The following is a 282053-nucleotide window of genomic DNA, read 5'->3' on the forward strand; positions in this document are numbered from 1 at the left end:
CCAGTGCAGTTCTTGTAACAGGTGTGTTACATGCTCCCTGTAACTAGAAAAGTATCCATTCAAATTTGTCTGCTTAACAATAAGATGGGACGGAGGTGGTAAACCTGAAGAAAATTTTATGGAAGTTAATGTCAGATTTTATTTTATTTTGTACTGAATATATCTGAGAATAAAAAGCTGTGATGAGTCATTCTTTCAGTGTTTGAAGCTGTGAGGGTTGAACTTCTGGCTCCTTTCTTCGTTCAAATAAATCAGCCGATTTATGTAACTTTGAAACAGGTGTAACATTTATTGGTGTATCGGACAAATAACCAGTATCTGCAAACTGAGCCCAACGTTTATCTCCTTCCAACAAAGGGTCAGCAAGGGGCGTCCCATCTTCATTCGTAAACGGGTTTCCTTCGGTCGAGTTCGAAAGTCCCGGCCAGTCCAAAGATAGGTTCGGGTTTAGCATCAATTGTGCCTCACCCTCCAACAGGGGGATGGTGTCGTCATCCCGGTGGTCCATCCACATGGGGTTCCGGATGGGTGTGAATGTCTGCTGGCAGGGTCCTCCTGGCATCCTCTCATCCTCATTTCTCTCACCCTCCATTTGAGCCTTTCTCTTCTCTCTCTTTCCACTTTCTCCTCTCTCAATCTCCCTCTCCACTCCTGGGCTTCAGCTTCTCCCCAATACGAGGGTCGTGGTGGTATTTCCCTCCTCCTTCAATGGTCTGCCTCCTCTTAGTCTCTCCCACACACTGGTCCAGGGGTCCTCCATCCACACCCACTCCCAGCCTGGTGGCAACTGATCCTCCCTCTTCCTTATATTTGCTACTCCTGCCTCTGTCTCCACCCTTGGCTTCCGCTCTATTCCCGCCGTTTCTTCTTGGTTTTTCTAACTGCCAACTTTCGTATTCCCCTCTCTATTTTTCCTGGGTCTGTCTCCGGCTGCTCCATTTTCTTATGGGGAGAGAGGGGCATGGTTTGAGCATTGGACTCCACGGTGAGGGATGGCACTCCGCGAGAGGCGTACTGCCCTCACCTCCAGTCTCACAGAAGCATAAAGGAAAATGAGTGCATTTATATTGGAAAGCTATTCCTCATTTTATTTGTTTTATTGTTTGACCTGAGAGAAATTTCACCACTCTGTATTTTACCATTCTGACATTAGAGCAAGATGAGCATGGCAATAAAAGCAGATAACAATCCAACGTGCACTTATGTGCTCTCAAGCCCAAGTGAAATCAATGAGAATCATAAGATTCTAGAGTTTCATGATGGGTTGCAGCCAAGTTAATTTATATATATATACTCAATTCTACATTGGGATTATTAGGCACAAACAAAATGGATGAATTTTTAGCGCTTTTTCTCTGCAACTAGGTTGCAACTAAAACAGGTCATGAATCGGTGGGGGCTTTGCTGAGTCTAGACCTATGTTAGTTCTATTGATTCAATGGGCCCCCTCTATTTGCAGCTTACTACTAGATTTCAGCCAGTACTTTTCTAATCATGTATACTGTTTGCTTATCTCTTTGGAATCATACACACAAATGGTAGAGTTGTAGTGGCATTATGGAATGCTCATAAATATTTAAGCTCAAACTGAAGCTATCGGCATTTACAATATCGACACCTATACCACTGAGTCACCCAGCAGTACTGATGCCCCAGTGCTTTCTTGTATATCTTGCTTGTTTACTTGAAATTATAACCGAACCTTCTGCTTTCCAGTTTTTTAGTAATACAGTGGTGCCTCGACTTACAAACGTCCCAACTTACGACCATTTCGAGTTGCAACCAGCTCCAGCTACAAAATTTTGCTTCGACTTGCGGCCGGAGCTTCGAGTTGCGACAGGAAAAAGGTGGGGGGAAAGGCAGGGAATTCAAATTTTCTAACCATAAGAGGCTGCTTCTTCATAGCTCTTTCACCCCAACAGTTAGAATGAGTGGTCGGAGGAGGCTTCAAACTGCCTCGTGCTGCTTTCTGCTCCTGAGTAAGTACATTTACTTTGTTTTGCAGCATGGGTTTGGGTTATTTTGTGGGGGTTATGTTTATGTGCTGTGGTGGTTTTTGTGTTTTGGTGTGTTTTTTCCCCAGCCCCATCACGTTTGGGCTGGCTGTGTGTGTGTGTGGGTGTGTTTGTCTTTTTTCCCCAGCCCCATGGCATTCCACTGGGGCTGGCTGTGTGTGGGGGGGTTGGGTTTTCCCCCCAGCCCCATAGCGTTCCGCTGGAGCTGGCATTGTTGTTGTTGTTGTTTTGGTGTGTTTATTTTTCGGACCCAGCGTGTTCCTATGGGCTTGCAGTGTTTTGTTTTGTTTTATTTTTTGGTTTGTTTGTTTTTTTCAGCCGGAACGGATTAATGGGGTTTCAATGTATTCCTATGGGAAATGGTGCTTCGACTTACAATCATTTCGAGTTACGCCCATCTTCTGGAAAGGATTATGGTCGTAAGTCAAGGCACCACTGTAATTTGAATTTGGAGGCTGAGGTCTTCACAGAAACAGTTAGTTTTGCCTTACAGGTTTTGTAGCATTCACTTGTGCTTCAACTAAGAGCTGACTTTAATGTTGCCCTTTTTAAAAGAAATATTTTTGGTGAGCCATAACTTGATTTACTTTAGTGACACTTCATAAACCATATGTCATACTACTGACCAGCAATATATATGGATATAATATTGTATGACCACTATCTGTAAAATAATAAGCAGAATTAATAAATCATAAGATTCAGTAAACAGTTTAAATAACAATGTTTCCAGTTGTTAGAAAAGCCTTTACCTTTCTTCTTTATACTTTATTCTGTGTCTCTCCCCTTAGTTTAACACAAGTACTAACAAGGCCACATGTTTGCTCACAACCTTTTCACAAAGCAGACAACACTCATTCTCAGTTCCTCTTGTCCATGATAATTAACTCACAGCTATATTTAACTGACTCTGAAAGAAATCCTAATTTTTTTCTTACACACGCCCCTATATACAAACCAGAATTTCTCCTGCCCAGAATTGCACTGACCCGTCAGCTCACAGTTCAATTCATAAACATTCTTCTCAGTTTCTCAGGTATCCTGACTGTCACTATTGTCACACATTTGCCATAAAATTGTCAATCATTCCCGGTTAATTACTATCAAACAAATACAAAACTGTACATAAAGCCTATACAGTGCAAAATCACCCCAGTTGGTGTAATGGTTAGAGGGTTGGACTAAAGACTGGCGCAATACAGGGCCACATCATTGCTGGCCTATGAAACACACCAACTAGTAAATCTATTTCAATCTCATTTACCTCACTGGTTTGTTGTAAGGACAAAATTAGTAGGAGAGTCATACTTGGAGCTTACTGGAGTAAGTGTAATTCAAACAAACAAACAAACAAACACTGGGATAGAAATGTAATTAGAATAAATAAAACACTGTATTCTATTCAAAAGTAAAAATAAAGTAACCATATTTACCATCCCCATGGCGTCTTGTACAGAGCACTTAAGTATCAGTATGTAGAGAGAGAACCTGGTCCGAATCTTCATTAAGTAGCAAGCAGTTATGTGCTGAGAGGCAGATAAAATATTTGATATTTTTTAGTTCCTTCATTTCTGCCCTTCCTAAGTCTCCGGCTTCTTCTGATTTCTTGGCTGCAGTCTCCATTTGGATTGATGGCTGAACCAGGGTAACGATTTTTAACAAAATTGTAACATGTGTTCTCGAAGGCTTTCACCGCGGGGATCTGATGGTTGCTGTGGGTTTTTCGGGCTCTTTGGCCGTGTTCTGAAACTGTAACAATTTTTATTTCTTCATACGATTAAAATCAGATATGTCTGGTAATTCTAGCAATTATTTAAGGTTAGCTCTTTCCTTTTATACTCACAGCAGAAACAGATATTGCAAATAATCCATCATTCGAAGAAGGGATTCCTTAATTTCTGAAAGCACCTTCGAAGCCTAGCAGGAGATTTTCTCACCTCATATAATTTGCAATTTAGCTTGTTAAAGTCATGTCTTTGGTCCGCAAGGCTTAAGCATGGAATCTCTTTGATGTCTGATAACACATACACACACACACATTTCATTTGTATGCTGTTTTTCTCCCTTGGCTAGGCAGCCCACAAGTTCTTAAAAGACAATATAACTAAACTCACAATGAATTATAATCCTAAGAAACATGTAGCAGTATTAAAACAATTTGTTAAATCAATTCAAGAGCCCTTAAAATACATTAAAAACACACATAAAAATAGTGAACAGCAGCACACAGGATCAAAAATTGTTTGTTTGTTTGTTTATTAGATTGTAGTATCTACAAAAGATCGTCCTTACTTATTGGCAGAAGGACAAGGAAGGGGGAAGGCCTAGCCTCCAGAAGGAGGGTGTTCCACAACCTGGGAGCCAGACACACAGAAAGCTCTCTGGTGGGACTGAGAGAAGAGACTCCCCTGAAGATCTTAAGAGCTGAGAAGTCTCATACAGGGAGATACAATCTTTTAGATGGCTTAGTGGCAGCGAACCTTTTTGGGCCCGAGTGCCCAAACAGGAAAAAACCAACCAAACAAAAAAATAGTGGGCGGCAGTAGCAGGGGGAATCCCGGCACGGAGGTGCCTGGAGACCTCACTCGGCCTCTGCTACCAGCGTCAGATGCTCCAGATCCTGGCCCTCTGCCTGTTGAAGGGCCAGTACCACGGCTGCAGCCACCTCCTCAGGTTTGGGGGGGAATAGCGCTCCAGTGACTTATGGCTCATGTGCCCACATAGAGGGCTCTGCGTGCCAGCTGTGGCATACGTGCCATAGGTTCGCCATTGCTGGCTTAGGCCCAAACCATATAGGGTTTTATAATCAGCATTGATTAAAAAAATTGAGCCCAGAAATGGACCGGCAGCCAGTGAAGTTGTTGTAACAGGGGAGTTCTACTCTATGCTGCTTGTAATTGGTCTTGCTCAGCAGCTTGGCTGCTCCATTTTGAACCAGTTGACGTTTCTAAACTATTTTCAAAAGCAGCCCCACATAGAGCATGCTGTAGTGATCCAAGCAAGATGTAACTACGGCATGGATCCCCATAACCAAATCAGGCATCTCCAGAAATAGGTGCAGTTGGCACATCAGCTATAGCGCAGCTTAAGCTGTGCAAATCCACTTATGGCCGCTGCCAAGACCTCTGCATCTAGGTTTAAGGATGAATCCAGCAGTACACCCAAGCTGCAAAACTGAGTTATCCGGGGGTAGTGTAACCCTATCCAGCATGAGTTGAATCCTTGTTCCCCAATCTGCTTTTTTAACGACCAGGAGCATCTCTGTCTTGTCTGGATTAAGATTCAATTTGTTTGCTCTCATCCAGTTCACTACTGACAACAGACACTAGTATGGAACAGGAACAGGTTCCTTGGAGTTAGGTGGAAATGAATAGAATTGGGAGTCATTCACATGCTGGTGACACTGAACTCCAAAACTCTGGGCATGCACACACATACATCTTTTGCTGCAACTGAGGCATTTTGTGAAGAACAAAATCCTATTTCAGTTGAACACTAAACCAAAAATGAATGTGGATATATTAATTTAAATATTATCATGACTTTGCAACACCTAGCCATTCCTACTCTGAAAAGGGGGAAAAAATGGACATCTGTTTGGAAAGAAGAGAAAGGATTATTGTTGCTTGATGCAGAAATAGAGAAGTATGTGTAGGACTGACAGTTCTAAATCAGGAACAAAGAACTCAAGATAGCATCTAATGTGAGGGAATTATGGTTTATGGAGTTAACATCACATCTGTAACGTCTCAAAAGCAAGTAGAAGGTTGTAGCAACCCTCCAGCTCCTCTGTCTGTTTTCCTTAACTCCCAGATTTGTCTTTGGGTGCTACTTACAGTTTTCCCCTTTTATATGCTGCCACCAGAGGGGAATCTCCTCTATGTACCAAACAGGAATAATAACTCTCTGTTGTAAAGTGTAACAATATTTATTCATAAGATAATAGTTCAATCGTATATGTAAATCAAGGATGGTCTTATTTTATTCATTCATTAATAGTGCTTTTGACTTGAGATGTTAGCTTGTTTAGATTTACTTTAATCACAGTGTTACTATATTCAGTTTCTTTTATTTTTTCACTATTAATTCATTCAATTCTTAACCAAACCAACTTCCCAAGATCTTGTCCTATTACTAACTCTTTCAATCCCTCCACATATTTATGACTATCTTCTCTCTAACACATCAACGGCCCTAACTGCCTAAAACTGTCATTAACTGTCTTTTTGTCTGCTTTTATTCTCTTGGTTCCGCCCCTCCTGTCATGTCATAGGCTCCCACACCAACGCACTGACCTGACTGACAGGAGTGACCTGAGAGCTGTCCGTCACATATCTCTCCCCCCCCCCCCTTGGAAAGGTTTGTGCCATGGGGTAACACTTATAGCAGGTTACCCTTATGCACAACAATTGCAATTACTACTATTTTCAAAAAGACAATTTCCATTTAACCATTTGTGATTGGGTTCTTTCAAGAGCGGGGGTGGGCCCAGGGTTTCTGCGGGAAGAATAGACGGAGAAGAAGCGGCGGGTACAAATAACGGTTGTTTATTACATTTAACATGAGAAATTCCCAAACCAAACGGATCCAACATCTCCACCTCCGGCAACTGCTTATAACTCTTTACTTTAACAGTTTCAACATTTTTGTTTTCTCTTAAATTCTCCTCACTCCATGGATATAGGGTGCCGCTTGGCTCTGCGCTGGTATGCTCAGCACCGTGCATACTGTCCCGCAGCACGGATGTTTCACATGTGTTCCCTCCAATCTGGGGAGATAGGGGCTGAAACAAAAGGGGGTCTCCTTTCATCCCCGAAACTGGTGTAAGAGAGGCCGCTCCCCAATTCCATCCCACCTTCGGCTCACCCTTCTCTTTCTTGAGAGAATCCGGTGGGGTTGGAAGCAGTCCACCTCCTGTCATCAAGTTAGGAAAATATTTCAACAACTTCGTGACTCTATCTCTAACTTCCTCTGTCTCTTCTGGCTGCACACTCCTGTCTTCTAATTTCGTCTGTCTGTTCCCCTCCTCCTCCTCCTCTTTTATCTCATCCCACCTCATTAAATCTGGCTCCTCCCTCATTTGTCTCAACTGCCTTAGTGTTCCCTGTCCATCTATCATCAAGTTTGATTAGCTCTCCAACAGCACATCCCTCGCTTGTTTCTTCGCGGAGGACGGCATACTTCTGCTCTCTCGCTCACACCATTAGAGAGAGAGATATACTTATTCTTATAACACATTTCATATCATACTATTATTCTACCTTTATATTTAAATCACATTTAGCATCATATAACATTTTCCTTTTTCATCACATCTTTCATACCAACTTTACTTAGTTTATTTCTGTGAACTTACATTTTTAATCATTTTCCATTTTAATACTCTTATATATCATTTAATTTGAACCGTTTTCACACGGTTACAATACATTTTATAACATTTAATTTGAACACTTTTCATACCATTACAATTTTATTTTAATACAGTCCTTTTTCTTCTTCAATCTTCTGATCTTCTCAATAAGATGTCAAGCATCACATTTTGAGTCTCTTTAACATTCTTACTGTTACAGTCCAAGTCTTGTAGACTTGGGGCCTATCTCATCAACCCCTCTTGGCTCGCTCCGATAGTCCACAACCTCAGCCATGGTGAAGGGTTATTGCAGATAATAAAATGTCCTTCCCATCTGCACGGATTGAGTTTCTGTTAAATCCACTTACTTTCACGATACTCACGCTTCACCTTGGAATGGAATCTCTCACCAGCCTTCAGTTTCTCTTTCAGGGATGTTCTCCAATTGGCTCAGCACGGCTCCCGGTTCTCTGGACACCTCTGCGATGATGGTGACGTCCTTCTGGAACTCTGGATCTCTCCGGACACGACTGGTCACCAACGCAATCTTCCATCTATCTCTCAACTTTATTGTTTTAACTGCTCTACAGTGTTGAATTACTGGAGCAGCTATCTCGATGTTACTGGATAAAACCTGTTGGTAATATCCAACTAATTCTAGCCAAACTCTTACTTTTTCTTCTGTTTGCACTACTAGCAGAGTAAGGCTAATTTCTAAAATATTTTGATTTTGATAGGGTACACCTCTGCCTTCTCAGTATAGCCATTCATATTTTCTTTTGGGCTTTTCTCTTTTTTCATACAGGGTTATATTTTCTTTTTTCTACCAAAGTTTGATTAGATAAAATCGAACTATTTTTCTACTTTCCCTTCTATCTTTCTGACTTTTGTAATTTACTTCATTCATTTTGGCTCTAATTCTAAAATGACTTGCCCAATTTAATTTTACTTTATTTTCTTTCATTGTCCTTAGCATCAGTACCTCCTCTCTAAGATAGAACGATCCTTCTTTAGCATTTTAAACATTGCTTAACTTTTGCTTTTGAACAAAACTACTTTCATTGGGTTTTCTTATAAGCATACAACCCTCTTCAGACCCGTTATTAAGTTGACTTTCCAGGAAACTTTTTCCCCCTTTACTTTCTTCTGTTGTTGTAGTGGGTACTTCCTGACTTTCTTGTGAGCGTGTATATTTGAAACTACCCTTAATACGCTTTGTCCAGTTCCAGCCCCCTCCGTCAACTACAGACTTCTCTAAGTGTACATGAGTCAGTGGACTGAAACTCTTATTAGATTTTTCAATATAATCTTTGCAAATATCATTTTTCTTCTTTTCCTCACTATTGGAATTTTCACTAGAGTTTTTCACTAAGTCTTTCTTAGCTATTCCTGCTACTTCAGGTCTCATTTTTAACTCAGGATCTCCCTGTCTTTGGTAGATGTCACAGCTTTGACCATATGATTTTATTTGTTTCTCCATCTTTGGCCAGTGATAACTTTGTGCTATCCCCTGCTCTATGCACCTGACTCCAAAATGACCTTCAAAGGAGTGTACATATCCCTTTCCTATTATTTTCTCTTTATACTCAAAAGGGATAACCAGTTGTTTGAGGGTACTTTTCCCTCCCCTTTTAGGGTTTATCAGAACCTATCTATATAATAAGTCTCTGTCCACTATGAATTTTTCAGGAGATTCAGGGGTTACTGGTTCTTGTCTGACTAGATTAAAACATTGCTGCAAAGTAGAATCCTGTTCTTGTTCTTGTTTAAAACTTTTTTCCTGAGAATTTGTTACAGCTACTACTTCTGCAAGTTCAGTTGATTGTCTCCCACTTAAGTCTTCATCAGGAACCTCATTATTCTCATCAGGATTTTCTATCTTTTCTCTCTGTGAGCGTGTATTGATCAAAACACTTTTGACATGTTAAGTCTAGCCCGATCAAACAAGGGGCAGGGATTTGATTTGTAATTCCTATTTTCCATAAACCTTGCCACGGGTAGATTAATTAATTAGCCACTTTAGCACAGGTAGATTAATTAATTCTGTTCCAATCCCTTTTACTGTAATTTTCTCATTTTGAATGATATCTCCCTGAGGGATACTATCGGTATGACACCAAGTTATTTGAGAACAAGAGTCTCTCAATGCCAGATATCTGATGTTATTAATATGTTTTCTCCAGAGCACTGCATTAGCTCCGTGTTGCTTTTTATATAGTAGCAGTGAACAATCTCTGCTAGAAATGGCAGTTTTTCCTGACACTCCGTTTGGTCAGTTACTGCACCATTTTTAACTGCCTCAGAGTTCTCTTTCTGTTGTTGGATATAATAAACTTTCTTTGGCCCACTTTTTTTAATTTCTGTTGACCTAACTTCTTTTTCTTAGATTTTAAACATTGTGAAATAAGATGCCATTTTGCTCCACATCCAAAGCATACTTTCACATTTCTTTGATCAAAATATGGAGGTTTGTCTCCTTTTCCTTCACAGCTTTTATACTTCTGAGGGTTATGTTCTGAGGGTTGGTCCCTAAGAAGGCTTCCATTTGCTTGATTGATTTTTTTTAAATCTCTGGGCTCTTCTGTCTTCCCAATTTCTATTACCAAATTTTACTTCAGAAAATTTTGGCTCTTTAATTTCAGAAATAAAATCTGCTGTCTCGCTTGCTTGTTGTACTTTTTTGGGCTGTTTGTCCCTGACTAGATATCTTAATTCTCCAGGCAAAACCAAATAAAATTGTACTAGCCCTATAATATTTTTCATATCTTCTAGAGATTCAACATTAGCTTGTTCTAGCCATTTTTCCAGTTACCTGACCATATTGGCTCCTAACTGGGAATATGATTCTTCAGGTTTCTTTGTCAATGCCCTAAACTTTCTTTTGAGGTGCTCAGCGTTTATTCCAAACAAGTTTTCTAAAAAACATATACTGTAATGCAAAGATTATATGTATCTTGGTTCCGCCCCTCCTGTCATGTCATAGGCTCCCACACCAGAGCTCTGATCTGACTGACAGGAGTGACCTGAGAGCTGTCCGTCACAAGGGTTAACATCAAGTCTTGAAAAGCTGTGAAATATAAACTGGGCTTACTTGTTTTGAGAACGTGAAACGCTTCGCACCCATGTCTCCAGATAAGGGAGGACTCAGACCATCCTGATCTTGAATATTCCTTGCACCTAAAGTTAAATGGTCAAGTTGGATGGTACAGCTAGAGCCAATCATATGAAGTTAAATAACTGGTTGGTCTGTGGGCCAGCAGTTGATGGGATGATGGGAATTAAATGAGGGTTTGAAAGAACAAAAACACACTCCATCTTGAATCATCATCATGCCTTAGCATGTTCACACAATGCTGTGATGCTACCTGAATTCTGTACATTTTTGTGAGTAGGGCTCAGAGAGTTAGTTCTTTATTGTTTTCTTTGGGAACAACTTTATTATGCCTTGAGCTCTGTAAGTTCTGCTTATCTTACCTGATTATGGTGTTTAGAATCACTGTTGAAATTATTTGAATCTTTTGCTATGCTGTGCTACTTTTTACTTTTGAATACAATAATAAAATTTTACCCAAGCTGTGGTTTGTTCAGAGAGCTGCAAAGGGGCTGACAGTACTAACCCAGTGTCTGAGGATGCTCAGAGATTTTGAAGCATTTGGGGTTACGTTAAGTTCTGTGCAGGCTTGGTTTGCAACCATAAGCAGCAGCCTGCTTCTGTGTTTTTTCCCTGAGCACCCAGGAGTAAGGGACTCAGAGCATACTAGGGAAAGGCATGGGCCTCAGGAGGCATTTCCCAACCATCACGCAGTAACCTCCTGGACATAACCCATCCAGATCAAGAAGGTAGAATAACTGAATGGTGAGAGGAACCCCACTGAGCAACCCGGGGGTAAATAAAACTCTTCACAGTGTGCAATATTTTGTTTGCTGCAAAACAAATGCTCCCTAGTGAAATGAAACCACGTTGTTGTGGTACCTCAAGGAAATAAAAGATATCTGCATAAAGAAAAGACACTTCCCAGGAGGCTGATAGGAATTTGAGCTTGGGGAGTGGGTTTTAATGCAACTGCTGGGGGCATTGGTCGGAGCCTCTTAGCTGTTGCCGGCACTGTGCTTAGGCCATAGGCACATAACCTGTCCTGTGTCCCCTAAATCAGTGTGTGGCAGCAGTCAGAGAACTCTGGACTAGGACTTGGAAGACTTGGGTTCAAATCCACACTAAGCCATGAAATTTGTTGGCTGATCTTCCACAGGATGACCTTGGGCCAGTGACACCCCATCAACTTGACCTACCTTGTGGAATTGTTGTGAGGACTAATTTTTGGCTTTTCCTCCTCCTTCCTGACATTCCACCATAGGTGGAAAATGGTAAGTAAGATCTAATGGTGTCTAAAGACCATGAGCAAAATTATAGGCTTACTAATGAGAAAAGAAACTCATTTGCGCTGCAACTTGTATGACTTAGCCCCTGTTTCACCTCATATTCATTAGATATAGATATATGTTTCTCTTCTACGATTTCTGCATGTAGCATGAATATGAAGATTGGCCACAAGGAAAGCCAGGAGCTTGGATTTCTAAGAAGGCTTGCAATGAATTCTGAATCCTCTCAATTAAGAAGGTATCAGGTTAGTGGACGAAACCAGACGTCCCTGGACAAACAATTCCCCTCCTCTCACTAGGGAAGGGAAAACATGTTTCAGCCGATGTTTACTTAAGAGCAGTTGATCCCTGAGTCAGGCGGTGGTTGGAAACTCTCTTGCTCCATTAACAGCATTTCTGGTGCCTTGAAACCTCAGCCACAAAGAGCTGGCAATCAGTACACTTTCCCACACGTGAATGCCTAGCGGTTTACTCCAAAATGTGACTCAGAAGAAACTCTTTTTTAGTGCAGTGATATATGCAAAGATTATATGTTGACATTAAGGAATTGTGCAAAGCCAAGCCCATAACTCTCACGATTTTTCTTCATGTGCATGCTATTGAAAAAATATGTTTCTTTAGTACATTAATCGTTTTGCTCAGTAACATTCAAGCATTTTCCAGCACTGCATTCAATGTCCATGTTTCCCTTGATACAGTAAAAGTAGTCTATATATTTTATGTCCTTTGCCAACACTGATTTTTATTTACTGTATTTATTATTTCAGTCTGACTGCTGGGCTTGTCACTTTCCTAGTTTTTCTTGATTTGTTTCTAGCTTTGGCTGGAGGAGGGAGCCTCCTTCTCCCCGCTCCTTGTGAAAATGGGATATAAACTTGTAAATGAAGCCAATGAGCCGTCCTCATGCATACTTTTGGGATGACCTTTCTAAAATTCCAGCAAATGCAAATTAATAGCTTTGCCACCAGCAGATAATGCATTTCATGTCACATAGTATTCACTGTGAGCGGAGGATGTGTTCTCCCCCCAAAACTAAGAAGTGATAATAGAAGTATAGGACAGTAACAACAATCCAAACAAGTTAGAACAATATATTGCAGCAGTCATCAAAATCAAGCTTATTAGATTGGCTTTTTGTAGGCCATGTTTCTCGAAAGTGCTCCAAATAATTATTATCCCCACAGTTAGACAAAGAATACAGGTCCCAGCAGAAGCACACTGAAAGACTCCATGCTTGAATATTGGCACAAAGAAAAAAGACTGGCCATTGAACTCTTGGTTTGGACAGACGCAGGATATGAAACGAGCTAGGTGGCTGAAGACATGCCCACATTGTTACAACACAGTTATTATGTAATGGCACCATTATTATGTAATACCATAATATGATAGCATAATAATACCCAGTGTGGTGTAGTGGATAGAGTGCCGAACTGGGGCTCTGGAAGCAAGGGTTCAAATCCGCACTTGGCTATGGAAACTCACTGGGGTAGTGAAACCAGTAAAGCCAAACTTTAAATATCCCACTTTCCAAGGGTCACAACTTGAGGGCTCACAACAACATGTCATGCACTCCCAATTATCTCAAACACGTTAGTGGTTGGTTTAATGTATAGTACATTCCCAGAGTCAATGTTACATATGACATGGAGTGAAGACCATAAAGTCGATTCCGATTTTGAAAAAGGTCTAAATAAAGGCATGTCCCCCAAAAGGGACAGCCAAATGAACTCTTCCCCTATATAACCACCTGCTTATTTCAGACAAAACATTTTTAATTTGGTGGGATATGTGGTGCTAAGGCTGCTGAGGAGCCATACTGGGGGTCCTGGGAAGTTGCCTTCCCCTCCCCTAAATCTATTCAAAGATACTTGTATCTAGAGCTGCCCCAGCTTGGGGGGGGGCAGAGCTTTGGCCTTGCCCTTGGGGGACAGGGAGCCACGGAGTGGCATACACCCACGTGGTCTCTGACTGCCTTTCTATCAGGCACTTATTGCAATTTAACTATTAATTGCCAACATTCATAGAAAATGAATTCAGACATATTGCTGCTAATTATCACAGAATCATAAAATAATGGAATTGGGAGGGGTCTATCCAAATCCAAGTATATCTAAAAGATGGCTGCCCAATTTTTTCTTGAATGACTCCATCATTGGCGCACTCACCACCCGAGATAGTTGGTTCCACTGTTGTACTGCTCTAACAGCTAGGACATTTTTCCTGATATTCAACCGGAAATAGGGCTTCCTTTAACTTGAGCCAATTATGTATTATGTGTCCTGCACTCTGGGACGATTGAGAACAGATCCTGCCCCTTCTCGGTATAATCATCAAAATCACAGAATGCAATTATTCATACATTTTTTAACAACCCCATTAAATCTTTATTGTTTAAATTTGTTTGTGCGGTATACACAAAGACATCAGTATTTTGACTTATTCTGAATATAAACCTTTGTATGAGGCATATCTTCTTGTTATATATGAATATTAAATATAACAAGCCTCCATTCAGGAATTTTTATATAGTCATCACTCCTTTTAATTATTTTTGACAATATTGCTTTCAGCAATGACTACTGTACCAACACATTCTTTCATCTGAAGCTAGAGCAAGCTGTTCAGATATATTTATCTGTGTAATTAGAATAAAAACAGAACCTGATTTGCTAACAAAAACAAGCCTTTATTTTTTTTCCTGAACCAGTACAGATTCTGAATCATTATATGAAAGTGTCTAAGACAGAGGAAATCCACAAAACAGAAAAAAAATCAGGTTATTGGTAGCTGTTCCTTGCACTAGAATCAGTGATCTCTGTCCCTCCTGAACCTCCTCCCACACTCTTAACATCTCCTCCACAGGCTTGCAGAAATTTGGTTTTCCAGAACCTTGAGCAGGTTTGGGGCATCACAGAGGGATACAGCAGAAGCAGAAGGGAAGTCACAGTTAAGCAGGAGTTGGACACCAAAGTAACTGTTGGATTTTAGTCAACATGTCAGTCCAAATCATAGGTTTACACACTTACTGGCTCCACCAAAACCAAAAATGAAAAATACTAGTCATGTAAAATGAAAGCAACATATAGAAGAAATTCTAAACTTTGTTTTGCCAAGGCTTCTGTACTCTGTCCCTTTCAAGAGGGCTGAGCCTGAGAGTCTTCAAAGCAAGGATTAGACTGGACTACTATCTCTTTAGGGAAGAAACCAATGGAGTAGGCTGTAAAAATCACCAGGCTATTTGACAAAGAAAAGGTGAGAGAACCCAACTGCTACAACGCTGCAGAGTGTCTGCACCACACTGGAGTACCCAGAAGTCTCTGTAATTCGGAGTTAAAGATGAGGCAAAACATTTTCTGCAAAAGAGTAGGGGTTTAAATCCATGCTCGTCTCATTCTTGCAGGCAAGCAAGGAACTGCAACATTATTATAACGACAAGGTCTTTTCTCAGGCAAAACCCTAATAATAATAAAATAAAATAAAATAAAATAAAATAAAATAAAAATAACAACAACAACAATAAAAAACTTAAATTAAAAAAATTAAAAAAGAAAAAACCCAGTAGCATCTTAAAGACCATTTTTTTAAATTTAAAATTTTATATTATTATTGTTTTTCCTTTGGGTTTTGTCTGAAAAGCTTGCACAGACTAACATGGCTACCTCTTCTACAAGTATTTTGTGGAATCTTGCACAAAGTAAGCAAAATTGGGCAAAATAACCTGTGTTAACTTTCATTAGTAGGAGGAGATTGGATGTGTCTCTTAACAATCAACCACTGTTGTTTTCTTGCTTTGTGTGTGCTTTGCTTCTCAAAGGGAAAGTTAACGGAAATCTTAAAGAAAAATGGCACTCAATGGCTGAAATCCTGTTGCTTAACATAGTAAATTGTAACTAGAATGGGCCAAATGAATCAATGAAACTCACAGAGGACTTGACTTACCAAATCCCTACTGATTCAAAGGGCCTACCTGTGCCATGTTAAGCAACAGGATTTCAACCCTTGTGTTACTCTTGTCTAAAAACAAGAAAGCTCACAGGACCTAAAAATCCCCAGTCAGGGTGTCTCATTAAATTGAATTGAATATGATTTATACTGTCATGTTGAGGTGACTTAAATAAGTGAGAATGAAGAGTTCATCCAGTTTTCCATACACCATTGGTTTCAGAGTGTTGCCACATTGTTCTGATTTACAGAAAACACCATTATGGTAAAGCCATTCAGATCCAAAGGAGACCCATTGATTTAAAAATAGCCTGTAATTACTTAATTTGTTTAATATAGCTGTTGTAGTTTTGCCTAATATAATTCTTGTCTAATATTGATACTCAGTCTGCTTTTGAAGAGAGTTCTAATTGTTGTTATAGGGCAGAAGTCAAAGAGCCCACTTTCTTAGGGCCTGTCCAGGCAGTGGAATTTGGAGCTGTCCAGTTTGGGCATTAAAGGGTTCTTATCTTCTATGCAATCTGTCTTATCTCACACTTGAATGATCATTTCATTTAGACTGAAGATCATTCCGCCAATGTATCTTGTTTATCTAGAATATTGCTGCATCAATAAGGAAATATTTTTTTAAAATAAACAGTAGGGGAAAAATTGTTAGTCTTTTATTTTGTGTTTTGGTTTATGGAAGAGTGAGCAATTTTAAGACTGAAATTTCCCAGAAGAAGGGAATGGTAAGCCACTTCTGAGTACTCTCTACCTTGAAAATCTTAGAAAGGGTTACTATAAGTCAAAATAGACTTGACAGCACACAATTATTCTTCTTTCAAGGGTAAGTCAATTTGGAAATGAAATGGTTTTCATGTTCCTGAACACAATAAATTCATACATAGGCAGTATTTTAATACCTGCAGGGGTAGTTCCCATATAATGGGATTTCACACAGGTATGTATCTAGGAAAATTCAGGATCAAAACAATCACTTAGATTTCTACAAAAGAGCTTGGCAATGAACAAAATATTTTGTTCATATATCTTTCATAATGGAGTAAAGTTTGCTTAGCCAAGCCTTCACTGTGTGGACTCTGGCATTTAGCCACTCATGGCAATTTGTGTTAGAATAAGGATGAAGATTTGCAGCTCAAGACTTGTTAAGACTGTGGTTCAAGTCTCAGAAAGAACGTATGAACATATTAGAGTATTCAAGATTTACAATTTACCAACACCATCAGATATAGAACACTGTTCAATAAAATGCGGTATGACATATCAGTAAATGCTAATATATTTTAGTAATATAATTTGAGAAATAAAATTTGGAAGAATATGTGTATTTTGCAAGTATGACGTTTATTAGGTATTAAAATATTAATGTACAGATACTTCACAGGATATATTTATGATTAAACATTTATCTCAAAATTACAATGTGACCATTCATAAGGAATATTTCAGTATGTCATTTTACAGAACTGTTCAGATCAAAACCTTAAAAAACAGAAGTTTATGTTAATACTTTTAAATAGAATGTCTCTAAAAGTTTAAAATAATGTTCTATAAACATTTGTATACTGAACTATTTCAAATATGGATGAAGCCGTTTGGGCTTAGCTTTTCTTGACAATCCAACTCTTAAAGGACCATGACATGTTTTAAGAGGCTGTATTTTGGTAATCCCATCACATAAACAGTTCCCTGTACAAAAAGAAACAGTAGTTTAGAAATTTTCTCTGTGTGTCTGCATTTTTCTTACCATGGTTTCTGTCAAACTAGTCCAAAGATTCTGTGAAAGTCAAAATAAACCATAAGTAGTTAGGATAGTCTCCAAGTTTCCTGATTAACACAAAACTGAAACATTCTTATTTACTATAAACTGAACAGAAAAACTATGAAAAGGAAAATACTTATCCATATTGAATTATTAGAAACAGAAGAATTTACCTCTTTCCATTTGTAAGCTGTACATTTTTCCATTCATAGATGTATGATACACAAATGCTGAGTTCCAAGGACGTGGTTGTTTATTCTGAGGATAACAACCTTCTTCAACATAAAAAACAAGTCACCGTGAGCATAGTATTTAATATTAAAGCACTGATTAGCATTTTCTTCTAAATGTGAGCACAGTAGGCATAAAACACAGTAAATGCACTTTGTACATTCTATAATGTAGGTTGCCAGATTTCTTCTTTTACCAGTTACCAGTCATGATAACAGCAGTTGGCACCCTTTTGGTATTTCTAGTTTCCCAGGGAAAGGGCAGGGAGCACCCACCACTGAGATCTAGAGTGTTTCCCATCCCTTTATTTCTCCACTTGAGTGCTCTGAGTGTAGCTGTGATTGTGATTTACCACAATACTTCTAAGGCAGTATTGGCCAAGAACATAACAAACAATTAAAACAGCAGTCCCTGCCCCTGTGATACTACTGCTCCAAGCTGCTACTATAGGTAAGCCTGCCACCGTCCACTAACAACGAAGGGGAAATACCATGGTACAGTATTCTTCATGAATAGGGCTCCTTTATACTTGGAGTTGGCCCTACCAGTGACTTTCCAAGTACTATTTGTAACAGGCATTAACAGGAATAGAAAGGATCTGCACATTCTTTCCCTATGTACCTTCCCTGATGTCATGCTGGTGCAACAGAAGGTGAAGTCTACTTTATAACATATTACTAAGAGAAGGCAGGGTTTTGTTTGTTTTTGGTCTTCTTAAAGTCTAACAAAATTTATTTGGCACAAGCTTTAGTGAACTGTAGTCCATTTCACCAGGCACATGATTCACCAAAGGCATCAGGATGTATACCATGTTTTTCTTGCAGCAGAATGACACCCCTCTCCCCAATATATTTATAAATCATTTAGTTACCTTCAGGGGGAGAATAAAACAATTCTTCATCTGACATACTTGAAGTGCATTCCTCGTAAACTATTTCTTGCTGTTTGGGCTCTTTTACCACTAGGTCCTTAAACGAACACTGTTCATACTCATTCTGCTTCACCATATTAGTATTTACAGTAGTACCAACAGCGGAAACACACACTTTTGTTCTATTTTTGTAAATAACTTGGGAGTCTTCATTTACCATGTTCTCAGCATGATTTAGAATAAAGGGATCTTTCTCATAAATCTCTCTTTCTCTGTAAACTAGAGTATTTCCATTTTCCTTACTAATTTCATTAAACATACGAAGCTCTTCCAGCACTAAATCAAACTGGCTTTTCAGTTCAAATGCATACTTTTTTTTAACTGCTAAAGAAAAATGCTCCTTTGCTGCATCTTCAAAGTGGTTTTGTTTCATTGTGCTTGAAATCACTATTAATTTGTTTGTGGAACCAACAGATGTTGCAGATTGATCTTTGAAAGACGGTGCTCTTAAATTCTGGCGTTGTTTTCTTTTGCCTCCATAATTCCTCTCAAGAACATTTTCTACCTTATCTGCATCTTCAGCATTTTGAATCACAGATGTTACAACATTGTGCCTGCTACTAAGTAAACTATCTTTCAGAAATAAAAAGTTCTCATTTTGTACTGTAGGATGCTTCAACCTGCTAGAATTATATAAAGACTGATATTGCAAATCATGGTGAATTTGTTGAAATGCAAATCCATTTTGTTTTCTTCCTTTGTGCAAGGCAATCCTACTACGCCATGCCTTGTTACTTTGATCTTTATGACCATCATAAGGGATTATCAACTTTTGAGAATACTGTTCAGTATCTGAGAAACATGCAAGCAAGTTTTGTGAATTAAGGCTTGTATACGACATACTGTTAAGTTCATATTTCTGCCATTGGCTATTAGCATTTGTATCTTTGGAATATAGAGACTTGTCTTTGCTTTCTTGTTCTAACAAAAAACTGCATTTTGTAAATAACTTGGTGGAAGTATAACTACAAGTCAGTGTACAAGAGTCCCTGCTAATGATTCTTTTATCAACAGCTACATATCCCTTGCTACATTCTCCATCACTTTCATCACTAAACTTTACCTTGCCTATAAATAGAATTTGATTCACTTCTTCTGAATCAGCATTGAGGCAGATTTTTTTGAATGTGTCAAAAGGAGAAAAATTGAGTTTTTCATTCACATAACTATAGGAATTTTCTTGGCCATCTTCCCAATTGCCACACCTCACTGTTGGTCTACTACATGTTGCTGTGTATTTTGAGACATATTCACCCTTGCTTATAAAATTAATATTTCTGAATCTTCCATTTGCTGGCTTTTTGACCAGTCTTAAAACATTATTTTCTTTGAAGGTTTTTCTATTTTTCTCTTGTATATATGTTTTCATAGTAACAACCATTTGCATATTTGGGTATTTAACACTTAACTTTTCAGATGTGACTGGAACTGAGTTCAAAGTATTCAGTATTCTAAAATTTGTTGTCAGACTAGGCTTAAGATAATACAAGCTCTCCTTCCTTAAAGCAGAAAAATCAGATCTGTTATTTGGTAAAATTTCATTATAAGAAGGTACAAGATGTCTCCTTGATTGTTCTTTTTCATTGGTGGTTACTGAAAAGATAAAATCTGCTGTACTATCCTTGGAAAAAAAGAGAAATTCATTGGTAACATTTTCATCAGATATAACCCTTCGTCTGGTAGTAAGTAAAGAAGAATGGTTGAATATTAAGCTGTCAGTCTTTTCAGTTGCAGTAATAAAATTATACACTACCTTATCTTGTAAAAATGACTCAAAAGCAACACATCTTACTAATTTGGGAACTACAACTTGACTATTTCTTGAATAAGGTATATACATATGGTTAAATACTTTATTTCTTCTGAATTTATTATTTGTAGGAGATAGTGTCTCTTTTTTAAATGACAAAATATTACTCTTTTCGTCCAGAAAAAAATTATGTTCATACAACAGAGATCTAAAGTCTAACTTTCTTTGTTTCATAAAATTGCAAACTGGTGGACATAGGTGTAAGAATTGGTTAATACTGTTTTTACCAACTGAAACTGGTTTTATAAGAGTATCCTGTTCCCCTGAGTTTAACATTTCATATGCTTCATAAGAACACGTGCCGTTTTCACTGCTTTGAAACTCTGGCCTATCTGTAAACAAAGAGTCTATTCTTGCAATAAGACCTCCTGCCAAGTTATCATTTAAAAATGTATTCACAGTTGGAAACTCATTCTCTTTTGAAATATTGCCACTATCTACAGATTTTTCTTTTTCTTTGGCAGGTACGACCCAAGATTCTGGTTCTATGAACAGTGAGTTATTATTTTCATTAAATTCAGAGACAGCATTTTTTATGCTGTTATAATCTTTATTTTCAAGAGTCCATTTTTTAACAAATGATATATTTCCTAGCAATCTGGACTGCAAATTGGCATTCATGCAGGGTTGAAAAGGTACAAATTGTCTTACACTGGGTGATAAGTGTGTATTGCTTTTCTCTCGTAACTCTAAAACGTTTTGACTAAAATCTCGCGATATTTCATGAAAATTGAGAGGGAATTTCTTATCTGCAAAGCATGGTCTTTCCAGTAACTGCCACTGCAAAAGACTTCTATCCGTTTTACGTTTCTTTGGCCATGGTTCTCCCATTTCTCTTGATGCGGATAAAAATTCTTGTAAACTTGCCATGTTAATTTCTAAACAAGCCTTTGGTGGACCCTATTAAACAAATTCAAACAAAAATAAAAATTATGTTTTCTTTAGTATCTTATGCATATTTTTATATCAATAAAACAGAATAGGAATGTATTTTACCTAACATCATTCACATTTCTATCATTCATTTTCCATATTTAAAAAAAAGGAATGACAGCATGTTCATACTTAATCTGCATTTATCACTGTAGCAACTAAAATTCTGGAAACAAAAATGTACAGAGCTTTTAAAAGAAATGTGCCAAACTTAATAATTTGAAACAAGAGCCCAATACTTCAAAAGAAATTTCTCCATAATGTTCTTTGGGCTATAGCTCTAAGTGATGTTCGGAATTTTAAGAAGGCAATGCTAAGCCCAACAATAGAGGTTTTTCAACAAAGCATGCAACATTATTTAAATATTCACATTTAAGAATAGATTTTCCCCTCAAAAAGATATTTTCCATCTACTGTATGTTTGTGGCAATGGCTCAGAGTAATTTCCACAACAAACATACTCTTAGTCTTAGCAACTTGAGAAGATCAAATTTTCTTCCCCTCAGCAGTAAATCAAACAGGCAGTATAGAGGCATATGTCTTGCTTATGCCACAAAATGGGAACCAAGGTGGAATGCAATCATACTATTAGTTACAGGAATAATTTGAGACAGAGAATAGGCCAGAGCTGCAGAGTAATGTTACAACACCTGGAGCACTGCAACAATACTGGGTTGGTGTGGGCTGATAACACATTGAACACACACATGGCACTGTGAGCCAGGCACAGCCATAGCCTACCAATGTTTCAGTCAAATTAATTGTTTGGTAAAGATGATAAAGGGATTTGGGTGATCTGACTTCTGTAAATTAACATGTTCCACAGCACTTGAATTCATGTCTGACACGGTCTGCTTCAGAATCCACATTCCTACCAGTCAGCAAAGTAGTCTGAAGGTTACAAAGTCATTCAAAACAGCACAGCACCTGCAATATACACTGAAAATACACCTGAAATTGTTTCTGGGAGGGACAAAACATGATTTACTCCTATCCCTCCCAGGGACAATGTATGCGTGGGCAGGTGAAGCTGGCTGTGGACAGACTTTAGACTGATCTATTCATTTCTATCTTGGAGCCAGATAACGCTACATTCTGTGCAATGTATTTTTATTCATGCAATATTCACAAAAAGAGGTCAGGAATAATAACATTACACCTTCCTCATTTTAACTTTTAATTAACTGATTTTTATGGCAATTAAATAATGTCAGGAAATTGTATTCACTGAACTGTGCCTAAACTGTATAATGCAATAAAATAATCTTGTACTACAGCAGGATTTTCTGATTATGTACTGTCACATATGCATCTAAAGTCCAGGCAAGCATCCTGAAGTCATAGGCTGGATTTCAATCACTGGACTTTATCCAACTTAAGTGAGTTCTCCGTTTAAGCTGTATTGATTTAATAATTAATTTTTCAAATCAATTTCAATGTCACCTCAGTACTGTTAATTTACAGTATGAGACTACTGGTTTTAAATCAGATGTACAGTCCACTATATTCAACAATACTTACTTTCTGGTATGTGTCTTTTAGAAGTGCCTATAGATTAAATATACAGTTTTGGCTGGAATCCTGTGGGCATAACTGTGTATGTGTAAATGGCAGTGACATCATCAGCCCACAATATTAATCTTTAACTTAATTTAGTGTAAAACCCTAACCCTAACCCTATCTCCATGTCCAGGCAGCAGCCATCTGGTGAAAATTTTCGAATATAGTATTTAAATACTTGCTCCCCGCCCCCCCATCCTGAACCTCCCAAAGGATTCCTCAAGGGATCTCTAGGCCTCAGAACCGGGAGAGGTGGGAATGACAAAAAGCTTTACATTAAGTTAGATACTACAAACTGATGACATCATTGCCATTTATACCTGTGAAGTTATACCAACAGGGCTTCAGCTTTTATAATTCATTGCTAATACTGTAGTTAATACTATAAAGGTATTTTTGGACTAACCCTGGCTTCTGCATCTTCTAACTGCATTGCAAACTATTTAGTTTGAAATAAAATATGGCATTATTTTATCATAACACTTTATTTTAGAATGTTGGGCTTGTTACCCTAATTGATAAGATGTATTTCCTAAGGCAAATGTTTAGCATTGAAGTGATACTAGTTCAAAGCAGACTGCTCTATCATGGATCCCTGATTACTCCAGATACTACTTATTTCTACATGGCTCTATCAAAGAATTTTTTGGTCTGAGGATGAGTCTGTGACATCCAACAGTCATGTATTTTTTATCATCTGTGAACTGATTTCATATTCCACTGCTGAGCGACTAATGTCTTTTAAAAATATTTATAATAACAGACTGAAAGCAATCTGGGAAATGTAATTTATGTTTGCAGGTTCTGAAAAACTTATCTTAATTTTTCTGAAGACTTTTTAAAAAATGCCAGAATGCTATTTTTTGAAAGAAAACCAGCCATAACAAGATGTTGCAGACAAATAAACAAACTAAATGTGACTAAACAACTCTGTAAGGATAATTATGTCATCTTCTTTCCATAATATGATTTGCTCAAGGTTACCCAGAAAGTCTCCTGATCAATTAATTATAAGATCTATTCTGTAAAAATACATATAATTATCCAGTCCATCACACTGGCTATCTGACATTTCAGGGATACAGCAGCAGACTATCTCACATTTGTCTGTGGCCTGCCAGAAGTCATATTTTCCACTTTTAATAGGAAGCTAGGAATTTTATCTGGCTTTGGAACTTCTAGTCCTAAGGTCATCAATTTATTCCATCAACTACTGTTTCTGCTATCAGCAAAACCCAGCATCTGTGGATAGCTGCCAAGTCTCCAATGATCTAGATGCCTGCCTGCTCTCCCTCACCCCATTTAAAAAATGCCAGTCCAGTGGTATAAGCAGCGCCGTGCAACTACATGTAGCTGCCATATTTATTTTTCATACTGACGCAGCACAGCATTACTCTGAGCACTGTGTAAATTTAAATGGTAGTTTGACTCAGCCCTATGGTGCAGCTTGGAGGGTTTGCACCAGGAGGGCTTTCCCGGCGAAGGATGGCCACCACGAGATTTCGCTTTGTTGCAGGTCTCCACAAACTTTGGGCGCTTTCAGATAGAGAATTTCTAGCATGACTCGTGAAAGGGCATTGTGCAGCTATTCCATATTCTCCTTTACATACGTTTTTATTCCATGATGGAAGCAATAGTGTGAAAACACATCCAATGGAATATGATGGAATCTGGACACCCCTTGTACTTGAATAAGTGAGGCAGGCTAATATCTCTGGAGGGACTTTAGGGCATTGCCTACCTCAGGCTAACATCCCTTCAGGTCTTTAGGGCATTGACTACCTCAGGCTAACATTTCTTCAGGTCTTTAGGGCATTGCTTACCTCAGCAATGCCCTAAAGGCCTGAAAACTGTCTTCCCGAGAAGAGGATGGAAAGGTTCTCTTATACTGCATTTGCTTTGGACCCTCCCCCCCCCCACACAACATCCCCTCTTGTTCCACTTCGTTACCCATATTCCAAAGGATGCTTGAACAGGAGAGCCAGGCTTTAGAGAAAACAGATGAAAACGGATGAAGCCTGCAGTGCATGATTGTTTAAAAACTCGTTGGACATTCAGTCCCCTATTAGAGTCCATTAAAAAGCCAGAGGGGTAGAAGGTAACCCTTGAGGCCAGAGAAACAGCATGACTGAAGTTATTGCGCATGGTGGGTGGCGGTGTTTTAAAGCAAAGTGCGCCATTCTTCTTCACCATCCTCGTCTAGAAAATGCCTTTGTTGGCTTTTCATGCTTGCCACGCTCCCACCCCATGCTTCATAAGGGGGCTGGGGCACGGCTCCCGGGGTGGGTGCGGAGGGGGGAAGAGAAAACGGGAAGGCAGCTATCCCTTCCCTTCCCTTCCCACTTCTTAGACGAGTCTTCTGGGGTAGGAATTGGCCGATAGCTGATATTTCCAGGTCGCAAAAGAGCGCGGGGTGCTGCCTCCCTCCTTCCCCGGGGTGCCTGTGCCAGCTCTGCCTTCTCCTGAGGAGAAAGAGAGACAGTCTATATGTGTAGTGGCGGTGGGAGGGCGCGCTCATGGCGCTGAGGTAAAACAATCATGAGAACTAAATCACGAAGGAGGAACCCCATGGGCACTCTTCGAGGGAATCTGTTATAACGATGCCAGCAATATGTCGCCGTGTATCCCCCAACGGGGGCAGCGACACACAAACGTGACAACACAAGCACAGAGGATGTACCGGAGTCGCTTTGATATATTTGTGTACCTACGGCTCTCCCTCGGTTTTAAAATAACCTACCCACACATACATACTGGGCAAAGGCGAGTCCTCTGCGGAACTACGGGTGTTAAAGCCCTGTACAGTATGTTTATATTTGCCCTCGCCAGAGGCAAATGCACCGTCTCCCCCACAGCAAGCTCTGGGAAACGAGGCCCTGCTGCAATTTTTGTCTGCCTTTTTCCTGCCACAGACTTGAAGCTCAGGCTGGCAGAGGCGTCTACAGTTTCTTACTTCCGCCCCCCCCCTTTTTCTTCCAAGACTCCTGTGGAGAAGAGATCCTCGCAAACACAAAGGGCGGACCACGCTGTCGACGAGATCCTGCACCGTGCAGGATGGGGCCCGCAGCTTTCTCCCGGCTTGCAGCAAAACGGGGGGGGGGGCAGCCTCGAAGGGGAGGGTTGCATGAACTTGAACTCAGAGCTTAATTTGCGCGGGACTGCTTTTGTCTGATTTTGCAATACAAAACGTGTGCATGAGGAGCAGAAGGCTTCTGCAAAACAGTCAGTGCTGGGTTCCCACGCAACTGAAATAGACTTCAGGATACTTTGTGGGCGATTATTTTCCTGGAAATCTGGTGATTCAAAATTTCCAGATATATAATCCAATATATTCTCTCACAGAATCGTGTTCTGGCGTTTTTTCAGGGCATATATATCTCTTTCTCTGGAAATCTGAAATCACCAACATATATATGTTGGCGATTTCAGATTTCCAGAGAAAGATATATATGCCCTGAAAAAACGCCAGAACACGATTCTGTGAGAGAATACTGTATATGGGATTTCAGAGGCGTCTTCTAGGTTAATGTTTCAGGCCAGAAAAAAAAATACATTAAATAAATATATTTCTGTGTGCAGACTGGTTTGCAGAAGCCTTCTGCTCCTCATGCACACAGAAATACATTTTTTTTCCTGGCCTGAAACAACCCAGAAGACGTCTCCGAAATCCCATTCTCTCACAGGCGCTTGGCGTTTTTCACACAAAATAAGGCTAACATTATGGCTTCACAGCCTCCCGTTTCAGGCAGCTGCCCAAGAGAAGCTGAATTATAACACATTTTTCGAGTGTTAATGCCCATCCTTGCCCATGGTGGAAGAAAGTCCCGCAAACATCGGGATGCCTGGTCTCCCAACAACGGAGTTTGACTGAAAATTGGACCTCCGTTCGCTCCCTAAACGATATAAACTTCCACTCTGAGCACACTTTTGGCGGGAAACAGCCCGAGGCCTTGGGCGCGAAGCCGCCTCAGGGGCTCCTTCCTGCGTTCCCCGCACGGGGAAGAGTCTCGGGGTCGGAACGCGCGCAGGGAAAGGGCTACCCCGAGCCGCCAGCCCCGGGCACAGGCTGACTTGGAAGTCCTATTGAACAAAATGGGGTTTACTTAGGGGCAAACAACTGTAGGAGGGTCCCGTGAGCGGTCCGTGCACCTCCACGGGCGATCTCGGAGAAGCAAGGACAACCAGCAAAAATCATAGGGAAGCGCGGGCGGCGGACAGGCAGACAGGGCTTCCCTGTCTCACTTTTCTGCAGCCATTGCTATCCCTCGGTGCTTTTACCAGAGGTTACGTTCAATAAGATTTGTTCCCACGAAAGAGGGCCTGGGATTGCCAGGGCACTTTCTCCACATAAAATACTTCGCACGGGGGAACAGGCGTAAATAATGGCAGAGCACTCCTGGATGTAGCCTGTCAGGAGAGAGAAAGAGAGCTTGTTGAGGCGAAGTCGGAATGGCTGGGTAGGCAGAAAGATGATGGGCCCTTGGTGACCCTTTACTACTGAGAAGCCATGCTCATGATTTGGGGGGGGGGGGAGAGGATTTTGAGGCATTATGAAACATGCCAGGACAGACTATTTGGGCAAACTATTTCAAACTGTAAAACTTAAACATGGCTAGCTCTGTATTTGTTGGTGGGTGTGAGTAGGAGGGAGAGGTGGGGGGACAGTAGCAGATTTGAACCTCTTGGTTTATCCTATTTGAAACTGCAAGAATGTGGGATAAACAAGCTTGTCTAAACTGAATTTGGGATTCTTTCACTTCCCACTTTACTCACATAATCCCTAAACCAGTTAGGCCAGGTTGGTTTATCTGTTTAAAAACAAAGCATCTCTCAATAAATGGCATTATACACCCAAGAAGATGTTTGCCCAGTTAAAGCTAGTGCACTAACTGCACTTGTTCCTTGAAATAGCTGATCTGGCTATGGTGGTACATGGTTTAGCTTAATTCTACATGGATTGATGAAGTGTACAGTACTCTACACAGGACACCCATTAAAGAATATGGAGGAAAACTTCCTCTGGTTGAAAACACTGCACTCAGGTTAGCTGGGATGAGTAAGGGGAGCATACAACTTCCCTGTTACATCGGCATCACTGATCATGGATCTGTTTCCACGCAAATTCAGAATGCTGGAATGGCCTATGAAGCCCTATAACAGCTTATGTCCAGGATATTAGAAGGGCTTTATTTCCAATACAATCCTCCCCAAATTTGAACATATTCGGGAGAGCCCCTTTTCTTCATCCCACCACTCTCAATGCATTTTTATGACAAGTTAAGAGAGCCTTTTCCTTGGCTTTTCCCAACCTGTGCAAATCCTTTTCACAAGATATTGTACTGGCCATCTTCCTGCTCTCCTGCTGCTAGGCAAAGACCTTTTTCTTCAGTCAACTTTTTGGCCACTAATTAAGCTGAATATTTTACAAATGATGCTGCACTTTTCCTCTTTTTAAAAATCGAGTTAAGAGAGCCTTTTCACAAGATATTGTGAAATATCTTGTGAATATTTCCTTTCTCCCCTCACTATTTTTAGTTTTATGTTTTGTTTTGATATCATTAAATGTTTAATGTCATTTAAAAATAATTTATGTGTCTGCCCTCCCCCACAGCATTTTCTAACCACCTTAGGTCCCTGAAATTGGAGAGAAGAAGGATATATATGAAATGAGTAAATAAATAAATAATGCTAAACAGTCTGCACTCTTAAATAACTCCCAGTGCTGTCTGTGTGGTTTTCTTATTTGGGGGAGGAATCCCCATTAAAATGCATGTTGAAATAATTTAAGGCTACATTTTTAATTTATAACATATGAATAATGAAAGATGGAAGACTCTCATATGATACAATTCAACTTTTTCCCCTTAGCAAATCTATTGTACAAAACAGCCCTTAAGGTCTCTGCTCAGAGAACATTTGGTATGATGCCATCCTGAAAGAACCTGAAAGATGTGCTAATACAGGTTGCAGAGTCTTGTATAAATGCCTACATAGAAACCCCACAGACCTCAATGGTTGTAGCATTACACCTTTAAAACGTTTGGTAGAGGATGTGCTAGGTATGTTTTGGGTTCAGTCCTGAGCATCTGTTTAAAAGATGCAGATGACCTTGCAATAATACTAGAAAATCCTCTAGAAAGTCTGGAAGAATTAATGAGAGTCATAGAAGAATTTGGAGCGGTAGCAAGTCTTAAAATAAATTATCAAAAAAACAAAAAACAAAATTCATGACTAAAAACATAAAGAAAGAAGAGGTGGAAAGATTAGTAAGGAAAACTAACTTTGAGAAGCTACAGAAATCAAAATATTTAGGAGTGATCATCACCAAAAACCCAAGTAATTTAATGAAAGAAAATTATCTCACAATACAGAAGTAATCCAGAAATATTTGGAAGAATGGAACAAGCTGGAACTTTCTTTGATGGGAAGAATTTCCACAATATTGCCAAAACTATTACTGTATTTCTATATCAAAACTTACCAATTCTAATAAATTATAAATATTTTAAGGACTTGGACAGTTTGGCATCGAAATTTGTATGGAAAACCAAGAAACCAAGAATAAAACTTAGATTATTGCAAGACTTAAAAGAAAGAGGGGGTTCAGGACTACCGAATTGGCCATTATATTCTATGGCTTGGATGAATGGATAACTCTTGAAAATCAAAGACTTGAAATTGAAGGGTCATGATCTAAAAATGGGTTGGCATGCATATGTGTGGTATGGGAAATATAAAGAACAATCATATTTTGCAGAACATATTCTGAGGGAGGTGCTATGCTTAGTGTGGCAAAAATTCCAAATTTAAGAAAATTCCAATATGGGTAGCTCCTATAGAGGCATTTATGTTGAAAATGTTGAACCAGAAGGGAGTGTTACATATAAAGAATTACTAGCCAAAGAACAAAAGATAAAAGATAAACAAGAGCTAGAGCAGTGGTTCTTAACGTGGGCGATAATGCCCCCCAGGGGGCGATTTCATTTTTCAGGGGGGCGGTAGAACGAAAAGGGGCGGCGTGGGGTCAAAAGAACAGAAGGGGGCGGTAGGGGGGCGCTGGAGCAAGCCAAACCTGTGAAGATGGCTGCAGCCTTTTTACAGTGTGCATGAATATATATTTTTCTCCAATCTTAATTTAGTTTCAGAGTTTTTGTCTTGAAATTTTTAGTTCCTGCATTTGTTTTTATGCCCTTTTTATATTTCTTTTTGCGTCTTAAAATTCACTTGCAACTAAATTATTAAATGTTACTTTTTGGGGGGGCATTTCATTTTCTTGGAATTTAATTTTGTTTTCAGGGGTCACTGGATTTAAGTGTCTTACTTAAATGAATGAATGAATGAATGAATGAATGAATGAATGAATGAATGAATGAATGAATGAATGAATGAATGAATGAATAAAAGATATCACCGCAGGGAGGGGGGCGATGATAACTTCCTCAATGGCTCAAGGGGGCGTTTCTTTCAAAAAGGTTAAGAACCACTGAGCTAGAGGAACTAGGACTGGCTACAGACTGGTGGTCAATGTTGAAATAAGAATCGAGATACAAAAAAGATAAAATAGTGGGGGTTTTGAGGGGAAAGTTCAGGTGGATGAGAGGATGAGGGAGATGATAGTAAAATGGGCAAGTAGTTTTGGATATAATATTGATATTGATTAATGGACAAGGATGTGGAGTGTCATAAAATGATTAAGCCAGTGAATCTTAGGGAAAATATCCTCAAAATGTTTTACAGATGGCATTATACCCCTGTCAAATTATGAAAAATATCAGAGGGTAATAGCAATGTTTGTTGGAAATGTAAAAATAATCCAGGGACCTATTATCATATGTGGTGGACATGTGAAAAAGTCAAAAGATTCTGGATACAGGTGTGGGAAATGGCAAAAGAAATTATTCAACAAAAATTAAATTTTAAACCTGAAATATTATTGAATATAATGCCGGAAATTATTGATAAGAGAATAAAATATTGTCGAATGTATATATTTACAGCAGCTAGGTTATTCTGGGCCCAAAAATGGAAGAATGACGAGATCCCAACGATAGAGGAGCTTCTAAAGAAGCTGTTGGATACAGTAGAATTAGATTCGCTCTCAGAAGCATTACAGGATCAACCAAGAGACTATGTAAAGCAAAGTTGGAAGCTGATGTATGATTGGGCCCAGAAAAAGACAGGAGCTTAGGATGAAACCTATTTTATGAACTCAGTGCTCACCGGAATCCTCTTGGAGATAACCGAGGTCCAGACGACGATGGAATCTATGTCGGGGGGGGGGGAGATGTTTAGTTTGGCAGTTTTCCATTTTTGTTTTGTACTGTGTATTTTTGATTATATGTTTGGAGTCTTTGAATAATTATATATAAAAGAAACCCCACAGACCTCAATGGTTGCAGCATTACACCTCAAAAACATATGGTAGAGGATGTCCTAGGTATGTTTTGGCTTCAGTCCTGAGCATCTGTTTAAAAATGCTTTGGGTTCTACCACATTTCCTTTAATGTAATGCCACTAGTTTTTTCTGCCTCTGAATTCAGAAATATAATTTGTCTTGTATGTAGCCCACAATATTAAAGTATTTTATCTATCTGTCTGGTTGTTTGGCATGGGGGATAACCATGTGATTTTGGAAGACATTGGCCAAAATCCTGTTACTTATAAATTAAAACAATAGGGATTTGGAGAGAAAACTTCACCGAAAGGTCCATTGATTCATGTAGATCTACTCTAACCAACTTAATCTGCCAAACTAACTTGTAAGTAAAGTAGGCTCACATGAATCAATGGGATTTACAGAAAAGTAGACTCACTAAACCCCCATTGAATCAATGGGCATACTCTAGTTAAATTTACTATGGTAAGCAACAGAATTTAATCATTGTTTATCTCTTGGACATGTTAGCTTCAGTGATATGGTATCCTGAACCTGATCACATATGTGTTGTATATGTGTGGTATAACATTAAAATGAATCAAGAAGTGTTGCACCTCAGTCTTGGAACTTTTGCACCAGTTCAGAACAATTTCTTACTGTGTTTCCCCCAAAATAAGAAAGGGTCTTATATTATTTTTTGCTCCAAAAATGCATTAGGGCTTATTTTCAGGAGATGTTTTATTTTGTTCATCTACAACAATCTACGTTTATTCAAATACAGTCATGTCATATTCTTATGGTTGCTGCACCTCACTTCACTGGGGCTTATTTTGCGGGTAGGGCTTATATTACGAGCATCCTGAAAAATCATACTAGGGCTTATTTTCAGGTTAGGGCTTATTTTCAGGGAAACAGGGTAGTAGCCCTGTCTTTTTTATCCCCTCGTGTGCAAGATAACTGACAATAACAGCAAGAAACCAGAGACATGCTCAAAAGATTAAGATTTCATTTTCCTGGAACATCTGCATTTTATGTAAGTTGAAACAGTTCCACTTATTTCAGTGGAGAATATGAGTACTGCATAACATGTCTTAAAAACAAACCTTGACATCTGAGCATAGACATCTCAAAGGCTATGATAAATTTCAAAATCCGCCAGTAGGCATGAATATACAGTGACACAATGTTGCTCAGCTACATTAAACAACTTGCAAAATCTTTTCCAACAATATTCTTTTTTCAATAAGCAGTCATAGAATTCCAACAGAAGTATGAGATATGTCATGTTTTATTTGAAAAAGGTAAGGTAGCAAGTTGTCATACTAGTCTGTTGAGTAACAGCTTAACCAGAAACAGTAATGTAGTAATTCTAAGACTAACTAGTTTTCATTTTTCATAAGCTTTCATTTCTTTAAGCACACTTCTTCAGATGAGTTGAGTGGTCTTGTCTCAGCTTAATACTTTACACAGAGACTGTATTGCTCCATCTGAAAAAGTGTCCTTGGACACATAAAAGCTTATAAAAAATGAAAACCAGTTAGTCTTATAGATCCTACATTACTGTTTCTGATATATTTTATATAGATAATTCTTGCATTTTTATACATGATTCATCCACAATAGTGAAGTAACAGTTTAACTTACCTTTTCTTATGTCAAGAACTATTGACGTCATTTGAAGGCCAGCATTATCCACCAGTGGCTTATGTTTCTGCAGTAAACTGCATTCAGTTGAATTAGTCTTTTTCTGTAAATCTTTCACACAATTTCTGCTTGTATGTGTTTTTGGCACACTGACATTTAGAATTAATTGCAAACTGAATGCATTTTAACCAAATAATAAATTCTCTGGAAGAAAATGCAGCTGGTATAAGAATTATTCATTGTATGTGAACACTTCATATCATTATGCTAATACCCGTGCAGGCTATTGTTTTCCAGACAAAACTAGGGATTGATGCAGTGATGGTTTTGACTATAAAGTTATAAATGGCTTGGAGTCTGCATACTTAAACACTTCTTCCATCATATCCATCCCAACATGATGTCTAGGGTCAACTATTCCACTGGAATTTGCAACAGCCTCCAACCTGGTGCCCTTCAATTGAGCTAGCTTGCAACTTTCAGACAGCATATCCAGAGAAAATCTTGTTGAGAGATGCTCTTTTAAAATACACATTTATGGAGACAGATATTCTGTGTGACTGATCCATGTGTGACTGATCCATGCCTGCAAATGCAAGCAGAGTATGCTGTCTATTAAAAATCCTTCAGTTGCCTTCAGTTTGTGTTAAACATAGTAGTGGTGGAGAATGTCTGATTGGAAGGGTAGTGATTAGCATTTGGCTCACATGTTAACTCAATTAGAATTTGTTGTTCTGTTTTTGCATTGATTTTTTTAAGCCTTGTAAAATGTTCTTCCCACAGTCCTTGGAAAAGAGGACAAGAATAGAGACTTTGGAAGAAAACAGCAAAATGTTTAAGAATAATTAATATGATACAATATTTGTATTGTTTGTCTGAAACAGAAATATCACTGCCATTTGTGTTGTACCAAAAAGGGATGTGGTGGTGCTGCGGGTTAAACTGCAGAAGCTTCTGTGCTGCAAGGTTGGAAGACCAGCCATTGTAAGATCGAATCCACATGACAGAGTGAGCTCCCGTCGCTTGTCCCAGCTCCTGCCAACCTAGCAGTTTGAAAGCCTGCAAATGCAAGTAGATAAATAGGTACCACCACGGTGGGAAGGTAACAGAGTTCCATGTCTAGTTGTGCTGGCCACGTGATCACGGAAACTGTCTACGGACAAACGCTGGCTCTACGGCTTGGAAACAGGGATGAGCACCGTGCCCTAGAGTCGGACACAACTGGACTAAAAGTCAAGGAGAACCTTGTGTTGTACCTGCAGTCTTGTTTGGAGAAACGAACTAATAGTTAGGCATAGAAGCTAAATGAACATGTCTATGTTTCTGGACTGCTTTTTCTAGATATAGAAAGTGCATACTATATATTTTTCTCCATGGATATTTATTACAGCAATGACCACCATAGATCAATGTTAGACTACATTTTCAGTCTTACTATTTTCATGCCTAAATCCAATTCAACTTTAAGCTACTATTTTATATTTAGATTCAGTTGGTTAACTGAGATTCCATTAAAAATGAATTAGACCCCTCAAGCCTGGAGTTTGGCCATACCTATTGTAAGCTACCAAGGAGAATGCAAGCAAAGTGGAGAATATTACTGTGACAAACCCAGACCTACTAGGATATGTCACACAGTTACACTAAGCTGCCACCAACCATTCCCTTTAAGAAGTCACACAGACCAGGGATGGATTTTTAAACAATAAAAAGAATAAGGTTTATTTTAAATACACACAGGGAAAATAAAACAATCAGATGGATAAAATAAAGTAACGTGGCTTACTCTCACTCATACAAGCATACAGTTTGGTTCACACAGAACCCTTAACTTAAAGCACAGACCCTGAACCTATCAGTTCTGGCTAACCAACAGACACCTGAACCTATCAGGTTGGTACTCTGACACACAGAAGTACCCTGTCTGACACACAGACTCCCTGTCTGACACACTGACTCCCACAACAGCTTCTTCTTCCCAGCTGCTGCTTCGTCACAACCCAGTGTCTCTCAGCATCTCCTTCTCACCACACAGGCATCACATATTTATACAGTACAGCCCCTCCTCCTGATGTCCCGCCTTCCACTCCCCATAGGATGGAACTTTCCCTCCAAACCCATGACAGACAGGTAACATCAGTGCTGTTATGTAACACCTCCCCTCTTTATAAGTTGTTTTGTAGGGGGAAAGCTAAGGTGCTTTTCACCAAAAAACAACCTGAATAAAATACACAAAAACAGTTATACATACCATATTATACTTACTCATACTTACACTCTAAGTTAACCATAGCAATTATGCATTTAAACATTTAACATATACATTACATCAATTTACCTTTATTCATACAAACCAATTCAAAAAAAACAGGTACATTTAACCTTTTGTCATCATTATATACACATATAGTCCATGTTCTTTCGCCGTCTTCATTCTTCAGGTCTTCTTGATAAGGCGTCAGCAACACAGTTCACTGACCCTCTGACCACCTTCACTTCAAAGTCATAGTCCTGTAGGTTTAAAGCCCACCTCATAAGTTTGCTATTGTGGGTTTTCATTGTCTTTAACCATTGCAATGGTGAATGGTCGGTACACAGAATAAAATGTCTTCCCCAGATGTAAGGCTTGGCCTTCTGGATCGCGTAGACTATGGCCAAACACTCCTTCTCCACGGTTGCCAAATGTCTCTCACCTTTTTGAAGTTTCCTACTCAGGTAGGACACTGGATGCTGGTCACCATTCTCATCCTCCTGGCACAGAACTGCTCCTACCCCGCTGTTAGACGCATCTGTGTAGATGATGAACTCCCGGTCGAAGTCTGGAGCACGCAGGACAGGATAGTTGATTAACGCCTCCTTCAACCTCTGGAACGCCGCCTCACAGTCGCTGGTCCACGGGATGCGGTCATCAGCCGTCTTCCTCGTCAGATCGGTCAGCGGAGCCGCAATCTCGCTAAACCTCGGGATGAACTTTCTGTAGTAGCCCACCAACCCAAGAAATGATTTGACTTTTTTCTTGGTGTTGGGTCTAGGCCAATCACGAACAGCTTCTATTTTGGCCTCCAGGGGTTTTATCATTCCTCCCCCTACCATGTGACCCAAGTATTTTATTTCTGGGCTACCCAGCTGACACTTGCTGGCCTTTACTGTTAGCCCTGCTGCACTTAACCTCTGCAGCACTAACTCCAGGTGTATCAGGTGATCTTCCCAGGTATTACTGAAGATCCCTATGTCGTCAATGTAGGCCACTGTAAAGTCACTGAGCCCTGCCAAGGTCTGGTCCATCAGCCTTTGGAATGTGGCTGGTGCATTTCTGAGACCAAAGCTCAGGACTCGAAACTCATAGAGACCAAAAGGGCTGCAAAAGGCAGTCTTTTCTTGATCCCTGGGATCAATTCTTAATTGCCAATATCCCTTTACCAGGTCCAATGATGAGATGAACCGACAACCCCCTATGGTTTCAATCAGGTTGTCTAGCCTGGGCATTGGGTAGGCATCAGGAGTGGTTACACGGTTTAATTTCCTGTAATCAACACAAAACCTAATGCTCCCATCAGGCTTGTCCACAAGGACTATCGGAGAGGACCAAGGACTAGAAGAGGGGACGATTATGTTCTCCCTAAGCATCTCGTCCAGCTCCTTCCGCACCTTGTCCCTATAGGGTCCCGTTACTCGGTATGGGGATACTGCCTGCGGGGGTGCATCCCCTGTGTGGATCCGATGCATCACTCCCTTCACTATCCCCGGCTTGTTGGAAAACACCTGTTGATATTTACTAAGCAGCATTTTTAGTTCTTGCTGCTGGTCTTGGGTGAGTGCAGGACTGATCTTTACCTCCTCTGGGTTGTATTTTACTTCCCCTCTACCCTCCCAGAAGGGTAATTCCGCTTCCTCACTCTCAGCTGCTTTTATCGCGAATAAAACCCTCTGTTCCCCTCTGTAGTAGGGTTTTAGGGCATTCACATGAACCACCCTCCTTGCTTGGTTCTCCTCCTGCTCTATTAGGTAGTTCAGGTCTGACATCTTGGAAATGACCCTATATGGTCCTGCCCATTTGAGCTGCAGTTTATTCTCTCTGCAGGGCCTAAGCCACAGCACTTCCTCCCCTGGGTCAAAGTGCCTCTCTCTAGCTTTGTGGTCATACCATGTTTTCTGTCTGACCTTCTGAGCTTGCAGGTTTTCTGCTGCCAGCTCTAGATTTCTCCTTAGGTCATTCATCAAGGTGTCTATGTATGTTACAACGTCTTGTGGGTCATCCTGGGTGATCTGCTCCCAATTTTGTTTGATCAAATCAAGGGGCCCTTTCACCCCTACGTGTGCAGCAAACATGTCAGAGTGACCCCTTTGTAAGATCATGGGGCGATACTTTTCAGGTACCACCAGCTGACTTCTGATCCCATCTCCCCCTTTTGAGATATTCCTCAGGGTCTCTCTATATAAAATCCCCTTTTTCTCCAGAAATCTCACTGGGGTTTCAGGTGTTAGCTGGGCGTCAGTCACCTGTTCAAAACACTTTTGGAGAGTGGCGTCTGCCTTTTGTTCCTGTCCAAATCTGCTGTCTGTGGTTAAGGTTTCCACCACAGCTTCTGAACTCCCCTCTGTTTCCGTCTCTGGCTCATTATTACCCCCCTGAACTGTCCCTGTGGTGGCTTGTGAGCGTGTAATCACTAGCACCCGTTTCACATGTTCAGCCAGGTCATTTCCCACGAGCACGGCTGCTGGCAGAGTCGATAAAATCGCTAGCCGCCAATCTCCCCTCCAGCCTTGAAAGTTGACAGGTACCTCTGCTACTGGCAGAGAGATTACCTGCCCCTCAATCCCTGCTACCTTCATGCTCTCATTTGGGATTATAAACTCCCTAGGAATAATATCTGGATGGCACAGGGTTACCTGGGAACAAGTGTCCCGCAGCCCCCTATACTGACGGTCAAGTATTCCTACGTCCACCCCTGCTGTCTCAAACAACTGAGAATCTGTTTTCACCAGCCAGCAGCGCTTTACCTCTATAAGAGGACCATTTTCCTCAGCCTGATCAGCAGCGGTAGCTGTTCCAGACTGAGTAGCCATGGCAACAGGCTCCCTCAGTGAGAATGAGCCTTGCTCTTTCTGGACACAGAACACAGCTTTTGGCTTGGTCCCACTAGCATTCTGAGGCACCATTCCTTTTAGCTGCTTTAATTTCTCACACTCTGAGATTAGATGACCCTTTCCCTGACAGAAATAGCATTTTCTGGTGTATTTTGATTCTCTCTCATCTTGTTTTGGTTTTCCCTCCAAAATCTGAGGTCTTAGTTTCATGTCTGAGGGCTTCCCTTCACCATGGGCCCCTCCCCCTTGCTGGCTTTTCCCTTTTATTCTCAAATCCAGCTCCTTTTGCTTGGCCTCAAACTCAGCCCTGATCTGTAAAATTTCTTCCTCAGCCCTAGCTTTTATCTCTTTTACTTTTTCTTCCGTCTTATCTCTGATTTCTTTTAATTTAATGTCTTTTTGCTGATTATATTTTTCAAGATCTTGCTCACTTTGTCTGGCCTGAGCCTCATACTTTTCTTTCTTTGACATTTCTTCCACTGATAAATTGTTAATAAACTTATTTAGGAACTTCAATTCTAATTGTACCATTCTAATTTGGAGTTTCAGTTCCATCTGTTTGATCCTCATGTCCATTCCCCTTGTCTTGGCATCTGCCTCTGCCTGACTGATTTCAGCTCTTTCTTTTCTTCTGATTTCCATTTCCCTCACCCTCAGTTCATTCTGTTGGGCTAGGATCAATTTTCTGAGTTCTGGGTTCTGCTCTCCGGTGCTGTCACCTTGCACTGAGCCACATTCATCCTCAGAACCTTGGTCAATCTGGGGGTCTTTCACTTCACTCATGTCTGCTATCTGGCTTCGAGTCAAGGGCATAATCCCCCCTCAGAACAGGCTGCTTTAAAAAGTCAAGCCTCAGAATAAAACGACCACTTTTTTCCTTTTTGCCTCAGAACCAGCTCTCCCTAGAGATTGCTGCTGTTCTTCAGCACTAAATTTGCAACAGTATCGAGTCAGAGCCTACCCCCCTCTGCTGGGCCTCTCAGCTGGCAAGCTAGCTCGCTGTTGCTACGCAGTTTTTCCTCAGCTTTTTCCCGCCAAAACTAGGCTGCCTCAGAGCACCTTAATCTAAGTCTCCCCAGTTGGCACGTTCTTCCACTAGTGCACCCCCCCGTGAGGTACACCTAGAAGATTACCTACGCGCCTCAGACTGTCCCTGACTAGACCCCCCTTGCTCTGGGCACACTTGCCAAGGCTTTGCTGGACCGCTGGACAACTGGACCAGTCGTATCCCACACGCTGGACACCAATCAATGTGACAAATCCAGACCTACTAGGATATGTCACACAGTTACACTAAGCTGCCACCAACCATTCCCTTTAAGAAGTCACACAGACCAGGGATGGATTTTTAAACAATAAAAAGAATAAGGTTTATTTTAAATACACACAGGGAAAATAAAACAATCAGATGGATAAAATAAAGTAACGTGGCTTACTCTCACTCATACAAGCATACAGTTTGGTTCACACAGAACCCTTAACTTAAAGCACAGACCCTGAACCTATCAGTTCTGGCTAACCAACAGACACCTGAACCTATCAGGTTGGTACTCTGACACACAGAAGTACCCTGTCTGACACACAGACTCCCTGTCTGACACACTGACTCCCACAACAGCTTCTTCTTCCCAGCTGCTGCTTCGTCACAACCCAGTGTCTCTCAGCATCTCCTTCTCACCACACAGGCATCACATATTTATACAGTACAGCCCCTCCTCCTGATGTCCCGCCTTCCACTCCCCATAGGATGGAACTTTCCCTCCAAACCCATGACAGACAGGTAACATCAGTGCTGTTATGTAACAATTACTTTATCTGACCCCGGTCATTCCTGGATACCTTCAGGGACCAAAATGGAACAAGTTCTCCCTTGTCTCTCCTAAGTCCAAAGGTTATCCTAGGAGACTCCCAGTTAATGATTGTGTCATAATCTGTCTGGCCTTGAGGCCCAAAGCAATTGAGGAAGTAAACTTTGTATGTTATCTGCTACCAAGTCATATGTGACCTGTAGAAACCCTTAAAAGGTTGTCAAGGTATATGAGATATTTAAGGGATGGTTTCACTGTTGCATATCCACGCAGTGAGGTTCCATAGCAGAGCAAATTTTGAACTTGGATTTCTGGATCCTAGTCCAACACTCTATTTACATTATGCCACTCTGGCTCTCCAGAAAGTAAATGTTAGCCTGTATCTTCTCTGCAGGAGCAAAGGACCAGCTCCTCCTTTGGAGCCTAGTATGGCTGCATTCTGTGGAGAAAAAGAATTACAGAAGATAAACTTTGTCCTTATACTTCCCTTTTTTCCTCCTCAAGTATAGTTTTTCAGATCTAATTTTATAAATTAAAACAATTAGAGGATTCCAAAATTCATTGCCACAGACTGGCAATTTATAACTAACCTGACTCCAGTTTCCTTATTTTTTTTTCCACTGAAAGGAAAGGACCTGTTTTCTCCATATTAAAAAATTTGGTTCACAAATTGTTTCTTTCTGTTTCTCCTGGCAATTTTAACAGGGATAAAAATTGCTTGCACAGCCTGACCAGTTCTGTTAGGATTACAACTTAGTTCTTCTTCGTGGTCTCTGTGAATGGACACAATTGGGTTGTTCTGCACCTGCGCAGGACGTCTCGGAAGTTTCTAGAGCTTAAAGACATGTGATTACTAGGACGTTCCCCCATGGAGCACATGCTTCGCCCTTCAAAGGTCCCCTCAGTTCCTTTTTGCTGCCACTTTGTTTGGACCTGTTTTGGAATGCTAGAGCAATTATTGAGATCTTTTACTGCCTATTTACTGATTCTTCTGATCATTTCTTTCATTTTCTATTTTAATCATATCTCTGTTGGATGTTCCCCAGTAAGTTACCCCTTTTCAGTTATCTCAGTCCTTTTTTCTTGTTACCCACATTTTTTCTCTCTTTCCCCCCAACCCCCATCGCCACTTTTCCCTCATTTTCCCCCCAACCTTTTATGCCCCCCCCGAGCCTTTCAAGCGGTGCATGCTTTGCACAAATAAGATACCGCTTACCAATGGTCATGACTGTTGCCTTTTTTGCTTAGGGGAACAGCACCAAAAACACTCCTGCCCCGAGTGTAAAAACCTTACAAGACCCGCTCTAAAACTACACCTACAAAGACTTCGCTCATACCTTTGGGAAAGGTCTCTCAATCCAGCCCCCGTGTCCAACTCCGTGTCCAGAGTGTCGAGAAACCACTCACCCGATATCGAGCCTGACGATTCCATCACCTCTTCAAAAAGATCCTTGAAGTCTGCTTTGAAATCAAGCTTGACGTCCATGTTGAAAGCTCCAATTCGTCCTGGTGGCACATCTAGGAAAAAGAAGGATAAAACCAAACCTAAGAAAACTAAGAAACCTACGAAATCGACTCAAATAGAGCCACCTCAACTGGGGCCTCTGTCATTGATCCTTGAGTAGTCATCTAGAGACGCCCCGGCTCGATTTTGGATAGAGATGACTCAACTTTAACACCGGCTCAGGTTACAGCTTCCATCACCAGCCTTTCGCCGAGTACTGGCCTATCTCCGGCTGATGTTCATTCGAGCCCAGCCCAGCCCATTCAAGCCCTAGATCATCAGGGCGGGCAATACCTATTCAGGTCACTGGTTTGGAATCATCTCACCAGTCTCCCTGCAAGCGCCGGGCGAAGAGATGACACCTTTCTCCAGTCCAGTATGCCCCTCCACGAAGGGAAATTTACTATTATCATGAACCACCTCAATACCCAACTCGAGATGACTATGGGCATCAGTACCACTACTATGACCCCTACTATCATGAAGACCGGACTGAGCATGTCTATTATGACGAACCTAGAAGGGTGAGATATGCCTCTCCACCCCAATACTCGCCTTCCATATCACCTTCACCACCATGACACTGTTCATCCACGATGTTCATCCATTCACCATACATCGATCCCTACGAAATCAACTCTCAAATGCACTCTCCTAGCACCGGATTCTTTACTTCAACCCAAACAAGCTAAGCACTCTTCCAGACACTCTCGACATCATACATCTCTCCAGGTCACCACTACCTACAAGAGACCCCCCCCTCCTCCTGACATCGAACAGTGCCCGGTATCAAGTGTACCTCTGCATCGGTAACCAAACCACCATATCGATCACCATCCTCACAGTCCTCTCTTTCTACTCAACATCTGCTATATCCCAAGAATCACCCGCTAATTTACTGACTCCATCTTCTGATATCGGCAAAAACCATACACCATCCCCATCAGAGGATTTCACATCTTATTCTCAGCTAGTTATGTGAATGGCAAAATCTTTACAACTGGATATCAAAGAACCACCACCTCAAAAGAAAGACGTGTCTCCGATGACCTCAGTCAGGATAAGACCACCCCTTAGCTTGAGTTTCATCCCGGCTATGCTCAATTTAGTAAAACAACCATGGGACAAACCTCCCTCCTCACTTCAAATTTCTAGACACCTTGAAAATTACTACAAAACTCATGGCCCCGACACAGCTTTTCCAGTGGTGGGATTCAAATAAATTAACAACAGGCTCTATGTCCTAATGACCATTTTAACTATACCAAAAGATATACCGAAAAGTAGTTTAATAATTCATGCATTAAATATTGCAATAAGAACAGTAAAAGAAGTACAGACAACTAGATTATGTTTAAAGGAAGATTTTTGATATTAAACACCTGACAAACAGTTATTGAAGATATTTCCATATTGCTGTTTGATAAGTCACTGGAAAATCCTCCATCCTCAGTTATATAAGGGGTATATCAAGGCATATTTTAAAATGTAATAAAAGTGTTTTAAATATAAAATAATAAGCCACATGAACCACCTAGATACATAGATATAACAGGGCTAACAGTTTTTAACACACATTTTATCTTGTATACTGTACTGTTTTTTGTCAACTAATAAGTGCCCTGAACCTAGCAGACATTGAAGGATAGGAGTTATCTCCAAAATTGATCATCTGTGCTAACAATTAGGACAAATCCAATTACTCCTGCTACCCATTTTATGGATTAGGAGATTAAGATTATAACCTATAATTTATTAATTAATGATAATTTTAACCTACCTTTCAATCCGACAGAAGATTCCCAAGCAGGTTCCACATGTATCAACATACAAATGACAAATAACAATATATTTCTAAAGAGACCAAAATTGACATATAATTTTCAATTTCAAGTTGTTGGTTTTTTCTCCAAACAAGACAAAGGACATGTGATTCCTTCCTCTAAAAATATACAGTAGTCAAGTTCTGCATTTCCTTTTGACAATTTCTTGTTCCAGACTATATCAAGTTGAAGAAATCCTTTAATCTTTAACATCATTTAAACCCAATATGGCACTGATCTCAAAGAAGAAGTCAACCAATGGCCAAGTTAGAAAGGATAAGCTAGCTATTTCATTTAACACTGTACATCAACTAATCACTGCAGAATTCAACATGAAATCAGTCGCTGTATCTGAACAAAACATTTATCACAGCTAAAGATTTCTATTCAGGCCGTTACAGATATAACCAGATGCAAGTCTATCTGGTAGTAAGTCCCACTGGGGACTTAAATATACTTAGGAGTACAGTCTTGGTAAGTACGTATTTCAAGTCCACATCAAGTGGTAAGCTCTTGCCATATACTTATAAAGCACAAGCTTCCGGCTTATACAGCCGCTCTTCCCCTCAAGCCAGGTGGCTGGTGTTGAAGATGGGGTGGGGCAGCCCACAGCAGCAGCCCGGTCCTGCAGGGGCAAGGGAGTCCAGGCCAGAAATTCCCCCAGGACACTGTCTCTCACCCAGTGCCTGAGGGACAGCATATAGGAGACTCCCCCGAAGACAGTAGCGCTGGTCCAGCCAGGCCCTGGCACAAGCTTCCGGCTTATACAGCCTCTCTTCCCCCCAAGTCAGGTGGCTGGTGTTGAAGATGGGGTGGGGCAGCCCACAGCAGCAGCAGCAGGGGCCAAGTCCTGCAGGGGCAAGGGAGTCCAGGCCAGAAATTCCCCAAGGACACTGCCTCTCACCCGGTGCCTGAGGGACGGCAGATAGGAGACTCCCCCGAACGCAGTAGCACTGGTCCAGCCGGGCATTGGCACAGGCTTCCAGCTTATACAGCCTCTCTTCCCCCCAAGTGAGGTGGCTGGTGTTGAAGATGGGGTGGGGCAGCCTTCAGCCGTAGCAGGGGCCCAGTCCTGCAGGGGCAAGGGAGTCCAGGCCAGAAATTCCCCCAGGACACTGTCTCTCACCCAGTGCCTGAGGGACAGCATATAGGAGACTCCCCCGAAGACAGTAGCGCTGGTCCAGCCAGGCCCCTGGCACAAGCTTCCGGCTTATAAAGCCTCTCTTCCTCCCAAGCCAGGTGGCTGGTGTTGAAGATGGGGTGGGACAGCCTGAAGCAGCAGCAGCAGGGGCCCAGTCCTGCAGGGGCAAGGGAGTCCAGGCCAGAAATTCCCCAAGGACACTGTCTCTCACCCGGTGCCTGACGGACGGCAGATAGGAGACTTCTCTGAAGGCAGTAGCGCTGGTCCAGCCGGGCCCTGGCACAAGCTTCCAGCTTATACAGTTCAGAGTTCGGAGACTCCCCGAAGGCAGGAGCCACTCTGCTTCTGAAGCCACCCTCCGCCATCTCTCAAATGCTTGGGTCACACGCCCCGGCGACATCCCCACAGAACGCCAGCCATTCCATTCACACTGACATTCACATACACACACACACACCAGCCACCCCCCCCCGACACACACCTTCATTCCACCAGCCATTCACACACAGGCCCGGGCTTCCATCCACCGATATCCACCAAGCTTCCACCAGCTTTTTTCAGGAGGCTAACATCCACCAACCTCTGCTTGCCTCCGCCTTGTGGCCTTGGCCAGCTTCCACAGGGAGATTCCACCAGCTTCTGCCTGCCAATATCCACCAACTTCCCCCCGGTCCATTGCCAACATCTGCCAGCCTCAAGCTGTTAACTCACAAGCCCACTTACTAAGTTCCTCTGCTTTCTCAAGAGAACTTGCCTTGGGCAGAAGGGCTGGGTCCCCTGTAGCCCCTGCTGCTCTCTCGGCCGGACTGCCCTCTGGCCACTGGCCTCCTGGTCTCCTGCCCTGCCCAGCAAGCCCCTTTTTATCTGCCAGCAGAGAGGTAGGACTCTGTGAGGTCACAAAGACCCAGGAGTAAAGGGGTTGGGTTCCCAAGGCAGCAGCAGCAGCACCCTCGGGATTGGCTGAGTCCTGAAGATGATGTCAGCAGTCCCTCTGATCATGTGATTCACCCACAAAAGCTTGCATTTTGCATGATTTTTTAAATATTTGTTTTTTTATTAGTGGCCTATAAATGTATCCCCTGTCACCAATCCCTCTGATTGTTGAATCTCCCCATGTTGGCCTTCTGACAGGATTCTAGGCTGGTGCTCCAAAAAGTTATCTTCCAGTATTTGCACCAAAACAAACTTTTCTATGCCCAGAGCTAGGGGAAAAAATGAAAGTAATAAATGAATAAGGATTGGCACAGTCACACAATGCAGCCTTTGACCCTTTGGGGGGGTTTTGGTGGTGGGTTTTTTGCCTCTTTTTGGCCATTTTTTTCTTGGCTTTGCCATGAAAAAGATATTATAAGGAGCCTGTTAAGAAAAAAAAACCAAAGTGTTTGAAACACTTCCCTGCACTATCAAAGATGCAGCTGTGTTTCAGAGACACTCCCAGCCTTTCGAACTGCCTCCCACTGGAAAGCAGATTTGCCCCATATTTGCTGTCATTCCACAAGCTGGCAAAGACGTTCCTGTAGCAGGCCACTCTCAAGCCTTTACCAAACTAGGCCTATAAGAGTGCTCACTACCTTTCACCAAAACTTGCTGCCACCATCTATCCTTAAAATCAAAAGGACAAGTGTTTCTTTCAAAACAAATAAAGTGTTTATTGATTACACAAAATAAAAGTAGTAAATCACAGGTGTAAAATCAATTAGTCAATCACTGTTAATAAGACACTAGCTCACACAGACTTTTCCCTCACTGACAGGCCCTTTCTCACTTTCTATCAATCTCTTTAATCACTCATCTCTCAAAACTAATCTCCCAAATTGCTCTCTCAAAAACTCTCACACACCTTATATAACCCAGCTGCTCCCACTTCTGCACCACCCTCCGTCCTCTCATTGGCTGAGGTTCCCCTGCCCAGCTGTGACGGACAGGTGAGAGCAGAGCTGAATGCCACAGTTCCTCTTCAGGCAAGCTTTCCCTTATGGAGTGGCTGCCTGGGTTGGGATCTTGAATTGACTGTTGTGCCTTAATGCTTTGAACATGTTTTGGTATTGCTTTTGTTTATTGTTTTTAGTGGGGTATTTGTTTCTGTCAATTTCTTTTTCCAGCACCTTTTGAAGCATCGCTGTCAGGGACTGAACCTGCAACTTCCCATATGCCAGACTTGCTGCCAGCCTCTGAACTAAGTTGCTCCCACCACATTCTCCATTGCATCATTAACCTTAGGTGGCCTTTGATTATGGATGCCTGGCACTTATTATATGTAGGTCCTTGCATACTGGTGTTTGCATAAAGTTTGAGTAACATGCCCTGGCTAATTGAAAGGTGCCAAGGAGTGTCTGGATCACATGCCTGGTCATGTGCCTGATTTGTGCAACCAGGATGTACCCCAGCACTTCATCAATCAGCTGCAGGTAGCCGTGGCAAGTTCCTCATCTTTTATGTAAGTGCCAATAGGATTTCAATTAAAATGAAAATTGTTTCTTTTCTGTCTCCCTTTCAGCATTGAGCACATTGCTGCAAAAAGTACTGCAGACAGTTGGGTAGACATCCATTTCTCTCAGGCTGGACATACAGTAGGACCCCTGCATCCGCTGGATCAGTATCCACAGTTTCACTTATCCATAGTCTGAAATTTTGAAAAAGATTAAAAGAAAAAGAGAAAAACTAGAAATAGGTATTTTCACAATGTATTTCCCCAAACTGGCCACTACAGGGAGCCTGAGACCATACTAGGTATTGTTATTGTTGAAGAATACATAGCATGGTCTTTGGCTCCCTTGCTTGGCCAGTTCTAGTGACATAGGTGAAAATACATATTCTTCAACTTTGCTCTTTTACCATGATAGTTATTACAGTGGTGCCCCGCATAGCGACGTTAATCCGTTCCAGGATTAATGTCGCTATCCAGATTCTTCGCTATGCGGGGGGGGGAACCCATAGGAACGCATTAAACTCTGTTTAATGTGTTCCTATTGTAGGAAAAAAACCCATCCAGCCGCCATTTTCGCCACCTCGGTAAGCGAGGGCAAGGCGCGAAAACGCTGCGGGTGGCCATTTCCCCCCAGCTGGGCGGCGCTGGCTTCGGAGCGGCCGCCGGGGAAGCCTCCACCGCGGTCGCGCCGAAGCCTTTTCCCCCCAGCTAGGCAGCGCTGGCTTTGGAGCGGCCACCGGGGAAGCCTCCACCGTGATCGTGCTGAAGCCTTTTCCCCCCAGCTGGGCGGCGCTGGCTTCGGAGCAGCCGCCAGGGAAGCCTCCACCGCGATCGCTCTGAAGCGCCTGCCGGTCAGCTGGGGGAAAATGGGGTCTATGGGGAAACATCGCAAAGCAATTTTCCCCATAGGAAACATCGCAATGCGATCACTTTTGCAATTGCAAAATCCACATTGCTATGCGGATTCGTCGTTAAACGGGGCGCTTGTTATATGAGGCACCACCGTATTCTAGTGTTCACTATTATCTACAGTTTTCAGCATCTGTGGGGGCTTTGTAACCAATCCCCCGAGTTCTGACTGTGCTTTCTTTTTCAGAAAGTGTGTTTTCTAGTTCCAAGATCACTCCACGTGTCAACATTTGTAAATAAATAGTGTGTTATGCATGCCCGTACAAATTACTTCCTTACCAAAATTCTGAAATGAAGTCACAGCCAGCTGAACTCACACACCTGCTGACACAAGAAGGGGAATACACTATAAAATGATGCAGAAGATGAATAAAGTGGATTGAGGGAAGCTCTTTTCCCTCTCACGCAATACCAGAACCAAGGGACATCCATTCCAATTGCATGTTGGGAGAGTGAAAACAGACGAAAGAAAGTATTTCTTGACCCAGTGTGGTTTTCATCTGTAGAACTCCTTGCCACCGGATGTAGTGCTGGCATCGCCTTTAAAAGGAGATTGGACAGATTCCTGGAGGAAAAGTCCATCGCAGGTTACAGGCCATGATGGGGATGTATAATCTCCAGGCTTAAAAGGGAGGTACTTCCAAATATCAACTGCAAGGGACGGTATCAGGAGACAGGTATCTAGTTGTCTCGTGTGCTGACAGAGGCATCTGGTGGGGCCACTGTGAGATACAGGGAGCTGGACTAGATGGGTCCTTGGCCTGATCCAGCAGGGCTATTTTTATACACTCTTATGTTCTTAAAGAGCTGAAATTCCCAGAGCTTCCCAATATAATATTAATAATATAAGCGTATTCAGTTTTAACACCTCTGGAATAAAACATTAATAATGCTGTAGTTCCTGTCATTGCAAAATATGGTACATGTGATTGTGGAATTCATAGAATCAAAGTATAAAATAACTGAGTTGGAAGGAGCGTACAAGGCATGGGGTCCAACCCCCTGCTCAATGCTGTAATCCAAGTCAAAGCAGATCTGACACAAGGTTGATCAATTTTCTCTTGAATGCCTCCAACATGGGTGCACTCACCATCTGCCAAGATAACTGGTTCCACTGTCCTACTGCTCTAACAGTTAAGCAGATAGCCCAACTGTCTTTGTTCCTGGGGCCCTATATTTTAGGTCAATTCCCATTGACCCATTTGCTGGAAGAACTTGCTTTGTAGCTAGACATTTGCAAACCTAAACATGTCCCCTCAGAGTCCAACTGAGCCGAATGGAACATACTGCTGGGTAAGCAGGCACAGAAATGCCTCCCCCTGCCGCCCCCAGAGTGTGCTTCTGGATCAGTCCTTTAGTACCACTGCAAACAACAGTCATGGAAAGATGTATTCTCAGTATAACAGTTATGAATGGTACATTAGAAAGAGGTCTTGTGAATGATAACACCACATGCAAATCTTAGCCCAGGTCAGGCTTTTGCCCATCAAAGCAAGAATACAGGAAGCTTCTCTGCGTGTCTCGTAAGTCGGCAGAAAATTCAGTCCCTTCGGCCCCAATGAAAACGAAAGAACAGAACGCTGGCTCTCTCTCAAACTGAGAGAAATCAAGGCTTGCATTCATAGACACCTGACCCACTAGGCCAGCAATGGTGGCACACAGAACCCTCTCTGTGGGCACACGAGCGTAAGTCGCCTTAGAGAAATACTATCCGTCCTCCGATCCCGGATTTCGGCACTCCCCTCTGCTGGGGCAGTGGTCCAGCGGAGAGGTGCAATGGCGAACATTACCGGTCTAGCCCAATGGGAGATTGAAGGACTTTAAGTAGTTATTTGCTAATACTGGGCACTGGGGCTCAAAAAGATTCACCATCACTGGTCTGTAACCCATCAACCTTTGTGAGACACTACCGTTTTTATATCCAGGCAAAGAATGATGCTGCTTTTGGCAGAGCGACCTTGACATCCTTTCACAGAGGACCACTAGAAGAACCATGGTTACAGGCAGGTAACCTCTCTTTTCCTGACTTTAACGTCTTAGGAAAAAAAGAGAAACCAAATAACAAGGGCAAGGAGAAGCTGGAAAGCTACCCCAAAAGCGTAAGGTTATTGGCTACAGACACAAATGCAGGTTCCCTGAGGCAGAGATATGATCACTGAGCTTTTCCAGCTGGTTCAACTTCTCGTGCAGTAATCCGCCTGCTACTTATGCTACTGAAAAGCTGTGAAAGAAAGCTCAGGATGAACCATCTGTCCCAGGCTGGGTTTTTTAAATTTAATTCCTGTTTTCCTAGTTGTCACCAAAATGGTCAGGGCTATTGCTTTTGGAACATCAGTAGATAGATGACTGTTTTTCAAAGCTTTTGTGACCAACCTCTACTCAATCACAAATTTCTTACATGAATTGCATCCACACTGTAGGGATGTCATGCAGGCCGGATGCGGTCCAGAGCTTGCAAAAGTAACTTTTGGATTACACCTCTCAGAATGGTCATGCTGGCTGGGCAATTTGGAGAACTGAGGTTAACACAAGCAACCACTTTCTCCAGGCTCTGTTTCTGTCAGATTTATGGATAGGGCACTTATGAACGCTTGAGCCTGATTGCCTCGCTGTAGTACAAAGTGCAACTGCAGGAATTCTGAGCCTAAAGAAAAGATGCCTCGTGAGCAGGGACCCATTGCTAGCCTCGTTTATTTTGCCTAAATGCCCAAGTGAAGCTATAAAGGTGGGGATGTAGGGACACACGTAGGGCTCATTTTTGCCTACTCAGAAGTCAGTCAGACCTTTGTGCATCGAGTGTGTGAAGGTCTGAAGAGGACTGTATGGGCCTGTTCAGCTCAAGGAGCTTATAAAGCCCCCACAATTGGGAGTGCTGGCTTATCCACATTCGCCTTAATGTTCCTACAGTCTGTTCTTCAGACATTTGCATTCAGTGCAGGTGAGGAAGGAGATGTTAGGGGAGCACTTGGATGCACAGCCATATATGCCCAGCACAGTCAGGATTCTGTTTAGGGGAACACCTGAATATAGGATGTTCTGCCTCAAAGTCCTAGAACTCCTCAAGCTTTCTTCCCCAACTAGAGAAGGGCCTGGGTCCTCCTCTGGATCAGATGTTATGTACACTCTGAAGCACATTACATTTTCTCCATAACTGGTTGTCATACAGGATAGTATGTGATATGCTTCATTAAGCCAGAGATAAATGATAACATAATCAGGGCATAGGAGTTGAAGTTAAGGGTAAAAACGTAAAGATCGGAACAGTAGGCTCCAATACTTCTAATAATATTCATGAACCATGTCTTTCTTAGTCAAGAAGGTTATCAAAGAAAATTTTGGGTGTTCCTATAAGAAATATAACACAGTATTATCAGAAGACAAGATTCCCTACACTAAGCAAGAGACTAAGTGGAAAAAATTCTGTTGCTTCATGTAATAAATTGCAATGTGCTAAAATAAGTCACAGAGTAGGTGCATTTGACTCAATGGAATTTATGGAAGGATTGACTCACGAAATCTCCATTGATTCAACAGGCCATTGATTCAGTTGGCCATAGTCCAATTTACTATGCTAAACAATAGGATCTTGGCCACCGAATTATGTAAAAGGTAACTAATAGAGTTGCTTCTTTTGTTTCAAAAATTCTTCTCTAGATGGAATTAAAACCTGGATGTAAGCATCATTTTGATGCTTCCTCACCTTAATAGCCAGCTATAGCGAATGACATGAAAATGTAGGATTTAACATTTTCTTTTCTTCTGGACACATTAAACCCCTGCCAATTAAATTGCAAACAAGTTTTGTTTATTCTTGTATAATATATGACTGAGAAAGAGTGTCTTACAAAGAACCAGGGAATGTACTCCACTGTTGATATTGCAGGTTAGAGGTGACTGAGAATGGTTTGCAGTGGGGTAGTCGGGTGTTATAACTATATTGCTAGGAGAGAGATAAGGGTAATCCTTATAGTTATATCTGTATTGCTCACAGGAGAGAGGTCTGTGAGAGCTGTGAAGTGCAGTCTGGTGTTATTATTTAATTCCTTCCTTCATGGGAAATATTATTGAGAGAAGGCATTTAGAGCAGTGGCACTGGCAGAGAAGCTGATCGGGTTTTTTTCCTTGGATGGAAGTAAAAAATCACTTTTCCACTCACAGGAGCCTGTCCGCATAATCTTTCTCCTTACGAAAGAGAAGTTATTTTCATTACAACAAAAATTATTAGAAAAAGCAAGAAGAGCTGTCAGAATTCAAAAAATTCTGAAGCAATACAGTGGTGCCTCGCTAGATGATAATCCATTCCACTGAAATCGCTGTTTAGTGAAATCATCGTCTAGCGAAAAGCATTTCCCTATTGGAATGCATTGAAACCTGTTTAATGCATTCCAATGGGGAAGAATCGTCATTGTCTAGCGAAGATCGGCCATAGGAAAGCCGCTTTGCGAACCACCGATCAGCTGTTTAAATAGCTGTCTTGCGAAGCGTAAGTCCTGAAAACACCCATTTTGCAAGTGCGGAGGGAGCTGTCAAAATCGTCATCTAGCGAAAATCGGTTTGCGAAGCAGGGACCAGACATTGTCCAGCAAAATTCCCACATAGGAATCACTGTTTTGCGAATAGCTATCGTGATTGCAAAAAGTCAATGTCTAGCAAAAAAACCTGTCATGCGGGGTAACTGAGGCACCACTGTAATCCAGTTCAGAAGTCACCAAAGTGCAATGAGCAGTAGATGGGTTATTGCCTCCCACTCATGGATGTAGCTGACACATCAGCTGAAGCTGATAAAAAACATTATTGTCTGTACCCATTTCCTAGCATCCCAGGAAAAGTACTAGGTTCTGAAGTGCCCTTAGACTACAACCTTGATTCTTAGGGCATGGTGGAATCTAGTAATTTCTCCTGTTCACGAAATCCATCAAATCCCTTTCGTAGCATCAGCTTTATTTTAGCTGGATGGAGGCTAGGTTTTTTTTTTTCACCATCGTGTCTCTCATTGATCCCCGGCCGTTGGTTTCAGACCATTTTGCAGAGAGACTATAAAGGTGGTTTTATTTTATTTCCAGGTCCCTAGGAACAAGCCGCTGCATACATAAACAAATGATATAAAGCGGCTTGGCAGATAGCACTGTATTTCTGAAGACAAAAAGCAGTGGGGGAAAATTCCCTCTATGCATGCAACATCTTCCTGCCCACACCTGCCCCCCCTTGCCTTCCCAATTATATGTTCCCGAAGAAGAAACAAATATTTAAGGCTAAGAGAGATGCAGAGGTCTTTGAAGAGCAACTGGAGACTAAATAAAACAGAAGCTTGATTTGATTGTAGCAGCACAGATGGCAGAACATTGTGGTCATGTTCTGTACCAGGTGATGGAAGAACCAGTTGTCAAAGATGTCAGATTCAATCAAGAATATTTCTTGTTCGAACTGACAAGTGTCAAATATACGGGGTACATGGGGACAGAAAATAATTTCACTCTGACAGAGGCACAAAAAGAATCATAGACAAGACTTACTGCTTCTGGTTCACTGGCAAAATAGTGCCCTTCAGATCTTTAGCCATGATCCATTTTGAACACACTAGCAACAGTTCCCAAACTCGGATTCCCAGATGTTTTTAGACTGAAATACACAAGAGTGCCTGACCATTCACTATGCTGGCTGTGGCTTCTGGGAAGTGAAGTCCAACAATACCTGGGAACCCACTTCTCAAAGGGGATTGCTTCTTCTTCTGTGGAAATGATGAAAGAAATGTAGGTTATGGGGTGGGGGAGTGTCATGGTGCATTATTCAACACACACACACCGGACTTCCTTACTGTGCTTGTAATCACATCTTTAGGAATTGCTATTCATTAAGGTTGCTATTCATTAAGGAAGAAAATTGCCACCTTATGAGGTCTTTGTGATATATGCTTTTATTGCTTTGTTACCCCAATGCCTCTCACTTCCATGTGAATGTTTGCAGCGGCCCCGAGAATGTTGTTGCACATATAAATGCTTTTGCTTATTAGATGCATGGATTTTGGAATTTAAAATTGACATGAGCAGATTAGGTGGCACAGAACGTTCATAAATATAGGACATGCTGGGCATGTCCCAATTGTGGGTTGGTTGAAAATCACTCTAGCTGCTGTGATGGAAATACACTTGTTTTTTTCTGGGAAGAAAATGTCATACCTCTCCCAGGGATAAAGACATGCAGCAGAGAAAATAGAACATTTGAGAGCACAGTGGGTAGTGGAAGCTAGGAGGTAAAACAGAAAGGGAGGGGCAGGGAGACTGTGAATATAAAGAAGAGAGTTGAGGTATGGTTGAAAAGAAAAAAAGTACCTTGGAAAAAACTGCTTATTTAAAACACAACTCCCAGAATCCTTGAATCAATATGGCTCTGAAAATGATGTTTAAGACCAACAGGCAGATTGCCTATCAGACAGATCAACATTGAGATCACCACCTCCAATGTGGTGGCATTTAAATTCCCCCGATCCCAAAGGCTTCCTTGGGGCAAAACGGAGTCCAAAGGAACCTTGGAACCTAAAACTGGGGGGGGGGGGTAGGAGGCAGAGGACAGGAATTTTGTAATTAGCGTAAATTAAATGTTCCTGATGTCTGATTCAAGTTGCACCAGGTGCAAAGTTTACACAACAGGATTTTGCTCTATGATTCCTTGAATATGTATCTCAAAGTCATATAACGGAGTTTTGGTGATATACATATTTATTTCAATGTTGTTAACATAGTTTAATCTCTTCAAGGGCACGCAATATATCAGCAACACAATCTGTAACAGTTTAGGCAAGAAAGAGTCCCGTGGCACCAGAAAGACTAACACATTTATTATTCCATGCATCATGGACTGTGGCCTATTCCATCAGACTTTAATACACAGCAGCCTTATTTCCATCAGAAAATTAACTAAAACCTCCAGTTCATCATAGTTTTATGGATTTTTGTCCCTATTACTATTGTGATGCAGGTTTTCCTGTTTCGTGGAGTGAAAAAGTCAAGAGTTTTGTACGTTTCTGATTCTAGGAGTAATCATTTTAGTGAGCTATCCAGAAAATGTCAGGCATTGGTGAGGGCAAGTATTGAGGTTGCCTTGCTGGGAGAGAAAAATTAAAAATAACCTACAGGGTCAATGAAGCATATTGACAAATAAAACAGCCAAATCCTAACTAAATACTTGTAGTTTTCTAATTTCTGCAGCTGATATAAATACAGGGATGTTGAGTACCATGGTGCCTTGCATTACGACATTAATTCATTCCAGCGAAATCGCTGTAGAACGAAAACGTAATGCGAAAATAAAAAGCCCATTGAAACGCATTGAAACCCCTTCAATGCGTTCCAATGAGCTGGAAACTCACCGTCCAGCTAAGATCCTCCATAGGGCAGCCATTTTCGGTGCCTGTAAAGCGAGGAATCCGTCCCAGAAAACAGCGGGGAGCCATTTTATTTACCCGGTGGCCATTTTGAAACCGCTGTCCGATCAGTTGTCCAAAAATCATCATTTTGCGAAGAATCGGTTTCCGAAGCAGGGAACCAATCATCGCAAAGAGAAACAAGCCCATTCAGATTATTAAAAGCGATCGCAAAAATGTCGTTGTAATGCGGTTTCATCGTAATGCAGGGCAATCGTAAAGCGGGGCACGACTGTATTTCCCTGAATATTTATGTATGTGTAGGTGCATGTACACATTGTTTTTAAAATTATTATTATCTTAATTACAAAAGGCTTGTTAATCACTGTGACTGCATGAGCAAAAATGGAGCATTTATAAATATGACAGTGAAGATAGACTGTCACTGGGGCAGATAGCCATAAAACGTGTATATTTAAGATGACAAAAGTTGTAAAACAAGGTAATATTTGTATAAAGGTAATTTCTGCATGCAAAGGGCAATTAGGAGAGTGCTGATTTGGCAGCTTGTTGCTCTGTACTTTACAAAATTACTTGCAAAACTGAACATTCCTAAAAGTGCTTTCTAATATATTTAGCTGAGTCTGTCTAATGTAGATAAATTACATCTTATTATCATAATGTTGGCTGTTAGCAAGCCTGTAACTTGCTTGGGTGAACTCATTGGAGCACAAACACCTTTGCCTCAGAAATAAACGGATTTTACATTAGAATAACACAGACCAGCTTCCAGATACTTTGATCTGCTAGTTGTAATTTACAAATAATGCACTGGAAAGTTGGAGTTCGGATTTTAAAAAATATATTTATGGAAAATATAATTTAACCCAATATATTTGATATACCATAATTTTCTTGAGATGCTACAGGTGTAAAGCACTTGTTTAGTTATGAAAAACATATATTTTATAATGAAATATAGTTGCAAAATAAGTATGATAGGAAATAGGATTACAGCAGGAACCCCACACTTATCTACAGTCTGGAAATATTTAAAATATTAAAAGAACAAATTTTTGCATGTATTACCATACCAGAGCCTGAAAAACCCACAACAACTATTAACATACTGATCAAGAATACATAGTATGGTCTCTGATGCCCTCTAGTGGCCAGTTCTGGTAATGTATGTGAAAACTTTTTTCTGGAATTTTTTTTTCTTTTACCATGCTATGTAGAGTGTTCGCTATTATCCACAGTTTTCAGCATCCATGGGGGGCTTGCAACCAATCCTCCGTGGATATGGGATCCTACTGTAGTCCACTGCGGCCTTAATAATACGAACAGCAAATTATCAAAGCACAATGGGGGCTATCAGATATGGAAAATGGGTGAATAGATCACATCTCAGCAATGGCTTGTGAACACGAGCACACTATCTTTACCAACTGGCAAAGAAAACAATCCCTACATCCATGATGGGACATTCCACTGGAGCTGTTGCTGCATCTGCAGCCTTTTTCCAAAGAATCCAGTCAAGAGACATTAGCAAATACATTTGCAAAGCATCAACATGTTCCCAACTCTCAACATTTCACAAACACTGCAAGTTGGACATCAGAGCCAAACTTGCGGATGTGTCTGTGCTGATGTGCCAGTAAGTGAGCCTGTCAATCACACATGTGATTCACAGGGATCACCATGAAAAAGAATAGGTTGCTTGCCCGTAATGGTGATTCTTCAATTAGTCACTGTGAATTCACACAACCTTCCCATCCTCCCTACAGTCTGCCATGCAATTAGCAATGGCTGACATAACCATTAGGCACATGGTATGCACTCTTTGATGCAGAGCTTTTATGGCTCTGGAATACTATGAGGAGTTTTGTGCAGGTGCAGAAGTCACTTGCATGTCTGAATTCACAGATTAATTCACTTGAAGAATCACAGTTAGAGCCTGTTCTTTCCCTTCGCCTGGCAAGAGGGGGCAGAGCAAGCTAAGAGGGAGACAAAGGGATGAGTGAGGAGGACAGAAGGGAACTTCTCCCGCTTCCTTCCTGCTTTCTGCCCTCCCATTTTGCAGCTCAGTGGGGATCATACAATCGTGAGAAAGACCATTGTTTCCTTCCAGCCGTGGACTTTCACATTGCCTGCGGTGCTACTCTAGTCCTCAATCCACTCTGCTCTGGGGGAACCGATTGTTCCTTCTGGAAGGACTAATGAACAGCCCGACGCACGAAGGGAACACTCTATGGCAGTGTTTGAGATTCGGGCTGATAGATGGATTTATCAGAAAGCTGATAATGACTTTTGTTTTGTTTTTAATCAGTTATCTGACTTTTAGACTAGACTCCAGTAGCTCATGGGTTACTCGGTTTACTCAGTATGTGTGGGGAAGAGAATTAATAAATTAAAAGGAGAAAGAACATTTTTGTAGGGGGTAGTCAATTAAAAGAGACACCCCATCCACTCTTTCTTCCCTCTCCTTCCAGAGACTAGTCCTACAAATAAGCATTTAATAAATTTAATGATTAGATTGGATTAGACTTGATTTGATTTCAGCTCTTGGTTTTGGCAAAGTCTAGGCAATCAGGATCTCTTTGAGAAACAGACGCATCTGAGAAAAATATTGTACAAAATTTTTGTTTTCAGTAATCTCATATACAACTTTAGGAATTAAGGAAACGGGCTTGGAAATCTTGATCCTGAGAATAGGATCAAAGTACATGAACTATCATGGTTGATACATGAACTGAGCAGTCAGAGGATTTTGAAAACAAAGTTCTCTTTAAATATATCGTCTTATCCTTATGGCAATGAAGGCTACAAAGGTCCCTACTGTCAGACAGGAAGGGCATGATGGGTGGGGTTGGCGTCATTTGAAGGGTGCCCATTATCTCTCCTTTCTGACATCATTTGTTTGTTTTACCTCTCATCAGAGGGTGAAAGATAAGAGACTCTTGGGTGAGGACACAGAAAAAGGAGGCAGGAGGGGCAGGAAGAAATCAGGAGATCGGCAAGAAAGAGCAGGGCTGATGCTAGCTTTCAAGAGCTAAGGGACTTGTTGTCCTGAAACAACATTTGCCTGACTCTCAGCTGTGCCAAATGAGGCCCTGCCTCACTCCCTCATCATTCAGTGTACTAAATCTGTGATATACAGAGCCACTGATTATAGTGGGGGGGGGGGGTCTGATTAGATTAATTAAAAAAGAGAAAATGCTGTAATCAAATTATATATGAATTAAGCTGTTGTAATCACAAGACACCCCTTCACGGATTGCTGCCTTGTCGTGGCGAAGGGGCTTGAGTAACTCAGGGGCCTGGAGTGCTCTGGTTCATGGGGTCACGAAGAGTCAGACATGACTAAACGACTAAACGAAACGAAATCCTGACCCACCCACCCTCTGTATGTTCCATATAGTTATCACTGCATCTTACCTTGGACCCTCCTACCCACTAGCTTGCTGCCTTGAGGTGTTTGATGGAATAAGGTGCCCTGTCCTCAGGGCTGAAGTGAAATTCAGCTGCTTGGCCGCCTATGTGTCACTCTGTGCAGAAGGAGAGGCACTGTGTAGTCCTTTACCTCAGGCAGCAAAATATCTTATGCCAGCCTTGATTTTTGCCGTAAGCACAGTTGACAGAGACCGGGAAAGAAAGAGTATGTAGATTCAGCAGCAGGACGTTTACAGATTTGTGAAACACCAGGACACCTATTTTACAAATCCCTGAAATGAATTCTCAGCTGGATTAAAAAACAACCACCTATGCAATGCCACATTTCTCGATTCTTCTGAATATATTTGCTGCTTGAAAATGAGACTGCTGGCATAAATCATAGGCCATAGCTGTGATGATGGCTGTGTAATGTGAGGGGCTGCAGAAGGCAGGCAAGCCTAAGGGGTTTTCTGTGTCTTCCTGCACCTCAAGTCGGATCTGGGAGGTTGTTTATTTGAGGAAAAGGCTTTTCTCTCAGAGAGCACCTGATAACCAACACGTGGCAGGAGGTATGGCTGGAACTGACATTCTCAATAACCTCAGTGTAAAAAGGTCAAATGGAAGTGTAGATCCAATTTGTCAGGATAATTAACATTAAATGTTTGTGTGCTTGGTCTAAGCAGCTGGGCAATTAAGGAAAGGTAGTCTCTACAACCGAAGCTTCTATGGGGGTATTGATCTGGATCTGCAACAAGCCCAGTGACAGATGGATCACAGCAGCTGTCATTAGGCAGTTTAAGCCCCGCAATTTATTAGGACTGCCTTTTTCTGGGTTCAGTAATGCTTGGATGGATTTGTCAGTACGATGTGGGATCCAACTTTTAGGATAGCTTTAGTGTACCCAAGAAAGGGAAGTGGGGGTGGTGGGGACTACGTGATACCATGGAGGGGTTCTGTGAAGTTTCTCCTGACGAAAATTGAACAGAGAAAGTACCACGTACACAGGACAGATTTTGTCAACAGCCTGAAGAATGTGCCCAAGATAAATATGTGGGTGTAAAAAGAAAGTACTGCACTGTTAGCCACAATTAAGCAGTTTATTTTAACATTCCATCATCGTCGTCGTCGTCATCGTCGTTGTAGTTGTTGTAGTTGTAGTTGTTGTAGTAGTTTATTATTATTATTATTATTATTATTATTATTATTATTATTATTATTATTATTATTATTATTATTATTATTATTATTATTATTATTGATGATGGTGATGATGATGATGATGATGATGATGATGATGATAATAATAATAATAATAATAATAATAATAATAATAATAATAATAATAATAATAATAATAATAATAATAATAATAATAATAATAATTCTATTTATACCCATTAATTTCAGGAGTAGATATTTCAGTGAGCTTGGGATCTAGAGTTGAAATTGGTGGTCTCCATTTTGATGGGATCATACGTACGGCTATTCTACCGTGCAGCAGCTTGCACAGATTCTAATGTTCAGTGCTATCGACCTTTTATCAATGAAGTATTCTTGGAGTCAGCCATGATCTCTCCAGTCTGTAGAGGGATCCTATACCAGATCGTATACCAGAGTAACATTTTGTCAGCTGCCTGTGTTGTGTCAAAAAAAATTTTCAAGATTCAGCAGGTAGCAGGTCTGAGTATGGAATCTACAAAGCAGTTCACAGATTGCATGATGAAATATATTTTATATTAAAATAAACTGTACTCCTAATAAGCTGTAGTAGCTTTAATCTTTAAAAACAAAAGGTTTGGTGTAGAGATAGGATACCTATGTAGATTTGCATGTCTGCTCTGAAGGAAGCTCCAGTGAATTCAAAGGGGCATATTTTCAGATGATGTGTGGATAGACTCACAAGATTAGCGTTCTGTTTGTTTGTCTTTTAAAATTAATATCCAGGGTGAATGCTTTGAGTTCTGTTTTCAAAAAACGTAGTGTATCGAAAATATAGTATTGTAAAAATACATTATTATTGGCCCCACGTCAGCAACAGCCTGAAGTTTAATGGCAGAGAAATGTCTCTCACCTGCTTATCGTTTTTCTGCAGCCCTTGTATAATGTGCTCTTTCCGTCTATGTGATGGCAGGCTTAGAACATTTCTGCATCACTGGACGATGCAAGCTCAGCCGTAAAGCTATTTCAAGCCGCATTCATCGAAACCTTATTACTTCACTCGAACAAATGCACTTTGGGGATCTTAACACCATTTGATTCTCGGGGCCAGAGTACATATTCCATTCAGTGCCAGCTGCCTGGATGCCCCAGTTTTATCATCCGGGATGTCTTTTTAGGTCACTGCTGGCCAATAGCATGCTCTGCATCTCCAAGGCCCACTTCATGAACTTGGCTGGCCTAGTCATTTCCTGTGTTAGGATAACTCAGTGGTTTAGGTCTTTGGCTGTGGAGACAGAAGTTGGGAGTTTGATTCTCCACGGTGCCTCCTCGACAGGGCTGGACTCAGTAACTCATAGGGTCCCTTCCAGCTCTACAGTTGTATTATTATTATTATTCAAAAAGACCAGTCAGTCAGTCAACATTATAAAAACAATGACTGGCATTTTGTAACAGATAAAAGTTTTAAGCAAAATCCTAAGTATTGATGCAGTATGTATGCTGTTACTAATATTGCCATTTTTGTAGCTCATATGGTGTTATTTCTGAGATCTGCAACTGCTTATAATACTGTGTGAAATTTCTTGATATTGTTCCCACAGCCCCGATGACTACGGGGACTACTGACGTGTGTTTCATCCGCAAGCGAGATGTTTTGATTGCCAGGTCTCTGTATTTTGTTAGCTTTTTCAGTTCTTTACTTTAAACTTCCAGGCATCTCCTGGAATTGCAATGTCAATTATCCAGACATTTCTTTGTTCTATTACTATTATGTCTGGTGTGTTATGTTCAAGGTGTCTATCAGTTTGGATCTGAAAATCCCACAAGATCTTGACATCATCTTTTTCTGACACCTCTGCCTGACATTCCCATGGGTTTTTGGAGGCTGGCAAATTAAGTTTTTTGTGTAATGACCAGTGCACTCATTTTGCCACTCAATCATGTCTAATTTTGTAAACTCTTTGTGCACTTTTTGGACATTTGCAGATGAGGTGTTACACAGTTTCATCTTTTTCTTGGCAGAGTTAACATTTGCTATTGGCACCAGTTACTTGGATCTTAGCTTTGTTGGTTTGGAGTGCTTGTTCTTGTGCAGCAAAAATCAAGCCTTCAGTTTATTTCTTAATGGTCCTCAGTTTTAGCTATGCCCATGTTGAATTATTATCATGTTTTCGATCAATATTTCTCAGGTGTTTTCCATGTAGTGGTTTATTTTTCCAACTCTTTAATTTATCTTCAAACTGTTTTTTCTTATATTGATCCTTTGTTTCTCTCATTTTCAAAATACAGTGGTGCCTCGACTTTTGATCATAATCCATTCCAGAAGATGGGCATAACTCGAAATGGTTGTAAGTCGAAGTACCATTTCCCATAGGAATGCATAGGAACACGATTAATCTGTTATAGAAGGAAAAAAAATACAAAAAAATTAAAACAAATTAAAACACTGCAAGCCCCATAGGAACACGCTGGGGCAAAAAAAAAACCCACCAAAACACAAAAAAAACTACTCCAAGCCCCATAGGAATGCGTCAGGGCTGATTTTTTTTAAAAAACAAAAACAAAAAACAATGCAAGCCCTGTCGGAATGTGCCGGGAAAAAAATTACCTAAATCAAAAAAACACAACCACCCCCATAGGAACATGATGGGGCTGAGGAAAAAAACACAAAAGCAAGCCCCGCACGCACACACACACACACAGCTAGCCACATCAGAACACAATGGGACTGGGGGGAAAAAACACAAAAACTCTACCCCCACACACACAGCCAGCCCCATTGGAACATGATGGGGCTAGGAAAAAAAAAACCCACACAGCCAGCCCCATCGTAACGCAATGGTGCTGGGGAAAACAACACAAAAACACCCCCCCCACACACACACACACACAGCGAGCCCCATCAGAACACGATGGGGCTGGGAAAAAACACACACACCAAAATACAAAAAAATCACAGCACAGAAACATAAACCCCCTAACCCAAACCCACCTTGCAAAACAAAGTAAATGTACTTACTCAGGAGCAGAAAGCAGCTCCAGGTAGTCCGAAGCCTCCAATGCACTCACTCTAACCGTTAGGGTGAAATAGCTACAACAGTTAGTTGTACCAACGGTTAGTACATTTGAATTCCCTACCTTTTTTCCTGCCTTTTTTCTGGTCGCAACTCGAAGCTCCGGCCGCAATTCGAAGCAAAATTTTGCAGCCGGAGCTGGTCACAACTCAAAATGGTTGTATGTCAGGACATTCATAAGTCGAGGCACCACTGTATTCTCCATTTTCACCTTCTTAAGTAATTTTTCTCTACTTGTACTAATATCATCATCATCAAAAGGGGAATCCCTCACATTTACATTGCATCCTTGTGAAGTGAGGATTAGAGTTAATTAGAACACAGTCCTTTGGACATCTAGTCAGAAGCAAGTTCTAGTGAAATAAGTTCAGTGGTACTTGCTCCCAGATAAGTGGATATAGATAGCATTGCAGCCTTAATTAATTATGAGCACTGAATAAAAATGAGATTGAATCGTAATATAACCTTATGCAGCAGTTTATGTAACAGGCTGAGTTTCACAGGCCTCCTTGTCATGGGCTGGACTTGATGATCCATAAGATCCCTTCCAATTCTAAGATGATGATGAGGGTGATGATGACAATGATTACTACTACTATGGTGTCTATTCAAAACTAAGTCCAGCTATAGCTGATTAGATTTATTCCCAAGTACGTGATTGTAGGATTGCAATGTGTCTTCTAATCATAGCCTTCCTCCCTCACTGCCAAATTTCTCCAAAAATATGTACAGTATATTTAAAGAAAAATATATTGACAGAAAAATAAATAAAATATTGGAGAAAGAACAGACTGTGTATGTAAACAGTAAGTACATAAACCTAAAAATAGAAGTAAGTTGGCAGGATAGCCCATTAATGTAGGGCAGCTGACTGCAGATCCCGGGGTTGGAAAGAAAAGAGCCAGCCTCTGTAGTCTTGGGCAAGCTGCACTGTCTCAGAATGCCTCCAGAAAAACTCTGGAAAGTGTCGCCATAAGTCAGAGTGGACTAGATGGCACATAATCAAACATTATAAAGCTATATAGGAGTAAGGTGTCAGAAAGCAGCCATGACTTGAAACGACTGTTAGGTAAAAGAAGAGAGTGCTAAAAGCAGGACTACAGATCATGACCACAGAAGAACTACCGACCGTTCATGTTAGCAATGAAGATACTGAAATAGTGAAAAATTTGGTATACCTTGGTTCAGTTATCATTCCACAGAGAGACGGCAGCCAAGAAATCAGAAAAAGACAGACACTAGAATGGGCAGAAATAAAGGAACTAGAAAAGATCATCAAGTATAAGGCTGTGTCACTATAGACTAAGACCAAGATCATCCATACTCTTGTATTTCCAGTCATCATGAACGGGTGTGAAAGCTGGACAGTGAAGAAAGCTGACCGGGGGGTGGGGGGGAGGAGAGATTCATTTGACACGTGGTGCTAGAGGAGAGCTTTGTGGATACCCTTGACTGCCAGAATGAAGAACAAGTGGGCCCTAGATCAAATCAAACCTGAACGATCTCCTGAAGGCGAAAATGTTAAAGCTGAGGCGGTGCTACTTTGTGCACATAAGGAAAAGTCAAGATTCTCTAGAAAAGGCGATAATGTTGGGAAAGGGGAAAGGCCGCAAGGGGAAGACCCAAACACAAGATGGATTGGCTCCCGCCTAAAGGAAAACACAGGCTTGAGTTTGCAGGAGTTGAGCAGGGCTGCTGAGATGGCTCATTCACAGGGTTTCCATAAGTCAGAGAAGACCACGGCAACAAGGATACGGATTTATTGCTGGGCAGATCTGCATCCATTTGTACTGATACAACTGCGGCTCTGTGTACTGTACTCTTTTTCCCAGGAGTAAGCCTTATTGAACACTGAAGGTGTTGTTTTGGTGTATGTGCAGAATGCAGAACTGTAAGCAAATCAGGCTAAACCTGGTGCCCCCCCTGCTATTTCATCAGCCTATTCATCACTTACATTAATGGCTGTCTTTAATATATAGATACTCCATACAAGCAAGAGAATCCACACAAAACTAAGAGCAGGAAACATGCCATTTGGTGCAATTTCATGTCCGTATGTTTCAATGGCTTACCTGGAAGCTACATAACATGTACTTATTTCTTCTCTCTTTATATATTTAAATGAACTCCACTTCCCATTAGCTACCGCTAGCCTGGCCAATGCTGATGTATGATGTGAGCAGAAGTTCGCCAACATTTGGAAGATCAAAACCATTCATGAATACCCATTTACACTTGCCCCTCTTTAACCACTACCATGTTTCCCCAAAAATAAGACAGGATCATATATTAATTTTTGCTCCAAAAAACGCATTAGGGCTTATTTTTAGGGGATGCATTATTTTTTTTCATGTACAATCTACGTTTATTCAAATACAGTCACGTCCTCTTCTTCTGGCTGCTGCACAAGGGTGGAGGGCGGGGTTTCACTTCACTGGGACTTATTTGGGGGGGGTAGGGCTTATATTACCAGCATCCTGAAAAATCATACTAGGGCTATTTTCAGGTTAGGTCTTAATTTTCAGGGAAACAGGGTAGTAAAAGAATGGCGCCTCTATTTGATTTCCTACCACCTTTCTCTCCCTTCTTCTTTCACTCCAGTCCTGTGCCGAAATGTGTTTTCTTGGTCTGTAGCTCTGGTTTCCCCCAGTTTGCTGATGCCACCTTTTCAAGGTTCCCCTTTTGTTTCTAGCTCTGTTGGCACTGGAATCTGCTATTAGGAGCGCTAAAATGTGTTTCCCTTTGTTTCCTCCTCAGTCACAAACCAATACATCTCGTCCTATAAGAAACATTAAAAGTAGGCATCTATTTTTTCCCCTCCAGGTTATTACGGTTTCGGGCTGCTATTTGTTCACTGGAAGATGCCTTAGTGACTCACCAAGACATCAAGAAGAAACAATATCTTCTTGCCACTCTATAAAGCTGTACTGTCAGCTTTACCATGAACCCAGCCCTTAAAAAACTGAAGTCAAACGGAACGAAAAATGCACAGGAAATTGTTTCCCTTTGAATGCCACCTACAGATTGAAAAAATCTGTAATAGAAAGTGTTCGTATTCAAAACACCATTCAACCCAAGTTCCCTCCATCTATTGTTCTAATGTTTCGTTTCTTCCAGTTGAATATATCACGGTATATATAGACCCGAAGAATGCTGCAAGAAAAACTTATTATATGTTCATGTAGTGGAATTAATTCCACCCTCTAAAACAAACCATCAACAGTTAGACCCATGTTTCCTAAAAATTGCAGGTTAGAGTAAAAACTAACAAATTGGATGGAACAAATCTGCACAGACAAGACTCCCTGTTATCGTTTCGGAGCCATAGTGCACGATACAGCCATTAAAAAAGGATAAGAATATATTGGGAAGGTCAAAAGATTGGGAAACAATGAGTCACAGTTTGTTGTTTTAGAAAATCAGACCTTGTTGTTTGTGCCTAGAATGAGCTGACTGGAGAAGGGGGAGAAAGTGTCCGCTATTAATTGGATGGCGGCAGCCACTTGTGCCTTATTTCTGTGAAAATATTAACTTCAAGGCCAGATGGAGGTCACTCTTTGGCACAGGACAAATGGGTTCAGATGAATCTCTCTGTGTGTGTTGGGGGGGGAGAAGTTACTCTCTACTTTGGGAACTTTGGAGGAAACTCAACACCTGATGGCAGATTTTCTAAAAGAGCAAACTTGCAGGAAGATTTTCCCCCTGCTATCAACACATTTGGCCCTTCCTTCGGGATCTTAGCCACACCAGAAAAGTCATGTTGATGTTGGCATCTCTGACCCAAGGTACAATCTTGACGGGGCGGGGGAATGGGTTAGGGTAAAGAGTAGGTTGGAAAAGAAGTATCAAAAATGAAAAACCCTTCTTAGATATGAAACATCTGATATTCATTCATTAATTTTTACCCTGCTTTTCTCCTTTAAAAATGACCATATATATATATATATATATATATATATATATTCACTGGTTCAAGAAAGACAAAACTTCCGAAAATTTTTACTTATGTAGAGCTAGAAAAGGACAGGTTACTTACCTGTAAACATAGTTCTTCAAGTGGATTCTCTATGAATACACACTGATGGGTTAAACAGCGCCTGCGCTGGTCCTCTCGGAATTTTCCAGAGCTATAGGGAAAAAGATACAAAGTTTAGGTTGCCCTATACTGCGCACGCTCCGCCCGCCAAAACCCCAGTTCCATGTGCCCGCACATAGAGAGAGTTGGAAGTCTTTCCACAGTGACGGACACGTGGGGAGGTCGGGCGGGTCGTGTGTATTCATAGAGAATCCACTTGAAGAACTATGTTTACAGGTAAGTAACCTGTCCTTCTTCAACGTGGTTCTCTATGAATCCACACTGATGGGTGACTAACAAGCTTACTCACAGGATGGTGGGCCGTCACTGGAGCATTGATGTAAGCACCGCTCTCCCGAACCTGGTCTCATTCTTGGCCCTTAGGTCCAGTCTGTAATGCTTGATGAAGGTAGACACATTGGACCAAGTAGCTGCTCTGCAGATGTCAGGGATGTCAACCCCCCACAGCAGGGCCGTGGATGTGGCAACAGCTCTGGTGGAATGAGCACAGAGACCTTCAGGGAGCGGCTTATGCTGCAACTCATAAGCCAGGGAAATGGTGGAAACCAGCCACCTGGAGAGTGTAGATGACGAGGCAGCAGACCCTTTACGCTGGCCATAGAAACATAAAAAGAGTCTTTGGACCTTCCTGAAATCCTTGGTCCTAGCAATATAAAAAGACAATGCACGTCGAAGATCCAAACAGTGGAGCATGCGCTCAATATCTGAAGAGGGATCAGGGAAAAGTGTTGGTAACAACAACGGCTGGTTAACATGGAAATCTGACACTACTTTGGGGAGAAAGGAAACATCTGGGTACATGACCACTTTGTCCTTAAAAAATTGAAGGTAAGGGGTATCAGCTCGGAGTGCAGCAAGTTCGCTGGCTCTACGAGCCGAAGTGATAGCAACAAGGAATAAAGTCTTGAGAGACAAAAACTTGAGGTCGCAAGTAGCCATGGGCTCGAAAGGGGGACGAACAAGGGAATGTAGTACAATCTGTAAGGACCATTGAGGTAAAGGTCGTCTCACAGGAGGTCCCATATTAGACAGGCCTTTGAAGAATGCCTTCACAGTCGGATGAGAGAACCATTTGGAAGACGCCGACCCTTGGGGTAGGAAAGTCACTATAGCCGATGTATATACCTTCAGAGTAGACTTGGTGAGACCTAAGTCAAATAGGTGTCGAAGGTATAACAGCAATGTAGAGAGCGAAACTGGAGATGGCTGTAGCCCTCGCTCTGCAGCAAACTTCAGGAAGCCTTGCCATTTGTGCTGGTAAAGACAAATAATTGATGGCTTCCTTGCTTTGTCAGGCACCTCCTTTATCGATGGGATATCCTCCACACTGTCAAGTGGAGGGACTCCACATCTGGATGGAAGATCGACCCCGAGTCCTGAGTGATTAGGTGTGGAGCTTCAGTTTGTCGACAGCTGTCTGAAGAAGCAGAGAGAACCAAGGTTGTCTGGGCCACCAAGGTGCAATCAAGATTGCTTCTGCTTTCTTTTGGAGAGCCCTGACAAGAGACCTCTGAACCATGGGGATGGGAGGAAACATGTACAGGAGGCCCTTGTGCCAGGGAATCATGAAAGCATCGCCTAACGATCCGCGACCCCTCCCTGCACGGGATGCATAGTTCAGATACTTCTTGTTGGTCACAATGGCGAACATATCGATGTTCGGAGTCCCCCACCTGTCGCATATCTTGTGGAATACTCCCAAGTCCAATTCCCATTTGTGGTTCTGGGAGGAACGACGACTCAGCTCGTCCGCCACTAGATTGTCTGTGGTGGAGATGTGAATGGCTACAGGATAGATGTGCTCCTGGTAGCACCATTCCCAAAGATGTATAGACAGGAGGAGAAGAGACTTCGACTTTGTACCCCCCTGCTTGTTCACGTAGAACATAGCTGTGGTATTGTCTGTGACGAGCTGAATTGCCCTGCCCCGCACAAGGGGAAGAAAAGACTTCAGAGCCTTTATGATGGCCAAGAGCTCTAGATGGTTTATATGAAGCTGTTTTTCCTGAGGGGACCACAGTGCGTGGATCTGATGACCTTCGCAGTGTGCCCCCCATCCTAGAGGACTGGCATCCGTAGTAACCTGTGTTGCTAGCTGAACAGGGCTGAAGGGACAACCCACCAACAGGTGGGGTAGAAAGGTCCACCATTGTAACTGCAGAGCCAGTTCTGGGGTGACTATCAGACGTCTGTTTTGGCTGTCGTGGAGTGGATTGAAGAGTGACAGCATCCAAACCTGCAGGGAGCGCATCTTGCGGCGGGCGTGAGACAGAGTGGCCGTTGTCGAAGCCATGAGACCCAACGGTTGTTGTGCAAGCTTTGCTTTTACTCTTGCGTGGGGCTTGAATTTCTTGATGGCTCCCAGTATTTTCTGAATGTGTTCCGGAGGCATGAACATCCGAGCTCGAACTGAGTCTATCCTCGCTCCGATGTAATCCACAACCCGAGAAGGACGTAGTTTGGACTTCTCGTAGTTTATAGTGAGACCCAAGGACTCCAGTGTTTGGAGGACGTACTGGGTGTCCCATAGAGCTTGGTGTTTCGATTTGGAGACAATCAACCAGTCGCCTATGTAAGGGTATATCTGGACTCCTTGGAGGCGAAGGTATGCAGCCACACGCGCCATGCACTTGGTAAAAGTCCTTGGTGCTGTGGAGAGGCCGAATGGTAGGGCCACAAATTGATAAGCAGTGTTGTTGAAGAGTAGACGCAAGTATTTCCTGTGGCTTCTGAGTATGGTAATGTGGAAATATGCATCTTTCAGATCCACGATCATGAACCAGTTGCCTTCCCTCAAGAGATGAATGAAGGACTCCAGTGTCACCATCCTGAACCGACGTGTCCTGAGAAACTTGTTGAGATTTCTCAAGTCCAGGATTGGTCTGAGACCACCGTCTTTCTTGGGTACCAAGAAATATCGGGAGTAGAAGCCGTTCAGGACGTCCCTGGATGACACTACTTGGATGGGTTCCTTCTGGAGGAGAGTAAGAATCTCTTCCTCTAGGACAGGGTCGAATGATGTAGGGTTGACCTGTCCTAGAGGAGGCAACTCTATAAACTCCAGGCGGTAGCCAGAGTTTATAATGCTCAGAACCCAGGTGTCTTGAGTTATGAATGTCCAGTTGTGAAGGTAAGGAGAGAGGCGGGTGGTGTGGCTGAGATTTGGTGTAATTGTCAGAAAGTCAAAGATACTGTTTCTGTTTCTTTCCAGGTGTCTTGTAAGACTGCTTCTTGTGAGGTGGTTGCGGTTTGAAGGCAGCAGCAGAAGAAGAGGAGGCCTGAGAAGGACGGTGAGAGGGTTGGCCACCATAAGGATGGTAAGTACTTGTGGAAGGTTCCTGGTAGGTGTGAGTGGCATATCTGGAACGCCACTGAAACTTAGGTGGTTTGGGTTGAGGTTTGTATGGAGTATGATTTAGCCGTCTTCTTACTTTTGTGTAGGTTTTCCAGATTTTCATCAGTCTTCTGACTGAAGAGGCCAGAGGCATCAAAAGGTAAGTTCTCCACCCTTGTTTTAATATCCTCAACAATATTAGCAGAGCGGAGCCAAGCATGGCGTCTCAAAGTAATAATGGATGCAAAGTTTTTAGAAGTAGCTTCAGCAACATGGCGAGCAGCAAGACGTTGATATTTGGAAACTGTCAGGGCCTCTGCATGGGTGTTCAAGCAGAGCTGCCTGATGTCTTCTGGGGCTGCTTCCAATGCTGGCAAAACTCTGGACCAGAGTTGCTTTTGATAAGCACCCATGGCCACTAAATTACCGCACGTAAAACGAATGTAGTCATGGAGTACAGCCGACATGCTAACATCTCCAATTTTCTCCCTTCTTTATTGGTTGGTGTAGGGTGGCCTTTAGTTGGAGTCTTAGTAGAGCTGGACTCAACTATTAGGGAGTTAGGTGCCGGCTGCATCACAAGAAAGGAAGTGTCCTTGCCGTGGATGCAGTAAAGGTTCTCAGTTCTTTTGGAGATGGTGGTAGGATTAGCAGGATGCTCCCAGAACTCCTGTATTAGGTCTAGGAGTTCAGGAATGTATGAGAGGCTGACAGGATGAGCTCTCTCCGCGTTGATGTCCCCAAAAATGAGATCTTCTTTTTGTGGAGACTGCTCAATTGCTAGTTTCAGGGCTTTTGCCATGCGAGAAACCATCTGGGAATAGGAGGAGAAATCCTCCGAGGGTGAAGAGGGTTTTAGATCAGCAGCCTCTGGTGGTAGTGGTTCCCCCGGAACAGGAGTGTCTAGGGAGACCTCAGAGTCCTCATCTTCCTAATGGTCAGAAGATCCCTCAAATTGTGGTTGATCAACCTCCGACTGAGTGAGGAGGACCGGGCGTTGAGGGACTTGAGGTACCGAAGTGGTCTTTTTCGGACGTGCTGGAACTGCATCCTCAGGCTGAACTGGTTGCAGTGGGGGTGCAGAGGGAACCGGGACAACGTTCGATGTCGAGGTCTTGCCAGATTCGGTGTTGAGGGGTCTCCTTGGAGGAGGACTCCTAGGAGGGGAACGAGAGCGGGTGGAGGATGAATAGGAGTATCTAGGTCTCTTCCTCCTATGTCTCCTATCCCTCGACGTCGAGGAAGACTCTGTTGAATAGTCCCTCTTTCGGCACCGATGGCGGGACTTCTTCCGTCCTCTACTGTAGTCGGAGTCGGAAAGGGAGGAATCCCTTTGACGTCGATGCCAATGTCTATGCTTGTGGCAATGCCGACATCCCTTGGCGGGTGGCTCGTCGTCATCACGGTCAGACAATGGGCGTTGAGAGGCAGAATCCTCGACTGACTTCACAGATCGGCCTCGATGGGGAGGAGGAGACCTGGAAGGAAGCAATCCTGATAAAACCGAAGGGGATCGAGTTGCCCGCCCAGTTAGAATTGGGCTCGACGGGGCATTAGCTGAGCCGGCAACGATTTGGTCGAGCTGGCTAGCTGTAGGTAACCGTCCCACATCCACCGGTGGATCTTGTCAGGGTGGAAGGGAGGCGCTTAAGTCGGAGACCGAATCTCGGTCTTGAGATGAGTCCTCCAAGAAAGGAGAAGGCAACGAGGTAGAGATAGGCAGAACAACCAGTGTGATTTCCTTAGCCTTAGCCTTAGGCTTTTGAGGAGCTGCCTTTTGCTTCGGTCCCGATGTTGAGGGGACTGAAATGTCCGATGAAGTCTTCTTTCCAGCGGCTTGCTTTTTTGGCTTGCCTTTGGATGGTTTCTTGGGGCCTTCCTTGGTCGGCTGGGAAGGAGGTGAAGACACCACAGTGACCTCCTAACGAAGTGTAGAAGTGGACTGAACCGACTCCATGTTGGATGGTTGAGAAGCAGACAAAGTCTGATTGCAGAGAAAGTATTTAAGACGCTGTTGGCAGGATTTCAGAGTCGCCTTGGTGAACTCTTTACAGTGTTTACAATGGGTGGTAGAGTGTGTCTCCCCCAAACAAAAAAGGCAAAGCGAATGCCTGTCCTGGAAAGGTAGCTTCCTCGAACAAGTGGAGCAACGGCTGAAGGGTCCCCTTTTAGCTGACATAAGCTAAAAGGTGTGGGAATTAGGCAGGAAATGCTGATTGAAAAAGTCCGGATGGCGCGTGGCACCTCAGCGGGCAGTAAATAGGCTGCAATTAGGATGAAAGGGAAATCGAAATTGCTTGCTGTAATTGCCAGAGGCAAAGCGAGGTCAGGCAGTCCGTGGTCAGGGCAACAGAGTACGGAGAGGCAGTAGCGAAAACAAGCCGGAATCAAGCCGAAATTTCAGTAAATAAGCGAGAAAAATAGAGCTCTGATTCAAGAGGTTCCAACTCCGCGGGCAGAAAAATGGAACTGGGGTTTTGGCGGGCGGAGCGTGCGCAGTATAGGGCAACCTAAACTTTGTACTGTATCTTGTTCTACTCTTATTGCTTTTACTTATGTAGAGCTAGAAAAGTTACATTTAAGAAGTACTTTGTGTGTATTTCCACAGTCTCCAAAATAGTTATATATATAGTTGTTGTTTTATATTTTAAAGTAACACTTTACTTGCCCCTTTCCAAACAAACTAAAATTGGAATGGACAGTGGTGGTGTACCCAAGAGGACAGGGCAGTGGTGGGATTCAAATAAATTAACAACAGGTTCTATGTCCTAATGACCATTTTAACTATACCAAAAGATATACCAAAAGGTGGTTTAATAATTCATGCATTAAATATTGCAATAAGAACAGTAAAAGAAGTACAGACAACTAGATTATGTTTAAAGGAAGATTTTCAATATTAAATGCTGTACCTGACAGCTATTGAAAATATTTCCATATTGCTGTTTGATAAGTCACTGGAAAATCCACCGTCCTCAGTTATATAATGGGTTTTCAAGGCATATTTTAAAATGTAATAAAAGTGTTTTAAAAATAAAATAATAATCCACGTGAACCACCTAGATACACAGATATAACAGGGTTAACAGTTTTTAACACACATTTTATCTTGTATACTGTACTGTTTTTTGTCAACTAATAAGTGCCCTGAACCTAGCAGACATTGAAGGACAGGCGTTATCTCCAAAATTGATCATCTGTGCTAACAATTAGGACAACTCTAATTACTCCAGCTACCCATTTTATGGATTAGGAGATTAAGATTATAACCTATAATTTATTAATTAATGATATTTTAACCCTACCTTTCAATCCGACAGAAGATTCCCAAGCAGGTTCCACATGTATCAACATACAAATGACAAATAACAATACATTTCTAAAGAGACCAAAACTGACATACAATTTTCAATTTCAAGTTGTTTTTTTTCTCCAAACAAGACAAAGGACATGTGATTCCTTCCTCTAAAAATATATAGTAGTCAAGTTCTGCATTTCCTTTTGACAGTTTCTTGTTCCAGACTATATCAAGTTGAAGAAATCCTTTAATCTTTAACATCATTTAAACCCAATATGGCACTGATCTCAAAGAGGAAGTCAACCAATGGCCAAGTTAGAAAGGATAAGCTAGCTATTTCATTTAACACTGCACATCAACTAATCACTGCAGAATTCAACATGAAATCAGTCACTGTATCTGAACAAAACATTTATCACAGCTAAAGATTTCTATTCAGGCCGTTACAGATATAATCAGATGCAATTCTCTCCACCTGAAACTTAGCATGAAGTATAATCAGGCAACTTTGGCATTTCTAAGTACAACTTTTTTTAAAAAAAGAGAGAGTGAGCCTATTTATAACAAGAAACGTAACTGCATAAGGATGTAGCATTTTATAAATGACAGAAAAACTTACCTGTAAAGCAAATTTCCATACCAATCTATAACTCATTCATGGACCTGGACCAGGACAATACACTTGTCTATCTGGTAGTAAGTCCCACTGGGGACTTAAATATACTTAGGAGTACAGCCTTGGTAAGTACGTATTTCAAGTCCAGATCAAGTGGTAAGCTCTTGCCATATACTTACAAATTTTTAGCCACGTTTGACATGGTTTGAAAAAAGACAGTTCCCAAGGCCCAATTAACAAAACGGAGCACCAGACATCTTTGACTCCCACAGCTGAATGAATTGAAGTAGATCATTCAGTACTGTCAAATGCCTTACCATCTGGTTACAAGGGGATTTTCTAAATGTGAGATTCCTTTAAAGACTCAGTTTGGCTAACATTCTAAGCCAACATCTTCACATCCATTAACCAGATTAACCCATCTTTCCAACAGAAAACTTGTGATTTTGATTTTACTATTGAAGCCTATTTACTCCAAAGAGAAGCACATTGGGGACTGTTTCCCTTTAGCTGGTTGTATTCCATATGTTCTCCATTCATAAGAAGTTTTTACTAGTGTCCTGACAAGCAACTAAGAGCATAATCTTATGCAGGTTTACTCAAAAGGAAGTTCAATAGCTTTGAACTGGGCTTACTCTAAATCTGTTTAAAATTATTTCCCAAATTTCATACTCTCATTTCTTATATCACAATGGTTCTAAGATTCTAGGTTGAAACGAAGAATACCATTTTAAAGTGAGCATGCACCCCCATAGTGTTTTAACCATGGCATGAGAGAACTTTGCTTTCATGTGGGAGCACATGAATGCTTCCCAAATAAGTGATGCTGCGTGGCCCTTGAGTAAAACATACCAACCAGGAAGTTGCATCCAAGAGAAACCCCAGACATTCAAAATATGAAACTGACACCAGAAGACCGGAAATTCAAAGCAAAAGTAGTCATCTCCTTCCCAAGAAAAGCTAACCATGACTCCCACCTTTACCATTGAGAAAGTTGGCTAATCTCTAAAACAGAGTAAGTGAGGACGGTGACGTCTCAACACGGTGACTTTGAAAACCCCCCCCCTCAACGAAACTTGCCATTTCTGCTAAAGAACATGAAAAGCCGGGTCGGTTCTGAATGTTTAATGTTTTGCATCTATGCGGGCTGCCCTACTGCAACGAGAAGGTGTCAGTGTACTTCCGAAAGGCAACCTAGGGGGAAAGGAAATCCTCCTTTCTTTCTTTTTCCGCCCTCCCTACAGGGGACACAGGCTTTTGCACACATTTTTGCATGCTACCGGCACAGCCCACTTTGTGTGCCAGAGAGTCTGGGCAAGTCGTGCCTGTCAGTACTGCTGCCCCACCACCGTCCGACACCCACCCTTCCCTTCTCTCCTCATGACGAGGCTGGAGAGGGTAAGGGGTGGCTGTGGAGTTGCCGGGGGGGGGAGAAAAAAAGAGAGAGAAAAACGCAAGCCAATGGTAACACTTTGCTGTCTCCTCCTTTCAGTCATATTTCCATCCTCCTCCAACGAAACTGGAGGGAGGGTAAGGGAAGAGAGAGAGAGGCTCGCAATTTGGAAACACACACACAGGGAGGGCCCTGCCAAGAAAGCAGAGAGGCAAAATATGAAGAAGAAGAAGAAAAAGAAGGAAGGGAGCACAAGGTGTTGAGCATTTACACAGAGAAAGGAGGTTGGGGTAGAGAGTAAGGAAGGCGGAGACGAGGAAGACGAGGGGGGAAGCACTGGGGCTGTCACCTCGTAGAGTTCCTCGGAAGCCATGCTGAGGCGCCCGCCTGACCGCCTGCCTCCCAAGATGGAGCTGGGTGCTGGCTTGGAGCTACTTTTGTCTCCGTTGGCTGTCCGGGATGGCCTCTCCTTTTCCTCCCACTCCTCCTCCCTCATCATTTCCTGCCAAAAAGGAGGAACTGTTTCCAACTTATAACGAACCTAATCACAATCACGGATGTACATTTCCCCCTGATCCAGTCCATGCCTGACCTGACCTGTGCCCTGCTTAAGACACCCCAACCCAAACTCAGTCTATATGGTAAAGGTAAAGGTTCCCCTTGACAATTTTTGTCCAGTCATGTTCGACTCTAGGGGGCGGTGTTCATCACCGTTTCCATGCCATAGAGCCAGCGTTTTTTTGTCCGAAGACAATCTTCCGTGGTCACATGGCCAGTGCGACTTAGACACGGAACGCTGTTACCTTCCCACCGAGGTGGTCCCTATTGATCTACTCGCATTTGCATGCTTTCGAACTGCTAGGTTGGCGGGAGCTGGGACAAGCGACGGGCGCTCACTCCGTCGCGTGGATTCAATCTTAGGACTGCTGGTCTTCTGAACCTGCAGCACAGGCTTCTGCGGTTTAACCTGCAGCGCCACCACGTCCCTCTCTATGGTATTTGTCTATATGGTATTTGTGCATTTCTATTATCTTGTCTGAGGGGGTGGAGGGAACATTCCTGAAAATAAAAATTTTATTTATTTATTTATTTATTTATTTATTCATTCATTCATTCATTCCATTTATACCCAGGACATAATGAATAGTGCAAGAGTCCCAGGCCTCAGAGTTTCAGGGAGTCCTGAACTGTAAGCAGGAATAATGGTCTTCTGGCTAGGGCAGTGGCAATTTGTAGAACTGGACCCTTTGTGTTATTTCTTCCTTCTTTTTACGCCCTGAACTATGAGAAAGTTCAATCTTGCCAGTGAGCACAGTGGCTTCTTAAGGGAAGGGAGTAAATGAGGGACTTTAAAAGGGCAATGGGTAGGGTCCTTGATCCCTTCCCAAAGGGGCAATGCAGGGAACCTGCTTTTTCTTTACACTACCCAGAGTTTTCCTTTATTCTCTCGCCTTTCTCAGCCTTCTTTTCTCCTGTACGCTATGATAGCAAGTAAGCTTATAAAAGCAAAAAATGCAGTTTCTTTTGAGAAATAAATAATTTCTATCCACCCTTTCCTCTTCCTCCTCTTCCTTAGCTCTGAAATTAGAGATGCTGTGGCCCTTTCCTGCTGTCGCTGTGGCTGCAAAAGTGCATGCAGGACATCAGAGAACTGGAAAAATGAGTCTCTTAAAGAGTGGGCTGTGATGATTTAAGCAATCACTTTGCAGCAGGAAGGACAAGGAAAGCTCACTTCTAAGATAAAAGGGCACAAGTCTTCTTCTCCACTGGTGCCAACTCAATACCTTTCTGAGTTTTTCTCCTTCTTTTCCTACTTGTAACCCCATCCCATCTTTTCTAGTTTAATGTTTGCAACCCTACAAATCATCAGATTTAACACAGTGGAAAGCATGCAGCTCCTCAGCCCTGCTGCTTTCCAGAGCAGACCAGCAAAGAGAGGGCTTCACTTGTATTCTCTTTTTTTCTGAATGACTTGTGTTCCAATTCTAAATCACCACTGGGTAGCCTTGGGCAAGTCTTCATTCCTCAACTCTGAAATGTCACAATTGATTTGATGGCTGCAGAGAAAAGGCATTTCCTGACATTCAAGTAAGGTACATATACAGTATAAACTTAGTAACCAAATAAACAGTTTTCCTTTCCCAAGCCCTTGATCTTTGTTCTCTGCCTATTTTGTCTCAATCACAAGACCACCACAAGTTTTTCTTAAAGGTGGGGCATTTGATATAGGAAGGTAAAATCCAAGTAGGCTTTTAGTCTGATAAAAATGAACAACCATACATTGCTGGGCTTCGACTTCCAGAGAACCTAGATTTTCATCCAGCAACATCAGTGGGTCCATTGGATCCAAGTTTAGGTACCAGTGAATTAGCATGTCAGTCTTGGTTCTGGAAGCTGATCAGCTGGATCGCTTAAGACCAGATGTAGCTCACACAGATGTTGCCCTGCATGTTTTAGGGCTCCTTTCCCCATTATCCAACATAACTAGTGGTGAAAGATTATGGGAACTATAGGTAAAAAAACATGTAGAAGGTCACAGTTGATCGCTCCAGGACTACTGCAAAATTAGTAATTTAAATAATATGACTCAAGTTACCCCTGTTACATACAGCACTGATGTTACCTGTCTGTCATGGGTTTGGAGGGAAAGTTCCATCCTATGGGGAGTGGAAGGCGGGACATCAGGAGGAGGGGCTGTACTGTATATATATGTGATGCGAGTGTGAAGAGGAGACGCTGGGATGTGACGAAGCAGCAGCTGGGAAGAAGAAGCTGGTGTGGGAGTCTGTGTGTCAGACAGGGTACTTCTGTGTGTCAGAGTACCAACCTGATAGGTTCAGGTGTCTGTTGGTTAGCCAGAACTGATAGGTTCAGGGTCTGTGCTTCAAGTTAAGTGTTCTGTGTGAACCAAACTGTGTGCATGTATGAATGAGACTAAGCCACGTTACTATATCCTATTCACTTGATCATTTTATTTTCCCTGTGTGTTGTTTTAAATAAACCTTGTTCTTTATTTGTTGAAAATCCATCCCTGGTCTGTGTGACTTCTTAAAGGGAATGGTTGGTGGCAGCTTAGTTAACGTGTGGCATATCCCAGTAGGTCTGGGTTTGTCACATTGATTGGTGTCCAGCGTGTGGGATACGACTGGTCCAGTTGTCCAGCGGTCCAGCAAAGCCTTGGCAAGTGTGCCCAGAGCAAGGGGGGTCTAGTCAGGGACAATCTGAGAGCGCGTAGGTAATCTTCTAGGTGTGCCTCACGGGGGGGGTGCACTAGTAGAAGAACGTGTAACCTCAGATTGGGGGCTAGATTAGGGAGCTCTGAGGCAGCCTGTTTTGGCGGGAAAAAGCTGAGGCAAAACTGTGAAATAGCAGTGAGCTAGCTTGTCTGCTGAGAGGCCCAGCAGAGGGGGGTAGACTCTAGCTCGCAACTGTTGCAAGTAGGGCTGAAGGACAGCAGCAATCTATAGAGAAAGCTGGTTCTGAGGCAAAAGAAAAAAAAAGTGGTCGTTTTATTTTGAGGCTTGACTTTTTAAAGCAGCCTGTTCTGGGGGGGGGATTATGCCCTTGACTCGAAGCCAAATGGCAGAAATGGGTGAAGTGAAAGACCCCCAGGTAGACCAAGGTTCTGAGGATGAATTTGGCTCAGTGCAAGGTGACAGCACAGGAGAGCAGAACCCAGAACTCAGAAAAATACTCCTAGCCCAACAGCATGAACTGAGGGTGAGGGAAATGGAGGAAAGATTAGAGAGAGAAAGAAGGCAATTTGAGATTGAGAGAATGGAAAGAGAAGCAAGATTGGAGAGAGAGAAAATGGCGTTTGAATTAAGAAAATTGGAACTGATGAATCAGAACAATAATAACAATAGGGATTCTGAGGGAGGCCAATTGTCTAAAGCTGACCTGAAGAAATTCCCTGTGTACCACAAGGGAGATTGTCCTGAGGTGTTCTTTTCCCTAGTGGAAAGAGCGTTTGTGGACTTCTCAGTGAGGGAAACTGAGAAGATGACCATCATGCGATCTTTAATCAGTGGTAGCCTGGCCGAAGTCTATTCAGAGATGCCAGAGGGACTGATGAAAGATTTTGCAGAGTTTAAAAAACTGGTGTTTGCAAGACATGGGATAAATGCGGAACAGCGGAGGCAAAGATTCAGGTCCCTCACAAAGAAACCAGAGCAGACTTTTACCCAAGTGGGGGCCCAATTGGTGAGGCTGCTAGAGAAATGGCTATCTCAGGAGGGGACAGAGACCTTTCAGCAGCTCAAAGACTTGATAGCGCTGGAACAGTTCTATTCAGTCCTGCATGGGGAACTGAAATTCCAGGTGAGGGAAAGGAAACCAAAATCTGTGGCAGAAGCAGCCGAGATCGCAGATTTTATTTACCAGATAAGAAAGCCCTTAGGTGAGGAGAAATCTGTAGGAAAACCCAAAGAAACCTACAGCAAGTACTCTCAGGGACCAGGGAAAAGCCAGCAAGGGGGAGGGGCCCATGGTGAAGGGAAGCCCTCAGAAATGAAACCAAGACCTCAGATTTTGGAGGGAAAACCAAAACAAGATGAGAGAGAATCAAAATACACCAGAAAATGTTATTTCTGTCAGGGAAAGGGCCATCTAATCTCAGAGTGTGAGAAATTAAAGCAGCTAAAAGGAATGGTGTCTCAGGATTCGAGTGGGACCAAGCCAAAAGCTGTGTTCTGTGTCCAGAAAGAGCAAGGCTCATTGTCACTGAGGGAGCCTGTTGCCATGGCTACTCAATCTGGAACAGCTACATCTGCTGATCAGGCTGAGGAAAATGGTCCTCTTGTAGAGGTCAGGCGCTGCCTACTGGTGAGAACAGATTCTCAGTTGTTTGAGACAGCAGGGGTGGACGTAGGAATACTTGACCGTCAGTATCGGGGGCTGCGGGACACTTGTTCTCAGGTGACCCTGTGCCACCCAGATATTATTCCTGGGGAATATGTAATCCCAAATGAGAGCATGAAGGTGGCAGGGATTGAGGGGCAGGTGATCTCACTGCCAGTCGCGGAGGTACCTGTCAACTTTCAAGGCTGGAGGGGAGTTTGGCGGCTAGCAATTTCATCGACTCTGCCAGCAGCCGTGCTCGTGGGAAATGACCTGGCTGAACATGTGAAACGGGTGCTAGTGATTACACGTTCACAAGCCACCACGGGGACAGTTCAGGGGGGTAATGATGAGCCAGAGACGGAAGCAGAGGGGAGTTCAGAAGCTGTGGTGGAAACCTTAACCACAGACAGCAGATTTGGACAAGAGCAAAAGGCAGACACCACTCTCCAAAAGTGTTTTGAACAGGTGACTGACGCCCATCTAACACCTGAAACCCCAGTGAGATTTCTGGAGAAAAAGGGGATTTTATATAGAGAGACCCTGAGGAATATCTCAAAAGGGGGAGATGGGATCAGAAGTCAGCTGGTGGTAACTGAAAAGTATCGCCCCATGATCTTACAAAGGGGGCACTCTGACATGTTTGCTGCACACTTAGGGGTGAACAAAACACAGCAGAGAATCACACAGAATTGCTACTGGCCTGACATAGGGAAGCAGATCAGGGAGTTCTGTAAACAATGTGATGTGTGTCAAAGGCAGGGGAATAGCCGCGACAGGACCAAAGCAAAGTTGTGCCCTTTGCCTGTGATTGACACTCCGTTCAAATGCATAGGGGTGGATATAGTGGGACCTTTGCCCAAGGCCACAAAGAGGGGGAACAGGTTCATTCTCACCATTGTGGACCATGCCACGAGGTACCCTGAAGCCATACCCTTGACTAACATTGAAACTAACACAGTGGCAGATGCCTTGGTGGGGTATATGTCCAGGATGGGATTTGCCTCAGAAATAATCACAGATTTGGGAGCATCATTCACATCAAAGCTCATGAAACGCTTATGGCAAATCTGTGGAATTAAGCTCAAGGAAACCACTGCCTATCATCCTGAAAGTAATGGGTTAACTGAGAAGTTCAATGGGACTCTAATGCGCATGATTAGGGCTTACTTGGCAGAGAATCCAAACAATTGGGACCAGAAGCTGCAATCCCTTTTGTTTGCTTATCGATCAGTGCCACAAGCCAGTACCGGGTTCAGTCCATTTGAACTTTTATTTGGGAGAAGGGTGAAAGGGCCCCTTGATTTGATCAAACAAAATTGGGAGCAGATCACCCAGGATGACCCACAAGACGTTGTGACATATATAGACTCTTTAAGGAAAGACCTAAAGAGAAACCTAGAGCTAGCAGCAGAGACCCTGCAAGCTCAAAAGGTCAGAAAGAAAGCTTGGGATGACCAGGAAGGCAGGGAGAGGCACTTTGACCCAGGGGAGGGAGTGCTTTGGCCTAGGCTCTGCAAAGAAAACAAACTGCAGCTGGGTAGCCCAGAAGTAAAGTGCTTGGGTCACATAGTAGGGGGAGGAGTGATAAAACCCCTAGAGGCCAAAATAGAAGCAATTCGTGATTGGCCTAGACCCAACACCAAGAAAAAAGTCAAATCATTTCTTGGGTTGGTGGGCTACTACAGAAAGTTCATCCCGAGGTTTAGCGAGATTGCGGCTCCGCTGACCGATCTGACGAGGAAGAAGGCTGATGACCGCATCCCGTGGACCAGCGACTGTGAGGAGGCGTTCCAGAGGTTGAAGGAGGCGCTCGTCCAGTATCCAGTGCTGCGTGCTCCAGACTTCGACCGGGAGTTCATCATCTACACCGATGCGTCTAACAGCGGGGTAGGAGCGGTTCTTTGCCAGGAGGATGAGAATGGTGACCAGCATCCAGTGTCCTACCTGAGTAGGAAACTTCAAAAAGGTGAGAGACATTTGGCAACCGTGGAGAAGGAGTGTTTGGCAATAGTCTACGCGATCCAGAAGGCCAAGCCTTACATCTGGGGAAGACATTTTGTTCTGTGCACTGACCATTCACCACTGCAATGGTTAAAGACAATGAAATCCCACAATAGTAAACTTATGAGGTGGGCTTTAAACCTACAGGACTATGACTTTGAAGTGAAGGTGGTCAGAGGGTCAGTGAACTGTGTTGCTGACGCCTTGTCAAGAAGACCTGAAGAATGAAGACGGCGAAAGAAACATGGACTATGTATATATATTGATGACAAAAAGTTAAATGTACCTGTTTTTTTTGGAACTTGGTTTGTATGAATAAAGGTAAATTGATGTAATGTATATGGTAAATGTTTAAATGCCTAATTGCTATGGTTAACTTAGAATGTAAGTATAAGTAAGTATGATATGGTATGTATAACTGTTTTGGTGTGTTTTATCCAGGTTGTTTTTTTGGTGAAAAGCACGTTAGCTTTCCCCCTACAAAACAACTTATAAAGAGGGGAGGTGTTACATACAGCACTGATGTTACCTGTCTGTCATGGGTTTGGAGGGAAAGTTCCATCCTATGGGGAGTGGAAGGCGGGACATCAGGAGGAGGGGCTGTACTGTATATATATGTGATGCGAGTGTGAAGAGGAGACGCTGGGATGTGACGAAGCAGCAGCTGGGAAGAAGAAGCTGGTGTGGGAGTCTGTGTGTCAGACAGGGTACTACTGTGTGTCAGTACCAACCTGATAGGTTCAGGTGTCTGTTGGTTAGCCAGAACTGATAGGTTCAGGGTCTGTGCTTCAAGTTAAGTGTTCTGTGTGAACCAAACTGTGTGCATGTATGAATGAGACTAAGCCACGTTACTATATCCTATTCACCTGATCATTTTATTTTCCCTGTGTGTTGTTTTAAATAAACCTTGTTCTTTATTTGTTGAAAATCCATCCCTGGTCTGTGTGACTTCTTAAAGGGAATGGTTGGTGGCAGCTTAGTTAACGTGTGGCATATCCCAGTAGGTCTGGGTTTGTCACAACCCCCTCTCATGTGAACATGAGAAAAGTTGAAAAACCCTCTGAATCTGGTCTTCAGGTACAGTTGTGAATGAAAAAGGGATGTATTCTTGTTGGACCATCGGCTGCTAGCACAACATTGTCTTTCAAGCAGTAGTCATGTTTTACTCCTCTTTAAACCAGTGTGATTTAAATGAGCTAAGACTCATGTGTCTCAAATGTGACAAGCATGATTAGCTCCATCATCTTATGCCCACAGGGCTTCCCACTGCATTGTTGTGAGGAAAAGCAAGTGAGACAAGAATAGAAAAAACTCTTCCTTAAATGCAAGGAGGAAATATTAGATGTGCTAATGACCTGATCTTCAACACATGTACTCAGAAAGAACTCATTGTACACAGTTGGAAATATGCTTAAAAAGAAGCCCTGAGTGTCTACTCAGGAATTCATTCTGTTGAGTTCAGTGAGATCTATCTCAAGGACATAATGTATATGATAGTAGATTTAGCTTTATACTATGTGTGGCATTAGAATATGACATAGGGGAAAGAATCATTCAAAGTAAAGCATGTGAGCAATATATTAGGAATACCCAGGAATAATATTGAGGAATATTTTAGAAATAACTAGGAATACGTTAGGTTTCTAGTTTCTATTTATTGTATGTTGTATCATATTTGACATAGAAGGAAAAAGAAATATGGACTGTCAGCATCTTGACATGCAGCATGTGGAGAAAAAGTGAACGGTTAAGCTTACTTCAACTGAAACATTCCATCTAAAAATAATGGACCCTAAGCAGACATTCTATATTGGGTTTGAGGGTAATGAAATGTACTTAGTATTGTCTGTCAGGTCCCCAGTGAATTTTACATTCTGGTCTTAACAGTCTCGTGAAATGCCTCTGGCGGTGGAAAAGATTTCACAAAAGACAGTCCAATGAATAGTTGTACTTCCATACTGACACAATATACACAAGTAGCATTGTGAAAGAGCTTGAGGTTCTAAGAAGAAAAATTGACAGGATAGGACACATAGCTGGATCAAAGGAAATTAGAAATCATTTGGATACCCCTGGAAGATGTCAACCATTGTTAAAGTCATATGAGACACAATGACCATGACCTTAAAATAAGCCTGGAAACGTTACACAACCCGAGAACTGAGCAGAAGGGTCTAGCTTGCCATTTTCCAGGCTACAAGAAAGCCCAGACCCAATTAATTCTTAACATTATTATACAATCTTGGTACTTCTAGGGTTTGTATAGTGGTAAAAGTATGCAAGGAGGCAAAGAAATTGGAGCTGTGGTCATATGATCAAAGTAAGCCCCATGTCTCCATCTGCTTCACATGGCTGAACTGTTTCTTCTGTCTAGATCGTTATGCTGTTCTGCACAATCAGTTTACAGTGGGGTCTCTACTTAAGAACGTCTCTACTTAAGAACAATCCAACTTAAGAACAGCTCCATTTGCTAAATTTTGCTTCTACTTGAGAACAGAAATCCAAGATAACAGGAAAAAAAAAACTTTCCTGCTCTTTTTTTAACCTTAGGTCATCTTAGGTTAAAAAAAATTCTCCCCCTAGTGGTAGAGTATGTATTAACCAGCTTTGCATTAGTTCCTATGGGAACTAATGCTTCAATGTACGAACACACCTCTACATAACAAAAAAACAGCCAGAACGGATTAATTGGTTTTCAGTCCATTCCTATGGGAAATTTTGCTTCAACTTAAGAACGTTTCAACTTAAGAACACCATTCCAAAATGGATTAAGTTCTTAAGTAGAGGTTCCACTGTAGTTTCTATGGACGGAAAAGAGCAGATACAGATTAAATGGTTTTCAATGCATTCCTATGGGAAATGCAGATTCAACATAAGAACTTTTCAACTTGAGAACCACCTTCCAATACGGATTAAGTTCTTAAGTAGAGACCCCACTGTACTGTGCAAAAATCCAAAACACTGATTGTATATCATGGGCCTCCTGTTGCAGTTTAGAAAACAATCTGATACTGCGCCTTTTGGTATCTTGAAAATTATTTATCCCTTAAAGAATAAAGAAATGGGAGGTTATGTATGACAAATGAAAGGTAAAACAATCCATGGATTTTCCCGGTTCAGATGAAACAAAAATCAGTTGTTAGTTCTACAGAACTGGGCCTGTGCAAACTCCTTCTGACTTACTTTTACAACAAAATGCAGCCAGTGAGTTACAATATGAGGAAGATAGGGTCTAGCTTCTACTCATTTACCACATAATTACTAATGTTGCCAAAAAAGGCATAGTTTGTTTCTCTTGAAAAAAGCCACTGTAAAACATGTTTCTGATTCTGACCTTTTTGGATGAACTGTTAAAACTAAACAGTTCATTGGTTTGGGGCGAAACAACAAACTGCACTTCACTGAAAATGTATGTGAATGCACCTGTCCAGTCATGTTAGAGGACAGTAGATCTGCACTCTAAATGACCAATTATGCTTTAATCTAATGTTCTGACCAGCCATTGTCATCATCTGCTGAAACTGGACTTTGTACTTAGCAGACAAACACCCCTCTTTTCTTTTTTAGTCGGTGGTTTCTGAATGGAGAGAAATATTTGCCTTGCCTCCATTGTGAGGCCAGACAAACAGTCTCCTGACTTAACCTTTCAAAGAAAAAAAAGGAAAGAAAAAGGAAGAGATTTCCTTAGCTAAAACAGGAATATCCTGAAATGCATTTGGCAAGGTACATTTTAAATTGGACATGCTCCCGAAGGCAAGCTTGTTAAATCACTTCTTCCATGTGAACTTTCCCAAGATCTGTCTTCGCTTCTGAGATGTTCCATTTTGTGGAAAGAAGGTATTTCTCACCGTGGCATTCAAATTGTGGAAATAAATCAAAATATAAACAAATAATCAAATAGTTGCATAGAGAGAATTCCTCATGATTAGTAAAAAGGCAGAAGAATAAACGGGTAGGGTGAGAGAGTGGAACCTCAGTTTTCAAGGCGTGAAGCTGTATTTTAAGTCTCTTTGGCTGGTATCCATTGAGCACTTTAATTGGATTTCTTTTAATTTCATTGAGATCTTGTGAGAAAGCTTGAATAGCAATCAATCAAGTGAACAAAGGTGTGCAATAGAGAAAAGCTGTAAATTGAATTTAGGGGCAAAAGACAAAATAGAAATACAAAGTGAGGAGAGATGCACTTTGTAGCAGATTTCTTTTATAGCTTGTGCCTCTGCTCTTCTCCTACCAGGTAGTGGTAAATAATTTCAGGTGTTGGATTTAAGAGAGAAAACTAAGGCAAGGCACATTTCTAGACAGTGATAAGTGGTTGGAGCAGGGCTGGCCCAAGATGATTGCTTAAAGCGTCAAAGGACAGCTCTTACCCACCCACTCACCACAAGCTGAACAGAGACAGAACATTCTTCTAAGCAATTCTCTCCCTCTCTTAACGCTAAAAAGAGAGTAACAAATAATTAAATAGGCCGTCTCTGTTTCAAATTGGCAAATAATGTTCTATTCAGGTAGACTTTTTCCACTCCAGGGGTTTTCCAGACGTGGCATTTGTTTTGCCCTCAAGACTGGGTTGCACATTGTTCTTACTGTAAATTTCCCTGCTGTCAAAATGTTGTTCCTCTTCTTCGCTTGTACAGTGGTGCCTCGCTTTACGATTGCCCCGTTTAACAATGAAACCGCATTACGATGAACTTTTTGCGATCACAAAACAATGTTTCCTATGGGTGAATTTCGCTTTGCGATGATTGGTTCCCTGCTTCGGGAACTGATTCTTCACAAAACGATGATTTTCCAAGAGCTGATCGGCTGTCTCAAAATGGCCACCAGGTAAACAAAATGGCCCCCTGCTGTTTTCTGGGATGGAGTCCTTGCTGCACAGGCAGCGAAAATTGCCGCCCTATGGAGGATCTTCGCTGGACGGTGAGTTTACAGCCCTTTGGAACGCATTAAATGGGTTTTAATGCATTTCAATGGGTTTTTCTTTTCGCGTTACGACATTTTTGTTCTACAGCGATTTCGCTGGAACAAATTAACGTTGTAATGCAAGGCACCACTGTAGAGTGTTTTGTTTTCACAAGTTCCCATACATTTTTATCCCTCCGAACCCCTAGATGTTTTGTTCTGTTTGCAATATGCATCGCAGCACTTCTCATGTGCAATGATTTATTTATTATTTATTTTTTTACAAAATTACCCCCACTTTTCTCCTTAAAAAGGACCTATGGCGGCTTATGTCCTTGAAAGGCAATATTTAAAGCCAAAAAACAATGAGTGCACAAGGGAAGCTTATACTGTATCCTTAAAAGTCAATATCAGTGCTACAACCCAAAAGTATACACATATTAAAAAGGAGCAAACAAATTCCAATACGTACAGTCCGGTGGGACTGTCCCAGCCTGAAGCTTTTTCACCTTTTTTTTTTTTTTTTTTGGAAAGCAAAGCTCTCGAACTGCTTGGGAGGGGAAGAGGGTGGAGGCGTCAAGGGGCAAAGGGAGGCAGACAGGTCAGGGAGCGGGAGCACAAGGAAGGCCTGCGCTTGGCCACGGAAACCAGGAGGCAACCCACATTGACCCAACGGCTTCTGAAAAAAAAAAAGGCTTCTGAAAAAAAGGCGGATCGTCTCACTGGTGTGTGCTGCCTTTTTTTAAACCGATGTTTTCAGATTTCCCCCCCCAAAAAAAAAATTTGGTCGCCTTCTATTATAATTGGCTTAGGTTTTACTTAGAGGTACATACAATCATGGCGAAAAATATTGGCACCCTTGCAATTCTGTCAGAAAATGCAACCCTTCAAAATTGTTGCACTTGGAAATGTTTTGGTACTCCCATGTTCATTTCTTTGGTTTGCGTTGGAAACACACACACACACACACACACACACACACACACACACACACACACACACACACACACACACACACACACACACACACACACACACACACACACACACACACACACACACACACACACACACACACACACACACACACACACACACAAAAAGAACCAGAGAAGAAAAGTCAAATCTAATGCAATCCCACACAGAAATTCCAAAATGCACTGGCCAAAATTATTGGCACCCTTAACTTAATATTTGGTAGCACCCTCTCTGGAAAAAAATAACTGACATCAATCGCTTGATGTAACCATGAATGAGTTTCTTACACCTCTCTACTGGAATTTTGGATCACTCTTCTTTTGCAAAATTCTCCAGGGCCTTCAGATTTGAAGGATGCCTTCTCCCAACTGCTGTTTTGAGACCTCTCCACAGGTGTTCAGTGGGATTCAGATCTGGACTCATTGCTGGCCATTTCAGAACTCGCCAGCGCTTTGTAACCATTTCTGAGTGCTTTTTGAAGTGTGTTTTGGGTCATTGTCCTGCTAGAAGACCCATGGAAATGCAGCTTTCTGACCCTGGCCACTACTGTATATTGCGCCCTAAATTCTTTGGTAATCATCAGTTTTCATGATACCGTCCACACAGTCAAGACATCCAGTGCCAGAAGCAGCAAAGCAATCCCAAAACATCTTTGAACCTCCACCATGTTTGACTGTAGGGACTGTGTTCTTTTCTCTGAATACCTCATTTTTTTTCTGTAAAGAGTGCCATGATGTCCTTAACCAAAATGCTCTACTTTTGTCTCATCAGCCCATAGTACATTCTCCCAGAAGGACTGTGGTTTTGTCACATAAGTTTTGGCATACCCCATATGCCTTTGTGTCAGCAGTGGTGTCCTCCTGGGTCTCCTACCATAGTGTCCCTTTTCATTCAGATGGCAACAGATATTGGAAGCTGACACTATTGTACCCTGTGTCTGCAGATCAGCTTGAATTTGTTTGGAAGTTAATCTGGGTTCTGTATCCACCATTCCAACAACCCTTCATTGTAATTTTTCAAGAATTTTGCTCTTCCGTCCACGTCCAGGGAGGTTAGCTACAGTGCCATGGGCTGTAAACCTCTTGATGATATTGCCCACACAGTGGACACAGAAACATTAAGATCTCTGGAGATGGACTTGTAGCCTTGAGATTGTTGATGTTTTTCCACAATTTTTCTCTCTCAAATCCACAGATAAACTCCTTACACTTCCTTCTTTTCTCCATGCTCAGCGCCAGGGGCGTAGGTGGAATATAAATAAATAAACAAATAGAGAGCAAGGAAACAAGTATCAGCGGTGGAGGGGAGCAAATAAATACTCTTCTCATCCTGGGAGGCTAACGGGGAGCACACCCGAACGAGGCATCGCTCCCCTCCGTCGCATGTCCTCTGCCCCGCCTTCCCTAGGCGTGGCCGCCATCCATTCCCCCCCCCCCCTTAGCGCGCCCGCCGCCGCTGCTGAGGCAAGCCAGCTTTAGACTTGGAGCCTTTTTTCTCCCTCTTGTGGGCAGCGGCGTCGAGGGAGCGCACTGCGCCTGCTCAGGTGGGCGCGCACGCCCAGGAGCGGTCGAGCCGCGGATACGAAGGGTGGCCGCCGCTGCCGCCGCTTTCCCTGCGATCGGCGGCCGAGAGCTGGCTGGCTGGCTGGCTGGCAAGGCGCGCGCCTGCGCCTGCGCACGCGGGGCTCCCCTCCTGCCCAGGGACGAGGCTGGCGTTTCTCTGGGCGTCCTCCTGATCTGCAGTGCAGAGCTTGAGCGGAGGAGCGCGTCGCAGTCGCCGCCGCCGCCGCCGCCGCCCGGCTTGCCGAAGGAAGGGACCCGAAATCAGGATTTGGACGGGATCGGGGCTGAGGGGGGTCGAGGAGCGCGGAAACCGACTCTCGAGCAGACCTCGGCGGTCCTTCGGAGCGAGGACCCTCTCGGCACGGTCGCCTTCGCAAGCCCATCACTTTCGGGGACCGCGCGCCGCACGCTGCCGCCAGTGAGTGTCCCCCCCCGCGCCCGCGTGGGTTGGAGGTGGGTGGGTGGGCAGGCGGGGGGCGCTCCCTCCACAAATAACCCCAGCCGCGGGGAAGCCCTGCCGGGGTCGTCGGGCTTCCCTGTCCGGATTTGCTCCGGATTGCGGGCGCCTGGCCGGGGTTGGGGGGGGGGGAGACGGACGAGCGAGCGCTCCGGAGTGGAGCCGGCAACAAGGGGGCGATTGGGGGGGGCGCGTGTGCGCGTCTGGGAGGGGGATGTGGACCCCGGAGAGGGAGGCAGGCGGAGATGCTGCTGCTGGGGAGATGATCGCCCTCGGCGGCTTCCCAAACTCTACCAATAGGCGAGCCTTTGGTTGCCCGGCTCTTTTTTCTTTTTTCCCCTTCTCTCTCTCTCTCTCTCTCCCCCCCCCCCGTTTCTTCTGTATAAATCCTCCCGAAGGTGGCCGGAGGGCTCTTGGAGGGTCGCCTCCTTGCGGGAAGGAGGCGAGGGGCCGTCGGGCGCCCTTTGAGGAACGCGGCTCTTCCTCCCTCGCCCCCCCCGCCCCACATGGCAGGCGCCTTTGGGGGCGAGGGGAGCAATGTGGGGACGCGGACCGGGAGGCGGGGGGGGGGGAAGATCCGTGAACCCGAACCCGCGCCCGAGATTTTGGAACCCCTCGGAAGAAAGTTGAACGGCACCGTGGTCTTTGTTGTTGTTGTTGCGGCGGCTGTTCCCTCTGGCCCCCGGGCTCCTCCTTTCTTCCTCCCTGCGCGCTCTCCCGCTCCAGCCCGAATGCCGCCGAGCGACCTTTGCCAAAACTTACCACGACCGCCTAGGCGACGGGACCGGCAGGGGCAGGGGGAGCCTTCGCTTTGCCCCCTCAGAGGAGCGCGGGGTGTGTGTGTGTGGGGGGGTCAGGTTTGCACCTTCCCCGGTCCCTTCTGAAGAGCCCTGCGAGGACAGGTGGCTGTCGTCTTTCTAGCGCAATAAGCGACCCGTGCAGGAGTCGCTCCCCGCAAGGTCGTCCCGCCGCCTGTGACGGAGGCTCTTTCTCTTGGAGGGCGCCCTGCTGAGCGAGGAGACCTCCGCGACGGGTTGGGGGGAGCGACGGGTTTGGCTCGGGAGCGATCGAGTCCTTTCTTTGGCCTGGGAGCGCGGGGTTGGTGCAGGTGAAGGAGATAACGTGTTTGTGCGCGTGTGCGTGTGCGCGAGCGTGTGTATGCGTGTGTACATACAGAGCTCTAGCGATATATCGATGGATGGACGGGCGAGTGCATGGCTCCGGGATGCCCCTGCGAGTCTTATCAGGCGAGCGCAAAATGCGCGGTGCTGCCTGGTGCGGAGGAGGCGCTCCCAGCCCCAGGCGGGAACTGCTCGGGGTGGGCTTCCTCCAGCGCGCACGACGGGACGGGGCCGGGCCGGGCAGGGAAGGCGGGCCGCCGGGGGAGGGGAGCGGGGCGAGTGAGCCGGCGGCGGAGGGGCTGCGCAGGATCCAAACCCTGGAGGCGCGAAGCGGCACCTGGGCGCCGATCGGAGCGCGAGGTGGTGGCGGCGGCGGCTCCGCCCACCAGGAGGCGCGCTAGTGGCTCCCCAAGGGGAGAGGGAGGGAAGCCCCGCCCACCTCCCAACACCCCCCCCACACACACACACTCCCCCTCCCGCCGCCGAGCCGCGTTCGCTGCAGCTTTACACCTGAGGGAGAGACTGCGGTCCTGCTCTCCCCTTGAGTTGCCGGCCGAAAAATTTTTTTGGGGGGGGGGAGAAACCACCATCCTTCTGAGGAAAGGGTGTCTGAAGGCGACGTCTGTCGCGACAGGGGCCGTTGTTGTTGCGGAATAAACAAGGAAAGGGGATAAACGGGGCGGGAGTATGTGCTACACCAGGCTCTTAAAAACAGCGCATGGTGGGCTCTGTAGTAGATCTTCAGCTGAAAGGAAAGGCATGGAACAGGACCTTCTGTCTGCCTGCTGAGGGGGTGGGAGGGCAATATGATGCAGGTGTTGGTTTTTCCACTGCTTGAGAGTTTGTTGGCCCTATGAGGGAATTAAGTCCTTTAACGAAGGGGCAGTTGGTTCTTCAGCCCAGAGGATCCCAGTCCGAGGTGGAATATACTGTATAGGAATGTACTGTATTTCAGTCCAAACTGGTAGGGTTAGAGTTTGGTGAGGGCAGGTGCCAGGGGAGTGGGGGTGTCATGCTGGGAGATCCATATACTGTTCATAATGTGATCACTTGCATCCGGCAAGATCTGGAAGATCTTGGTGAAATATCAAGCCAAGAGATGGAGTCCGGGCTTATTTAAACCAGAAGGCTGGGGTTTGAGTCGGTGGAGTCCTTCACTGTCAATCTCTGCACTTTTGGCTCCAGCATCCTTCCCCATCCACCTACTGAATCCAGAAACAACCAAACAGCAAGGCGTATACATACTGTATTTCTCCCGCTTGCATCCCTTTCCAGGGCATTTGCTCGCAGGCTAATTTTTCTCCTCATGTCTTGCGGTATCTTGCTTGCTTTTTAACCTCTAACCTTGAGTACCATCTGCGTGCACCCAGTTCATATCCTACACGTACTATGGCAATCTGTAAACCTTCCTCTATGTTCACGGATTTCTTTCTTGCTCTCTTTTCTTAATGCACGTGTGCTATTTTTCCTTACAGTTTCCTTACCTAGCCAAATCAGATTCCCTGCTTTCTCCTTTAGTGCTAAGTCAAGCCTCTTGGAATCATCCGTGGTTGCTAGACTCCTCATTCCCACCAACTCCCTTGATGCTTTCTTTTGCAGGAAAGAGCTGGCAAGCATAAACTGTCTCCTTCTTTGTTCTTTCTCCCCCTTCCTACACCCACCATGTTTTTCTCCCACGTTTATTGGAAAAGCAGTGCTTCTTCAGTTCTAGAAATCCCCTCTCATAATTGCACCTGGTACTTTCTGGATGCTTTGGACTACAATCCCCACAAACCCCAGCTGACATGATCAGCGGTCAGTGTTGTCCAAAATGCAGAGGGCATTGGATTGCTGTGGATGGCAAACTCCTTGGTCCCCTGTGACTGAGGTAATGATCTTCCAAACCCCAGCATGTCCCGCCGAAGAAGCAGATTGAGGAACAGAGGGAGAGTCAGCTCTGAGGGAGAGTCAGCTCTGCACCGCGGCCAGCGTTATGCAAGGGCACTCTGGTAGTTGGCAAGGAGGACCAAAGCAGAAGACGAAAGGGGTTGGGAAGAGGAGGAGGAGGAAGATGGGCTGACACTTTATGGAACTGGCAGGCATAATACTTTCTTTGTGGTGGAAAGCAATTGGCACGTAAAACTGTCCAAGCAAGAATCACTGCTCGTTGAAATCCATCTTTTTAATTACGTCACATCCAAGTCAGGCCACTGCAAGCCCACTTGAGCACCGGGCTGCTTTCTCTGCAGTTGACCTGGTTGACCTTGCCTTTAACTTCCTGCTTTGCCTTGGCCACCCATCCACCAGAGAGAGAGAGAGAGAGAGAGAGAGAGAGAGAGAGAATGACATACACCCCCTCCCGCTACCCTTATCCTGAAGCAATGGAAAGTAGTCATTTTCTGTGGTGTTTGTGGACGGGGGGGGGGGGGGGAGACCGAGTCAAATTCTGTATCTCTTCTCATGTATGTTCATATGTGTATATAGTCTAAAGTGTTTTCTGGGGTGGGGGGTTAGATATCATACTGACTTCTTTCACTTCAGTGATGAAAAGGTCTGTAGCCAGCCTGTACTGTTTAGAAATGCAGTCTTTTTGGCTTTGTCGAGAGAGGCACCTAGTAATTTCTTAGCATCCGTATCCAGTGAAGAAAAAGTGGTCTTCTCTTTTGTTAGGCAATGCCGAGAGTCCTCGCCTTTGGTCCACCAGCAGCAGGCAGTGAAAGCTCTGCTGTCTTAGCAGCCACTGCAGAGCCCACTGGGCTGTCTTTTGGCTGCAGGCAGCAGGAGCTGCAACTCAAGGACTCGCTCCCTCTGCAGTGGTGTGTGTGTGTGTGTGTGCTTGCGCGTGCGAGCTTGCATACCTATGTAATATAATGCTGTACCCTCAAAAGTCATTCCCCTTGATGATGGTCTAGAGACTACTGGACATAAGGGTAGGCACCTTTATCTGATTTCATCAGTCTTGTCATATTTTCATGTGAAGGGGTCGTCAAGAATTGGGCTTGTGTGCATGAAGATGCAGTAAACAATTTGCAAGTATTTTCACCCCCCCCCCCCCTTTTCTCTTCTCTGGATGGCAGGGAAGCTGGTCTGTTTTTAGTCCGGCGAGCTTTCTTGTCTGAATGGTTTTCATGAAACCAGTTAGTAAAAGCAAAATAAAATGATTAGTAAAGCATGTATGTCATTTCTAATAAGATGCTTGGATAAGTATTTTTTTTCCTTTAAAAAACATAAAGGAGCAACTTTAATTACAGAAGACGAAATGTTCTTCACTTGTCTGGGTTTGCTATAATTTACAAAAGATTCCCATGCTGTTCTTTTTGTACAGGAACGAGTAGTTAAAAACTGCAGTGGTATGTTAGCTTAGCATTGTGTTATGAAGCCATGAAGCTTTAATAACAGAAAGCAGTCTAAAAAGTGAGAAGCTGATCTTTGTCACAGTAAAATGAAATTGCAAGTGTTCCTAAATTATATTTCTTTGTAGCCATCAGTTTGTATCTGTGGCTATGTCTAAGTTACATAACAACCTTTGCCTTCTTAACATGAGCACAACTTCTTCAGCAGGGTTTGTTTCTAAACATGAAATTGAACTCCATGGTTTTGATTCAGCTGGTTGGCTGGGAAGACATGGAGTGTAGAAACATGTGTATCATTTACTGTGGCATAATAAGACTCTACTGGACTCCATCACTGTCAGTAAACAATCATAAACTATTTCAAGTGCCACTAAGAAAAGAGTGCTAATGGTTCATAATTTACAATGCAACTCTAAACATACTGTACCTACTTGACAACAAGCACCCTTTAATTCATTGGGACTTATTCCCAGGTAGGTGAGTATAAGACTTCAGTCTTATGTTTTTGTATAAGGTCTGCCTGCTGCTAATAAAAGTGGCAATGGAAAATTATTTATTGGTGCGGTTTTTTTTTCAACTCAGAGCTTATAAATATGCTACTGTGACATAGGCACATGATGTGCATGGACTGCTTTAAAATATATTGTGATGTATATATATATTAAAGAGTTACGTAGTCTTCCTTTGGAAGTGAGAACAATCTTTTTTATATAAAATATATCTTGGAGTGATAAAGAAAACTCAAAATATTTAGGTTCTTTGGTGATGTAGTTCCTAAAGAATTATGGAGTTTTCTAATATAAGGAATAAGTTCTGCATTGTAAATTTCTCAGGATATTTGGTATTTTATCTGCTGAAGTGTTGCATAACCTCATTTGCTGCTGATGTAAATGCCAGAGATGTCTGTTAACATAAACCTACAGAAAACATGCGGTGCTATATCCCCGGTGCCAATTTCATTGCTGGATAGGTTGGTCTTTATCACGTCATGTACATATAGACCCGTGCACTCATCATTTGAGATAGTACGTGGATAGAATACAAATGGAACCAACCTTATGCTATCCTAGTCTGTGGTTTACATCAGTGTGGCTTTATCCTTGCAGCTGGTTTTCCTGAATGGGCAGTGGATATTTTCCATTTTCCCAGTTTGTGTTTTTTTTTTAAAGAGGTTGAACACTTTGGGAGTAACTACAATGAATAGGGTTTATGTCCTATCACCTCTCAATCTCTTTCGTGGTTGATAAGAATGAAAGGCCGGGCCAATTCATGATACTTCAATGTAGTAATATATCTCCCTTTTTGTTATTTCATATAACCCAATGTGTGTTTTCCTGACCATGGTGGCTGAGCCTCTAAAGCTCCTGTCCTTGTTGTCTTCCTTCCTGCCAATACCCCACAAGCCCTCCTGTGTTTGAGCTATTATTTACTTTAGTAGTTCCTCCCTTTCTCCTCCCTTCCCATGAGGTTTATCTGCTTGTCTGCTACTAATTTGCTTCTGGTCTTCAAATATTCACCACACCGAATTGAACATCAATGCTAGTTTTCTTTTGCTAAGTGATTTCAGCTTTTTCTGTTCTCCAGTCCTGTGAACTTTTGCAAGAGCCTCTTCACTCACTGACTCTCTTTCCCTCGTCCCTTGTCTTCCCTGTTCTTTTTGTCAGATTTCAGTCACTTCCTTGTCCCTCTTTCTCAGCCAAGTAAATACCCTGCCATCTTCTGCTAGCTACTGTTCCATTTATTTCCTTGCCCCCTTCCCACTCTTGGCTTTCTCTCTAATGTATCAATGAAAAGCTTGAACACTCATTGAGCATTTGATTGTCTGAATGTTTGTGAATATTCTAGGACAGTGTTGCTGTACTGTTTTCAGTGGTCAACCCCATGCTGTGTAAATGACAGTGCACTCCGCACCGTACCTCAAAAATTAATGCATAGATTAGGTCTGTGATATAGGACTATATTGATCAAAATCTGTTGCTTGGTATAGTAATGAGCCTATTGAATTTACTTACTTACTTACTTACTTACTTACTTACTTACTTACTTACTTACTTACTTACTTACTTACTTACTTACTTACTTACTTACTTACTTACTTACTTACTTATACCCCAACTTTCTCCTTAAAAAGGACCCAGTCAATGAGGATTTGGTGAGCCAACTCCTTTGTAAGTTCCATTGATTCAAATGCCCCAACTCTTAACTGTGACTTACTATGTTAAACTAAGTTGCAACTGAAGTGGGGCCAATTTGAATCTGTGGAACTTATGGAACTCACTGAATGCCTATTGATTCAATAAGCCTACTCTAGTGCAAGTTACTACCCTTAGCAATAACCCATTGTGAATTAGTGTACTAAATGTTATGACTGCATTCATGGAAGAAGCTATATTACATTCAAGCTGTAGATCTATTTTATGAGCAGATTTAAAGAAGAGCAACATTTCTTACACTGTATCATAATCATGTGTGAAATGGTGGGGAGAGCTAGATATTTAACCAGAGCAAAATCTAGACATGACCTTTTTGTGTAAACTACTAGATTTTTCTCATGTGTGGAGTGGTGGAACCCTTCCTTCCTTCCTTCCTTCTTTCCTTCAATTTATCCATCTATTCTGGCCCCTCCCCACCAGCGGCAACCTCAAAGGTTAGAGAGTAATACACCTCTCTAGCCAAGAGGGCTGAGAGCCAGCTAAGCTGTGCTGGATCCACCCACCTCCAGCTTCAAGAAGTTGGAAATTACGTAGTCAGGACTACCCTCACCTAATTTGGCCTGAATATGTGTCAGCGTGTAGCGGCTGTCTTGGAAAAGGCTTGGCTCTGGCATGACACAACTCCGCCCTTGCCGCACCCTCCCCTCCCCTCCTTTTTTTCCTTTTTGTTGAGACATCAGTGCAGTTCAACTGGCAGAGCCTTCTAGCGAGGAACGTTCTGGCAGCACAAAAGGGTGTCTGTTGGCACAAGGGGAGGTGCGCTGGCAGAAGAGGCTCCTGCCTGTTCCAGTGCCCTTGCCACTCCTGTGTCTTTCGGTTAGGATTCCAGTATAAGTGATTCAAGCGTAAGAGTCCTCTGTAACTTCCACTTAGGAATAACTAAGTGGACAACAGTGCAGAAAATCATTATCTGAATTTTTCAATTCCCCATTCTTTTTCATGTTAATGGTTGCAATTGAAAATGTCATTCCTTATGATGTAGCCTCCTTCTTCATTCCACGTAAAATATAGATATAGATATATAAGAATGAGTTGGCTAAATGTATTGCATGCCAAGTCTTCTGAGCATGCACACCAGTATCATGCCATGAGAAGTGAAAGATTTGTATGTCTCTGTTTCTCCATGTGGACCTCTTTCCTACATGAGTTCACTGAAAACAGAGCTCCTAGGCTTATATTACTCACGTTAAGGTCTGTCTCCAGTGAAAAAAATTGCTGGATAAAATATCCATCAGTTCACCATTTTATCGGAATACTTGTTATAAACCAGAAAAAGCTGATATCTATTATAACTTGTTGATGATTATATATTTTTAGTTGTTTTATTATTTAGTACAGCCACAGACTCTAATTAAAACAACAATAAGAACAAAATAATCCTTAAAGTATACATATATTTAGGAAATATCTAAATTTCAGCAGGAGGAGAGACTGCCAAGGAGCTGGAGCAGGAACCTGTTGAAGAAGACAGTGGAAAACACAGTGGGACAAAGGAAGAAGGTTGAATATGAGGTCGAGAATGAGATCTAAAATATTGAGTCAAAAGCTTAATTTGTCTTGTGATCCTTTGTGATAAGGAGCTGGAGGGAGAGCAACATGGCCTTTAGAATTTCAAGGTCTGCCTAGTAAATCACTGTGGTATAACAGAACAGGCCCTTTGAGAACACTTAGTGTAGGGGGGTCACAGAATATCATTCCATACTTGTAGTCTCTTGAATTTAAGCAGGACCTTTGCAGAAAGAGGCCAGTCTTTGACAAGATGTTGCAACACCTACAAAACAACATGTACACAATAGCTCAATTAGCACATCTGAAATGAAATGCCAACGGCTTATTGCGCAAAGCCTAAAAGCATAAGACAGTTTGTTGCAGCATGCAAAGGGACTCGAGATGAACGGTGATCAAATGTCGTATTATTGACAACACTTGAAATTGTACGGTAACACTGCTACACTCAGTACATCAAGAGGTGCAAGCAAAAAATGGAGGAAAAGTTTTCGGCACATATTACAATCTCTAAATGTTAAACCAGAAGAGACAAGGCTAATCCTGTGGAGAGCAAAAACAACATGCCTTGCCGAACGGATGAACACTGAAGAGTCTCTCCCACCAGGATAAGCTTCTGGCTGGACCATCTGGGAGTCACTTAATAGACTTTGAAATGAAGTAGGGCAATCAATGAATAATCAAGTAAAATGAGATTACTTGGATACAGGACACATTTTCTGTGACTGTGGTGAAATTCAACCAATGCAGCACTGATGTGCATGCAATTTCTGCCCCACCAAATGTACAAAAGAAAATCTAGCAAATGGCTGAAAAAACACTATTGAAGTAGACTGCTTCTGGTCAAAAATAGTCTAATTATCTTAACTTATCTTAAAAATGGTCTAATTATCTTAACCCTCACCTCTGGAACAATTTCCCCCCAGAAATTTGTCTGGCTGCTTCTCTGGGTGTTTTTAAGAGCCAACTCAAGACCCGGCCTTCCCTCCTGTCAATATCTTATTGGCTATTTTTAATTTTATTAATTTATTATTATTATTATTATTATTATTGAGTGTTGTTAGCCACCCAGAGTAGGCTTTGGTCTCGATGGGTGGGATGTAAATTAAATAAATAAATAAACCTTTTAGTTTTTTTTAATTACCTATTATATTTCATATATGTCCATAATTTTAAATTATGCAGTGCTCTTGTATGAAAGAAGAAAAAATGTCAGAAAGTTTTGTACAACATCAGTCAGATGGGTTTTCCCCCATGCCAGAATACCAGATTCAAATGTTTTATATGAAATGCAGAATGGTATAAAAATAGTTAAGCAGTACCGAGCGTATGAAAGGACAGTAGTTAGCAGTTGAAATCCTGTTTGTAGCATAAGCCAAACTGTAACTTTTCATCCTTCACCCCCTATAATAAAAAGGGGCCCTGCTTCAGTTCTTCAAGGTTGGGGCATACATGCCTGTTGGAGTCACAGCAAGACTATTTGGGTTTTCAGGTTCGGGGGGGTGGGAAACAGGCTGAAAGTTACAGCTTGATTTACACCATGAACAAGGTTTCAACCAGAGATTTACTGGGAAACGTGCGAGTACTGGTGTTCATAGCAAGATCCTCCCCATGAAGTCCAAACTGCAGGTTGCTGGATCAGTCTGCGTCAACAAATGAGGAACAGGTCTTTTGTAAAGTGAATGGCTGTTCATTTTCCATTGTGTTTGAAGCCAAACCTCAAACTACCGTGATAGCTTTCTCTTCCAGGACTGTGACTAACTTCAAAAGGAACAGGGCAGTCTCTCTCTCTCTCTCTCTCTCTCTCTCTCTCTCTCTCTCTCTCTCTCTCTCTCTCTCTCTCTCTCTCTCTCTCTCTCTCTCACACACACACACACACACACACACACACACACACACACACACACACACACACACACACACACACACACACACACACACACACACACACACACACACACACACGGTGCTTCTGAGCACTGAAATGCAGCAGGTTGCTGCCTGCACCCGAGTCAAGATCACTTGTCAACATAAGGTGACATCGTAGGGGGTTTGTCCTGCGGTGGGTGGGCATCTGGCCACCTCAGAGATGTGCTGTTGCCCTGAGGCTTTGGACTTCTTTTCCCGAGTCTTGTCTCTGCAGGGATTCAGGCGGGGATGTGAGGTGGAATTGTGTTGGCAGGCCTTTGGATCCTAGCTGCTCTTCCATTGCTTAGGTAGGGACGTATTGTACGGCAGTGTATGGAGGATGAAATTGCTTGGTAGGCTTAGGTAGTGGTTCATTTTTAATACAGTGGTGCCTCTCTAGATGATTGCCTCGCAAAACAAGGAATTCGCTAGATGATGACTTTATTTGAGCAATGTTGTGCTTCGCAAAACTCGCTGGATGATGTTTGGGTCCTTGCCTCACAAGATGGTTTTTTTTTTTACCCTATTTTGCAAGATGGTTTTCCCCCATTGAAACACATTAATTTCATAAGACCTACTTTTTTATCCCAAAAAAGTGGGGGAGAAAGTATATGCTGCTGGCTTTCCAGGGTCTGCCTCCTGGAAAAATAGCAGCATACACTTCCTCCCCCACTTTTTTGGGATAAAAAAGTAGGTCTTATGTAATTAATGTGTTTCAATTGGGGGGGGGGAAGAACCATCTTGCAAAGCATCACCAGTGGGGATATGGCTCCAAATTTAAATGATAGAAGATGGTGAAAATAGCCAGGAACTAAAGGGTAAAGAGATTGTAAAAATAAAAAATAAAAAATAAAACAGAGATATCACAAATGTAATCTCTCATTAACACACATTATGCAGTTGAGTTCCCCACATTTGGGGAAATCACAGGGATCAGCAGCAGACCTGAAGTACAATGGATGAGTCTCTCCCTGGGAAAACCATTTTATGACATGGTATTTCCCCTGCAAGGTGTAAGTTGGAATGGCCCTTGCATCTCCTACCCCCTTCTGTCCCCTGCCCCCCCAAGTCATGGTGACCCCCTGGCTGCACCTCCCACTCAGTACAGGGCTGCACAGCCCCAGTCCTGCCAGAGGCCAAGAGAGCTCCTCAGTGTTTTGGGGTGCCCTGTGGGATCCCCATCAGGGGCTAGGTGTTCCTCCCACAATCTGTGCACTAGAGGTGCAAGGGTCATTCCAACTCATACCTTGCAGGGGTAATGCCATGTCATAAAAGTGGTTTTCCTAGGGGGAGGCTCATCCATTGCACTTTAGGTATGCTGCTGATCCCTGTAATTTCCCCAAATGGGGGGAACTCAACTGCATAATTTGTGTTAATGGGAGATTGCACTTGTGATTTCTCTGGTTTTTCTAAATTCCTTTTCATCTCTCTCCTCATCAGGACCTATTGCAAGGTAGCAAGTCTTGGTGATGTCTTCTATTGCATTTTCTTCTTTTTCTCCCTTATGGTAAAGGATCAGGGCAGAAGGAGTCACCATTATCAGGAGCCAGGGGGCTGCTTTGACTCCTTTCATCCTATTTGTTGCTGGAGAGAGAAAGAGGGGGATGGCCATCTGAGACCCATTGAATTTCCAAAGGCAGTGCAGGTGAGGGGATTGTTTTTCCCCAAGATGGTATGGGGAACTGTGTTTTGCAAGACAATGTCTTCTATGGACAGTTTTCGCAAGGCAGTGATTTTTTTCCCAAATGGAACACATTAAATAGATTTCAATGTATTCCAATGGGGAACTGGTTATGCATTTTTGCCTTTCAGATGAAGTATTCAATTGCTGTTGTTTGTTAGAAATGCTAGTGGTTGTCTGTCCTGAGGTTTGTGGTGTTTTTTGGGTGTCTTCAAACACAAGAGTGGCCTATACAGCGGGACTCCCTTATCCACGGGATCATTATCCACTGATTCACTTATCCGTGGTCTGAAAATAATGAAAATATTAAAAGAAAAATCCTAGAAATATATATTGAAAGATGACATTATCAGAACTGTTATACTGTAAATAAAAACAATAAATCATGATGACAGGGAGATTTCCCTGAACAATGGGAAATCAGGACAGTGTAGTTCCCGAAGCTGTGTTTGCAAGTGTCCCTGGAAATCCCAACCAGGGTTCTTTAGCAGGGCCAGTTGAGTGCATTTGACCCCTGCCGAGTGGAGCGGTGAAATCCTTATTCTAGTCAAAGGCGTAAAAAGCTCCATGCAAGGATTTGGGTTGCCCAGTGATGACAGGAGTGACGGCCCCACGTTTGCAATCAGATTCCGCCTAGAGTGGTCTTTTAGGCCAGATGGGCGGAGTATAAAATAAATAAATAAAATAAAATAAATTCATTGACCTTCCCATCCCAACATTGTTTCCTGTACCCCTTTTTAAGCATCAAGAAGGGATGAATAATTATTTTGAAGCAACAGATTACAAGGAGCACAACTGAGAGATATAGGCATATATAAAAAAAGACAATGCTAAGCTATAATGACACATTTCCAAAGTAATGTAATGAGTAGAAACTTTATTAGCATATCAGATAATGTCTAATTATTTTTGAACAATATTTTCAATGACATCCTTAGAGTCATTTTGACAGGAATTTCCCAGCGTTCACATCGCTTTTAATTCCAAGGCATTTTTTTTAAAGTGCAAGAGAGAGAAGTAGCACCAAAGTAACAAGCAGCAAGGAGTTACTTTTCAAGTGTTCTAATGAGGAGTGATGACTACAAATTATTTCTAAAACACTGTAACGAATTACAAATACTAATTAATTTTTTCACACTAACTTCCGAGTTCTGAACATATATTTGCCCTTTTATGAAAAAAAAAAACCTAGAGGATTACAGAATTATAGGTGTGATGTGGAGACTATGGGACAGGGTCCTCTGGGTAATCTGATACTTTGCCTGTAATTTTTAACTTTCAGGAGGAGAGGACTCTTGGTACCATGATGGGGAATCCAATAGGCTCCTAAACCAGCAACAAAGTAGAGGTGGGAGAATGGGCAGGCAGTTTTCTACCAGTTGTGTTAGTGAAAACCTGTTTCAGGCTTCTAAAATCTTGAATAAAGAATACCAGTTTACCGGATATGCTGACAAGCCATTCAAAGCTGTATTTTGAGCTATTATTAAAACAGTTTTAATAAATCAACTCAACATTAAGTCTTTGTGGTTTTGTATTGATTTAATGCGGCTTCACCCAAATCACCCATGGGATAGTCTTCGGCCCACTACTCAGTATGTTTGTCCGCAGTCCTCAGTGGCTTATAAAACATTATTTGGAGGGGGGGGAGACACCCATAGAACATACCCTTAGAATACATGTTTTCCTAAGGTTCCCAAATGATATTCTTCAGTAATTTGCTCCAGTACTTGATTACTCTTTCTGATTTTAAAAATGTACTTAACTTCTCTTTCAATGAGCCATCTGGTCCCTGAAGTATTGTTTTAATTAAACTTAACAAAATAGTTATTAAGTAGAATTTCTTCAAAGGATCTATATCTGTACTTCAAGGTTTTTTTTTCCATGACAGCATGTTAATGGAATTGAAGTTTTCTAATAATGTAGTACATTTTTCTCACCCTCCCCCCCTTTTTTTAAAAAAAGCTCAGCATTAAGTGGTACCCATTATACCTAAAAGGATATTGCCTCTGAGGAATGGGCCTGAGATAATATCTTTTCATTTAAAGAAGATTTTTATCCTGGACCAATTAATTTAAAATGAGAACATCTCATTCATAAAAGCTCATAATTAAGAACATGGGTTGCTTGCAATCTGTTGAGGTTTTGCTCCCAAGAAGATTTGAAAATGAAAGCTTCTGGCTGAAACCTTGGAAAGCTCTTTACCCTCACAGTCAATGATACTGGCTAAATACAAGATAATTAGTTACATCTGCATTTAGTCCCCTAATTGAGAGAAAGGTGGCCTACAAATGAAAACAAGCAAATAAACAAATAAACTTTATTTTAGATTACAGTTATCCAATAGATTTTGGAGGGTCTTTCCCCAATGTCATCTGCTCGACCCACCAGATCTTCTCAGGCCAGACTTTTCCATGTAGTCACTTGGAGAGAGACCCCAAAGTCATCTGCTTGAGGCAGGGCCTTCTTTGTGGTGGCACCAGTGTTATGGAATCAGCTCCCAGAGGATCTGCACTGAGTTCCCTCCCTGCTTTCTTCTAGGAGGCAATTGAAAACTGGTTTTTAGGAATGCCTTTCAAATCGATCCTAGCTGAATTTCTTGCCTTCTGCTCTGCTTTTTTTTTGGGGGGGGGGGAGAGTTGTTTCTGGCGCCATCTGGTCTAATGCTACCTGCTATTCCTGTTTTAATTTACTGGCAATTGTACTTTTATATTGGTTTTAGCTGCTTGTAAACTGCCCAGAATAGTATGCACACACTAATGGGGCGGTATAAAATTAAAGTAATAAATAATAATAAATAGATTTCACAATTTTTAAAAGTAAGTTGCCAACACCTCTTACAGCAAAACCCTTTTTCCACCAGTAACTGAAACAGGAGACCTGAATTGCTTTTGGCAGCTGTAATGTAAAGAACTGCACTTGTATTGTGGAAAGGTGGAATGCAGATTGATTAACCCAACTGTTGTTTTTGCTGCCTGTTTTATGTGCACAAATTAGCCCTGTCTAGAGTTCAAGCGGAAGCCCTGATGTTCGCATGAAACTCCTGCCAAAGCAGGTACTGTATGTTCACTCCAGCGGAAAGAGTAGCTCGTCAGGTCTTTCCCGGATGGACAGGGAGTAGGGGTAGAACAAATACGTATACCAGTTAGGACTGGCTGATAAATTTCTGCTTGTTCCTGCTCAAACAAGAAGACATCATAGGAATAACACGGCACCGTTAGTCGAAGCGGTTTCTTTGCTTGTGGGAGGAAAAGATGAATAAGTGATGAGCACCTCTTGGTTATAGATTCAGAATTAAATGTTAAGTATCCAGTTGGATCTCGCCGTCGATGTGCTTAAAAGACAGCCGCTCTGAGCATGACTAAGTCTGGAGCCAACGTTGCACTTGACATTCTCTATTCATGATCAAAATGTGTAGTAACAGCTTCTTGTGAGGGGCTTGCAGGATCAGTCACATCCGAGGAGGGAAAGCAAAGGGCCATCTCTGAATTGCCTCTGAAACTTACTGGTTTTCCTTCTCTTAAATGGGCATTGGTGTGCAAATCCGTAGGTTGAAAAAGAGTGGTTTTGGTGTTTCAGAAATCAGGTCCCACTTCAGACTTGTATACACAGGAGGTATATTTATTTTGGCCTAATCATTTCACCTTCTAGGGCTGTGGTTCCCAACCTTGGGTCTCCAAATATTCTTGGACTAAAATTCCCAGGAGTCTTCACCACTAGCTGTGCTGGCCGGGATTTCTGGGAGTTATAGCTCAAGAACATCTGAGGACCCAAGGTTGGGGACCACTGGTTTAGGGAATGGTTGCTTTGTGACACACCGTGCTTTAATGGTCACTGTTTTGTGAATGGGCATACCCCTCTCATGATAATCATTTTGTGAGTGTGCACAATGTCCACCAGCACCCCAAATGGTTGGGACTCATGGTTTAATCAGAAGAGCACTGAGCTTAACCTTTAGTTGATAGATCCATGATGTTAATTCAGTTAAGGGTACAGTGGTGCCTCGCTTAACGAGGATAATCCGTTCCAGTGAAATTGTTGTAGAGCGAAATCCTCGTTAAGCGAAATAAAAAATCCCATTGAAACGCATTGAAAACCCATTCAATGCGTTCCAATGGGCTTAATAACTCACTGTCCAGCGAAGATCTTCCATGGGGTGGCCATTTTCGGTGCCTGTAAAGTGAGGAATCCATCCAAAACCACAGCGGGGAGCCATTTTACATAGCAGGCGGCCATTTTGAAGCCACCGATCAGCTGTTTTAAAAACGTCATCTAGTGAAGAATCGGTTCCCGAAGCAGGGAACTGATTGTTGGGAAGTGAATTTTACCTATTAAAACATTGTTTTGCGATCACAAAAGTGATCGCAAAACAGTCATCGTATAGCAGTTTTGACATTTAACAAGGTAATTGTTAAGCGAGGCACCACTGTATATCCATTTATTCTAGTGTATTCATGTGTTAAAGAATTTTTTAAAGGCAATGACATTGTTCTTTGTTTCTAAGAATACATTAAAGCTTTGGGTTATAAAATCACAAGTTTTGTTGTTGTTTTACTTCAGCAATGGTAAACAATTTATGTATACTCTACCTAGAACATCCTGAGAAGGGTCACCATAAGTGAAGATTGATTAGTGAGCACACAACAACAGCAATGTTTCCCTGAAAATAAGACCTAACCTGAAAATAACCCCTAGTAGGATTTTTCAGGATTCCCGTAATATAAGCCCTACCCCCAAAATAAGCCCTAGTTAAGTGAAACTCTGCCCTCCACCCTTGTGCAGCAACCAGAAGATGACATGGCTGTAAAATAAAACGTCCCCTGAAAATAAGCCCTAATGTGTTTTTTGGAGCAAAAGTTAATATAAGACCCTGTCTGGGGAAACACGGTAATATTAGCATTATCATTGGCCTTGTCATAAAAACAGCAATATAGTGTAGCATTTTTGAAATATGTAAGTTTATTGAACTAGTAATTGAATTTGTTAACTGAACCGATTAAAGAGATTTTATTTGATTTGTTATCTTCGTAGCCTTTTAATCAGTTATTTATTTCATTGGTTGAAAAGTAAGTGATAAATCTGATAAAGTGCATCTCAGTGGGTTAGGTGTCTGGCTGTGGGGCCAGAGGTTGGGAGTTGGATTCTCCAGTATTTCTCCTGCAAGTAGAGCCAGTCGTAGGGCACCCCCCAAAAGAAAGGAATAGCAAACCACTTCTGAGCATTCTCTACCTGGAAAACCCTGAAAAGGGACACCATAAGTCAGAATGGACTTGATGGGACATCATGAAGATGATGATGATGATTGCAAAAAAAAAATTTTTTTTTACAGTTGTGAGAAATGGGAATGGAAATCACATTTGAAAGCATTGTTTGGCAATAATGTTAAATCAGGATCCCTTGCTTGGAAGGCATTTGATCCATATTGAGCTGCAACAATCTATGCTCATGTTTATTTAGCTGCAGCAGCTAAATTTAATGTGCAGAATCTAGCTATTGAATCAAAAGTTATTTCAAGCAAGTGCAAATATGCTGTCCGGTAGCATATTCCTATTAATGCATCACATTTTATTACATGAAGGAATGAAGCCCGGAACTCTGCTGTGTGTTAGTCTCTTGTGGCAAAATGTAATTTAAAAGAGAGAGAGAGAGAAACCAACCACTGCATTAGATGCAGGCATTTTAAACTACCACTATAAATACGTACGTTTACTGTGGAGTAATATCTGCTGAGCAAGCTGAATAGCTCAGTGAGTTACATAGAGCCAGAGGTTGGGAGTTCAGTTCCCCACTGTGTCTCTTGGGTAAAAAGCCAGCCTGTGCAGCCTTGGGCAAATTGCACAGTCCCAGAGCATCCCCAGAAGAAGACAGGGATGGTAAACCATTGTGTATTCTGTATCTAAAGAACTCTGGGAAAAAGTCACCACAAGTCAGAATTTACCTGCATGCAATTATTATTGTAATGTCTGTTGAACACGGTTTAATTTCTAGTAAATATACACAGGACTGCATTTTTAGTAAAAGTGAGGGGGGGGGAAAGAGCTGCATTTCAATAATAGGTAGTCTTTGAGACAAGTCTGACATATCTTCCATTAATTTTGTTTCTTCTTTGTGGTCTCTGTGAATGCACACAAATGGGTTTAATCTGTGCTTGCGCAGAGGTTTCTAGAATCTTCTAGAGCATAACATTTGTTTGCCAGGACTGCCCCCCTGATACACATGGTCCACCTGTCCTGGCAAGTGCCTCAGTTTCTTTTTGCGGCTGCTGAGGTTTCTTCTCTCAGATGAGCTGCGTTCACGCCCTGCATTTGAAAAGGAATTGATGGAATAGATCTTCTATTGTGAGAGACTCTTTATATCTTCTTCCTTCCACCTCCCTTTTGTTCCCCTTTTTAAATTTTCATTTAGTTTATGGCCTCCTCTGGATCGTTTAAAAATGGTGCACTTTGTGCCCCAATAAAATTCCATTCATCAATGGCCACAACTTCGCCTATTCTGCCTGGGCGAAGCTCACCAATCAGCTTCTTGTCCCTTTTGTAAAAAATTTACGAAACAGGCTCTTAAGTTCAGGCAGCAACACCTATGGTCTTATCTGTGGGAACGTTCCCTTCATCCCATACCGACTACGGAGCCTGCACCACCTTCTCAGGTTCAGTCGGCTTCCCCAGGAGCCTCTGTTGCTTCTTCAGCGAAATTGAAATCCAAGACTAAGAACACTACCAAGTCCACCGCAGGTGCTTCGACACCAAAGTTCACATCGATACAGAAGTCTTCTCTGGTACCAGACCAACAGCCCAAGCCAAAAAAGGCAAAGAAATTATCCTCGAAACATCAAAAGGACAAAGCGACCTCTTACATCCCACTTCAAGAGCAGCGCACCGTTTGTCTCGATTCTATATCCGTGGAGGATGACGATTATATGCCTTCGCCGTCAGGTCAGCCACCTTCGCCTCTCTTGGCTCAGTCCCCATCATGGGGTAATACCTCGGCTAAGGTTACAGTACTGCCCCGTTATGACCACTTGAGCCCTTCGGGTTGCTCTGTCTCCGAGTGTCAGTCGGATTCCAGTTCCATCGCTGATCCGCAACCTCCGCATAAGCGAACTGGAAAGGTACATCATACACTGGAGACTGGTCCTACTGATGTCAACGCTCCACTTCCACAGACGTCAGCGGGACTGCTTGCATCTCATGACTCGCTTTCACGATACCGTCATCCCTAGAGAGTTACTCCCTATGAGTCACCTGCATATTATGACGTGCTGCCACAATGATTCTGGCACCGTTGATACTGATACTGGTGCCCTGAAACAGAGGTATACATGGAACTTAAACGCCCTCCAGTACTCATACTACTATTCCGATTCTGACTCTGAATCTCCCCCTCCATATCATCCACGATACTATGATTAGTCCTCCTCAGCAGATGACCTCTCGATACCGATACCAAAGGTTCAGAAGTCCTCCCGGAAGAGGAAGCAGACCTCCTCGCATCCTTCCTCCAAGACATTGGTACTGAAATGAGCTAGAACATTGTCCAAGCACTTGGTACCGCATACCCATCAGCAGGTTCACCCACCATCATTTCAGGTCATCACCACTACCTATACTGGTCCTTCACCAGTACCCCATGACACCGCTCATACTCGTCGGTCTAATCGGATTAAACCAGGTAAACCTACTCAAGTTCCAGCTGTTAAACAAGTATCAACAAACAAACCAGTGCACCAGCCAATACAATTGATGACCCGTCTTCCCCAGGTCAATCTTTGCCATCACCATCACCGGACTCTGATCCTTCTGATTCCATGGCACTCCCAGAGTCTCCTCCTAATCTGCCTACACCTGACTCTGATGTTGCCGATGTAAACCCTCCTTCTCCATCAGAGGACTTCACGTCGTAGAGCCTCAGAACTTGCTGCTCTTTGAGTCGACCATCCTTTTCTTCAGTTTTACCCAGACAAGGTCACTCTTTATCCCGATGTTTCTTTTCTTCCAAAGGTTATCTCTGAGTTCCATCTTAAACAACCCATCGTTTTACCTACCTTTTTTATGTCACCAACCACTGACTTGGAGCATTCTCTCCACCTCCTAGATGTTTGGTGAGCATTGGCCATCTATGTTTCAAGGACTGCCTCTTTCCACAAATCCAAGAGACTTTTTGTTTCTCCACACATATCACACGGAGGATCCCTTGTTTCCTCCCAAACCATCTCTAGGTGGCCTGCGGTGACCATACACTTGGCATATCAGCTGGCTAAGAAATCTCTTCCAGTTGGAATTAAGGCTCCTTCTACGAGGGCAGTGGCTTCTTCCATAGGGTTCCTCAGAGGCGTTTCTGTCCCGGATATCTGCAGGGCTGCTACGTGGGCCACACCTTCTACCTTTGCCTCTCATTACCACTTGGACATCCAGGTTAAATCAGATGCTGCTTTTTGCCATGCAGTCTTGTCATCTGTTCTTCTCTGACGTCCCTCCTCTGGACAGGTAAGCTTGTTAATCACCCATTAGTGTGCATTCACAGAGACCACGAAGAAGGAAGAGAGGTTACTTACCTCTGGTTCTTCGAGTGGTCATCTGTGAATTCACACTTCCCGCCAGTCTTTCCCTCTGTCTGTCACATCTGTTTTACTTTATTCAGCGGCGGGCAGTTTGGGAACTGAGGCACTTACCAGAACAGGCAGACCACATGTATCAGGGAGGCAGTCCTGGCAAATGAATGTTAAGCTCTAGAAGATTCCGGAAACCTCTGCACAAGTCCAGATTAAACCCATTAGTGCAAATTCATAGATGACCACTCAAAGAACCAGAGTTACAGGTAAGTAACCTCTCTTTTTATGTCTTCCATCTCTGATAAAAGTATTCCGGCAATAAGCTTGTTGCCTGCTGAACACTGTCCATGTCTTACACACATTTTCATATCCCTATCTGTTTTATATCAATATAAAATAGTAATAATATATCACTCAAGTAGCTCTCAAAATGTGAAGCAATATCCCTCGATGAGTGCAAGACAGCAAATTAGCTGACCTCTTTTATGAGGGTCTGTGGCAGCTCCCCCCCTCACCACCAGAGGTTTCAAAGCCAAATGTTCCAGGTTAAAACTCAAAATGATAGATTCAGAGTGTAGCAGTAGCTGCAATGCTTCATCTAGTCGATTTCCACAGTATCATATTATATATGCAAGTCATCTTCTCCAGGGCCTTTAGATTAAGCTAAGCTCTTCTGCGGGGCTCAGTTGAACACTCATCTCTTCTAGCACTGAACAAATTTGCTCAGTAAAGCCAAAAGGCGGTCTGCTCCCATCGTATTCATGTATGTAGCATTTCTTCAACAAAGTCATCTATAAAATTTGATTAATACTTTAAGATGTTAAGTTTTTAGATGGGACGAGATACTTGCTGCTAGGCTAATGGTGGAGATAAAGCACAATGTGAATTAGATGCTCAAACTGCTAATTTTCTTAGGTGTGATATTAAAAGAACTGCTTGATTGAACAGAAACCCTGGGAATACACTCTCTAAATTGATTAATTGAATTGATTAATCTGAAACAACCATCATCCCCGTGGGCCAGATGGTAATGGCACAGATAACCTGTGAATGGCAAGCTTCTACACGAAGTCAGGAAAAGCCAGAGGAAATTCTTTGTGCAAGCATAGTTTTATTCATATTGTCTAAATAGAAACTAAAATATCCAGTAAGGCCTTCCAGAATCTTCCATGACAATGGGCCAAATGTGTGCCGCCAAAGAGAGAAGCTGAATCCTTAATAAAGCTTGGGTTGGAGGTGTTCCAGATTGTGGTATTACACAAAACTTGAAGGGGATGTTTAAAAATTATAAGAATTGTTCCATGTTTCGTTTTTACTGTCAACCATCGCATGTTCTGTTTTTTTAACAATCTGGGGTATTTTCTATTCCCATAAAAATACCAGTGGGCTCAGGGGTTAACATTAGGGTTAGAGCTTGATCTAAATTTGCACTCCTTGTAGTTCTCGAACCTACGGAGAAGTCCAGTGTCACTCCTGCCGTTCTCTTGTGACAGCCTGTTGACACCCACAGTCTATCAGAATGGGTTAAGTTTTTAAAAAGTCAAAAGGTTTTTTAAAAAATGCATGAGTTCTAGAAATGCAGTCTTGTTAAAAGAACATTTTAAGGGTAACATTAATTGGAATTTTGATTGACAAAAACCTTAGTTTTGACACGTCCCTGCAGATGTCAGGCACATGTCAGTCTGTACTCTGCCTCCTAAAGGGAACCTAGAACTCTCAAGAACCTATGGCATTTTCAAGGTTTTCTAAAAACAACATATGAACATCAGGAGCCTCAAGGTGAAGAACCATTGCTCTATAGCAGCGACGGTGAACCTATGGCACACGTGCCATAGCTGTCATGCAGAGCCCTCTCTGCGGGCACGCGAGCCATAAGTCACTGGATCGCTACCCCTGGCAGCCAAACCTGAGGAAGAGGCTGCAGCCGCAGTGCTAGCACCCTGACAGGCGGAAGGCCAGGATTTGGAGCAGCCGCCGCCCGCTGGTTTGTTTGTTTGTTCCAGTTTGGGCACTTGGGCTCAAAAAGGTTCGCCATCACTGCTCTTGCACTTGCAGTTACAAGTTTGAGCACTTGCAGTTACAAGTCTCCAGCATAACACTATAAGAAGCTTTGACCAAAAGTATAGTCTTGATCAAAGCCTTGTCCTTCCTCCAAATGTCTCTGTAGATCATTCTCAAGGTAACGCTCAATTCTGTAGTAGCAGCAAGAACAAATCCCATTAGCAATTTTCAGGACAAACACAAGCAGCTAACTGTACTGTGAATGTGGAAGTTTTTTTAAAAAAAAATATGAACTTTATTATGTGCCACAGTAAAAGTTGTCAGGCTGGAATCATATCCATGCTTCAGAAAGTCAACATATGCAAACACTTTGATTTCTGATAACTCAGACCCTCCATCAGCAGTTTGGGAAACTCCCTCTCTTTTTGGGGAGGTGACTCACTGCGAAGAGTGAGGTTCGTAGCTTGGGGATACACCTGGACCCAGCGCTTACCATGGAAACTCAGGTAGCGTCAGTGGTCTGTTCCGCATTTTTCCATCTTTGGCGGATTGCCGAGCTGCGTCCCTATCTTGATGTTGGGGCACTCACTACTCCGGTCCACGCACTTGTAATCTCGAGATTAGACCACTGCATTGCACTCTACGTGGAGCTACCTCTGAGATTGATGCAGAAGCTCCAAATGGTGCAGAATACGGTGGCCAGACTTCTTACTGGAATGAAGAAATACCAACACATCACTCCCACCCTGGCTGCCTTGCATTGGTTGCCCATACGCTTCCGCGTTGATTTCAAAGTTTTAATGATTACATATAAGGCCCTAAACGGTTTAGGACCTTGATACTTGGCAGAGCGCCTCCTCCCGCCTAGATCTACCTGTACCACCCGATATAGTCAGGAGGGGCGATCGAGGAGCCTAATGCCGAAGGAGGACTGGAAATTAAAAACAAGACACTGGGCCTTCTCGGCAGTGGCTCCTTCTCTCTGGAACAAACAGATTGGCTTGGCCCCCTCGCTGGGTATTTTCAGAAACCAACTTAAGACCTGGTTGTTCAGACAGGCCTTCCCTCCAGGCACTACTTAACTTCTCTTTTTATCCTATCTTGAACTATTGTTGTCTTGTATATTGTTGAAAAACTGTTAATATATATTTTGAATTGTTTTTTATCTTGTATGTTGTGAGTCACCCAGAGTAGACTATGTTTACATGGACGGCATATAAATGCAATAAATAAATAAATAAATAAATACTCTCATTGGAAGTATTTTTCCCTCCTACAGAGGCATTTAAGGGAGAGGCCCTGCAAATTACAGTGGTGCCCCGCATAGCGAGGTTAATCCGTTCCGGATTAACCGTCGCTATGGGGAAACATCGCTATACGGAAAGGAAAACGCCATAGCTTCCTATGGCTCTTAAATTCACTGTTCTGCGAAGTTTCTCCATAGCGCCACTATTTTCGTGCCCTCGGTAAGCGAGGGCAGGGCGCAAAAATGGTGCAGGCGGCCATTTTCTGCACCCAGCGGCCATTTTGGAACCGCCGATCAGCTGTTCCCAAAATGGCTGCCAGGTGCAGAAATGATCGCGATGCGATGTTTAGCCTATCTAAACATCGCAGTGTGATCGCATTAGCGACCGCAAAAAACGGGTCGCTATGCGGATTCGTCGTTAAACGGTGCGCTCGTTAAGCGAGGCACCACTGTATTCCTGCTTCATCTTGCATAGAGACTTCTGTCTTTGTTCCAAATACTCATACTAATTTATTTTCAAAAATTGCTTATTGGAGCCGAAGCTGCCTTCCCCACCCCCACTTTGTGGGGCAGTCCCATCAAACCGGTGGTGGAACAAGGCATTTGCCACTTGACCTGCATAGCCATGTGGGAGAGGAAAGAGAGAGGAAGAAGAAGGCTCCAGTTATGACTGGATACGTTCAGTCTGTTCTGAAGACTGTAGCCAGAAATGCTGGTAAATACCATAGACTTTTTGTCGTGTTGTCTAAGACTTTTGGGTATTACAATTCACTGCATTTATGGGGCTAGAGTTGCGTCTATTTAGAGGTGCTCAAAGGGAGATAGTGGCATCTTCCCCTTTCTAAAGGAAGAGCGTGGATTGTCATGTACTGTCGGCAGAAGACATTTAATTAATGCATTAATGATACTAAATTAACAAGCGAAACATAGTCAGCATTAAATGTTAATAGCAATGAACTAATTTCCCAGTTTCTGATATTTAACATACTTTAACTAATTTTGAAACCTAGTGTTCCAAGCTCTGCTGCCGGGATACTAATATGTGCCTGGATGAGGGCTGAAGTGAGTGTTAACGTTTATAAAGTAATATGGAAATGGTATCTGTGTCCTGTAAAATTAAATATCATAGGTTCTCATTATTCTAAAATTTGTTGGAGATGTGGGCAAGAGGTTTGTGCCTATTTTCAAATGTGGTGGGAGTGCAAAGTAGTGTTGAAATTTTGGGAAATAGTATTTAAAGAAATGGAACAAATGTGACATTTAACAATAGCTGTTTCCCTACTGTTTGTTTTTTGAAGAAGAACAGTATGATTAGGCTACGAAAGAGTTAATTGTGAGGCATGGTAATGTCTGAAATTAACTGAACAGTATAATGAACTTTGGGAAATAGTTATCAACTTGAGAAGGGCCCAAACCACCACAGCGGTGGTTCATGCTGGTTAATATTTTCCGGCCAATCGCGTGTTTGGTGCTTCCTCGCCCAGAGGTTTTGGGGGGCACGGAAGCCAGGGCACTGCCTCTGACTGGGTGTCTGTTGAAGGAGGGTGGGGCTGGGAAGCACTGAACACTTGTTTGGCCGGAAAATAAGCTAATTTGGCAAATCATGCCCATCTCCATTATCAACAATACATTGACAATGGGATATACATGTATATATAGTAATATTTAATAAAAAGGGATTATTAAAAGTGAATAAGCTTTTTGAAACATGGCAAGGGAAAGGTGAAATTTGTTTACCTAAACATGAGATAATGTTATTCTAGAAGGGCATCCTCATAACATATGAAATATATATCTATTTCTCCTGGTCCCAGTGTTGGGTGCACCAGTATTAGTTAAGATTTTTTTAAAAAATTGTGTAGATCTTTTTAAAGTTACGTGTATGTTTACTAGTCTATTTTTTGTTTCCTTTTATGCTGAATAAAATTAATTTCGAAGGAGAAAAACGAACAGCAGGTTCTGGGGAGAGGATTCAGATCAAAGCTGTGGCATGTTGGGGGTTAAGTGTTTTCCTGGGGCCATTTTGTGAGCTACTTTGCTAAATTGGCTCCCTGAAAGTTGTCAGGTGGGAGTGTTACTGTAAGAGTTTTAAGGCCCAAAGCCGTTTGGACCCCTTCAATGGCTGCTTTGAAGAAGAAGAGAGATGGCAAGAAATGTTATCTGAGATATCTCGTGCTTTGCTTAGTTTGCCCCTAAAAGCGTAGTGGAAAGATCTCTCTTTCTTTCCAAGAGTTTATATCCCACTTTATAGATACCAAAACACTTGGCTTGTACTAGAGAGTCCAGTCTTCCAGATAGTCTGTGTCATGAAGATGCTACAATTTTCAAACTCTTTTTCCTGAGCTACTTGCCATGTAGTTCCATTCAGGCTTTCCTTTGTTCTATTTATGTCATTATTTATTTAATCTTATTCACATGGCTTTTGAGATTGAACATAATAATAAATGGAGATGATGCACATAGCACATGCACACTAGACCTGGCCATATCACGAATGCCTTTTAAGTGCCATCCAGCGTATAAATATAGTGGGACTCTAATAGGGTTTTCAAGATATGTGAGGTATTTAAGAGCACTGCATGATTCACTCAAGAGATTCCCTCCCAATCCTGCGTCTCCATAAGCCACAATATATCCTAGCCCATCCCCTGGAACCTTAAGGGAAGGGCATATTTCATGGATTGTAGCAAGGAAGGAAGGGAAAGAAAGGTTGGATAAAAATTAAGAAACAGTTATACATTTTTATAAGAATCTTTTTTTCATTTTCTCCCTCCTCTTTACCCAGCGTCTGCAATAGGCCAACCTATCTATCTATCTATCTATCTATCTATCTATCTATCTATCTATCTATCTATCTATCTATCTATCTATCTATCTATCTATCTATCTATCTATCTATCTATCTATCTATCTATCTATCTATCTATTTCTGGCTTTAGAGTTCGATGGCTTTCATGATTTATATGGGAACAGCAAGTGTAGCAGAATGATACTGATTTCTTTTTTGTAATGCCCTGGATTCCTCCAGGGTGAAGTCAAACAAGAATAGCAATTTTCCCCAAGAACAGCTACATTGTAGGAAAGAATTTGGCATGGTGCTTCGTTAGCCATTTTTTACTTAATGAAATGCGCTTCTGGCTCTCACCAGGTAGTGCCTCATGGACAGGTTCCATCTGGATTTCACATTTATGTCAGGCACTCTTCTGAAAAGGAAGGAAGGAAGGAAAAGGGAAAGGAAGATGGTTTTATTGGAATGGTCACATTTACCTAAATGTTGTGGGTGGCAGTTCATGGAAAGCACTTTCCGTAGGAAATGGTATTTTGTTAGGTCAAATTATTTGTCTGTCTAGCTCTTATTGTTTGCTTTGACCAATATTTCTTCTAAGCCATGCAGGAGCAGGCAGCCAAGCAAGTGTTAACACCCATTTGCTTCTGGTTGCTGCTGAACCCCAGGTGCAAGGGTGGAGCTCCTGCACAGCACTCCAGAAAATTAGAGGGAATGTTGAATTTGACCAGCAGAGATACTTTCCATTGCCAAAACCAGGATGTTCTGTACGGGTAATAAAGTAGGGTTTGTCTAGATCGGAGTCTCCAAACTTTTCACTATGAGGGGCCACACTGGATATTTTAAACATTTTTGAGGGCTGAAGGAACAGGAACGTACGTGCAACCTCACACCCAGCCCCACCACATGCACGCGCACACACATGTGCACGCACACCCCACGTACACCCCCACGCGCACACCCCTGCACACATGGATGGCTGCACATATGTACGCACGCACACAGGCACCCCTGCATGTAGTGGCTGAAAGGAATCGGCCAGATAAAACACACCAGGGGTCTCCAAATTATGGCCCTTGCCAGATAAAACAGCAAGGGCCATAATTTGGAGACCCCTGGTCTAGATAAACATAGACATAGTATAGAGTTTAAACATAATACTAAACTGGTTCATAGAGACCAAAAGCAGAGGCTTCCAATCTCCTCCTTGGGACTTGCCCTTTTAGCCTTAGACCGTATTTTGGTGAGGCATCTGTATGTGAATGCACCAGCCATAATCCTTAGTGCATTGGTTAGAAGATGCTTACATGCTGTCCTTCAAGTCAGTCAAGAGCTTGGCTTGGAGAGGATCTGTGAGTGTTTCTGATGATAGTTTTGGCTGTGTGGGAAGCCTTCCTCGTATTTCTGAGAACCATTACTTTAGATATGAATATACAGAAGAATATGAATATATACACAAAGTCTCACATATGTACATTTTTTGGTAGTCTACGCTAAAGGGCTTCCAATATTTATCCTACATAATGGCTATCCCATTTCCCCTGTTCTTGCTTGTAGGCATATTCTACACTCGTATACTTGCACATTATGGGGTTCTCATGGAAGCTGTGGGTGCCCATTCTTTTCTAGGGATAATAGAAATTGTAGCCCAAGATGTCTGAGGGGTACCAAGCTGCTGCATTAGTACAGTTACTTACAACATAAAGGAGTCACAAAAGTCTCCAGAGCTCGTGATTCATGAAATGTACCACCAAAGTCCTGCTTGACAGCTTTCCGGGGTCAATAACCCAGGTGTTGTTGCATTCCTCAAGACTTCTCAAGTACTTTGCAAGCTTATTTGGGTACAAGGTGTGGGTAGAATCTACTGGGAGCCTCCTCCACTCGGAAATATTTCCCTCCCTCCATTCCCAGACATAATGGGCTTTCCCAACAATGTATCTTTCTTTGTAAACTGCTTGGCTGAAATACTGAGATTTCAACCTGTTTTCTCCCCTGATACCATCAGGGATGTAAGTTCAAATAAGTGAGCTTAATTAGGGTGTGGGTTGCGTTAACTGTACTACGAGAAAGGACTTTTAAAAAATCTCTTGACTCCTGCACAAGTCATTGCAGGATCAAGGAGGACTGTGACGTAAGAGAAGCCTCCAGTACTCGTCCCCAGCCTTCTTCGCTTTTGTAAATGTCAGTGCCCCGATAATTATGGGCATCGTGTTGTCTAGCCAAATATAGATAAACTGAAAGGAGCAACAACGACAACAACAAAAGCTTTAGAAATCAGACTGGGATGGAGGTACATCAGTACACATTAGTCCCTTTCAGTCTGCTTTCTTATTGGGTTTTTTTTTTCTTTTAGCTTCTCTGTATGCTATCTGTGAGGCATCTGTAGTCATTTATTTTAGAGGGGGGGCAGCTGAAACATGAAAAAAGACAATAAATAAGAACAGATTCACATCAAGTGTGTATTTTTAAGACTGGCTTTGTGTTGGCATCCTATGGGAAATAATCCCTAGCAGACTTTCTAAGTAGAAATGTGCATTCAGATTCAGAAATATTCAGAATTCACTGATATATGCAATATTTGAGTAGTTCCAATTATACCTGAATCCAAATTTGATAGTTCTGACTACATGTCATAATACTGTAATACCTAATTTCAGAGCCTTATTTACTCCTTAAGATTAGAAAGCAAAAGGCTAGGTTTCTGCTTGTCAAGAACAGTGGTCCTCAACCTTTTTAACCCCACGGACCAGTTGGGGAAGGTGGGACACCCCTCGCCCATGTGTGTGCATGTGCAAAGGAGCGGGAGGGTGCTTGTGTGGGGACTCGTGCACATGCGCAAAGGGCAGCGCTCGGGTGGGCGGGTGCATGCTTGTGGTGAGGGAGTGCTCATGTGGGCGCAGGCACAAAGGGGCTGTGCAGGGGGGAGTTCATGAGGGCGGGTCTGTCTCCACGTCCCGGTCCAGCTGAGGCCACGAACTGGCACCAGGCCGCAGACCGGGGGGTGGGGTGGAGACCTCTGTATTAGAGGAAGGAGTGAAAGTGAAACGTATTTTTTCAGGCAACCTGGAGTGATTTCTTGAGAAATGAAACTTAAAGACACTCTGGCACCAAGGGGCAGTGGGGGCAGACAACTCAGTATTCTCTGATTGGTATTTCCATAGATTCCCCAAGGATGGGGGATTGGGATGAGAGCAAAACCTGTAAAGGATGTCTGTCTGTCTGTCTGTACCAATGACATCTGGAAGCAGGCACAGACACCAGAAGGTATTTTTTTTCCACATTGGTTCTTTCCAATTGAAAGATGGGCGTAGCCCAGGGAAGATGACAGCCCTGGATCACCAATCATTCCACCTGGTGGAGAACACTGGCTTCCATACATTTGTAGCACAACTGAGATTAGCGATTGCCAACCTGAACAGTCTTTAGCTGATATATAGGAGAGTGTCAGCAGCAGCCAGAAGCCCAGTGTCCCACTGGTGATGCAAAAGCTCTTGGAGACATTTGAGGTAGCATTCTTTAGAATGGTTGCGTCTGCAATTAAACTCAATAAATAGGAATATTACTAGACAATCGCAATGTATGTATTGTGTGAAAACGTACACTAATCACAACAACATTTTGAGAGTATTTTAATGCTAAATCAGTTGACTCAGACCAGTTCTGTACTGAGCTGTGCTTTTGAGATGTAAACAGCTTGCCTTATTGATTTTTCCCACCAAACGTGATGATATACAGGGTGTTTGTAAGATGTGACATGACTTTCAATTGTGCATTAGTTCTAAATGATAAACAGTTCAGTTTACTGCTGCAAGCAAGGCCTGGGAGAGCTGCTTTTTGAACTAATAATAATCATGTGCTGTCAAGTCCATTCTGGCTTACAGTGACCCTTTCCAGGTTTTAAGAAAACTCACAAGTGGTTCACTATTCCCTTCTTCTGGGGGATGCCCTGGGACTGTGCAGCTTAACCAAGGCTACACAGGCTGGCTCCTCTGGGATGCACAGTGGGGAACTGAACTCTCAACCTCTGGCTCTGGAATCAGAAAACAAACTCATTGAGCTGTCCAGCCAACTTACAACATACTAAATTCCCCAGCCAGCATGGCTGCTGGCTGCTTATGCTGAGCAAACCCTGAATCCCCCAACTAGCATAGCCATAAGAATATTTTTGAAATCCCCTGATTGATTTTCTACGATTTTTGAACTAAAAGCTTTATATTGCAAGCTTTGTTGTTGTTTAGTTGTTTAGTCGTGTCTGACTCTTCGTGACCCCATGGACCAGAGCATGCCAGTCCCTCCTGTCTTCCACTGCCTCCTGGAGTTGGGTCAAATTCATGTTGGTTGCTTCGCAGACACTGTCCAGCCATCTCATCCTCTGCCGTCCCCTTCTCCTCCTGCCTTCACACTTTCCTAACATCAAGGTCTTTTCCAAGGAGTCATGACTTTTCCAAGGAGTCATGCAAGCTTAGGACTGGTTTTTAGAGTCAGTCTAGGTCAACATCCTATGCTCCTTACTGCGAGGGCTTCTTTGCCTGTAGGTCAGTTTAGATTTGCCCTTTACTTTTTAATTTCCATGCCTAGGAGAGAAGGCACAGCATATTGAAAGCTCTGTCTTGATTCTCACTGGCAGCTTCTTGCTGTGATCATGAACAGCTACCACCTGCTCACTCTCTTTAACATCTCCGGAATCTGGCTGTGTCTGGGCTGTTAAACACCATCAGATGGAGTGCCTCGAGCATAATATAAAAATAATTCTTGATCAAACAATGGGTAAATAGTTGGCATTGCAAATATTGGGAGCTTATCTCCTAACGTGATAACTGACAGTTTGCTAAGTATTTACATCCAATGCAAATAAAGTCATGTGTTAGTATGGTCATGCGTTGAGAATCATACATTTATTATTTACAGTCTGCTGCTACAGAGCTAGTCACTGTGTATTTCTAATTGGTCCTAGTGAAGTGACTATCCTCTCCATTTGGGTACTTTAAAAAGCATTCTAATGCACCAACACAGCTGCGAACAGGCAGTTCAATTTAAAGCCATATTCTTCTCGCTTTTCTCCTTGCGACACTGTGAATGTTACGTAATCGACCCTCTCGCAGGGTCAACTTTTGCTAGAGAAACAACAGGACTAGAAAGAGGTGACACCTTCTTTTCTTCCTAGAACTTTATCTTTCCATCATTGACGAATTGGTGTTTTGATTATCAAAAGAGACTGGCAGAACCACTTTTGATGATGCTGGTGAAAGCCTTTTGTATATTTTTTCTTACTAAGCCATGTCTTAAATATATTCACAGTGGTACTGGGCTGGCCATAACTAGCTGAAAGACTGAAGGAATATTATAAACGAATGAAATGTAAGGTATTATTTTCACATAGAACGGTTTTACATTGTAATTATGTTTTATGGCCTTGCCTATTTTGTGTCATTTCTCTGTGTGCTCGTTGCCAAATGTTAAAAAGAGAGAAAGTGGAGGGGAGCCACCGTTTGCCAAGATCTAAAAGGCTTTAGAGTATTCCTGTGTCCAAAATATGTATTTTATTTCAATATGCCTGTTTCACTGTTTTCCAAGGGGCTTGTCAACCTTTATCAAAAGAACAAAGATTTGGCCCAGGATGGTTGGCTTAGTTATGAACACTTAGTCTTCCATTCCAGCTAATCCCAGTCTTTTTCTCCTCCCTTCATAACTGTTTCATGTAATACAATCAGCTCTTTTTCTCTTTTTCTTTTCTACGGAATTGAAGGAAGCTTCAGGGAGAAGTTGCAAGGGCCATGCGAGTGTTCATTCATTGTTCAAGTCCAACCAAAGGAAAAAAGACAAAATAAATCTTTCACAAAAGGCCCTTGTGTACCATTTCCATTATGATACGAACATTTTTCTAAGTGAAAAGAGGAAGCAGTGCCTGAGAGTAGAGGTGGGAGCGAGCATGCAATGTCTACAAGTACAGAATGCTTGAATTTTATTCATTTGCAGTGTTTGCTTTGGCTTCCTAGTCTGTACACAGATAGACAACAGTGGCCAGCCTATTGTTCAGTTCAACCTCTTACATAGTGGGCTGTTGTGCAACCAAACTGACAAGGGTTCCTCTTTCCATAAGTGTAGATTGGGCTTCCTCATTGGGAATCACTGTTTCTGCAGTGGCTTGCCCAAGAAACATGGTCCTGCATGAGGTTTTCTTCTCAGGAGAGTCACAGTAGGACCCTGGCCAGTGCACCTAGGCTGGTCACTTAGACATCCCAAAAGAGAAGACATACATTAATGAAAAGGAGGGTGCAAATTGGCATAAATCTTGCATATGCTAATTTGTACATTGTTGTTGTTGTTGTTGTTTAGTCGTTTAGTTGTGTCTGACTCTTCTTGACCCCATAGACCAGAGCACGCCAGGCCCTCCTATCTTCCACTGCCTCCCAGAGTTGTGTCAAATTCATGTTGGTAGCTTCAATGACACTGTCCAACCATCTCGTCCTCTGTCGTCCCCTTCTCCTCTTGCCCTCACACTTTCCTAACATCAGGGTCTTTTCCAGGGAGTCCTCTCTTCTCATGAGATGAATTTGTACATACATGTGCCAAATTAGAAATGATTTTTACAATTTGAACAAGAGAGCATAACTAGCCAACCTGCATGCCTGCAGAAGCTGCTGTGGAGAAGATCATTGTGGATAGACAACTTAAGGATCCCTAATCTTCCTCCCAAAATATTTTTGTAATCTTTAAATTAATTTGTGCTGGACAGATCTTCAAATGGACAAGAACCCTTTAAAAAGAGGAGGATTATGCTCTGGCAGTCTTCTGCTCAGATAAACAATAGCAGTTCACATGGACAACCAGAGTGTAACTCAAGATGCAGATATCAAAATACATTACAGTGGTGCCTCGCTTAGCTATCGCTCCATTGAGCGATGAAATCGCTTTGCGATGGACTTTTGGCAATCGCTGGAGCGATCAGTTAGCAATGGCCCCTATGGCTAAAATTCGCTTTGCGATGATCGCTGGGAAGCGATCATGGCAAAGTAAACTTTTTTAAACAGCTGATCGGCGGTTCCAAAATGGCCACCACTGTTTTGCCTCGCTTTAGAGGCACCCAAAATGGCCGCCGCTATGGAGGAATTTTGCTTTAAGGTAAGTTTTTAGCTCATAGGAACGTATTGAACGCGTTTTAATACGTTCCTATGGGCTTTTTAATATTGCTTAGCGATTAAATCACTTAGCGATTTGTTTTCCGGAATGGATTAACATTGCTAAGTGAGGCATCACTGTACAACTGTTTGGCTTTCATCATCATCATCATCTTAGAACTACTGGGGAAAAGCAAGTAAAGAAAGACGTGATGGATGTCTATAAATTTATAGGTGGCAGTGGGAATGTTCACAAGAAGTTCTTCTCTCATAATATTGGAACCTAGAGTCATCAACAAAAGCGGGAAGGTAAGGGGCGCAGCTGACTGAAATTCACTAGTCCTAGTCCAGAAATGGATGTGAGAGATTGCCTGTGGCTGGAAGAAGGACATTGTTCACCAGTGTGAGTGTCTGAGTGTCACAACACAGTAGAGTTTCTCTTACCTCTAGTATTATGCCAATCCATGTGCTTTATTTGGTGACTGGTCTCCAAAAGCTCATCCCAGGATTGTTTCGATATCTGATTTCACAAACTCGGAAGAGAGACTTATCAGTCATTTCTCCACAATATGATGCTTCAGCTCTAAACTACAGGCTATCCTCAGTGTCTGTTTCTGACTTTAGCCATAAACTCCTGACGTAGCTTTGCCAGATACAGTGGTGCCTTGAGCTGTGAACTTAATGTGTTCCAGGATGATGGTCGTAACTCAAGTTGGTCGAAACTCAAAGCACCATTTCACACAGGAATACACTGAAACTCGGTTAATCCGTTCCGGCCGTTTTTTGGTTGTATATCAATGCGTTGGTTGTATCTCAAGGCATTAGTCCCCATAGGAACTAATGCAAACGTGGTTAATCTGTCCACTGGGGGAGACTTTTTTTGTTACTTAAGATGACCTCTAAGGTTAAAAAAAGGGCAGGGAGGGAGCCTTTTTTCCGGTCATATCTAAAAGCGCCAGTCGCAAGTCAAACCGAAATTTTGTGACCAAAGCTGGCCATGACCAAAGCTTGACTTGGTCGCAAGTCAAGACATTCATAAGTTGAGGCACCACTGTACACTTTGAGCGTATTCCCGCTGCCAGAATACAGTAAATCCAAAAGTTCCGGGTTGGGGTGTGTGTCCTGTTGACAGTGGTGCAGCTTGTCAAAGTCAGTCATGGGTGCTGATTGTGATGGGGGAGGCGATTGTGAAGGCCATGGGGGGGTGATCAGGTGTGCAGTGAGGGTGCAGTCGGAGTTGATGGGGGTGATAGGACAAGCCGTGAGGGTCGAGTGGGCAGGCAGGGGGATGATTGGGCAAGTGGGTAGGGGTCATCGGGCAGGTGCCGCCTTTTTTAAAGCACAGTGTGTTCAGCATTTTTTTTTTCAAATTTTCTGCTATGGTATAGTGCTATATCAGATAGCAAGATTAAATCTGGGTTGTTTTCTGCAGAACCCGTGTTTTATTGTCCATGGGATTGAACCCTTAGTTCACTTTAGTCCCTTCCCCTCCATGTAATTGGGGTAATATATTAGTGTGAGAATAGATATCTCTTTCTCTTTCTCTCTCTCTCTCTCTCTCTCTCTCTCTCTCTCTCTCTCTGTGTGTGTGTGTGTGTGTGTGTAAATGTTTTTGGCTTAATTGTTTTGAAAAAATTATGTGCATTTATAGTAAGAGATGAAATAGCAGCAGTCAATCAAGCTGACTTCAGCTACATTATTTCCCACATTTTGTTAAGAAACATTGGAGTCCTGCTACAGTTTCCTGTTACTTTTAAGATGTTATATAATGTTCTTAAAACTAGCACCCTGCCTAGGAGCAGGAGCACATTGAAACCATTCCCACATGACATCTCAACAAGTTTTGAAGCAGAAGCATAATAGGCGGTGGCGCCCCCATGTCAGTCTAAGTTTAACATTGGGAAACTGTTCTTCATTCCTTCCTCTTCTCTGAGTTTAGAACAAAAGAACAAAGGAATCAAGCTCACAATATTGTTGTTATTTTTTTTTGTGGTTGTAAATTGGCAGGCAGGCTGGAGACACAAGACGAAAAGTTAACCATGGCTGAGGATTTTTCCTCATCTGCATAACTGGTACATAAGGGGGATTGTTCCCCTCCCTTTCCCCATGCTGAATTGTTGTGTAGGGTAGGAATTTTGGTGGGAAGAGAAGTGGGAAAGAAAACAGGATGAAAGCCAGACAGGAAGTGAAGAAGAGAAAGTAAGAAGGCAAAGGATAAAGGGGAAGAGAGATGGGCTGGCAGAAAGGGACTGTGTGGCCCTCTGCTACCACTGGCCCCACGTACCCCAGCATGGGATGACCACCCTAGACATGAAAGACGTCTCTTATCCTTGTTTTAAGCTATGCCGTGATAACACTGTGAGCATGATACAAGGGGTGTACATCAGCTGAGAACCTCCGGACACCAGCGTGTATGAAAGTTATCTTTTCCTGAGAGAATAGAAGCAGAGAGAAGGCAGCTGACCATCAGTCTTAAACTGGTACATTTGGCTGGTGGCCTCCACTGCTTCCATCCTCTGCTCACCAGAAATTGGAAAAATTATGTTTCAGGATGAAAATTCCCGGAATTCTGCAACCCTGCACAGGCTGTGGCATCTTGAGAATGCTTGAAGTCATAATCCACTGACTCTGGTCAGTGGCAGCACTGTAAATTTACAACATTCTTTCCCAAGATGTATGTTGTGTCTACAGTCCTTATAATTTCAAATAATGATATCCTGGATATATTTTTAAGCAATTTCCAAGTAGGTAGCTATGTCAAGCTGTCTCCATATGTTGGTAAAAATAAAAGGGAAGGAAGGAAAGATGGGGGAGGCAATATCTTATGAGTACAAAATACTTGGCATTCTTGTGACAGCCAAGTCTGCCCGATGTATAGCTGGTCACCCTGGCTAATATACAGCTCGATAGTCCAATTCCTGTATTAACAAACCATTGTCATTCTATCTCTTATCTGTATCCTCACCTGGGCATGACTCTCACTACCAGGCAAATAAATATAGGAGACATGTATGTGTGCTTCTTTGTGCCTGAAGAAGAGGATTTTGATCCCTGAAAGTTCACAGTGAAATAAATCTGTTAATCTCTCTCTCGCTCTCTCTCTCTCTCTCTCTCTCTCTCTCTCTCTCTCTCTCTCTCTCACACACACACACACACACACACACACACACACACACACACACACACACTTTTTTCTTACTGACATCGATTTTTAAAATGTCTGCGTTGTGTAGGTCCATGTGCATGCATTAAAAGGTACACGTGGAGCCTGCTACTCAGCACACATCCAGCTACCATGTTATTCACTATCACACTATCACTGTCTATTTATGAAGTTGCCATAGTGGTATATCAGGCAAAAATCAAATTTTAAAAAAACAAACCAAAAAACAAGAGACAAAATGTGCCGGCACTTTAAAGACTAGCTGCTACATTTTAATATGATATTTTGTGGATCAGGTAGACTTCTTCAGACATTAAAATGAGATTGTATGACTGTCATATTTAGATATGGCGCCCCATGACCAGGTGAGGATCTTGGTAAAAATGACAACGATTTGTTACTAAAAGGAACATCAGACTGTGAATACTTTTGGTTCTTTTATTGTCTCTTGTCGTTAGCCTGCCTTGGATGGACTACACAGCAGCACAGATTTATCTTGGCTGCTTATAGGAAGGTCTAGCCTATACCCTACGGAGAGCCTACAAGAGTAAATTGACCATGACTAAACGGGCCTCTGTGGGTTGAAGAAATGTACAGATTAAAGGGCCAAAGGTTTTTTGACTTAGTTCTACTTGCCAGCTGACTCCCTGTTGATGTTTTAATTACAGTGCTAATGAGCAAATTATTTTGAGTGGGGTTCTAGCAAAAGGTGGGTTTTCAAAGTTTGCCATGTGGGGACTCCCACGGCAAAATGGTTGAGGCTGGCTGGACCCTGAAGCATGATCTGTACTCGCCGAGGCCTCGGATACCCTTTTTTCTGTCCGTCTTCCTTCACACATCAAATAGGCAGTTTTGCTGAGGAGAGAGAAGAGAGCCTGTCTTGAACTTACATCCTGAAGCAGTTGCTCCGTTGCTGCAGGTTACGTCTGACTTGCTTAGCTGCCGATGCTAAATCCTACATGGCACTGTTTCCACAGAATGTTGAATTGTACTTCTCCGGATATAAGATATTTGCCCTCTCTCTTTCTCTCTGGCCTTTTCCTCACCCCCAGATTAGGAAAGAGACATTCTGGCAATGAGATGCCACTTATTTTCAAACCACCCCCCCCCCCCCCATTTTACACATGTGCTTGGAAACTAGTTTCATTGGTTTTTGGTAAAACTGGATTGCAAGTACCCATGCTTAAGGCTGCTGCTTTGATCTCTTCCCTTGGTAGGCAAAAGAAGCCCGAGTGGGAAAGACTCTGATTTTTCTGAGTCTCCCAAAAAATAGCATTACAAATCTAAGCAGATGAGGCAGTGTTTTGCCTTCCGGCATTCTCCAACTGTTAAAGGAGTCATCTTCTAACTGGACTTGCCAGTTTTTCTTCCTTCTGATTTATTGCAGTAATGGTTTTTAAGATTTGCTTGTTTTTTTACCCATTTTTCTTTGCATTTCTGCTCTTTGGATTCAGTTTACCCTTCAGTGCTTTCTTGCCTTCCTGTCTCCCCTCTTGTGTTTTGTTTGCTTCCCCAGGTCTCCAGGAGAGTAATGGTGGACAAAGAGAGAGTTTGATCTTATCATTTATTCCTTGTGCACCCATTTCCTTCCTATTCCCAAATGGAACTAGGACTTACCTAACATGACGTATGTCTTTAATGCATATGTATTGTTTGTTTAGTATGTCATGCAGGAAATCCACATTGTCTATCCTGCTCCCTCTCTCTCACACACTCACTCATTCACACACTGATGCATGCCCGTGCACACACACACCAATATTATTTTATACTTGTTACAGAGGTCCCTCTTCTGTGGTATCTCATGGGCCACATACTGTACCTTGATTTCATATCTCATGTCTTGACTCTGATATCTCATGGGATGGGAAATGGGATGTACTCTTTCAGAGTGTATTCACAGACTGAAGCGTTACACTTCTCGCAGTTTTATTTACATGTTATACTTCATCAGGCTGTTTTCTCACCCCACCCGATGTACACATTTTAACATCTTCTGGCTTGCTGTGTTCCATACATTCAAAGTCTCCATTTCACTGCATCAAGATAAAGTAATTTTGATATCACCCTTAATCCATAGTTCAGAAGTCCATGAATGGAAAAATATTTTTCTTCATCCAGTTTTAATTTGGAACTAAAACATTGCTACTGTATTTTGTTTGATTAAAGCATAAACATGTCCAAGACTAGGGTATTGATTTTTAAAATAATGTCATGCTACTGGGAACTTCCTTCCTTCCTTCCTTCCTTCCTTCCTTCCTTCCTTCCTTCCTTCCTTCCTTCCTTCCTTCCTTCCTTCTTTCCTTCCTTTCTTCCTTCCTTCCTTCCTTCCTTCCTTCTTTCCTTCCTTCCTTCCTTCCTTCCTTCCTTCCTTCCTTCCTTCCTTCCTTCCTTCCTTCCTTCCTTCCTTCCTTCCTCCCTCCCTTCCTTCCTTCCTTCCTTCCTTCCTTCCTTCCTTCCTTCCTTCCTTCCTTCCTTCCTTCCTTCCTCCCTCCCTCCCTCCCTCCCTTCCTTCCTTCCTTCCTTCCTTCCTTCCTTCCTTCCTTCCTTCCTCCCTCCCTCCCTCCCTCCCTCCCTCCCTCCCTTCCTTCCTTCCTTCCTTCCTTCCTTCCTTCCTTCCTTCCTTCCTTCCTTCCTGTACCAACACAGAAATGAGTTGTTCTGAATGTTATTCTCTCTTAATCTTATGCTTTCTGATCTCTTAATGTTGTTCAGCATGAACAGATTTCTTCTTCAAAAATATTTTGCTTTCCCAGTAGTAATTCACCCGTTACACAGAATACTGTACTGTTTGGGGCGAAAAGGACTGGTGACTATCAGTAGTATCCAATAATTAGATTCAGAAATAGCTGTAGCCCTAAATGGAGATAAGAAGGACCTGATCGTCCGGTGTGCTGGCCCCAGTGATGGCATGTATGCTCACTCAGGGATCCCAAATAAATCAAGGCATCTGCATTCATGAAGATCTTTGAGTGACTGTAACGGAATGGGATGTTAGTGGCAAGAGCAGATGTATAAGGGCCTGTTGTTCTCACATATAATCATGCCTCCTGAACAATTTTGTGTATTTGTTTTAAACTTTCATTAAAATAGCCAAGCGATACAGTCCAGTTCAAGCTCAGTTTTAATTGTCATGCAGTAAAGTAAATACGGTATATTGAATGCAAGGTACTCTGCTGTGAACAATACAGATCGGTATAATATATCTTTCTGAGACAATGGCACCATTTCAGTGGTCTCCAGTGAGAACCTGGCTGTTTCATACTGTCAAAAAAGTGAATTCTTCCTAGTCTAGGAATCCCTTCAGGGCTCCTGAGCTTCCATGCTCTCCTGCTTGCTGGTCATAGCTTTCAATGGGTGTCTCAAAAGCATGTGAACAGTGATGAGGCATAAAGGAGTATACAGCTGGGCAAGCAGTCAGAGAAGTTCAGATGGTGGCATCAGTTCAAATGCAAAGCATCTAAACCAAGGTCAGCAGTCCACAATCATCAGCCAGCAGAGATAACAAGAGGGAGAAGCACAGTGAGAAGCAGTCCGGGTCATTCACAACAAGAGAACAAAGAACCTAGCAAAGTTTGGTGGATACCAATTGAAAGGGTTTTTTTTACCAGAGTTCATTGCCAACACAAAGTGTTGGAGTGCTAGCTGTTTATGTGCTGTTGCCAAGGTGTGTCTGGTTCTGTGTTAGATTGGGAGCAAGGCTGATTCTTAAGGAGGCCACTTGCTCATGGAGAAGCCCCTACTCATGGGGAGACCTGCTCTGGATTGGGCCTTTGCCTGGAACTGTTCTAGCACTTTGGGGAATGTGAGGAAACCAGTTTCCTCATCCTCGTCTACAGCCAAGCCTCTCCATCTGGCGGCACCACCTTTTATAGCCTCAAGAACACTGGGTTCCTAAGGAACAACTGACTCCTCCATAATCCTCAAGTTGTAGGACTCAAACTCCTCCTTCCTGGAGGATTTGTGTGACAGGAGCATACACAGAAAATGAAATCTTCCTTACTTATTGGAAAAAAACATTCTCCTCCAACAGAATCCTGGAGAGCCCCCTGCACCCTTTAAGGTAAAGGGGGAAACATCATGTTTACGTAAGAGCCGGTAGCAGCTTTCCCCAACCTCTTGTTCTCCATAGGTTTCGAATGAAAAGACCCATCATCCTCAAGTGAGCAGTGCCAGACTTCTTTCTCTCTGGGGATGTTGGAAATTGTAGTTCAGCACATTTGGAGAGTGTGATGTTTGCCTGAAGATACTATAGTGTGCAGTATGTTCTTTTTGGCTCAAAGCAATGACCAAATCAATTACCTTGGCCGCTGGTAGATGGATGGTAGATGGCAAATTAAACCTCTTGGTCAGGATCTGGGCTCCTGACTGTGTTCTCAGAAACACACTGAGCAAAAATATCAGCCCACATACAGTATAAGCCATTGACGTTTCTTCCAAAGGTTGTGTGAATCAGCCTCTTTCGCGAGAGGTAAGTGTGGGTGGAAAAACAGGAAGTTATAATGCTTCCTATTTATGAGGTGAAGTGACAGGTTATTTGTGAGATGAGATGATAGACAGGGGCTCATGACAGACAATGGACCTTCACTGGAAATGTCTGGTAGATTGTTAGAGAGGAAGAGAAAAAAAAATCAAAGTGAAGCCCACATCTGTCAGCTAATTTCTTATTCCAAAAGAAAAGCTGGGAATAACAGAATGTTTCTTACAGAAACACTCAAGATATATTTCAAATTCTGTAGTTGATCCTGTTGCCCTAGTCACTTTCCCCCCTGCTTTTCTTGTTTTAGTTTGAGGGGGGGAGTGTTAGCTGTGATTGAAACTTGCATAAACATGATATTATTCTGTATTTCTCTTTCCCCTCCTCACACAGTAGGTTTTCTGTATGAATCACATGTTGACTCTCATTGGTGACTAACTGTTTCAACCATCATCAGTGTCTAATTTTCAAGTGTAAATCCACTCATTCTTCTGCGTGGTCTTCTGTGAATGCACACAATAAGGGGTTAAGTCAGCGCCTGCGCTGGTCTTCTCGGAATATTCCAGAGCTCTGCAAAGAGAAACATTGTCAATACTATCTATACTGCGCATGCTCCGCCCGCCCAATCCTCAGTTCCATTTCTCCGCCGTGTGGAATGGTTCTTCTCGGTAGAGCTCCTCTACTTTTCTCTTTTGATAACGTTATTTCGGTCAGGATTGCTCGGTTTTTGGACTTTTGCGCGTCTACGACTACTCGTTTGCCTTTCGGACATTGTTGCTTTCAGCGGCCGTATTATTACCGCTTGTGGATCTTGCCGGGGTTTTCCCGCCCTTTTCAACGGCCATTGCGGGCACTTTTTTCCTATGCCCCCTCCACCATCGGGCCCCTTCAGCCGCTGTGTCGTTTGCTCGGGTAAGATCCCCTTTCAGGACGGGCACGACACTTGCCTTTTTTGCCTGGGGGAGTCGCATTCTGCTCAGAACTGCGAGCATTGCCAAGCCTTTACCAAGGCCGCTTTAAAAGCTCGACAACAGAGGCTGAAACTACATCTCTGGAATTCAGCCCTGGCTGCCTCCCAGCCTTCACCTATGGAGCTCCCCTCTACCTCTGCGGCTTCCCATTCCGAGGGTGCCCCTAGCCTTTCGGTACTCAGCAAGCCGTCAGACCCACCTGCGAAATCTAAGAAGTCTTCAAAGAAATCCTCTGCTCCCAAGGCTGCGGTTCCCGCAAAACCTGCGAAACAGACAAAAACTAAGGCAGCTGTGAAGGCATTGGACGCTGTATCCCAAGCTGTGCCGGGATCCGTCGTCCTCTCTCCATTATTGGAGGATTTGTCGAAAGACAAGGAGTCGACGTCGGGGGCGGCTACCCCCCTTCCTCCTCGTCAGCCGGAGCCGGTTATACCCCTTGGCGCTTTCTCTCCGACGCCAAGTCAGCTTGTTCGCGCTACAACAAGCTTGGGTTCGGCACCGGTTAGCCCTGTGTCTTCTGGGCGGGCTTCACCGGCTCCATCGATGTCACCTCTGCTTCCCCGCCCTCCCTCGCCACCGAGAAAAAAGCAGGCGAAGAGGAAGCACTGCTCTAAGGATCGCTCAGCCTCACCTCATAGAGACAGCAGGGACAGGCACAAGCGTTCCCGACGTCGTCACAGATCGACGTCGACTGACTCCTCCTCTTCCGACTCTCGTCGTCGTCGTCGCAAGCGCCGATCCAGACGTCGGTCTTATTCTCCTTCACCGTCGACGTCGCCCGACCGTCGTCATCGACGTCGGAGGATTAAATATATTTACCTCTCCTCCTCTTCCTCTTCTTCGCCGTCGACCCCACCTAGGAAACATCGACGTCGACATAAGAAAAGGGTAGCAGACACCGACCAACCTCTTCCACTACCAGTGCCATCTACTGCTCCACTCCCTGCGGCCCCGTCGACATCGACTGCACCTCCCACCGCTCCTCCTCCCCCGCAACCTGTTCCTACGGTCGTGCCGCAAGCCCCACATCCACATCGACCTAGGGGCCATGAGCTGTCGTCTGATGATGATGTTTCTTTCTCGTCACAGGATTCTGAATCGGAGGAAGAGCCACCTCCTCCAACTGCACCACACGATTTGCCGGTTGGGGAAACGGTGGAATCGGACACGGGCAACCCTCACGATTCCTCACCCTCGGAGGACTTCTCCTCATATGCGCAAATGCTATCGAGGCTAGCGAAAACACTAAAGCTACACGTTGATGAGCCTGCTCCTCCGGAAGAGGACCTCATCTTCGGTGATATTAATAAAGAACGTTCACCACCTCCTAGCCTTTGCTTTTTACCCGCCTTACTGAAGATTATCCAGGAGTTCTGGGAGCATCCTTCGACATCGGTGCCCTTACCCAAGAGGACTGAGCACATGTATAAGATTGTTGGGGAGGATGCCAAGTTCCTCTTAAAACATCCTATCCCTAACTCCCTCATAGTGGAGACGAGCTGCACTAAACCATCAGGAAGGGCACATGTGGTCCCCACTAACAAAGAAGGTAAAAAGCTGGAATTAATCGGCAGAAGACTTTATTCCTTGATTGCCTTCATACTCAGAGTTGCTAATTATCAGACTGCTCTAGGAGCATATCAGAAGCAACTGTGGGTCAAGACTTTGCCAGCTTTACACATGTTGCCTGCTGATACACGCCAAGCCTTTTTGAACACCTATGAGGAAGCGCAAACCGTTTCCAAGCACCAAAGAATTGCAACCAGACATTCTGTGGAAGCGGCAGCCAGAATCCTCGTTACTGCTGTCAATCTGCGTAGGCATGCTTGGCTACGCGCCGCAAACATTCTTGAGGACGTGAAGGCTAAGGTTGAGGATTTACCTTTCGATTCTTCTGGTCTCTTCAGTGAGAAAACAGATAGCCATCTTGAGGACTTACATAAGGCAAAGAAAACTGCTAAGTCCTATTATATTCAGCCACAACCTAAGTTCCACAGGTACCAATGGAAACGGTCCTCTAACCAATACGCCCAACCTTCCCAGCAGTTCAGGCAGTTCAAAGACACCTCCCGTTCTGCCCTTCCTCAAACTTCCGCTGCTCCATCTACTTACCGTACCCACCAGGCATCGCAGCGTCGTCAGGCCTACAAGCCGCCTGCAAAAAAACACAAACAATATCTTTGACTGGATAGCTCATCCTTCATCTATCGTCACAGACATAAGACTCCAACCATACTTTCAAAACTGGTCCAGTATCACAAGCGATTCCTGGGTTCTAAGAATTGTTTCATCTGGCTATCGCCTAGAGTTTTTGGAATATCCTCCTTTAGGAGGGGTGCAATATACTACTGCAAACCCCATTCTAGAGGAGGAGGTTCAATCTTTGCTTTCAAAGGGAGCCATTCAAGCTGTCCCACAAACAGATATGCCCAACGGTTTCTATTCCCGCTACTTTGCCGTCACCAAAAAAGACGGCGGCATGAGGCCCATCCTCGATTTAAGAGACTTGAATACTTACCTGCATCCTCGTCGATTTCGCATGGTGACATTGGAATCCATCACGCACCTCCTGAAAAAGAAACACTGGTTCGTCCTCATAGATCTCAAGGACGCTTACTTTCACATCACCATTCATCCAGATCATCGAAAGTTCCTCAGGTTCATCTTCCAGGACACAATCTACCAGTACTTGGCTCTTCCATTTGGCCTCGCCACAGCGCCTCGCACTTTCACAAAATGCATGGCTCCTGTGGCGGCTTACCTCCGACTCAACGGCATTCACGTATTCCCATACATCGACGACTGGTTAGTCGTCTCTCCATCCAGACACAAGGCCTACAGGGATACCAAATTCATCCTCCGTCTCCTCAAGGGCCTGGGACTCACAATAAATTACAAAAAATCACACCTTCGCCCTTCCAAAACAGTACACTACATTGGTGCCAGGATAGATGCGCGCAGGGGGCGCATATTTCTTCCACGTCAACGAATAAGAAAGATTCGCAATGCCATTCAGAAGTTCCACCCGGGTCGCTCAGTCTCAGCAAGACACGCTCAACATCTTCTAGGGCTCATGTCCTCTACGACCCCCTCAGTTGCTCACGCTCGACTGAAACTCAGATCCCTACAAATTTGGCTGTTATCCCTTTTCAGTCCTCTCAAGGATCACCAAGAAAAGAGACTTCTAGTGTCACAGGAGTTAGTACAGCAACTCCAATGGTGGGCCTTCCCACCACATCTGCAGGTGGGTCGCCCATTCCGGCCCCTAAGGCTTACGGCCCAAGTTACTACAGATGCAAGTCCCACAGGCTGGGGAGCGCACTGTGGGCACCATCGTGTGCATGCTCGGTGGTCCCGTCAGGAGAAGTCCTTCCACATCAACCACCTCGAGATTCTCGCAGTATTCAAGGCACTCAGAGCCTTTTTTCCCCTAGTATGTGGCCGTGGTGTTCAGATAGTCACCGACAACACCACGGCCATGTACTATATAAACAAACAGGGGGGCACACATTCTCCATCCCTGCTTTTTCTTACAGTAACTCTATGGGAATGGTGCTACCAGAACCACGTATTCCCAGTAGCAGTTCACCTCTCCACGGAGGACAACTTTCTGGCGGACCAACTCAGTCGCCGCCTCGATCAGATGCACGAATGGGAATTGAATCTGACAGTGTTCCACCAACTATGTCGGCGATGGGGCAAATCTCTTCTAGATCTTTTTGCCACACACCAGAATACGAAGTGTCCACAATATGCATCCCGGGCAGGCCTAGGCCGCAACTCGCTGGGAGATGCCTTCATGCTCTCTTGGAGAAACGGTCTACTTTACGCCTTCCCGCCGTTCCCATTAATACAGAGAACTCTGGTACAACTTCACCAACAGTCAGCAGAAGCCATACTGATTACCCCCTTCTGGCCTCGCCAGCCTTGGTTTCCAACATTACTGGAGATGTCAGTGGATTCGGTGCGCCTTCCCAACTTTCCTGCGCTCATCACACAGGATGCGGGAACAGTGCTTCACCCCGATCTCCACACTCTTCGACTCACAGCGTGGAGGATATCCCGCAGATCAAGGAAATCCTAGATAAATCCAAGAAAGCTTCTACCTCTGCTTTATATGCCTATAAGTGGAAGAGCTTCGTTAAATTCACTGAATCCAAAGGTTTATCGGCCGTTCCGGCTTCTCTTTCTACAACACTTCAGTTTCTTCGTTACTTGTTTGACCTCAGATTGTCTGTTGCCACATTGAAGGTCTATTTAGCTGCAATTGTCTCCTTCCAGCCCAGGGAATCGCCCTCCTCACGCCTTTTCTCTCACCCTACAGTCAAAGCTTTCCTCAAAGGACTCATTCATCTTAGACCACCTCTCAAACCTCTGATGCCCCAGTGGTCTCTGACTCTGGTTCTAAATGCACTCATGCGTCCCCCTTTTGAACCACTTGCTACATGTTCCTTAAAGTTGCTATCTTTGAAAGTGTTATTCCTGGTCGCAATTACATCTGCTCGTCGTGCTAGTGAACTAGCCGCCTTGAGGGCTGACCAACCCTTTTTACAATTCTTCAATGACAAGGTTATTCTCCACACCGACGTGTCCTTTCTCCCGAAGGTTGTTTCAGAGTTTCACCTAAATCAACCGCTGATTCTACCCACCTTTTTCTCACAGCCTGCCAATGAAACAGAGCGCATGCTCCATTCTTTGGACGTCAGGAGGGCACTCTCCTTTTATGTTGCACGCACTAAGGAGTTCAGATTGTCTCCTAAGCTTTTCCTGTGTTACTTTGGGCACAAGAAGGGTTTACCAGCCTCTTCCTCATCTATCTCCCGTTGGCTTGTTTCAGCGATATCGTTGGCATATGAATTACAGCACAAACCTCCTCCTGAGGGCCTGCGTGCCCATTCCACCAGGGCAGTGGCCTCCTCTACAGCACTTCTGCGCGGAGTTGACCTTCCAGATATTTGCAGAACTGCTACATGGTCAAGTGCCTCCACCTTCATCTCCCACTATAGGGTGGACATGAGAGCCAAGAGGGAGACTAGATTTGGGAGAGCTGTCCTCGCGTCTGTCCTGCAGTGACGACCCACCAACCGGTAAGCCAGCTTGTTAATCACCCCTTATTGTGTGCATTCACAGAAGACCACGCAGAAGAAAGACGGGTTACTTACCTGTAACCATGGTTCTTCCAGTGGTCATTCTGTGAATTCACACAAACCCGCCCGTCCTCCCCTCTGTCCGTTACTGTATATCTGCAAATCCCTTTGCATGGGCATGTGGCGGATAAATGGAACTGAGGATTGGGCGGGCGGAGCATGCGCAGTATAGATAGTATTGACAATGTTTCTCTTTGCAGAGCTCTGGAATATTCCGAGAAGACCAGCGCAGGCGCTGACTTAACCCCTTATTGTGTGAATTCACAGAATGACCACTGGAAGAACCATGGTTACAGGTAAGTAACCCGTCTTTTTGTTCTGCAGATTTATGATTCAATTTTTAAAAATCATCGTCATCGTAACATTTTTATAATATTTAACTGAATACTATCAACAGGTATCTGTGGAGGATGGTTGTGATGACAGATGAACAATGAATGGCTTGAAAGGGGAAGATGCTTTGTGACCAGCAGCCACAAAAACACTGAAGCTTTTTTAAAAAATTTGGCTTAACATTTAAAGGCATGGTTTAGGAAGAACTGGGGAGGGGGCTTTAAAACCTTAGATTCCATCTATGCTATCCTTTTCTGTTGCCGTCTGCCGCAGGTAGATATGCGGCTTCAGTTATGGTGTTTATTTAGTGCAAGTGATGTAATTTATCTTTTTCAGCCTGTTCACTTGTATGTGTCTCTGCCTGGGGTTGACATGTGAATTGCTGGTTTGTTTGTTTCTTCAAACTGGGGCCGTAATGGCACAGGACTGAGAACATAAGCATGATACTGATAGTACCAATTCAGAGATAAAGTTGACATATGGTCTGCACTCCACAACCTACTGCTTTGGAAACAGAACACATGTTTTGACTTAAATCAGCTTAGATGAGACCTGGCCTTTTTTTATCTGTTGCCGCTGCTTGGGCATCACCGTGACATGCTAGAGCAGTGGGCACCAAGGGCGCCATAACCCCCCAAGTGGGCATCCTAAGAGTCTATGAAACCTGCAGCAGCCATATACAGTGGTGCCTCGCTTAACAAGTGCACCGTTTAACGAAAAATCCATATAACGATCCCTTTTTGGGGATCGCTATACGGATCTGCCCCAATCGCCGCACTCGCTTTGCGACGATTGGGGCGACCGGCGGCCATTTTGGAGCCGCCGAACAGCTGATCGGTGGCTCCACAATGGCCGCCGGATGCGAAAACATCGCTGGAGGGGTAAGTTTGCACACTTATTGGAACTAAGTTTAATGCGTTCCAATAGGTTTTACTTACCCGCACAGCGATGTTTTCGTATAGCGAAGGTTAATCCGGAACGGATTAACCTCGCTATACGGGGCACCACTGTACCATCATTTGCCTCTCTTCTGGAAAAGTGAACAGGGAGGGTGGTTATACTAGCAAAAAGGAAGCACCTGTTCCCTGTGTACCACAAAGGAGGCATAGAATATACCCCATGAACTGCACTGGTGCAAGCAAATGCCTGCCCTCCAATAACCATTGTTTGTTGGATACTACTATATGATGTCAGTGGGTTTGTTCCTTGAAGACAGGTGGAATGTAGACGTTTAAAGTCAATAAAGAAAAGTCAAACGTATGTTTTTGGGCTTTCAGAAGAAACCAGACCCAAACAGTTCAGGATTTTAGGGCAAATCCCTCTTTCTTCGGCAAAGGGATAGCTCTGGGTCTCCTTTTACTTCAGGGGGGAGGGTATTTTTGTTTTTATTTTAAATAATACAGTACGCTCAAATATAAACCATCTGAGTTGCACTATCACGGAGTAAATTATCATAATCTGTGTGTCAGAAGCAAAACAAGGTTTTGGCTGAATTACCATAGTTTTTGCTCCATAAGAGGCAATCCCCCCCCCAAAAAATGGGGGAGAAAGTATGTGTGTCCTATGGAGTGAATACTGTAAAAAAGGGTTCAGCCACCACCACCTTGCTGGGAAGCCTCTGAACTGGCTGCTTGCCCTGGCAGTCACATTGGACACCACCACTCTGCCATCTGCACTGCTGGCTTTCCAGGATCTGTCTCCTAGAGCCAACCTGGAAAACCAGCAGGGCCAACAGGCCTATGGCAGGAAATTTAAATGGCAGAGGGCAGTGAAAACAGCCAAGGACCAAAGAGAAAATAGTGATTCTTGAAAGACCAGGGGAAACCACAAATGCAATCCCCCACTTAGGCAGGTGAGTTTCCCCACATTTGGGGAAATCACAGGGATCAGCACACCTGAAGTGCAATGGCTGAGCCTCACCCTGAGAAAACCACTCCAATGATCATGGTATCTCCCCTGCAAGGCATGAATTGAAATGGCCCCTGCACCTCCTACCCCCTTCTGTACCCTGACACCCCCCCAAGGCATGGTGACCCCCAGGCTGCACCTCCTGCTCGGAACAGGGCTGCACAGCCCCAGTTCTGCCAGAGGCCAAGAGAGCTCCTCAGTGTTTTGGGGTGCCCCACGGGACCCCCTCAGGGGCTGGGTGTTCCTCCCACAGTCCTCCAGTGCACAGATATTAGCATACCTAATGTGCGGGGAAGGCAGGGAAAGCGGGAAATTCAAACTTTCAATTAGTGAAGAGGCTGCTTGTCTGCTTCCTTGCAGTTAGAGAGCTGGGAGAAAGACCTGGGACTGCCTGGTATTGTCATTTTAAAATGTAAAAGTTAGTTTAAAAGCTGCTTGTTTGGGGTTAGTGCTTGGGTGAAAAGGTGCTCCGTTTGAGTTGAAACCTGCCTGTGTAGAAATGTGGATGTTTGCTTTAAAAGCTGCTAGTTTTGCTTTAAAAGCTGCCTGGGAAGCCTTTCAGACCAGTGCCAATCAGCTGTTAGGTGGGGAGAGGGGAAGGAGAGGAGAAGAGCACAAAACGGCTGCCGGCTGGGTGCCGGCTTTTAGCTGTTTGGTGCTCTTTTTCGGCTGTTCGGGGGGGGGGGGGGCTACCAAGGCACTGTGAAGAGCCAGGCTCAGTCTACAGTACCTGGTAAGTGACTTCCTTTTAATTTTTTTTAAGTTTCTGACCTCCCCCCCCATTGGAGTGCATTAGTTAATTTTCAGTGCATTTCTATGGGAAATTTGGATTGAACTTGCAAACTTTTCAACTAGTTCTGGGCATCTAATAGAGAATGTATTTCCAAAGGGTGTTACAGCAGGGAAACTAATGGTGCTTTATGAGCCAGAACAAAACTTGGCTGCTGATCACAAATTAACCCTGCATACACGGGAAAGCAAAATTCAGTCTTACTTTTAGTTGTTTCCAGGTCCTTATGATTGTGGTATCTCTTTGATGTATCTAAATCAGAACAGGGCCGGGAAGTCTCAGACACAGGGCATTAGTTTTTTGGTTAGTGTTTTTGGAACAGAGTTCTTGCCTCTAGCACATACAACATTTGCTGATACAGTAGTTTGAAAATTAAGAAAGTCAAACTTCTTTGTGACTTCTAACTGGATTACAGTACCTGCTCCCTGATTTCAGCTACTATAGTTTGTATTCATTTTTTTTTTTTTTTTTTGGCTCGTCAAGAACATTGTTCCTGGCTTTGTGTGGCCTAACCTGTTGCATGCTATAAACATTCAGTTATGTCAGAAAACCAAGATTTGGTCTTATGCTGAGCATGTGCTACTGCTGGTGAATGGGATCAAGTTACGCTTTGTGTTGCTGTTCTTTTGCATAACCTAAAGTAAATAAGGAAAACCAGCTGTTAAATAGTTTAATTCCACTATTTATCCTCCATACAATTAAAAGGGACCTCTCAATGCAGTGCCAAATCAGACAAACCATTTCTAACTTAATATAGGCTTGAGCTGTAGCTGGGCAGAGTTGCACAACAATCTCATCTGTCATTGAGACATTTTTATAAGCATGGGGAGGAGGTGGATGAAAGGAAATGTAAAATATAGGTACTGTATTGTGGTATAGGTCTTATCACTGGCTGATAATGGTCTATATGTACTTGACTTAAATTTATGGTACACAAATTTATGGTACATAAACTAGAGTACACAAACCTTTAAGTCTCTCCATTTGTTAATGACAGTGGTAATGGTTCTTAATGCCACTGTTGACTGCAGTTCACTTTACATGGTTCAAATGTTATTCTGTTATAGTTTATTAAATATTTTATTACACTATTTGGTTCAGATTTTTTTTTCTTGTGTTCCTCTAAAAATTAGGTGCGTCTTGAGGTCAGATGCATCTTATGGAGCAAAAAATACGGTATTTCAGTGTCAGCTTTCATGGATCTTCATAAACTTCTTCAGATCCATGGGATAGTATATTGAGGTCGCACGTATATCATGGGAGGTGGGGATACTGTAACATAACAGAATAATATAAATATCATTAAAAAATCAAAAGGGTGAGAGCAGAAATATGTGCAAACGTTATTCTATGTTCTGCGCAGAATTGGTGCACTTTTTGTGTGTGAAAACATCCTCGCAACATAGCTCACTTTTATGGGTTACGTTTACCACCACCTGTCCCTTAAAAAGAATTCCCTGAGGCAATTAACAACAAGAATAATACCTAGAACATAGTCTTTGGAATTGCCTGGAGGCAAGGGCAGTCCTGCCCATGTGGAAGTTCTCTTCCTCCCCCCCCCCCCCCCATGACCTCCATTGTTCCTGCTAGCTCTGGAGAGCTCTTTGAACCAGGGAGAAAGCTGCCACCCTCCCAGCATTTCTGTGTCCTTGCACACGTTTTGTCTGATCCCATGTTATTCTTACAGGCTTGCTGGGCTCTGCATGCATTTGTCTTTCCATGCTCTTTAGCCCCCCCCCCCATGCAACCACACACATACACTGCTGAAATGCAAAGCCAGGGCCTGCAGCAAGCAAGCTGAACCAGAAGGGGAGCCTCATGGACAGACAGACAGTGAGCTGGCGTTGTGTGGATGTTTTCCCAATGTATGCTTAGATTATGACTTCCTTCTTTTCAGATTATTACTTGCCTCCCTCCCCCCTTAGCCACAGCTCCTTGTTTTTCCATTCTTTGGCAGTGGTGCGCCATCCAACCTTTGGCAGCCTGCTTAGTTTGTGTGGTGAGCACACAGAAAGAATGCAACTGTCCACTCCTCGTTGTAGAAGCTTTCTCATTTATCTGCATACAGTTCTTGGTTACTTATGCAGCTAGGAAGCAATTGGAGAAGTGCTACGTGAAATAGCTTTTGAAATATTTGTTATTGCGGTGTTGGAAATCCATCACATGTTGGCTGGGGGATTCTGGGTGTTCTGGTTATACAACTAGGAGACACATTCCATGCCAGTACTGGATTGCTGGTGTTTCTTTGAGAAAGCAGCTTCATCCTCGAATCTTCTTTGCGGGAGTAATAACAAGCATCTTCAGGGCTAAAACACACAGAGATCATGGAAACTGACAGTGTCATTATGGGCAAGTAAGCGCAGGAGCTGAAAAAGAGAGCGAGACTTCCTTTCACTTAAGAATTGGCGTCGAAGAATATCATAAAATCTAAGGAGTAAATCTGGATGCCTTCCACAGACATTGAGAAGGGAAACCATCAAAACAAAACAGGAAGTTTCTTCCACCTTAACATTCTGTTACTTTTCTTGTGAGTGTGGTACATTGTGGTTTACAGTGAAGGCATTATTTTGACACTTCAGTAGCATGATTTTTCAACAACTTCCTGGTGATAGCCTTAGGTAGAGCTCAATAGAGGATTTCTGCTGCCTTCCCTGGTTGGGAGGCTATGGCTTTTAATATTCATGGAACATTCTAGCAACTGTTCTTTTAAGCCATGTTTTCCCCAGAAATTCTTCTGTCAGTTTTAGGGAAAGATGCTTCTTTACGTTACTATCTCCCTCCTTCTCTCTCTCTCTCTCTCTCTCTCTCTCTCTCTCTCTCTCTCTCTCTCTCTTTTCAGTGAAGCAGGAATTATATATGAAAGGGTCAAACATGTCACAGGGATTTGACAGCTTTGTGTGTTTCTGTCTCCTTTTCATGCTGACATGAGTAAGGAGAAAGGCAATGTCAAAGGAAGCCTGAGGAGAAAGGGACAATGCAGTGTTTTGTCGGGAGCTGCAGTTATTACCAAGGCGCAGTGGGGGGTTTGTTAAAACTTCTCCATGAAAAATAACAAGGGATGTTGGCCTATTACCACACCCCGCAGAATTTTCCATGCATCTGGTTTGGTCTTTCAGGGGCACTGAGGAGTGGGACATCGAACTGTTCACACACTTCTTCTGGATTTCTCACATTGTTGCTGTTACCGTGCCATCAAATCAACTCCAGCTTATGGTAACCTTATGAATGAGCAATCTCCAAAAACAGCTCTTAGAAATCCAAGGCTGTGGCATCCTTTTGGGGGGGGGGGGTCAATCCATCTCATATTTGGTCTTCCACGTTTCCTGTTGCTTTCAACCTTTCCTAGCATTGTTTCTCACATGCAGAACAAGAAAAGGTGGTAGCAGAAGCATTAAAAATAATGCATGTCAACATTTATGTATTCCATTGTTCACATGAACCCAGACGTAACAACGCTGAGGGCTCTTGGGCCTAGTTCCAGCACACTGGAATTGGAACAGCTCTATGGTCCCTGGAGCTGGCGGATCAAGGCCGGCCGTGCTCCTGGCAAGAGCACCTGAAGGAAGATTTCAAGCCAAAGGTCCTTTGAGATTCCCACTTGGTGGGAAGAGGTGGAACCTGGGAGTAGTCTTGAGCAAGAGGCAGAAAAGGTTTAGTTGAGTTCCAGAACATAGTAGAGAAAGGTGCTGACCTGGAACTCCTCAAAGTCTCTCCATGCTAGCTTGCCCATTCTCCCTCTGGGTTTTCCCTGTTGGTCACTGCAGGAAGAATAGCTGACTGCCCATAATATTCCCTGCCTTTATGAGTCTGCCTAGGTGTTAAGATCATCAGGGGAGACCCTTCTGTTGGTCCCACCACCCCCACAGGTGCGACTGATGGGGACATGGGGGAGGGTCTCCTCTGTTGCTGCTCCCAGATCCTGAAACCCCCTCCAGACCACTCCCATCCTTGCTGATGAAAACTTTTCTCTTCAGTCAGGCTCTTTGATTGGCTGTCCGAGAGGTGGTTTTAAATGGAATGTTGTGTGCCTTGTTGCTTTGAATCTGTTTTTGGTGTTGATTTATTTGCCCTTTTTAGTCTGGTTTTTTTTATATATAATTTTAAATACTGGTATACTTAATGTTTTTAGCTTTAAAATACTGTGCTTTAATGATGCAAGCCTCCATGGGTCCTTTTTAAGGAGAAAGACAGGGTAATCAGTCAATCAATCAATCAATCAATCAATCAATCATATAAACATGGCTTTGAAGAATTTCATTCATGTCTGCCAGATTAACAAGGAACTAAAGTATGAATGATGCAATAAATAGAATTATTTCTGATGAAAATATTTTTGCCAGTCCAATAGTACATTCTACTGATAACCATAATAGTCTGAAGTTGCAGTGGTCTAGGGGGCTTGTAACTGCATATTATTAGAGTTTTAATAGTAGACAAAACAGTGACCAAAACCATAATAAAAGCAGTTAGCCAAATATGAAATTGCAGATCCCTGTATTTTGAATTCAAACATGACCCAACTTTTACCTACAACTTAAGTTTTAACACCAGCATCTTTTTACGGGTTGCAAAAGGAAGGATTTTGTTTATGGATTTGTGCCTAGAGTTCATAGCCGTAAGACTTTCATATTTTACAAAAAAAAAACCCTGAAGTATTTTGTACATACTGTATAGAAGATAGAAACAATGTAGATAAATAAAGCTTGTAGAATTAGACAAGCTGATGTTACCTGAAATTATTGCAGCAGTGAAAATACGTATAACTTGATACTCAGATGGATTTTGATTGTTAAAGATTCGTGGGTTTATTCTGGAATTAATCCTTAATTGGAATAAATGCCAGCTGTGATGAACACAGGCTTCTGATTTTTTTTCCCTTCTTCTTCTTCTTCTCAGGAGGTCTGTAAAGTTCTGTAGGGCTCCTGGGGAGGGTAAACCATCAGGGTTTTTTATCTGACAAAGTAACTGAACAATTTACTTTTGTTCCAAATGAAAATCTGGGCATGTTTTACTTACAAGTGTGAATGTGTGCTTAAGAGTAGGTACTTTTAAAATTATATTTGCAACTCCATATATTGGTGTAAAAATAGATAGAGAGAAAAGGAGAGAGAAAGAGAGAGAAAGAGCGTCACAAGCACTTTAGAAGTGGCAGTAACATTACAGATTTGTAATGGTGATAAAAGAACAGCACACAAAACCTTCAAAAATGTTGGGATCCGCTTTGTGGCAAATTAGATAATCCATGAATTACCGTTTTCTTACTCTCATTAATTAAATCTGCAACCAGAAATCTTGGATTCACACTTGATAGCTGTTCAGAAACACTGTGCCTGCTACGGATTGTAATTAACAATGTAGTTTTGGAAATAAAAGAAGTGGCATTTGAGCAGCAGATGAAGGAATGGAGGGGTATAATTATGATAGAGGATTATTTGGAACAGCAATGTTCATCTAGCATAGAGGGGTTTTTTTGCATCGAATAGAACAAGGCAGATAATGGCTGTGTTTTTCTGGACCAATAAATAACAGGGAATGAACGCACAGGATTACAACACCCACTCACCTCCTGCATATAGGAAGTTTTTAAGGAAAGGTTTTGTATAAAAGGCATGGTAAATTAACACTGGGGCGGTACCCCCTACCTGAAGATGTTTGTGTTATGCAGTCTGTTAACAGGCTGAGTCATAATTAATAGGTGTTGTAATCTGATGACATCATTTGGGATAAAACTGGCTGGAAGAAGTAGCGATCTTAATATAACTGACAGATTTGGGTTGCTAGATGTTATTCTGAAAAGGAAACATGTACAAGATTGGCATGAACTTTCAAGTTGTGAGCTGTAGTCATTTCTGGGCTTTTCTTATTGTTCCTGTCAAGAGTCAATTTGACTGCAGAGCGTTGGGCTCAGGAGGTCAAGGCTGAAGTCCCCACTGAGTCACGACAACCTCTGAGTCGCTCTTGCTTAGTGCACCCTGCCGCATAGCGGAGAAGAAAGTGAGCTACGATGCCACCTGGAGCTCACTGGAGGAAAGATGGGATATAAATAGAGGCGAGATATAAATATAAGTACAAAACAAACCTCAAATAAATAAACAAATTGTGTAGTCTGAAGCTGGCACTTCAGTGAAGAAAACAGCACTGATCTCTCATCACTTCGTACATCAGCCATCTGCAAAAATGACAAGAAGCTACTGCAGTCATCATCGCCTCTGCCACACTGTTTTTCGTCAACCTTATTGTGTGTGTGTGAGAGAGAGAGAGAGAGAGAAAGAAAGAGAGAGAGGTCTTTATATATCTTTCAAAGCTACTTTTGGAGATAAAAGCCAGCAGGGATTGATTCCAAATGCAGGTTGAATAAAAGGCACTCTAGACTTCTGTTGGGCCTAGTGGTTCCTGACTCTGAGATCATCCCAATGATTTCATGTGGACCAGTGGGAGCATACCATTGAGTGGAAATCTGATAAACACATGCCTTTTGCCCTTTTCTCTTTTTTTTAAGGCACAATGGGGAAACAGAATAGCAAGCTGGCTCCCGAAGTGATGGAGGATCTGGTGAAAAGCACAGAGTTTAATGAACATGAACTCAAACAGTGGTACAAAGGATTTCTAAAGGATTGCCCTAGTGGAAGACTGAACCTAGAGGAATTTCAGCAGCTTTATGTAAAGGTAAGCTCTTCTCCACATACCCCCTTTTTTTCTTTTTTGGTGGCAGGGAGGGTGTCTATAGGACCCAGCGCAAATATATACCAAGGTCCAGTTTAATCACGTGCTTCAAAAGCAGCTCACTAGGTCCTTTGTAGATTAGAGTCCAATGAATGCACAATTGTGGCTTGCTTGTTACAACATAATTTCCAGGATAATATCCCCATAGGATCTTCCTTCTTACGGCACAATTTTATTTTCCTTGCATTCAAACCATGAATGTGACGATCTATACGGCTAGTATGCAAGGCTGTTGTCCTGTCTTGGACGTTTGTTCAGAATTGCCATTGGGGTAATTAGTGACGCGAACAACAAAACTTCGCCATTCTGCTACCATTTTGCAGCCTTCCTCCTGTTTTTTTTTTTTCATTTGGAAGCTCTTTAAGGTAATGTTCCCCAACCTGGTGCCTTCTAGTTCTGTTAGATTTAGCTACCATCATCCCCAGCCAGAAACCTGTGATTAAAACAACTCCTTCCACCTACAGAAGCTCTTGAAAGGCATTTTAAAAAATGTTAAATACTGTAGAATAAATATAAGAGTCTATAGCCAGTTGCTATTCCCAAATGGAGTTGACCCAGTTAAGCAGTGGGATTTATAAATGTATTGACTTACTATTCAGCAAATGATTCAGTGGGTCTTCTTTAGTTGAGATTACCAATTGGATGTTGGTTTAAATAAATACAACCCACATCCCAACATTTGGGTTACTGGATATATTTTTCACTCTGTTCCATGTTTGTGTGCATTCTTCCTCTCACATTGCTAGAAATGTGTACTTCTAGGGTTTAAAAAATTGAACTGTTCTTTCCATTGGGAATCTCACCATTTTCTGCAATAGAATATTCACTGATGCATTGAGAGAGTATGCATATTCTATGTAGTGTTATGATCAGTGATATCTTTTACTGTGTTTGAGAAAGGATATGAAGACACGGTCCTTCAGACTCTCCTTTACAACTATTTGATGTTTATTAGTGATTTTGATTGGGGTGTATTGTTTGTAATGGTTGTATTGTTTACTTTGTGTTCTTTCTTTCTTTACACACACGTAGATACAGATCTCAGTGGGGGGCCGGGTTTACCTAAATTTAATTATGTTTAGACAATCTGATTTTTTTGTTTATAACTTTTTAAAATGATCTTTTCATTCATTTTGAGGTGTAATAAATAAATGGATAGACAAAAAAAGTGGAAAATCTAGGTTTTAGTATTATTGCAAGAACAGCTAGCCGTTTTCCAAATCCTTTTTTTTATCAACATAAAGCAGAGCCATTACTTTAAAAGAAATATCCAATCTGGACCCTTGCCCTTCCTGGCTCATAAAAGCAGAAAGAGGAGGAATGGCCGATTGGGTATGGGGAGTGGTAAATGCCTCCTTGCAGCAGGATAGGATTCCTTCTTCCTTAAGGGAGGCAGGAGTAAGACTGCTCCTGAGGAAGCCCTCCCTGGATCCCAGTGTTTTGGATAACTACTAGCCAGTCTCAAACATCCCATTCCTGGGCAAGGTACTGGAGTGTGTTGTGGTTTCTCAGCTCCAGGGATTCCTGGAGGAAGTGGATTATCTAGACCCATTTCAATCTGGTTTCAGGCTTGGCTATGGGACAGAGACTGCTTTGGTCTCATTGGTGGATTACCTACTCCGGGAACTGGACAGGGTTAGTCCCTGTTGGTTCTGCTGGACCTCTCAGCGGCTTTCGATACCATCCACCATGGTATCCTTCTCGGCCATCTCTCTGAGATGGGACTCAGACACACTGTTTTACAGTGGCTCCAGTCCTTCCTGGAGGGGAGAACTCAGAAGGTGGTGCTGGGGGACTCCTGCTCAACTCCCTGACCATTGGCCTGTGGCGTTCCTCAGGATTCTTCTTTGTCACCCATGCTTTTTAACATTTACATGAAAACACTGGGAGAAGTTGTCTGGAGATTTGAGGTTCGGTGTCACCAGTATGTGGATGACACCCAGCTGTATCTCTCCTTTCCACCTAATTCCAGGAAAGGTATCTTGACTCTAAACCAGTGCTTGGCATCAGTAATGGGCTGGATGAGGGCAAACAAACTGAAGCTTAATCCAGACAAGACAGAGGTGCTCCTGCTTAGTCGGAAGGCAGATGAGGGAATAGGGATACTACCTGTGCTGGATGGGGTTACACTCCCCCTGAAAACCCAGGTCCGCAGCTTTGGTGTACTCCTGGATTCATCCCTAAGCTTGGCTGTCCAGGTCTCAGCGGTGGGCAGGAGTGCATTTGCACAGCTAAAGCTGGCGCTCCAGCTGCACCCGTTCCTTGAGATGTCGGATCTGGCTACAGCGACACATGCCTTAGTTACATGCTGTTTGGATTACTGTAACACGCTCTACGTGGGGCTGCCTTTGAAGATGGTTTAGAAACTTTAGCTGGTGCAAAACTCTGCAGCCAGAGTACTGACTGGGGCCAGCTACATGGAGTGTATAATGCACCTGTTACAAGAACTCCACTGTCTATCAGTCCATTTCTGGGCCCAATTCAAAGTGCTGGTCATTACCTATAAAGCCCTATACAGCTTGGGTCCAGGCTACGTGAAGGACCATATCTCCCTATATGCACCTTCTCGGCAATTAAGATCTGCAGAAGAGAGACCCTCCTCAGTTCCATTGCCAGCACAAGCACAGCTGATGGGGACCCGGGATAGGGCCTTCTCTGGGGCAGCTCCCAGGCTATGGAACGCTCTCCCTCAGGAGATCAGGATAGCCCCTTCCCTGTTATCCTTCTGAAAAAAATGCTAAAGACCCATCTCTTCAGGAAGGCTTTTAACAATTATAACTGAATCCCTGAACCCCATTTCAGCAGAAATTTCAATATTTTTTATGTTTTCAAGTTTTAATCTTTTAATAGTATTTTAAATCATATATTGTTTAATTTATCTTTTAATATTTAACTTATTGTGTTTTTAAATTGTGTGAATTTTAATGTTGTGAGCTGCTTTGGGTCCCTTGTTGGGAGAAATGCAGCATATAAATACTTTAAAACTAATAATAAGAATAAGAATAGTACAGACTGGATCACAATCTCATCAGTCACTGTTCTCTCACTTTTGGAAAAATACATTATTTCTGAGGTAAAATATTTTTATCATATAGAATACTTTCTTCCACAACTTGTGAGTGAGATTTTAAAACAGTTTAGTTATTTCAACAGAGTCTGTAAAATATTATTGTGAATTAATCATCTAGTCATCTATCGTACTAATAAGTGAGGCTTTCTGTGTGTCATTTTCCACTGAGGATTGTTTTAGCATGTAGGTAATAACAATTAGAGCATGTGTCCTGAGCACACTCCTGTACTGCAGTGAGTCCTGGACCCTTCATGCACGGCAGGACAGGAAACTGAACGCGTTTCATATGCGTTGTCTCCTATGCATTCTTGATATCACCTGGCAGGAAAACGTTCCAAATAGAGTAGTCCTAGAACAAGCTGGAATTTTTAGCATGTATACATTACTGAAACAATGACATCTACATTGGCTTGGGCATGTTGTGAGAACGGCTGATGGTCGGATTCAAAAAGATCTCCTGTATGGAGAATTAGTGCAGGGAAATTGCTCCAGAGGGAGACCACAACTGCGATACAAGGACATCTGCAAGTGGGATCTGAAGGCCTTAGGAATGGACCTCAACAGAGGGGAAACCTTGACATCTAAGCGTTCAGCCTGGAGGCAAGCTTTCAGCCTGGAGACACTTCAAAATGGGAGTCCAGCAGGCCGAGGCAAAGAGGCAGTCCCAAAAGCAGCAAAACCAGGGAGCTGGACAGGGGACATATTGTATTTGTCTTCGGTGCGGAAGGGATTGTCGCTCTCGAATTGGCCTCCTCAGCCACACTAGACGCTGTTCCAAGTCCTCCATACAGAGCACATTACCATAGTCTCTCGAGACTGAAGGATGCCTAATTTAACAACAATTCTGTTTCACTTCTCCCTCTTTTCCCCTGCCGCACAAACTTATACAGTAATTGTAATGCCTTTTAAACACGGGCATCCTGTCTGCTACCAGTTGTCCAGTTCTAGTGCATGGGTCCAGTCAGCTCTGGGTCTAACCAAACATGGCATAGATGCCGTGAAATTTAACCCTCAGGCATATAGCTTATATTTTGGACCAGTTGTTGAACAGATTGGGTACAAGCTATTTTCCAGTGATTGCGCAATGTATGGGCAACAGTGCTTCATCCCATCCTCAATCCATGAACCTTTTTGGTCCAGCAGCATGGCTATTCCTTTAGCTGGAGTAATTTCCTAATGTACAGAAGGGTGACTTTTAAGGGGGATCATTCCTGCAAAGCAATGCTTTCTGATGCTGTAAGACATGATCATTTGTCATCCATCTGATCACACCCTTCGAAGAGAAGTTGAGAGAATCATGTTAACCCTTACTGCATCTCCCAAAGGGATGGCTTTTGAGCAGGCCCACATCAGTGAATGAGATTTTGCCTCCGACTCAGTGGATTTGTGGCCCCCAGTCTGTAGGGCTGCCATAAGTTAAAAAAAAAAGATTTGACAGCACATAACAATCAGGCTCTGTCTTAGTGATCAGTGTTGTCCAATTTCCAGTGCCCCATAAGCATCAAACTGAACAGGAGTTCAGTAAGCCCCAAACAACAGTTTTTCTGTATGGCACATAGCAACATCATATTATGGTAAATGTGGTTGAGGATTTTTGTTAATGATTTTAAAAAATAGAAGAGGTAGTTAGATCACACACACTGTGCATGGATGCTTTTGAACTTTACGTTGGGGGGCTTGGTGACTCCAGTGATTTACCTGCATCTATATTGATTTACTAGGAAAGGGAAGGTCTTGTTAGCTTTACTTCTGTCTTTTTTTTTTTTTTGGTGGCTTTGATTTTGGACTGGTACTGTAAATTTTTCTATCTCTAGAAAATTGATAAATTAATTGATGTCTTGTGGCATAAGCTTTTGTGGAGTAGAGACAAACTCCGGAGAGGTTGTGGTAATCATCTGTTGCAGCAAAAAGGAAGAGTTTTGTCTTTCCTAAAAGATAAAAAGTTACTGGAGCGTAAACGCCAAATAAGGTCAGTTCTAGGCTACAAAAGTTTATAACTGACAATCAGTTTCATTTTATGGTCCTGGAAGATTCTGTTATTTTTGCAACAACAGGCTAATGCAACGAGGCCTCCGGGAGACTAGGAAAAAAACAACAATTCAGTTGTATTTTATTAGGCAGAAGCACAGTGAAAAGATATTAAAGATTCTGATTGCCATTGTGGCATCTCTTCATGATGTGTAAAAATAAACCAACCAACCCAAATCCCTGAACTGGAGAAATGTTAGGAGTGAGCCTGAAGCTCTTGTACAGTTTTGTCATAAAATATTTTAGAATAGCAACTAGGGACAGGTTGCTTGAAATGAATAATTTCTCTGTACGATCGCCTAAGTTGCTACAGAACAAAATATGATCAGCCTTGCCATGGAACAGTACTCCCGAGTGGGTGTACTGTGTGCAAGTTAAGAGGGAATGGCATCCTTCAGTTAGGCCCCTGAAAGCCACCAATCACAATTTCAGATCACTTCCCCATGGTTGTTTGGAGCACTGGAAATATGTGGTGTGTTGTTAAAGTGATGATGCTGACATACAGTGGTGCCTCGCTTTACGATTGCCCCGCATTATGACGAATCTGCTTTACGATGATCTTTTTGCGATCGCAAAACAATGGTCTAAATGTGGGAATTTTGCTTTGCGATGATCGGTTCCCTGCTTCGGGTACCGATTCTTCGCAAAATGATGATTTTTAAACAGCTGATTGGCGGTTTCAAAATGGCCACCGGGTAACTACAATGGCTCCCCACTATGTTTAGGAACGGATTCCTCGCTATACAGGCAGCGAAAATGGCCGCCGTATGGAGGATCTTCGCTGGACGGTGAGTTTTAAGCCCATTGGAACGCATTGAAAGGTTTTCAATGCATTTCAATGGGCTTTTTATTTTCGCTTTACGATGTTTTCACTTAACAGCAATTTTCCTGGAACGGATTATCGCCGTTAAGTGAGGCACCATTGTCTAAAGTCCTAAATAGTTTGGGACCTCGATATCTGGAGAACACCTCTTTCCAATGAGATCTGTCCAGCCTACCCAATCTTCCTAGGCCAGGCGGTTCAGATCAGTGAACCCAAGAGAGGCCCAGAAAGAGAAGAGCAGAAACAGGGCCTTTTCAGCTGTCGTTCCCCATCTCTGGAATTGTGTCCTGCCCAAAATTTGCCTGGCCCCTTCACTGGGATTTTCAAAGACCTTGGAAAACCTGGCTCTTTAGACAGACATTCCCGGAGCTTACAATATTGTAGCACAGTGGTTGTCTCAGCATTCATATGATCAGTTCCACCACCTTTTCTTTTAAATTACAGTACTTTTAAGTTACCCTCAATTTTATTTTGCTTTTCTGTATGTGTACTGGTGTTTAATTTTGATCTTCTTATAGCTATAATATTTAGTGCCTTTTAAAGTGTCTGTCTGTCTGTCTGTCTGTCTGTCTGTCTGTCTGTCTGTCTGAAAGAATGAACGAACGAACGAACGAACACAGTGGTACAAGTCTTTGTAGAAGTGTAATGTAAAAGGAACCAATGGATGGTTTCTGGCTTTCATAACAGTGTTATTGAGAATGTTGACATTTGGTGGATTACAAACTTCTCTCAGGATGAAAGTGTAGCACCACACCAGAAGCTGCCCTTGAGGCATTTGTTTGATCATTTCAGAAACCCTCCTTTTTTTTCCTTCTTCTTTCTCTCCTACAGGAGGTTGGATGTCATCATGGTTTCACTGCCTTGGAATGTGACCATTGTAAACAATGATGTTGAGTTGTGCCCAACCCAACCTCTCAGGGTTTCTTCTCTTTCTTAGCTCACTGGCTCTTTGTCTTCCTGCACTTTTTTGGACACTTAGTTTGTAACGATCACTCCCTGGCAATGCTACACCTTTTAAAATGTTCCCACCCAGCCTTTTTTCTGGAACATGGGGAACCAGACCAGCAAATCTGCTCTGCCCTCAAAAAAAGGTGTGCTACTTATGTACCGCCCCATAGTGCTTCAAGCACTCTCTGGGCGGTTTACAATGTGTGCAGGCCACACATTGCTCTACCCACCCACCCAAGTTGGCTACTCATTTTACCAACCTCGGAAGGATAGAAGGCTGAGTCAACCTTGAGCTCGCTACCTAGGATTGAAAATAATGTGCATGTCCCATAACTTCAAGAGCTGACCCTCTCTTTATATTTTGAATGCCATGCTAGAGGCACGTGTCCTAAAATGCTTGGTTACCTATCTGTCTACTGGCCTACTAACAGGCTTTGAAAGCTGGACAGCTCAGTGCTTTAGGTATCTGGCTATGGAGCCAGAGGTTGGGAGTTTGATTCCTGCTTGTGCCTGGGGGGGGAGAGAGCCTTGGGGGCAAGCTGCACAGTTCCAGAGCACCCCAGAAGAAGGGAAAGATAAGCCACTTCTGGATATCCTCTAGTTAGAAAACCCTGGCAAGGGTCACCATAAATTTGAATCAGCTTGATAGCACATGATTATTTAAAGGAGTAGCACTAGGATCTTGTTCATAAAAACCATGCACAAAAGAAAAATAACAAACAGTTTGCCTCTTTCCTAGGGTGTCTTTTACAGAACTGAATTCAAAGCCAGTACACAATTTGTTGTGTGATTGACTCCCCAGTGTCAGGGGAAGCCATTGCTGTTTGCATACACAGTTCTTACTAGCACGAATCTGGCCTCACTGTTTTGTTTTCATCTGGTAACAAACAAAGTGTGAGTGTGTGTGTCTATTTTTAAACTTACCTTGTTTATATCTCACACGAAGGGTGACAGTTTAGTAAATAGTGATGATTGCTGCAGCTCTTAGTAGAGCTGCTGATTTCTGGTAAGAAACCAGAAGCTCTCCTAGGTATGTTCAGACCGCAATTCTGATCCCCCATGACCACTGACTGTGCCGGTTGGAGTTGATGGGGATGGGTGTTTAATAACAACTGGAGGACCAGAGGAGTTGCCCTTGCAGTCCAGAGATACCCAGAAGGCCACTGTTGCCTACCTGTTGGAAAGTTACTTTTTTTGGTCAAGATATAATTTAAAGCCATAATGTTTCCAAGGCCATGGTTAGCTCTGCAGTTTTCTAATTTTGTGCAAGATAAAAATCAGCCACTAGGAGGGAATATTAAGTTATTGACAGTGAAGGGGAAGAGACAGAATGATTTAAAACAAGCCCATAACGGTTGAAATCCTTTTGCCAAAAAGTTACACTGCATAAGGCTGATGATGTCATCAGCCACAGTGGTTTTTCAGAAATACAACATTTTTGCCCCCTGCCCCTAAATGCCGAAGGCTCCCATGGAATCCCTTTCATCATTGGGAAAATATTTGTGTCCATGGTACAGGAGGTCATATTTAATTACTGAAAATGTCTACTGCTGGAATGAATTTACTGGTGTAACATATGCAACAGGATTTCAACCTATATGTAGCTTTATAATTAGAAGTTTGGTATTATTCTGAAGGGTAAATTAGATCTGTCAAAAGAAGTGCGTCACTCTAAAGCACACATATCCTTCAAAACAATAGGGGCTAATAGAGAGCCTTAATGAAGCATATTCAGATCAGGTCATATCGCTAGCTTTCCCATCGAACACAGGGCATCTTTACTTACACAGGAGAGCTAGAAGGCAGTCTTAAGTTGGACAAAGGTATCGATCAGAGTTGCATTTTCTCTGAGGAATAGCTACTTCATGAAAAGGGTAATCTGAGATCTTTCTAAGAGCCCAACCATCCCCCCCCCCCCACACACGAAGGAACCATTGTTGTTGGTGTCACATTTTGTATTGTCTTTATCTGGCTTCCTGTGATGTTTCTGTTTTTCCTATCAATATTCCTCCTCCTCACTGGCAACAAGTGTTGTGCCAAACCCTGCGTGTTGGCCAACAACATTTGCTTGTGACCTGGTGGCTCTTAAGAGGAGCCAGGCATGTGCTGTGCCTCTTGTCAGGCACATAGAAACGGTTCATTTGGATAAAGCAGCCCAGGATCTCATATTTCCATCTCTCAAGTGTCACGCAGAAGAGGAGTAGGAAGATTTGTGCAAGTGCAGCCTGCCTTGGATAGATTCTTCAAAAATTCTCCAAAGTTTATGCAGCAATGGACAGTGGTATGGTTCACTTCCACGGTCAACATAGCTACTATGGAGATTTGTTTCCTTACCATTTCCACTACAGTGGTGCCCCACATAGCGACGTTAATCCGTTCCGGATTAATCGTCGCTATCCGGAATTGTCGCTAAACGGAACAAAAAACCCCATAGGAACGCATTAAACTTCGTTTAATGCATTCCTATGGGGCCCAAACTCACCGTTCAGCGAAGATCCTGCATAGCACCGCCATTTTCGCTGCCTCGGTAAGCGAGGGCAGCATGCGAAAATGCTTGCGGCAGCCATTTTGGGCACCCGGCAGCCATTTTGGAACCGCCGATCAGCTGTTCTAAAAACATCGCAATGCAAAGATCGGTAAGCAAAATGCTCACCGATCATCGCAATGCGATGTTTTCCCATTCAGAACATTGCAATGCGATCGCATTAGCGATCCCAAAAAATAGATCGCTATGTGGATTCATCGTTAAACGGTGCGCTCGTTATGCGAGGCACCACTGTATTTATAGGCACTTTCGGTACAGTGTATCAGAATCCCCAGCTCATACATATGAGGAGCATCTTCTTGCTACATAGCCTCACCATGACTTCCAAAAGCAGTGACACTTGTGTGGAAGCTGTTGGAGTTTTGTTTTCATCCTCACATGCTGTCTGTAGTTTGTGTGTCTGGGAGGGACTTTTCTGGCTGGGTTGATTGTCTGTTTATGGAGCCCGAACCAATTGCTCCTTCCAGCATTTGAATTCAAAGAGATTCACGCCTCTCTGCTGAGTGTTCTTTTTTCTCTCTCTTTCCTCAGTTGCTGGCAGTATTGCTTGCTTGCTGTTAATCATTTGGTTGCTATGTATATGTGTGGTCAAGAAAGCAGTATACACAAGGCTGTGATTTCACGCAACTGTAAAGAAAGTAAAGGTGTTTTTTTAATGTCCCCTACTAATATCTCAGAGTGAATTATTGAGGCTTTACGTGCTACCATAGTTAATGAGAAAGGGGTGGACTCTGGTGAACTTGTAGCTATTTTTCTCTGTGGATCTCTGTGCTTTTGCTGCAGAGAAAAAAAGAATTTAACCAGAAATTCAAAACTTTGCAACAGAAACAAAGTGTTGTTCCATCTTTTCCTATGACTGTGGGTTTCTGAAATTTATTGGAGTAGCATGTGAAGACATGCTGCAGTGGCTTCTGTTCCTTTGAGGTAAGTTTGGAAGAGGCACTTGTCTAATATCTTGTATTTATTGTATTTATACCACAGTGATTAGAACAGGTAGATGCACAATGAACAATTATGCCTTGTCACGACTGGTTTGTGCAGTGCTTTTGTATAGCACTCAGTGTAGCCAAACACCCTGTTTAGTCATCGGTCTTGATAACTTGTATAATCACGAAGAAAAGGTGGTTGAGGTTCAGGTCAGGCTTCCGATAATCATAGGCTGAACGTTCCCAGCACCTTGGGATATCAACTATATTTTTCCTTGAAGGAAAGCAAATTTCTTGTTCTTTGTGTTTCATTAGAGTTTGTATGAATTGCCGTATTAGTGCCAACAGAACTGTTGATTGCAGAAGTTGTTTCCCCGCAATTGGTGTGCAAATTTGCTCTCTTAATTACATATCTCTGACATGACAAAACAATAATAAAGGAAACATTTGTACTGAAAGATTAAGTAGCTTAAGCCAGAAGTGGAACAGAAAGGAGAGTGCATACTGTTTCTTATGTGCGGGCAAATTACTGTGGATGTTTTTTGCTGGTTTTAGCTATCCTTACAGCTTAGGGAGTTGTCCGGCTCCTTCTGCAGTAAAAACAGGTCTCTTTGTGAAGGTGCAGGGTTAAATCCATTTTAAAGGAAACAGCAGAAAGCAGAAGAACTAAAGAATTCACACACAATTTTGTTGCTGTTCAGGGAGCTATTAATATTAGAGCACACTCAAAGATATAGCTAAACTGTAAACAGTGCCAGTGAAAGAAAGGAAGTCATTTAATCTGAATTCATTTGTGGCTGTTAAGATCATGTGTGAATCACATCATCATCATCATCATCATCATCATCATCATCATCATCATCATCATCATCATCATTATTATTATTATTATTATTATTATTATTATTATTATTATTATTATTATTATTATTATTATTATTATTATTATTATTATTCCCCAGGGCATGAATCCATTCAGCCCCCAAGTGTAAAATCCTCTGTTATCATAGCTCCAGCCTTTGTTTTTTAAGCAGAGATCTCTGCTCACTTGAATTGATCAACAAAAAAAAGTGTTCACTGAACAAACAAGATATAGGTTTGGGGTCTAATTTCTGTCATCCCCCCCCAACAGGAATCCACTTCTGGTTTTCTTTTTTTAAAAAAAAACTTATTTTTTGTCAAAACAAAGCATGGGAAGGGAAGGGTGAAAGACTGGCTAGAAGTTTCCAGGAACATGATTCCCCCTTTCTTTAATGGAAAACATGGTGGTGGCGGTGGGGGGGATTCTAAGGGCATTCAGAGACCACAGAATTAAGCTGAAGCTACGTGTAAGATGCTTTGGCCACCACTTTGATGCACAGTGAGTGCCTGAACTTTCGCTGTATCCATGTCTTTTGAATTTCAGTGACTGACCTTCCAAAGGTATCCCACCCATCATAATGGCTTTGCAAAGTGGTTTGTCAATGCTTATTGGTCATATAGACCTGTAAACTTTCTTGGAATCAGTCGTCCATGGTTACTGAGGTTTGAATCTGAATACTAATGCTTCTAGTTACTAATGCAGCATTTCCTTGGGGTTATGTTAAGCAGGAAGCAGTATATAATGGTTTAAAAACATCCATTTCCTGAACCCTTGTTTAATTTTCTAATTGCTTTTTTATTCACCTTTTTAATCTTTCTTTGTTCATGTCAGAAGCAGCACAGTACAGCTAATAAATATATTAGCAACACACAAAATGTATCAATAACACACAACATCAAGAGCATTTTGGACTGGTAGCCTCAAATCTTCCACAGTACATGTCGAGGGGTACAGAATACACTGATGCAGATGTGATGTTTTCTGTTCTCTTCACGCAGTAACAACTGTGTTGATGCAACTCTTCCTTTTCTTAGGTTCACTTTGGTTCTGCCAAATCTTGTCTGAAATCTTGTCTGAAGTGACTTCCAGATAACCCACTTCTCCGTGTAAGCAGGGGCTAAACTTTCCTGGGGATCAATCCCGTTTTAGGGTGGGCAGTTCTTTCTTTGCACATTATAGCCGTGGCATTCTCTTCTATTCCTTCAAGACTCACAGATGTTTTTTGAGGAAAAAACCCTTTTCCTTGAGCTTAAATTGGGTGTGTGTGGAATAACTGATGAGAAGTGGATTTGCATTTAATGTAAATGTGTGGAGTCTTCCAATATTAGCTGCTCTCTCTATATATATTGCACGGAATGCAACAAAATAATTAAAACATAAAGACCTAAAGTCTAAGTAAGCGTCAACAGAAAAATTACAGCAAATTCCACTACACAAATATTGTAGGCATATCGTCCACATCAGTGAGGAAGTTCAATAATATCACATTTTAAAAGGATTACATTTAAGTACAATCCTTCCTTTTTTGTTATTCTGGCCGTTGATATCAGTGAAATATATATACAACTAGAAGTAGGCATATGATTAAATCTAACACTAAAATTTTAGTTGATTTGGTCTTTTTCATCTCATGTTGTATGATGGAATTTTGTACAGGATGGTGTTCAGTACTATTCCCTGAGGACACACCATGGCATGTGAAGCCATCTGTTAACTTGAGGTTAGTTTAAATGAACAGTTAATTGATACAAACCAAGATCTAACCATGGTGGTTTCTGATTTTGGCTTATTTCAGTAACCATAATATAAAACTCCACATAGATTTGGATTACAACTCCTGTTATTCCTCATGGATGGCTGTGTAGTACTTCTTCCGTATAGTCTAACAGTATCTGCAGGGCCACATTGGCTAATCCCTATTTTAAACTAATCAGTTAGGCCTAGTTCGATCATAAAAACTAAGTGAACAAAGAGTTAGGTATCTGGCTGTGGAGTCAGAAATTGGGAGTTCAATTCCTCACTGTGCTTCCTGGGAGAAGAGCCAGCCTGTGTGGCCTTGGGCAAGCTTCACCATCACAGGGTACCCACAGAAAAAAAGGGGAATGGAAAACTGTTTCTCACCACCGAAAAAACTCTGGAAAATGATGCCGTTAAGTCAGAATTTACCTGACAGCTTTTTGTTGTTGTTATGGTTACTTTAGATTAGGAAGTCGATGATTCTGGACTAGTGTGTGGAGGTGGGCGAGAATGGATGGAATAGCCTAGAACAGTGATGGCGAACGTATGGCACGCATCCCACAGCTGGCATATAGAGCCCTCTCTGTGGACACACAAGCCATAAGTCACCATAGAGAAATATTTACCCATCCTCCAATCCTGGATTTCGGCACTCCCCTCTGCTGGTGCAGTGGTTTAGCGGAGGAGTGGAATGGCGACCTTTACCAGTCTAGCCCAGTGGGGGATTGGAGGATCAGTAAGTATTTATTTATTAATACTGCCCATAAGGGGAGGGACACAAGCATTTAACCCTTTTAGTACAGGAGCAGTTGTTTTTTCTAAACTAAAACTTCAGCATTCGGGGTTTAATTGCAATATTGTCACTTTGAAATAAATAAGTTGATTTTATGTTGCAGTTTGGGCACTCAGGTTCAAAAAAGGTTCACCATCACTGCACTAGGCGCTCAGAGGCAGCCACAGCCCTCAAGCAGCAGATTTTGCAGTGCCAGTGTATTTTTTGCTATCTATCCATGGCATAGATCTACATGAATTTTAATGTATGCTCATCTCCAAATCTTTGCCCATCTCCATTTCCTTAGTTGTGGCACTGGCGTGAGAGGTTGGACTGGAAGCTTCTTCGAAGTGGCATATTTTCTCCCCACTTGTACTCTACAAGGAGCTGTCATGGAGTGCTCATAGTGTTGGATGATGAAGATGAGGCTTGCCAGGTCTCAGAGAATGAACTGCTGTGCCAAGAAATGGCTGGGCTCCCCTGAATCTCCAGGCCAGGCAAACCAATGTGAGCAGCAGTGGTGGAAGGGAAGGAGCAAGTCTCGTTTATTGTTACGGGTGGCCATAGTGTTTGGGTACCCAACTCCAACCCTCTCCGAATGGCACCAGGGCTCACTGGCTTCCTGTGTCTGTCCAACATAATATACTTGCTTCGGAGCTCAGACAGGGAATCCACAATGCCTAGCTCACTCCCTCACCCATGCATGGAGAAATATTATGTTCCCAGTTCCTGTGACATCACAAGGCTCCACACCATGAATTCAGAAAGACCTGCCCGAGGCATTGGGCCCCAGATATACTGAGGGGATGGGGAAGATAATCCCGTGACAGCCCCTGACAAACAAGACAACACTTCAAAACCATTCTGGAAAAAAATTATTTTATTGGTTTTGGAAAAGAGGCTAAACTGGTATCCTCAGCGGAGACAGTGGCCTGGTTCAGCTCCAGCAGGATGCCTGCCTTCTGGTCCCTCGCATCCCCCTGGGGAAGAGGAAGCTCCGGGCCCTGCAAGAGAAAGAGAGAGAAAAAAACAACTAAGGGGCGAGCTCATCTACTGCCATCAACCGGCTTCAATCCAGGCATATCCACCGACCAGCGTTCTGGCAACTTCATCGTGAAGTTCCACCCACCAATATTCACTGGTTTCCACCCGTTCATTTCTTCACTTCTGCTTCTGAAGCCGGCCTCTGCCAGCTCCCAAATGCTTGTGTCACACACACTCCCTGGCGACATCCCCACAGAACGCCAGCCAGCCCATTCACACACACACAGCAGCCACCCCCTGACACACACATACCTTCACTCCACCAGCCATTCACACACACACACGGGCTTCCATCCACCAAGCTTCCACCAGCTGGTTTCAGGAGGCTAACGTCCCCCGGCTTCATCTGCCAACCTCTGCTGGCCTCCGCCTTGCAGCCTCGGCCAGCTTCCGCAGGGAGATGCCACCAGCTTCTGTCTGCCAACGTTCACCGACTTATCCCCAGTCCATCGCCAACATCAGCCAGCTTCAAGCCACGGATCTCCGCCAGCCTTGAGCTGTTAAGTTGCAAGCTCACTTAGCAAGCTCATCTGCTTTTGCGAGAGAAGTTGCCATGGGCAGAAGGGCCGGGTCCCCTGCAGCCACTGCTGCTCCCTTTGCCGGACTGCCCTCTGGCCACTGGCCTCCCTTCTGGTCTCCTGCCCTGCCCAGCAAGCCCCTTTTTATCTGCCAGCAGAGAGGTAGGACTCTGTGAGGTCACAAAGACCCAGGAGTAAAGGGGTTGGGTTGCCAAGGCAGCAGCAGCAGCACCCTCGGGATTGGCTGAGTCCTGAAGATGATGTCAGCAGTCCCTCTGATCATGTTATTCACCCACAAAAGCTTGCATTTTGCATGATTTTTAAAAATATTTTTTAATTAGTAGCCTATAAATGTATCCCCTGTTACCAATCCCTCTGATTGTTAAATCTCCCCATGTTGGCCTTCTGACAGAATTCTAGGCTGGTGCTCCAAAAAGTTATCTTCCAGCATTTGCACCAAAAGGAACTTTACTAAGCCCTGAGCTCTGGGTGGGGGAGAATAAAGGTAATAAGTAAATAAAGATGGGCAGAGTCACACAATGCAGCCTTTGACCCTTTAGGAGGTTTTTTGGTGGGGGTTTTGCCTCTTTTTGGACATTTTTTTTCTTGCCCTTGCCATGAAAAAGATGTTATAAGGAGCCAGTTAAGAAAAAACCCGAAGTATATGAAACACATGCAAGTATTTTAACACCATCCTTGCACTATCAAAGATGCAGCTGTGTTTCAAAGACTCTCCCAGCCTTTGGAACTCCCTCCCACTGGAAGGCAGATTTGCCCCACGAGTAAGTATTTATTTGTTAATACCGCCCATGGTGGGTGGGGGTGAAAACAAGCATTTAACCCTTGCAGTGCAGGAACAGGTTTTTTTTTCTAAACTAAAACCTCAGTATTCAGGTTTTAATTGCAGTATTGGCACTTTGAAATAAATAAGTTGATTTTATGTTGCAGTTTGGGCACTCGGGCTCTAAAACATTCACCATCACTGGCCTAGAAGGCAAGTGTTTGAGCAGGTTCATTTTAAAAGATAGGTTACTGGGATAAGCAATAGTTCAGCATCACATTTCAGCTGAGTTCTCAGTCATCCTTCTAGGCAATTCGTAAAAAGTTTATGTGCTCTGTAGAATTGGTCCATCCTCTTGGTGTGTGTGCGTGCGTGCATGTGTGTCTCTGTGTGTGTGTCTGTGTGTGTGTGTTTATAAACAGATAGATGGTTGTTATTAGTTAAATTCCAGTAACATTCAGGTGCTCAACGAATAATTGTATAGCTTCCTTCTTTAGCCCTGCCCATGGACAAAGATCATTTAAAAGTGTAATATATCTTAAAAATCCAGCTGCTTTTATGATTAAACTGCAGAATATTTAGGGCTTGGAGAGTTAGGGAGCTTAAAGCAAAAATGTGACTGTGTATAATTCATCCCAGAGAAAAGAACTGCAAGCATCCATCATAATAATTACTGTGTTACGTAATGATTTGGCTCAGGCACGTTAATCCATTAGGAATATGTGGTTACTGTTCAACTCCTGTCATTGGGTTGCCTGCAGATTTAATCACAATGGGTAGGCACATTGAAATTGGTGGCACTTAACTTCAACTGTGACTAACCATACACTTTGTTAATTTCAGTGGACTTCCTTTAAGTAGGACTGTATCTGCACCTAACCCCCTCTATAAGTAATGGGTAACTTTCAGGCACCTTGCCATTACATATACAGTGGTGCCCCGCATAGCGACGATAATCCGTGCAGCAAAAATCATCGCTATGCGAAAAAAAGCCCATAGGAATGCATTGAAACCTGTTTAATGCGTTCCTATGGGCAAAAAACTCACCTTTAAGCGAAAATCCTCCATACAGCTGCCATTTTCGCTGCCTGGTAAGCGAGGAATCCGGGCAAAAACACAGCGGGGGGCCATTTTTTTACCTGGTGGCCATTTTGGAACCGCCGATCAGCTGTTGGGAAATCATCGCTATGCAAAAATCGGTAAGTGAAACAGCTTACTGATCATCGCTAAGCGATATTTTCCCATTAAAAACATCGCAATGCGATCGCAAAAACTTAATCGCTATGCAGATTCGTCGTTAAACGGGGCGCCCGTTAAGCGAGGCACCACTGTACTATTGTGTGATGCAACACAGAGAGCTCTAATGATACCTGATGCTACCAGCCATACCTGAGGCACGACAGAGATACCCTGGAGACTCTCTGTAGAGAAGCTTGGGAAAAAAGTCTCCCACTTACTACATCCTTCCCCCAACTCCCACATGCTCCAACTCTCTCCATCCATCTCTGCTTGCTAAGGTGCCATCCCTCCCCTGCTGCTTTCTGCTTCCGTGGCCATGGTGGCAGAGCAGTGTTTTGCCTTTTGGGAAGGGCTGGGGTCCGCGTGTTTCTTCACCCAGTGCTTTGTCAGCGTGCTGCCCTCTGTGCGGGATGACCAAACCACATTTGTAGGGAGTTGAGAGTGGGGACCCTGCTGACATTTATGGGGCCTTTAGGAGGCTCTTTGGATCATCTTCAGAGTGAATGGCAACTTGGAGGGACAGAGCCCAGCATCCTGAGCTCTCAGGCTGGGCTTCGTTGATCCTGTGCTCATGTGGCCCATGGAACTTCCTGGAGTCAGCCTATGAGCCCATCTAGCCCAGTATTAATTCGGACTTGCAGTGGCTCTTCATGGTTTAAGGTAGGATTCAATCCCCATCATACCTGGAGATATTTGGTATTCCTTGGTGGTCCCATATTCAAGCACAGATTAGGCTTGATTCTGCTTGGCTTTAAGAGTGTGGCGAGATGAGATGTGATTTAAGGTGATGGCGAGCACAGTATCAAAACAGTAGGCCTTGGCCTTCTCCAACTGGGAGAGATCCTGCGGATTTTCTCTTGCTTTGCCTTTGGAATAAAGATTGGTCCAGTGTTGGTCCAGAGGAGTGCTGTCCTCTGAAGATGCCGGCCACAGAGACTGGCGAAATGTTAGGAAGAAGAACCTTCAGAACACAGCCAAAGAGCCCAAAAAACCCACAACAACCATTGGTCCAGTGTTTAAACTCACTTTTTGGTGCAACAAGTCCTATTTGTGTGTTTGTTTGAAAAAGTTCATTTTTCAAATCGCAGCTGCCACCCCTCCCCCCTCTGTGTGTGTGTGTGTGTGTGTGTGTGTGTGTGTGTGTGTGTGTGTGTGTGTGTGTGTGTGTGTGTGTGTGTGTGTGTGTGTGTGTGTGAGAGAGAGAGAGAGAGAGAGAGAGAGAGAGAGAGAGAGAGAGAGAGAGAGAGAGAGAGAGAGTTTTCATAGAATCATAGAATTTTATGTTGGAAGGGGCCTACAAGGCCATCGAATCCAACCGCTTGCTCGATGCAGGAATACGAATCAAAGGATATCTGCCAGGTGGTTGTCTTAAGTTTCTCTTGACTGCCTCCAGTGTTGGAGCACTCACTACCTCTTGAGCTAATTGATTCCATTGCTGTACTGCTCTAACAGTTAGAAAGTTTTTTCTGGTATTCAACTGAAATCTCTCTTCCCATAGCTTGAGCCTATTGCATTCAGGGATGATCAAGAACAGATCCTGCCCTTCCTCTGTATGACAGCCTTTCAAGTATTTCAAAGGTGTTGCCATATCTGTTGCTGTGAAATCATTGAGGGAGGAGGAACTGTCTGTTTTGTTATCCATTTTTAATATGGTATTTGATATTCTTTTTAATATTTGTATTGTTAATGCTTTTAGCGTTTAAATATTGTCTTTTAATGATGTAGGCTGCCTTGGGTCCTTTTTAAGGAGAAAGGCGGGATAAAAAATATTTTAAATAGACAAATAGGGTGGGTTGTGGCTGGGCTGCAAATCAATCTGTTGGGGAAATAGTGGATTTGGACAGAAAACTAGTTTGTCATTGTAAATTCATTGGCTTTCCATTGTATGAGATATTTTTTAATCCCCATTGTTTTCTCTAAACATGAAGTACTATAAATTAGTACAGCTCAGATGTGCATTCTGTACATGCTCTGAGCCTGAACCCCTTTCAGGCCCTAGAACACCCCTGTCGTCTCCCTATATTTTATTGAAAACTGGTGGCCTAATTGCAGCAGAGAAGTCCAGTGGTTAGAACGACTGGATGCTGGGTTTGCTGATCATGCATGCCTTGAGTGTGCTTGATGAGGGGAAAAGTTTGAGACACTGAGACAAAAGTTTAGGTAATAATCTTTATCTAATTCTCTTAGGAAGAGGTAAGCGGGACATCCTAAGAAAACAATAGAACTACTAAAGCTACATAACAAAACATACCAAACAGTAAAAGCAAGTAAAACGACGGCAGCTCAGGCAACGTCCACAAACTTAGGTAAGCACACACGGTCTCTGCCTCGCTCAGTCAGTCAGCACCAGTGAAGTGTGGGTTTGAGAGAGAGAGAGTGAGAGAGAAAAAAACTAATCCCCTTTTATAGAGCCTCACTGAAAAAGGGACAGGCGAGGTCTTTAAGCACATGAACCCACAATGGGTAGAATGTTGGATCTTGCCATATCCCAACACTTGGCTCATTCCTGGCTTTGTTTTCATGAAGTGCATAACAGAAGTGCTTGCCTTTCTCTCCTGGAAAGGTAGAGAAGGCTCCGGAGGGGAGGGGAGGGGTATTTATGTCTCTCAAAAGGATCAAATAGCAGGCTAAGGAGTATAGATACATGGAGATGATACAGGTGTGAGGAAACATCACTGGAATGTACAGGCAGCTCAGATTGACGAGCTAAGGAACAAGCTGCTGAGGCATCCACTACCTTGGTTGGATCGGCTTTCAATCATTTCAAGGGCAACATTGCCAAAGATGTTTTTTCCCCCCATGTCATCTTCTCCCTGGAAATATGGCAAAGATTCTTAAATGGAGGGGGGGGAGAGAATAAGAAAGAAAGAAGAGGGAAAGAAAAAGAGAGCTGCATCAAAATGCTCGAAAGAACATTGACCGGAAAATGAATAAAGGGGGATTAAGGTTGCCAAATACTGCTCACTACCACTGTGCGCTTCTGTTATCTTCAGTTTTGCATCGGTATAACTGACAGCACAATATGGGCAGAACAGAAATTATGTAAGAAACAGCTGTGGGATTACTTATGGCACAAACCCAGAAACCATGCTTCGAATGTACCTATGTCTACATCCACAAGAGCATTATTTAAGATCTAGAATCAGCTTTTCGTCAATTATCTCTTTGCCGATGAAAGAATCTGTGGAAGCAAAGCTTTAGAAGAGAATTATTGTTACCATCAAGAGTGGAAGATGTAACAGATCGGATCGCCCCATATAAAGTGAGCTCTAGACTACAGAAGCGTAGGCCGTAATAATAACATTCATTAGCTTTTCAGAATGCTGTTGTCTAAAAAAACAAACCAAAACAAGAGAATGTACTCTAAAGGTTGGGAACTGCTTCTGCATAGACATGCCAAAGACTGGTATAAAGATGTGTAAGCCACTTGGTGGATAATTTTTGAAAGGTGGCTTGTGAGCACTTTAAATTAAATTAAAATGAATATATTGCAGTTAAATACATTAAGTTTTTTCCCCCATTAAAATCTCATGATTCAATAACCCTTTCCTGTTAAAATCAAGTGAGAAATATTGAGCAGCAACAGCATCATGACTTGGGCTTCGTTTATTCTGGGGTGCAACAGGTAAGCAAGAAGCCAAGATGTATGAAGAAAATGTGCATCTTTCAAGCAGTTGATTAATACCGCGTGTGTCATTTTATCAGCATCCATGACAATTAAAATAATTACAAGTCCCAGATCAGGAGATTTCTTAACCAAGTAGCATCATTAAAATATACAGCCAGAACAGTGTTTCTTTCATGCCTCACTTGAGCTTAATTAGTTAACGTTTGCACAGTGCTTCAAGATGCAGGAACCATGTAAGCTCTGGTGCTGATCTCCAACTCATGTACTCATTATTGTTTTCCCTAATTATCAGAGGTTGCATTGTAATTAGTGCTCCCTGTGACATTGGTTAAAAGAACCCTTTGCCCTGGAAATGATGGGTGATTCCATAGTAATCTCAGTTGTCCTGGACCGAAGGAAGATCTTTCTGTGAATTAGTATCGGGCACTGCATGAGGCTATCAGACACTGAAAGCCACATGCAGCCAACTTGGTAGAGCTGATAAGCATAATCTGTTATGGAGGAAGAATGATCTGCAGTCAAGTCATCCCAGAACTGGTGATGAATACTCAAAAGAACGTTAGTTCACATCTCCTTATTGAACTGGAAGGAAATGATGAGATGAGAAGGGATCGAGATAGTCTGAAGCGTTCTGGTCTTGAGATGAAATGGTTAAGAAGTTACTCAAGAACTCAGAGGTGATAGAACAAGGCTTTTCCTCTTTTTACTCCAGAGGACTCAAAATGCCAGTTACAAGATAAAGGATTTCCCTAAATACTGAGAACTTTCTGGTACTGTAGTACAAACGGTTCAACAGTGTAATCTCAGCAGGTTTGAGGTTTTTAAGAAGCTGTAAGTTTTTAAGGAGAAGGGATGCTACAGTATGTGAGTGAACTGATTGGTAAAGGGTGAGACTAGATGTCCTTCGAGATCACATCTAGCTCTAGGATTTTATACTGCTGAAGATGATTGTTTGTTCAGGCAACCTTACATGGACTTGGTTCAACAAAACTCACTGCATTTAGCTCCAGCAGACACTGAGTTTTACAAATTCGGCTGATGCTTAATTTAGCAAAGGGAATCTGGGACAGAAAACTGTTTTCATATGCAGATTGCTAGAGTGAAGCAAATATTATTTGTTGGTTGGTAGTTCAGGTTGTCATATTCAGACATTCCTATTTATAGTTATACAGAAATCTGTAACTTTCAGAGGAGGATTAGTGAAATAAAATCACCGCCGTAAGTCAGAAATGCCTCTTTTGCACAGTACTTAAGTTCCTAGGTAACATTAGAAAAATAATCCTTGGAAAAACTATAGAAAAAAAAGGTAACAAATGGTTGTGGGGAAGAGGAGCCTCGTGGCGCAGTGGTTAAAACGCTGTACTGCAGCTAAAAGTCGGTAAAATGAGTACCCAGCTTGCTGGGGGGGGCAATGTGTAGCCTGTATAATTAAAAATTGTAAACCGCCCGGAGAGTGCTTGTAGCGCTATGGGGTGGTATATAAGTCCAATAAATAAATAAATAAATAAATAAATAAGAGGAATACAGATTTTTGAAAGGGAATTCTAATGAACAAGATACGCTACAAAGAAAAACTCTTTAAGATTTTTTTTTTAAATCCACTTTCTTACCTTTGCTGGTTCACTATATGCATTAAATATTGTGGGTTGTTGTCCCAACAAAGTATAAATAACATATACAGTTGATACCAGTTTTTGATATGGAAAGGTTACCTTTTGGACTACGGTGCCCAGAATCCCCTAGATAGCACAGCCACTAGCGATTCTATCTGGGAAATTCTGTTATTTAAAAAAAACAAAAAACTTTTCCAAGCTTTGTTTTTTTTGGGGGGGGGGGCTGGACTTGGATTCCAGTAACAGTTTAATTTTTTATAAAGTTTATCTCTTTCTCTTCAAACCGATATGACTCAAAATTGTTCAGCTGCGCAGAATGGCCACCCTGGAGCTTGTGGTTTTGTTTTGGTTTTTTTTTTGTTTGTTTGTTTGTTTTGTTTTGTTTTTTTTTTTTGCATTATGAAGAGGTGTGAAAAATAACCCCACCCCCCACAAAGTGATTTTGTTGCTTTTGACACCAACTATGATGAAGCAAGCTGCCAGCCAAACCCCCATTGTCACTATGCTATAGTCATGAAGTGCGCGGTTCCACAGGGTGTTTGCTGCGGTTGTTCCACAGCTTGGTTACCCTGGGTCAGCCAGAAGGCAATAATGCCTTCTTAACGTTTTAGTCTAAAATGCAACAGCTTGGAGAGGGAGCTACCTGACTCTCTCTAAGGTTGTTAGGGACAACCAGGAAAATACTGAAGTGAGCACTCTTTTTTTTTTTTAGTTCAAGGTCACTTGTCTGGTCATCCTCAAAAAGCTGTTTAGTTAACATTATTAAAACATGAGCACATTTACTCCCTATAATGCTGAAAGCCCTTTCAAACATGACTACTAGTTCTGTTTATTATCCGTCACTGTCCTCAATTCTCTATCGTGCATGGATATGAACAGTGGCTGCCAGGCAGATCTGCCGGGCCCTAGGAGGCAGCCATGTTATATGTGGGTTCTGTGGTAGGTCCAAAATCGTAAGGATATACTCTGATATGTGACTGCAACAGAACTGGATTTTATCTTCCCCTTTTGCCTCAATGTTGCTAAAAAAAGAAAAAAGGTCCAGAGAATTTTCTAGGCACTTTGAAACAATTTTTTAGGGTCCTTACTCGAGGGAACGAGGGGGATCGTGCGAAAGCACACCACTGAATTTAGCACTTGTTAAGTGCCATCACGTTGCCTCCTGATGGGTGATCTCCAAATTGTCCTGTCCTCTACAGCCTTGTTCAGCTCTTGTAAAATCAAGCTCATTAATGAAACAGTCCTCTGGCTGTGGTTTCCTTTAAGGAATCAATCCATCTCATATTTGCTGTTCCTCTTTTCCTGCTGCCCTCAAATTTTCCTAGCATTATTTTTTTCCAGTGAACCTTTCCTTCTGGCCTATAACAGGACTGTGGTCAGGAAGTTGCATGACCATGGCACATTATACCACCTGGGGGGGGGCTGTCATTTGCTGTTTGGGGACAATTCTTTTTCACAGCGTTGAGGGTCTTGAATGGATGCCTGGCTTTCCAGGCCGGGTCAGGAGAGGGTAATATGGCACCTGGCCTCTCAGATGTTGCTGGCTCTTGTTTTAAGCCCTTTAAATGTTGCCCACCCCTACTATAAGACACCTCTACTAAACATACCCTCGTAGTGGTATTCCAGACACTGAATTATGTACAGTACTTGCCTCTGGGTGCGCATGAACGCTTTACCAGGAGATGATATTTGCTAGAATCACTGAAGGAGATATATTTGCAGAGACATGATCTGTTGATTGTGAGAAAAGGTGATCAAGCCGTTAAGATTGGTAACACTGCCCTCCCCGTGCCCCCACCGAGAGCTTTCTTCTTCTTTTGCAACTGTAAGAATGGTTCATGATGACTGTGACATGGGCCTAAGCCAGCTGCTTAGCAACAAGAGTGAATTGCTTTCCGGAATCAGGATTTAAATCCTGCATCTCTGAGAGGGAGAAAGACAGATTGATGACTACACAGACAAGCAAATAACGGCATGCCGTTTGCTGGAAGAAATGCCGGCGTTTCTCTTTTTCCTGCGGACAGACCTGTGCCACAAATTGGCAGATCTTTAATCACTCTTCCAGAAACTGTCAGGAACTCCCCACACCCAGCAAAGAAGGTAAAGTGGAGAGGAAACACGGTTGAATTGTAAGTAGGTCCATGTTTAAGCAGGCCGAGAAGGGTCTGAAGGGAAAGAAAAAAACGCCTGTCACAGAGCTGGAAAGGAATCAAATGCTGTCTTTTTCCAATCTCCTACCAGAACAAGGCAAAAGCATCTAATCTCCGGTCTCCCACGGATGGCTGTGTGCTGTCCACAACCGCAGGGAGATTCAGATGAGAAAGGGATGCAACGTGGGGGCCGTTTTAAAAATACCTTTGGGACTTCTGCCAAGGTTATCTTTAGCAGTGTGGCAGCCATTTCCCGGTAGCTCCTTTCTACTGTGCTAGTCGATACTCCCGGCCCTTCCGCAGCCCTGCAATGAAACGACCCTGGCCGCTTTTTTATAGGGAAGTGGGAGCAACCGACTTTGGGCAGGCTGAAAGCATTTATTTGACCTGGAGATGAGGTGGCTAAGTGGCCATCAGACGAATGTCCTTCAGATATTTGAATGGCTATTGAATAGATGAAAGAGCAAGATTTGTTTCCTGTTCCTCCAAAGGATAGGGCCCAAACCATGACCAAGCTGAGTGGGAAGGAGCCCCGTTGCAGCAGTTTACACCATGCTAAAATAACATTAGAAGAGTGTCTCTGAGGCTACACAGGGAGCTACAGAGATAAGTAGCAGTTTGCCACTGTGGAAAAGGCAATATTCACCAAATGCTGCGTTAATACCAATGGTAGCAGTGGGAGGGATAAAGATGGGCTGAAGACAGATGTTGCTTACCAGAAGGACTGGGCGATTGTCTAATTAAAATGCTGGATTGAAGACATTATGAAGTTATATATTCCTAATGTCCCGCATGAAGCCTGTTGTCAGGATTGCTGAAACACAATGTTCGGGAACTCATGTTCACTCCATATCTTTGCATAGGGATTGTGGGGGGGATCAAATTACCCTTTATTGCTCTCCTGATTGTGACTTTGTAGAGGGTTAAGAACATGAGCTATAGTTTTGGAGGTTTGCCACATTAAATCTCTGCTCAGTCAGGAATCCATTGAGTAGCCTTAGGAAATAGTATTATTACCAAGATTTAGGAGGCCACCCTCTGAAGGCTCCTAAAATGGTTTACAGTATTTAAGCGGGCCAAATTAAAATGGGCGAAAAAAAATGAAACATCAAAACCACCAGTATTAAAATCAACGTGGTAACAGAACAAGAAGCTAAAAGTACAGAAAGACCTTATGAAAGCTTATAGAACCCCCATTAGCAGCAATACAGTAACCTGAAATAATCATTTTCTGTATGACTTTATCAGTCTCTTACATCATTGTGGAGGAATTTTCGCCCACTCTTCTTTACAGTGTTCCTTCAGTTCACTGAGGTTATGGGTGTTTCTTTATGCACAGCTTTCTTCAGGTCCCACCAAGCATTTCAGTTGGGTTTTGGTCTGGACTTTTAGCTTTCAGAACAGATGGCCTTGCATTTGACTCAAGAATACTTGATATGAGGAGTTCATGGTCAACTCAATGACTACAAGGTACCCAGATCCTGTGACTGCAGAACAAGTCCAAATCATCACCCCTCCACCACTTTGTTCGACAGTTGGTATGAGGTGTTTGTGCTGATACATTGTGTTTGGTTTTCATCAAACGTGGCGCTGTGCACACATCTCCACTTTGGTCTCATCTGTCCAAAGGACATTGTTCCTGAAGTCTTGTAGTTTGTCCAGATGAAACTTGGCAGACCTCAGCCATGCTGCCGTGTTCTTTTTAAAGAGAAAAAGGCTTTCTCTTGGCAACTTTTCCAAACAAACCATACCTGTTCAGCCTTTTTCTAAAGTAACTCTTGGGGTTTTTTTGCAGATTTTCTTAGCATTGCATGGTCTGGCCTTGGGGTGACTTTGCTTGGATGTCCACTAATTGACAAATAAATGTTTTCCACTTGTGAATAATCTCCCTCACTGTAGAATGAAGGACTTTAAATTGTTTTGAAATGGCCTTGTAACCATTCACAAATTGATGGGCAGCAATGATGGCTTCTATACTATCATTGATGATGTGTTTCCTCCTTGGTATTGTGTTAACACACACCTGAATGCTCCAGACAAGCAAACTGATATACCTTTGTCTTTTACAGAGGTGGTCACACTTGCTGTTGATCAATTACTGAAGGACATTTGGCTAGCAGGACCTGGCTACTGCTTAGCCTTTTAATTCCTATGAAAATAGTAAGGGTGTATTATTTTTCCATACAGGGCTTCTCCATTTTAGCTTAATTTTTGTAAAATTAATAATGACATGGTGTAATATATCATGTGTTGTTCATCTGAGGTTGTATTTACCTAATTTTCAGACCTGCTGAGGACTAGATGATTTTTATTATCTCCTGGTTCATAAAACCATAGCATTCAAAGAGGGTGTGCATTTTTCTGAGACAGCAGAGAAAATGAAGAAAAGGGGGGGGGGAAAGGAGGAGGGAAATAATAATTTAAAAAGCAGCAACCCCGCCCAAAATAATGATGATAATAAGGATGAAAAAAAAACCATAGACCATCTGCCCTTCCCCCCTGGATTGGAGCCAGGCTGTAGCTCCTTCAGCAGATTTAAGAAGGATAATCCACATCCCTTTAACAAGAAAACCTTGTTCTTAGAGCTTTGTGCTGCTTCCATTTCCCCCCAACAATCACCCCGATCACTTTCAACATTAAACCATGGAAACAGAGTAGATTTCATCCTCTTCCTTTTTCTGTGCCCCCACCACCACCACGATCCAATGATCACTTGCATTTTCAGCATTTCCTCCACCTGGGTTTGAGCTGTTGCTTTCCAGCTCCAGCATCCTGGTCAGTTTCATCGGAGATGCACCGCAGGGGAGTGAGATTGACAAGAATTGAAGACACCAAAGAAGGAGGGTTAAATGCCAAGGGTCTTAAAAACAATGCTGCATTTTGTTTGCTTCATTTATTTATTAAGTCCTGGTGTTGTCGCGTCCACACTCCTCTGCCCCCATTGCTGCATTTTAAAGTCTGCTCTTTGTGTGCATGCTTGGTTTGTTTTGTGCATGGAACTTCTGCCCCAGAAGGATTTATGAAAAGAGAGAAAGGAGTGCGCTATCTACTTCAACTTACAGTAAAACGATTGTGTGTGTGTGTGCTTTTTCTTACAAGAAGCAGACATAGATTCTTACATGTTTGTTTACAGATTAATTCCTCATCGTTCTTTCCCCCCAAATGACCGAACTTGGATTGGGAGGGGGAGGTAGAGGAATCAACAACAAAAAAGAGCCAGGGCAGAAAGGGGGGGGAGGGGGAGGGCGGAATTATTGTTAGCTAACTATGTGCATGTATGTGTGTGCATGTATGAGGGTGTGTGTAGAATTGGCTGTGGCTACTGGGTTTCCATCCTGTGGTTAAAAAAAGAGGAGGAAAATACACTCTTTATATTACCACCGTACTGTTTCAAAAGAAAAATATATTTCAGGAAACAAAAAATCAAATGGTAGAGTAAAAAAACAGAGGAGGGGGCATTCTCCATCGTCCCTTTCAATGCTAAAATCCACCAAATGTGTCATAAGGTTATCATCTCTGGCAGCATGCCCACAGCTCTGTTTTGGAACAAACTAACCATCCATGCAGGCTACAGAATAGGACAATAAGAAGTATTCTGGATTTTGCCCCCAGTCCCCCCCCCCAAACCAGTAGCTCCAGCGTTGTGCCCAAAAGGAGCAGGGCAGCTCTAAAAAGAGGCAAGGTGGATCGCTTTAAGTGAAAACATGTGTGGATGCCATAAACCAAACAGCACCAAAATCAATCCGAATAGTGAGCTGTTCTGTCCTTGTAGATGTGGCCTGATAGACTTCACTGCGTTGGTCTGTAGTGACCATCCGTTATAAGGTTGGATCTTCCTGGCTAATTGCTGCAGTTTGTCGAATAAAGTTTATATTTAGGGGAATTTTTGGCTGATTGGATAGCATGGGTGTGGGGAGTTGTCAACGAAAAACTCTAGCAAAGTATGATATTTCCACGTGTCCCTGATTATCAGGATTCACCCAGCCATGAAATGTAGGGGAGCCTGCTGGTGGATGAAGACAGTGCTAATGAGCAGTCGGTGAAGTTTAGCCAGATGTTTCTTTGTCTCAAGCAACAATGGGAATAGACATGACTGTTGTGCCTACCTGTGAAAGACAGACTTTAAAATGTTAAATTTCAGACTGTCGATGGTGTCTGTTTCTGTTTATCAATTGCCGCTGTTGATATTCCCTCAAATAAACAAATGGTGAGACGTTTTATTTATTATAAGCCTCCCTGGGCCGCAGCTCACTTCTTCATTTGCATGGACTTCATTCTTACATTCAGGGTGGGTGAGACAATGTGAAATTATAATAAAAATATAAGAGGCCCAGCATATTGATGGCCATAAACTACGACTATATAAAAAAGTATACAAAAAAGTACTAAATGGGCACCAACTGAATATTAAAAACACTAATACAAATCTGTGGGAAAACATTCCAGTCTCTCTCACCTTTCTCTCGCTGACCTCAAAACAGTTATGGTTGGACAAAATAAACGTAAATATAGCTTCCAGAGGGAAACAGGAATATCCCAGTGAATTCATTCCGTGATTGTAAAGTTTAATGCAAAATAAAGCAATGTTCAATAAATTTTGAAGTCAGAAATGCAAAGTATCAGAATCATAGTTTCGTGCTGTCTTAAAATACCCCTTTTTTAACCAAATCTAAAATACTAGGATTTTGAGATTCTTCCAAATTGGAATACCTTTTCATATCTTAGTCTCCTTTTATTCATTTTTTAAACCAGTTCAGAAATACATTCTTAAAGGAATTTACAACCTGGTATACCCGATGTGGTGTACTGGATAGGGTGACAGACCAGGACTCTGGAGTCCAAGGTTCAAATCTCGGCTTGGCTACGGAGGATCACTGGGGGAGTGGAACTGGTAAAACAGCTCCTTAAATATCTCACCTTGAAAGCCCTACTAGGGTTGCTTTAAGTCTGTTCTAACTTGACAGCACAGAACAACAACACCTCTTGTTTTATGTGAGAAATTGCAAACTGTCTGGTTAATTTCCAAGCTATAGCTGTTGCCCTCTTGGTAGTCAAAATAAAGACCAGGTGTTACAGCCAGTGTTTCAGGAATCCCACCCCAGGGAGTGAGCGTTTTGTTGTTCAACTGATGCCTGATGAATCCCCTGAAGACGCACGTTTCTAAACATCTGTGTGGCTGAATTTTCTTAGGTCAGATCTTGCAGAACTCTGTGGCCCCCAAGAGTGTGGGTACCTACCTTCATACATGGAAAGAATGCTTAGCTGACGGGGCCACTGAAGTTTTCAGTTGTGAATACCTCAGCTGTTTTCCATAGAGCTGCATATTTACAACTGGTCTTTTGGTTTGAAAGAAATGAGACGTTTCTCTTACTGCGTTTCCCCGAAAATAAGACAGGGTCTTACATTAATTTTTGCTCCAAAAAACACATTAGGGCTTATTTTCAGGGGATGTTTTATTTTTTTTTTCATGTACAACCATCTACATTTATTCAAATACAGTCATGCCATCTTGTTTTGGTTGCTGCATGATGGTGGAGGGCAGGGTTTCACTTGACTGGGGCTTATTTTGGGGTAGGGCTTATATTGCGAGCATCCTGAAAAATCATACTAGGTCTTATTTCCTGGTTAGGTCTTATTTTTGGGGAAACGGTAACTTTTTGCAACAAGGAAACAGGAGATTCGTGCAGCACTAAAGCTGTTATGACGACAGATCTGTACCTTCCCCACTTTCATGGGGGTATGTTTCGTGGCAGTTAGCGGGGCTTACCTCTGCGTAGACGTGGGGAGGACTGTGCTGCAAAAGAGGGAAGGCATTCAGTTTGTGCTCTGTCCTCCTGTTGCTGCTGTGTTAGCACTGCCTGGGCACCTGCCATGACATGATTCAGAACCTGTTCCAATTCTGGGCATACAAATGGAGAAATCATTCCAAGAGTTGCCATTTGTTTTCCATTGCAATTTATTTGCACTGGCTCTCTTAAAGAGAGGTAGTGGGGATATTTTATTTATGGGGTGTCAAAATAAATGTGCAGGGCCTGACTATTATGTACCTTGACTGCTGGTGAAATGCAGTAGTGGTAGTGCCCCAGGCAGCAAAATGTCCAGGGCCATCTTTTATTCTTAAGGGGAAAAAGTAACTTCCATTGGCTATTTTCTGTGAAAAACCGAAACCCCTCAGAGTTTTTTCACTGATAAACATTCTCAAAAATCTGCTTCCGTTTTCACCTTTGGTGAAATGTAGAGGCGGCGGAAGATTCCAAAACCTGGCTTTTCTAAGAAGGTTCCCAGATTTTGTTGATGCTCTGTGACCTCCCTCAGACTTCTTGAGATGACTTTTGTCTCAGAAGAAACCCACACAATCGTTTTGAATTTGGCTTTGAGCAAACGTTCAGTGAGCAGAGAGGAATGCTGGAAACCTTTGTCTTTCCCACCTCTTGTGGGGAATGTGTGGAGACGAGTGAGTAGGACCATGACTCACGCTCTTCCCTGTACTTCGGCATTCAGTTTGAAGTATTCCACAGATCGGGAGAACATAAGAAGAGTCCTGCTGGATCAGATAAAGACTTATCTGTAGGAACGCTCTCTTCCCACGGGTGGCCGACCAGATGCCTGTGGGAGGCCTGTCAGGATGACATGAATGCAACGGCACCCTCCTACTTGTGCTCCCAAGCATCTGATCCTCAGAGGCATTGCTGCCTTTGATACCTGAGGTAACCAATCCCTGTCATGACTAGGAATTTGCTGTGATTCCCTTAGAATCCTGGCATATGTCTAATCGTGGAGAAAGGTTGAAGGCATCCAGATTGTTGGCTTTCTCTACATCTTTTGCTATGGGTGTTTAATGGTTTGGAAAAGTGCTTCCTTTTATCTGCACTGAATACCCTTTATCTAATAGCCAGTCTCAGTTCTAGTATTATCAGAGGAGAGAGAAATGACTTCCTGTCCACTTCTTGCACTCAAGACTTATACAGGTTGGGACTGGAGATGGGGCTTATGGTTTCATCCAGTCTCCCTCCATACTTTTACCATAACATTTACCCAGTGAAAGTGTGGAGGGAAACTGGGCAATGATCACATCATCATCATCATTATCATCATCATCATCATCATCATCATCATCATCATAGAACTGCAGAGCTGGAAGTGACCCTGTGGATCATCGGGTCCAGACCCTGTTAAGGTGGGGAATCGAACTCCCAGCCCCTTGCTCTGCAGCCAGAGTCCTAAACCACTGAGCTAGGAGAGGGGAAGGAAAGGAAGAGAGGTTTAGAGTCTGTGCCTAGTTCCACCACCAGGATGGTTGAAACCAGTGATCTTGTGAAGCTATAGTTCTAGTCAGACATTTTCCAAAAAAAGGTTAATCTGAGTGAATGAAGAGGGGATGAGTAAGCCCTCCCTCTTCAGATGGTGTTCTTCACATGGTGTGAAAGGCTGAGGAGACAACCCGTGGAAGTTCTCTATGTCGTTAGCACACATACCTGAAAAAACAGGGTTCCGAGCTGCACAGAGGGGTTCCCCTTCAGACTTACTCTCAATGCAACAGGGAACACATGGCTAGCCCTGTCCTCCTCCTCATGTGCTCAGGTTAAACTTTTCTGAACACCTGAATAAAATGAATGTTTGGTCACTTATCTAACACCACCATAAACTTTATTTAAGCCTCGTGGTGCAATGGTTAAACCGAAGTACTGCAGTGAAAACTCTGCTCATGACTTGTGTTCAGTCCCAACAGATTCGGGTAGCTGGCTTGAGGTTGACTCAACTTTCCATCCTTCTGAAGTTGGTAAATTGAGTACTCAGCTCGCAGTGGTGGTGGTGGTGATGGGGAACGTGTAGCCTATATAATTTAATTATAAACCATCCAGAGAGTGCTTTAAGTACTGTTGGCTGGTATATAAGTAGAACACTTTTGCTTTGCTTTAAGTAGAATCTGTGATGAGGTGAGAAATATTAAGCGAAAAGGTATCATACTAAAGTATGACTTCAGCCCTTGAACTCATCTTTCCACATTAGGATTCATCCCTAGACCGTGTAAAATAGGTGGGGGCAGAGGGGGCCTCCCATTGCTGGTCCATGAATAGGAGAGCGGACGAAGGCATAGGAAGACATAGAGACAATCCTGATAGTATCTGTCATTGGAAAGTAATGGAGGAACACATCAGGGAGCCCTCGTTCCTTGTCTCTAGCTTTGTAGCGCCTTGAAAGACATAGAGTCCCTTTGTGCAAGTGTGGTCGAACATTTCTCTAGTTCCACCATAAAAGATGAATGATAAGAGAGCCCCTTGAACACACATAATGTACATTTTATTAACCATGGAGTAACCAGACCTCAGCCGCTGCATATCTGGCATTCCAGAAGGGTGATTGCAGGTGCCAAGGAACGGTTTCCAGGGAAGCCAAAGCCGCCTTGTTCAGCCCATAGCCCTTGGATAGACATCGCCTCTCCCTGCACTTTAACCCAGCGCTCTTAGGTAATGCAAAGCAGATGGGTGGCAAAACACAATTAACTTCCTATACACGTGGATAATGTAATAATGTATAATAAGATCACCTTTTAAAACAGATTTGGAAAGGGGAAGGGTTGGGTTTTCTGAGTAGGAACAGTGGATCCCTGAGTAACATATTAATAGAAGCAGAAGCAATAATAATAATGATTGTAATTGCAATAGTGTTGGCTCTTGTTATGAAATGAATTCCACTTTTTTATTGTACACGGTCACACAAACTGATTCGTTTGAGACTGGTATAAAAACATTATAAAGATATGAGCACAAGGTAAAGCATGGGGTATTTGTTCAATATAAAGAAAGATGAGGAGCAAATAGAAGTGGGCAACAGCCTCTATACTAGAGAACATAGAAAATTGCTTTCGCATATCAGATTATTTCAGTAAACTGTGCCTTGTACAGTGGTGCCCCGCAAGACAATTGCCTCGCAGGACGAAGAACTCGCTGGACAGTTGGGTCTGGCGAGGGTTTTGGTGCCTCACAAGACGATTTTAACTATGGCCCTGTTTCGCAAGATGAAGCCCCCGGGGAGGTTTCTGAAAGTGGTGCTTTGCCGGGGTGGGTGTGGGTGGGGCTGTGGCAGGGGTGAAGCCATTTTGTTATGTAAATAATGGGATATAGCCATAAATTTCCTTTTAAAAAAAGACACCTGAAGCTTTTGAAAGCATTTTCATGATATTAACATACAAAACAAATATATCTACCAACCCTTCTTAGCCCACCCACTTCCCCGCTAAAGAAAAGGGATGGGGAAGAAGAGGAAAATGCATGTGGAATAGAGATGGGCATGAACTGACAATTTGGTGGTTCGTGCTGGTTCATTTCATGACCAAAGAGGTGTTTGGCATTTCAGAGCCCTGCCTTCTCTGGTGGGCGACCACTTGGAGGCCTTGTCTGGAGGAAGTGGGGCAGGGAAGCCAGGTCCCTACCTCTGAGCAGCCACCTACTGCAGGAGATGGGGCTTTAAAACGCTGAACACCTGTTGGGCTGCTAAACAAACTGGCACGAACCCCCAAGCCAGCAGTTCGTGCCCATCTCTAATGTGGAAGGTAAAATGGGAGGAATGATATCATAAATTTGGTGCTTTGGAGGGACTAGGATGTAAAAAGCATGTACTATGATACCGATGCCAAAGTACGTAATAAGTACTGATGGTTTTACTGGTTAAGGGCACGCCCAGATGGGGGGGATTTAGAATTGTCTGGTTCACGCTTAAAAGATTCTTTCCTTTAATGCAATCTGATTTATCTCTCATTTGAACGAGCCTTCTGTTCACACAGATCAACGCTTTTCATCCCATTTAAAGGGTTCAGACAGGTCTTTGTATTGCTCCAATTTCTCCTTCTTTCAATTAATGACACTCCCCTTCCCCTCCTTTTCTTGCAGCCATCATTCAGCAGGCTGCGGCAACTTTCCTCTCTTTTTGTTAAACAAAGTGACAGAGTGAAACATCAATGCATCTGTCTTGCATGTTACTCATAATACAGCCATTGTGTCTCATTTATCTAGAATAGTGCTGCACCAATAGAATAATATATTAAAAATATTTAAAACAGTAGAGTAGATGAAAATAGAAGAGGAGGGGTTTCTGTCCTCTGTTATCCAATCTAGGATGGCATAGATTGCCATTAACTTTCAGATCCTCGGAAGAAAAAGCTCTGTTAAAAGTGAGTTGTTTGAATCTTGACATGGATGCATTGGTGCAGTTGGGATGTGGGAGAACATCACACACTCAAGGATCATGCTTCATCATGTGGTTTGGGCATCCATCTCAGCACAGACACCATTGCCTTCCTCTCTGAATCATAGAGTTCAGGTTGTTTTATTATCTTAGAAAGAGTTTTTTGGTTGTCAGTGGTGGGTGGAGGGAGGAGGGAGATAAAGTAAGTACATACCCTGTGATTGCTCACTCAGACTTCAGTCTTATGCAGTAACCACTTACCTGGGAGTAAGGGATGCGTGGGAATTGCATCGGCAGGATCCAAGCATGGGTTTGAACACACATTCTTAGGCTACCTATATTCCTCAAGGTTTATCACAGTTGCCAAGTGAAGCAAACCAGAAAATAAAACAAAGGTCTGTGCCAATCACAGAAGCAAAACTAAGTTATTCACCCTCTATGTTTAGCAGAGATTAGTCCAGATTCAAAGCAAAACAAGGTGAGGAGCTGAGCCTTGACAATCCCTTCCCCTCCCGCTCTCTCCCTCACCCCCAGTCTGTGGCTGCCAATTGTAACTGAGCCAAGGGACAGGTGAGGACTGGCTGGCTGGAAGGAGCCAAAGAGCTCTGCTGCAGCCATTTCTTGGCCGTTCCTCATTTCTCTGCAAAGTTGGTTTTCATTTTCACTTTCCTCTGAGCAACTGGGCACGACATCAGTGTAGAGCCAGCAGGTAGAAAGTGGGGAGGGACGTGAGGAGGAAGTAGAGGTTTCAGTTCCTCAGCAAGGGAAAAAGCGGCACTCATCACCGGCAATTCCTGCCTCTCTCCCACCCCTTTCAATGCCACAACCCACCAAATGCGTCACAGGGTCGTCACCTGGGGTCACAGCTTCATTTAGGGGCAAACTAGCCATCCACATGGGCTGCACAAGAAAATAATGAAGAGCACTCCAAATCACTTTTTTTTTTAAAAAAAAGCACTGTAGCCCTAGCGCTGTGTCAAAAAGAAGTAGGAGAGTCAAACCATGTGTGGGCACTGTAATTTGATTCAAACCAAATGACACCCAAAGCAATCCAGATACTGTGTTTGCCCAAAAATAAGACAGGGTCTTATATTAATTTTTGCTCCAAAAATGCATAAGGCCTTATTTTCAGGGGATGTCTTATTTTTTTTTCATGTACAACAATCTACATTTATTCAAATATAGTCACGTCATCTTCTTCTGGTTGTTGCACAAGGGTGGAGGGCAGGGTTTCATTTAACTAGGGCTTATTTTTGGGGTAGGGCTTATATTATGAGCATCCTGAAAAATCATACTAAGGCTTATTTTCGGGAAAACAGGGTAGCAAGCTGTATGCCAATCTGGACACGTGCTAATTCCCAAAGCTCTGCGTTCCAGCTCATCCTAATTTCTTTTAGTTGCTTCCCTCATTTAGACAGAGGAATGCATAATTTCTTTCTTTTCTTGAAGTGAAGGCATTTGGTTTATTCCGTCATGAATGGATGGATGAGACCTCCCCATATAACGGCGCCCACTTTCCCCGTGGGCAGCATTCACAGATTCAATCCATGAGAAGCTTTACAGATTGACAGCAGGCTCTAATTGCTATGAAGCCTGGCCCTGTTTTAGAGTTGTTATATGCATGGCACTGTGAAATGAAACCTCTTAAAATAATGGCTTTGGGGAATATGCACCTGGCTATGAAATCGTTGGCCTTATTAGGCAAAGAACGTGGCCGTCTGTGTAGCCAGTCATGGTTTATCTCTGCAATATTGTCTCCTCAACGTCTTATTTTTGCAGATATAAACAACTGCAGCAGAAGCTGGTCATTGCACAACAAAGGAATGTAATTCGCGTTTTTAAGCATTTTAGTACTCGTTTTAAAGTACTGAAACTGAAGGAGTTTTAATACGGTTTTATTTATGGTATCCTGCCGTCGGATATGTTAATCTAAGATACACTGGGAAATAAGCCGAAGTTCTGTCCAAAATGTAATGAGGATGGGGCCAATTTGATTTCATTTCACTTCTTTTTAAAGAGCATTTCCCGAAACCTGAGGATTCCTTTGTGTTCAGGATGGAAAGAACATGTGAGTCTAAAATGTAGAAAAAAATAAGGGGGAATCTGAAGCCATGTGTTTAAAGCCATATTGGAGGAGACAGACGGACGAGGGGAACAAAAAAATTGGTAATTTGGTTCATGTGATCCAAAGCTTCCTGGTTTATGTTTTAAAAGTCTGCACTTGAATCTGTGTGTGTTCAACTACAGTAGGAATGAGCTCAGATTTCCACATCTCCCCAACAGCACTCGGAGGTTCCTTATCTTCAGCACATGCAGTACTGTATATAGCAGGCCACTCCAACATGGTTCTCTCCATGCTGAAAATAGCTCTGAGCATTTCGTTGGGTCGCTGCAAATGGAGAAGAATTTTATTTTTTAAGAATTTATCAAAATGCTTGTATTTGGAAAGAGCATGAAGTTCCTTTCAATTGCACAAGGTTAGGGATTCAACATATTGTATTCTCCTAAGCAGATTTAATCAGAAATAAATTCTGGTGTTCAATAAAGTAAATTCTAGTAAGTATAGCTGCAGTCCTATGCAAATCTATTTGCATATCATCACAACTGTAATCGAGATATTGCATTAATGGAAGAAACCGAAAGAGCAAAATGAATGCCAGTGAATTTCTGTTTGGCAAGCATTGGTTGGAAATGGTCTAGCTAAAGAGTGAAAGGGGAAGCCAACTTGGCTTGTATTAGAGAGAAATGTCAGTCAGATTACATGTTGAACAAAATCTTTTTTGCTGAAGTGAGCTAAATGCTTGATATGGAAGGCCAGGAGGGTTTTTGAAACTGGCAGGAAGATTATCTCTTTCAGTACCCACAAAAGACAGATTCACATATTGCACACAAACACACCCTTCATCTTGGTAGAGCCTAGAATGAGTCCATAAAAGAATTGTAGTTTTCAGCTGCTCAGTGGCTTAGCTCTCTGGCTGCAGAGCCAGAGGTTGGGAGTTTGATTCCCCATGGTGTCTCCTTGATGGGGATTGGACTTGATGGTCTGCAGGGTCCCTTCCAGCCCTGCAGATCTAAGATTCTTAGATAACCACGACAGAGAATTCCACAAAAAAACTTATTTCAAGTAGGCAGAGATGAATGCAAGGGGAGCAGAATGCTGTCCTCCGTATGGACAAGATTGATTTATTTTTTAAATGCTATGATGGAAAGGATTGTGCAGACTCAAGCCCCCCCCCCCCGGGTTATTTAAAGGACAGCTTCTAGCAGAGCATTTTGCCCGTCTTCATTACCAATTTTACAACACCAGCTAAATACAGGGGCATCCTAGGAATTAATATTCTTTTAGAGAGTTTATTTTTTTCTTCCGAAATCTTACAACTGCTTCATAGACTGCCTTTTGTTTTGAACACAACGCTTCAGATTCCTCCTTATTTTCAGGACTTTGGGTTCTTCTGATTAGATTACGCATTAGGATGTCAGAACAATACATCTGTCTCTCTAGACACACAAAGTAAAGCTTTTAGCTCTTTTGGGTGGGGGCGGGAATTGCATCACAGTGGATCAAAATTATCTTTGTAGGTTTTATTCAGTTTCTTTGCTCTCAGAAGGTCGCTCTTTTCAAAGCAGGTAGATTTCGCCCATGGATGTGGAGTTCACTGCCACCCGATGGTGGAATGCCTGCGCTGTCTGAAATTCACCGATAAATACTGAAACAACTAGGTTGCCGTTATGGGTTGGTCTCCCTGGCAACTACAGAAGAGCCCAAAGGTGGCCACGGGATGGAGCAAGTACCCCAGCCCCCAGATCCCTTATGTTACGTCTTGAATTTTCAGGGTTTAGAATAAAAAAGACATAGTGCAATTGAAAGGAAGGGAAGGCGAAGAGGAACAGTCAAATACCTTGTAAGTAAGAGTGTTTTTCCAGCATCAAAGGAGAAGATGAGCAACTTTACCCAGTGAAGCCCAGGACCAGCCACAGATCCTCCAATTGTTAGGGCAGGCAGGAGGATCTCTGAACGAGGATGTACTAGCTGTTCTTTACATTTTTTAAGCTGCTGTGTGAAGTGAGTGTAAAATATCTGTTTTTTTCTGTTTTCTATTCTTTGTTTTAAAAATTAATTAGTTACACTACTAGGACTGAGCAGGCCTCCATGTGCAGATGAATGTGTGTATTTTTGTCTGAGCTCTGAATGGCTAGGTTTATTTATTTATTTCCTAGGGCATAACAGAATACAGCGTGATTGCAGAAGACTTCAGAAAGGCAATATAAAATATGTATAAAATGTAACATTAAAAGAATTAAATTCTACGGGATTTTAAAAACATGCAGTATGAATAATTAATTAATTAAATGATGTATGAGCAGTTGCGAGAGTGACTAAGCCTGGATATCTCGGTCGTTTGACCATTGAGCAGCAGTGCCGTCAAGATGATGCAATCCTTGCAGGGAGTCTTGGAACTTTCTTAAGGGGTCATTCCATCACAGTGTGATGTAAAGTGTTTGTGGGATGTGGCCACAGTCACAGTTAAGAGTTATCCGCCAGCCCCCATTTATGTTTCCAATATTAGCACCTGCTGTGGCTAGTTCGAATCCGGTTGAGTGCTGTCCAGTTTTTCCTTGGGAGATCAAAGCCATAAGAGCATTGTACTGGATCAGGCACTAAGTTGAACAGGTCTGGATTAGAGGTTGCCCACTCCTATGGTTCCTGATTTTCATTTTATCCGTGGTTTTTCTTAAATGTTCTGTATAGATTAAGAACGGGTCACTCCTAAGTACTTTGGGTTGCAGTTGAACTTTAGCAGCTGATTCCTGAATTCCACTTTCAGTGTGTAGTTGGCTTGGGTGCTGCTCAAATGATAGCAGGTGGACTCGGTTTTGTTGATGTTAGATTTTAACCTCCAAGTGTTTTTAAAAAAAAACCTAGGTTGAACCTTCATCTTATTAGGATCCTGTCATGGTATCATGTCATTGCCAAAATTCATAATAGAAATCTTCATCTCCCTTTTTTCTTCTTCTTATAATCCATGGCTTGGAAGTGGGCAATGAATTCTGCCAGAAATACTACACATGGTGATGTGTATTCTCCCTTCCCAAGTCTAGTTTGTGTTTTTCCAGTCACAGGAATGTTTTCCCCCATGGAGAATTGAGAAAACAGAGTAGACATGGACAAGAACTGGATCATAAAGTGTCCAGGAACACACAGGGTGGGTCAGGCACTATTCTTTATGCCATTATTCAGGCACAGACCACATAGGGTTCTGTGAACATATTTAAAGAATGCTATACTCTGGCTCCCAACCTTGGGTAATCCAAGTGTTCTTGGACTGCAACTCCCAGAAACCTTGGCCAGCACAGCTAGTGGCAAAGCCTTCAGGGAATTATTTATTTAAAGAACACCTGGGTTACTCCAAGTTGGGAACCACTGCCTTACATCCACACAGCAACTTAGCACTGGTCTGTTTGCTGTTCTTTGGATCGAAATGATTGCCATTTCCCTTAGTGCCTTATGCCTTTGAGTCCACTTTTTATAGAAGATGAGATGTTCTGAAAAACGGCTATTATGTCTTTTATGGAGGTATATTTAGGTGGTGGAATTTTTATTGTGAAACCAGAAATATAAAATGGTATCAAAGAGAGATAAAAACCAAGGAAAATACACCTGTCTTGGGGTCCTCTTGGGTTTAATGGATGGCACTCTGTTGTCTATTTATTTTATAGCACTTGGACTTCAGATTTTTGCTTTATGACAGTTGCTGTGTGTTCTGGAAACCTTTAAATGAGATTATTTTATTAATTTAGAGATAAATAAGAATAACTTTGAGGTGAAATCTAGATTAATTAATTTATCATCTGTATAAACTGATCTATTCTAAGATTCCTCAACTTATCCTTGCTGTGGTGCGTGTGTGTAAAACCATTGCTAGGAGGAATCCTGACATACCTAATTCATTGAGATCAAGAATTTCCTAGTTGCTGTCTTGTTGACCTTCAGATTTCTGGGAATCAGTCGTGTTAAACTAATAAAAATACAAATCATTTCTCATCTACATCATTGGTTTTCATCCATGCCAATGAAGAATAAAGCATGAATTACTATTAGCATGTTTGGCACATTAGACAGCCTGACTGTACAGGATTGCCAGCTTGGCACATAGATCATTACCTTTTCAGTGGCAGTGAAGAGTACAGTGGGGTTCTTTATTCAAGCCACAGCCATCTAGAAATAACCACTATATTCACTTACCCCAGAGCAAGTCTTATTGAACCCACTGGTGATAATAGTGTGATGACTTATTGGCAAGCAGTTTCTGTAATGGTAAAACCTGTGAGCATGAACTAAAGATAAGTCAAGGTGATTTGTGTATTGATCTACTATTTGGCCTTTATTTCCTCTAACCTTAAGGCATTGTTCAGGATCAACCACCACCTCACTTGTGTATCCTCAAAACAAACAAAAGAGTTGAGTTGGGTGAGAAGAAACAATGATTTGTCCAGATTACTCAGTGACCTTGATGTTTTATGGTGCAGACTTCAGCTTCTGTTGCCCCGTCATTGTCTGACACTGTAAACACTACATAAAAATACAGAGATCATAAGCATGCTAAAACTAGAACTTCAGGGAGGAAACAATTCATAGGGAAAGCACATGACATATAAAAACATAAAAGCAACAGCGAACTCGGTGGGTTTTTTTTTAAAGAACTAGACGTTGAAAGTCATAGCGTTGGAAAATGTCTCTCAAAGGTCATAAAACCCAGCCTTCAGCTAATGCAGGAAATCCACTACAGCGCTGCTCCAATAGGTAGCCAGCTGGTATTCTACCTTTCTGCAGCAGTCTGCCCTCAGTCCTTTATTTGAAAAAAACTGACAAAAACTGTTAGACAAGTGGTGCAGCTTTTGGAAGTGAATGGCTAGAAGTCAAGAAATACCCATACATTATCGATTGCACTCAGAGTTGCGCTACTCAGCATACAACAGCTAGTGCCTGTGGAGATTTCTGAACGTATGTCAATTTGCATCTAAAAGTTGTGCCATTTGTGTAACTGAGCAACAGGGTTTTAGCCAGTGACTTGGGCCTTATTTCTGGAGTAGGGTGGATTAAGTGTCCCCCCACTCAAATGTTGTTGGACTGCAGTTCCCAGCGTTCCTCATCATTAGCATGTTGGCTAGGTCTGATGGAAGTTGCCATCCAGCAACATCTGAAGAGCTCTATCTTGACTACAGTGGACCCTCTACTTATGGAATTAATCCATATTGGAACGGTGGCTGCAGGTCGAAAAGTCTGTAGGTCAAGTCTCCATTGACCTACAGTACAATGCATTGAAAACCGATTAATCCCATAACCGGCCGTTTTTGTTCCATTTTGGGTTTTTTTCTGGTCTGTAGGTCGATTCTCCGGCTGCAAGTCGAACCTAAATTTTGCAGCCAGGGAAGTCTGTAACTCAAAAAGTCTGTAAGTCGAGCTGTCTGTAAGTCGAGTGTCCACTGTACCTGAAGCAACAGAAAACAAACACTGGAAAGTGACTGTCCTCTTTTCTCCTGGCTGTTCTCCAGATGTTATACATTCAAGTCCTTCATCCTATTCCTTGTCTCCTCACCCTCATCATCTTTGTCACCTTCCTCTGGATATGTTCTCAAATATCAAATTGTTGATATTTGCTCTAACCTGCATCTTGTGCATCTCATAAGATCATGACTGCACATGGATGCACGGAGAATATTTCCATATTTAGCCATCCGATCCTACCTGTCCCTCTCAGTAGCTCTCTCAGACATGCAAATCTGCACTCACAGAAGGCATATGTGCATACCTTCTGGTGTCAACTGGATATCTGGCTGTGGAGCCAGAGTTTAGGAGCTGGATTCCCCAGTGTGTCTCCTGCAAGTAGAGCCAGCCTGGGTGGGCCTTGGACAAGCTGCACAGTCCCAGGGCTCCCCTAGAAAAAGGGAATGGCAAACCACTTTTCAGTACTCTTCTTTGAAAACCCTGAAATGGGTCACACAAGTTAGAATTGACAGCACATGTCAGTGATTAACTGGGATCTGCGATCTCATGAATGCTGAATAGCTGACAGTGAGCGAAGATGCAAAAACCTTTAAGCTGAAATGTTGTGGAATTTCTTCAAATCCTACCTGCACTCTTGTTCTCTCTTGTGTACATATCAGGTTGGGACAACTTCTTTGTTTCCCAAAACCCGGGGGGGGGGGGGTTTGATGTATTTTTATACATATTTTGTTATTATGTGCCTTTTGTGTGCATTTTCTTATTGAATAAAGTGTGTTTGTGCATATTTCTCAACCACACACATTTTAGCTGTTCCTATTTTTAAAATTTATCCATAGTCTTGTGCACATTTTCTACACAACAAAAATGGCACATTTCTTTGAAACCTTCGTGTGCAGATTCCTGGGGCAAGAAGATCCTTGTTTTGCAATGAGACTTAACAAAGTACAGAATCTCACCTTGAGGCACATTCTTTTCCATCGCTAACTTTGGACAGAATTTTTCATGAACTGTTAATTGACTTCGGTCGTTAAAAGACAGCCTGGCATTCCTTGTATAGAAACATGAAAGTCACCAAGTCGATATAACAGGTTGTATTTGACTTGCCTCCACAAGTGGAAATGTCCAGGTTAACTGAAGTTGGTAGAAGCTCAAGAGTTTTTGTTTGTTTTTGCTTTTTGTCAAGTTGAGAAAAAAGTAAGTTGGCTTAAATGAGGAAAATGCGCCAGACTGGATAAGTCTGTAAAAAGTTTGCTGGTTTGAATCAGGCTGCTCAGGAAATTAGAGCAATTGCCTCCTAGGCATGACGGGTGCTTGCCCTCCTGGATCTGATTCGGGGCAGATGATTCCAATAAGAGGTTCTTGAAGTTGATTCCATGACAAAAATCAACTTTAAGCAGTGGAGTCATATGGTGATCACATGGTGCTGAATATTAAAAGATACTTAATTGTTTATGTTTGGTACAGAGCAACTCAAGGGGCATAGCAGCAGGGCATAAAAGAGGCAAAAGTACTTCTCTGCCAGCTGGCAATTATTGTTCCCTTTTCCCACTGTTACATTTTTGCAAGCGAATTATGTATGCCTGTTCTGGGTATGGTATACATTTCTTACAACTGGGTCTTGGGGTTTGGCAGGGAATGGGAGAGCTATGGAGATTGAAGCCTTTCCCTCATCTTCCCCCAACATGTCTATGAAGAAAAATACTTTTTCCCGCTCTGCTATCAAAATTGACCATAGCTGGGAGCAGGGCTGCCAGGACCTCAGTGGAAGATATTCCAAATTATTCTATAACCCCTGCTTTATTCCCCTCAGAACCAAAGGATTTCATACTTAGGGAAATGTGCTTCTTAAGTTATACAACAAGCAAACATATATACAGCAAATAAATAAAAAGAAAACATTAATACGTAGTAGACTGTTCATGTTGCCTAATGAATGCTAATTTCAATGAATTTAAGTTATCTTTACACTTTTATCAGTGTTTCAAAAAGTACGTTCTTGAGCTTTTGATGAGGGACAAATTTAAAAATAAAATTGGTTTGAAGAATGGTCACTTAGAAGGTCTGTTATAAGAATCTGTTGCTTAGAAGTACATATTTTCCAACCCACCCACATTTGTATGTAAATTCCAGAATAGTTTTTTAGAGGGATATATTTCATCATTCATGTATCCACCTTGCTAATGAAGGCCACGATCCAACGGTGTATGTTGGTATGCCATTGGAGATGGTACTTTCGTCTCCTTCCCTTTTTCTGTAGTGCTCCATGATACCAAAATAAGGTAAAAACCACACTGGGAATTTCCCAGACTTCCAAATCAGGATTTGAGAGGCAGGGGTGGGGTGGGGGCTGCAGAAAGAAGGCAGGATTGCCAGTTCTGTCACAGTCGCTGTTTTGCATGTGTTTTGGTGTTGCTTACTGTTTTTTTACAGGATTTGTTTGATCCTTTTTAATATTTGTATACTTACTGTTGCTAACTTTAAATTCTGCCTTTCAGTGATGTAAGCCATAAATAAATGCACCATTGGAGTCTGGCCAAAGACAACACACTGTTATCTTCTTATATCTTGTTGCACTAATTTGTAATAGTGCAATAACTCAATATTTCAGAAGGAGAGAAAAAGAGAGAGAGAGAGAGAGAGAGAGAGAGAACATGGTCCAAATTATTCTACATGGATTTATGTGTACAAATGTAAAGTTATTAAACATCCATATATTCTCTTCCCATTCTGTGAATATTGAAGTGCGGTCGTGATGGCTGTTGTTCGTCCCATCTAAAAATAAGCTGAGATGTTTTGTCTCAAGCCTACTGGGGGGAACTATGTTAAACCAATATTCATTATGGGCAAAGCATCAATAGTGTCCCCAGTGCACGCTCATTGATTAGCCAGCTGGGTAGCTTGCATTGCGTCAGGATGAATTTTTCCAGTGCCTTTCTGAGATCCTGTTTACGAAAAGGAAACAATAATTTTGAAACATCTGTGTCCTGGGATATCTACAAATAAACTTGTTCACTTTCTGCTTGACAAACAGAATTTAAGTACTGTATTCAGTGCAAGCAAAGTCCCTAGGAATATTTGTTAAGGGATTGGTGGGGATGAGAATGCTACAGAGATGAGAAAAACCATTGTTTAATCATTCACTAAGAGAATAATAAATGTTACGTCCAATTACTGGTGTGATCATACACCTGCTTACTTCAGATCAAATCTTATCAGGCTAAATCCAACTTAGTCCCAACAAGGGCACAGCCATTGAATAAATGGGACTTATGTTTATGTTGACTTTACAAGTTCCATTCATTCAACATGTCTACTCTAGCTGAGACTTCCCATGGGATCTAGCCCATTGAATTCATTGGGCCTTGATGAGATCTGTTGTTTATATATGTGCTTGGAAACGAATCTCACTGAGTTTGGTGGGCTTTAAACCAGCAACAGCTTGCAACTTAAGTCTTTATTCAGAGGTGAGCCCTGGAATGAGCCCCAAAGGATTTCACTGTTGCATAAACTGGGAAGGGACAGTGGTTGCTCTTCGGGGCTTTGAAATGCAGGACTCTTAGGCTTCTTTCTGTTCTTTCTGGTCAATGGACTACTTGTCTAAAGAAGCCACTGTGATGTTATAACTGTGTGCATCTCCTGCTTCCAGCCCATTTGCAACCTTGCCAGACTGTCGCAAATGGTAGAATTAGTGTCACATCACTTTCTAGGTAACTCTCACATGATTCATCTCCCCCCCCCCCTTTTTGGACTTATATACTTATAGTGCTACAAGCACTCTCCGGGCGGTTTACAATTTTTAATTATACAGGCTACACATTGCCCCCCCCCAGCAAGCTGGGTACTCATTTTACCGACCTCGGAAGGATAGAAGGCTGAGTCAACCTTGAGCCGGCTACCTGGGATTGAACCCCAGGTCGTGAGCACAGTTTTAGCTGCAGTACAGCGGTTTAACCACTGCGCCACGAGGCTCATGCCCTTGTGTTTGTGCAGCCTTCATCAACTTGGTTGTGCTCGCTGAGGAAAATGGGAGTTGTAATCCAAAACCTCTGGAGGCTGCTAGGCTAGGGGAATTTGGTTTAATGTTTGTGGTTAACGGAATGGGTTTCTGTCCTTTGTTGCTCATGAGTAATGGACATTGCTCTTGGCTTAAGCTCCTTGAGCTTTTGTTTGCTGCCCTATGCAGAATCTGCCATTTTAATGCCATGTAAAAAGAGGCGTACTTCTTAAAGAATGAAAAAGCAACCATAAAAAAAATGTACACCATTCGTAGCTGCATTTCCATGGGAGACCTCAGATGCTGTGGCCATCTGGATCATTAATGCTGCATTCCTATGCCTGTGCCCTTAGGAGTGAGCCCCACTGAAAGGGGGCCTTGCTTCAGAGCAAGCATGAAGCAGATTGCCCTCTATACCGAGGCAAGAATTGCAAGGGGGTGTGGTTTTTGGGGAGGGGGGGCTGACTTCGTGGGCCATGGTGAATGCGGGCCTGCGGGTGATAAATCATCTTAGCAGCCACAGATGCAGTCTCCACGTGGAGTCATTCATCTCACCTCCAACATCGAACAGTAGGACAGCCAAAAAAAAAACCTGTTTTCAATAGGTATGTGTTGGAAGAGGGAGTTTTCTCTAGAGGTTTCTGTAGAAAATATTCCCTTGCGTTTGGGGCTATTCTGTTAAACCTACATCAGAATTATTCCCTCAGAGTGAAACAAAATGAATGTGATTTTTTTCCTCTGCTGGTCTCTTGAGTCACTGCTGGGAGAAGCTTTATTGCATTTCAGAGGTTAAACTTGAAAACACCACACACTTGGGCAATAAAAGACATTTTTGCTTTTGAGAGACTCCAGTTTCTCTGATGGAAACACACACCTGTTTCCTTTCTTAGGTGAACTGCATCCATTCTCACTGTTTCTGTCTAGACCTTGCATTTGTACAGGAGAGACTGAATCGGTTTACTCATATTGCAAATCATCATCATCATCTTAGAACTGTAGAGCTGGAAGAGATTCTGTGTATTTTCATGTCCAGCCCCTGTCAGGGAGATGCTGAAGAGGAATCAAACTCCCAGACTCTGACTCCTTAGTCAGCAGAGTCTGACTGTATAAAATACAGTGGTGCCCCGCTTGACACTTACCCCGCATAACGTCGAAATCACTTGATGACATTTTTGCGATCGCTGTTGCAATCACAAAACAATGGTTCCAATGGGTTTTTTTCACATTACGTTGATTAGGAGCCTGCTTCGCGAACCGTTTGTTCGCAAAACGATGTTTTTTCCGGCTCCGCAAAATGGCTTCCCTCCGCAAAATGGCTTCCCTCCCTTCTCAAAATGGCTGCTTTCCGGATGGAAGCTTCGCATTACAGCGAATTAGAACAGCTGATCGGCGGTTCTCTATGGGCAATCTTCGCTGGATGATGAGGTATTTCCCCCATTGGAACGCATTGACCAGTTTTCAATGCATTCCAACAGGGTTTTTTTTCCGCTTGACCATTTTGCTTAACAGCAATTTTCCTGGAACGGATTATCGTCGTCAAGTGGGGCACCACTGTAAAGCATACAGCATTCTTATTGAGTCTCTGTATCCACAGATGAAATAACGTAGGAGGGATCACAGCTAGAACACTTGGCTCTATGCACAGATCCACTTTTCCTGCCACTTGCCGTGTCTTCAGTGGCTCCTCTCTGGTGTACAGAACAGCAAGCCAGAGATTATCAGGGCAGTGTTCTACTAGCCAGACCTTTTTATCCTTCCCATTGGCCAACAGGACTCCAGCCATTAGTTGATATTGTTTTACATAAACATGTATTCTCTCAACAGAGGAACACCATGTTAAAAAGGTGTTTTTGCATTGTATAATGGAAACTAGTGGATTTCTTTTCTGCTGTTTTCAACTCGCTGCTAATGGATGAAATCCTGTTGCTTAGCATATTAAGTTGCTGTGCAGTAGGCCCAATGAACTACTGAGAATTTGTTGAGTCTAATCCTCCATATGTTCGGCTGATTCAAATGCACCTACTGTAGTGTAACTTACTATGCTAAGCAACAGCCAATATTTCAATTTAACTGTGCATAAAACAGTAGCCTTGGCTTTCTTTACTCCCCCCCCCCTTTCCTAGTATCATCAGTATTTTGACTGCTGCAGTGGTTCTCAATTTCAATTGTGAGCTTATGGTTTGCCAACGTCAGCTCCCAAAAGAAACATTTTAAAAATAAATAAATAGCCCTTTCTTTAACTGGAAAGTGTGCTGTAACTTTCACAGGAATTGGAAAGAACTGGAATTCAGTGCTTAGCATCTTCAGCTGACAACATTGAGAAGAGTAGATCAAAGAACGACCTTGGCCTGCCAGGTTGGACAATACTACAAGATTTTATTAAAGCAGGTTTGAACTCACCAAAGCTTTCACCACTAGCTGTACTGGCCACTAGTTCAAAAACATCTGGGGGCAAGATATGGCCACTAATGTATCTAACTTACGCCCCCCCCCCCCCCGGCTGGCTGCCTCACTCACAAGCTGGCACACACTGGCCAGGTCATCCTGTGGCAGCTGTCCAGTCTGGGCAAGAGCCTGGGCTTCCTTTCCCCACCTCCTCCAGCAGCCGACCAAGCAATGGCTTTACAGCAAGAATCCCCATCCCACCTTCTCCCCTGAGTGGCCACCTGCCAGAGGAGGCAGGGAAGGGAAGCCTGGACTCCTCCCTAAACTGGACAGCCACCCCAGGAGGAAGGCCTGGCCAGCATGCACTGGCTTGTGAGTGGGGTGTGGGAGAAGGGAATACACGTTACAGCGCAATGAAGAGCTTCGTGCCCATGCCTACTGGGGACCCAAGGTTGGGAAGCACTGGTTTAAGAGAAAGACAGCTTCAACACATCTGTCTTTGAAAAAAAATGGGAATGATCTGGGCATAGAGAATGCGTTTAGAAATCATTTACTTAGCATCTGACTCAAGCTTATGCAAATCCTCCTAAATATTTATAGAGATAATGTACTTAAATGCTGTGTCCACCTCTGTTTTACATCCTAGCTTTGTCTGCTCTTGGCTTCATCTCATGTGCTTCAATGAGTTTGGAAGAGTTACTTGGGGAGTGGAGCTACCGCTCTAATGCTGACTGGGGGGGGGGGAATTTCAGGAGTGGGTCTCCAGGAAAAGCAACTAGAATCAAAATGTAAACAAAGCTGGGTTTTAAGCAAAAATATTCAATCCTTTAAGTGGACTGGAGAAAAATATTTGGTAAAGTGGCACACTTCTGACCCCCTACGGCACCATCACTGACGTCATTTCAGAGTAATTGTTTCAGCAGTAATACCCACGGGGGACACTGTTTAGCATTGCATAAGGGGTAAAGTTTCCGATGCATTAGCCTATGGCACTGCTGTGACTGCCATTGGTGTCTCGTTGTTCAGATCTAATTAGAGAACACGGTAGTTCAAAATCAATTCATTTCCTGCTGGATAGTAACTCATTCTCCATCTGTAGGAGTCAAGAGATTAATCCAGCAGGTTGGAACTTAAAAAAAAAACCTGCAGATACACCTGTGACCAGCCATTGTCGCAGGCCATAAATAAAGTATAAAGAGAGATGCTTTCTCAACTACAAACACCACTTATTTAAAGTAAAAGGTTGTGGACTCTTGGTTGGGTGTTGTTGTTGTTGTTTTTAAGATGGTTCGGAAGGCCAAGAATCAAAGCCAGGATGCATCTTGGGAAAGTTGGTTTTTTAGACCATAACTCCCAGATCCCCTTGCTCGCACAGCCACTGGCCATGCTGGCTGGGGGATGATGGGAGTTGTGGTCAACTCTGATACAAAAACAAAGAAAATTTGCAAAACGGGTCTTTTTTCCAGTTGTGATAAGATGAAGGACCTGTGCTTTTTCCTGTTAAACCCACATTTACGGATGGATTTGTTTAAAGTGTCTACCTCCTGAACGCTTCCCGTGTCCTACTAAAAAATAGTTTACACATACATTTTGCAGTGTACCACTTAATTTCTTTGACAAGATATTTTGGACGACTTCTGTCAGCTTCATACGGAATACTGTATAATGTTCCAAAATCTTGCCTTCCTAGCTAACTCGTGGTGATTGATGATCAGAGAAACCGATCAGACTTCTCTTCAAAAACAACAAAGTCCACAACAGCTTTTCTTCCCATCCATACTTTCCAAAAACTAATATTTTCTTCTTGGAAAGGGCAAATATTATTTGTATCTAGGCCCTTAGTCCTAAATGGGTGGTGGTGGTAATCCCATGTTTCTTCCAGTGACCTTAATGCAAGGGGCATGTTTCTCCTTGCCCTTACTTCATCCTCACCACAGTCCTATCAAGTAGGTCAGGTTCAGGCAGTGCGTCTAACGGATTGCTCCGGGATCAACCCAGCGAGGTTTCATGGCTGAGTGGAGATGAGAAGAGTCAGTCTTAGCAGCAGTCAATAAGATAAAAAACAACAGAGATCGCTTCCCTAGCATGTGAATGCATCGCCGAGGGGGGGCCCTCACTGTTTGTGTCTGCTACACAGCTCTACACAACCTTAGTAATTATCCAGAAACAAGTGGAAAGTATTCCAAGGACTGGGATCATTCATTTTGGCCAGGAATGGCCCAAAGGCTCTTTTGACCACATAGCTCTTTTTTCAACAGTAGTTTGCTTTTGTACCCTTTCCAGGAGGTAAAATCCTTTTCTCTTCATTTTTGTAGAAGTTAAAAAAAAAGGTCCAGCCATTTTCATAAATTAGAACCATCCTTTCCTCCCAGAATCTCAGGGATTGTGTCCATTTGTTATTGGTGTGTTGCAGGTTTTAAAAAGGGACAATAGATGCATGGGAAAGATTTCCCGTCCGATTGGTTTGTGAATATAGAAATGGTTGCAACCTGGATGGTCTTCCAGATATATACTTATTCTTTATTCTGTAGGTCCATAGAACTTTTCCCCCCCAAGGGGATAGAATTTCAGCCTTCTGTAATTCATTGTTATTCTCACAGATGCAGCCCAACAGATATAGAAGTGTTAGAACTATCATACCCATGCAGCTTGTTGCTTGAATTTGCAGAATATAATCAAGAACATTTAACATGTTCTAAATAAGATCTAATTAATTTTCTGGGGAAATTTAAGGAGAGCTTCTTACCCAGTAAAAATTTGAGGGACTGTGACCGTTTCTTATATGCCAACGTTGGTTGGTTGGCTGGCTGGCTTGTTGGTTGGTGGGTTGGTGGGTTGATCAATTAGTAAATTAGCACATTTTACAACTTATTGTTGCACATTTGTAAGTAAAGAGCTTTGGGTTGATGCAAATTATCTGTATAATTTATTTCATTTGTGGGGATTTGGATGGTACCAACAAGTACTATATAGTCACCAGTGTCTCAGCTTTGCAGGATTCAGTTCCCAGATTCAGTTCCCAGGTGGGACTAAGAGAGAATAAAGGGCTGTGCTGGTCAATACTGGCAGAACTGGGCCAGGTAGACCAAGGGACAGATCCAGTTATTCTCCTCTGTTCCTGTGGTTGTGGAAAGACAGCATAGCTGCTCCAGAGTCCTTTCCGACTCACTGGTACCCTGTTTCCCTGAAAATAAGACAGGGTCTTATATTAATTTTTGCTCCAAAAACACATTAGGGCTTATTTTCAGGGGATATTTTTTTTTCATGTACAATCTATGTTTATTCAAATACAGTCATGTCATCTTCTTCTGGTTGCTGCACAATGATGGAGGGCAGGGTTTCACTTATTTTGGGGGTAGGACTTACATTACGAGCATCCTGAAAAATCATACTACGGCTTATTTTCAGGTTAGGTCTTATTTTCAGGGAAACAGGGTAGAGATTTTTCAACTACCTAAAAGAAGGATCTCAGCTGGCATTCTAAAAACAAGGAAATAAAATGTCTGAATAAATCATGCTCATTTTGCTTCTTCCTGAAACCTACTCCTCAATATGAATTTGCAGATGAAACATAAGACAGTATTTTTAAAATGTGGGAACCTCCCTTTGCCTGGTATGATCTGATTCTGCCTGGAAGCCATGGACCACTTACAAGACCTTGAAAAAAAAATTTGTGTTGTTTTATTCTGCCTGAAACCTCTTTGGGCTCTTCTTTACTTGAGTAGGAGCAACATGTTCCTGGCCCTTATATCAAGGCAACTTTCCAGCTCTCTCAGCTTAATATCCTTAATATTCCTACCTGAGGAAGCTTAAAAAGAACCTATAATTGGCCTGTTTCATTCGCAGAGGTAATTTAAGAAATCTGTACCCACACTTGGCACAAACATGGCAGATTACTTTGGGACCTTATGTTAAATTCTAGTTAAAGGGCCAAATTAACATTGACTGGGGCATCTGTATCGCGTGTGTTTATGTTTTACAATATAAATAGCAGATGAGTTTGTTGGGATATCTGGAAACTGAGAGGGAAGGCATCGCTCTTCTCTCCCCAGCCCCAGTTCCAACAGAAATCACTCCAGATGATTTTGGAGGGCAAGGCTAGGTGAGTGGAAGCTCTCGCTTATGTAAATTGCCCTCATTGAGATGTGAGTTGGTATTGCCTGCTAATGAAAAAAAGGGGGGAGAGGGGCACCCAACATAAATTTTAAAAGTCTCAAAGTAAGATTGCTACTAAAAGTAGCAAAATGACTTCTGGTTTGCTCCTAAGTACAGTGGTGCCTCGCATAGTGAGGTTAATTGGTTCCAAAAAAAACATCGCTATGGGAAAACATTGTTAAGTGAAACGTGTTTTCCCATAGAGATGCATTGAAAACCGGATAATCCGTTCCAATAGGAACGGATTATCCGGTTTTCTCCCCCACTATCGGGCGCAGCCCTTTGGGAGAAGCCTCGGGGGAGGGGGGGAAGACGGCATCGGCTCCTGCCTTCTCCCCCACCACCTGGCTTCTCCCAAAGGGCTGCCCCGACTGTGCTTGCAGCAGCGGAAGAGGTGCCCGGTGGAGGAGAAGGCAGGAGCCGATCTGTCATTTCTCCTCCACCGGGCACCTCCTCCGCTGCTGCAAGCAACTTCGGGGCAGCCCTTTGGGAGGAGCCGGGCTGTGGAGAAGAAAGGCAGAAGCCCATCCGATCTCTCCTCCCAACCATCGGGAGCAGCGGGAGAAGCTGCCCGGTGTGGGGGGGGGGGAGATCGGATGGGCTTCTGCCTTTCTTCGGAGCAGCCCGGCTTCTCCCAAAGGACTGCCCCGAAGTTGCTTGCAGCAGCGGAAGAGGTGCCCGGTGGAGGAGAAATGACAGATCGGCTCCTGCCTTCTCCTCCACCGGGCACCTCTTCCGCTGCTGCAAGCACAGTCGGCCATGCCTCCCACCCTTCTCAAGCCGCAGGAGGTGGGGGGGTGGGAGGCATGGCCGGACTCCTTGGCAGGCACCACGGCTCGGATCGGATCCGAGCCGCGGTGCCTGCCAAAGAGTCCGGCCATGGCTCCCACCCTCCTCAGGCCGCGGGGGGAGGGTGGTGGGATCCATCTGGATCCCCCCACCCTCTTCCCGCGGCTTGGATCCGACCCGCGGCAGGCTACCCCATGCATGGTCGGACTCCTGAGAGTCCGACCATGGCCGGGGAAGCCGGCCGCGTGGAAGGGGAATCCCAGCGGTGGCCTCGGAAGGACCCTTCGGAAGGGTCCTTCCGAGGCCACCACAGGCATTTTCCCCCAGCTGAGCGGCGGGAGCACTCCTTCGGAGGCTCCCGCCGCTCAGCTGGGGGAAAATGGTGCCTATGGGGAAAACATCGCAAAGCGATTTTTCCCCATAGGCAACATCGTTATACGATCGCAAAAGCGATGGCAAAAATGCCATCGCTATGCGAATTCATCATTAAACGGGGCACTCGTTGTACGAGGCACCACTGTAGTTGCCTGCCCCTATAACCAGCCTTCTGTAACCTGCCCTTCACTGGATGGCTCGTGGCCATTGCTGGCTAGGAATCATGGGAGTTGTAGTCTGACCCCTTGGAAAGCACCAGCTTAGGGAAGGCTGGCTTGTAGTCACTTAACCCAAGAGATACTCCTACAAATTCTGCTGCTTCCCCTCAAAGTACAGGGAAAGAACTGCTGAAAGGAGTTAGAGAGTACGCACTGAAGTACTGTATCCACCTCCAGATTGCCACATTTTTACCCCAGGAGGAAAGCAGACAGTAATTAAAGATGTTGTTAAGCACGACCACCCAAACCAAGGCAGCAGTAGGTCTGATCACAGTGGTGCTGTAGTGGAGCACATTGTAGTGGCACACATTTAGTTTCTGCCTGCCACAGAATACTGTACTTGAAAACACAGAGTGTTCGTCAGAAAAAGAGTGACGATGGTGTGTGGCAGCCTTCAAAGTGTTTTGCCAGGTTCAACATTTTTTGTTTTCACCTTTTCCAGAGTAATCTTTCAAATGTGAAACTGCAATAACAAGAACTATGAGATCAATCTGACTTTGCTCGCACGGCCCAGAATATACTTTGAGGGGTTAAGTACCTCAGGTACTTCTGCTCTGGGGCTGTCACTACAGATGTTGATGTGTGAGCACCATCTTGACGTTTCATTGCTCGCCTGAATGAAGCTGCCTTCTGGTGGATTAGTATGAATTCTCTGCTATTTGTTTGATACATAACAGTAGCAAACTGTTGTGAACCTCATTTTCCCACTTACTGAATTGCAGCTATCGTGACGATTACCTGTCTGGTACCCAGATAAGCTCAGAGATACCCAGATAAGTATGAGATATTGTTCTGAGTATGACTGGCCTTTTGAACAAACAAAAAGACAGCCCTGGATCTGTACCTCATTCAGTGATGGAATAATGCAGCTTTCCTAGCAGGGAGAAAATTCTTACATACATACACACATACACACATACATACATACATACATACATACATACATACATACATACATACATACATACATACATACATACATACATACATACATACATACATACATACATACATACATACATACATACATATTGGCTGAATGAGACTTTGAACTGGGATGATCCCCATCTAGATCAAACCTGTAACCACTACTTGATACTGTCTCAGACCCCGATGGTGCGCAGGTTAAGGAGGGGTGCTCACACAAACACACATATGTGCACTTGAACATGTGTCTGTGCATGGATACCTATCTTATATGTCACCAACAATATTATGTAACATAACAAGTTATGCAATGAGCAGGAATCTATTCACAACGTCATCCTGAGGAAAAACTATGCCCTTGTGCCCTTGATGGTGCGCTCTCACATCTGCTTTTCATGCAGGATTGTTTCTAATCCTGTGTCCATGTACCTAGCAGACTAATCCTTTTTGTGCCATTTTGTAAGTATTTCTGCAGAAGTCCTTCGTCCACATAAAATCCATGTGGGCTTTCCCCTCTCCTCCTATTGCAAGGATGATTTAGACCAGGATAGAATTAAGTGGGCTGTTGCATTTGTGTCATAAAAAGCATCCATTCAAATAAAACACGGGGACATTTTTTTAAAAATTAAACATTTTAGATAAAATTGTGGACATTGCAAAACTGGATGCAGCAGAACGAAGGGTGAAACATTTTGAAGCAATGATACTTTGAATATTAACCCAGATAGTCCTGTCAACCTCAGATCCTCCTTAGCTTAGTATGAATAGCTGAACACACTGTGCTGCTCCTAAAACTCTTTGCGGTGTGTTTCTGGTAGTTTCATATCCACTCTGGGAGCTGGGGCAGGGGGGTACCCCGAAGTTCCTCAAGTATATTTGGGGCACCCAAACCTATCCTTCCTCCCATTCTGCTCTACCCACTTCATTGCTGTGCTGATGGTTCCAGTAAAGCAGTTCTGTCTTAGAAACTGGTCAGCGGATACATGTGAGAAATACAGGGAATGGACAAAATGAGACCAGATGATCAGAAATCACAAAGGAGAATAAATGCAGATGTTCCCCCTTTGTTTTTCTGGTATGTATGGCAGCCATGAAATTCAATGCTACAGAAGGTCACACAGACCCTCTTAGTCGGCATTTCATAAATTGACCATTTCATGGTGATTAAAAGAAATGACGGCCAGCAAGTCTCATGCTTCCTGGCATAAGCTGACAGCAGCGGGAAATAGCAAATTAAGTTTGATTTATAATATTATGAATTCTGCACGCACTTTATAAAATTAGAGCCAAGATGTCCAGCTTCAAAGGGACCCAAGGCTAAACGAGAAAGTTTTATTGAAGTCAATCTGGGTTCCAGTGGTGTCAAACGGGCCTTGGACCAGCCCCCTCCTTCCCTCCACAGATAGTCCAGTAAGGCTGGAGGACTGGTTCTTAGGGTGCATTTTATACATGAATATAAAAATGCTGACGTGGAAGATTTATATCGACTTTTAATCCTCTGTTTTTATTTAATTCTGCAGTTTTTCCCTTATGGAGATGCGTCGAAATTTGCCCAGCACGCCTTCCGAACCTTTGATAAGAATGGAGATGGAACCATCGATTTCAGAGAGTTCATTTGTGCCCTGTCCATCACCTCACGGGGCAGTTTTGAACAGAAACTCAACTGGGCCTTCAATATGTATGACTTAGATGGAGATGGGAAAATCACAAGAGTAGAAATGCTGGAAATTATAGAGGTGAGATTCCGTGCAATTTTTTTTTTAAACGGTTTCTGTGAATGTGTCACATGTGTGATTGTGAAAGAAAGCCACGCTAGCTGCTTTGTTTCTTATCGACTTGTGTTTTATGGTTGCAAAATCCTATATGGTGTAGTGGATAGAGCTGCAACCTCTAAGCCCACTTTTGGCAAAGGATTTTTTCGCTCTCTCTAAATAGGGAAGAACTTGCCTGTGCCACCATATTCCACTCACCTCCCATCTGTTTTAGATGCACAAGAAGGGGTTTTCTTTCAGCTGTGCTCCCCTGTGTCATAGTAGGAAAGGCTCCTGTAAATTCTCACTAGCTTACAAAAACTGTATAGCAGGTTCATCTAGTAGATATGAAAGTGTGATCTCTGGCAGTAGCAATGTGTTCTTGATTTGCGTTGCGGGTGTGCGTCATTCTCCAGTTGAAGTTTGTTAGTCTTAAAAGTAGAGAGCTAACTTCAGCTGGTTAGTACGAGTGAAGTTTTAACTATGCAGTTCTGCATTCAGTGGAAATTATTTCTAAGTGGAAGTGGTTAGGATTGTGGCGTGACTATTTCAAAGAGGTTTATTTTTGATGGATTACATGGAATGCTTCTCTCTCTTTCTCAAGGCCATTTATAAAATGGTAGGCACAGTGATCATGATGAAAATGAACGAAGATGGCCTCACACCGGAGCAACGAGTAGACAAGATTTTCAGCAAAATGGATAAGAACAAAGACGACCAGATCACACTGGATGAATTCAAAGAAGCCGCAAAGAGCGACCCGTCCATTGTATTACTCCTGCAGTGTGACATTCAGAAATGAGGAGATTGTATAAAATGCTTTCATGGACTACACAGAAGTTTAAATGTTCCATTCAGTTTGCAGCTATTTACACACACACACACATACACACACACACACACGAACAAACAAACAAAAATTGCTTGGACTACCTATCAATGGACTTGCTTCTTGTGTTTGAAACACTTGTGTGCATGAGAATGTCAATTGCTAAAGAATTTTAAAAGTATATATTATAAGAAAAAAAAATATGCCACGATGTGATGTGTGCAACGTCATTTCATAGGTCCTTTTCCTCTGATGCCTGTGCAGCATCGCTGTGCTGCAAGTGAAATTATACTATTTATTGTTCATGTTTTACTGATGCTAGCTGTATGTCTCCTAAACTGGATAATGTTAGTGGCACTGAAATCCCCCATGGTAGTGTAAACTGTTAAATGAGCAAACATCACCAAACATCCCTGCTGTATAGTAGTAGTGGAGAGACCGAGGGACACTCCTCAGTTCGTAAGGGTCTGCTCCAGACATGTGCTTGTATTGTCAGTGAATATAAATGTATTTCATTTGCATGAGTTTTAGGTTTGCCTTAATTCTTACCTCATTTGCATCCTTTTGATCAGAAAAAAAGCTACTGTACGTCAGAGGAATGATGTATAAGACAAAACTTTAAAAGAGAGAGAGAGAGAGAGAAGAGCTAACCCTGCTAAAGTGTTCCCTCAGTTAAAAGTTAGCATATAAATATATATAATATAAATATATAAAACACATTTAAAATACTGTTTTATTGGAAGTTCAAAATGTTTTGTTGGGAGTGTATTAATTTCTGCTTGAAAATTTCAAAAGCTTCCAAAGAGGTTGAGATCAATGTCCCAAAATAAATTTATAACATTTGACTTCTCATTTGTTTTATTTTACCCAAACAGCTTGTTGGTTGTGAAATTCGAAAGGTGGTTATGTCTCCAGAGAACTGTCGGTGAAACCCCTTCTTCCTGGGGACCTCCACCTACGTACTTGGTTTTTAGAGACAGCAGTTCATGTCAGACTCTCATGAAAATTTACTTTTGACCAGAGTGACTCCTCTTAGATGATGGATAAAATCTTGTTGTACAATTTTGTGTCAGGGTACCTAGATCAGGGTACCTGGAAGCTTTTCATTAAAGTAATTAAAAGTTTTCTGTTCTCAATCTATTCCATTCCATGGGAGGTATAATTTCAGAAAATCCAACTGGGGAAAGTTCAGAACAATGCAAGATGCTGCTGTACTACAGATTGCCCCTCAACCAGAGATTGCTGATCCATGTGTAACTTCCATTTCCGTTCCAAGAGGGTAACAGACCAACTACATCCCAGGTCTCACTTTAGAAACACCGCCCCGCCCCCCGCCCCCATATTTAGAGTAGATTTCACACTTTGAAGAAAATACTACCAATGAACATACAGTAAAAGCTAGGAGAAATCTGATCTTAAACTTTGCAGAAACAAGAAGGACTCGCTAGATAGACACTATAACAGAGCTTGACGTGACAAGAAACAGCCAGAAAGTTTGGAGACCACTGAAAAGACTGAATTTATTTATTATTTTATTTATTTATTATTTTATTTATTTAATTTATATCCTGCCTATCTAGCCAACTCAGGACCACTCTAGGTGACTAACAATCAACAAATAATTAAAATATACATATATAAAACAGCCAATAATAAAACTTTACAGAGATAGAAACCAAATAGAAAAGAAGAGAAAAGGACCATCAGGAATTGTCTGGAGGGAAGGCCTGCCGAAACAACCATGTCTTCAATTGCTTCTTAAAGATAAAAAAAAAGCACACTGTATACACATACAACCCACGACCAAACTGCAGCGGGCTGGGAAACCCAAACCACGTAATGGATATTCAGAGTGAATCCAGTGAAGTTTCTACTGCCTTCCTAATGGTGGAACTAAACAAAGCTATAAGAGGCAGGAATGGCAAAACGGCAGGACTTGATATCCAAATCAAGCAAATTAAACATTTTGGGAACGGCTCATTCATCCCTTTAGTAACTACTGGACAAGCAATGGCATTCCAGAAATAGGGCAGAAGATGAAAGAAATCACTGTACTGAAACAAGGCAAAGACCCCCTCAGGCCCCAAAAGCCACAGGCCAAGATCCAGACTCTCCCACTCGTACAAAGCGTTTGAGCAAATTATATGAACCCTTTTAAGCCCCTATAGTGGAACCTCTTCTAATTCCAGGACGAGCAGACTTTAAAGCCTGCAAGAGCTGTATAGCTCAAATCTGAAATCTAACTCAGCATTCCAAAAGATAGTTTTGAAACATAAGATAACTGGAGCAGCATTTGTTGACCTTACAGTGGCATATGATCCTGTCCAGCAGCAGCTGCTGCTCAGAAAGCTCTACCGCCTTACTAATCATGGACTAACAGAAACAGTGGCCATTCTACATCAAAACAGAAGATTCTTTTGTTGAATTTCAAGGGAGGCATAGTTGCTGGAGAAAGCTAGTGTCAAGCAGCACATGCCAAACAAGTGGACGTAGGTTTTAATGAATCATGCAGAATTATTATTGGCTGCCTAAAACCCCATTGGAAAGTCTATTATGTGGCTAGCAATTCCTCTCCAGAGGTACATAAAGAGATGGTAGCAAATAATAAATGAAATAAGGTAATACAGCACCAAACTCATCCACTTCATAGAGATTAACTCTAGATGATGGCTAAGATCAAGGAAATGTTTTCTGCACTCAAGCTCTACATATTAAACCAGAAGAGGGGAGGCTAATCCTAGGAAGAACAAAAACAACACACCCTTGCCAAATGAATGAACGCTGAAGAGTGTCTCCCACCAGGACAAGACTCTGGCTGGACCATCTGGAAGTCACTTAGACTTTGAAGCGAAGTAGAATCAACAAAAAAATAATCTAGTAAAATGGGCCTACTTGGACACAGGATGAATGTTCTGTGACTGTAGAGAAATTCAATCGACGCAGCACTTACATGCATGCAAATTATGCCCCACCACGTGTACAAAAGAAGATACAGTGGTGCCTCGCTTAACGAGCGCACCGTTTAACGAAGAATCCGTATAGCGATCCCTTTTTGGGGATCGCTATACGGATCTGCCCCAGTCGCCGCACTCGCTTTGCGACGATTGGGGCGACCGGCGGCCATTTTGGAGCCGCCGAACAGCTGATCGGCGGCTCCAAAATGGCCACCGCGTGACCCTAAATGGCCCCTATCGGTGTTTTCGCGCCCTCCCCTTGCTTACGGAGGTCGCGAAAACGCTGCGGGGGGGGGCATTTCGGGTCATCCGCGGCCATTAAAATGGAACGGATTAACCTCACTATATGGGGCACCACTGTACCTGAAATGGCCAAGATACACTATTAAAGTAGCCTGCTGCTGGTCAAAAATCTTAACATTTTAATTTGCTTTTAATTTTACCTATATTTCATGTGCATCCATAAATTTAAATTGTGTAACACTCTGATACAAATAAAGAAGACAACAAAATTTCCAGATGACCCCTCCTGGTGGTTTCAGGGAATCTTGTGGCCCATGAACTCTTTAATGCCCACCAGCAGAAATCATTATGATGAGGAATGATGGGAGTTCTAATCCCCCCAGAAATAATGTAGAATATAATTTTAAAAAAGGAGGCATTTTCATGGTTTTTTTCCTCCTTAGTTGCCTAGCATCTCTAGCAGTTAATATAATAAGTAGGATTCCAAGTCTGTCACGTATTAGATTGGAGGAAAAGAAGATGATAGTGGTGACGGATGGAGAAGAAGAGAGATGTTGTGCCTACTTTGTCTTGAGATTCAGCTACCTATTGAGGGATCAAAGCCTATATAGCTATGGACTGCATTGCAACCTGGCGACCTCAGGTAAGACCTTCCTTTTCCCCATTCCAAATCCATTCTAAGCAGAGGAAAAATACATATTTGGGGAAGGGGGAATTCAGGTGGTTTTGTTTCTTTGTTCGTTTTGGAGAAATGTTCTTACTGCATCGTCTTGGACAAAAGCAACCAGGGGATGGAAGAGGGAGAGAGAACAGCAATGTACCCTTTATTGTTGGCAAATGCCTCAGAACTGCTCACAATAAAATGCATTTATTCCAAATGCACAGTGGGAAAAGATGTGTCCTGTGGCAGTAATGGCAGATAATTTTAATCTTTGAAACATCCCAGGAGTGAACTCAAAGCCTCTTCATGCCAGAATCAGCAGTGACTGGATGCCACATTGAATGCTTGCCATGAGCACACCCGCCACTCCCCTGGACTTTAAAATAAACAAACACGAAGAGAGACTGATTCAACAAGAACAATCTTGAAGCTTGCTTTTGTCTGTTTATATTTTATCCTAATATTGGTCTTGCCTACTTGCCAGTTTTGCTCGTATGAAAAGATAGCTGCATCCAGTGTCTGATGTGAGCCACACATCCCTGCATCAACATACGTTTGCGGCCACCTCTCTTGGCAGGATGGAATGGGGAAATTTAAAGGGGGCCTGCTTGTTGAGGTGGGGGATCATATGGGGTATGAGGTCAAGGCGAAAGCCCCTCTCATCCCCAACAGACTCCAATCACTGTGGTTCTCCCAGTTGGCCTGTGAGAAAATTGCTCACTAGAGGATGGCTGATGTCCACAGGTGGCCCTAAACCAGTGACAGCAAACCTATGGTACATGTGCCACAGCTGGCACGCAAAGCCCTCTCTGTGGGCACACGAGCCATAAGCCGCTGGATCACTACCCCCAGCAGCCAAACCTGAGGAGGAGGCTGCAGCCACGGTGCTAGCGCCCCGACAGGCAGCAGGCCAGGATCTGGAGCAGCTGGTGCTGGTGGCAGCGGGCCGGCTGAGCTATAGGGAGTGGTGGGGTTGGGCACAACTGGAGATGGGTCTGGAGGCACCTTTGTGCCCGGGATTCCCCCTTCCGCCCCCACTTCTGCTTCTGTTGCCGCCGCCCGCTGGGTTGTGTTTTTGTTTTTCCCCAGTTTGGGCACTCAGGCTCAAAAAGCTTCGCCATCACTGCCCGAACCATGCACCCAAAGAATATTGAGCTCTATGAGAGGTATACAACTGGTGCAAAACGTTTTCACCATTTGTCCCCTAGCCGCTACAGCCTGTATCAGCAAGTTTCTAGATCATCTACAGTTATTTATCTGTCAATTTCACTATCTTTATGCCATGACAAAATGAGATGGGCTTTTCAAAATTCATGGACTATAGCCCCAGAAGTCTTTAGGAATTCCCCCAGCCAGACCTCTTGGGATTGTGTGTGTGTGGGGCCTCCAGATATCTGTGATCGCTTTCAGCTGAGACATAATGGCTTCTTTTGGACATGATGAGATTGGAGTTGATGAATGAGGGAAGCTAGGTTGATAGGCTCAGTTGATATATACTGCAAGGAATTATGGGCCTGGCAGTTTCTTTGCGTATTATGCTCCACACAAGGTGGGCTCTCAGGAAGCTACCAGGCCCATAATGCCTTAGTGTTCCCAGAGAGCTTAGCCTTGCCTAGTTACAGTGGTGCCTCGCTAGACAGTTACCCCACATGACAGTTTTTTCGCTAGGCATTGGCTTTTTGCGATCGCTGTAGCAATTCACAAAACAGTGATTCCTTCGAGGGAATTTTGCTGGACAATGTTTGGTCCCTGCTTCGCAAACCGATTTTCGCTAGACAACGATTTTGACAGCTCCCTCCGCGCTCACAAACAGGTGTCTTTGGGACCTAAGCTTCGCAAGACAGCAATTTAAACAGCTGATCGGCGATTTGCAAAGCGGCTTTCCTATGGCTGATCTTCGCTAGACAATGACGATTCTTCTCCATTGGAACACATTAAACAGGTTTCAATGCATTCCAATGGGGAAATGCTTTTTGCTAGACAATGATTTCGTTAAACAGCGATTTCAGTGGAATGGATTATCATCGTCTAGTGAGGCACCTCTCTATTTCCTTTATCTTCATTGTGTCCAAGAGAAGCCATTGCTTCTTGGTTGAACGTGATTACAGATACCTGAAAGCACTAGGGTGTTTTTGTTTGTTTGTTTGTTTGTTTTGTTTTGTTTTGTTTTGCGTTTACTAAACCCCTGAGAAGTGTGGCTGGGGGAAATTTGTGCAGACTTCAGCAGGCTGTAGTCCATGAATTCTGAAAAATCCATTCGTAATGACAATCCTGGACAAAACTTTGGAGGAGTATCTTTTTGCTAACTCTCCTAAGATCACCTTGCAAATGGATTTTCCTTCATGCATCACTGACATAGCAGTGGTGTCAGAAGATACTAAAAATCCTTCTAAGACCACTGACTGGGAGTGACAGCCACATTGATTCGACAGCGCTGGAGGAACTAATACTGGGAGAAGAATCCTGTGATACCTGTAGCTTGTTGGGATTAGAGCATCATCTCTATTGCTGCTAATGCCTAGGTTCTCCCATTCCATCCACAGCTAACGGAGTGCATATTCCTTCTCTACTAGGTTCCAAAATGTTGACAAAGTGAGTTGGCTACATGGGCAGTGCGTAATTAAATAATTATTTAAATAATTAAATAATTAATTAAATAATAATTTTTTCAGCAGCAGGACAGGCTATTCGGGGTGTTTGGAGTAGCCCTTTAAGCCAGCAGCTTTCTAGGCAGTGAAGGGGCTCCATTCAGCATGCCAAGGGTCTCAAACATGTGGCCCGGGGGCCATTTGTGGCCCACCAGGTGATAGTTTGTGGCCCCCGCCTTGTCTGCCCCCGAAGCACCCACGCGTCCTCTGCTGTCAATAGTTTAAAAAAAAGCATCACCTTGCTCGCCGGCTGTCTCCCAAGACAGCGCCTCTTGCACCCTCCATCCAGAACTGTAGCCTGCCAGCTAGCCCGCCTGTCTGCCGGCTGGCAGGCTGCAGTTCCGTCTGGAGGGTGCAAGAGGTGCTGTCTTGGGGGTGAGCCAGTGAGCGAGGTGCGCTGCTGGCCCTTTTCCCCAAGCGCCCGAGCTGCCGCTGGGCGATGCCTAAGAGCGGAGCTCGCTCCCGGCCCGTCCTTGAAAAGCACCTCCAAGACGCCAACAGCAGCTGCCGTCACGTCTTCCAGGAAAGCAGATCTCAGGTTCTCTTTCTCGGCACCCCCAGCACCAGCCCGGCCAGTGGCCACCTCAGCGCCCAACAGTGCTTCCTCCTCCTCCTCCTCTTCGTCCTGCTTCAGCCACCTCGGCTCTGGAGGCTGCCTGGGCTCACCTCACAAAGTCTGCTCCTCTGTCGTGGTGGGGGTAGCTGCTGCTGCTATTGAGTGCACCTTTTTTGAGGGGGGGCCTTCAGTGGTAGGTTGCTGGACCTCCGTGTGTGTGTGTTTGTGTTTGTGTGCGCACCTGTGGGCCACCCGCCCCGTTCTGTTTAATTTTGCAGGTACTGTTGGGAGCCTTTCTCCTTTGGCAAAGCGATTCTGTGAGGTTTTTTTTTAAATTTTATGTCATGCCCATCCCTCCCTGGTTAGGCGGTCGCTGGCGCTCCCTCCCTTCTCCGTTTCTTCGTCCTGGTGGTGGTGGTGGTAGTGAAGAAGGAGCCGGAGGGGGTCGTGGCTGGCGACGAGGGCTTGCGCGCCCTCCTCCTCCTCGGAGCCCCAGCCAGGCTAAGGAAACTCCTGGGCGGCTTCTTCAGGCTCCTGCTCCGTTTGGTGGAAAATCTGATGCGGCCCAGCCTCACCCAGACTCTGCCTCCAGCAGCCCCCCAGGTAAATTGAGTTCGAGACCCCTGCAGCAGGTGGAAAGCACTTTTGCTTCGTAACTGTGCTCACCAATACATGCTTTACCATTCTCTGAATTCTATTTTTTCCCCTTGTGGTTTACAGATTGACTTATTTCTTTCCGCACTGCACTCATTAAAGAATATAAAGGAATTAAAGAGGGGAAAGGGGTTTTTGAAATTCCATCCATCTGTGAAAAAAACAAGACCAAAAACTTGAAGGAAAAGGTCAAAAAATGGAGATGGATTGCTTGGAACCTGAATACAGTACCTAAGATAACACCTCTACCTATATAGACCTGCCCAATCGTTTTAAGATCTACTGAGGAAAACACCTCTATGTCCTGCCATGGAGAACGATCCACCATGCAGAAAGAGAGATGGTTGAAGGGCTTTCTCAGCTGTAGCATCTCATCTTCCGAATGCCCTCCCCTTACAAACTTGACTGGTATGACCACTAATCTCATTTCGGCATCAAGCTAAAACATGCCTTTGGGGTGGGGATGAAGGGTTGTGGCTTTATTAGGCTGTGAAGGTTTCCTTATTGAGTCTTAATGTTTGGCTTTTAAGGTCTTTGAAATACAGTGGTGCCTCACTTAACGGGCGCCCCGTTTAACGACGAAATCGCATAGCGATTAACTTTTTGCAATTGCTTTTGCGATCGCATTGCGATGTTTTAAATGGGGAAAATTGCTTTGCGACAATCAGTACCGTTTCGCTTACCGATCATCGCAAAGTGATGATTTTTTTAACAGCTGATCGGTGGTTCCAAAATGGCCACTGGGTAAAAAAATGGCCGCCCGCTGTTTTCCGGGACGGATTCCTCACTTACCAGGCAGCGAAAATGGCCGCCGTATGGAGGATTTCCGCTTAAAGGTGAGTCTGATGCCCATAGGAACGCATAGAAGGGGTTTCAGTACATTCCTATGGGCTTTTTAATATCGCATATGCTGCACCGATTATCGTCGCTATGCGAGGCACCACTGTATTGAATTGTTTTATATTGTACATTACTGAAACAGTGATGTCTACATTGGCTTGGGCATGTCATGAGAATAGTAGACGGTCAGATTCCAAAAGCTCTCCTGTATGGAGAATTAATGCCCTGTTGGTCCTCCTCAACATCTCAGCGGCCTTCGATACCATTGACCACGGTATCCTCCTGGGAAGGCTCTCCGAGTTGGGAATTGGGGGCCTCGCCCTGGTTTGGCTCCGTTCCTTCTTGGAGGACCGTCCCCAGAGAGTACAGCTTGGGGAGAGCGTTTCGGCCCCGTGGAGTCTCAATTGTGGGGTTCCACAGGGGTTGATCATCTCCCCAATGCTGTTTAACATCTATACGAGGCCACTGGGAGGGGTCACCCGGGGGTGTGGAGCTCGGTGTCATCTGTACGCTGATGATACTCAGCTCTACATCTCCTTTCCACCTACCGCAGATGCCGTTCTGTCCCTTCAGCACTGCCTGGGGACCGTACTGCAATGGATGCAGGAGAACAGGATGAGGCTCAACCCGGACAAGACGGAGGTACTAAGGGTGGGTGTCCCCACAGTGGGGGGTTTGGGAAACTCCCTCTCCTTCGGGGGGGCAACCCTCCCTGCCAAGGATGGGATCCGCAGCTTGGGGGATCCATCTGGACCCGGCGCTTACTATGGAAACCCAGGTAGTGTCCGTGGTCCGAACCGCCTTCTACTATCTTAGGCGGATAGCCCAGCTGAGGCCCTATCTCGATGTTGGGGCCCTCACTACCTTGGTGCATGCGCTCGTAATCTCAAGATTAGACCACTGTAACACGCTCTACGTGGGGCTGCCTTTGAGGTTGCTGCGGAGACTTCAGGTGGTGCAGAATGCTGCGGCCAGATTCCTCAGCAGTGTGAAAAAATACCAACACATTTCACCCACTCTGGCCGCATTGCATTGGCTGCCCATCTGATTCCGCATCGACTTCAAAGTGCTGATGCTTACATATAAAGCCCTAAACGGTTTAGGGCCTCGATACTTGGCGGAACGCCTACTTCCACCACAATCTACCCGTGTCACTCGCGCGAGCCAGGGGGTGAGGCTGAGGAGCCTAACGCCGAGGGAGGCCCGGAAAGAAAAGACAAGAAATCGGGCCTTCTCGGCGGTGGCTCCTCGCCTCTGGAATAACTTACCTCCTGATATTCGCACGGCTCCCTCGCTGGGTATTTTTAAAAATCAACTAAAAACATTGATGTTTCGGCAGGCCTTCCCCTCAGCCAATCACTAATTTCCGATTTCCCCTCTCTTCCCTCTTCCTAGTGTTTCTCCCACCTTGTCTAAAGATTTCCCTTTTTATATAGAATTGCTTTTAATTATATTGTTATATTTTGTTGTAAGCCGCCTAGAGTGGTCTTAATCGACTAGATAGGCGGGATATAAATAAATAAATAAATAAATAAATAAATAAATAAATAAATAAATAAATAAATAAATAATGCAGGAAACGATCGCAGCTGCGCCACAAGGATATTTGCAAGCGGGATCTGAAGGCCTTAGGAATGGACCTCAACAGATGAGAAACCTTGACATCTGAGCATTCAGCCTGGAGGCAGGCATTGCATCACGGCCTCTCCCAATTTGAAGACTCTTGTCCAGCAGGCCGAGGCAAAGAGGCAGTCCCGAAAGCAGCAAAATCAGGGAGCTGGACAGGGGACAGATTGTACATTTGTTTCCAGTGTGGAAAGGATTGCCACTCTCAAATTGGCCTGCTCAGCCGCACTAGACGCTGTTCCAAGACCTCTAATTCAGAGCACATTACCTCTTGAGACTTAAGGATGCCTACTTTATATTGTTTTCCTGTTAAAGACTTAGGATACAAGGCAGAAGATAGACAGAGGCAGGCAGATTGACTGACTCTGGGGAAAACAAGGCACAACCTATTACTGTACAGTGGAGTCTCGACTTACGGTCGGCTCCACTTACGTACTTTTCGACCTACGGACTTCTCCAGCCGCAAAATTTAACTTCGACTTGCCGCTGGAGAATCAACCTACGGACCAGAAGGGGGAGGCGGGGAAAGCACCGTAGGTCATAGGTCGTGCCTCGGGATGCCTTGTAGGGCTTCTCTGCCACCATGGGAGGCATCTCGGAGGTCTTCCTCTGCCGCCGATAGTGCTTCGGAACCACTATCAGCAGCAGAAGGGATCCTCTGAGATGCCTCCCATGGTGGCAAAGAAATGGAAGGCATCCGGAGGTCCCCTGCCGCCGGCGCCGGGAGCCAAGCCACGCCAGGCAATCCCAGCCATGCTTGGATTCCCAGGAGTCTGAGCATGGCTGGGGTTGCCCGGCGTGGCTTGGCTCCCAGCGGCGGCAGCAGGGGACCTCCGGATGCCTTCCATTGCATCTCTGCCTGGAACGCATCCGGAGGTCCCCCGCCCCCGGGAGCTGCGCTGCCCCGGGCAACCCCAGCCATGCTCCCAGCAGCGGCGGTGCAGGAATCTCCGAAGGCCTTCCCCGCCACCATGGGAGGCCTCTTGGATGTCCCCACCGCTGCCAATAGTGCCTCCCAAGCCCTATTGGCGGTGGCGGGGGGAGCTCCGAGGGGCCTCTGGCAGCCGCACCAAAGCCCTCGGAGTCCTCCAACAACAGCGATGGCGGTGGCCCCCTTGAAGCCTTCAAAAAGGTAAGGTGGTTTTTTAAAATTTTATTTTTAATTTTATCTGTGTGGGGGGAGTGTTTCTTGGGCGGTGCACGGATTAATTGGTTTTCTATGCATTCCTACGGGGAATGCATTTTCGACCTACGGACTCTGTTCCAATAAAGATTAATTCCGTAGGTCGAGAGCCCACTGTAAATTCCTCCCTGCATTAAACAGCCAATTCCTGCTCCAAAGCCTTGTTCAACAATGGGCAGTAAGCACATTTGAACCACTTCTTCCTTCAATGTATTGCTACATCAATTCCCCTCAGCCAGGCTGGGGATTCTTTCTACTATGGTTCCCAGTCCAGCCCACAGCTTCCATGTCAAGTTCTTTAACAACACTCCACACTTCTCACCATTCTGTTCAAGAAGCTGTTGTTAGAAGATACTGAAGATCAGAGAAGCCTCTCCCCAGTTATTCAGCTAAACAGCACTGAAATTGGGGGTGGGGGTATCACCCTTTTCCTGTTTCTCAGATAGTTATTAGTGGGTACTTCCTAAAGAGAACAACTAAAAAGTTCACTTTATTTTGGAATACAAAAGCTTTGCTTTCAGTTTTGGTTTGCTTTCAGTGGTAAAAAGATATAATGATTTTATCATGGCTAAGCCATCCAATCTGCCCTGAAATTTCCCTTTCCTGCTTCCCTGGACAGGGTGCTCAATAGCAAATTAACTCCCAAGTTTTTCAACAGGAGATGAAACCCCAGCAAGACCAACTTTCAGCTTGAGCTCTGCCTTCTAATACTGTTGCCAAGGTCCCTATTTGCTCAGAGGCACTGATCAAGACCCTGTGTTGACTCATAAAACCCCAAAGAGTAATGTCTGCCCAAGGAACAAACTGGCCAGGACATCCAAAGTAGGGTCCAGAAGAATGGTTCCACAGAGTATGGCTAAACAGTGTGTGAATTGTTGAGCCGATGGGGAGAGACATGCATTTAACTGAAAAGTTACTGGAGGAATCACGGATAAAAATGTGCCTTTTGACCTGCTAATGACAGGTGTGGAACCACCATCTATTGGGAAAGCATCCAAAAACATTATGCAATATTTATTATTTATTGTTTCTTCAGTCGTACTTACAGAACAGTAAAAATAATAAAAATATTTCCATCACTCCTTAAAATAGATTTCAAGTCTTTGTAAGAACAAGTCAGAAGCTTTAAGTCCGGAAGAAATATCTAGTGCAAAAGGGTATGTTTACTGCTGAAATTCCACCACCACCAAAAGGCATTTTAAGCTTCCAAACGTAAAATGCAGTTTAACTGTTTAGCTGTGGGGACCGCAGTAGGAAGGAAAAAGGCACAGGTATACCTTGGATATTAAAAAGATTTAAATTTCAGTTTTGGTGAGCACACGTTGGACTTATGCTCTAGCCACATTTAATGCAAAACAAGCTGATAATTATGCACTATCCCTTGTTAAGGCATTCATTCTTCATCTTCTCCACCTTCATCACTGTTATGATGGAAATTCAATGTTGTTTGTCCCCTCTCAGGGTCCTGCATTCGAAAGATTCGGATAAGACGACTTGTCGGCAAAGAACTAAACGGAAAACACAAAGGCAATTTAGTAACAGGTTGTTTTTCTTCATATAAGACTATAATATATTTAAACCACAACAATACTCCATGTTACACAACTATATGCTCTTTAAAATGACAAATGATCCTCAATTTTTATCAGTGGGACTGATGGAGTTTTAAACAACTTAGGTGCCCATTTCATAAAAATACTGCTTCAAGCCATGGCGTGATGATCTGTCATCTTCAATTTGATATAAGGTAAATTCTAGAATGCATAATTACGTGGTCAGACTGTTAGAATCATTAATGGATGGATGCCTCTCTGCCAACCTAGAGGAAGGTCACAAGTGGAACATCTCACAGTGTTCTTGGTCCTGTACCATTTAGCCATTTTACAGGTAGGTGGTATTGAAAAATATAGCTATTAAAATCTAGCTATGATGCAAAGCTGAGAGGCAGAGCTAATGCTAGAGAAAAACAAAGATTCAAAACAATGTTGATAGGTTCAAGCCTACAAAGTGAAATGCAACAGACATATATGTCATGTCTTGTGTTAATGTACAAATAAAAATCAAAGATGCAACACAGGAGTGGTCTAGTTTGACAGCAGTACCTGTGGAAAATATGTAGGTTGTCTTACTTGAGCAGAAGGAGGACATGAGCCAGCAGCAAATGCAGAAGCTAAAGAAAACTGAGAGGCAAGCTCATATTGCTTAACAGAAGAGCAGTATTTAGATCACAGGAAATAACAGCTCCTTCTGTTAAATTTTTGTCAGGCTGCATCTAGAATACCCTCTCCAGTTTGGGATGCTACGTTCTAGGAATTGCAATGGAAACTGGAGTATGCCTATAGAACAAAAATAAGGATGGATTTTCAAACCAAATCCTATGTGGAATGGCCAAAGTTGTGGGTGAAAGGTAGAGACAGGCTTTGGACAAAAGGAAGAGCAAGTTTTGTAACATATGCAAGGGAGAGGTGACATCTGGAATAAGCACAAGACGTATCCTGACACATAATAGTTTGCTGCTACTTTTCATTATGGGTCTCACTTTTGTATGCACTGTCTTTCACTTCAATATATTATTATTTTATTAGGGATGGGCGGGGCTTTAGGAACTCTAGGCCCTCCAGTCCCAGACGTCTGGAAACCCCCAGGCAGACTTCTGGAACTGGAGAGGAGAAACCAGAAGGCAAAGGAGATGCCCTCCAATCACCACTGGCTCCTTCATTCCACATGTATCAGCTTGGGAAAACAAGGATGGTACATCCCTTTCTTTCCCACTGCTCCCGGGAAGTCACTTCACTACTCTTCCTATAGGGTCTTAATGAATAGTGAGACTGCTAGAGATGGGTTACTCATATCTGTATCCCTGGGAATATGAATAGCGGCAACCTCAGGTGCCATGGGGGTCTATTCCCTCTCCCCACCGTTTGGTGTGCGGCGCTCAGCTCTGTCATCCCTGCGCTGCTCGCAGGAGGCGCCCGGCTGGCTCTTCCCCACCTCCCCGCACAGATGACTAATCAGCTGTCCCGCCTCTGCAATGGAGTGGTTGACTGCGCAGGGAAGAGCTGGCCAGGCTCCTTCAGCAACTGGCGTGACGACGACAACAGGGCTGAGCACCAAACAAAGAACAGAGTGGCCGGTTCTGTGGGGAAGGAATGGACGTCCGTGGCAACTGTGGTGCCGCCATTCATATTAGTATCCCCAGGAATAGGAATACAAATAGCCCATCTCTAAGGACTGTACCTGTGGAACAGTGAGGCAACAACAAGCTGCTGTTGCTCTCCTATAAATGTAACATTTCAAAGGGGCGTTAAATTTAGTAATTCATATTTTCTACCAGCCAAGAAAATTTAAACTGTTACATGATATGTTGTTACCCGCCCAGAGTAGTCTATATGACTAGATGGGTAGGCTATAAATGTAACAAACAAACAAACGAATGAATAATAGCTCACCTCATGTTCTGTGGGGTAAGCAAAATAAACTGGCGATAACGCTGAGAATCTGCCATCTTAAGCATCATGTCCATTGCAATTCTCCTGTTAACCATGTCCTAAGAGATCCCCCAGATACGGAATGGGTCAATATATTTTTATACATAAATTTACAAGACACAATACTTGTCTACATAAGCAAAACCCTATCTATATTTACAAATCTCAATTACAGAATAATTTGCCCTTAGGAAATTCACACAACACTTCTTGTGTTTCAACTTGCTAATATCACGTACCTAACCATTAAGGCCTTATAGCGGTCTACTTAAAACATGGTTACTAAACATTTAACTTCCAAGATAAGAGTTTCTAAGGACTGACTTTCTTTTTGGGATACAATTCCACAAACATGAATACATTGGAAGCATTGTGATTTTATTATTCAAATACAGTGGTGCCTCGCTTGAGGACGATAATGCGTTCCATTAAAATCGCTGTTAAGCGAAATTGTCATCAAGCGAAATTAAAAAACCCATTGAAATGCACTGAAAACCGTTCAATGCATTCCAATGGACAAAAGACCTCATTGTGCAGTGAAGATCTTCCATAGGGTGGCCATTTTCTGGTGCCTGTAATGCAAGGAATCTATCCTAAAGCACAGCGGGGAGCCATTTTGCACAGCGGGTGGCCATTTTGAAACCTGACGATCAGCTGTTTTTAGATCGTTGTAGTGGGAAGAATTGGTTCCCGAAGCAGGGAACCGATCGTCACAAAGCAAATTTTCCCCATAGGAACATCGTTTTGCGATCGCAGTAGCGATCGCAAAAAACCCATCGTAAAGCGGATTCGTTGTTTAACAAGGTAATTGTTAAGCAAGGCGCCACTGTACTGTTACCAAGAAGCCCCCAAGAGCCCCCTTGAACAGTATCATCAGACCCAAATTTAATGCTGTGAGGAAGCTTGAGCAAGCCAAACTCAAAGAACTGCTGGCTGCAGCACCTTTGGAAGGAGCAGAAGCCTCCTACAGCACTACCACTTGCTCTTCTGCTGGGCCAACCCTCTTATGCAGGCTAATTGCAGATCTCCAAGCACAACGGCTATGCTGGCTGAGATCAGGCAGCAGAGAGGGAACAACAAGGGCAGAGAAAGAGAGGATAAGGGAAGGAGCTGACTTACACCAAATCCTAGTGACTCATAGCACAGACTCACAGCCATTATGCTATCAGTACGGGGTCAGCATAGTCCTAAGCAACTTCTAACAATCCCTGTGGTGGGTGGATTTTGGATTCAGCTGGCTTACTGTCAGCTTAACTGGCCCTCAGCCTTCTTGGTCTAAGGACTCATCAACTGAAACAGTCTAAATCAGTGGTTCCCAACCTTGGGTCCCTGGATGTTCTTGGACTAAAACTCCCAGATGCCTTCAGTACAAGCTGTGCTAGTCAGGATGTAATGAATCTATATCATCACACATATAGCTCTTCCCACCTGCGTTAATGCAGAAGGTAAGGCAGGTATACAGTATGGATAGCAGCAAATATATGAAAAAATATTTTAAACAAATGTTTGAGAGCTGAATAATTAGTCTCTTAATGAGAAAGGTCACACTATTTCTCTACCCAGACTTCACTGTAGGGACGGTAACTCATTCAATTCATATCTTCATGGTTACACTTGCTCATTAAGAGTCCTTCCTCCGGATGCTTAGCATGACAAGTCCTGGTTAGTGAGTGGGTAGGAAACATGTAGGAAGACCCTCGTCCTAAGACTCCATATGTTATCCAGAATTTAGAAGCTGAAGTGCTGACAACACAACATGTATTTTGGTATAGGAAAACCTAATTCCAATCTCAGCCAAGTAATGTTGGATAGGACACTATCATCATCACTAGGAACGCAGCAAACCAAGTAAAACTGGATGTATCACCTAAAGCAGTAAGAAAATGGTACCCCTGGTTCTTGCAATAGTTTGCTTAGAATTACTTAAAGTAAATTTAAAATGGCAGACTCTTTGTTGTTGTTTAGTCGTGTCTGACTCTTCATGACCCCATGGACCAGAGCACGCCAGGCCCTCCTGTCTTTCACTGCCTCCCGGAGTTGGGTCAAATTCATGTTGGTAGCCTTGATGACACTGTCCAACCATCTCGTCTTCTGTCGTCCCCTTCTCCTCTTGCCTTCACATTTCCCCAACAAGGGAGTCTTCTCATCTCATGAGATGGCCAAAGTAATTGGAGCCTCAGCTTCAGGATCTGTCCTTCCAGTGAGCACTCAGAGTTGATTTCCTTTAGAATGGATAGGTTTGTTCTCCTTGCAGTCCAGGGGACTCTCAAGAGCCTCCTCCAGCACCACAGTTCAAAGGCATCAGTTCTTCGGCAGTCAGCTTTCTTTAAAGTCGAGCTCTCGCTTCCATACATCGCTACATACCTTTGACTATGCGGACTTCTGTCAGCAAGGTGATGTCTCTTCTTTTTAAGATGCTGTTGAGGTTTGTCATCGCTTTCCTCCCAAGAAGCAGGTGTCTTTTAATTTCGTGGCTGCTGTCACCATCTGCAGTGATCATGGAGCCCAAGAAAGTGAAATCTGTCACTGCCTCCATATCTTCCCCTTCTATTTGCCAGGAGGTGATGAGACCAGTGGCCATGATCTTAGTTTTTTTGATGTTGAGCTTCAGACCATTTTTAGCGCTCTCCTCTTTCACCCTCATTAAGAGGTTCTTTAAGTCCTCACTTTCTCCCATCAGAGTGGTATCATCTGCATATTGGAGGTTGTTGATATTTCTTCCAGCAATCTTAATTCTGGCTTGGGATTCCTCCAGTCCGGCCTTTCGCATGATGTATTCTGCATAGAAGTTAAATAAGCCGGGGAACAATATACAGCCTTGTCATACTCCTTTCCCAATTTTGAACCAATCAGTTGTTCCATATCCAGTTCTAACTGTTGTATCCTGTCCCATGTATACATTTCTCAGGAGATACAGTATATAAGGTGGTCAGACACTCCCATTTCTTTAAGGACTTGCCACCATTTGCTGTGGTCCACACAGTCAAAGTTTTTGCATAGTCAATGAAGCAGAAGTAGATGTTTTTCTGGAACTCTCTGAACATTACTAATAACAGCTCTACACGTATTAACCTTTTCTTTGAAAAAAGAAACACTGAAAATGTACACTTGATCATTTAATGATAAAAATGAGTTTATGTTGCTTCAATAATTCTAAATTCAGGATTTTGGAATGTGTGTCCAAAACAAATATAGTATGTATTAAACTTACAGAAATATTAAATTATTTTAATTGACAAGGAAAGAAAAAACAAATTATTCTTTCATAGTTCTGATAAAAATTGGTAACTTACGGACTACTCCAAATGTATATCTAGTGAATATTACAAGAAATAATTTCAGAAAATTGTACCATAAAGACATCAAATTCATCCAAACATCTGAAAGGAGACTCTGCAATGGACCACAGGGAAAGCATGAAGCAGACTGTGGAGAAAGAACGTTCTCCTCCAGACAAAGATTTCATGTCATCTAGAGCAGCCTTATTTCCTTCTCCAGGCTGAACCTTCAGGTGCATAAAAAGACAAAGGTGAAGTCAAGTCAGTCAGTCACTCAGTCAGTCAAAGGTAGGTTAAAAATACACTGCAGGGAATATTTCCACTACAGAAACAGAAACAGTAGACGTTAACAGGTGAAAGTTCTCCTGACCTGTGGAGAAAATACCCTACCAATAGATCCACACTTCTTGAGTGGAGATGGGAGCTTGTACAGTACTTGTATACAAAGCCTGCTGGCACAGGTGGCTGGCCCAATTGCCACCCACCCCCAGTGTGTGGCCGGCATCAACTCCTGCATCCCAATCGTGGCAGTGGCCCAGCTGCTGCAACAGCGCCACCTTCCTCCTCGCCCAGCCACTCTGCGGCTGAACGGAGAGACTCGTCTTCCCACCCCCTTGCTGAAGTGACCGGGCGAGTAGGGAGGCAGGGCTGCGGCAGCCGGACTACTGCCTCAATTGGGGTGCGCCGGCCATACACACCGCACGGTAAGTGGTCCAGTAGGTTCTGGGGGTGGGTGGCCATCTGTCCTGGAGGGCTTCATATACAAATACGAAGCCCTCATCTCTATTCTCAAATCAGGATATATTTGTTTGTTAATATGATGGACTCTTCCTGCAGACTCTGATCTGGAGAGTCATGAGTCAAAGGAGGTTGAAAAAGAGATTTTCCTGCATTTACTGACTGTTCCTTCGTTTGCTCATTTTTCTGAATACCGTCACCACTGTGTTATTACTAACCATATTGTCCAGAACAGAGCCATCTGCAATACGCATGGGTGGGTGTGCAGGGGTATGAGACCCAATGCTGAGGGGCATTGGCATTTACAGCTTCTTGCCGATACTCAGCAGCAGCAGAGCCGGAATAACATGCAGGGAGAATGCACACACTGCCTTTAGGCTTCCCTTCCTCAAGTCCAATTCGAATAAGAATTAAGGAAGGGAGGAAAAACAGGTCACAGTGGCCTTGAGGGGGAAATGGAGTGAGACTGGAAGGTCGAACTGCTCACTCAGTGGAAGCAGATTACAAATAGGGGAGGAAATACTTCCTCTCCTTAAATACATGATTTAAGAAGTGTCAACACTCCTCTTAGGATGACCTCCAGTCTGAACACATTGCAAATAACTTACAATCACCACCAGACATAGATTAATATGTAACTATGTATAAAAGGCACTTAAGTCTAAGACTATTAAATCAAGTATTCAGACCTAATTTTAGTGCAGCAGAACTGAAGATCCTTCATGAAATAAGGAAGCATATCTAGCCTTAAATAAGCTAGCAATAGAAGACTAATAGTACTGCTCCAAGGATACTGAAGTGGGTAAAACTCAGAAAAGGGCCACATGGCCCCCATCCTCCCCCACAAGCCTCTTGCAGACTGCATCCCTTCCCATATAAGATGCCAACCTGGCCCCAGCAACAATCACAAGACTTTGGGACTTTTATAAATGTTTAGAACTACCCACTTGGTGAACAGCCTGTAGAAGATGAATTATCAAAAGCTCACTGTTGTTTGTCTGTGTTTTTGTTGTTGTTATTTTTAAAGTGATCTAATAAAGGTATCACCTACTCCTGCATTTGTTTTGGAATGGGCAAGATTTTTAAAATCTGTGCTTCACCAACTGAAAGTAATACTATAAACACAGAGGCAACTGCATAAAAAGGAGGTAAGTTACAGTGATGATTACATTTAAGAAGCTGTAAAATACCAACATAATAAGGGTGGCTTCTTCATGCCTTTTCTATCATTCTATGCAGCCAAATAATCTATCTCAGAATGATGAGGACACCTAGAGGCTATAATAGCCATGACAAATGTTCCCAATTAAGAAAGCAAGAGTTCTTAAATTCTGTTTTCTGTTTGTATTGACTACCACTCCATGTACATTTTCTAATAATAACAAGATTCTGGCACTGGAATTGCAGAGTAACTAAGATGAAGCAATTGCAAACCCACCCATCCCCATGGTTTGAAAATACTGGTTAGCCGGGAACGAAACTCCCTGAATATATTTGCAAGGCTCAACTGAAGTCTTGGGGTTCTCACATCAATCCAGGATCTAGGATGCAATTCAGTGATGGTCACGCACCTGCTTTCTACCATGGAGACTTCCGTATGATCAAACGGAGAGCCAACTCTTTTCTATGTATGGACCCAGACTGCTCTACTTCCAGACAAACCCAACAATCTACAAATACAAATCAATCAATAAAGAATAGGCAAAAAGACTTACGGTAATTGAAAGCTTTTCATTCTTGTGGTCAAATTCTATTCTTCCAGAATATGATCGTTGGCTTAACAAGGAGTCAAAGTAATATTTACATCGCACTGTAAGGTATCTGCAAAATGAAAATATTATAGAAATTGATATGGACTGAAATTATTTACCTAGCATTCAACTTAAAATAAAAGTTTCCTTCCAAAATGATGACTTGGACTCACTTCATTTCCCCCCGCCCCAATTTTACCCACTAAAATAAGAAACAAACATCAATTGTACCTTTATGTTCGAATTGCAATTAAATAAGCAGAGACACATAAGCCAGTTTCCAAGGACGGCAGCCCCTTCACTTGTATGAGTAACGAAATCGGGAAGATTTTCACTAGTTTCTCCTTAACCAGTTTCATCCACAAGCAATGATTCAGAATAAAACAAGACATTCAGAGAAAACTAAGATATAACCAGCTTTGAACCCTGGGTTGATCAGTTATCTTTCTCTGAATGTATGGCTCAAAAATTCCTACTTCAATCATCTATACAACTCAGGAATGAGCAAAGGGATGGCATTTGCCAAAAAAAGCCTTGTTCACATTAACATTTCTCCATCCGAGGTCATCTTGGTTCTAATGAAATCTACCGTATTTTTCGCTCCATAAGACGCACCTTTCCATAAGACGCACCAATTTTTTAGGAGAAGAAAACAGGAAAATATAATCTGTTTCTTCGCTCCATAAGACGCACAGACTTTCCACACCCCTGTTTTGTGGGAAAAAAGTGAGTCTTATGGTGCAAAAAATACAGTATTTCTATTTCCTCAATAAGACTGCCTATATTAAGTAATTTAGCAATACAGTGGTGCCTCGCATTATGACGTTAATTCGTTCCAGCGAAATTGCTGTAGAACGAAAACGTTGTAATGCGAAAATAAAAAGCCCATAGAAACGCATTAAAACCCGATTAATGTGTTCCTAGGGGGTTGAAACTCACCGTCCAGCGAAGATCTTCCATAGTGCGGCCATTTTTGCTGCCTGTGCAGCGAGTAATCCATCCCAGAAAAGAGCGGGGAGCCGTGTTTTTTAACCGGCGGCCATTTTGAAACCGCCGATCAGCTGGCCGAAAATCATCGCTTTGCGAGAATCGGTTCCCGAACCAGGGAACCGATCATCGCAAAGCAAAATTACCCCATAGGAAACATTGTTTTGTGATCGCTTTTGCGATCACAAAACCTTCAATGTAAAGCGATTTCGTCGTAAAACGAAGCGCTCGTAATGCGAGGCACCACTGTATAGCCATTTTATCCTTGCCAAAGCTCTTCTTGCAGACAGCCACTAAAGCATGGATATGGATGGAGCTTTGTACACTCTACGAGAAAAGCATTCAACTCTCTTTGTGCATTAGGCCCCATAAAGCAGCGGTTCCCAACTTTTTTTGGACCGCAGACCGGCTGAGCCTCTGAGGAAGGTGGGCAACTCCTGCGCTTGTGTGGGCACGCACTCTCAGGCGCATGCACAAAGCGGCGGGGGAGTGCGCACATCGTTGGTGGCATGCGTGCACAAAGCAGCTGTGGGGAGGGGAGTGCATGCAGGGGAGGCTGGAGGTCTGTCTCCGCAGCCCAGTCTGGCTCAGGCAACGGACCGGCACCAGGCCATGGACCGGGAGTTGACGACCTCTGTGATAGACAACACTTTTCAAAAACAACCACTCCCCTAATGTTTTTGCTATTCCCATGAAGCGTCGAAAGCTTTAACTGCAGAAAGAGCTTTGGCATGGAACAGGTAAGGATTCCGAAACTCCACTAAAAAGTTGGGAGTTGGTGGGGGGGGGGTTAACTAAAACTATCAAAATTCTAGTTGGTGGAATTCCTGTTGAACTATGGTTGTTGTGGTGAAAAAAGTATCTGAAATTTGCATTGCTGGAAACTATTTGAAAAGATAGATATTACGCCTTAAGAAGAAGGAAAAAAAGGATGAAAAGCAACTCCATTTGGACACAAGATGATTTACACTCTTGCATTCTCATGCCTCACACTGGCTCAGCATGAAACACATAAGCCTAAACTAGGAACATCTCGATTTTCCATCTTAATTATTTATTTGGCTTTCAGCCCGCCTATCTAGATTCAATGAATCTACTCTGGGTAGCTTGCATTCCAAATATAAAACAAAATTAAAAACACACAATATCAAAACACACAATATTAAAATAAAGAAACATTTAAATAAGACAAAAGACAAAATTCTGTTGCTCAGCAGAGTCAATAGTACTAGAGCAGTCCCGCTGAATCAATGATGAGTCAACTCTTTTGTAAGTTCCACTGATTCAAATGGGCCTACTCTAATTGCAACATACTATGCTAAGTAAGTAGCTGTTAAGAGTAAGCCCATTTGAATCGATGGAACTTATGAACAAGTTGGCTGACTAAACTGACACTGATTTAATGGGCCTACTCTATTGCTATTTACTACACTAAGCAACGTGACTTGTGGCAGTAAATGCTAGAAATATAAGGAAGTTTTAAATGGTGATCCAGACGTTGCTCTGTAATGTGGTCCATGTGTTTACATTTTACAGCTAGGTGAGTTGATTTATGCTACTGATGGATTGTCTCTCCTTTTAGATGGCTACTTGGTTGGTACACATGCCTCTGTTCCTAACTATTCCATACAAATGAACCAGTACAGAAATAGCCTGCCACCCACCTTCTAAATTGCACATATGTTTTGTATCTCTGCTTCATCACCTCATCGAGTAATTTAATGAATTTCTTCATATTCTTAACTTCGCCCTCTGCACTCTGGTATTTTTCTTTTGCTTCCTGAAGTTGCCTGCACGGTAACAAAAGGTATCAACAATAAGCATTTTAATTAGCTGAAGACTGCAGCTGGGATCTCAAGGTAGCTGGAGAAAGTTTGTAAAAGGAACGTTTCTTGTCCCTCCCTTCCTAAGGCAGCTCCCAGAAAATCTTCTCCAGAGGAGTCCTCTGGGGGAACAAATACGTAGCTGAACCGGGAAAGACTGCCTCTAGCCAGGTGTAATATTGGACTCTGGGGTCTCCCAAGGACAAGGGAAATATTTTTCTATAGAGTACAGTAGATGTCAGAAGATGCAACAGTCCGTCACATAACATAGCTTTAGGACAGGGGACGTTAAGATTTGTTTTTGTTTTGAAGAAAAACTCATGAAATGAACCATAAGGGCAAAACGTAACCTCATTCTTGAAGACCTATCAACTAGAAATACCTACTGTTTGTTTCCCAATGAGAGGGAGCTGCTGCCTTCCCAGAAGCATTTTGTTGGCAACTGAAGGAGACCTGATTAACTCCATGAAGTCTTGATATGATCACAAAAGAGGTAGTGGAGAGCCAGGACCCGGGCGTTACACCCTCATATGGCAGCTGGACGCCCATCAGATATCGCTGTGCCAGGCTGCTTTGGTTTTTAAGAGCTAAATCCAACATCTTAACTTGTACGGCCAAAACTACTGGCAGGGTATATTCCCTTCTATCTTTATCAGTCATCCTCTTCTGCAGCTGCACTTCAGTTTCCAAAGTGAAAATGTTACCCTACACCCAGCCATATGTATCTGGTGCGCTGAAGTATTCTCGCATTCTAGGAATACTCAATAAGGGGGAAATGACACAAAGTACCCCCATTTTATTATCTATAGCAGTGGTTCTTAACCTTTTTGAAAGAAACGCCCCCTTGAGTCATTGAGGAAGTTATCATCGCCCCCCTCCTCGCGGTGATGATATCTTATTCATTTATTTGTTCGTTTGTTTGTTTGTTTAAGACACTTAAATCCAATGACCCCTGAAAACAAAATTCAATTCCAAGAAAATGAAATGCCCCCAAAAAGTAACATTTAATGATTTAGTTGCAAGTGAATTTTAAGACGCAAAAAGAAATATAAAAAGGGCATAAAAACAAACTGCAATGCAGGAACTAAAAATTTCAAGATGAAAACTCTGAAACTAAATTAAGATTGGAGGAAAATATATATTCATGCACACTGTAAAAAGGCTGTAGCCATCTTCACAGGTTTGGCTTGCTCCAGTGCCCCCCTACCGCCCCCCTCCTGCTCCAGTGCCCCCACGCCGCCCCTTTTCATTTTACCGCCCCCCTGAAAAATGAAATCGCCCCCTGGGGGGCATTATCGCCCACGTTAAGAACCACTGATCTATAGCACATGTCAAACACAAGGCCCACGGGCCAAACCTGGCCCACTGGGCCATTTCATGTGGTCCTCGCAGTGTTGCCTGCTACTATGCAGTATGCAATATGCAGGCACTTTACTCGGTCACCCATTATGCTCCGCAGGAATGCTGGCCCAGCGGGACTTCTAATTCCAGCATTCCAAGCAGCAAAGAGTCAGAAAGTGCAGTAATAATCGAATGAGGAGGATTATATTTAATATGATAAAGAATGTCTTACAGATACAACCAGCCCTTTGAGGGCAACCATAATGCCGATGCAGCCGAAGATGAAATTGAATTTGACACCTCTGACCTATGGTTTCAAATAAAGGTAAAAGCACCAAGTGAAAATTATATATATATTCCCTCTCTTAAAAATACACACATATACTTTAAAAAAAAAACCCTATTATAGCTACCTTATTATTTCTTCTCTATCCCCAGTATGTTCTCTTTCTGAATTTATCTTTTCCCGTAAGCGATTCATTTCTGTATTCAGACTTCTAACAGTTCTATCCACTTCTATTCGCTCTGGATGGATTTCTGAAGCCTTTGCAATCACTTCCTAATGAACACATTAAAATATGGCAAAAATTACTTTGCATTAATTCCACATACTTTACTTGGAAATAATATAACAATTAAGAAAGCTCCACTTCATTTTATTGGTACAGCTCCAAACTGGAAGTTGTTTTTTTTAAATTAGCAATTCCCTAGGTTGTTGTTTAATATGTAATTATATGTTTATATAATACTTCGTAGCATTCAAAGCCATTCCCATACCCTGTAACAGTAATTCATTCAACGTTCCTGTAAAATGAAAAAATGAAAAAAAAAATGAAACAATTATTATCCCCACTGGGACTTATGTAGGGACAGCTAGTAAGTTCGTAGGTTAGCTGAGATTTATCCTCTGGTTTACATCATATACTATTAGCTGCTACAGTAACACTCAGCTTTGCATCAATAAATGAAACATCAAGCAATTAATACTAAATGCTTTTATCCACTAGTGAAACTAGTACAAATAAAATTTTAAAAGTTAATGCCAGTATAATAATGCTTCACTACACACTAGAGATGGGGGTATTCGTATTAGTATACAAATACTCCCGGAACAGGTGGCAATAATGAGGATCTGGCCCCCTAGGGCCAGACCGTCCACTCACAATTCCGCCACTGCTGCCAGCTTCATGATCCAGTCCTATCACTCCGGAGCTTGCTATCAGTGAGCCACTCCTGGCAGGAGGCAGGATGACAAGCCTCCCTGCCAGGTTGAAGAGTGGCTCGCCAATCGCGAGCTCCAGAGTGATAGGAAGGCACTGCAGAGCTGGTGGCAGTGGGGGAATCATGCGTGGTCGGTCTAGCCCCAGGGGACCGGACCCTCGTTATTGCCACCTGTGCGGAGGTATTCATATACTAATACGAATGCCTCCATCTCTATTACAAACATAAAGTGCATCTTTCACTGGCTAAACATCCTATACTGGAGAAGACAAGAACTGCTTGGCTAGATCAGAGTAAATCTGCATCTAGATACAGTGGCCCCTCGCAACGGGAGACCTTCAGCCATGGCCAACCAGATGCTCACAAGAATGCCACTCCTCCAGGCTTGTTCCCATTGGTCTCCAGTCGAGGCTGAATTGCCTCGGCTCTAGACTTTGTTAGGCATAATCACTAATAACTGAGATTCAGTTATTAGTGATTATGCCTAACAACGATTAAACTATCTTCCATACTTTTTTCTGTAAAATCTGAAAGCCCCTACGCTGTTGACAAAATGCTGGCAACCCACTTTGTGGCACAGTCATTTTTGCTGTCTCCACAGAATACACATTAAAGAGGCTCTCACATAGCTATCATGTCAGGAAAAAAAAACTGGTACAAATGCAGTCAGAACAGAAGGATGCAGCCCACGGGGAATCATTTGGAAAACTGAACAATTCCCTCTCTCTTTTTCATATTAACACCACGCTGCAGGACACACGCGCCCAGGCCCTGGAATTCTTAGCCCAGAGAGATTTTGCCTTGCCTCCTCCTTTGCTGCCTTTCTGTTGGGAAGCAAAGTTTTTAAAAAGTCAAACAAGGCCTCTGGCAAATACGACCCTCAAATCGTAAGACATTAGCCATGTGTTGGCTCTTGCTTTTTTTTTTTTAAAAAAAGGAAAATACTAATATTCCAATATAGCGATTTTAAAATGTTTTTATTTTAACTGTATTTTAATAACATGATACATTTACTTCTACTTTAGTGTTTGGAATTTTATTGTGTTTTAATTTTTTATGATTTATAACTGGTACTGTAAGCTGCTTTTGGTCCCAATTCTGGAAGAAAGGCGGCATATAAATAAAATAAATAAATCTGTATGGTGTATTTTTAAGACCAATATCTTCGAACTAAATGCAGTAATTAAAAAGTTTGTGTAATTCCTTTTTGCACTATGTGAAGCCTAAGTTATACTCTGATTATAATGTAATGAGTGATGACACCATTCCTTCTATGGTAAAACTACATGGATTAGTTACTTTTATAGTTACGGCAAGCATAGGCTCTCTACATAGTTGTTTTGTGCCAGAATCCACAGCCTATAGCAATCAGATCTTTTTGAAAGGAACAAGAAACTACTTTTAATTAGCTTTTAAATTTCTTAGACTATTAAAAGCAGAAAGCTATTTTAGTTACTGTGGTAGTTGACTACTAGCAGCCTTGGATATCAAATCAGTTACTTTTTAAAAATAGTGTTCCAAGTTCTGTCCTTTTTTATCTTTCATTTTGAAAGGCTTCCTGTCTCCTGAGCAGGCAGACTGTCTGGAAGCTAAAAGAGGAGAAGACAGACTGTATTTGGGCAAGTGATGGCCCACCTCTTGGGAGCAAGGCCCTACAGATGTTGCTATTCCTTGGGAATGATGACAGAGAAAGCCACATGGCTATTTCACAATGCAGACTTCATGGTCCTCAGGACAACAATCACCAAAAGATCAATCCTCTTAATTTTTTTTGACAGGTTTATTTGAAAGACAACTGGTTCCCAAACTAGATGACTTGCAAGATGACCGTAGTACCTAATGTCACTAGAGGCCTATATTGTTATGTTCAACCACTTGACATGCCAACCTAACATGTGGAAAAAGGAGACTGACAAGCATATAAAAAGTTCAACATTATGTTCCAACAACCATGTTTCACAAGTTTGTACAAAAGACCAGCTTCCCAGAATTTTATTCCCATTGTGTAAATGAAAGAAAACCTAGCATGTTTCCACCTGCATTACCATTATTTAAAAGTTGTAACAGAGAAAATGAATACCGCTAATTCTCTCTCTTTGTCAGCTAGTTGATTTCTAAGTATTTGTATGGATTCCAAATGGGTTCTCTCTTTTCCCTCATAATGCTGCAAATAATTTTTACTTTTTTCCAGTTCATAGTCCGCTTGGTTTAATCCATCCTGTTAAAGACAAATTAGAGCAAAATGTAAACTTATTCTATGAATGTTGAAACAGTACAGTGGTGCCCCACTTGACGACGATAATGCGTTCCAGGAAAATCGCTGTTAAGCGAAATCATCATCAAACGGAAAAAACCCGTTGGAATGCATTGAAAACCGGTCAATGCGTTCCAATGGGGGAAATACCTCATTGTCCAGCAAAGATCCTCCATGGGGTGGCCACTTTGGGATCCCTGTCTTGCGAACAATCGATCTGGAAAACAGCGGGGAGCCATTTTGCAACCTGCCGATCAGCTGTTTCTAATCGTCTAGCGAAAAAACAGTTCCTGAAGCAGGGAACTATTCATCGTAAAGCAAAAAACCCCACAGAAACATCGTATAGCAATCGCAAAAAGTCATCATAAAGCGATTTTGGCGTCAAGCAGGGTCATCGTCAAGCGGGGCACCACTGTACCGAAAATGTCAGGGACATGACACTAGACAGTTACGTCATTAATGCATGAATACATTCAATGTAAAGACAGGAAAAATGAGTGAGTGAGTGAGAAAGAGAGAAAGGAAGGAAGGGAGAGAAAGAGAGAAAGAAAAAGAAAGGAAGGAAGGAAGGAAGAAAGAAAAAGATTAAGACATTTAAACAGGTACAGAAATATTTCAGTTTTTTAAAATGTAGTCAGCATGTTCCATTAGTTTTTTTAAAAATTCTCAAAGCTGATGCTACACATTTTAAATATACAGTTGCTTATATGTATGTAAATCTTCATCTGCGCAAGTTATACCTGGACTGGGACTGCTTCTTCCTGTATTTGCTGAATTTTTTCTTTAATTTTGGCCAATTTCTGCTCCGCCTCTTGCAGACTACCTTTTAGTTCCTCCATCTTCTCTTTCTGTTTACATAAACCTTCCTTAAGTGTATCCATCTTCAGCCTGTTATCTTGCAGTTCTTCTTCCTGTTAAAATATCCTCATGTTATTTTTAATCTACTTTGAACTATAAGTCATGAAACCAGGCTCCAATTTATGAGACGATATCTCTCATGTTTAATAAATGTGTCCCAAATTAGGCAGTACATCACAGCTTGTATCCACCCCCAAAAAAGCCCATGTCAAGCTAATCATCATTCCACTAGAACTGAATCAGAAACAAAGGCTTCCTAAGCCACCATGGGGCGATTAGAGACCAATGTGATTTCTCTTTGATGGTAGGACCCTGGTGAACAGGGGAAAATATTAAGTCCCTTAACCATGCTGACATCTTTGTCCCAGTGGGACAAGAGAAACGCGTATCCTAGAGAGCTCTACCTAATGTTCTCCCAACTGAAATAACTGTGTAGCTTCTCGTTAGGCATCAAAGTCTAACCTCAGTCTAAGGGTGGCCACACTCAGTGGATACTTGATCTAAAAATTAAAGGTAAAGTTCCCAGACAATACCAAGCTGGAAGTTATTATCAGCTAACTATGACCAATGTCGATGTTGAGATGGTGGTTGAAATTTGCACAAGAACTTTGAGAAGATACCGATATTTACATATAGAAAACATCTCAACTTATCAGCGGCAGAGATGGCTTTTTTGAGAAGGTGTGACTTTAACTGAGCTCTCCTGTTTCACCAAGTTTGACTGAAGGATTAGCAGATTTTACACAAACAAGGGATGCTCATCACCAAGGCAGAAGAAATCCTTGACAAGTGTATCTGTGAGAGGAATCTTCCCCATACAGATGACACAGTATTTAAAGAAGGTCCTTGAATTATGCATTGTGGTCTAGTCTAGTGGATAAAGTGGTGGACTAGAACTCAGGAGACCTTGATTTGAGTCTCCATTCTACTATAGACACTAATTGGGGGGTGGCACTGTTAAAAAAAAAACCTGTCAACATCTCACTTACCATATTTTTCGCTCCATAAGACACAATCCCCCCCCCAAATAGTGGGGGGAAAGTATATGCGTCTTATGGAGCGAATATAGTAAAAAAGGGTTCATCCACTACCACTCAGAAGCCTCCCACTGCCATGCTGGGAGGCCTCTGAACTGGCACCAGAGACTGCTTGCTGTTTGGACGCCACCATTCTGCACTGCTAGCTTTCCAGGATCTGCTTCCTGCAGCCCACCTGGAAAACCAGCAAGGCCAACAGGCCTATGGCAGCAGGCAGTGAAAACAGCCAAGGACCAAAGGGGAAAGGGTGATTCTAGAAATGGCAGGGGAAACCATAAACACAGTCCCCCACTTAGGCAGTTGATTTTCCCACACGTGGGGAAATCATAGGGAACAGCACATCCAAAGAGCAATAGATGAGCCTTACCCTGGGAAAACCACTTGTACAATAATGGTATCTCCCCTGCCAGGTATGAGTTAGAATGGCCCCTCCAACTCCTGCCCCTTTCTGTGCCCTGCCCTCCAAAGGCATGGTGACCCCCGGCTGCACCTCCTGCTCAGAACAGGGCTGCACAGCCCCAGTCGCGAAAGAGGCCAGGAGAGCTCTTCAGTGTTTTGGGGTGCCCCGCAGGACCCCCATCAGGGGCTGGATGTTCCTCCCACAATCCTTCAGTGCACAGATATTAGCATATATGCCTGCTTGCATCACCCAGTTGGCTTCTCTATTGGAAAAGCAAAGCAGGAAGGAGGAGTCTCTTTCCCTTCACCTTCTATGGAGAAGTTAAACAATGTGACCAGCCAGACGTGTGGAGAAGCAGAGAGAGAGAGGATACAAACAAAAGCTTCTAAAACAAATTGCCAGTAAGTTTAATAGGCCTGAGAGTGGCGAGGGGAAGATAAATTTACTACTGAGAACCTGCTAGAATAACTGTCTGTAGTTCAGAGCTTGGCAGGAAGCTGCATCACTTCCTCATAAATTAGGCCTAAAGAGAAGTAATTTTGCAGATATTTAAAACATTAAGGGACCTGGGGGGGATGCTAATATGTATTGTTAGCCAAATTTCATTCTGAAGCACAGAATGATTAAAAAGGCACTGAGCACATGCAGAATAAAGTTCAAAAGAGAAACCAGCGGCCTAACACTCCTTTCCTTATTACCACTAGAGCTACAGGTTTTATTTGGTGTATTAGCTTACCACAGTTTTTATGGACTCATCAGGAGCAAGGCAATTTGAATTGCAGAGGGCAGATCTGAATCACAGATCTGAGTATGTAAAGCTTTGAAATCTTGAAAATTGGTTTAAGAACCCAACATTTGAAAAATAGCAAGGAGATGTTACTCATTTCACACGTACACACACACAACTGGAAACAAAAATTTTAGTAGTTTTTTTGTGTTAACAAAAGCTGCATGGTGTCACTCCCCCTGTTTTTATTGGTTTTTCTTAATCGTTGTTGTTCTACAATATTGCTGGTAGATTTTATCTTTTCATTGTGATTCCCAGCTACTGTATTTTATCCTACTGTAGTCTCTAAAATTGGACAACCATCTGTCAGATATGCTCTGATTTGGATTCCTGCATTGAACCAGGGGTTGGAATTGATGGCCTTATAGGCCCCTTCCAACTCCATTATTCTATGATTCTGTGCTGCTTTGAGATTATATTTGTAAAAGGAAGGAGGCAGTAGATGTGGTGATGAATAAGGGGAACATTTTTCTTGCAGAGTATGGGAACTCATTCTACCAGTGCAAGGATGATAAAGCAGAAAAGGCTAGCATATAACATTCCTTTTAAACTAGAGGTAGTAAAATATGCTAAGCAGAGCAGCAGAGAGACATTTTGGGCCTCCTCCATCTGAAAAAATGATTAGAGAGTGGAGGAAACAGGAGGATCAGCTGCAAAAAGCTGATAAAAGCAAGCACACTTTCCGTGGACATGCTGCAAAGTAAAGAACTGAATGATGGAGAGAGAGAAAACCTTATTGCTGTAAGGAAGGGAGGGAGGGAGTGGAAGTGAGGCATGCTGTTTGCTTACACCTGTGCTGGTGGTGATTTCTTCATCATAGCTCTTATTGACTACCCAGCAACAATCTGTTTATTCATCTCTTTCAGTGCAATAACAATTCATTATAAGTGTTAAAACTTGAGAAGGTAATTCCCACTCATTGTGTGTCATCCTGCTGTAGAAGTCTGCTTCATGATTCTCCACTTCTGGTACATGTATGACTTGTGAAATGACATGCTTGAGAATACACCAGTCCCAAAACTGTACTGTTAGTAGCAAGAAAGACATGGATTTTGTTCCTCCTTGGTGGTTGATATAAAGCATTGTAGTGTTGTTGTCTGTGGCTATTGGAATAACTTTGCCAACTACAAATTGTTCAAAAGCTCTCAGTGTGTTGTACACTGCAAGAAGTTTGAGGTAACTGATGTGACAACATCTATCTATTGCTACTGCCTTATGAATTTGCCAGAATATTTTTTTCCTGTTTTCCTCCCCTAAAAATGAGGTGCGTCTTACGGAGAGGTGCGTCTTATGGAGCAAAAAATACAGTAGTTTAGAAACCCTATTAAAGTCTCACTAAGTCAGATGTGACTTGACAGCACATAACATCCACATCTTGAACTACAGGCCTAAGGAAGCAAGAACTACAGAATCTATCCCAAATTTGACATTTATGGAATATATGATGAGAAGAAGGGAGTGTAAAGAGGGAAATAACAAATTTAAGGGAAAAGACTGCAAACTAATAATGAGCATAAGTAATGAATGGCATGCTGCCATTGTAAAACAGAGTTGAAGCCTGTTCGGGCCTGCATTGTAAGGAACAGATAAGGCTACTGCTCAAATCATCTCCATGTAGAAGGTTCCAGACTGTGGCTCTGCACAGACACAGAACATATGATGAATACAGATCATGCCAAAGAACTAAAAGTACACTATTCAATTAATACCTAAATATGAATTCAGCCTTTAGGCTCTGCAAGTCATACCATGTTTGTTCTGCTTCAAACAAACAATAATCACAACACTGTTGTTTTTAGAGCTTGGGAAGTTTCATTTTCACAATAACCTGCGAGTTTCTAACCATTATACCAAAGAGGCTCTATGGTCCACTGATGTGTTTTAGATGGACAAAACAAGCAGAATACAAAAAATTTTAAGGATCCCCATGAGTGAAATAAAAGTAGGAGTGTAATTGGCCCACCAACACACAGCAAATTAAGTGGGGATTTGAATCCAGCCATTCCCAGTTCTAGACTGGCAGTCTATCAGATACTTCTGTTCAATCACTATTGGGACATAAAAGTTAGTAAATGCAAGTCAAGCAACAATAATTATGCTCTAATTCGTATTTTTCTGTAAAGCCAACTACACAGATCATTAACAACACTGATAACTAAAAACTTCTATCATGCACATCCAAGACAAATCAAAAAATAAGCATAACAACAAAATTACTATGTGCACAACAAACACACACACCACTATGATGCAGAGGTTTGAGACAGGAAATGGAAAAAATCCTTACCAGTGTAGAGATGATCACAGACTGATGTTCTTCTATATGCTGAAGATCTATAATTTCTAAGTTTATTTTTTTCATTTTTATCTAAAACAGCAAAGAAAATAAAGATTATGGGGGGAAATCCACACTAGATTCAACAGAGATGCTGAAGGTGGAATGCTACATGTTTTTACAGTACAAGAGACTCAGTGGGGTTCAGCAGTTCAACACACAGAAGCAAGCTCTCTCTGTTTGGATTGAAATTGACTTTTTGGATTCAATACAAACAGAAGTCCCTGAGTATTTACAAACTACTTGTTCAAAACTTTTCAAACTATGGCCTACAAATCACAGAGAAAAAAGAGGCCTGTTTGCCACTGACACAATCTGAGAATTACTGAAAAAAAAACCACAGAACTACAGAAGTAATGAAGCTATAAAAGAAAGTAAGTGTAATTCATTCTTTTTATATTTTTTTGAGTTTTTCAAATTGTGACATATAACATTAGGTACGAAGAAAAAGGAGAATACAAAAATCCAAATACAGTAAAAACAATCAACAGCTATTACTAAATTAGGTTGCTTGAAGTTCTCTTTTTGTCCTCAGAAAGTTTTTTTTTTTTGCAGCATTTTGTTCTACAAAATTTTTTTTATGTAATGTAGCTACAAAAGACACTAAATATGTAAGAGAAGAAAAGGATCACAACATCAGAATTCGTATCACTGGGACTGACATATCCTTAGAAACCAGGAACATAGAATATGTAACCCGCCAGATTTTGCAATATACTGTAGTCTTAGCCAACACAGTCAACTAGAACAATGGGAGTTGCAATGCAGCATCATCTATAGCAGCAAGCCCCAACCCCCGGTCCCTGGCCCAGTCCCAGTCCCTGACCTGGGCCAGACCAGGCTGCCGAGAGAGACCTCCCCCCACCCCCCGTGTGCATTCACCCCTGTGCCGCCCATTTGTGTGTGTGCGTGCACTCCGGCGTGCCTGCACAAGCGTCGCGCTACCATATGCACATGCGTGCGGGGACCTGCACAAGTGTGCACTGTCGTTTGCACATGCGCATGAGGAGCCGTGCACATGCGCAAATGGCATGCACTCATTTGGGCCCATCTGCGCGCATGCGCAAATGGTGTGGCACTTGTGCAGGCACACGCCCGCCTCTGCAAGAGAGTGTGCGCTTGTTCATGCATGTGAGTGCGGAGGGTGCCCCGCCTTCCCCAGCCAGTCCGTGGACCGCAAAAGGTTGGAGAACACTGATCTATAGGATGACATAACCTTAAATGCACATTAAGTTTGGTTCATTCTGAGCTGCCAGAACTGTGTCTCCTGTATCATGTAATCATGCATAATAATAATAATATTTTCATGCATTAGTTCATTTGCAGCACAAGTTTCCTCCCGCAGAGTCATATTCTGTTACAGAATTTGTACTGAGGTAGAACAAAACTACAGGCATTCTGCAACAGAAAAGTTACAATGACTTCCAAATTCAGCCACTTGCCATAATAATAATAATATAATAATATAATTTATTGTCATTGTAAGTATATACACAGTATACCATACATCCAGCCTGTGGCTTTTTTACATTGTGAATACAGTGGTGCCTTGCTTAACCAGCGCACCGTTTAACGACGAATCCGCATAGCGATCTGTTTTTTGAGATCGCTAATGCTATCACTTTGCAATGTTCTGAATAGGCAAAACATCGCATTGCGATGATCGGTAAGTGTTTCGCTTACCGATCTTTCGCATTGCGATGTTTTTTTAAACAGCTGATCGGCGGTTCCAAAATGGCCGCCAGGTGCCCAAAGTGGCCACCGCAAGTGTTTTCACGCCGTGCCCTCGCTTACCAAGGGCGCAAAAATGGCGGTGCTATAGAGGAACTTCACTGAACGGTGAGTTTGGGCCCCACAGGAACGCTTTTTCCGTTCTGTTTAGTGATGTTTCTGCATAGCGACATTAATCCGATGTTTCTGCATAACGTCGCTATGCAGGGCACCGCTGTACATTTAGTACATTGGCATGTATGGGCACACACTGCAAGTGACTGGATTTGAAATATATTTCTTTCCTCACAACCTCCTGTGGATCAGCAACTGATGGTTCTGGTCTATGGGTTGCCACTTTTAGAAGCACTGAACTAGAGAATCTCCAAAAGTTATCAGCAGTAGTCTAAACATTACACTACCGCCAGGGTTACCAATACGAATAACCACTTAACACATAGAAAGCATGTCATATCACCTCTGATTTCAGCCCTTATCTTTGATGAGGAAGTGTCCTACTTGCTCCACCAGATGTTTATAGGTAAAGGGGTACTGATCATTTTCATATATTTTCAGTGGTCCCCAACCTTTTTAGCCCTGCGGACCGGCTGGGGAAGACAGGGCACTCCCCTGAGTTCATGTGCATGTGAGAAGGAGCGCACTTGTGCACATGGGCAAAGGAGTGGGGGCGCTCATGCGCATGCACAAAGGGTGGCGTGGTGCTCAGGAAGCACTTGTGTGCATGCGAGAAAGGGGTGCAGGCGAGCGCGAGCAGGCACAAACAGGCTATGTGGGGATGAGTGTGTGCGGGGGGTGGGAGGTCTGTCTCCGTGGCCGAGTCTGGCTCAGGCCACGGGCCGGGGGTGGGGACCTCTGTATTAAATGACATGAATTTCAGAAAAATAAATAAAAGCAAAATTGAAAATTGAAGGCTTTTTAGGGCACCATCAGATATAAGCACTACAAATATTGTATTGTACTGCACCTCCCAGATTTTTTCCTGTATAACAGATCCACCTTAGAAGCTTCAAAAGTAAACAGATTCTTTACTCTGATCTCATGGTCACCCACTGTCTCGGTAATTCACACATTATTGCCACTGATTACAAAGGAAAGTTTGTAGGGGAGAAAAGTTCATCACAGATTGTAAACAGTCAATCTAATTAACATTCATGTTACTCTACCACTATTATTTTATGACAGAGGTTCTCACATTCTTTACAAGCTTCAATGAAAGACTTGCATATCAAAGACACCATCACAATGTTAAAACACCCACTGACTTTCTCATCAACCATGATCTCTGTGTTTTGATATCTAGATTCTGATGCCATGTATAAATATTTGCCATGTTAAATCTCTTAGATGTTTGATGATGTGCACTTGTCCATGAAAGCTCACATTTAAAAAGTTAGTCTTCAAGGTGCTATCACATTTTTTTTACTTGCTACTTCTATTTTGCCTTTACCTATGACGCTTGTGCAGTCACAAAGTTACCCCTTCTACAACTACAAAAATGAGTGTTACTCATATACTAAAAAGAACCCAGAATCCTGCAATTACTTCCAGTCTCACAGCAACGTCCTACACATCTCTTACCTGTATATCTTTCTGGTGCTGATGATGTCTGGTAAGCTGGCGATTGTTCTCCTTTATATCATCCTGCAGAGAACATATTTGTTGTTGCAGTTCTAACAAACCAGTTTTTTCACTCTCAACTTCTTTCTCCAAGTGGCTTAAAGAAACAAAGCATGGGTCACAAAACAAGTTGCAAGTTCAAATTCCAAAACGACAGAACTTGGGCAAGCGTTTTCATCTCTTTTGCAAAGAAAGCAGGCAATTAGTTGTTGATGCTGACCTTATATCGGCCTCCACATCTCTGCTGAGGTATCTGGGACTAGTATTTTCAGAGGAATAATACCGTCTCTCAAATACCTGATCACCGTTTGCAGTAAAAGCTTCTTTACAATTTTTGGGAGGCTTGTTTTGCTGCATCACTCTACGGGCTTCCTGACTATTCTAGGAGACAGAAAAAAGCAGTAGCAGAAGCTTTCATGGACTGTAGTATTTAGACAGAAACATTTTAAATGGCTGTTGATCTGTATTTTTATACTAATTAGTGTGACTAACATGTTTCTGCGACACACTACAACTATCCTTCAAAATATCCTGTTGAGAAATCAGGCATCCCATTCTAATGTTTTCTTGTCCTGATTCATTGTTCTGGAACAGACTTACATTGGTGCCCCACTTGACGATTACCCCATTAGACGACGAAATCGCTTGACAATGGGTATTTTGCAATTGCTACAGCAATCACAAAACGATGTTTGTATGGGTTTTTTTTGCTTCACGATGATTGGTTCCGTTTCAGGAACCGATTTTTCACTTAACGGTGATTTAAAAACAGCTGATCGGCAGCTCTCAAAATGGCTCCCCGCTGTTTTGCTGACCTCATTTTGCATGACAGGGAGCGGAAAATGGCCACCCTATGGAGGATCTTCGCTGCACGATCAGGTATTTCCCCCATTGGAACCCATTGACCAGTTTTCAATGCATTTCAATGGGTTTTTTTTTGCTTGACGATGATTTCGCTTAACAGCGATTTTGCTGGAACGCATTATCGTCGTCAAGTGGGGCACCACTGTACTTCCAGGCAGAATGTTTCTTCAGAATCATTAGTATTTGCCATTTCTCACCCCCACTCACCCACCCACTGAACTGCTGGATATCTCAGTGGTTGAGGTCTCTGGCTGCGAAGCCAGAAGTTGGGAGTTCAATTCCCTAAGTGTGCCTCGTTGACAGGGGCGTGGCTTGATGATCCATAGGGTCTCTTCCAGCTCTGCAGTTCTAAGGTGGTTATTATTATTATTATTATTATTATTATTATTATTATTATTATTATTATTATTATTATTATTATTATTATTATTAGTATTAGTATTAGTATTAGTAGTAGTAGTAGTAGTAGTATTAGTAGTATTAGTAGTATTAGTATTATTAGTATTAGTATTATTAGTATTATTAGTATTATTAGTATTATTAGTATTAGTATTTAGTATTAGTATTAGTATTAGTGGTAGTGGTAGTGGTAGTAGTAATATTATGCAAGACAACAGTGCTTGCATTACAGCTGTAAGAGAACACACTTTAAAACTGAAATCTCACTTGAAACTTTGCCTGGTCATAAGAAACAAGCCAACAAGTCTTTCCCTGACAGCAAGCATGAGGGATGTCTTCCAGCTAGTAGGCTAAATTCTTTCTCATAACGTTTCTTAAAGACTACTCCAGGGGTGAGCAGAGCTAAAACCAAAAGGCTGTTCCAAAATATCAGTATTATTTCAACTTAAAACCCTTTCTACCAAGCAACTAAACATGAGAAGATGCATTTCAGCCTTTTGAATGGAGGGAAAAACAGTACAAAAACTCAGAAACCAGAGAACAATGATCTCATGGGATGGAGAGCATGGCCATCAGTGGAAACCTAGAGGACTAGTCAAGAAGCCCAGCCTATCATTTCCACAAAATTTTGTTCTCACTTTCTACAAAAATGGCTAGCAAGCCACCCTGTGAAACATCTGCTACGTCAAATGGCTTAGCAAGTTCTACAAAACGGTCACGCCATGAACAAGCAGTACAATGTATAGGGCACCAACCTCTCCTCAATACATTGACTTGAGTTTTGCATGCCTTACGGTTAAGAAAGTAAAGCCTTACTTTGATTAGCAGGATTGTTTCTATGCTTCTCATGTCGATTAAACAATTGGCTACTACGGCATTGTCAATGTCTAACGCTGTCAGGACTGATGGGAATCCAGGGTGAACAACAGCCCTGTCCAAAAAAATTAAATAAATGAATAAATAAAAACAAAGTGGTAACATGTATTTCAAAACATGACCCAGTAGAACAAATTAATTTCCTTTTAGTTTAATAAAAGATGACAGAAAGCGTATCTATAGAACTTTTCAGTTTTATAAGAAACCAGTTACCTTGCTGGCCGACAGGAGCCCCTCCTAGTCTAAGCCCACTGCAAAGTTGTCCTCCATAAATCTGCTGCCCATTCCACTTTGGCCATGAGGACTGAACAATTCAATTGTGCAACTAGGAACACAGTTCCCATGCTGACTGTGTAATGCACCAGAGGAAGAGCTTCACAAACAGCCCTTCTGCCTTGGCTCGATGAGCGCTACCACTTGCATAACGTTGAGTTACATAAGAGCCGTCAATGCAACAGGATTTCAGTCACGCAGGTACAGTCAGTGCTAATCTTATTAACAGATGGGGCCCAATATGCAGAGGCCTCTTTTGTTTTTATGCAGTAGAACAGAATATTCTGTACTATGGTTGCCCTTCCTACTTTCTCCCAATGAATTCAGGTGGGCTCATGATTGCTTTTATGTTACCAAATAATCTGCTAATGGTAAACTGGGAAGTCATTAAAAAAACTATCAAAGATTTAAAATAACATATTTAACCTCCCAATATCCATTAGCAATTGGCATGGCAATAATACAGGTTATGACAGCTGACAGGGAAACTCTAGACAATCAACAGTATATTATGCTAATATTGTTTAATTATAATCCTTAGCAATGACACAGAGTATTAATTGTTACTAATTTAATCAAAACAGATATATAAATGAGATTCTAGACAAAAAAAGCAGATATACCCACCTTGGCCTTACATCATAAACATTACTCCGAAATCGATTAACAATGATTTGAGGGCGAAAACCTTGTTGGCAAAACCTGGACATCAATTCTTGTAACAGTCTTTCATCTTTATGATTGTCACAGCAAAATGCCAGAACCAGGTTTTTCAAACATGACTCAACAGCCAGCGCAAGTTCAGCATCTTTCAAATGAATAAATGCACCTAAATGCAAGAAGTAAAACTCAGCATGGTGTGTAAAATCATGCTACTACAGTTACAACTAGTACAGATATGCAGGCTATGATTCCCAACTTCTTTCCAGCGACATAAGGTTTGGAAACTCTTAACATTTTAGGGGCCACTGTAGGACAACCACTGTAGCACATAAGCACCACGAGAACACCAGACAGCTTCAGAAAATACAGACCGCTGTCCAATATGCAAGGGTTTATTTACTGGGAAACAGTAATACATTACCTATTGGTCCAATGGGTTTGTATCTAAACTGCTTCTGTTGATGGGCTCTTTCAATTGCTTCACAAAGGTCTGGTATGTAAGGTCCAAATCTTATCAGTCTATTTGTTTTACTGTCCTTCAACTCTTTTAACTGCCGTTGCTGCAAATCCACTTTTTGCTTCAGTTCATATTCTTCCTTCCTAAATAAATAAGCACACAGGCTGCTGAAATACGCATAATTAAAAGACTGATTCCACTACTGCAGCTGCAAGAGTTATTTCACACACAAATTTAGTTAAATTTTGCTCAGGGGCACATACTTCAGCAAGCTTGCCAAGCGAGTGTGCCAGGAGCTGTGTTTTGTGTGTGTATGTTTGTGTGTGTATTATTTATAGGCTGCCTTTCTCTCAGTAAGGGGAGCCAAGACGACTCACAATATTAAAAAGATTAGAATTAATAACATGGCAAGTTAAACCTTAAAAAACAAGTAAACTATATGCTGAATGTAGAATACAACTGAATCACGACAAGCAAGTAAACTTTAAAAACCTATCTTAACTTTTAAAAGGCATTCAGAACAACGGTTCAGAATAATGTTTGATGACTGCTGAAGGCCTGCCTGAAGGATAAAGGAGAGTGGGGGCAACCTGATTTCCCCAGGGAGAGCATTCCACAACCTGGGAGCTGCCACAGAAAAGGCCCTCTCTTGAGTCTCTATCAGCCGTGCCTGCACTGGCAGTGGAAACAGAAGACCATCTTAAACGCCAAGAAGGATCATAGGGAGAGAATTATGGCTGACAACTCATTCACCAAGCACCTGAGTGTCTCTCTTCTTCAAAGGACATTTCTAGAATATCCGCTTTTACTTGTGGGTCTAGGCAAAATGGGATGGCAGGCCTTTCTGCCAAAAACTGAAACCTTAACACTGTTGCAGAAAAAACAAGGAAATGGTTGCCTTTCCCTCGCCAAAGGCGCTCAAAGAAAGCAAGGCAGGTGTGTTGTCCCCTCCTGCCACCGGGAAATGTTCATTACAGTAAACACAGTACGTGCATGCTAGTTTTGGTTCCTATGGGGAATTGAATAAGTTACACAGGAAGATTACAAAAAAAGTTTTCACATTACAAAAATAACTTAACTATCTCAATTATATTTGTTAAACTTACTTCAGCCTAGCAGTATCTTCCTTGTACACAGATACAGCCTGCTGAAATTGCGTTATCTGATAACCAATTGATTCATCTTGATTATGCAATATCTTAAGCTGCTCCTTCAATGTTTCAATTTTTCTCTGTTTTTCCAAAACTTCAGGTTCAGAAATTCGCTCAGCACTGCAATATTAAACAAAACAAGCCTTCGAGAATACAAAACAAGAACTGATTTGGCAAAATCAAAGATACAAAGAAGGAACAGGCATTCAAAGTGTTTGCATTTAGTTCAATATGTTTCTCCAGCATAACTTCTTTGCACACACTATATGAATAAACTATAGGGCTTGAGTCAAATATAGTGACCAGTTAAAATCAACACTCTTAGTTCCACACTTTTACTCCAGCACAACTCTATCAGTATAAATCTCAGCGGTGAACTGCTGCAAGTTATATCAATGTAGCCATTTGCTGTTGGATGCTGAGTTGCACAAGTTAATGCATGACAGCAAATGCCTACACTGACCTCTTAATTTGTGGCCATTTGTCACCGAGATTTATGTTGATTGAGTTATGCCAGCAGCCATTAACTAACATGCTTTTAGCCATGGAGTGTTATTCAGAATCTAATTTATATAGACAGATACATATGGTTGGCGGCTGGATTGAAGACCAAGAAATCAGAGGGAAATTGATTACAAAGGAGTACTGACAGTGATAAGTTACACTACTAACTCTAACCATTCGCAAAACTTATATATTATATATATTATATTGTCACCTGTTTTAAATGCCAATTAAAGGCATATAAAGCCAGTAACTGCCTGGATAATATGTAGGTACAACCCAGAAGAAAGGAATGGGTCTCATATCAGCCACCCTTCACTAATGGGGTGACATCAAGTGAAGTACAGTGGTGCCTCGCATAGCGAAGATAATTCGTTCTGCAGAAATCGCTGCAGAATGAAAACATCGCTATGCGATATTAAAAAGCCCATAGGAAGGCACTGAAACCCCTTCAATGCATTCCTATGGGCTTCAGACTCACCTTTAAGCATAGATCCTCCATATGGCGGCCATTTTCGCTGCCCGGTAAGCGAGGAATCCGTCCCAGAAAACAGCGGGCGGCCATTTTTTTACCCGGCAGCCATTTTGAAACTGCCGATCAGGTGGGGGAAAATCATCGCTTTGAGATAATCAGTAAGCGAAACAGGGAACCAATCATCGCAAAGCAAAAAAACCCATTCAGACCATCGCAAAGCGATCGCAAAATCTTCATCGCTGTGCGATTTCTTCGTTAAATGGGGCGCCCGTTAAGCGTGGCTCTACTGTACTACAAAAATAATCTTCATTGTGTGAACATGCCCACAAATACCTAGGGATCCCCATGTGTAGGTACTGAACCAGAGTAACAAACTGACTTAGAAGCAGAAAGCATTACCTCTTTTTCAGTTCGTCAATTTTTCTGCAAAGTTGCTCATGGTCTTTTGCCAAGCGTTTCAGTTCAGCTTGAGATCGATTATGTGCTGCCTGAATGAGGAAAGCAGGCCAATGTTAAAAACTAACCAGCGCAATCTTCCAGTGAACAATGACAATACGGGCACAAACTGGAAAACAACAACTGGAATCCTGCTGTTAACCGACCTGTTTTAAAGAGGGTTTCACAACACTAGTCCCCTCCTACAAATACATCCATACAACTATACTGATGGAAAAATTTGTGCATCTGACAAATTTGCACAAAACAAGGAGCCTGGCTGAAAGAACATTACAAGGCAGCAACTGCTTACTGCTACCCCTCTAAGACTGAACTTCCCATCCACACACCTCTGCATCATTATATGCTTTTCTTTTTGCCTGTACTTCTGTTTTTGAAGAAGTACATGAAGGCTGCAATGTTTGAACTTCTTCAGTTATTGTCTCTAGCTTCTCTCGTATGGCTTTATGTTTTTCTTCTGCTGCATTTACCTTATCCTGAAAAATAAACAGAGCAATGTCATGAAGTAATCAGAAACTTCATTACACAAGGGAAATACATTTATGCTAAAATCCTACTGAACCTAATCAGAAAGGTTAGTCATGGCTGCATGGTCTTAAATGGGACAAAGTAACAATATTTTACAGCTAAAGCAGGAGCAACTCACCTCCGCCTTACTTTTCAAGTTAACAACTCAATGCAGCACTCAGGTTGAGCATTTCATTGCAACCTCTCACTGTGTCCTCCCTGATGCCCCCACCAGGAGAAGAGGTGGCCAGCGTGGCCTTGAGCAAAGCTGCAGTCTCAAAGTGCCTCCAAGAGAATTGACTTATGGTGACCCTAAGAGGACTTTCAAGGTAAGTGAGATGTTTAAGGAGTGGCTTGAGTGGTTCCACACCCTCAGTGAGTTTTCCATGGCTAAGCAGGGATTTAAACACAGGCCTCCTGAGTCCTAGCTTGTCATTTGATCCAGCGCTGGGCTCCCTTCCACAAAACTCCTGTTAACCATGTATCAGGTTCTGCACAAAGTATCCCAAAACTGGGGAAAAATCCAAGTATCCATTTCTCCAGTCTTCTATATACAAAGAGCTCCCCCCCCCCCCACCGCCCAAGTATCAAGTCTTCCTTCTTGTTCTGGTCCTTCAGGACACATCCTGAAGGTTTAGTGTTTGTGGAAAAGGGATAAATCTGGACTGGTCATAAAGAAACACTTTTAAAGAAATCTGAGATTTTGGAATGCAGTCTCAGAAGAAGGCATCAATCTACTTTTAAAGGTATCTTAATTACACATTTAAAAAAAAACACCCAAGCCTTGCTGCTTTACTTGAAAAATGGAACCAAAGCAATTAAAGCCAAATATTGCAACAAACCTTCCATTCGTTCACTTTTTCAACAAATTTCTCATTTTTCGCTTCTTGAACTCCAATATCGTCTCTGATTGTTTTCATTTCTTTTTCAGCATCTCTCACCTAAAATGCAACACCAATATTAAAGCTACACGCAGATGACGAAAACCATCAAATTAATCCCATCTGCATTAAGTGACAGATGCTAAGACAATTACCATTGCCCAAGCTATCTGGTGCGATAACTCCTTTAACTCATTCTGCATTTCACTCAAAGCAGCGATACTTCTGTAGTGTTCCTTTTTCTCCATATACTGCCTCCTAAGTTCTTCCAGAAACTGGGGGTGGGGGTGGGGAATGAGAGAGAGAGAGAGAGAGAGAGCAAATACATATATAAGAGGGTGATGAATTGAAATGCCAGCAGTAGAAGTGCTACAGTTTTTCCAATCTTTACTAGTGAAAGACCTGCTTAGAAAAAGGAAGAATGGACCTAAAATATTAAGTACTGTATATAGCCTTCAGCATAAAATAGATTGGCTCAATATGTAACCACCTCTCCTCAGATATTAACAATCCCAATGACTGAACAATCCTCTTGCTGCCCACTCCCTTCATTCTTCTCTTATCCATCACTGGTTTCTCATGATGTTAAATTACTGGCTAAGTTGTTGTTATGTGTCGCCAAGTCACTTACAGCTTATGGAGACCCTATGAACAAGCAATCTCCAACATGTCCTGTAAAGTCAAGCCTGTGGAATGTCCGCCTTCCTCTTTTCCTGCTGCCTTTAACCTTTCCCAGCATTACTGTCTTTCCCAGAGAATCCTGCCTTCTCATAATGTGCCCAAAGTAGGACAGCCTCAGTTTCATCATTTTTTACTCCAGTGATAGTTCAGGCTTGATTTGATCTAGGACCCACTTATCTGTCTTTGCGGCAGTCCAGAGTATCTGCAAAACTCTCCTCCAGCACCACATTTCAAACAAATCCTTTTCTTCCCCATCAGCCTTCTTCACTGTCCAGCTTTCAGACCCATACATGGTAAACAGGAATACAAGAGTGTGGATGAGAGGAAGTCCTTAAACTAGTTTTCTGGTTTGGCTATCACAATAAAACTGTGAATAAAGAAACCCGCAAAACTTCTGTAACTGGACCTAGGATTAGATGAGACGCGAGAGGGCAATACACAGTGAACTTTGCAGTCTAATAAATTATGGTTTACCAAGCCATGAGCGGTATATTAAACCAGGACTTTATCAATCAAGTAATTTGCGCTAGAGATGAACTGGGTTTTTTCTTATTCTTTTCTTATTCTTCTCAGAAGTTAATAGAGGAATAGTCATTGGGAAGATAAAGAAAAGGAATAGTCACATCAATGCTTACCACAATACATTCACACTGTACAGTGGCAGGATGTCATCCTGGCCTTGGGTTGTCCCTCCCATTTGCTATAAAGACAGGATCCTTAAACCAATCATTTAGGCCGTAGACACCTCTACTGTGAGAGAACAACGCAGGAACTTCAGTCTCATATCCAACACATAATGAGTTACAGAAAAGCACACACATGAAATAATAAACACAATACAGTGGTGCCTCGCATTACGATGTTAATTCGTTCCAGCGAAATCGCTGTAGAATGAAAACATCGTAAAGTGAAATTAAAAAGCCCATAAAAATGCATTGAAACCTGTTTAATGCGTTCCGATGGGCTTAAAGCTCACCATCCAGCCAAGATCCTCCATAAGGCGGCCATTTTCGCTGCCTGTCTTGCGAGGAATCCGTCCCTAAACACAGCGGGGAGCCATTTTATTTACCCGGCAGCCATTTTGAAAGCACCGATCAGCTGTTGGAAAATCGTTTTGTGAAAAATCGGTTCCCAAAGCAGGGAACCGATCATCGCAAAGCGAAATTCCCCCATAGGAAACATCATTTTGCGATCACAAAAAGTTCATCGTAATGCGATTTTGTCATTAAACGAAGTGATCGTAATGCGAGGCACCACTGTAATCCAGCTTAAGACTGTATGATCATGTCCTCACATGAACAGAAACCATCACTCAGCCCCTCTCGGCCTTGCCCAGCTACCTCCTTTTTGATAAGTTAACTTGTTTACCAAGTGCAAGCTTCTTGGTTGGGAAAGAATAGCTTTTTTCCACTGTAGACAATGAATGCACTACAGTAATCATCAAGTAGTGGCCAGAGTGACGGACTAGGACTTGGGAGACTGGATTTGAATCCCTGCTTGACCAGAGAAAATGACTGGGTTGGGGAGACTAATGTGGATGACCCAATTAATACACAGCCAGGAATTATACTGGGGTTCCTGGGTTCGTCTCACACATTAGAGGGCACTTAAGAAAGAGATCTACATGATTAGGTTAAGAATCCTCTTGGTTATCAGAGTGAGCCAGAGAGACAACTCAAGGTAAGGATTTTGTATGCTAGTTTAAGGTGTTACTTAGGCATCTGAAAGAAGATCTATAACAAATTTGAAAGATTTATTTTTTTAAAAACAGTTCATGATTGTAGCATTTATGTCTGGAACACATGAAAACAAGGTTGTATCTACCAAGACATGATTGTTACAAAGTACTGGAAGTGTTGCATACCTGTCCTCCCTTTTCAATCTGTTCTTTTGTTCTTTCTTTGGTTTCCATAATGTATGAATAATCTTCTTTCATCTGCTCCAGCTGTGTTGCTTTCATAAAGAACTAACTCAAGAAACAATTAAGTTCATGGTTTACAACTGTCAATCCAAAGCAATGGGTACCATCAGCCTGCTTGCTCATACCCAAAGCTCAAAAATGTAGTGTAGCATACAATGCAGTTGTATATAGTGTATTCAGTGAATGCAAACACTAGGCCTAGCTTAGAAAGTTATTTAAAAAACATGTAGTTCATTAGTTATTACACATCAGTTTGTATGAGCCGTGTGTAACTATAAAAGTCCCTAAAGTTCCAAAAAGAGTAGAGTGGTGCCCCGCATAACGAGCGATTCGTTTAACAACGAATCCGCATAGCGATTTTTAAAATCACAAAAGCGATCGCATAACAATGTTTTAAATGGGTAAACAGCGCTTTGCAATGATCGGTAAGCGTTTCGCTTATCGATTTTCGCATAACAATGTTTTTTAAAACAGCTGATCGGCGGTTCCAAAATGGCCGCCAGGTTAAAAAAATGGCTGCCCACAGAGTTTTCGCGACCTTTCATCGCTTACTGGGCAGCGAAAATGGCGGCCGTATGGAGGATTTCCGCATAACGGTGAGTTTTTTGCCCATAGAACCGCATTAAACATGTTTTAATGCGTTCCTATGGGCTTTTTTGCCCCGCATAGCGACGAATCTGTATAGCGACGTTTTTTTGGAACAGATTATTGTTGCTATGCAGGGCACCACTGTACAAATAAAAGTTCTAAGCAAGTTATTTGCTTAGGATTTTTTTTAAAAAATCCACTGTGCCTCTTCAGAGGATCACCATCACCACCAAATCTGTCCTAACTACTGCAACAATAGCCTTTCCTCTTTCTTTCCAACTGGAATATGAGTCATGTTGGAGTCCTGAGACATGTGGCCCTTCGGAAGGCAAGCCACTCCCCCCAAGCAGGAATACACACAGAAACAAAGCTCACAGATGGTCTATTCACTCTGCTTATTCCACCAGAAGCAGTACGCAGAGACAAGCTTACAAGTTCCCAGAGTTTGATCAAGTTTGCACAAACATTAGGGATTCCCTTAACAGTTTACATCATGATTTAGGAGAAAGAAACAAAATATTAGTTTTAGTTATCATCACGGATTTCACAACAGTGTTTCTGTCAGAGGGAGGGACTGGACTCCACACCCAAAGAGGGTCCCTAAGCTTGCTCTTTTTTAAAAAAAGGACAAAAACTTTCCAATATTCCCACTACAGTAGTATTTGTGGAATAATGAGTAAACATTGTTTTCATTATTTTTATGCCAAAGTGAAACAGTTGATAAACAATGCTAAAATATTGAGAATTATTCTGCTCCCTATTACAGTGGTGCCTCGCATAACGATGTTAATTGGTTCCATTAAAAACATCATTATGTGAAAACATCGTTAAGTGAAACACCATTTCCCATAGGAATGCACTGAAAACCAGTTAATCCATTCCAATAGGAGCCTATTCAATACATTTCAATGGTGAAAAAAAATCACCAAAAATTCAAAAAGACTCAGAACAAAGCCAAATTACTTTAACGAAGGTTTTATTAGGTGCACTAACGATTCCAAGCATTTTAAACATTTTTTAAACATTTTAGAATATTTTTAAAATAGCGAAAACAGGGCTGTCAAAAAAAAAGTTAAGCGAAACAGGGGACCTAAAACTGTCATTGTTAAGTGAAGCAAGGTCCCAAACATCGTTATGCAAAAATCCCCCATAGGAAACATTGTTAGGTGAGGCGGCAAAATTTCCAGCAAAGGCCATTGTTATGCAAATTCATCGTTGAGCGAGGCACTCGTTAAGCGAGGCACCACTGTACTTGAAAAGCAACAAATGAAAATTGCTTTACTCATAAGCTATTACTTTTAATCTGTTACTTCTCAAGTTCTGTCGACATGCTTCTGTCTCCTTAACAGTTCCTTCACCTCCTAACTGTTGAAGATCTGGATGTGCATATCGGTCACGGACTTCGTATTCTTCATGCATGCCTTTTATGTCTTTTTCTACACATGAAAAAACTGTACCATACAATTTTACAAAGCATAATGTAAAGTGCCTTTGATTACCTTGTATTTGTCACCTTCATTTTTTGACTGCAAAAACTGTTTGCTCATTTCCTGGGTGAGGACAGACACAGGATTATCCACCTGAAATAGCAACCATCTTTTACCATATATATTTAAACTAGCCAAGGTAAAATGGACTGATGCAAACAGCACAAGATGGGGAACCCTGGCTCAAGATTCTTCAGCAGTGTGCTAGTATACCTGCCTAACTGCTCCTTCTTGGCTTGCTTATCTTTAGGTATGAGCTGGGAACTCCAGCTTGCCTTTCCTCCATCTGGCCAGAGTTCCCAAGTTGATCAAAATGCTAAATAAGCTAGGGAGATAAGGTGCATAATTTATTTTGCTGCTCCTGATTGCAGGAGGAACCAAATAGGAGTCACACGGCCCAATAAGTAAGTGTTGTTTCAGAAAGTTGTCCAATAAGACCAATATTTAACTGACCACCCACCCGTGGTTCAAAAATTCTGCTGTATCCATTGCTATGCAGGGAAAATCAGTTACAGTATAACAAGAGATGGGGGTATTCATATTCATATACGAATATCCTCGCACAGGTGATGGTAAGGATGGCCCACCCCCATGGGGCCGGACGGTTCACTCACCGAGCTGCTGTGAATGTGGATGGCGCGATTCTACGAATGGCTCTGCAGTGTGCAATCTGCTCGCCACTCCTGCCAGGAGGACAAGCCTTGCTGCAAGGTTGAAGAGCGGCGAGTGGATCACGTGCTGAGGAGCCATTCGTAGAATCGCACCATCAACGGCGGATTGGTGAGTGGACCATCCGGCCCCCTGGGGCTGGACCCTCAGTAATGCCACCTGTGCAGGGATATTCATATTCATATACGAATACCTCCATCTCTAGTTATAACTGCAGTAGTAACTTATTTCAACATTAATTGCCCTTTACTGGCTGCATTCCAGATTGAAAGTGCTTGTAGTGATGGAGGACAGGGCTGAAATTCAAAGAAGGGAGGACCAAGAAGACCTACTAAATGCACGCCGAGTTGAGCCCCACAGTGAGGGACAGTGGGCTCCTTGCTTGTTTCATTTGGCTGGCTGTTTTAGAACTATTTAAAATAAATGATGTAAGGTGCTATGGTATATAGAATGAAAGTATTTCTGATGTTACCTGGATATTAAAATGATCTAAGATTGCAGTAAGCTCCTCTTTTTTTGAAGAAATTATGGAACCTGAATGTGAGAATAAATTACAGTTAGCACTTTTTAAAGGGAGTAACAGCTCACATTAAATCATAGGTTTGGGACACAGCACAGTCCTTCATTATGTGCTGCATAAGTAAGAAAACCGTGCTTAAGTTTCTGCAGGGGTTCTATTGTCAACAGTAGCATTCCCACTTTTACAATAATTACATGCCATCAAGTCAATTCTGGGCTCCTCTTACTCACCTTGATAGGCAGGACAATTAAAACTAATCTCTGAGGCTTCCCCTAGTCTTCCTCTAGTGCAGAGGAACAACTTGAAGTCTGCCAGTAAAAACTAGTATTGCCTCTTTTTTTTTTTTTTTTTTTAGTTCAGTTACACTTTAAGCAGGCTGGATAGCTGAGTGAGTGATGTATGTGACTTCAGAGTCAGAGGTTGGGGGTGTGATTCTCTACTGTGCCTCGACAACCTGTGATCCCTTGAGCCAGCTGCGTAGTTCCAAGTCTCCCCCCCCCCCCCGCAGGAAGGGAAGGCCAAACTATTTCTAATTATTCTCTACTTTAAATACCCTGAAAAGGGTCACCATAAGTCAGAACTGACTTGACACCACATGACTATTATTACACTTCACCCTCTCTCTCCCTTCGATATGTTCTCTTCCTTATTAGCCCTTTCTGTTTGGAATTGTTATCCTGCATTCATTTGGAGGTTGCTGTTGTTGTTTTTGGATGTCCTCATGAAATTACAGTATTATTAGCCTGTAGCTTCCCAGTGATTCCCGAATATTCCATACATACCCCAACTCACAGCCATATTTTTGTAATAAGATACTATTTGGGTACCTGCCTGTCTCATGTGAACAGATAAAAGAACATGAAAACTTGGCAGGGCCCTTGTACCATGCAGTTCTCCTCTGCACATCCACAACTCTTTCTCTTCCCCATGGAAGCATTAATGACACAATTCTTTCAATTCTGTCCCCTTTGCCTCCTTAGTGATAGTTTCATTTACATTCTGTGATACTGGCATTGGAGAGAAGCACTTACCGTGGTTCGGCATATTGAACCCACAAGTATTGCAAGGGCACTCTGCCCTGCCTCCTCCCATGGGCGCCCACTCAGAAGATGAGGCAGGGCAGGGAAGCCCGTGGCGCCGCTTCTGACAGAACGCAGAATCCAGAGTGCCCATGCAACACTTGTGGGCCTGATCTACTAAACAGAGCCAAACCATGGTAATTGCCCATCTCTAACTGGCACCTGGAGCGAGCTCCCATCGCTTGTCCCAGCTCCTGCCACCCTAGCACTTTGAAAGCATGCAAAAATGTGGCTAAATAGGTACCACCTCAGTGGGAAGGTGACAGTGTTCTGTGTCTAGCTGCGCTGGCCACGTGGCCATGGAAACTGTATATGGACAAACGCTGGCTCTACGGCTTGGAAACAGGAATAGCCCCAACCCCTAGAGTCAGATACGACTGGACAATTTGTCAAGGGGAACCTTTACTTAACTGGCACCTATGGTCAAATCACTCTCTGGGAGTCCTGCATATTGAGAGTGATTGACTGTGCCCTGAAAACAGGTGTGCTATCAATGCCATTAGTGCTTTCAAAAGCAACCAAGGGGCAGATGCCAGCCCAAAGATAAGGTTTTGATGTGAACCTATAAGTGCTGTCCAAGTAAAAATGAAGGGACTGGTGGTGACAAGCCTGGATAATTGCATGAAAGTATGTTCCTGCTAGTTCTATTGGGAAGAGAAAATTACCAGGGTAAAGGTCCTGCAAAGTCTGGAGTAGGTTCATCCCGAATCAGCTGTACAAAATGTACCTGCAGATAGACTTAAGATTTAGGACCGGCTAAAATATTACTCATGCTTCCGGACCACAAGGAGGATGGATCACACCCCCATGAACCTCCCCTGACTTGGAACTGGTTCCACCAGTCCAGTCTCAAGGAGAGGTCAGACTGTCAACAAAACAATGGCTTGTCTGTCTTTCTTCTTCAAGACTGGTGACAGAAAGAACTGTTCCTGGGAGTCTGTATGGACCCTATGAAAGAGCCCTCGCTGACACTTCAAACACTCCTTAGTGGTGTGACCTCATTCCTTTGATTTAATTCCAGCAGATACCATAAGAAACTTGTTGGTTAGGATCCCTACATCCACCACATTCAATACAGCACCTCCAGTCCCAGGTGCATCTAAGCCAGCAACTAACCAACCACTTCCCCTCCTTCCCCAATGAGGGTGATTATGTCCCTCTTTCCGTTTTCCCATCCATGCCATCCATGAATGTATGTACTTATAAATGGTAAGCAATGAGGGAAATATTGCAAGACATCAAAAGAAGAAACATTCAATATCACATTACACAACATGTATTGAGAGTTAAATAACAATCTGGGGATGGTCTTCACTATCACTTTCCTCCTCTTACCACTCCTTTTGATTTTCTGATGGTATGGGCTTTCTTCTAGAAGTAGAAGCATTCTTAATGCTGTCTAAATGAAGGCAAATATCAAAACAGTTTAAGTGAAAGAAAATGTCAACAAACCTGAACTACTTTTCAGCTTGTAACTACGATGCCCTTCCAAACTTATATGCTGGTTGATAGTAATAGAGGTGCCATACTGCTCTGGTTTAAACGCATCTTCCCCCCTGTTTCGGAGAGTTATTGTAACATCTGCAGAACTGAATCACAAAGAACAATTAACATACAAGTTGCATAAACACATATGCAAATTCTATACTGTACCTGTATATTTTTATACTATAAGAGCAGATTTTTTCCAGAATGGAATTAAGCACTGCAGCATACATATTCAACTCTAAATATCATTTATTCCCAGTTAACTGAACACAGGACTGCAGTCTAACTCTATACTCCCTGAGAAACAAGTCAGAGTCTTTAACATGGAAATATTATCTACGTTCCCCTTCACAGATTGCTGCCTTGTCATGGCAAAGGGGCTTGAGTAATTCAGAGAAGCTATGGGCTATGCTGTGCAGGCACACCCAAGACAGACAGGTCAGAGTTGAGAGTTCTGACTAAACGCAATCCACCTGCAGCAGGAACTGGCAAGCCACTCCAGTATCTTTGCCAAGAAAACTCCATGGACAGAAACAAAAGGCTAAAAGACATGACGCTGGAAGATGAGCCCCTCAGGTGGGAAGGCGTCTAACATGCTACTGAGGAAGAGTGGAGGACAAGTACAAGTAGCTCCAGAGCTAATGAAGTGGTTGGGCCAAAGCTGAAAGGACGCTTAGCTGCAGACGTGCCTGGAAGTGAAAGGAAAATCCAATGCTGCAAAGAAAAATACTGCATAGGAACTTGGAATGTAAGATCTATGAACCTTGGGAAGCTGGATGTGGTCAAACAGGAGATGGCAAGAATAAACATTGACATCCTGGGCGTCAGTAAACTAAGATGGACATGAATGGGCGAATTCAACTCAGACGATTACCATATCTACTACTGTGGGCAAGAATCCCGTAGAAGAAATGGAGTAGCCCTCATAGTTGACAAAAGAGTGGGAAAAGCTGTACTGGGATACAATCTTAAAAATTATAGAATGACTGCAATACGAATCCAAGGCAGATCTTTCAACATCCCAGTCATCCAGGTTTATGCACCAGCCACCAATGCTGAAGAGGTTGAAATTGACCAATTCTATGAAGACTTACAAAACCTTCTAGAACTGACACCAAAGAAAGATGCTCTTATAATAGGGGACTGGAATGCTAGAGTCAAAAGCTAAAAGGAACAACAGGAAAGTTTGGCCTTGGAGTTCAGAACGAAGCAGGACAAAGGCTAATAGAGTTTTGTCAAGAGAATAAGCTGGTCATCACAAACACCCTTTTCCAACAACACAAGAGGTGATTCTACACATGGACATCACCAGATGGGCAATACCGAAATCAGATTATGTTCTCGGCAGCTAAAGATGGAAAAGCCCTATACAGTCAGCAAAAACAAGACCTGGAGCCGATTGTGGCTCTGGTCATCAGCTTCTTGTAGCAAAACTCAAGCTTAAACTGAAGAAAGTAGGAAAAACCACTAGGCTAGTCAGGTATAATCTAAACCAAATCCCTTATGAATATACAGTGGAAGTGAAGAACAGATTTAAGGAACTCAATTTGGTGGACAGAGTGCCTGACGAACTATGGATGGAGGCTCATAACATTGTACAAGAGACAGCAACAAAAACTATCCCAAAGAAAAGGAAATGCAAGACAGCAAAGTGACTGTCCAACGAGGCCTTACAAATAGCAGAGAAGAGAAGGGAAACAAAATGTAAGTGAGATAGGGAAAGTTTTAGACAACTGAATACAAAGTTCCAAAGAATAGCAAGGAGAGACAAGAGGGCCTTCTTAAATGAACAGTGCAAAGAAATAGAGAAAAATAATAGAAAGGGAAAAACCAGAGATCTGTTCAAGAAAATTGACGATGCTAAAGGAACATTTCGTGCAAAGATGAACATGATAACGGACAAATATGGTAGGGACTTAACAGAAGCAGAACACATCAAGAGGAGGTGGCAAGAATACACAGAGGAATTATATCATAAAGATCTGGATGTCCCCGACAACCTAGAGAGTGTGGTTGCTGACCTTGAGCCAGACATCCTGGAGAGTGAAGTAAAGTGGGCCTTAGAAAGCATGGCTAACAACAAGGCCAGTGGAGCTGATGGTATTCCAGTGGAACTATTTAAAATCTTAAACGATGACTCTGTTAAGGTGCTACACTCAATATGTCAGCAAGTTTGGAAACCTCAGCAGTGGCCAGAGGATTGGAAAAGATCAGCCTACATACCAATCCCAAAGAAGGGCAGTGCCAAAGAATGCTCTAACTACCGTACAATTTCACTCATTTCACACGCTAGCAAGGTTATGCTCAAAATCCTACAAGGCAGGCTTCAACAGTATGTGGACCGAGAACTCCCAGAAGTACAAGCGGGATTCCAAAGGGGCAGAGGAACTAGAGACCAAATTGCTAACATGCACTGGATTATGGAGAAAGCCAGAGAGTTCCAGAAAAACAACTAATTCTGCTTCATTGACTACACAAAAGCCTTTGACTGTGTGGTCCACACCAAAACATGGCAAGTCCTTAAAGAAATGGGAGTGCCTGATCACCTTATCTGTCTACTGAGAAATCTATATGTGGGACAGAAAGCAACAGTTAGAACTCGATATGGAACAACTGATTGGTTCAAAATTGGGAAAGGAGTATGACAAGGTTGTATATTGTCCCCCGGCTTATTTAACTTATATGCAGAATACATCACGCGGAAAGCAGGACTGGATGAATCCCAAACCGGAATTAAGATTGCTGGAAGAAATATCAACAGCCTCAGATATGCAGATGATACCACTCTGATGGCAGAAAGTGAGGAGGAATTAAAGAACCTCTTAATGAGGGTGAAAGAGGAGAGCGACAAAAATGGTCTGAAGCTCAACATCAAAAACCCAAAGATCATGGCCACTGATTCCATCGCCTCCTGGCAAACAGAAGGGGAAGATATGGAGGTAGTGACAGGTTTTACTTTCCTGGGCTCCATGATCACTGCAGATGATGACAGCAGCCACGAAATTAAAAGTCACCTGCTTCTTGGGAGGAAAACGATGACAAACCTACACAACATCTTAAAAAGCAGAGACATCACCTTGCTGACAAAGGTCCGCATAGTTAAATCTCTATGAAGGAGGACCCCGTAGAAGGAAGTAGTTGTGTGGACGGGATATTAATTAAAATAGACCAAGCGGAAGGAGTAACAAGCAAACCAACTGAAGTGTGTCTAGCAGATGAAGGGGGGCGGAGCTAGACCTCATTTTATAGGAGGATATAAAAGAGAGTGAGAGCGCACGCATTTTTAGATTATTGACAGACAGAGAGTTGGGAAGGTTCGTGGATAGAGGGGTCCAAACAGAGCCCATGCTCTATTCCGGAGAAGCACCTGATATTGTTAAAGATTTCCCTAATCTACAACTGGGAGGGGGATTGTTACCGGACCCGTTATTACCTGGAGGAAAGGGGCGAGGGTACGATCCCCTAGAATGGACGGTAGTGGTGTACCCCAGGAATCACCCTGGTGGTCGGAGAGTGATCTGCCCTGGACCTTCCTTTCAACAGAAGCCCCCAGAGGATGATTGGGCCAGGCACCCGTGCTGCGGGACTGTATGCACGGTACGGAGTGCCCCCCTAAGACCCTTGACGGATCGGGAACGCTTTGGGCCGGCTCCCTTTTAGGAGAGTTAGGGAGACCTCCAGTTGTGAGACCAACAAAATACAAGTTGTTGACGGATGACTGTTTATTGGATCCTTTTGATACCGTTGAATTACGTTCTGTTACAAATAAAAATGTTGATGTAGAAGTTCCAGATCAGCTTCCACGTCTTTTTCTCGCCTTTACCACCAGTGCACCCCCGGCCAAGGAAGGACCTTGTCACAGTGGCGCCCAACGTGGGGCCGGGGGGACGCCAGAGGCGGGAAAGGAAGAATTGCTTAAGTTACGAGAGGCCATGGAGAGACAAGCTAAACTTATTGAAAACCTTACGGAGCAGCAAACCCTGATTGCAAGACAAATGCGTATGCAAGGGAGTGAGGAAGAAAAGAACCCGAAAGGCGCGGTGAGTGTGAGGGGAAGCCTAGTGGCCGGACCGGCTCCCATCCGTATGCAAAAGATGTCCAACACGGACGACCCGGAGGCATACTTGCACACGTTTGAGAGGGTGGCACTTGCGGCGGGATGGCCAAAGGAACAGTGGACTCTTATCCTCATTCCTTGCCTCACGGGACTGCTACAAGAAATAGTGGATACGCTTAGTGTACAAGAGGCGGCGCAGTATGAGATCGTGAAGAATGCCATACTTCATACATTAAACCTAACAGAAGAGACGTATCGGAAGAGGTTGAGGGAGCTCAAGTGGAAACCAGGAGCCCACCCGCGCACTGTAGCGCAGAGGATGAGAGCTAACGCCATGAGATGGTTAAAACCTATGGAGAATAGTGGGGATCAAATAGTCGATGCCATAGTTTTGGAACAATTGGTTCAGTCATTAGGAACAGGCGCGAAAAGCTGGGTTCAGAGGAATAATCCTAAAACGCTGGAGAAAGCCATCACCCTATTGTAGGATTACAGCAACCCAGAAGAGGCTGTTAAGGAGGGTAATGCCCCTTGGGCGGAGAGAGGAAAGCCACGAGGTGGAGAGGCTTCGCTTTCGACTTTGAATTCGATTGCGAAGCAGAACGCAGAGATGAGTGGACCTCTCAAGCCATGCGGAAAAATGTTTGAGCTGTTTGCACCTAGGCCTGTTCGACCAACTACGGTAGATCAGCGGATCTATTCTCCCGGGACGGGATGGCGCGAGGGCAATGACGGGCGTCCCATCTATACTCCCAGCGCGGTATGGCGTGAGGGCAAGAAAGGGCGACCCATTTGCTTTAACTGTGGAATTTCGGCCACGTGAGAAAAAATTGCCCCGGGACAGACTGTTCGTGGGTGGGACAACTGGAACAACCCCACGCGCCAAAAACGTCAGCATCAGAACGGTGGGAGGTTGAGGCTTGGGTGAATGGGGAAAAGAAAAAAGCCCTTATAGACACGGGATGCAGGAAGACTCTTGTGCGAGACTTGTGTGGGGATAAAAAGCATGAAGGGCTGGTAGTCCAATGCATCCATGGGGACGTTAAGAACTACCAAACTATTTGGGCAAATGTTAAGGTGGGGAAGGAAGAGAGGAGGATGAACATTGGTGTTGTTCCGGGACTCTCGCAAGAGATGCTACTTGGAAGGGACTGGGTTGGTTCGCGCGCGGTAGGGGCGATCAAGGAGGGGCTACAAGGGGAGTGCCCTAAGGTTGAAGATCAGTCCGATTTTTTTACAGAGAACAACGCGGGAGCAAGTACGAGCTATGCAACAAGATGATGCTTCGTTGCAAGAACCTCTGCTTGCAGCTCAACCATCGGGAACTATAGTAAGGGGACAACGAGGATGGGAACTGGATCGGGGTTTATTGTATTGGGTGGATGACTGTGGGGATAGGAAACTTGTGGTACCTCAAAAATGGAGGATGAAAGTAATAGAATTGGCACACGATATCCCCTTAGCAGGACACTTAGCGGAAGAGAAGATGAAGGCCTGAATTAGGCAAAGGTTATGGTGGCCAGAGATGGAGAAAGAAGTCAAAGAATTTTGTGCTACTTGCCCACAATGTCAGAAAACTCAAAGGAAACCTAGGTTGGGGGCGGAGTTGATACCTTTGCCTCTAATGGACTATCCATTTCAGAGAATTGGCTTGGATATTGTGGGCCCCTTAATTAGATCTGAGAGTGGGCATACTCATATATTAGCGATAGTAGATTATGCCACTCGATATCCAGAGGCCATACCCCTCCGGTCCACCACGGCTAAGGCACTAGCGCGAGAATTAATGCAGGTGTTCTCTCATTTAGTATTTCCCAAAGAAATCCTTACGGATCAGGGGACGAATTTTATGAGCCAGACGCTCAGAGTTATGGCGCCTCCTAGAGGTGAAACCTATCCATACAGCCGTTTACCACCCCCAAACCAACGGATTGGTGGAGTGCTTTAATAAAACTCTGAAGGGGATGTTGCGGAAGCTAGTCATGGAAAGACCAAAAAGATGGCATTTGCTAGTAGCCCCACTTATGTTTGCCATTCAGGAAGTACCACAAGCCTCCACAGGTTTCTCCCCATTTGAATTAATGTATGGATGGAATCCTCGGGGTATTTTGGACCTGGTAAAGGAAAAGTGGGAGGAGGGACCTGATGAAGCCCAATTAACAGTGCAACATGTTATGGAAATGCGAGACCATCTAAGGACTGTTGTGAATATAGCAAAAAAATAACTTAATGAATTTTCAAGCTGGGCAAAAAAGGAGATATGACAGGAATGTGAAGATAAGAGAATTTGTTCCTGGACAAAGGGTGTTACTACTGATGCATTCTGATCAAGCTAAATTGTTTGCCACTTGGCAAGGGCCTTATGAAGTCATTAAGAGAGTAGGGTCAGTTGACTATGAAATTCTTATGCATGACAAAACAAAGAAAAGAGGAATTTTCCACGTGAATCTGTTAAAGGAATGGAGGGAGAGGGAAGCTTTATGGGGAGTAGTAGATGAAAATGAGTTTGAACCTGAAGTAGAAACATGCTTGCGGACAGACCTGCATCTCACTATAGATGAGACTTTCTTCTCTGAAAATGTAACATTCCTTCCTCTGCAATGTTGCAATAACAACACAACCAACCTTTACAGAATAAGGAAAAGAAAAGCAAAGATGCCATCAGACCACTTTTCACCTTGTCACCACCTAGAACTGATCCCTTGCTTTGACAATACTTAGCTTCAAGCTTCTCAGATCCATTGGGGGCTGCTGCAGAGACTGGCCAACAGGTTGGAAGAATTCCTTTGGCCAGGATCACAAATTCTTTTGGTCCAGCACAAAGCCTTGAAAAGCACTGAATCTGAAGCCCTACCCCATCCCCAGCATCATTCTCCAGTGGAGGAGTTCCACTTACCTCTGGCCATTTTTCACAAACACTTTCAAAGATGTCCCTCGGTTCGTTACTATAGCTTTTCCTCCAAGGCCAACGATAAGGGCAGTTAAAACAGCACTCTTTCCACCTAAAAGCAGCAACATACAAAACCTTGATGTCCTGCAAGGTATTCTAAAATGAGTTTCATGACTAATAAAAGGTAGCTCAAGCTTCTTCCACCAAACTTTTTGTGGTCTCTGGTTTTGGGAGTTTGCCTCCAAAGAAATGACAGAACTTTGCAGTCACCTCTTAATATGAAGAAAGCCTCAAGTATAGCTCAAGCAAAACATTTTTTCAATAGAATGCAAAGTTAGTGGTAGTCTCTAGTTTCCATAGATGGAAAATACCCCATGGGATTTTGGTGCACTGTTTGAAAGCTCCCCCATCAACCACATTTCATGGCAAAAGTGTCCCACCAGAAACTGGTAATAGCCAAAAGGACAGAAGAGAGAAAAACAAATTTTGCCCTATAATTGTTATTCTTGCTTTGTTTACATAGGTAAAACATATAAATAGACTTTAAATTTTCAGAATGTGGCAGGATCCAGAGATAGAAATATGGCATCAGTGAATGATGGTCCTAACACAGTGGCTCCCAACCTTGGATAACCCAGGTGTTCATGGACTGCAGCTCCCAGAAACCCCAGCCAGCACAGGAACACTTGGATTAGCCAAGGTTGGGAACCACTTCCCAAACAGAATAATTGCTGAAAATAACAAGCACAGCACCCACAATTCTTTTCTTTATGGATGGTAACCTAGAAGCCTGTCATCAACCATAACCATACAAAGGCTACAGCCACCGTATAAACGAAATTCTGTAAAAGTACAGAAACTCCTGTGTGTGGTGCACTGATGCTACAATGAAAAACAAATTGTTGCTAGCCCAGTAAGACTTAACTCTTCAGTTAGACTTTCCACACCCTATCTGAACAATTAGGACTTTACAGAAGGCTCTGCTCTAGCAGCTGAAGCTTTTTTACAGCAGCTCTAGCAAGAAATTAAGAGACCGAGTGACTGAAAGCTTCACATTGCCATAACGTGCACCACGTTAGGATGATTATGTCACCACCACCAGCAATTTGTCAAAAATTAAATATTTCCAACTTTTGTTTTGAAATGCCTGAGGCTCCCCTACAATCCTTTTCATACCTGGGATCATCTGAGGGCTACAGTATAGAAAGGGGAAATCTTTAACTACCAAAAACAGCGGGTGCCAACATTCCCTTAATGTTCAACCCCACTGGGGGGGGGCTCTGTCTCTCATGCGCATGAGTTCCTCCAGGCACGCATGGAGTTCCATCGCTACCAGAACCAAAGGGGCAGAAAACAATCACTGTTGGTGCACAGAAGAGGAGAAGGCTGCACAGAAGAAGGCAGAGTTGTGCAGGGGCGCACATCTTAGAGAGAACCTTAGCTGCTGTCAAGATGACCTTATCTTTCTTCTCTTACGAACTTTACAACACCAGCAGAAGCTTCTCACAGTGTGTGATGGTTGGGAATAACTAACTGTGCTCATTAATTAATACTCTGTATTTTAGCTGGTTCATGTTTTTACTATTCATTCACGCAAATTTGATCATTTTCTTGTGTTGTGACACTAACTTATTTATTTATTTAAATTATTTATATGCCACCTTTCTCTCTCCATAGGGGACCCAAGGCGCCTCACAACAGATAGAACAGATTTTTTAAAAAAACATGAGATATACATCGTATTTAAAAAACAAGGATATATTAAAATTAAAAACAATTCAAAAATACTTAAAAACCTGCAAGTTAAAACCCAGCATTGCCAAGATAACCTACTGCTTAAAAGACTGCCTGAAGAGAAAGGTCTTTGCCTGGTGACAGAAGGACAAGAGGAAGGGGGCCAACCTGGCTTCTCAGGGCAGCGCATTCCAAAGGGAGCAGCCATTGAGAAGGTCCTTTTGTGTCCTTGGGAAGGTGGTGGAACACAGAGAGAGGCCTCTCCAGAAAATCTTAAATGCTGAGAGGGCTCATATTGGGCGATACATCCTTCAAATAGTCTGGCCCCAAGCCAAATAGGGGCCTTGTGCACTTCTGACATTTTATCTCATAAGAGGAATAAAAGCTGTATTAATTAAGGAATAAACAAGGCAACGTGCTTGGGGATGGATGACAAAATGATCCTACAATTTTGGATACAATTAATGAGTGAAAACTTACTTCCATTGTTTCCAACTATAAAATTGACATTGGATCCAAACTCAAAGGGTCCCAGCATTGAATGGCACATGAAATTCTTCAGTTTGATACTTTCAATGATTCCAACTTCTCCGGATGCCTATAGACACAACAGCCAATTACAAAGACCTTTTAACAATGGAATATCTAATAATCAGTATAAAACTTTTTTTAAATTACAGATTCCGATAGCGACTGCAGTAGATGACTCTACACTGAGAATAAATCTGGAAAATGGCTGCATAACTCTTTACTAACAGATCTTCTACCTTTTATCTGCCACTTATCTAAAAGGCTTTTAATAATGGATTCCAGTTTACATTGAGTGCTTGAAAAAAAATTACAAAACAGACAGCTTGACCTTTTCCAGGTGTAACTAACAGAATACAATACAAGATTAATTTGCCTAGAAAAATTCATACTACCTATGTTCAGAGATAAGGAATGTGGGAGAGAAGAAATTACTTTTTCCCACTACAACCCCCAAACCCCAGCCGTATTAAACCCCGAGTGAGGGGAAGCCAGTAAGAGAATTGTCCCTCATCGCTAACAGTCAATAAAACAGGAAACATCCTGCACTATATCGGAGTTACATGGCACTCCAGGAAGTGTTCGGACTGCTATCCACAGCACCCTTTCTAGGGATTCATAATTCTTTTTCTTCTTAACTCCAAATACTAGAATTCTCCAAAAAAATTTGGAGCTGACAGACCCACACCTAAATTGTGCTCACCTGGAGAAAGGCTGGCCTGGAAGGCTTCATGGCCTAGGACAAACTGAACACAGCCAGAAGTCCTCAGGAAGCCCTGGAACAACTTCCTTTTTAAACAAGCACTTAGGCTATAGCTCTGCCTATCCTAGGTCACGAAGCCTTCAAGCCCAGACTTACTTCAGGTGAGCAGAGCTTGGGTGAGAGTCTGGCAAGCAGAATTCTCAAAATGCAGAATTATGGGATCAAGAGTCAGGGGGAAAGGGGCATATCTGCCTAGTCCAATCTTACAAAGAAAAGGTGACTCCCCTTCCCAAATACACATATTTGCATAAAAGGGTGGAAAAACTAACAGTAGACCAATCGGCAGAGAAGAACTTGCACTACAATAAAGTGCCTAAGAGTTAACATAGCACTGCCAGCCTTACAGAATGGAAGGCATGGATCTAAATGATTTAATTTTATCTGTCTTGTAGCAGTTCAAATTTAAAGACACAGCCCAAAAGCTCTCCATTGTAGGGAAAACTCTGTCACTATTTCAGATGCTTTAAATTAGCAGTAAGCAGTAAAGGTGTTCTCTCATCTCAAAGTCTTGGAAAAGTTGTAGAGAGGGAAACTGAACTGTTCAGGAAGCCACCATAGGGGAAGGATTACCACATATTCTAGCAAATTCAAAGCCATGCTTCCATGAACATAATCCCATCCTTGCATTGATACCTCTCAGTTCTGCTCATCTGTCTAGTCCTATATCTAGAAGAGCAGCATTTGAGGGGAAACTGTCATGGAATATCAGAACTGTAGAACTACAATTCTTTCAGCATTGGTGCTAATATGCATACCATGACCACCGACATCTGTACAACACTATCAACTAGCCTTTACATAGTATCACGCCTATTACCTCTCCACGTCTAAGGCAAACCCTCCTGCAATCTACGCACATACCACAACCCATCTGTGTTTTTAACTATTGGAAGACACCCTTCAAAGAGCACCCATATTCTTGGCATGAGATGGCATCAGTTAGTTTTACAAGGATTCCCCTAAAAGGAATTATTTCCTCCTTTCTCAGAATAAGGATTTTCTTCCCAAAGAGCTTTGTTCTTCAATAGAAGAATAGTCACCTTGGAAATAGTTCTGAAGCTATGGAACAAATACTGATTAGCTCAGCTTCTCCCAGTCAGTACTCTTAGAACCCATTGCATGGAGTGCACACCTGCAACTTCAGCTGAGCATGAGAGAGATACGGCACTCCATTGGACAGTTCCCACGGCCTCACCAGCTTCCTATGTTTGTACTAGTTTTTAAACTGGGTTTATTAATTTCAAAAGCTAAGATCTGTAAGGCAAAAATGGAGAAAGGTTGACTGCCCTGGCTTTTTCACCTGCTTCCAGGGTAGAAGTTGAATGCCCTTGTGTATGTTCTATTTTATCGTGATGTAAACTGCCCAGAATAGTGCATTTTAATGATGGGATGGCATACTAATTAATTTAAATATTCTATAGAATTAATCTTCTAATATTTCATTCCTGCAACTTAATGCCCTTGATTGTGTTTGATTTAGCTTCAGTTAATAACCAATACACTCAATAAATGTGTCGGTTTTACCCTGCAATTAGAGAGGAACTCAGCTCATGAGTCTTAATAATGGTTGCACTTGACACTTTGCCAGTTGAGCTTCTCAGCTACTAATGCTTCTTTTTCCTTTTAATAGAAATTTTAAAGCAGTATTAAAACTTACCAACTGAGAGTTAGTACTGCTGTCATTGTGCAGGTGTGACCATTCGTCTTCATCAGGATCATCATCAGAATCATCTCTGATTTCCTGCCTACGTCTTTTGTTAGATACTGGTGTTGAAAAGCTTCCCTCTTTTCTTTTTGCCATGAGTACTAGAATAAAATAATTAAAAAAAGAAAAATTGTTTGATACAGAACACAACCAAAAACAACTTTTTAAGTCCCAATCTTTTCAATGTGATAATATAACTAATACTGTAAATATATAATAAAGGGTTTACTCAGAAGCAAGGTTCACTGATTTCTTTCCTACATTCAAGCAACAATTCTATACCCATTTACCTGAGAATAAATACCGTGAATGAAATAAGGCTTTTGACAAGGCATATTTATTTATTTATTTAATTTATATGCCGCCCACACCACCCAAAGGTCTCTGGGCGGCTTACAGCATTTAGAACACAATAAAGATATGTACAATTAAAATACAATTAATATATATATAAAATTGCCATCAGACCCACAGCTAATATTATTTCAGTTAAAAGCCTTCTGGAACATTTTGTGATCAAAGTTTGAGTTGCAACCCAAGGATGTTTTAGCTGTTGTAAAGTATAAGAGGGCTGATTTACTACTGGTCCTTAAACCCTGCTAAATAGTTAGCAGGCACAAAGTATCTGCATCATTGAGAAAAATATTTGTCACACCACATGAAAATTGAATACTGTATTGGAATGCTTTTACCTGTTTTAAACAAATGGACTCAATGATAAAACTGGGGAGATTCCATGGCATACCACTGCAAGATAAGACTGTGCATCTGTGGGTCACTCACTATGGAAAAAATGAACCCACCATATTCTCCACTGTGGGTAATTTACTTTGCTCTCTTGCTAAAGAGAAAGAAGGAAGCACTGAGAAGCAAAAGAAAAATCAGGGCTTCCTGCTTCAAGGAATAAACGAATATGCAACAAATGATGTTCCTTTATCTGTAACTGCCAGACACAGGACGAAATTTGTGGGCTATCTTTATAAATTATCACGGAAATTTGAAAACATAACCAAATGTCTGTAATTTGACAAAACCCATTAATGCCACCTCCTAATGGTTGTATTTGCATTTTCATAACACTGATTTGTTTCACAAGTAAAGTCTTATCCTTTTTGAACACTTTTTAAAGGTACTCAAAGTATACGCATATTTAACAGATACTAATTGTTTTGTATTGATTTTAACCACTGCATTTCCATTCTTATACTAGATTGATTGATGTTAATTGTTTTGTTTAGCCATGGTATACGGATTGGTACAATAAAATAAATAAACGAAATACAAAATGCAGCTGATGATACAAATGTTAACAATTCTTGAAGGCTACAATCTGACACACCTATACTTATAGAAACGTTCAGTTGCTTCAGACAAAATTTACAGATTCAAAAAACACTTTACAGAAGATGCAAATATGTCTAAATACCCAAGCACAAACAGGCACCTTATTAACGTTTCCCACAATAACTGAGCATTAAATAATCTTTATTGCAACTGTTCAATAACAAAGAATAACGTCACTCTTTCTGCTGCGTAACTGGAATCATTCTTAATTTTTGGAGTGAGCAGATGAGCAGCATCATTCCTGACATGAGTTTCCTTGCATCACAGATGTGAGCCGCCTGTCACATGATGATTTTTTTTAAAAAAATTGAAAATAATTATTTTGGTTACTTTTGATTAACAATTAAGGGAAAAAAACAATTGAAAAATAAAATTTAAAAATCTTAACGAAGGCAATCATCTTGTGGTACCTTTAAAAAAATCAGACTGCTCTATTTTAAGTCGAGCTTTCGTGGACAAAGTCCACTTCCTCAGGCAGAAGACAAGCAGCTTTTCAAAAAATTGTTTTAGAAATTTCTGGTTTTCTTTTGGAAGAGTTGCAATAACTTCGAAAAGGAATAATAACCCCCCCACCTCCACCCACACAGACCCCCCCCCCAAAATGAAGCGCCTTTTTTTCCCTTCCTGCCCATTCCGGGCACCGAAAACGAAACCCCAAGGCTGGGGGACCCCCTCCCTCGAGCTGCCCGGGGAAAAAGACCCACCGAGAGAGGAGCTTTTCTGGCCTCCGTACCTAAAGAGAGACCGACCCCTTCCCCCCTCAGGCGGGCAGCGCCATCCCCTCGTCCTCAGGCGGCGCGAGAGGAGCCCAGCGGCCCGCCAAGGAAGACGCTCCCGCGCAATAACGGGCGCCGCTCCTCCGCCCTTGCCCGGCAAGGGTTAACGTTCCGCGACGCGCCAGGACGCATGCGCGGCTCTCCTTCGGCCGCCTCTGTTCGTTCGATGTTCCCCTTCCTGCGACGACCTCGGAGAGATGGGGGCGGGCGGGAGGGGGAAAGTCCCCGCCCCTTCTGTGAAAGAGTTCCGTAAACCTTCACCTCCGGTTCCGCGGCGAGCGCCGCCATTTGAGGGGCGGACTGCCCACTGCAAAGAGACAAGGGCCCTCCCAATATTTAGGAGCGACCGTTCCCATGATGTCTTGAGGGGCCAAACTCCAACCCCAAAGCTTTCCTTCCTCTCCTGGTTTTATTTTTTTTTGGTGGGGGGAGGGACGGGGGGTGGCGGGGAACCCGAAGTGTATAGTCCTAACAAAAAACATCGTCCTCTTAGGTCTCCGGCTCTATTGGCGAACGTCACGCGCGGCTCGGCGGGCGCGGAATTACGAATGTCGCGCGCCCGAACTGGAAGCTGAAGTGCGTGGCGGGCTGCCGTAAGCGTGGTGCGTGCCAGCGTTGGCAGTTCGCCCGTGACGTCCGGCTCTCTTGCGCTTTCTAAAGGAAAACCGGCTCCTGCGAGAGGTTTGCCGGGTTTGTTTCTAGGGGTTGTTGCAAGAATGAAAGAAGGGCCTTTCTCCCTTTGCATATTGATCGGCATATCGTTGCGGGACAAAGCCCATTGTATCTGATGCAGGAAGTATCGGAGTGGGTGGATTGCAATCACGATGTAAATCACAGTTTTCATTATTATTATTATCATTATTATTATTATTATCATCATCAAATTCCTTCATTACGATCAACAGATCCAGCAAAAATCAGCAACAGAACTATGCAAGAATGGCAATTATTAAATACAAATTAAATGTACCTTGCCTAGGATTAAATTTTAAAAATAGAAATTTCATTGTACAAAATGGGATGTGTTTGTTTTTTTACAGTTTAAATCAAAGCCGCCTAGAGTGGTCACATTTGACCAGATAGGTGGGGTATAAATGAAATAAATAAATAAAATATTGTGTTGTTTTTTTAAAAAAAAGTTAAATCGTGATTTCAGTCCATTTGATTTTAAGAAGTCATTGATGTTTATCCATTCTGGGAGTTTCATTGTCAGCATGTACCATATGCCAGATGGGAGGAGGTCCCAAAAGACGGAGGTTAAGGGGTGAGGAAATATGAAAAAATGGTCTTGATTTACAGGCTGATCCTAAACTTACTGTATAATGTTTTGGCCTTCTCTGAAGTTTCAGTCCTGAATTAATCAGAGTTGGGCTACATCTGGCCCTGTGGGTGCTCTTGGATTAACACGACTCCCATCACCTTTGTCAACACTGATGGATTAGGGAAATTGCAGTTGCACGACACGATTTGAGCAATAAGCGCACTTTGTTGTTGTTGTGATGATGTGATTTTGATTTATGGTGACCTTATGAATGAATGATGTCCTAAAGCAGTGGTTTGCAACCATGGGCAAACCAGGTGTTCTTCGACTACAGTTCCCAGAAGCCTTCACCGCCAGCTGTGATGGCGAAGGTTCCTGGGAGTTGCAGTCCAAGAATACCTAGGTCACCCAATGAAGATCACCATCCTAAAGGTCTTGTCCTCCACAGGCCTGTTCAGCTCCTGCACACTCCGAAATGTGCTAAATCCTTTATATATATTTTTTCATCTCCTTCATCTGAATCTAATCCAGCTTTTGGTATGATATATTCTGCGTATAGTTTTAACAGATAGGGAAATCTGTTACACATTTGTCTAATACCTATAGGAAACAATTCTGTTTCGCCATACGGTACTACCTCGGTTTACGAAATTAATACGTTCTCTGGAACATTACATAATACGGAAATTTCAGAAACTGAAACGCAGATTGCCATAGCCCCGGTGGTGGCAGTACAAACATCCAGGCACGGGAAAACTTCCTTCGCAAAAAAAGGGAAAAACATAAACCAAGGCATTATTTTCAACAGATTTCTGTTCATAAACCGGGAATTACGTAAACCGAGGCATACGTAAAACGAGGTGTTACTGTATTCTGCCCTAACTGTAGCTTCTTGTCTGGCATATAGATTACACATGAGGACAATCAAGTGTTGAGACACGCCAATTTTTTTGGACCAATCCATAGAGTCTCATGAGCCACACGGTCAAAGACTTTGCTATACTCTACAAAGAATAGACTGATCTTCTTTTGAAACTCTTTGGTATGGTCCAGTGGCCAATGTATCTTTGCAATATGATCACTAGTGCCTCCTCTTTTTTTAGAATCCAGCTTGCATGTCAGGCATTACTTGTTCCATATTTGATAAAAGCCTTTGTTGCAACACATTGAGCATCACTTTTCTTGCATAGGAAATTAAATTTGTTTGCCTATCCTTAATAATTTTAAAGGTTTCTTCCATCATCAGTCTAAGTGTTTCTTTTCTTTCAACTAGTGAAATAGTCTTTTTGCATTCTTCTTTGATAATATATTGGTTTTGATCCATGCTTCTTGTTTATGATCAACTGAGTTTAGAAATGCAAATGTATTATTTATGTGGATTTTAAATTAATCAGAAGTATAATTTAAATCATATTTAGGTGCTATGATTCTTTTAGTGTTCTTTTTCGGTTTTACTTTAATTTTTTATATTAACATTATATGTTCAGTACTGCAATCTGTTCCTAGTCTTGTTTCAGCAGAAAGAGTACAGTTTCTCTATCTACTACATCCAGTTGTGTAGTCTATTTCACATCTGTTTTGGCCATCTGGTAATGTCCATCTATATGGTCAACACCTGTTTCATTGTCTGAAGCATATGTTTGCAATAAGGAAATTGCTGGCTTCAAAGAATTGTATGAGTCATTCTCCTGCTTCATTTTTGATTCCTAGGCCAAATTCTCCAACAATATTTGGAGAATTGAACTGAGTCCTTTCAAGGAGAAAGGCGGAGTAAAAATATGTTAAATAAATAAATCAAAAGATTGATTTGAATCATAATTTAAATTTGTTAATCAAAATTTTCATTTAAATAATCAAAAATCTGATTTTTTTGATTCTCCTTTGATGGGAGGCCACGAAGGAATACTAGAGCCTGTCAGGTAGAGCTAGGAAAACATCCTAGCTGAAACTTGGGGCAGCTGCTGCCAGTTAGAGTTGGGAGTCCTGGTTTAGATACTGGACGAGGCATCTTCCTATGTTCCTTTGGCCCTGTGGCACCTTAAAGTGGAACAAATGTCATTTGGCAAAGCTTTTGTGGAAAAGTGTTCTTTGAAGTGAACTTCTGAAGCTGCAAATACACACAGATATTTGGGAGTCAGTCCCGTTATGCTCAGTCCGACATATTTGAAGAGACATGCGTCATGTCGAAATGTATGTACCTTTTCTCGGAACTAAGTCCCACTCAACCGAACTGGACTTCAAAGTCAACAAGCCTAGGATTTCAACCATGCTGTTCTATCCTAGGCGTATGTTCCAGTGCATTTTTTTAAGCAAATCAGTATAGAATTACAGCCTATGGTTTGCTTTTCTTTCGTCCCAGAATGCATTACCGATAAGAAGAGGGGAAATGATGGATGAGGATGTAATCGAGGTGTATAAAATTAGGCATGGTGTGGAGAGGATTAGTCAATTTTTTTCTCCCTGAGTATTAGAACCTAGAATGAACCAGTGAATCTCATTGTTTTGAGATTCAGGATATAGGCAGTTAAGTGCTTGTTCATACATTATTTTGTGGCAGTGGCTTTAGGTGACTTTGAAACGTCATGAGACAAATCCAGGACTAAGACAGGTTGAAATGGAGCCACTGTATTGGCTCCTGTTGTACCTCTCAAGACCACATGCAGTGGCGTGCTTGGAAGCACCTGGCCATTCTCAATGGTGGGGGAGGCATATGGCCCTTTTGGGAGACCCTGGCACATCTGAAAGGGGGCCACAGGCTGGAAACAGATCATCACGTATACTACCTTACAAGGTTTGTCATGCAACTTATACAATCCTGGTACAGCTCCTGTTTCTTTCATATTGTGTTTATCGCTGTAGCTGAAAATACAGAATATACTGAGATGGGGAGCTTTTGTTCCTTCCTGTTTCTAGACTACCCCAGCCACAATTTTTGAAGTTGTGATTGGGAAAAAAAAGATATGAACTTCTACTTGTGGAAACCATTAGAAAATCTCAAATGCTGGTGTGTGTTTTGACCCTTTACAGCCCTTTGTCAGCTTCTAGAAATGCAAGCTAAATAGGTTGTCAAGCTTTAAGCATAAAATAAATAAATAAGACGTGTGGTCTCCAAATAAAACAATACAAACGCAGAAGCAGGCGATACCTTTATTAGGCCACTAGAAAAATCCAAGTCGTTTGTGAGCTTTCTACGGTAACATATTCCATCTTCCTCAGGCAGTTTTCAAATGTTTCTTGTCATGATTGTTGTGGCACATGGCAAATAAGCATTTAACCTGTACAGTATTCATTTTGGAAGGAAGAAGGCAGCCCACTTTTGGAAAACGAACATTAGAAAGGAGGTGGTGTTTTCCCTCTTTGGTCATTCAGGAGCAAGTGGGATTATGCTATTTGGAGCATAGGAAATACTGGGTTGTGAATTTCACTGGGAAGAGAAAATGCCGAAGTTGAGGAGTTTGTCACCTAGAAAACAACTACAGTGTCATTCCAGTTTACTCTGTGTTGTTGCCTTTGATAGTTCTATTAACGCCAGAGATAAAAGAAACTTTTCACTCACCTGGAAGTGCTATATTTCCTAGCATTTGTGTTTGAGATCAGGTAATCATGCTTCAAATGCAAACTGAGCTCCCTAATTTCTGGAAAGGAATCATTCCCTTTAGCAAGCCAAGCTTTGAGAACGATGAGAAAAGCCAGTCACCTATAAACCCAGCTGTTGCTATAACAGCTTCTTTCATGCTGTTAGCATCATTAATGGATCTCTTTAACAAGCAGACATTGAGGTTTTCCTAGGAAAAGCTTGAAGGATTGGGACCTCCTCTTTTTACCTCACTCCTCTGCTCTTTTAGTCATTTTAGTAAAAAACAAACAGACATACACACCCCTTGAGCTTCAGGTAAAATTATTCAAGATGAACTTGCTACCTGTAAGAAAAGAATTCAGAGATATTTTTTTTCCTGTTGGTTCTTTTTCATCCTACCTTTCCCTCATGGAATACCTGGCGATATACATGGTTCCTTCATTCCCCAGTTGGGTCTCGTGTCAAGTCTGTGAGACACAATACTGTAGTTAAAACAAAGTAACTGACACAAGATTATCAAAGGATTTGAATCTAGGTCTCTCCAGTCCAGTCTGTCATTCATTTTTTTTTAAACTAGAAGTGATTGCGGAAAGTCTGAATGCAGCAGAAGTCACGTGAAAGCCATCATTATAGTTTTAAGTTTCAGACGTGTGTGAGTGTTATGTGCCACTGAGTTGCTTCCAAGTCCAACTTATGGTGATCCTAATATGATTTTAGAGCTATGCAAGATCCAAGAGGTTTTAAATGGCTTGCTGCCCCCCAAGAGTGTCCATGGTCAAACAGGGATTAGAGCCCAGGTCGCCCGAGTCCTGGTTTCACACTCTCTCCATATCACTATACCGGATCTTGTCCTTAGGGAAGGTTGATTAATTTGTTCATGGCACATCCAAGGTCATGCACAGGGACCCAGTGCAGACTGCCTTCTACCAAATTGTTGCTCTTGTTCTGGAGGAGAAAAATGTTGCACCAACAACCCATTCCTGGGTGTGATTATGTGGATATGGGAGCCATTAGCTTCCATTGGTGTTTGCTTCTAAATCACTTGCAAAGCTAGGTGGCTGAATACCAGTTTCTTCCCTTATTCTGCTCTTAAGGAGTACCTAAATGGTCTGTTTGCACCTCTGTAATCAAGGCCCAAATTCAGAAATGTCTGCATGCAAACATATTGACCAGAAGGACTTCCTTCAGATCTCGTTGACCACCCACATGTTGACTTGAAAAAAATGAGATAAATTAGATATTTATTAAATCCTCATCTTCTGCCATGAAGGATACAAGCTTTAGACTGGATGTACAGTAAGTTCTTCTGAATTCTTATGAGCATTACTCTTGAGTGGATATGTACCGTATTTGTTTGCAGTACAGTATTAGGCTGCTTTCCTTGTGTCTTTCCGCTGTTCTTACCCCGAAACGCCCATCTGTTCTTGTTAGCATAGGCAGTTCTAAGGAATGATGGGAGTCGCATCCAAGCAATGCCTGGTGAGCCACAAGGGGAGGCTTGCCCTGCTTTACATACTTAGGCCTTACTTCTGAGTAAACAGGCGTGTGATTATGCTATAAGACCGTCAGTTCTGCGCTACCTCGAGGCCCCCCTGACAATGGAACTTGCATCCAAGTAAAATGCACAAGGCCCCACCTCACCTTCTACTAGGATTGTGGTGCTAGAATTTGTCACAAGAAAAATATGGACTTGAGTGGACTTCGGTCTCTTTTGGCAAGCCACTTGTGTTATTAAGCAAAAGTACATATTTGGGAGCACTTAGCGCAGACTAGTTATACTTTAACTGGTAGCATTTGCAGTTGCTGCATAAATTTAGCAGACTTTGGAGAACTATGGGAAGACTAGGAGGAGACATTGCCATCGTGCAAGATTGGTGTCAGCCTTTAGCTTAGCGCATGTCTTTGTACAGAAGTAATGGTATGCAGAAAAAAGTCCACAAGGTGGCCCTGTTCCCATGGTTTTGCCCACAAGCGTTGTGTTTACCTACCGTATCTCCTGCCATCTTTACATTTGATCGTCTGCTCACTGGGCCAATTTTCAGTTTTCTACGCATGCAGTTGTATAACAGATTGTACTACATCCCCATCTTAAACTGACCTGTTTGAAAGCAAACTTCAGGAATTCCACTACAGCTTACCATTGAACTCCCTGTTCTATACGCACTCTTATTTGTTTAAATATTGTCTTTTAATTATGTAAGCCACCAAGTAGTACAGAACTGTAATAAAATGTTTAGGCTTAGATCCAGTGCTAGTCCCCTCTGGAGGTAATCTGTTGTTGAATCAACTGCAGAATAGTAAAAAAAATGTAGGTAAAACCCACTGATTTAATGCATCTACTGAAGTTGGGAATTTCCTGTTGTATTCTAACAATACTGCAGTGATGCAGGAGAACCTTGAAAACCAGCGAGGAACATTGATCAGAAAAAAATTGCTGGAACAGATAGTATTTACTGGCTGTCTAAAAGCCAATTGTGTTTAATTTGTTTTGTCTGCCCATGAAGTAAGTTCATTTATTAACGCTAATTGGTTGGCAAGAATTTGTTCACAGTAATAGGATCTTACTTTTAACAGTATAGCTCCTGTGTCTGTCTATTTAGAAGTAAGGGTGAGCAAAATTCTGTTTGTGTAACTCAGACTTGGGCAAAGTGCAGCCCGAGGGCCACATACGGCCCACGAGCCACTCCTGTCCGGCCTGCGGACAGTCTTAAACATCAAAACCATTTATAGCTTTTTGTCTAAAGTTGATCAGTTGCTTATCTTTAACATGCCGCAAAAAAACTCTTTAGTATTTGTGAAGATTAACAAGTTTAAAATAAAAACAATCATAACATCACTGTTTCATTTTATTTTTAAGTAAAGTTGGTTCGGCCCCTGAACACAATTCAGATTTTTCATGTGCCCCCCCCATAGAAATTAATTGCCTGCCCCAACTGCACTGGTATAACCCATATCAGGCACAGGAAATATTTAATCTAAAGCAGTGCTTCCCAACTTTGGGTCCCCAGATATTCTTGGATTGTAACTCCCAGAAATCCTGCCCAGCACAGCTAGTGGTAAAGGTTTTTGGGAGTTTTAGTCCGAGAACGTCGGGACCCACGGTTGGGAAACACTGATCTAAAGTAATTAAAAGTGTTCTATCCTCCTTTTAGATTCCGAGGCTCCCTGAGGCTCCCTTTTAACCCTGGGGAAGCCTTTGGGAGCCTCAGGATGGTGGGGGATAGGATGGACTGGAGCCTCTAAAAGTAGAAAATAGCCTGCTACTATTAAAAATAGACTTTTACTATTAAAGGCTCCCCCCCCCCCATCTCCCAAGGCTTCCCAGGGCAAAAAGGGAACCTTAGGGAGCCTCAGAATCTAGAAGGAAAAGGATAGAAATGGGTTATTTCATGCAAAGCTTGACTTCCGGCCAGTGCATTTAATGTGATTTACTCCCAGGTAAATTTATGTAAGATTGCAACCATAACCGCTTCCCATCCCAACTTTTCTGAGGCTGTGTGGAAATACATCATATGTTGTTTTTAAAAATTGAATCACATTTTGTCCAACTCCGAAAAGTTGCCGTGAAGAAGAATGTCATAAGTTCCATTATTTCTCCTCCTTGGAGGAGAGATTGTTGAGACATTTAGCCCGGGGCACCTCAAAGAAGAAAGGGATGCCGTGAAGTTAGACTGGAGGCGAAGTGAGGAAAATAACAAGGGGAAGGGGTGGAACATCAAAGCCAAAGGGTGAGAGGAGCTAGGAAGTGTCAGAAAGGAAAATCACAAATAGAAGGGACTCTCGGAAAGAAGGGGTGAAAACAAATTAAGGCCTTTGTCCTCAGCACCTTTACCTTGGAGTCCTTATCAAAACAGCGGGACTTATTCCTGAGCAAGATGTGTCTAGGATTGTGCTGTATAATCAGTCTTTAATATGTACAGGATTGTGCTGTGAAATTACTGGGCGAAAACTGACTGACAGACTGCCTGTTTCATTGCCTGGGCTTTGTTTTAAAGAAGCCAGAATCCTGCTGCAAAACACCAAGGGGTGTAATTTCCTGGCTGGCTGTGGTACGCTTGGGCATGCACCCTTTTGCACCGTCAGGTGCATGCCTGAGTATACATCTGAGCACGAGACAGACAGTCAAAAGAATCACATATACACCAGTTGCAAAATTTCTAGCCCAGACCCATAAAGATTCTGGCCAGCATGTTATGCAACTCCAAAAGACAACTAAAACCAACCTAGAATAATTAGATCTTTAGGGCTGATTGAAAAACAGTCAAGAGAGGCAGCCATTCCCTAGTCAGGCTGGGAGGATGGGACCATGGCAGAAAACTGGCCTGAAACATTTTACAAGTGATTGCATAAGCCAGGCCTCTCTGGTCAATCTGGGTTTGAACAGGTATTTTTTTCCCTTCAAACTGTCTGGTCCCAAGGTTAGAAATGTGATCCTTTGAATTCAGCCTGGAAGGAACAGGAACGGCAAACAGCCTGATAAGTTCCGATCTGATAACTCATGTGAATAAAAGGATGGCTACATTCTCCTGGTGCAGATACTTCTAAAGAGGGCAAATAAAAATCAGTGGTTTTTTTTAAAAAATGGTTTAAATCACAATTTAAATAACAATGGGACATATTCCTGCGCAAATGTGTACAAGGGGGTGCTGATAAGTATTGAGACTTTCCCAGAAAAAAATGAGCTAGGAGGCTATGAATTTCAGGGTGTATTGGCCAATTTGTCTGTATTCAGTGGTGCAAAAATCAACCACCTATGATTTTAACTTATATTTCATGTTCAGGTCCAAAGTGAGCAGGGCGGCACCTCCAGAAAAGTTCATTGTGGAAGAGCATAGGGCCATAATCAAGTTCCTGTTTCTCCAAGGAAAAGGTGCAAAGCAGATCCATGATGAAATGTCACAAACTATGGGTGACAGTGGCCCTTCGTATGCAACAGTTAAATGTTGGGTTGTCAATTTTAAAACTGGCTATTTCGGTGTTGAAAGTAAGAAACCCAGTGGAAGGCCTGTTTCTGTCTCTGTGCCTGCATCCATGACATGATCATGGAGGACCGCCGAATATCAGCCAAAAGTATTGCTATATATATGAGAATATCACTTGAGAGAGTTGGTGCCATTATTCACAACAACTTGGAAATAAGAAAGCTGGAAGCAAAGTGGATCCCCAAACTTTTGACAACTGAGTCATTGGCTGTTTTTGGAACATTTTGCAAGAAATGAGTCAGATTTCCTGGGCAAACTGGTAACTGGTGATGAGACATGGATCTACTGTCATGATCCTGAGACAAAGGAACAGTCTAAGGAATGGAGGCACAGTGGTTCCCCAGGCCAAAGAAGTTCCGAGTGTCAAGGTTGGTGCAGAAGCATATGGCAACAGTTTTTTGGGATAAGAAGGGAGTTCTGCTGGTAGGCTACCTCCAACAGGATTCAACCATCATTACAAAATATTACTGTGCTTTATTGATGAAGTTGGGGGAAAACATCAAGGAAAAACGTTGAAAGCTCTCCAAAGGTATCATCCTGTTGCATGACAATGCCTCGTCACACACTACAG

The 282053-nt window shown here is 42.8% G+C and overlaps 2 protein-coding genes, 4 non-coding genes and 1 pseudogene across 13 annotated transcripts; 2 read left to right on the top strand and 5 right to left on the bottom strand.

The window, feature by feature from the left end:
• Nucleotides 1-16353: 16353 nt before the first annotated feature.
• Nucleotides 16354-25733, bottom strand: LOC110074233 (uncharacterized). Of its 2 annotated transcripts, none has more exons than XR_013540768.1 (4): nt 25678-25733; nt 18561-21330; nt 17632-17733; nt 16354-17385 (listed from the first exon to the last, which is right to left on the bottom strand). It is a non-coding gene; the product is annotated as an uncharacterized LOC110074233 (transcript). The 2 variants fall into 2 exon arrangements; XR_013540767.1 differs by lacking the exon at nt 25678-25733 and adding an exon at nt 24874-25567.
• A 63977-nt stretch (nt 25734-89710) lies between these two features.
• VSNL1 (visinin like 1) lies at nt 89711-205760 on the top strand. Of its 3 annotated transcripts, none has more exons than XM_073001848.2 (4): nt 89711-90109; nt 146893-147059; nt 203856-204071; nt 204691-205760. In XM_073001848.2, the coding sequence occupies exons 2-4, from the start codon at nt 146898-146900 to the stop codon at nt 204886-204888; spliced, it is 576 nt and encodes a 191-aa protein (XP_072857949.1). In that variant the 5' UTR covers nt 89711-90109; nt 146893-146897; the 3' UTR covers nt 204889-205760. The 3 variants fall into 3 exon arrangements, with proteins under 3 accessions (XP_072857949.1, XP_078244552.1, XP_072857956.2); XM_078388426.1 differs by lacking the exon at nt 89711-90109 and adding an exon at nt 91764-94178; XM_073001855.2 differs by lacking the exons at nt 89711-90109; nt 146893-147059 and adding an exon at nt 169569-171750.
• On the bottom strand, nt 101083-101249 carry LOC140703421 (U1 spliceosomal RNA). Its single transcript, XR_012082827.1, has one exon. It is a non-coding gene; the product is annotated as a U1 spliceosomal RNA (small nuclear RNA).
• On the top strand, nt 101467-101632 carry LOC140703384 (U1 spliceosomal RNA). The gene has a single exon (XR_012082802.1). It is a non-coding gene; the product is annotated as a U1 spliceosomal RNA (small nuclear RNA).
• LOC140703398 (U1 spliceosomal RNA) lies at nt 139511-139666 on the bottom strand. Its single transcript, XR_012082812.1, has one exon. It is a non-coding gene; the product is annotated as a U1 spliceosomal RNA (small nuclear RNA).
• An 11523-nt stretch (nt 205761-217283) lies between the features above and the next one.
• On the bottom strand, nt 217284-271764 carry SMC6 (structural maintenance of chromosomes 6). 5 transcript variants are annotated; one of them, XM_020784273.3, is made up of 27 exons: nt 271591-271764; nt 269495-269643; nt 267027-267144; nt 264819-264924; nt 257830-257966; nt 255251-255312; nt 254122-254202; nt 251978-252079; nt 249588-249707; nt 249394-249492; nt 248374-248520; nt 247988-248076; nt 246565-246729; nt 245423-245601; nt 244966-245167; nt 244006-244120; nt 242147-242307; nt 241888-242023; nt 238531-238611; nt 233902-234072; nt 232988-233125; nt 230100-230245; nt 228187-228312; nt 225500-225605; nt 223121-223273; nt 219730-219827; nt 217284-217788 (listed from the first exon to the last, which is right to left on the bottom strand). In XM_020784273.3, the coding sequence occupies exons 2-27, from the start codon at nt 269636-269638 to the stop codon at nt 217674-217676; spliced, it is 3297 nt and encodes a 1098-aa protein (XP_020639932.3). In that variant the 5' UTR covers nt 269639-269643; nt 271591-271764; the 3' UTR covers nt 217284-217673. The 5 variants fall into 5 exon arrangements, with proteins under 5 accessions (XP_020639932.3, XP_072857972.2, XP_020639933.3 ...); XM_073001871.2 differs by having other exon boundaries at nt 254122-254172; nt 271620-271760; XM_020784274.3 differs by having other exon boundaries at nt 271620-271760.
• LOC144586173 (U1 spliceosomal RNA) lies at nt 235320-235474 on the bottom strand (annotated as a pseudogene).
• Nucleotides 271765-282053: the final 10289 nt, after the last annotated feature.

This window comes from Pogona vitticeps, chromosome 1 (assembly GCF_051106095.1).
Source record: "Pogona vitticeps strain Pit_001003342236 chromosome 1, PviZW2.1, whole genome shotgun sequence".
In the NCBI taxonomy this organism is placed as follows: Eukaryota; Metazoa; Chordata; class Lepidosauria; order Squamata; family Agamidae; genus Pogona; species Pogona vitticeps.

Bases quoted from the DNA above. Each gene is read 5' to 3' on its own strand.
- SMC6 (XM_020784273.3), bottom strand. From the start codon at position 269,638: ATGGCAAAAAGAAAAGAGGGAAGCTTTTCAACACCAGTATCTAACAAA. The intron at 249,708-251,977 runs GTATGCAACACT...CCCCACCCCCAG, and splicing joins AGATTGAAAAGGGAGGACAG to TTTCTGGAAGAACTTAGGAG. The intron at 249,493-249,587 runs GTAATTGTCTTA...GTTGCATTTTAG, and splicing joins ACCAGATAGCTTGGGCAATG to GTGAGAGATGCTGAAAAAGA.
- VSNL1 (XM_073001848.2), top strand. From the start codon at position 146,898: ATGGGGAAACAGAATAGCAAGCTGGCTCCCGAAGTGATGGAGGATCTG. The intron at 147,060-203,855 runs GTAAGCTCTTCT...TTAATTCTGCAG, and splicing joins TTCAGCAGCTTTATGTAAAG to TTTTTCCCTTATGGAGATGC. The intron at 204,072-204,690 runs GTGAGATTCCGT...CTCTTTCTCAAG, and splicing joins AAATGCTGGAAATTATAGAG to GCCATTTATAAAATGGTAGG.